This window comes from Ostrinia furnacalis, unplaced genomic scaffold (genome assembly GCF_004193835.3).
Source record: "Ostrinia furnacalis isolate ACB-3 unplaced genomic scaffold, ASM419383v2 OfSCF0620, whole genome shotgun sequence".
NCBI lineage: Eukaryota > Metazoa > Arthropoda > Insecta > Lepidoptera > Crambidae > Ostrinia > Ostrinia furnacalis.
Genome location: NW_021130859.1, coordinates 56,878 through 345,235, shown reverse-complemented (window position 1 = coordinate 345,235; position 288,358 = coordinate 56,878). Strand labels below are relative to the sequence as shown.

General features: G+C 38.1%; 8 protein-coding genes and 1 long non-coding RNA gene across 25 annotated transcripts in view; 2 read left to right on the top strand and 7 right to left on the bottom strand.

The window, feature by feature from the left end:
* The window catches only part of LOC114366310 (aminopeptidase N), a 42,479-nt gene extending 10,586 nt beyond the window's left edge, over positions 1-31,893 (bottom strand). The window contains exons 1-16 of the mRNA XM_028323143.1: positions 31,836-31,893; positions 31,176-31,287; positions 21,330-21,503; positions 13,312-13,583; positions 12,457-12,615; positions 12,273-12,320; positions 11,698-11,860; positions 10,649-10,861; positions 9,665-9,874; positions 8,948-9,081; positions 8,055-8,253; positions 7,053-7,254; positions 5,796-5,958; positions 4,412-4,628; positions 3,819-3,928; positions 1,671-1,838 (exon numbers count right to left, since the gene is read on the bottom strand). Of these exons, the coding sequence (XP_028178944.1) occupies positions 1,671-1,838; positions 3,819-3,928; positions 4,412-4,628; positions 5,796-5,958; positions 7,053-7,254; positions 8,055-8,253; positions 8,948-9,081; positions 9,665-9,874; positions 10,649-10,861; positions 11,698-11,860; positions 12,273-12,320; positions 12,457-12,615; positions 13,312-13,583; positions 21,330-21,491 (2,420 nt within the window). The 5' untranslated portion in view covers positions 21,492-21,503; positions 31,176-31,287; positions 31,836-31,893. The remainder of the gene's footprint in view (positions 1-1,670; positions 1,839-3,818; positions 3,929-4,411; positions 4,629-5,795; positions 5,959-7,052; positions 7,255-8,054; positions 8,254-8,947; positions 9,082-9,664; positions 9,875-10,648; positions 10,862-11,697; positions 11,861-12,272; positions 12,321-12,456; positions 12,616-13,311; positions 13,584-21,329; positions 21,504-31,175; positions 31,288-31,835) is intronic.
* Positions 31,894-51,541: 19,648 nt separating this feature from the next.
* On the bottom strand, positions 51,542-68,694 carry LOC114366320 (translation initiation factor IF-2). Of its 13 annotated transcripts, none has more exons than XM_028323162.1 (10): positions 68,676-68,694; positions 68,424-68,483; positions 67,806-68,138; positions 66,863-67,084; positions 63,441-63,509; positions 60,718-60,994; positions 59,798-59,911; positions 58,530-58,727; positions 53,201-53,403; positions 51,542-51,903 (listed from the first exon to the last, which is right to left on the bottom strand). In XM_028323162.1, exons 2-10 carry the CDS (start codon positions 68,472-68,474, stop codon positions 51,727-51,729), a joined length of 1,644 nt encoding a protein of 547 aa, XP_028178963.1. In that variant the 5' UTR covers positions 68,475-68,483; positions 68,676-68,694; the 3' UTR covers positions 51,542-51,726. The 13 variants fall into 13 exon arrangements, with proteins under 13 accessions (XP_028178963.1, XP_028178962.1, XP_028178973.1 ...); XM_028323161.1 differs by lacking the exon at positions 68,676-68,694 and adding an exon at positions 68,560-68,589; XM_028323172.1 differs by lacking the exon at positions 68,676-68,694 and adding an exon at positions 68,560-68,587 and having other exon boundaries at positions 60,718-60,991; positions 66,992-67,084.
* A 13,206-nt stretch (positions 68,695-81,900) lies between these two features.
* Positions 81,901-94,788, bottom strand: LOC114366332 (uncharacterized). Its single transcript, XR_003657018.1, has 2 exons — positions 94,634-94,788; positions 81,901-81,960 (listed from the first exon to the last, which is right to left on the bottom strand). It is a non-coding gene; the product is annotated as an uncharacterized LOC114366332 (long non-coding RNA).
* Positions 94,789-95,787: 999 nt separating this feature from the next.
* On the top strand, positions 95,788-98,957 carry LOC114366329 (nucleolar protein 12). The gene is made up of 6 exons (XM_028323184.1): positions 95,788-97,038; positions 97,161-97,290; positions 97,542-97,755; positions 97,935-98,299; positions 98,400-98,507; positions 98,736-98,957. Exons 1-6 carry the CDS (start codon positions 95,909-95,911, stop codon positions 98,796-98,798), a joined length of 2,010 nt encoding a protein of 669 aa, XP_028178985.1. The 5' UTR covers positions 95,788-95,908; the 3' UTR covers positions 98,799-98,957.
* Positions 98,958-100,358: 1,401 nt separating this feature from the next.
* LOC114366309 (ABC transporter G family member 20-like) lies at positions 100,359-107,309 on the bottom strand. Its single transcript, XM_028323142.1, has 8 exons — positions 107,303-107,309; positions 106,228-106,317; positions 105,827-105,916; positions 104,752-104,889; positions 104,016-104,140; positions 103,341-103,465; positions 102,189-102,433; positions 100,359-101,748 (listed from the first exon to the last, which is right to left on the bottom strand). The coding sequence occupies exons 1-8, from the start codon at positions 107,307-107,309 to the stop codon at positions 101,426-101,428; spliced, it is 1,143 nt and encodes a 380-aa protein (XP_028178943.1). The 3' UTR covers positions 100,359-101,425.
* Positions 106,915-259,176, bottom strand: snu (ABC-type transporter snustorr). 5 transcript variants are annotated; one of them, XM_028323186.1, is made up of 16 exons: positions 258,955-259,176; positions 228,868-228,934; positions 164,365-164,458; positions 152,220-152,338; positions 147,409-147,527; positions 146,474-146,669; positions 125,904-126,105; positions 123,396-123,510; positions 118,823-119,007; positions 118,178-118,240; positions 117,137-117,292; positions 115,631-115,862; positions 114,194-114,318; positions 111,994-112,118; positions 109,835-110,079; positions 106,915-108,942 (listed from the first exon to the last, which is right to left on the bottom strand). In XM_028323186.1, exons 2-16 carry the CDS (start codon positions 228,930-228,932, stop codon positions 108,620-108,622), a joined length of 2,364 nt encoding a protein of 787 aa, XP_028178987.1. In that variant the 5' UTR covers positions 228,933-228,934; positions 258,955-259,176; the 3' UTR covers positions 106,915-108,619. The 5 variants fall into 5 exon arrangements, with proteins under 5 accessions (XP_028178987.1, XP_028178986.1, XP_028178988.1 ...); XM_028323185.1 differs by lacking the exon at positions 258,955-259,176 and adding an exon at positions 251,865-252,093; XM_028323187.1 differs by lacking the exons at positions 228,868-228,934; positions 258,955-259,176 and adding an exon at positions 220,931-220,993.
* A 4,195-nt stretch (positions 259,177-263,371) lies between these two features.
* Positions 263,372-273,375, bottom strand: l(3)07882 (Nucleolar protein 14 homolog l(3)07882). Its single transcript, XM_028323183.1, is given in 11 exon segments — positions 263,372-263,499; positions 264,488-264,643; positions 266,145-267,139; positions 267,268-267,728; positions 267,731-267,853; positions 268,411-268,526; positions 270,239-270,384; positions 271,196-271,524; positions 271,869-271,957; positions 272,758-272,951; positions 273,082-273,375. Coding segments are annotated over 11 exon segments (2,895 nt in total). The 5' UTR covers positions 273,277-273,375; the 3' UTR covers positions 263,372-263,408.
* Positions 273,376-274,220: 845 nt separating this feature from the next.
* Positions 274,221-281,054, bottom strand: LOC114366325 (nucleolar protein 14-like). Its single transcript, XM_028323179.1, has 5 exons — positions 280,860-281,054; positions 280,550-280,743; positions 279,923-280,011; positions 279,215-279,543; positions 274,221-274,415 (listed from the first exon to the last, which is right to left on the bottom strand). The coding sequence occupies exons 1-5, from the start codon at positions 281,052-281,054 to the stop codon at positions 274,221-274,223; spliced, it is 1,002 nt and encodes a 333-aa protein (XP_028178980.1).
* A 913-nt stretch (positions 281,055-281,967) lies between these two features.
* Non2 (upstream activation factor subunit spp27 homolog Non2) lies at positions 281,968-286,301 on the top strand. The gene is made up of 5 exons (XM_028323182.1): positions 281,968-282,133; positions 283,162-283,343; positions 283,809-283,949; positions 284,229-284,279; positions 285,092-286,301. The coding sequence occupies exons 1-5, from the start codon at positions 282,091-282,093 to the stop codon at positions 285,353-285,355; spliced, it is 681 nt and encodes a 226-aa protein (XP_028178983.1). The 5' UTR covers positions 281,968-282,090; the 3' UTR covers positions 285,356-286,301.
* Positions 286,302-288,358: the final 2,057 nt, after the last annotated feature.

The window sequence follows — 288,358 nt, the reverse complement described above, 5'->3', positions numbered from 1 at the left end:
ATAGACCGTCAGCAGGGATCAAACGAGCTTTCCTCGGATTTCGTATTGGCAGTTCGACGTCGTCACCGTTGGGCTTTAATGGTAACCACCAGTTGGCGCTACTGTCTTAGCCACAAGCAAGTGACAGGAGTACTTTTCAGAGGCGCCAACTCGTGAGTAACTCAGGAAATCGTTGAATTTATGTTTGATATTTGGAAAGCCATTTAGCTTTTTGGTGAGGTAACTATTAGAAACTTAGTTTCGACCCCTTGTTTCCACCACTGCCACCGCTTAACGTCAGAATCTAGAGACTTCTTAGTAAGAATAACAAAATAAGACATAAGGGTAGGTATCACAGATCACAGAAACTAAAGGGAGATGTGACAAGGGGACGGGGCCGGTGACGCAGCAATACGTCCAAAAACAGAACACGCTTTTACATTCACGCTACATTTACGCTTTTTCAACTTGTTGAGGAGGGCCATATCAGTCTAGTGGTGCCAACTGTTAAGCCATGTATTCATTAGGCAACAATTGTTGATAAACACTGTTTATAAATTGTTCATAAACAATTTTTCATAATGTTTCATCATCTGAATGTTAGACTGTTTATAAACTGTTTACAGAAACAGTTTTTATAAACTGTTTATACAGTCCATAAACGTAGGTGATGAAACATTGTTTATGATACATGTTGCCGTGCTCCCCGCTATGAGTGGAGAGCAAGTGTGGACGGCCAAATTTCAGAAACCTGTGTTTATGGTAAACTTGTTTCACACTAGTCATAAACTGTTTATAAACAAATGTTGCCTAATAAATACATGGCTTTAGTATAAGAATGGCAGCCCTCATTCGACCTTAGGTCGCGCAACGAAAGTTATAAGACAGTTGGACAACACTGAAGTGTCCTCTATGACATTTACAGGAGGGTGTTACCAATACTGGGTTATTAGTTCCAATTTTTGTCACTTGATGTTTCAAAATTTTTACACTATACATATTATTATGTGCATGTTGATTATACACATTTGGGATATTTTTGACCAGAGATTTTGTTTTTACAATGCAAATGGGTGAAGAATACACGTGCGTGCGTCAATACTTGCTTATGATTGTCCTGTCAATTAGGTATCTCAGGAAGTGAAGTCTCGCGTGTTTTGTTTTCGTTGTAAACTCGCATGAATAGGCCTGGTTATACTTGATGTAATTAATTTCATTTCATATTTTTTATTTAACATTCAAAGCAAAAAAGGTTTATTACATCTGAATGAGGGTTTTCGCGAACGAAAGATCCGCTAGATGGCGGGACGTGGATGTGGGGCCTGACTGCTGCGTGATTGGTAGATATTGACATATCTGTCAATGTCATGTCAAAAATAACCAATCATGCAGCATTTGGACCTCGCGTTTACGTATAGTTCCAAAATACTGAACTGTCCTGTGCATGACATTGAGAGTGTGGCGCCACCGTCAATACCGGATCGCTGGTTCCGATTTTTGCCATGTTGGAAACCACATAGTTGAACGATGGTAGCGCCCCCCTGTCATTGAGTTTGGTGGGACAGTTCAGCGTGGGTCATCTATATTGCCATCTGGCGGATTTTTCATTCGCGAAAACCTTCATTGTCCAAAAATGACAGCTGTCAGAATTCTGTCGAATTAAAAATTGGACTTTAAAAGTGTCCACTCACTGCGCCAGTATCCATATCTCCCTGGTGCAGGCCAGGCCTCGCAGCAGTACGTCTCTGGCAGCGGCCACGTTGGAGCGCTGCACCCGCGCGAGGGCGAAGCGCCACTCGCGCACGCCGCCGCGAGCCATCGCCTCGCAGTACACTGTGCGTCGGAGGTCCAGTGGGATACTGTCAATCAAATGAAATTTAATACGTATTTTATTGGCTCAAAAGATAGTGATTTTACAATAAAATATACGAGTGTTACACCTTGCCACGCTATAGTTTAATAATTGCAATATTTATTGAGGATTGAATAAATAAATAATAAATAAATATCTTTGGACAATCTCACACAGCGCCATCTAGCCCCAAAGTAAGCAATTAATATGCTTGTGTTATGGGTGCTAGCTTAACGGATATACTACTTATATACTTTTTTTTAATACATACATATTATACACTAGCTTTCCGCCCGCGGCTTCGCCCGCGTGGAATTTTGTCTGTCACAGAAAAACTTTATCGCGCGCGTCCCTGTTTCAAAAACCGGGATAAAAACTATCCTATGTTCTTTCCCGGGACTCAAACTATCTCTATGCCAAATTTCATCAAAATCGGTTGCGAGGTTTAAGCGGGAAAGCGTAACAGACAGACAGACAGAGTTACTTTCGCATTTATAATATTAGTTGGGATAGTCACACCCAGACCCGTCACAGAAATTAAAATTCATCATTTCAATTTCTGCCCGGCCGGGATTCGAACCCGGGACCTCTCGGCATAGTAGTCCGTTCTGAACCACTACACCAAACGGCCGACTAGTATAGTATTTACAAAAAAAGCGAGAGTGGGAAAAAAGGGGAGAGGGATTTATTAATTGAATTATAAGGAGCTCGGCCGGACACTATTCACAAAAAAGATCTTGCTAGAAAGAGGGGTTACTATGGAAAGAAAGAAGGGTATATTACGACTAAAGCCCGGTCGCCGAACACGTAGAATTTTGTCCAATGACCTCAAGCTACCCATCCTTATCACTCGCGCGTAATTATGTTGCTGTCGCGCTCGCACACTCACTGCGGGCGCGCGTCGCACAGTAGCTTGGGGTCATTGGACAAAATTCTACGTGCTCACAGACCGGGCTTTACTATAAATCTAGCGCTGAATTGAGAGTGCCTGAGATACGGGAACAGCGTAGGAGGGTGTTTTTGAGACGTCAAACGTCAGATATGCTTTAGATTTGTATGCTCTTGTCACGTGTCACGACATAAAATATGCCAATGTAGCCATATACATCGATTCATCCACGAAGACGCGCCCCACCAATTTTTAGTCGAGGAAAGCGCGGGGTGCGGGGATTTCGATCCGAGCAATCCGAGCGGCATTATTTATTTATTTATTTAAACTTTTATGCCAAAATAAATTTGTAAATAAGGCGAACTTAATGCACTAAAGCATTCTCGACCAGTTTACCTTTGGGTTGAGCAGAAAACAAATTTGTTTGGCGGTACTTCTAGTGCAGGAAAGAAAAACAAAAACAAATAATAATATGCTACATCCCAACTAATATTATAAATGCGAAAGTAACTCTGTCTGTCTGTCTGTTACGCTTTCCCGCTTAAACCTCGCAACCGATTTTGATGAAATTTGGCATAGAGATAGTTTCGAGTCCCGGGAAAGAACATAGGATAGTTTTTATCCCGGTTTTTGAAACAGGGACGCGCGCGATAAAGTTTTTCTGTGACAGACAAAATTCCACGCGGGCGAAGCCGCGGGCGGAAAGCTAGTAATAAATAAATACTATTATTGTAGTGTGCGTGTGCACTCATGGATAATTAGACAAAAAATAACGAAAATATTAGCGGAAGAATGGAGGGGCGCGTCTACATGGATGACACGATCTATACCTACTTTGATTTATGTTTTGAAAGGATCAAAATAATGAGGGCTATCGTTTTTATACTTAACAGTTGGCACCCCTGGCGATTGACAGGACCTTACTCTACAGAGGCGCCATCTTGATGAGTGCAAATGCGATAGTCCTCCTACCACTTTAGCGCTCACCAGTTGGTGCCACTGTCTTCGCTACTAGCAAGTGACAGGACCTTACTCTACAGTGTGCAGTGGCGCTAACTGATGAGCGCTAAAACGATAGCCCTCATTGCGTGCACTCACGGGTTGTCCTCATCGGGTCGCGGCGAGTTCATCCAGTCCTGGAATAATTCCAGCGCGTTCTCCTGGCAGCCCGGCACGTTCATGCGGCACGCCCACGAGCTCAGCGTCGTCTGGACACCAATACAAGCGTTTTAAACCTCTATCACAACAAAAACCAGCCATGGTCTATACAGGGTGTTGATTTCAATCCTAGCCATGTTATTTAGGTCATCTATTATGACTTGTATAAACGCATTATCCACCAAAAAAAAAATACAAATGAAAGTGGAATTTTTAGCGAATATTTTCCGTGCGACATCAATTGTACTGTGGCTCGCAATACTGCAATACACTACGGCACCCATCGAGCTACGCGGATCGCCCGCTTATCATGTCGGATAGCCTACTGAAGAAAGCCACGTAAAGTAGGTAGGTAGTGTAAATTAGGCATTTTTCTTTGACTAACTAAAGTTCGTTTTAAATTTTTTTCGAAGTCAATTTTTTTACTGATTCGTGATCAGAATAAGCAGTAGCTTCTCGCCATATAGGGAGTTGAATAAGTACATTCAACTCAACCCTTAACTTTAATTGTAATATCAACCCGGGACACTTACCTGCATCTTCACACTGTTAAGGTCGTCCCCATTAATGATCTGCTTGGCGGCCAGCCCGCCGGACTGGCGGTAGGTGTCGGTGATGAGCCGCCGGACGAACTTCTGGAAGGCGCCGTAGTCCGGCGACCGGCGGAGCACCGACTCGAGCTTGGCTAACACGTTTAGACCGTTGGACAGAGGCAAGTACTCGGTCTCGTGCTTGAGGTAGCTCGCTAGTCTGGGGCAGAAGATATTTTCAATTACACAACGAAAACTTAAATTAAGCCTAGGCGCAGACCACAGACTTTCAGTTGGCCGATAGTGTGGTCCCGGAAGGGTAGATAGAACCTACGAGAACTGGCCATAAAAAAAACCGGCCAAGTGCGAGTCGGACTCGCGCACCGAGGGTTCCGTACAAACCTGCAAGGTTTACAAAGTTCGTTCATTACGACAATCGAGTCATAACTATGGTATTTTTATTGCAAAATGAAATTCTTAAGTTTATATTTATTAAAAAATATGTATTTTGTAATGTAACTAAAAATGTATGGTTTTCGTAATTTTTCCTTTATCTATGCTATAGGACGTTGCTTCGTACCAAATTTCAAGATTCTGAGTTCACGGGAAGCACCCTGTGGTTTTGATTCCCTTGCAAGTGTCGAAAATTTGCGGCATAAACGGCTGTATCTTTTGATTGCGTTGGCTTAGAAGTTTGATTTTTTCACAGCTTCAAGGGACAGTAGACCTGAGTAATTGATATAAATTTCAGCTTCATACCTCCACGCGTTCCTGAGAAAAATGGTTTTGACAGACGGACGGACGGACGGACAGACGGACAACAAAGTGATCCTATAAGGGTTCCGTTTTTTCCTTTTGAGGTATGGAACCCTAAAAATTATGCAGACATCAGGTCTGCAACCCGTTTAGCAAGTGTAGTGAGCGCAAGTCAAGATCCTCTCTAATTACTTAACCAGAGGAAAATGCAAGATTTAACCTACGCTCCCCACACTGGCCAGTCGAGTTGGGAAAGCTTGATACTAGCATAATATTTGTTCTTATGTCACCTCTTTCGAAATTACAAGTATTATGTAAAAGATTCAAATTATGATGGTGCATAGAGTTCACGGCTCCTGGGAGCTGCTAGATGCCAGGCAGTTTCTAGGGCAGTCGTGTGGTAGCCGGTGACAGTTTATCTTCCTCCAATAGGCCTAGGATGTGCGCCGCGATAAGCGGTTATCGCACCATTTTATCGATTTTGACGTCGATAAGTGTATGTCACAGCGCGCATCCTATTCCAACTGGACAGTGATTTTATTGGCGATCAGTTGCAGATCCTGGCTACACTGAAGTTCGAGCAGTAGGAACGAGAGGTGAGAATAGTTTTGAAGTTCTGTGTGGTACTCACTGTAAAGCAGTGTTGTAGTCGAGCTGGTTATTCCAGGCTAACGCAAAGGCATCCGACAGCAGTTGCACGCGGCCCAGGACTGGTAGCTTGTGGTGATCTCCACCAGTCAACGCGCCGACTAGGAGTTGCCAGTTGCGCTTGTCGTAGTTCACGCGGTACGGCGCTGTGGGACAAAGTTTTGTAAAATAATAAGTGTAGGATTATTATTTATGATGCTTGGACACAGGAATCATTCGTTTGTTTCGGTCAAAGGGCATCCACTGTTGAACAAACGACGGTCACGCGCCAAACAGGTCGCAGAACATGAGGTCAGGACTAGCTCCATAGCAAGAGGAGATCCACCCACAAGGTGAACAGATGACCTTATTCAAAGTAGCAGAAAGGCGCTAGATGATTTCCAGATTGGCCTAATGATATAGGGGAAGCCTGTTTTTAGCAGTGGACGTTCTGTGACTGAAATGATGATGATGGATGTTGTAGAGGCAACACTAAGATCCAGCAGCCTTTGGGGCCGTCCATAAATTACGTCATCGATTTTTTCAGATTTTAGACCCCCCCCCCCTACAATCATCCTATCGTCATTTCTTAATGCCCCCCCCCCCTAATTTAGAATGACGTAATATATGGACGGCCCCTTTTCCCTCTTTTCATTTTCTTGTAGTTAAATGCAGATTGTTGACCGAAAATTGACAGTTTTGGAGAAACGACAATAATAAATGTAAAGGTGAGTATAGACTAAAGTAGTTACTTGTAACAGAACAACGAGTCGCTCTATGAAATGTCTAGGGCGATATGTCTCGAAACAAACGTCATACTTTTACCTGTATTATACCATTCTCAAGAACGTTACATTAAAAAGAAATGTCTAATATTCACCTTAAAATCATCATAAATAAAAAACATCTAAAGGTAATCATTTTTAAACAGCTTAATGTATCGACAATGAAATGAGGAGATCCGTAAACGATATAGCCCGACGGATTAGCAAGCTGAAGTGGCAATGGGCAGGGCACATAGTACGCAGAACTGACGGCCGATGGGGCAGCAAGGTTCTGGAGTGGAGGCCGCGTACCGGAAAACGCAGCGTGGGACGTCCACCTACAAGGTGGACCGACGACATCGTAAAGGTAGCAGGGAAGCGCTGGACGCAGGCCGCTACCAATCGATCAACATGGAAAGCATTGGGGGAGGCCTATGTTCAGCAGTGGACGTCCTATGGCTGAAATGATGATGATGATGATGAATGTATCGACTCACCAATCATATCATAGTTGAACAGCACCCATTCGTCCGCCCCGGCGCCGTGTTCGAACCGATGCTGCGTGCTCACGCCCTCATCATCGGCCAGCCATTGAAGGTCGCCAGTAGGAGAGGATGCTTCCGACTGGCAGAGCACCTTTAGAGGCACCCACCAGGAGGAGTCGGTGCTGCCGCGAGAACCCATGTTGAGGTAGCGTTTCTGGGGAGGTTGGTGTTGGTTTTTTTGAAGCTAGATGACCCGGTGAACTTCTTGTCACCTACATGGCTACTTATTTATTTCTTCTTTTCTCATCTCTCATCTGTCACACTGGATGCTTTCTGCAGGCAACATTTGAGAGTGCTTTCTGCAGTTTACGATTAGGTCAAAGTAAACGCAGCCACATAATTTTGTTTTTGGGGAACATACAATTACAATATAATTTAACTTAGGTGCAGGAAGAAAACATTTAAACCAATTAAGTTTCCACAGTTAAATATACACATAAAGTTGGGCAAACCATCATCATGTATGAACAACTTTGTCGGTCTCTATGCATTCGTATTGATGCGATCTGACAGGTATTGTCGCCCTGACCGACAATGTAGTTCATACATGATGCGGACTACGTTCACTTTAACTTGACCGCAGACTGTAGAATGCAAATTAACGCGATACAAAGCTAAGCAGTCGTCAGTCAGGAAAGGTCGCATTCCAAGTCTTTGTTAAAATTCGAAATGAGGAAACCTGTATGACAACTAATCAACCGACTGAATTGTCAAAATTAAGTGGTAGTATAGGCACATAACTCGTAGCACTGATGAAGTAGGTATTGGAGTGACGTCTACAAACTGGAAGATGTGATCTAGACAGGCCTCTCACTCGATGGACTGACGATCTAGCCAGTGCCTAGATGAGAGCAGCACAGGGCCGTTCGTTGTGGATATCCTTGAGGGAGACCTTTGTCCAGGCAGACATCCATTGGTTAAAATGAGAGGTTAAGGTATTAAGCTGAAACTAACCTGTGTAACAGCCAACGTGTTATCACTGTAATCCCTGGTTACCGTCAGCACAGGATACCCAGTCTGCTTGGTCCACGTGTCCATAACTTCTTTAACGGTGACGTCACGGGCCAGGGTTCCGTACTGGCGGCTCGCGGCCGTTAGTTCTTCCCAGAGCGCGTCTTGGGCCGCGTTCTGGTAGGAGTACTTTACGAGGTAGCTGGGGAAAAATATGACATGTTTATTACTGAATTTTTTCACATACTCATAAAACTCATTTTTTTATGCAAGTAAGCTTTTAAAAAGCACTTTTACACGTCCCAGTATTAACCCTACCACACTGCTTCGGGACAATAAATGGGGCAGTGTTGAGAAGAAGCAAGAAACTCAGAAACTATTGAATAAGTAAAGTAAAGTAATAAAGTCTTTACTGTCAGTTAAACTTATACAATTCGTGGTTAAATCTAATCAAAAATATCTTTATTGATTTAGACTAATTAAATTACTTCTTACAAATAGTCAAAATGCTTTTTTTTTACCTTACCAGCTCTTCGAGACAAACATTTGCCAAGTGTTGAGAAGAAGCACCGCAACAAACTAACGCCCGTATTCACAAACGATGCTTGCTTAAGTGAAGTAGCAATTCGAACGCACAGCGTTGAATAGAGCTCTGTGATTGGTTCATGAGTCACCTTGTGCGTCCTCGCGCACTGTGAGACCTCATAGTAATGTTTGTGAATACCGGCGTCATGTCAGTCACAACTATCTACTCCTGTGTAGCCAGGATCTACAGCTTGACCGCCATAAAAACCCAACCAGTGAAAGTCAAGTTTGTCCCGGGGGAAAGTTAAACTGTCATTGGACCCGCAACGACATTAATCAGAACACAGGAGTTCGAAGCTAAGGGAACTTACTTGTGCAGCGCCTTCCTGAAGACCTCCTCTCCCAGGAACATGGTCATCATCCGGATGAGGGTGGATCCCTTGCGGTACGAGATCTCATCAAAGATCTCATTGATACGCTTCGGGTCGTCGATCGGGACTGACACCTGCACCACAGATTATGTCAGATATTGTACAGTCAGCGTCAAATAGGGAATATTTGACGCTGACGTAGCCAAAAAGCTCGCAACACGTCTTAGTTAAAAATTTGAATATGGTTGTGTAGTCAACTTTTTGGCTTCTTTGGGTTTCTCGAACTATTGGACGCTGACTGTACTAAAACACACAACAGTCAAAACACGTCAGACCCTCACATGCATGGTCTTTGCAAAATAGCTCTACAAATACAGAAGTTACTACAGTCGTAAAAGCTTGATTTATCGTGGAAATGTACGACATCCTTTTCTGTGGTAATTAACGCAACACGTTATCTAGATGTCATTGTCGTACCGTCGTATAGTACTTTGTGTTGTCGTGTCGTAGATTTCCACATGATGTCGACGTCGTATCGAGTATAAGCACGATACGACGACTTGGGGCTTTTACATATAATATTAAGTGTAAAAGCCCAATCACTTATTTAACCGCGTTTCTACTTCCCTTTATTTGGCACAAACTATTACCAACTTTGAAATTCAATAACAAGAGTTGCTACGTTGGAAACAATGATCCAATAATCCCACAACTCACAGGGTGCGAAGACTCCAAAGCGTCCAGTCCCAGCACGGAAATGAGATTCTCCACAGCATATCCCTGGTCGGCGCGCCATGTTGGTTCTACCGCTGCCACGCCGACCGACGCCATGAAGGTGGCGAAGCCTTCGTTGAGCCACAGGTCGGACCACCACTTCATGGTCACCAGGTTGCCGAACCACTGGTGGGCTAGTTCGTGGGCGATCACCTGGGGAACAATGATATGTTATGCTAAAAAAAGTCATTGGTTCAACCGTATCCTCACAGCATAAACTTCAAATTGATGTGGGCTCTATGGATACCAGCCTGGTTAAAGGATATTCACCCGTATTCACAAACGATACCTGCTTAAGTGAAGCAGAAAATTGAATGCACAGCGTCGAATAGAGCTCTGTGATTGGTTCGTGTGTCACCCTGTGCGTCCACGCGCACTGTGAGACCTCATAGTAATGTTTGTGAATACGGGCGTTAGTCCATTATGATGTCATTCACTGGTCATGACAAAACAAAGGATTTACTGAAGTAGATGTTTTTACGCAAATAAAATTCTGATTCTGATTCTGTAATATTTTAAGGCCCTATTCGACCAAACTTTTATTCAAAAATAACTCTTGGTATAACGCAAAATAAATAAGTACTCTTAGAGTAAAACAGAAACCCGTTTTACCAACTACTAATTTGAGTAACCTTTTAAATAATATGTAAGTATATATGTATCTATTCCTATATGTTATTTATGTAATCTTATTTCATCTAAGTTAATATCAATTTTATACCGCCTACTTTATTTTCAGTTTGGCTCTAAGGTTGACTGGAGGAAAATGCCGAAAGGCATTAAGTCCGCCTTATGTACAATGTTTTATGTGCATTTAAGTTCAAAATAAATAAATAAATTAAAATATGAGTTTGGGCCAATAATCAATTACGTTTTTTTAAACATCCTCACATTCTTCTTTTAAGGTAAGGTATAGGTTTTGCTTACCTCAGCCACCCTCTCCTTGCTCACAAACGACGACTGTTTCTTATCAAACAGCAGCGTGGTCTCCCTGTATGTGATGAGGCCCCAGTTCTCCATGGCTCCGGCGGCGAAGTCCGGGATCGCAAACATGTCTTGCTTGGGCAGCGGGAAGGACACGTTGAAGAACTTCTCGAAGTGGTCCAGGACACGGGGACCGATATTCGCTGCGTACGCCGTCTGGGAGAGAAGATAATTTATTTTATTTGATCACCCACAAGGTTACATTGTCGCATTCACAAGAAAAACTTACAAAAATGGCACATGTTAGATGCAAACTTAATTAAAGCTGAAAACAACATGCATTAGAGACTAAAGCCCGTTTTCACCATCAATCCCTAATTTTTAAGTAACCCCTATGAAAACAAAAAGTCTGTTATGTGTTACCATAGGGGTCACTTAAAGCAACCAAAAATTGGGGGTTAAAGAACTGAGAAAAATCAATATGGTGTAAAGAAGTCTCTATGCTTGTTCAAATCGGTGAGATTTGTCCAAGCATGTGGGCTTGTATTTACGTAAAGTAAGGAAAAATCAACATTAACATTATTGGACTTAGACAGGGTGTTGTATTGATTTGACATTGATAGATTTTTTACAAATAATGAGTACCTGACTATAGTCTGGTCTACGAGCACGTAGAATTTTGTCCAATGACCCCAAGCTACCCATCCTTATCGCTCGCGCGTAATTATATTGTTGTCGCGACTGTGCGACGGGCGCCCGCAGTGAGTGTGCGAGTGCGACAGCAACATAATTACGTGCGAGCGATAAGGATGGGTAGCTTGGGGTCATTGGACAAAATTCTACGTGTTCGCAGACCAGACTATAGTATAAGTAGAAAACAGAGATGATGACAAATAATCGGACCTTGGTCACCCGCTCAGAAGGAAGCATAACACCTTAGATTTATTATTGTGGTTGACCATCAATATGCAAATCATTGGGGGAGGCCTATGTTTAACGTTGGACGTCCTGTGGTTGAAATGATGAATGATGATGATGGGATAAGAACGTACCTGGTCGATGGCATCGCTCCGCGCCCAGATCCGGAACTTGGTGGTGGAAAGATTGGGTGGGCTTTCCACGTGAGCGAACTTAGACACAACGAAGGCGACCAGGTAGGTTGACATCGGTACTGACGTGTCGAACTCGTCCCATACGAAGTCGGACTTGCTCTTCCTGCAAGAATATGGTTGAAAAACTCAGAAAAATGACAGCTTGATTTTCCTGCAATAACGAGGGTGGTTGGATAAATCAGAACAGTGATATTTAGCGCAAAGTCAAAGGTCAGTTGGTTGACCATTGAGGATTTAGATTGCGAGGAGATTCGCCTCTTACGACATCCACGAGAGGATATGAGTGGAGCATAAAAACAGTGATAGATAGGTAACGCAAAGACAAAGGTCATTTGGCTTATACAGGAGAGATTATTATTATTGTTATTTATTACTGTTATTCGGTAGTAACCACATGGCTAAGTCAAAGACAGGTAATGTTTAAAGTAATGTAACACAGAGACAAGGTTATTTCAAGGTACTTATTGATAGTAATTAATAGGGATAGTGTCTCGGTAAAACTTGTATACACTTACCTGAACTTTTGTCCAACCATGTGCCAAGGCCAGTATGATTCGATGATGCTGAAAGATAAAAAAGGTGTTTAAATACAACACAACCTTATTGCCTTCTCTGCCAGTTAACCTTTGAGCTAAACAGGAAAAAATCGTTTGGCAGTAGCGGCGGCAGAACGGCGGTAGCTACCTATGTTCAACTTACTTCTGGTCGTAGCTGGTCTTCACAGGCATGTTGGAGACGGCAGTGAAGAGCTGGTGGTGGCCCAACGTGATCTTGAAGGTGGCTTTGTACATCGGCTCGTCGAAACACGGGAAGCCCTTGCGAGCGGAGATCGCTTCGAACTGGGTCGTGATGAGGTACCTGGACAAACAAACAAGTTTAGAAAGTTTTAGTATTAACCTCCTCTNCCTCCTTTGTGGTCTAGTGGTAAGACCACCTGCTTCAGACGCAGAGGTCCCGGGTTCGATTCGCAGTGGGGGCAGATTTTTCTGTTCGGTTTAGTTGGTGGTAGGGCTTGTTCTAAGTCCGCCTGGCTAGCTACCACCATCTTACCTAAGTCTGTCGCCATAACAACAATGTTAACAGTATTATTGTGTTCCGGCAGTTAGAGGTAAGATAGTCAGTTCCTCCGTCCGGACCGGTCGTTGTGGAAATTTTTGGGGGAAGCCTTTGTCTAGCAGTAGACATCATTTGACTCAAACGAATGAACGAACAAAACATGGTCTCTATTCAAGAATACGTTTAGGTACTCCACCTTACGGCGTTATTCACAAATAGCTTTCCGCCCGCGGCTTCGCTCGCGTGGAATTTTGTCTGTCACAGAAAAACTTTATCGCGCGCGTCCCTGTTTCAAAAACCGGGATAAAAACTATCCTATGTCCTTTCCCGGGACTCAAAATATCTCTATGCCAAATTTCATTAAAATCGGTACAGTGGTTTAGGCGTGAAAGCGAGACAGACAGACAAACAGACAGAGTTACTTTCGCATTTATAATATCAGTATAGATTCATTGCTTAAGTACCTACAGAACCACAGAAAAAATACTTAAAACTTACTCTTTCGATTTGGTGTTCTTATTGACGTATTGGCTAATGTACACTCCATCCAGGCCAGTCTTCAGGTTGCCATAGAACGGTATCGTCAGGGTGTAATTGTGGCCCACTTCCAGGTTCTTATCCAGGGAGACAGTTAAGAAGTTGTAGGTGTCGTTGATAGCTGCCCCCATGACCCCCGGGGCGTCCTGGCCCGTGAGGGTCACAGCCTGGGAGGCGATGGAGAAGTCTTGCGCATGGAGAATGATCTTGGACGTTGGTTTGACGGTTGACAGCTGTAAAGAATAATTTCCTATAATAACGTGACTGACGCCCGTTTTCACCATCAATCCCTAATTTTTAAGTGATTCCTATGGTATAACACATAACAGGAATTTTGTTTTCATAGGGGTCACTTAAAAATTTGCGATTGATGGTGAAAACAGTCATGAGTTGAGACTTAATATAGTGACTTTTCATAGGGGTCACTTAAAAATTAGCGATTGATGGTGAAAACAGTCATGAGTTGAGACTTAATATAGTGACTGAGTTTCTTGCGCTTTTCTTCTCACTGGCCCATTTGTTGTCCTGAAGCAGTTTTAGGGTTAATACTGGGACGTGTAAAAGTGCTTTTTGAAAGCCTGCTTGCATGAATAAATGAGTTTTATCTTTTCACCGAAAAGCACAGCGAGGGACGTCCACAAAGTGACCCTCACCGATGACCTCATTAAGGAAGGCGCTGGATGCAGGCCGCTACCAACCGGGCAATATGTTATGCATAAAAAAAAATATGGAAAGCATTGGGGGGGAGGCCTATGTTTAGCAGTGCACGTCCTGTGACTGTGATGATGATGGTCAAACTTCCGTCGTGACCAGCATCATTTTAACATGTCCTCTGCTGGAAATGTGGCTTTCCCAATGATTTCTAGATTGACCAGTTCGATGCGGTTCCTTATCCTTACAATATTTATCAACTTTTCAGGAGGTAAGTTGTGGAGTAGGTATGTGGAGTATTTTTAGATAATATTGAGAACCATTTTAACAGATTGTATTGATGACGAGTCACGAGTGTTCAGAAAAATTATGTCGAGACAATTCCCTCAAAAATAATCCTGTATGTACTTTTAGCTCTTTCGTAGTTTTCGTTTTAAAGTTACATGTGTATTTATTTAGAAAAATCTGTGTTTTAGTACGTTTTAGCACAGAATACATAATAGTAGCAACAGAAATTGCACTCCTTTGTGTAGGATCAGATGCCGACATTTTAACGGTAATAATAATAATGCAAAATATCCAACGCACCTGGTGCATTCGAAATCGCACCTTACTACTACGCTCACAAGAGCGCAATTTTTTTGTGTTCAGAGTTGATCTACCTCACAGCTCAAGCGTCAGGGTTGTATAAGCAAAGTAAAATAAATAAAAACTTAATTTTAAGAAGCATTTATTGTATTTACGATAGGTAAACTTTAATCTAGTGGTGTTTGTATAATCGTACTCTCTAAAGTACCTATTAATAAACTTCTAGTCCAGTCAATAAAGCATTATAGATGGAAATCCGTGGAACACAATTTTTGACTTCGGGACTTTATTTAGACTAGTTAGGAGGTGAACATAGCAAAAGTCCCCGCCCTTAGCCCTTGAGCCGGCGGGGAGAGGGGGGTTTAAAGGTACCACTTTTCGGTTTTTCGCTTAATCCTCGGAAACTATGCGTCCTAGTGACATGGCTACTATGAACCAAATAAAGCTTATTAAATTTGCTACAGGTGAGATAGTCAAGTTTTTCTATATCTTGTATAGTTTTCGCGGCAAATGCTCTAGAAGGTCTGTAATATTGGAAATTTTATTTTTGTCTTACATGTTTCCGTCTGGAGAAAATCGACTAAATCAATATTGAGCTAATATTCTAGACATGCGGGAGCATGTTAAGCCTAGTTCCAGTGAGGGGACTGCACCGTGCGTATATTTAGACGAACCAATTGGAGCCTTTTTTGACTCCTCATCACTCAAAAAGTACTGTGCATTAACACTTCAAATTTGGCTCATGTGTTGAGACTTGCAAGATAAACATCAGCTTCAAATTTCATAAATATACCTCAAACGGTTCTTTAGGTATTGACGTCTAAAAATCTACATGGCTGACCTATAAGACCAAATTCTAACCACTTCCAGATGACCTTGAAGGTTCAAATTTAGCATCCAGATAGGTAGTTGTGTAAATACAAAGGAACAAATAAAAAACCAGTAAATTTTTACATTTCACAGGTGATAGATAGATTTTAGTGTCCTAAATGTCGATTTTTGAACGTCAATACCTAAATAACCGTTTGAGGTATATTTATGAAATTTGAAGCTGATGTTTATCTTGCAAGTCTCAACACATGAGCCTAATTTGAAGTGTTAATGCACAGTGCTTTTTAAGTGATGAGGAGTCAAAAGGGGCTCCAATTAGTTCGTCTTAATATACGCACGATGCAGTTCCCTCCCTGGAACTAGGCTTAACATGCTCCCGCATGTCTATAATGTTTGCCTAATGTTGATTTAGTCGATTTTCTCTTGATAGGAACATGTAAGACAAAATTAAAATTTCCAATATTACAGACCTTCTAGAGCAGATGCCGCGAAAACTATACAAGATAAAGAAAAACTTGAATGTCTCACCGGTAGCAAATTGAATAAGCTTTTTTTGGTTCATAGTAGCCATGTCACTAGGACGCATAGTTTCCGAGGATTAAGCGAAAAACCGAAAAGTGCTACCTTTAAACCCCCCTCTCCCCGCCGGCTCAAGGGCTAAGGGCGGGGACTTTTACTATGTTCACCTCCTGACTAGTCTTAATAAAGTCCCGAGGTCAGAAATTGTGTTCCAGGGATTTCTCTCTACACCGTCGTTAAAGCATTCATTGACTGGACTATTCAGTGTTGCGATATTTCGAAATTGGACAAACAGTTTTAAAAGGTGTAGTGTCGGAAAATAGACACGGTGAAGTAAAGTTCATGTTTTTATTAGCTAAAATAATTTTTTTGCTACAGTTTTTTGTCATAAGTATTTCAAAATTATTTAAAAAGTGTAGTTTTTTTAAATTATTTAAATCACTACAGTTAATTATTCCTAAATATTACGATTTTCCATTAAATAAGAATAACAGTGCTGTTGGAACAATAAACCTTGATTGCGACGATGATCGACCGAGCGTGTATAGGTACGCGTGTGTACACAGGCGCGTGGCGGCCCTGACTGATCTGCAACTTCAAGTTGTCGCGCGCTGTAGGTAATTATCTCGGCCGGCATAGGCGAGTGACGGAGGCCTGGTTTTAGTCACTATGACTCACATACTTTTGTTATAAAATAACCTGAACACTGGGCCTTATGATTCATAACATTCAAAAGTCTAGAAGTCAAAAAAATGTTAGACCTTCTAACATTGTAAGACTGACTTAAGCAACGCGTTGACCTCGATCCTGAACAGATTTCACTATCGACCGGTGGCAAGAAACCTACAAAATACAAACACAATATGCCTGATAATAGAGGCTTTTTATGACATGTCATAGAAAGCAGGTCAGCTGCAAACAATGACCGTGTTGTTAAATACGCTTCATTTAAATGGTTTCTAAATAAATAATATCCTTGGACATTTTACACTGCGCCTCTAGTCCCAAACTAAGCAAAGCTTGTACTATGGGCACTAGACAACGGATATAAACATACTTAAATACTTTTTTTTAAATACATACATACATGTTATACATAGAAAACACCCAGTCCAATACAAACAAATATGTTCATGCACAAAAATGTTTGTACTGAGCGTGAATCGAACCCACGACCTCTAGGAATAGGAGTCCGTTTCGAGCCACTACGCCAAACGGCCCAAAAATGAAATTCATTTAAAACTTAGGTACCTACAGGCTAAAATAATACTGACATCTCAAAAACCATCACAAACCTACCAAAATTCGGTAGTGCTGTTGAATTTACTCAAGTGCCTATTAAAATAACTAAATAATTAACAAAAGAACTACTGAGAAAAGACATCGCATAAATCAGAGGTAGGTTCTAAACATTTTTCCCAGAATCGGTCACTGGCAATTGTTAAAATACATAAACCAAGCTTTTCAATAAATAACGTCAAATACTTACCTGAAGTCGGCTTTAAATCATTTGTTACAACCATGGTGACAACTATTTGATTTAATGTAATGCATCGAGCAAGCATCAATCATAATAACATTACTCATGATTCAAAATATTTGCCTACAATTTAAACTTGTTTGTTACTTGGCGTAAGTTACTGGAAATCGAAAATAAAAACATGTAGGTACGAGTATAATAGCTTTACGTTAGGATAACGTTTAGATATTAGGATTTATCTAAGACATAATAAGATAACGGTAGTAATTCCATTTAAAAGTTATTTAAATGAAGTATTTAGCAAAGATAATCTGTAAGTTACACACATTTTCCGTAAAACCAAACTCACTTCCTTAAGAAAATAATCGCCCTCTAGCAAGGTAGTTTGTTAAACACAAGGTTTGTTTATTATTACGAGCTTTTAGTTTCCTTCTACGTGATATAAAAGCCTTCTTATCTCTTTTGCACTCTCTCCGATTTTCAGCTATGCTATGCCACTTTTCCCCTCTAGTAGAGTATAGAATATTTTGCCAAACCATACTGGGCCTAAGTCATTAACGATTTTTAATCGTGGACCCACTCTATAGAAATAGTGGCTCAAAGACTGTTAGCTCAGAAGCTTTTATAGATAGGCCTTTCAATTTTTAGTGTGGATCAAATTCTCTATTTGCTTTTAATGAATTAACGGGACTATTCCTCCTCTCGTTTCCACTCCTGTGTAGCTCAATAAAAACCCAACCAGTGAAGGTCAAGTTTGTCCCGGGGGAAAGTTAAACTGTCATTGGACCCGCAACGAAATTAATCAGAAGAACATAGGAGGAGTTCGAAGTTAAGGTTCGACTTCCCTCCATTGCAAAGCAGATGACAGTGACAAACAAAGGTTTTTTTAGTGAATTAGAGAAGGTCATGTTCCTGCAGTGGAGAATGATAATGACGATGATACTCATTCCACAGTTTTCTGGCCTCTGACGACCTGTCCAAGGTCAAAACTAATTTTGGGTGCTACAATGAGGATTCGCGCAATTGCCTCTAGAATATTAAGTACCTAAGTAGGTATTATAATCGATTCAGTAGGTACTGAGCCAATTTTTTCCTTGTTTCAAGTTTATGAGAAGTCTAAAACCCATATTCACAAACGATACCCACTTGCTTAAGTGAAGCAGAAAATCGAACGCACAATAATATAGCTATGTGATTGGTTCGTGTGTCACCCTGTGCGTCCACGTGCACTGTGAGACCTCATAGTAATGTTTGTGAATACGGGCGTATGTCCAACTGTAGGCAGTCGATCTTCTGCTGTTATTATCTCTAATATAGTGTTAGTCGCCATTTTGGTCAATGTGAATTAATATACTATTTGTATTATCAAACCACGTACTGTCAAAGGAAAACCTTGCGGTAGGCATTCACCTCGGCGGGACGGGGACGGAATAGCAATGCAATTATAAGCTGAGCCATTCTGCAACGTGATATTTGTTGGGAAATTTTACTGCTGAATCTTAACTGTTTTAATGTCTTAGATTAAGCATTAAACCTTTATGACTTGTGGTAAATATTCTTAGAGCCGTATTATAAATGACAGTCAAGTAAGAATTGGTTCAAGATTGATCCTAATATTGAAATTTTACCAACCCTTGAATTGATGCGCAATATACTTTATAGCGAGTTTTGAGTAAGTTTTTATTGCTCATCATTGCTGCATCGTTCAGTTTCAAGTTCTAAATTTTCCCTTTAGCTTTCTGTGTTTGTGTGTTGTGATTACAAAAACTGCCTGTCCACTAGACATGTCATATCCATTCTTGTTTTCAATCCAAAGTTGATCAAAGTTTTATAGGGAGCTTCGTCCATTGGCTACTAAGTAGCCCGATGAGTTTACAGATAAGTGATCTCACTCGATTATTTCTAAACTATACAAGATATCCAAAAACTGGTTACTGATCCTGAAAGTGCTTCACGAGCTCTATACAACGGTACCAATAACAGTTTACAAAATAAACTGGATCTATCCTAAAATTCAATGTTTCCATCTTGTATAGTTTAGACTTAATCGAGTGAGATCACTTATCGTTTCCACCCTGTAGTGTATACCTACTATTATAAGTATACAAATGTTAAGCCAAAGCACATTTACCTCCGCGTGGGTCGCTGGGGTATCCAAATAAGTATTATTGTGTCTGCTTAGCATAGCTGCTTACATTCGTATTGTTACGAGTTTTTTGTTTGCATAACTGCACTTCCCACTCGGTTGCTTGTGTACGATCATCGTGATATTTTTAAACATCTTTCATTGTAAAATAATGCAATATTGTAAACAATTAAGAATGCCCCTCAAGGTTTATGTGTCACTGGATTTCCCACTGTCGCCTGCCTCTTCGATTTGTTGCCAATGTTACTTGTCGATTTATTATTATTTTTCTTCTTGTTTTTAATAATATTATAGTTCATAATATTATATTTATGTATCTTTACAATGAAGGTATCAATACAAAAAACTCATAGCATTATCTTTTAAGGTTAATACTGGTAATACCAACAATACCTACGACTTACTTTTAGGAAAACATCATCAAACAGAGATTTAAGTATCTTTTATTATAGAAAAAGATGTTGAAAATAGTGAAAATGCTTTCTAGCGCTGCTTCTTCTCGGCACTAGCCATATTATGATCAACGATGTTAAGACGTATTTAAAGATATTTTTAAAAGCTGGCAACTGGAAATAATGATTCACAAGTTGATGAACAGTTTCTTTGTCAAATTCTTTCTCAATTCGGAACAAACAATGAATGTCACATGTAATGTATGCAAATGTGCATTGTTGACGAACATTTCTGTAGTCTCGGTCCATTAGGATAGTTCTTGATGTACCGTTACACTTTAGTCTTGCATTTTAAGTTTTGAAAAAGTCTTATCAATGCAAAATTCCAACTTTCAAAAATACAGTTATATTGAAATTTATAACTATACAAACAACATTTTGAGACCGTTAGGTAATTAAGATGGCTGATTTGGTTTTATTACAAATAAGATAGACAAGGTTAAATGCTATAAAGTAGACGAATAATTTGACTATTAAGAATAATAAAAGTCATCTTGATGATGACACATTTCTAAATTGACTGTTATTTACAATGGGCTAACAGCAACCGGAATAGAGCGGTCAATATTTACAGTGAATTGGATGTTTTAGCCTTGTTTGATGTTGAGATCAATGCCTGTAAAAGTNGTAAAAGCGCTTTGAGTCATCATGGTATTACAATTTTAGCCCAACTACTGTTTCAGTTAATTGCTGAGAAAAAGCATCGCAAGAAACTCAAGTCCCTTTTCTCGGTCGTTAGCCTGTTTTTCAAGGATTTACAATAGTAGTATTTTTATCGATGCGAGCTAGGCAGTTATAACATGCTAAACATTTTGGTCTTCTAAAATGTTAATATCATCTTTTAATAACTACGAGTATTAGGTAGGTCCTTTTTCATGAAAGTATTTTCAATGTTTTTTGAACCACGAATAAGCTGGTGTACAATCTACATAGTTTCTGGAGTGTAGGGGAGACCGAGGTGAGAATAGAGGTGACTTGTAATAGAGGTGAGTTGTGACAATACCGATTTCTCTACACCTATAAGTTCTGAAAGACCATGCCGAATTCGCGAAGTTTATTTACTTATTTATTAAGGAAATAAACAGCAACATTCATAAAACACATTTAAACCAAAACAAAATAATTAACATATTTGCCTTAATTTAATTCCACTGCTAGTTAGCGCAGGTTATGTTAATTTAGACAAATAATACAGACGATAGCACATCAAGGTAATCACTAAGGTACAGAGAAATTGAATTTGGTTCAACTCACCCCTGGTTCAAAACACCTCGATCTCCCTTACTATCTGGTATGTATTTCTAGTACTCACCAGAATATCGACGACTCCAAAGAAGCTGAAGTTGGTGGTCGGGTCGATGTCGTAGGTGACCCTTAAATCGTAGTGGGAGGGGTGGACATCCCCCGGGAGGAGGTACTCGTGGGCTGCTGCCCACTGCAGGGCCAGGAGCACTGTGACGCAACTCCGCCACATTTTGGGAGGTTACTGGAAATAAAGGGTCACGGTATAGAAAGACAGAAGAAACAAGACATCCCAACTAATATTATAAATGCGAAAGTAACTCTGTCTGTCTGTCTGTCTGTCTGTCTGTTACGCTTTCCCGCTTAAACCTCGCAACCGATTTTGATGAAATTTGGCATAGAGATAGTTTGAGTCCCGGGAAAGAACATAGGATAGTTTTTATCCCGGTTTTTGAAACAGGGACGCGCGCGATAAAGTTTTTCTGTGACAGACAAAATTCCACGCGGGCGAAGCCGCGGGCGGAAAGCTAGTAGCTCATAAAAATTAAAAACTCATAAAACTATTTTAATATTTGCAAGTAGGCTTTTAAAAACACTTTTACACGTCCCAGTATTAACCCTACCTCTGCTTCGGGACAATAAATGGGCCAGTGCTGAGAAGAAGCAGCGCAAGAAACTCAGTGACTATTGTCAGCCTCTTTTTCAAGAGTTTGCAGCTCGTAGAGCTGATGTCCACTGGGGCAGAAAGTGCCAGAAGACGTAGTGTGTACAGGCCCCCTAATAGGTGGACTGACGATTTGGTGAAGGTCGCGGGAATGACGTCCGTTGTTGGACAAAGGCCTCCCCCAAGGATTTCTAGAACGACCGGTCTAGCGCTGCCCGTATAGGTAGTGCCCTACTTTCCGCGTCCTTCACTAGATCGCCGGTCCAACGAGTGGGAGCCCTGCCCACACCGTATATGCAGGTCCGAGATCTTTTCTGTTCCAAAGGTCATCACTACTAGAGGTTACGTTCTTACAAATTCACCTACGTCCGTCTCTCTTGGTCTAAAGCTTATTCACAGAAACTAATGTTTATTATTGTTTTCATTGAAATCGTGTTTGAAACATAATTAATATTTTAAATGCACTCCAATTTTAATTCCAAAGAAGTAGATATCGCGCACGTTCGCGTATCAAATGCATTATAATTCTGTTTTTTGTTATACAGTGCCTTGCTACTTGCTGCGCATTATTAAAATACTTATCATAACGTGTTATGGGTGATAATGATAATCATCGCATTTACATGCCAAAATCATGTGAAATGACAAACTCATTTACAATGCGGGTATCAATTAGGTACGAAGTCGTTAAATCTAGGCATGAATCTCAGGTATTTTTTATCTCGGTTCTGATACGGGTCATTCGAAAATAAAGATAATATCTTTAGCCTAGCCACAGACAAACTCTTAGTCGGCCGATAGTTTAGGCGACTCCAATTTTTTTTAAAGTCGGCTATACTGATTTAAACAACGCGACCCAACTATCGGCCGACTAAGCCCTAGGCGGAGACCACCGATTTTTAGTTGGCCGATAGTTGGATCGGGCTGTTAATCATTATGGAGATGTATAAAAGTCCACACATTACACCGATTTGGTATCGGGCTCGGCTGATTCTTCATACAAATTAGAATCGGGCCCAACTCTCGGCCGACTAAAACAGCTGAGGGATGTCCTAAAATATGGGTAAGGTAGGTATGAATTAGGAATACTTTGTTGCAAATTAGAGTAGCACAACAACAAACGGTATGACTGTGAATGTAGCTGGCAACAGCTGAGGATAAGTACATCGCTCGCAATACATATAAATATGTATCTAAGGAAAATAAATTGACTATTAAATAGTACTCAACTTAAGTAGTTTATGGAGACCACGTGTCAATTAAATAACTCTGTATTGCACCTATTTATAAGACGAGTTCCATACATCATACTACAACATGTTATGTACATGTTAACGTACCTTGTAATTAACATGTAATTTACAAGTATTATACATTATAGCTTATTATCTTCATAAGTTCATAGGTAACTGGGTATGTATCTTTTAATTTCATAACCTAAAGAAAACTTTACTTATTTACAGCTGTTTAGCGAATTTTATTCTACACTAGCGGCCACCCGCGACTTCGTACGCGTGGATCCCGTTTTACCCTCTTAGGGGTTGAATTTTGCAAAATCCAATCTCAGTGAGCACCTACGTTAAAAGGAACCCCCATGCAAAATTTGAGACTCCTAGCACTTGTAGTTTCTGAGATTTCGTTATTTTCTTTCGCTTTTATAAATATGAGATTTGAGATGAGGATACACCAGGGATGTATGCTAATAATACACTCATTAATCATAAAATCTGACCTATTGCTATAGAAAAGAATAATTGTTTTCATCTTCCGATCGACTCTACTTTTTTCAGTGTTGCTACATTTATACCATATATTCGTTAGCTCTGAGGTAATCATGATTATGTTACTTGAGTGAGTCATAAAGAGTAACTCCGGGCCACACATGCGACTAATAACTTATTTATAGAAGCAAAGGTTGCGTGACATGCACGGCTCCCGTAATACCCATATCGATTGGGCTGGCCTAGGCTGACACGATTACCTATAATTAGAATATTAAATTAGGTTATAGGGAATTTATCAATTTTTAGGTAGAAAATGATGTGACGTAGGTATGTGTAGGTATAACGCTTCCGTGGTTATTACGAAGATAGTGAGTAGATGGATGCCCTTAATTTTGTCTTTTCTATACATAATCTGTGAAATACACATTTTTATAACTGTGAGTCAGTAACATAAACTTTTTTTCGCTTTTGTGTCTTATTTATTTATTTATTGAAAAAGATACACCAACGACATATAACTTTACATATAACAATAATACAGTGTTGAGTAGGTACAATATTAAAATATATGCCTTTACAGGTGGATACATCATTTCCTATTATCGAACGTTGACTCGAGTTTAAAGTAGGACATTAGTTAAAGACAAAATTAAGAAAAGAAACAATAAATATTAGGTACATAACATTAATTCCACACACTTCCTCTTGAAGCGGCGCTCCGATTTATCAAAGATATCGATGTCAGCAGTATTAATATTATTGTAAGTGCGTATTCTTATTCGGGAAATGCACATAATAATATGACCTTTAACTAGCTAGGGAATAATCCAGTTGCGGTTTTGGGTTCGAATCCAGATGATAGCAAATGTTATGGTGGTGAGCACGAGCATTTATACTTTAAAGATATGGATATATGTAGGTACACAGGTACTTACATTTGGTTTAATAAAATTGTTACATTGAGTCACTTTAATTTAAATTGAGCTTAGTAGGATAGGACTGACTATTTTTTGGTCTGAGAGATGGGCTCAATGGCTCAATTAAGGTAATTGTTTAATTATTTATAATAAACAAAATAAATACCTTTGCTCTGATGACATTTAGTAAAGTTTTGATATAAATCTTCATCTTTACACAAACGTAAATAAATAAACTCATGCAGCTTTAAAATCTCGTAGGCTCAAGCCGCAATGTTTGTTTACTAATGAAATGTCACAAATAAAAGACTTCATTGTCAAAATCAAATCACCAAAAATAAATTGAAGAGGAAAGTTGCAATAAAAGATTTTGTATTTGAAAATAATGCAAAAAATAACGAACAAGAACATGATTGACACTTGTGACATTTGAAAGGAGCAAAAAAAGTTGGCAAAAACTTTTTGGTTTGTTTTCCATAAAACCCGGAGAAAAACCCCAAAATTAAATTTTTTTTTTCAGTAAAAATACCACTACCGATATGAATGTGAGACTTTATGAATTTCAATTAAGAGAATAAATAAAAGCTTACACTAAGAAAACCATTAATACAAAATGAGTATCTATAATGACTTCCTCCTTACTTGACTTTCGAATATAAATCTAGACTAGCTTTCCGCCCGCGGCTTCGCCCGCGTGGAATTTTGTCTGTCACAGAAAAACTTTATCGCGCGCGTCCCTGTTTCAAAAACCGGGATAAAAACTATCCTATGTTCTTTCCCGGGACTCAAACTATCTCTATGCCAAATTTCATCAAAATCGGTTGCGAGGTTTAAGCGGGAAAGCGTAACAGACAGACAGACAGACAGACAGACAGAGTTACTTTCGCATTTATAATATTAGTTGGGATATTTTATCGAATGCCTTGGTCTAGCCTGCCCCCTTTCACAAAGTATATATTTTTACCTAACAACAATAACCAATTTTGTTATTCATACAAAAAACTTAGCGCAATGATTATGTTCTTGAGATTGCCTCAAATGTTATTTTTAAATATTATTATTCCTTTCCACTTTCTTCTTTCCTACAGGAAATAATTGGTAAATAAAAACCACTAACTTTATCTTTCAAAAATACCACATGCAATAAAGCTTAAAAGCTCCCAGCGGGAAGCTTATGGAGACAAGATATACGACTTACTTCGCGCTAAGCTTTCGGAATACTTAATTGTTACTTTGAATCGATTTGATTTATATTTAAGGAAAAATGTTTTGGAAGATATCTTCAAATTAACCGTTATCTTTATTATGGTGCTGTATCAGAACAGAATATTATCTATACTAATATTATAAATGCAAAAGTAACGCTGTCTGTCTTGATTTTACGCCTAAACCACTGAACCGATTTTGATGAAATTTGGAAAGGACATAGGTAGGAGTTTTTATCCCGGTTTTTGAAACAGGGACGCGCGCGCGTTTTTCTGTGACAGACAAAATTCCACGCGGGCAAAGCCGCGGGCGGAAAGCTAGTTTACAATATAAAAATATAAAACATTTACAAATATAAGGATGCTAGTATCAAAATATAATTTAAAACTTTTTTTTTTAATTAATCAATATTCAACGTTTACGCAGAACGCGTTGATGTCTTTTTACCCGACTGCTGAAAAAGGGTTATGTGTTTACAATAATAACAATTAAAACTTATTAAATTATTTAATAAAATAACTAAATAATGTTAACAACTATAGTTCTAAACTACCTTTCAGTTATGGACCTGAAAATTTAACAATACTAGGTACTTTACAAACTATTTTTTACCCGACTCCGCCAGAAGGAAGGTTATGTTTTACTGTAGAATTTAATTTTTAATCACGAGCTGTCAATTAAATTAAAATTACAAATCAACTGTTTTTATTACAGGTAACAGTTTACCCTTGTAAAGGTCCTCAGTAAATAACAACAGCCTTTCAAAAGTCGCCGGCGCATACGGCCTCAAACGCGCGATATACCGCCATATTGGAGCACCAGGAAAAAGGACGGGTCTCCCTTGACCGAGGATAAGCATAAAAATAAATAAGTTAGTCAGTTAAATAATATTATGATAATGGATAAATCCTTGCATTAAGATGGTTAAGTAACTGATATTATGGATAATCCTTGGAAATCGATTGAAAAACTGATGTAATTTAATTTTCATTAGCAAAAGGATGTCCCGATTTTCAGCGAGTTTTCAGAAATAATTACTTTTGCATTGAAATTTCCCAAGCATTTCAGTATTTATTTTTATTTAATTAGCAAGCTGATGTGGCAATGGGCAGGGCACATACCTAGTATGCAGAACTGACGGCCGATGGGGCAGCAAGGTAATGGAGTGGAGGCCACGTACCGAAAAACGCAGCGTGCGACGTCCACTTACAAGGTGAACCGACGACCTGATAAAGGTAGCAGGAAGGCGCTGGATGCAGGCCGCTACAAACCGTGCGATGTGGAAGTCATTGGGGAGGCCTATGTTAAGTAGTGGACGTCCTGTGGCTGAAATGATGATGATGATGAATAAATGATTATATTTTATTTTAAGTATTTACTCGTATTAGAACACCAAGAAGACAAACATGCATACATGGAAATTAATTACTATAACTAAATGTATCATATATTCTGCATACATGAGCACCGAACCGTATATTTTATAGCCTGCTCGACGCAACATGTTCCGTCTTATTCGTTCAAGTCCGCATTACTTAAAGAATTTTGAATTTATTCAAGCCTGCAACATCCCAACTGAGACCTTATCACAACGATTTATTTCTTCGCAACATTGTAATTCTCCGTCTGAAAATCGAACAGAATCAAAACAACTTAAGGTTCAGAGTCCTTTATTCTTTTTACTTCACCGCGAATTTGAAACGTAATATTATTACCTAATATTGTATGCGATTCCGTTATTAACGTATTCGGAGTTCGTTGAACTCGAGTCGGGATTTCGTTTCGATTATCATATCTCATGCGCGAGCGCCGGTGATGTCACGATATGAACGAGCTGGTGCAGCTGATTTTGGACTTTACTCCGACGGTTTAAGAGCTAGGACATAGGTGTGTTACACGCGATCTATGGTATTGACACGATAGCCGTTACGTCTCAATGAATGCTAAAGCCGTTACGCGTGTCAAAGAATGCTGTGGATACACTCTTTCTATGATCTGAGGGATACACAATGATAGTGATTCCCGTGGGCTAACTCGTCTGGAAACATTTATCAAAATCGTCAAATCGTTACACATTAACTCAATACACGCAACTAAACTCGATTCTGCATTTTTCGTTTGGAATAGTACCTACTACCAACTACCTTACCTAAGCAAACACTCACTAACTATGAAGTTAGCCAGGGCACAAAATATAACAGAAGGTAAACTCATGTATGTACTTCGCTTCGCATACCTGGCCAGGGGTTGTGTGTTGAGAGAAAATGTCATTTTCTGCTATTTTCCTTACCACTAACAGTGAAAGTTAATTTTGCGAGGGTTGCCAAAAATATTTTGTTAGTTATTTCAATAAGGACTTCGCAGAAAATGGGACACAAAATTCTAAGTGAAAATCAAGTGCGCAGTAAAAGCAGCGGTCTCAGCAAAGTCAGTATAAAAACGAGGAGTACAGTCAGCGTCAAATAGTTCGTGACACCGAAAGTGGGCAAAAAATTTACAAAACAATCTTTTAGAATTGTAACAAAGACGTGTTTCGAACTTTTGGGCTACTTTGGGTGTCATGAGCTATTTGGCGCTGACTGTACCAGCTTGTTCTTCACAAGGATGTGAGACAATCTTAGTTGAAGGCCGATTACGTCAGAGGCTACCTAAACCGCTCCTAAACTTTCGTCATCGATTGCAAACGAGTTAATAAATAATAAGTTAATTTCATTGCAAAGGACTACAGCACAGAATAAATAACAGAATTAAAAGTTTAAACATTATTTTCTTCCGCCGTTGCGATAAACTCAAAACTACTGAACAGATTGTCATGCCGTTTTCACCAATAGATTATTTCATGAGGACGATTTAGGTATACAATTTTTATGAGTTTGTTGCGGCGCTTCTTCTCAGCACTTGCCAAATGTTGGTCTCGAAGCGCTGGTAGGGTAAAAAGATTATGAGACATGTAGAGGCTCCTTAGGCCTCAGCCTCGAACTTAGCGGGCAGCGGGGCGGCGGCGGCGGCGGCGCGGGAGCGGCAGGATCTTATGCGTAAAATCAAATAGACCGGTTCTCGAAAACAGCGGCGCGGGAGCGGGCAACGAGCGGGCAGCGGCGAGGGAGCGGGCAACGAGCTCCTTCTTTTGCCCACAATAAATCGAGCGTTAGGAATAAATTTGAATCGAAATAAAATTGTCGCTGTTGTTCAGACATTTCGTTCGCGAATAAAAACAAATATCTCGACAACACAACCCCGAACACAACACTTCGCCGCTAAAGCGCCGCGCGAGCTGCCCGCTGGTTTCGAGCAGTGTTGCCAGTCGGGTCTAGTCAGAAATATAAAAAAAAAGTAACCTTTTTGAATAAAAAGTAACCTTCATACGGGGGGGGGGGGGTGCGGAGCGATGATTGTGTAAGGTTGTTCATGGATGGAAAATGAATACAATTGATCATCTAAATACGAAAAGTGACCAGTCGTATAAAAACGTTTCATGGATTTGCGTTTTATTATCGAAAAACATTCGCTAAAACTCATTTTTCTTAACAAATAATAAATCAAATTCAAGTTTAAATGCACTTTATGACATAATTTTTAAATTGTCACTATTAATATTTTTTACTGAATAACCTGTAAAGTTAATTCTACACTTTCTGAAAAATCACCTAAAAGTAACCTTTTCATTAGTGTACCTAACCTAAAAGTAACCACAGCAGTTCAAAAGTAACCAAAAAGGTTACAAAAGTAACCTTCTGGCAACACTGGTTTCGAGAACGGGTCTGCGTTGCCCGCCCCGCTCCCGCGCCGCCGCCGCCGCCGCCCCGCTGCCCGCTAAGTTCGAGGCTGAGGCCTTAAACGATTTAATATGAAGTATTACAAGATGTGCGATCTATTGCATCAATATTATTGCGGGATCCACGAAAATAATAAAAAGAATCCTACATTAGTTAAAAAATAATCATTTTCATAGAAACTCCAAGAACAAAAAGCTTTTGAGACAAAAAAATCATTAAAAAAATTACCAAGTAAGCAATTGTTCGACAAACTGAAAACTTTGTATAATAAAAAAAAATAAATTCAAAAGTTGCATTCGTTTCCTTTCAAACTGTCAAAAACAAAGCTTTCACAATACTTAAAATGCTTTAATTTTAACGATCTACCTAATACCTACCTATTAAGTTATGCAAGAAAAACTGTTTTAGATTTTTAATTCAATTACTTACGTAGTGTACTTAATTAAAACTAAAAGACGTAACCAAGTANAAGTTTGGCTGCGGTCTCAAATTTAGGCTTAATTGATGTATTTTTTGGGTGAGAGGCATAAGAACTAATGCCGTTTTATATCAAAAAATCATACTTAGAGGTAATTTACCAGGTACAAAGTATTTCCTTGTATGTTAGTCTGCCACTCTTTAGTAAGTCCCGAAATCCCCGCTTCGGCTCCCCTACTAACCATTCTAACCATTGTACACAGATAATATCTTACATGCAGCTTTTCATGTTACTACGTCACATTTTCTAAATCCGCGCGGAAAATCGCTCCTAGCGGAAGAGCGCACTTTGAGCTTGAATATTTCAGTCATTTTTAAAGATATCAAAAAAGTAAAAATACAGTATTCATTCTAATTTTTTGGAGTTTTTTTTTGCATCATTAACAAAAATTGTGCGCCATGTCCATTGTTCGACAAACTGAAAACTTTGTATAATAAAAAAAAACAAATTCAAAAGTTGCATTCGTTTCCTTTCAAACTGTCAAAAACAAAGCTTTCACAATACTTAAAATGCTTTAATTTTAACGATCTACCTAATACCTACCTATTAAGTTATGCAAGAAAAACTGTTTTAGATTTTTAATTCAATTACTTACGTAGTGTACTTAATTAAAACTAAAAGACGTAACCAAGTAGGTANACCAAGTATTTTAATCAAAGATTGTCACGATTATTAAATATATCAATGTAGGTATAATAAACTCAAATAACCAGAAGTTGAATAACATTGCGACTTCCAGTAAAATTATTTCGAATCTACCCACTTTCAGAAAGAACAAATTCCCGTTGTTGTCAAACTAACAAGTTAAGCGGAGAAAAATAATGAGGAAAAGAACAGCCAGAAAACAAGTTTTAAATGTGTTTTTTTTTCTATGTGGTACGAAAATTATAATATTATAAACGTAGGTATTTCATATTTTTTTCTTCGAGCTACCAATTTCCTTTATACTTTTCATACAGTTTTATAATTATAATAAAACATGTACACCTTAACTGAACATGCCTATTGCAATGTTTAATAAAACTAACAACTGAACATGCAATGTTTAAAACTAACAAAAATACATTAAACACTTACCTGAATTTTTTCGTTGCAATCAAATAACCACTTAACACAAAAAACAATAAAGTTGCGATTAAAAACAAACTTACGTAAAGACGACACTGTCCGGTCGGCGCCCGGCGTCGACTGGCGGGCACTTTATGTAACTCGGACACCCGCTCACGCGGCGACCGCGACACGACGCGACGATCGGGTCGCAAGCTGATGCTGTTAGACAACTGACGGTCGCTGGTTAAGGATGAGTTGCACCATCTTACTTTAAGTTTAAAAGTCAAAAATCTGTCAAACTCCATACAAAAACACCGGTTATCGTTATAGTTACAGTTAAAGAAAGTTGGTGCAACTCAGCCTAAGAGTAAGCGCACACCGTTGATTTTTAGTTGGCCGATAGTTGTGCCCGATTTTAATTTGTATGAAGAATCAGGCCGATACCAAATCGGTGTAATGTGCGCACTTTCATACATGCCCGAACTGATTAACAGCCCGACCCAACTCTGTCAGACAACTAAATGTTGGTGTCTGCGCCTAGTCTTAGTCGGCTGATAGTTTGGTTGGGCTTTTGATCAGTATGAACATGCATGGAAGTGCGCACATTACATCGATTTGGTATCGGCCTATTCCTCATACAAATTCGAAACCGACTCAACTATCGGCCAACAAAAAGTCTTTAGTCTAAGATGCAATTAAATGTAGTTTAATTTTAAACAGGTTTTAACGCGATACACGGATAGGTAATACTGAAATATTACCTGTATTTGCCTGACGTCTCGGCCGGGTTGCACCGGCCGTGGTCACAGGCTGACTGGAGCGTCGAGTGCGCGATAGAATAGATAGAATCATCTAATTCTACCCCCTTCTCTTTCCCCTTTTCTTCTTCAAGTACCGTCACACACTACATTATTCAAATTAAATGTAGAATGAATATGTTGTTATTTCAACCAAATGACGTCAACTGCTGGACAAAGGCCTCCTCCAAGGATTTTCACAAAGACCGGTCCAGCGCTGCCCGCATTCAGGCATCGCCCTGCATACATAGTACGGACGACGGCACGTCAACGTAACCACTGTGGGTTCTTGTGCAGTTGTAATAGGGGCGAGTTTGCAACAAAAATGGGTAACTTGATGTGCTGTCGTGTGTACCATAATCCGTATCCGTTCCGTACCTACCGTTTGCATTTGAATAATCCAAGTTCAAATAAGATTATTAAGCTAAATCTAAATCCAATCGTTACGCACGTTTTCAAGGGTAAAATTGTTTAGATTCAGTTAAAATGTCAGCCGTTTAATGCTATTAAAATAATTTAATTTATCGTGAAATATGACCGTTACGAACTAAAATTTTTACTGTTGATCAAAATAGCCGAATAGTGTAATAACAAACTCTGATAGAAAAACTTTTTCATGAACATTGATACCAAACTTAATTAGGTAAGTGAGTGCAAACTTACGAGTATAACTTCTTAAATCAGTTCAGTCTGGTTCAGAACGGACTACTATGCCGAGAGGTCCCGGGTTCGATTCCCGGCCGGGCAGAAATTGAAATGATGAATTTTAATTTCTGTGACGGGTCTGGGTGTGACTATGTATAATTTTTATGTATTTAAAAAAAAGTAAATAAGTATATCCGTTAAGCTAGCACCCATAACACAAGCATTAAGTTGCTTACTTTGGGGCTAGCTGGCGCTGTGTGAAATTGTCCAAAGATTTATTTATTTATTATTTATTTAAATAAGTTTATTCGTTTCAAGTTTCAACGTAATGCCGTCCACTGCTGGACAAAGGCCTCCCCCAAGGATTTCCACAACTACCGGTCCTGCGCTGCCCGCATCCAGGTGCTTCCCGCGAACTTCACAAGGTCGTCGGTCCACCGAGTGGACAATTTGGAAAAACATCGAGTACCACTCGAGATCCGAATACAAAATAAAGAGTTTAAAATAGGTCTAGCTAAAGTACTGAATCGGTCGTGCTAAGTCAGTGGTTCTTAACCTTTAAGTCACGAGGGACCATTTTACCAAATTTCTATCTTGTCAGGGACCACTTTTTTTTTCAAAATCCTATGAAAGGGGTTCAAAATCCTATGAAAGGGGAGGTCGATTTCTCGCCCACTGTACGCCATTTGCGTTGTGTTTGCTCGACTCATCACGTCACGTCACTTGTTTATTAAGACGTCTTCGTGGACCACTTGGAATGCCTCCAGGGACCAGTGGTCCGCGCACCACCGGTTAAGAACCACTGTGCTAAGTGGACCGACGATTTGGTAAAGGTCGCGGGAAGAACCTGGATGCGGGCAGCGCGCCTTTGTTCAGCAGTGGACGTCATTTGAACGAAAGTACTGAATTAGCATGTATATCACTTTAAAATCTAGGTAACTTATGAACAAGTCGTCGCCTGTAAACGCTCCTCAATAAGTTAGTTAATAGTTTTGTAACATTCGCTCTTGCTTGTCTAACCGTTTCGTGTCCAGCCTCACACGTCATTGGAAAGTCACACAAAAACTCAGTCTAGCTCTAGTGAAGCATAGTTCGGTCACCGCGCAATATAGGTACGAGTATAACAATGACAGATCAGTCCTTCCATCCTTCCATCATCGGGGAACCAGACGCAGGTTAGCGTACCATCCCTATATTGTTGACATTCCACCAGCTCGCACTAAGCGTTTCGATGACTCTTTTATAATGCGAACAGCTAGGGACTGGAATTCGTTGCCTGCTGCTGTCTTTCCCGAAAACTATAATCCGGGCCTCTTCAAGGCGAGAGTGAATAGGCACTTACAGGGCAGATATGTACCATCCTAGACTGCATCCCACTTAACATCAGGTGCGATTGTGGTCAAATACCTGCCTTGTTATGCATAAAAAAAGTCAGCCAAATGGTCAAATGAAACAATATTTGTGCACACAAAATTATGTTCAACAAGGTGTAACTAAAATAAAGTATGAGTTAGATCACATAAGTATTGATGAACAGTGGAACATAATGTATTATTGTGTGTTAATAATTATTTTAAGACTCCTTTTATTTTTACAGAATAGCACATTTTTAAATGAATTGTTGGTATCGTTTTTAGTTTAGATAATATGTAGTTATATTGTTTTGTCAATAATAATTAAAAATCACGCTCACACTAAATAAAAACACATAATAATTATTATGAAGGTAAAGTTTTAGATTAACAGAACAAAACTCAAGTGAGCGAAGCTGCGGGCAAAGGCTACCTATACAACTTATTCAATTTGAATTTATTTTTCTTGTACTTACTAAGTACAGTCAGTGTCAAATAATTCGTGACACCCAAAGTGGCCAAAATTTTGACAACATAACTTATTTCAAGTAACAATGACATGTTATTAACTTATTCACTACTTTGGGTGTCACGAATTATTTGAGCTAACTATACAGGTGGAATGTGTGAGTATTATAGGGGAAAATAATTAGGAATAAACAAATTGATTTCAATGATTTATTAACAAAACCATCATTTCAATGTAATCATTATATCCCAAACTAATTATTCTACAATAAACTTATCGCAAATCATTACACTAAATAAAACATTTACGTAATATCGAAATTCACGCGAAAAAAAGGACGTCTCATCTAATACCTACTAAAAAAATCTTCATTTCCCTTTTATTTATAAAAAATAGCGTTTATTAAAATATACAATTGTTTTTAACAATTCGGTATTAAAATTTGTTTAAAATTACATTCGAATTTAGTTACATATTATATTTTTGTATAGTAAACATCAATTACTATTTAATATAGGCTGAAGGAAATTAATTTTATAAACTCATTTTATTTGAGTCAAATTATCATTAAAATGAAATAATGCAAATTAAGGTTTCTTAGATATGTTATTTATTAAAAAATATTCACATTACTAATTTAAATTACCAACTTTTACATATCTATTGCACATTTTATTTTGGTTTTAAGATCTAAACAATACTAAATTAAAATAGAACTATATTTTAACTGCTACTCTACGGGTCCATTGAAAAAATTGTCATAACACATAGACTACACAAGTATTGATCATGAACAATCAGCTTCAAATAGTTCGTGACACCCAAAATGTCCAAGAAGTTGACAACACAACCATTATTCCAATTGTAACAAAGACGGGGAGACCTATGTTCAGCAGTGGACGTCCTATGGCTGAGATAATGATGATGATGAACAAAGACGTGTTGCGATCTTTTTGGCTAGTTTGGGTGTCACGAACTTTTTGACGCTGACTGTACCTATTTGTCCTACTACATACGTGCAACATTTTGCATGCAACATGTAGATTAATTCAATATACAGTTGATGAATGAATGTAAGTACAGTTCGACAATTTTTTTCGACACTAAATTGTCGCTGGAAGTCCACTTTGATCACCTGGGTGATCAAGGCCAGGTGATCAATGTGGAATAGACTAATTATTTTAGCAATACCTATTTCAATAATTATACAGAATAATCGTATGGCAGTCTTTCGGTGGTTATGGGGTATAACATTGCATAATTTATTATTTTCTCTTCTCTTCGTAAAATATTGGTGTTGTTGTCAACCAGTTATTATGTAAAAACTCATTCTCGTCTTCTATTCATAGTACAACAATGGATACTTAGTTTTAAACCAATTAAGGATGTTATGGATATGTAGTTTCGGTTACGGATACGGTTATGGATAAAGGAATAATATTATACCGGTTTCGGTTAGGGATATTTTTTTATTTCGGATATCCGAAAGTTTCGGTTACGGTTACGGATATCAGTGCTTTAGAATGCAATTTGCAATAGTTGTCCAACACGGTTCATTCATGGCCGCACACTTTACAACGAATAAAAAGTAATAAAAACATCTAAATTGGTACTAGATGGCATTATAAAGGTAAATCAGGCTGTTATGCCTTTACAAAAAACAATTTAAACTGCCTACATCCGAAAGTTTTGAGTTTCGGATATTTTTTTATTTCGGATATCCAAAAGTTTCGGTTACGGTTACGGATATCCATAACATCCCTGAATTTAATCCTGAAAAGAAAAAAAATCTTGTGCATTACTTACATGATTCCTCAACATACATATTTCTATGTAAAGTTTGTACATGACGCTCATGTAACAATAGTAAACACAATTTGTTATTGTAACGATTTATTAAGGCTTCATTAACAAGGTTTATGTGCTATGCCGAATCGATTACTCCTGATTGAAAGCCCGAAATAAATTGTTTACATTTGATTTATTTTTATCCGACGAACCGCAACTATTTTTGCTTTCAACGAGATCTTAGATAATGTCTTATAATACAACTAGCAGCCGCCCGCGACTTCGTATGCCTGGATCCCGTTTTACCCCCTTAGGGGTAGAGTTTCGTATAATCCTTTCTTAGCGGATGCCTACGTCATAACATCTACCTGCATGCCAAATTTCAGCCCGATCCGTCCAGTGGTTTGGGTTGTGCGTTGATAGATCACTAGTCAGTCAGTCAGTCAGTCACCTTTGAGTTATATATATTTACATGCATGTAATCTATTTAAGACTTGTTTGATTTGATTTGAATGTAGCTGTCTCCTTAGTAATTCTTGCCACTAGGTCGGCGCTACTATCACGACTTTTTAAATGATGTAGACAGAACATGACATTGACTTTTTTAATTCCTTTGTGGGGAATAGGAACTACAACTCGTTCCGAGTTAACTGCGTACCTGGCAGTCGTGACGTCACATCGCCGCTCTGGTACGGACGGGGTGAATGCGGGGAGGTGTGGGAGGGAGAGTCGTATTCCAGCTTAGTGCGCAGTTAGCTCGATTGGGTTGTAGGCTGCAGGATTCACGATCTTAGATTGGCTTGTCTCCTTGTAGAAAAAAATGCTAACCATAAAGTGACACCCAAGTTGAATTTATTTGGCGCTACTCGAAAACCATAGATACCATAATAAAATTTAGCTTTATACCAAGTAGGATCTGTAGATATCCTATCCTACTAATATTATAAATGGGAAAGTTTGTGTGGATGTCTGGATGTTTGTTACTTACTTACTTCACGCAAAAACTACTGAACGGATTTGATGAAACTTTACATATAGGCTATAATTTTGACGATCTGTGACAATCTAAATTTCACGCGGGTGAAGCCGCGGGCAAAAGCTAGTCATATTATATATGTACCTTGAGCACAAGAACCCTTACGCCTAGAAAATAGGTCATTTCGAGAAAATTTCTTATGGCGCAGTTACACTATGCGCGAACTTGAACAAACACAAGCGCAAACATCATCATCATCATCATTTCAGCCACAGGACGTCCACTGCTGAACATGGCCTCCCCCAATGACTTCCACATCGCTTGGTAGCGGCCAGCATCCAGTGCCTTCCTGCTACCTTTAATCAGGTCGCCGGTCCACCTTGTGGGTGGACGTCCCACGCTGCGTTTTCTGGTACGCGGCCTCCACTACAGAACCTTGCTGCCCCATCGGCCGTCAGTTCTGCGTACTATGTGCCCTGCCCATTGCCACTTCAGCTTGCTAATCCGTCGGGCTATGTCAGTAACTTGAGTTCGTGTACGGATCTCCTCATTTCTGATTTGATCTCGTAAAGAAACACCGAGCATAGTGCGAACACTCGCACAGAAGTATGAACGACGCACGGCGAAACGAACTGAACGCGTGTTAACACTATCTGATTGATCAAGTTCGCGCATAGTGTAAACTGCGTCATTATGCCAGGAATCTTTCGTCAATATTTCCACTTAATATGAACATTACGGGAATAGCACGTCTTTTACGCCAAATTATCACGTGCGTAGTGTGGCATATACGATTTGACGTGCTAGCCACGGTACGTTATGGTCGTGAACATAGCGTAGCATATCTATCATCATGACGTAAGGAGTACCAACAAATCGTCACGCGTTAATCACGGTAGAAAAAGAAATTGTTTAGATAATTTCACTGATAAACGAGTTTCCATAAAGATGATAGTATAGACAATAATGTAAATATTCCTTCGGAATAGAGCAACAACCACGAGCTGTCAAACGGAAACCAATTTTGGACCAATCAATCACTCAGCGTGACACTGCGTGCCTCTGAACTGTCAAATAGTTGCAATCTCACACACATCTCTTTTTATCACACAGTGTTGCTGCTAGTGACATCTCGCTCGCTCAGTTCTTTTTTGATTACACAGGTTATACAGTAGAATCTCGATTATCCGGACTTCGATTATCCGGATATCCGATTATCCGGACTGATTCTTCACAGTTTCTAATTACCGATTTAGGGTCTGTCTGGACCCATAAAAATGGAAGGCGCCACCACCGTAACACGTTAAGGACTTCGTCTTAGTTCATTGTTAAGAGAATACATTTCTCATCCAATGGTCTAAAATTTAGATTTTTATACTATAAATGATGTATTGAAAAGCCTTTCTATTGTAAAATGTTAATTATTGTACGATTTTACTTTGAAATCGATTATCCGGATTTTCGATTATCCGGATCACCCCTGGTTTTAATTGATCCGGTTAATCGGGATTCTACTGTAGTTAGTATTACGTAAGTTTTTAAAATGAAAACTCAATGTAAATCTTTGATTTGGTTTATTCTACAAAATATATTTCTTACACGATCCAGTGCGATTCGCACAACATAATATCTCTGTATATCTTTAATTAGTTATAGTGATAAAACAAATACCGCTTTGGCGCGATAATTCTTACAGCTAAATGTTTAAACTTGTTTTGTATTTGTTTCTCGAGAAAAAATATACGAAAGCCTGGTCCGTGAGCACGTAGAATTTTGTCCGATGACCCCAAGCTACCCATCCTTATCGCTCGCGCGTAATTATGTTGCTGTCGCGCTCGCACACTCACTGCGGGCGCGCGTCGCACAGTCGCGACATCAATATTATAATTAAGCGCGAGCGATAAGGATGGGTAGCTTGGGGTCATTGGACAAAATTATACATGCTCATGGACCAGGCTTTAAATATTCTGATGATCAACATTATTATTGTTATACTCAGCTCTATCTCGCTCACTCTCGGGCCAATTTTCCATGAGGAAACAAGACATACAACCCGGTCGAGTTAAGTACGCACCAGGCAGTCGTGACGTCACATGGACACTGGTACAGACAGGGCGAACGCAGGGAGGTGTGTAGGTGAGATTCGCATTCAAACGAGGTGCGCAGTTACCTTGATGGGGTTATACAGAACAATATTGTTGCAATCGTACCTTTTAAAACCTCACAGGAAATAACAATGCTTGATATACCGCTGTCTGTGCATCCAAATTGGATGGAGTAAGCCTTCAGAATATAAGTATATTTTCATACACAAATACAAAACATGTTTAGTAAGTCATCTGATAAAATAAAAACGGTCGTGGGTTAAAACAGCGCTGTACAGCGTACAGGCCGACTGAGAAACAATAATTTGAACATTGCAACAGTTTCACAATAACCTGTCAGAGTAACAAAGTCTTCATAGAACAACTGGGTCTTTTTAGCCGACTGCACCAGAAGGAAGGGGGCCATTCAAGTATTACGTAAGCAGATTTCTTACCATTTTANGACTCCTTTTATTTTTACAGAATAGCGCATTTTTATTAATGTATCGTTGGTATCGTTTATAGTTTAAATAATAGTTATATTTTTTTGTCAATAATAATTAAAACCTAAAGTTTTTGATTAACAGAACAAAACTCAAGTGAGCGAAGCAACGGGCAAAAGCTACCAGTTATACAACTTATTGAATTTGAATTTAGTTTTCTTGTACTTACTAAGTACAGTCAGCGTCAAATAGACCGTGACACCCAACTAGTGATGTACAAGGCTCGAGGCTTCCGAGTCCTTTAGCCGAGAGCTCAGAATCGTTTGGGGCTCGCCTCGTTTGTATGAAGCTTGGAGTCTTTCGCTGAGCTCGAGCCTTTTTGAGAACTCGAGCCTTTTTGAAAGCCCAGTTAACTTTTGTGTTAAGATCGCTCTATTAAATAAAACTGCAGAATTCTGATAAAATACATATTTGAAAAACGTTTTTACAAAAGGATACAAATCAAACAATGACTATTAAAAATCTTATAATAAAAATCAATGTAGGTGATATTTTTTTTATTTAATTTGGAGCTCTTTCTAAAGGTTTGAGCTCTTTCGAAGGTTCGAGCTCTTTCGAAGGTTCGAGCTCTTTTAAAGCTTCGAGGCATGGCTCAGAGCTCGCAGTTCGGCTAAGCTCGGGGCACCGAGCCTACCGAGCTCACTGAGTCTTGCCATTCTGCCTCGAGGCTTCGAAAATAGGACTCGACGCCTCGAGTCTTGTACATCACTACACCCAACTTGGCCAAAATTTTGACAATATAACTTATTCCAAGTAACAAAGATGTGTTACTAACTTATTAACTACTTTGGGTGTCACGAACTTTGACGTTGACAATACACGTGGAATGTGTGAGTATTATAGGGGAAAATAATTACAATAAACAAATTGATTTCAATGATTTATTAACAAAACCATCATTTCAATGTAATCATTATATCCCAATCTAATTATTCTACAATAAACTTATCGTAAATCATTACACTAAATAAAACATTCACGTAACATCGAAATTCTAGCGAAAACAATTGGACGTTTCTACTAATACTAAAAAAATCTTCATTTCCCTTTTATTTATAAAAAATTGCGTTTATTAAAATATACAATTGTTTTTAACAATTCGTTATCATAATTTGTTTAAAATTACATTCGAATTTAGTTACATATTTTTATTGTAGTGTAGAAAACATTAATTAATCGCTATTTAAGGAGGCTGAAGGAAATTAATTTTATAAACTAATTTTATTTGAGTAAGATTATAATTAAAAAGAAATAATGCAAATTAATGTTTCTTGGATATGTTATTTATTAAAAAATAACTTTTAAATATTCACATTACTACTTTTAACCAACTTTTACCAACTCTTAACATATGTCCATTGCACATTTTATTAATTTGGTTTTAAGATCTAAACAATACTAAATTAAAATAGAACTATATTTAAACTGCTACTCTATGGGTCCATTAAAAAATTTTCATAACACATAGGCTGGGTTGCACCATCTTACTTTGACTTTGACAAACGTGAAAAATCTGTCAAACTCCATACAAAAAACACCGGTTATCGTTATAGTTACGGTCAAAGTTAGGTGGTGTAACTGAGCCTTAGACTATACATGTACAGTCGGCGTCAAATAGTTCGTGACACCCAAAGTGGGCAAGAAGTTGACAACAACCATTATTCCAATGAGGGCTATCGTTTTAATACTTAACAGTTGGCACCCCTGGCGATTGACAGAACCTTACTCTACAGTGGCGCCATCTTGACGAGTGCAAATGCGATAGTCCTCCTACCACTTTAGCGCTCACCAGTTGGTGCCACTGTCTTTGCTACTAGCAAGTGACAGGACCTTACTCTACAGTGGCGCTAACTGGTGAGCGCTAAAACGATAGCCCTCATTGTAACAAAGACGTATTGTGAACTTTTTGGCTACTTTGGGTGTCAAGAACTTTTTGACGCTGACTGTACGTATTTGTCGTACTACACACGTGCAACATGTAGATTAATTAATTCAATATACAGTTGATGAATGAATGTAAGTACAGTTCGACAATTTTTTTGTAGTTTAGTGATGGTGTGATGTATGAACAAATAACATAGTAATACGACTAACAAGCAATCTCTATTTATCGTCAAAAGAAAATCAGTTAGTAGCTTANGTAATACGACTAACAAGCAATCTCTATTTATCGTCAAAAGAAAATCAGTTCGTAGCTTATGGAATTACTAGCTTTCCGCCCGCGGCTTAGCCCGCGTGGAGTTTTGTCTGTCACAGAAAAGCTTTATCGCGCGCGTCCCTGTTTCAAAAACCGGGATAAAAACTATCCTATGTTCTTTCCCGGGACTCAAACTATCTCTATGCCAAATTTCATCAAAATCGGTTGCGAGGTTTAAGCGGGAAAGCGTAACAGACAGACAGACAGACAGACAGACAGACAGACAGACAGACAGAGTTACTTTCGCATTTATAATATTAGTTGGGATTTTAGCAGTACCTATTTCAATAATTATAAATCGTATGGCAGTGTTTCGGTGGTTCTGTGGTACAACATTGCATAATTTATTATTTTCTGTTCTCTTTGTAAAATATTGGTGTTGTTGTCAACTAGTTACCTATCATGTAAAATCTCATTCTCGTCTTCTATTCATAGTACAACAATGGCTACTTAATTTTAAACTATAGGGATGTTATGGATATGTAGTTTCGGTTATGGATACGGTTACGGATATAGGAATAATATTATACCGGTTTCGGTTACGGACATTATTTTATTACGGATATCCGAAAGTTTCGGTTACGGATATCTGTGCTTTAGAATGCAATTTGCAATAGTTGTCCAACACGGTTCATTCATAGCCGCACACTTTACAACGAATAAAAAGTAATAAAAACATCTAAATTGGTACTAGATGGCATTATAAAGGTAAATCAGGCTGTTATGCCTTCACAAAAAACAATTTAAACTGCCTACATCCGAAAGTTTTGAGTTTCGGATATTTTTTTATTTCGGATATCCAAAAGTTTCGGTTACGGTTACGGATATCCATAACATCCCTGAATCTAATCCTGAAAAGAAAATAAATCTTGTGCATTACTTACATGATTCCTCAACCTACATATTTCTATGTAAAGTTTGTACATGACGCTCATGTAACAATAGTAAACACAATTTGTTATTGTTACTATTTATTAAGGTTTCATTAACAAGATTTATGTGCTATACCGAATCGATTACTCCTGATTGAAAGCCCGAAATAAATTGTTTACATTTGATTTATTTTTATCCGACGAACCGCAACTATTTTTGCTTTCAACGAGATCTTAGATAATGTCTTATAATACAACTAGCAGCCGCCGGCGACTTTGTACGCCTGGATCCCGTTTTACCCCCTTTGGGGTGGATTTCGTGAAATCCTTTCTTAGCGGATGCCTACGTCATAACACCTACCTGCATGCCAAATTTCAGCCCGATCCGTCCAGTGGTTTGGGCTGTGCGTTGATAGATCACTATGTCAGTCAGTCAGTCAGTCACCTTTGAGTTATACAGGGTGTTAGGTAAATGGGTATATGAGCCGACACTAGCCCATGTTAACATGGTCATATAAATGGTATGGTGAAGTCAGAAATTGATATCTTCATTTTATTTTTTTAAATTATCATACAAAATAAATTTTATGAAATCCGATTTGTATGAAAATTTAAATAATTAAAATGAAGATAATATCAATTTTCTTGCTTCACCATACCATTTATATGACCATGTTAACATGGGCTAGTGTCGGCTCATATACCCATTTACCTAACACCCTGTATATATTTAGATGCATGTGTAATCTATTTAAGACTTGTTTGATTTGATTTGAATGTAGCTGTCTCCTTAGTAATTCTTGCCACTGGGTCGGCGCTACTATCACGACTTTTTAAATGATGTAGACAGAACATGACACTGACTTATTTCATTCCTTTGTGGGGAATAGGAACTACAACTCGTTCCGAGTTAACTGCGTACCTGGCAGTCGTGACGTCACATCGCCGCTCTGGTACGGACGGGGTGAATGCGGGGAGGTGTGCGGATGAATGCGAGGGAGATCGGGTTGTAGGCTGCAGGATTAACGATCTTAGACCGTGGGTTTTCTCCCTGTAGAAAAAAATGCTAACCATAAAGTGACACCAGAGTTGAACGTTTTTGCCGGTACTAGAAAACCATAGATACCATAATAAAATTTAGCTTTATACCAAGTAGGATCTGTAGATATCCTATCCTACTAATATTATAAATGGGAAAGTTTGTGTGGATGTCTGGATGTTTGTTACTTACTTACTTCACGCAAAAACTACTGAACGGATTTGATGAAACTTGACATATAGGCTATAATTTATGACGATCTGTGACAATCTAAATTTCACGCGGGTGAAGCCGCGGGCAAAAGCTAGTCATATCATATATGTACCTTGAGCACAAGAACCCCTACGCCTAGAAAATAGATCATTTCGAGAAATTTTCTTATGGCGCAGTTACACTATGCGCGAACTTGAACAAACACAAGCGCAAACATCATCATCATCATCATTTTAGCCACAGGACGTCCACTGCTGAACATGGCCTCCCCCAATGACTTCCACATCGCTTGGTAGCGGCCAGCATCCAGTGCCTTCCTGCTACCTTTATCAGGTCGTCGGTCCACCTTATGGGTGGACGTCCTACACTGCGTTTTCCGGTACGTGACCTCCACTCCAGAACCTTGCTGCCCCATCGGCCGTCAGTTCTGCGTACTATATGCCCTGCCCATTGCCAGTTCAGCTTGCTAATCCGTCGGGCTGTCAGTGACTTTAGTTCGTTTACGGATCTCCTCATTTCTGATTTGATCTCGTAAAGAAACACCGAGCATAGCGCGAACACGCGCACAGAAGTATGAACGACGCACGGCGAAACGAACTGAACGCGTGTTAACACTATCTGATTGATCAAGTTCGCACATAGTGTAAACTGCGTCATTAGGCCAGGAATCTTTCGTCAATATTTCCACTTAATGTGAACATTACGGGAATAGCACGTCTTTTACGCCAAATTATCACGTGCGTAGTGTGGCATATACGATTTGACGTGCTAGCCACGGTACGTTATGGTCGTGAACATAGCGTAGCATATCTATGATCATGACGTAAGGATTACCAATAAATCGTCACGATATATTTATTAATCACGGTAGAAAAAGAAATTGTTTAGATAATTTCACTGATCAATGAACCCTCATTGAAACCCTTCCATAAGATGAAAGTATAGACCATAAATTTATTTTTTCTTCAGAATAGAGCAACAATCACGTGCTGTCAAACGAAACCAATTTTGGAGCAATCAATCACTGAACCAATCACCACGTTTCTGAAGCACTATTTCTCATAAACATCCACGATTTCACTCACGTAAAATCTGAAAATATATCAGAGTTCAAATTTTCAGCTTGCCACTGCGTGCCTCTGAACTGTCAAATAGTTGCAATCTCACACGCATCTCTTTTTATCACACAGTGTTGCTGCTAGTGACATCTCACTCGCTCAGTTCTTTGTTGCTCTATTCCGCTAGGTATATTAACTATATGGTAAAGGTAAAATACAGATAAAATGGACGACGTTTGGTTTTTGAAAGGGTGATACACTAGACATTTCAAAGAGCGGCTCGTTGTTCTGTTACAAATAAATGCTCTCGTCTATACTAACTTAATGCGTTCAGCAGGTGGCGCCACTGGCGAGTGATAGGACCTTGCTCGATTTTCCCACCTCTCGTTCCCACCACTGCAACTCCTGTGTAGCCAGGATCTACAGCTTGACCGCCATAAAAAACCCAACCAGTAAAGGTCAAGTTTGTCCCGGGGGAAAGTTAAACTGTCATTGGACCCGCAACGAAACTAATCAGAAGAACATAGGAGGAGTTCGAAATTACCTTACTCACCAGTGGCGCCAACTGGTGGACGAATTGGAAACACTCATTGTATTTTTAGTAGTCTCTTTGCTACATCGTATAATATAATTTTGCATTTTAATTACATAGGTTAATGTTAGTATTACGCAAGTTTTTAAAATGAAAACTCAATGTAAATCTTTGATTTGGTTTATTCTACAAAATATATTTCTTACACGATCCAGTGCGATTCGCACAACATAATATCTCTGTATATCTTTAATTAGTTATAGTGATAAAACAAATACCGCTTTGGCGCGATAATTCTTACAGCTAAATGTTTAAACTTGTTTTGTATTTGTTTCTCTAGAAAAAATATACTAAAGTCTGGTCCGTGAGCACGTAGAATTTTGTCCAATGACCCCAAGCTACCCATCCTTAACGCTCGCGCGCAATTATGTTGCTGTCGCGCTCGCACACTCACTGCGGGCGCCCGTCGCACAGTCGCAACAGCAACATAATTACGCGCGAGCGATAAGGATGGGTAGCTTGGGGTCATTGGACAAAATTCTACGTGCTCACGGACCAGGCTTTAAATATTCTGATGATCAACATTATTATTATTATACTAAGCTCCATCTCGCTCACTCTCGGGCCAATTTTCCATAAGGAAACAAGACATACAGCCCGGTCGAGTTAAGTACGCACCTATCAGCCGTGACGTCACATGGACACTGGCANCCCGAAACCAAAAACCAGTCACGAGTTTGGGTGTTTGAAAATGAGTTAAAGCCAACAAAAATTGTTAACAAAAAAAATGGTGGCCACGTTTGTCTCCAAAACCGGCCATGTTGCGACTATTCCTCTTTGGGGACAAAGAACGGTTAATGCAAAATGGTATGCTAGCATTTGTTTGCCACAGGTTGTTTCTGAACTCCGTAAAGAGAACTGCAACCGCGGCATCATCCTCCATCACGACAATGCGAGTTCTCACACCGCGCACAGAACAAAAGAGTTTTTAGAGCAAGAAAACATAGAATTATAAGACCATCCGCCGTTCAGCCCCGACCTAAGCCCTAATGATTTCTATACTTTNGTTATTAACAGTCAAAAATGGTCATTTTCAGTCAGTTTGATTTGAAATAAAAATTATATTGTATTAAACCAGCTTTTGCCCACGACTTCATCCGCCTGAAATTAAAGTAACAGGTCATTAAGTACTCATTATGATTACTAGATTCAAAATTTTTTTAGTATATTTTTTTAAATTAAATCTACTAACACAAAACAACACGCATTTTTATCCTATTCCATTCACAAAGTATTTTGTTTGTCTAAATAAAAAAAAAATTACTATCACAAAAGTAGATAGAAATTCTAAGTAGACAGCAGATGTAATTAGAATGGGTACTGTAGGTGGGCAGCCCTATCGCATGTTGTCATACCGTGACGTACCGCGCGGCTGTTGACATTTATTTCAAAAATATGGCCGAGTTGGAATACTGTATAGATAGTATTACCGTGACACTGGTACAGACAGGGCGAACGCAGGGAGGTGTGTAGATGAGATTCGCATTCAAGCGAGGTGCGCAGTTTGCTTGATGGGGTTATACAGAACAATATTGTTGCAATCGTACCTTTTAAAACCTCACTGGAAATAAAAATGCTTGATATACCGCTGTCTGTGCATCCAAATTGGATGGAGTAAGCCTTCAGAATATAAATATTTTTTCATACACAAATACAAAACATGTTTATTAAGTCATCTGATAAAATAAAAAACGGTCGTGGGTTAAAACAGCGCTGTACAGCGTACAGGCCGATTGAGAAACAATAATTTGAACATTGCAACAGTTTCACAATACCTGTCAGTGATTAAAATTCCACAAGACCTTTCTTTGTCCAACAGTTTACGTAATTTGGCTGAAATGAATAAACGAACGATACAAATACATAGACAATAGTTTACTAGGATCAATGAAGTCAGTTTAATTTTATTTGTTGAGTACACTAAAAATAAGAACCATCAATACTTTATGAAGTTTCTAAACAGTTGAAGTAACAAGTTTACGAAACTTGGTCAAAAATAAATTCCACTTTTGTAAGAATTATGTTTAAGAATCGTAAGTGAATATTTATTTATCTATTGTATTTTCTTATATGGCTTTGTGATAGCCGCTGTTTAATTCGGATTGCAGACTGCAAGGTTATTGGGAACCGCAAATAATGTTTAAACTATTGTTTAACCGAAACTAACACTAACTTAAACTCATAAAGTAAAATCTATCGAATAACCAAATAATACTTTTAACACGTGATTTCAAACGAAGACAATATTCGATATGATTCGATGAAAAATAAAAACAAAACTTTGGGAGAATGATTGAAAAAATGTAGATTTTACTCAATGTGTTTAACAACTATGTCTACGTATGTACAAAATGCACAGTAAAAGACGATGCAAATGCATTACACTGTTATCAGGACGAGCGAATTAAACTAACATATAAATCATATTTTTTTCTTAGATCACAACCTCCCAAATTAAACGAATAATAATTTTGATACATAAAGTTAATTTTAAAGGTGAGAAATCAAAAGTTATAGGGTCGAATTATTTATAAGTAGAAAAATTAAGCGACTTAGGTTCATATTGCAAACTTGATAGGCTCCGTAGTATTTTTAAAGATTCTAAAGGCCTATTCAAAATAACATCTACTAACTAATAGAAAAATAATTCGCCCGTCGAGTTAACCACCCTTATAACCTGTATTTAACTTCTATGTATAGCCTATTTGAACTATATTACATCCATTTGCATTTTTCAATTCTATAAATCCAAATTCATACCTATTTCTTCAAATTAAACATTTCACACTAAGTTTCTTATAATAACGAGTAACGTTTTTGTACCGATTACTGTTATACCGATATTGGTTTTAACCATTAAACAATCCAATAGTCTTTGGACAAAAATGCCTAAGACAGAAACATTGAAAAAGCCGTGGTATTTAAAAAAAACTCAATTAAATTAATTGTCATTTAAAATGACGCAGTTCATTTCCAGTAAAGTTTCAAAACCATTTGGTTCAAATATTACACTCGTGACAAGGTCACGCACGTATACGTCACACAAATCTACTGACATCAATGACACAATCGTGACATAATAATTTGTTACAATAAACGTTACTTCATTTTAATTCTTGAGCCTCACCTTACATGACGACGCACCTCTTGTTGTCTCGCTCGGGCTCGGCGTGTGGGAGTGGGACGGCAATAGGGGCGGGGCCGGGGGCGTGGTCTTCGGGCGCCGGTTTAAGGGCTTCGGGGTCGAAGGTAGCGGGAGACGCTACGGGCGCCGTTAGCGGTAAGTCTGTGTTGATGCCTACGATCTGGAAAGAATGGAGGTGGTGAGATTGGTGGATACGTTAAATGGATAGACTTAAAGTAAGAGTAAAGATACAATGCTTAGGTGATGGTCTTTAGAGAGGGACCTACTTGATAAATTATAATTTATTCGATTATACAGGGTGTTAGGTAAATGGGTATATGAGCCGACACTAGCCCATGTTAACATGATCATATAAATGGTATGGTGAAGTCTAGTGCTAGTGTCGGCTCATATACCCATTTACCTAACACCCTGTATAGTGTTCACCAGTTCATTATGATACTTCAAATGCAGTCCCAAAAAAGAGTCGAGTTTTTCTCAAGTGTGGGGCGGAGCGAAAAAGTATGCAGAGGGGAGCGAGAAAGTATGCGGAGCGGAGAGTACCGCTTAATTAGACGGGCAGCCTTACTCTTTTATTTATTTATTTATTTATTACTAGCTGACCCGGCGAACTTCGTACCGCCTTAGCGTAGAGATTTTCTTAATATTTTTTTCCGTAAGAACCATCCTTGGACTTCCACAAACATTTAAAAAAAAGAATTATCGAAATCGGTTCAGCCGTTCACACGTGATGCCGTAACAACGCGAAACGGGTTTCATTTTTATATATATAGATTATTCAATCATCTTACAAGCTAACAGAATATATTCCAAAGCGCTTATAAGACTAATTGTACATAGGTTATCATCATGCATGTCAATATAATAATAGTTAATTCAATGTCAATATAAATATAATTAAGTCAATTAAATAAAACAATAGATTTAAATCAAATTACCGAATGTCAACAGAACAATTACATTTCAAATTACAAGTAAATTATGAAAATAATGTCATAATAAAGTAGTAAGTTAATAATCAGTTCAATAAAGTCAAAATAGAAACAATAAAATAATGTCAAATTGTCAATACGTATAAAAGTCATTTAATTTAATCCAAAATTGATTTAAGAGATGTCCTAAACTATTTGCAAATACTCTTATCCGTTCCCTGAGACAACTATAACGGAAAGTACTAAGTACTTCGCATCGCTCCATTGCTTTGCGGCATTTGACCTTATCTAATTTCAAGCTTCAAATGCTAGTTAGAACTGCTTTATTGTTCCAATATTGGACTAGCTCGCACTTATTAGATATCTTGTTTAATGTAAGTATTTGCTGAATCTAATTGGAATAACTTAAAAAAAACCGACTTCAAATGCGTGAGCACAAATAATACCTATTCAACAAAAAAATAATCTTTCAAATTGGTTCATAATCGGCGGAGATATTGCGTATAAAAAAGTTCATCCCCAATTTTCCACCCTTGAGGGTGAAATATTTTCTTCAAATTCGCATGAAACCACCCTTTTGATAATACCTATTCAACAAAAAAATAATCGTTCAAATTGGTTTATAATCGGCGGAGATATTGCGTATAAAAAAGTTCATCCCCAATTTTCCACCNCCTCAGATCATAGAAAGAGAATAGATATGAAGTCGCGCGTAACTACAACGAGAACCAGTGTCCCCACATTTCCCCCACCACAGCTCCCACACACACATTCAACTGTGTAAAAACAAAGCGACTGAGAGTCTACGACAACATGTGCAACCGGCTTAAAAGTGCTGTGATTGGCCAGAAGGCGTGCCTTATGGCCAATCAATGGCCAATCAATGGCCGCGTGACGTGACGCACACTTTGANAAATACAACTAATGTTATTCGTCCGATAAACAGTCAGATATTTTTATTCGCTAGTTAGTTATTTGTCAAGTTATTCAATGATTGAAAAATCGGCCCTTAAACTCATAAAGTAAAATCTATCGAATAACCAAATAATACTTTTAACACGTGATTTCAAATGAAGACAATATTCGATATGATTCGATGAAAAATAAAAACAAAACTTTGGGAGAATGATTGAAAAAATGTAGATTTTACTCAATGTGTTTAACAACTATGTCTACGTATGTACAAAATGCACAGTAAAAGACGATGCAAATGCATTACACTGTTATCAGGACGAGCGAATTAAACTAAAATATAAATCAAACCTTTTTCTTAGATCACAACCTCCCAAATTAAACGAATAATAATTTTGATACATAAAGTTCATTTTAAAGGTGAGAAATCAAAAGTTATAGGGTCGAATTATTTATAAGTAGAAAAATTAAGCGACTTCGGTCCATATTTCAAACTTGATAGGATCCGACGTAGTTTTCAAAGTAGTATTATTTAAAGATTCTAAAGACCTATTCGAAATAACCTAATAGAAAATATTACATTCGCTCGTCGAGTTAACCACCCTTATAACCTGTATTTATCATCTATGTATGTATAGCCTATTTGAACTATATTACATCCATTTGCATTTTTCAATTCTATAAATCCAAATTCATACCTATTTCTTCAAATTAAACATTTCACACTAAGTTTCTTATAATAACGAGTAACGTTTTTATACCGATTACTGTTATACCGATATTGGTTTAACCATTAAACAATCCAATAGTCTTTGGACAAAAATGCCTTGGACAGAAACATTGAAAAAGCCGTGGTATTTAAAAAAACTCAAATATCTTTAAATTTTAAGTTGCCTGTCATTTAAAATGACGCAGTTCATTTCCAGTAAAGTTTCAAAACCATTGGGTTCAAATATTACACTCGTGACAAGGTCACGTGTCTGGCCCGCACGTCACACAAATCTACTGACATCAATGACATAATCAAAATTTGTTATTACACGTTACTTCATTTCCATATTGATTATTGAGCCTCACCTTACATGACGACGCACCTCTTGTTGTCTCGCTCGGGCTCGGCGTGTGGGAGCGGGACGGCAATAGGGGCGGGGCCGGGGGCGTGGTCTTCGGGCGCCGGTTTAAGGGCTTCGGGGTCGAAGGTAGCGGGAGACGCTACGGGCGCCGTTAGGGGTAAGTCTGTGTTGATGCCTACGATCTGGAAAGAGGTCAGGTGGTCAGATTGGTGGTAATGTAATTAAAATATCAGTCAAGAAAAATAAATATTTTGAGATAGGGTTAGTTAATGCATGGTAAATTCAGAGAACTTCTGAATCAATAATGTACCTACTATAGTCTGGTCTGTGAGCACGTAGAATTCGCACACTCACTGCGGGCGCGCGTCGCACAGTCGCGACAGCAATATAATTACGCGCGAGCGATAAGGATGGGTAGCTTGGAGTCATTGGACAAAATTCTACGTGCTCACAGAACGGGCTTTACATCTATTTCTATTTATTTATATTAACCGACAGACTGAGTTTGTTGCAACGCTTCTTCTCAGCACTTGCCAAATTAATGTTAGTCTCGAAGCGCTGATAGGGTAAAAAGATTATGAAACATAAAGAGGCTTTTAAGAGCAAAATATTTGACGATTTGTAAGTACTATTTAAATAGTCCATGCAAGTGACATTTGACTTTGACTTTGATTATAGTGTTCACTGGCTTCACAGATGCTCATTCTACAAGTCTCGTCAAATTTTCTCATGTGTAGCGAAAGAAAGTATGTGGGGCGTAGAGATCCGCTCCGAATGACAGGGTGCCTCTCTATTTTTTTTTTTCGCTTCGCTACCTCATTTCGCTCCGTACTCCGTATCACATTGTTGGACAAGTAGCTCCCCAGCATTTTAATCTATTGACCTATCAGTGGCATCAACCTCAGCAGCCCGTCTTGCTGGTAACGGCGTGCTCCAGCAGTCTCATCCGTTTGCTATGCGCAGAACCAAGCAGTTCTCCAGCCTCGGAGGCGAGCTCGATGCTGTCTAACCATAGCTGCAGAGCTAGATAGCGGAGCGTACCAAGGAAATACGTGGAATGGAGAAAGACAGTTGTGGAGCCAAGAGAGACAATAGGAGGAGCGGAAAAAAAATAGTATGTGGAGAAGAAAGAGACAGTATAAAAAGCTGCACTACGCTGTCTCGCTCTACTTTGGGGACGAGGTAGCCTTACCCCTTTCTCCGCTGTGCTGTCTCACTTCGTATCTATTATAAACAGTTCGCAACTCTGTTGTCTTGCTACGCTGTCGTCTATTTAGTAAAGTCCGGTTGCCGAACAGATAGAATTCGTCCAATGACCTCAAACTACCCATCCTTATCGCTCACGAGTAATTATGTTGCTGTCGCGCTCACACACTCACAGTGGCCGTCCGTTGCACAGTTGCGATAAGGATGGATAAATTGGGGTCATTGGACGAAATCCTATGTACTCGGCGACCGGACTTTAGTAGTAGTTCTCACCTCTGCAGCTCGCCTCGCCGGTAGCGGCGTGCTAGTAGTCCTACGGAAGGAGTGCGTAAGTCTCTCCAGCAGTCGCATACGTTTGCTGTGCGCAGAACCAAGCAGTTCTCCAGCCTCGGAGGCGATTTCAATGCTGTCTTCGGCCTCTGGCTTGCGCTTGCGGCCCACGACTGTGCCGGTAGGGCGCGCTGGTTGCTCGTTTACTGTGAAAATAGGAAAAATATATTCATCATCATCATCCTGGTGATTTAGACGGCCAATTTGGAAGTCAAGAGACCTATGTTGTATGTAGAAAAACGAGGTAACATTAATCATATATTAAGACGTTCTATTCCCATTGTTACCCACTGGTGGATATCGGAAAAAAGTAGCGATATTCACCACTAAGCAACCCGTTTCTTCCTAATGTCTTCCAGAAGGAACTAGAGGGCAGTATCCGCTTGTGGAAGATATATGCTAGGTAACTAAGGGAATACTGCTTAATAGCCGGTTGAATAATATTTATAACAACTGTCTACAGTATTTTTGCGCACGGGTTATGCATAGCTTATTTTTATTGCTTTATAACCTAGAAACAAGAATAACAACAAAAAATTGTTCTGAATTTGCTTTTATGTGTAAAAAATAGAAAAATTCATATCAATGAATGTATGAAACATGAACATAGAGATGATTTTAATTTATTGCCAAATATTTTTTTTTCTTTCTTTCTTTCATTCTTTCTAATTATTAAAACATAACAAACATCCATTTAAGATTCATTGTCACAAGAGAAAAATTAAAATAGAGTCCAAATATTTATCTATATATATAAAAGAAAGTTGTGTTAGTTACATCGCTTATAACTCAAGAACGGCTGAACCGATTTAGCTGAAAATTGTCAGGGAGGTAGTTTAGAGCCAGGAGAAGGACATAGGATACTTTTTATCCCGTTCGACAGCATTCCCGTGTGATTTGACATGAAACGTCAGTCACTATAAAACGTGGTATAACAAAAAAGAATCAGACTTGGAATAACAAACCACGCGGGCGAAGCCGCGGGCGGAAAGCTAGTTAAAAATAAAAAGTTCTAATTTCCTGTCATGTTCCATAGAAGATTTTTTTCATAAAAATCTAACCCTATCATGCTTTCAGTATACTGGCCTTAATAACGTCGTTTCTCAAATCCCACTATATTTTGATGAAAGCGTGCCTCTTGTTCTTGCGAATAAGCACCCATAATTATTCGCCCGCGTGGAATTTTGTCTGTCACAGAAAAACTTTATCGCGCGCGTCCCTGTTTCAAAAACCGGGATAAAAACTATCCTATGTTCTTTCCCGGGACTCAAACTATCTCTATGCCAAATTTCATCAAAATCGGTTGCGAGGTTTAAGCGGGAAAGCGTAACAGACAGACAGACAGACAGACAGACAGAGTTACTTTCGCATTTATAATATTAGTTGGGATGAGAATGTGACGTGCATCTTTAGAGACATTCTACTATGAAGATGGAAAATTCAAATCGCTATAACTTTTTAAAAAGCAAATATTTTCGATTTGTAATCGCACTTTTTTATATACATTTGCTTATATAATCAGAATATAATAAGTAAAATCCATGCGCAAAAAAAAAATTTTTTTTTGTTGACCGGTGTAATCAAACCGACATTCTACTGAAGATTGCGGAGTGCACCTCGTTACGAGCTACGCAGAACCAGTCGTTGATAGCCTTTTGTCCAGCAGTGAACGATGCTGGGTGGAAACCTCAGATCATAAAGTCAAAGTCAAAGTCAAAATTTCTTTATNATAATCGGCGGAGATATTGCGTATAAAAAAGTTCATCCCCAATTTTCCACCCTTGGGGGTTGTTTTTTTTTTATTATTAAATTTAAATGGGACCACCCTTGAGGTATTACCTATACGCCGAAAAAAGATTTGTTCAAATCGGTTCATAATTGGCGGAGTTATCGCGTAACAAACATAGAAAAAAAAAACAACATACGGGTCGAATTGAGAACCTCCTCCTTTTTTTGAAGTCGGATGAAAAGAAGCTGACAAAGGTGACTGAGTTTCTTCCGCCACTTCTCAGCACCAGCCCATAATGTTGTCCCGAAGTAGTGGTGGGACAAGCTGTATTGGGATGTGTATAAGCGCCCTGGAAAGGACCTAGGTACTGAATAAAATATTTGATTTTTTCTATGCATAACAAGGCAGTTATTTGACCACAATCGCACCTGATGTTAAGTGGGATGCAGTCTAGGATGGTACATATCTGCCCTGTAAGTGCCTATTCACTCTCGCCTTGAAAATGCCCGGATTATAGTCTTCGGGAAAGACAGAAGCAGGCAGCGAATTTCAGTCCCTAGCTGTTCGCATTATAAAAGAGTCATCGAAACGCTTAGTGCGAGCTGGATGTAAAAAATGGTTCCCCGATGATGGAAGGGGGCTGCTGGAATTAGTTTGTGTAATTCTTTCGCACATTCTCCGAAGTGTAGCCTGTAGAAAACCGATAGGGATGCTACCTTACGGCGATGGTCAATGATTTAATTGGTTACCTCTGCAGCCCGTCTGGCGGGTAGCGGCGTGCTAGTAGTCCTACGGAAGGAGTGTGTAAGTCTCTCCAGCAGTCGCATCCGCTTGCTGTGCGCAGAACCAAGCAGTACGCCAGCCTCGGAGGCGAGCTCGATGCTGACTGTCTATCCATAGGTAGATGCTAAATAGGAGTTACGTAGCGGAGCGGACCGAGAAAGTATGCGGAGAAGAGAGAGACAGTACGATGAGCTGCACTACGCTGTCTCGCTCTACTTTGGAGACGAGGCAGCCTTACCCCTTTCTCCGCTGGGCTGTCTCACTTCGTATCTATTATAAACAGTTCGCAACTCTGTTGTCTTGCTACGCTGTCGTCTATTTGGTAAAGTCCGGTTGCCGAACAGATAGAATTCGTCCAATGACCCCAAGCTACCCATCCTTATCGCTCACGAGTAATTATGTTGCTGTTGCGCTCACACACTCACAGTGGCCGTCCGTTGCACAGTTGCGATAAGGATGGATAAATTGGGGTCATTGGACGAAATCCTATGTACTCGGCGACCGGACTTTAGTAGTAGTTCTCACCTCAGCCGCCCGTCTGGCGGGTAGCGGCGTGCTAGTAGTCCTACGGAAGGAGTGCGTGAGTCTCTCCAGTAGTCTCATACGCTTGCTGTGCGCAGAACCAAGCAGTTCCCCAGCCTCGGATGCGATTTCAATGCTGTCTTCGGCCTCTGGTTTGCGCTTGCGGCCCACGACTGTGCCAGTAGGACGCGCTGGTTGCTCATTTACTGTGAAAATAGGAAATATAGCAAATTAATTAATTTATCACTACCTAGAAAGAATGGGAGAGGATCTTGCAGTGAAGCAAGATTACTTGGGACAACCATGCGACCGTCGACCCGTCGCGTCAGTGGTCCCAGGTACTTGTTTTAGCCAAATGACGTCCACTGCTGGACAAAGGTCCCCTACAAAGGATTTCCATAGCGACTGGTCGTGCGCCGCCCGCATCTAGGTACTTCCCGTGACCTTCACCAAATCGTTGGTCCACCTTAGTGGAGGCTGTCCACACTACGGCTTCTGCTGGCTCGTGGTCGCCCACTCGGGAACTTTTTGCCCTAGGGGTCATGAGCTCTACGAGCTATGTGCCCCTCCCACTGCCACCAACCACCATATAAGGAGCTTCCGGAGGTGGAATTGCTTCCTTTCCGAGCGGGTGTTATATTCGACGACTAAGGTCCGATTATTTTATAGNGACCAGTCCCCGAAAGCAGCGCCTGTTCACAGACATGACGAGTGAACCAGCCATCGCTTCACTCGACCATATTAGAGGGAATGTAACGAATAGATATGAAACGGGGGCGTGGCGCGTGTCTCCGCGATATGCCCAGAAACGAACATCACTCGGGAAGCCAGGTTAGTCGCTTTGTTTTTACACATTAGCAGCTGACTTGTGTGCTTGTAAGAGTGGCGGCCATAATTTGTCGCCCTGATAGATACTAAAGCCCGGTATGTGAGCACGTAGAATGTTATCCAATGACCCCAAGCTACCCATCCTTATTGCTCGCGCGTAATTATGTTGCTATCGCGCTCGCACACTCACTGCGGGTGCCAGTCGCACAGTCGCGACAGCAATATAATTACGCGCGAGCGATAAAGATGGGTAGCTAAGGGTCATTAGACAAAATTCTACGTGCTCACGGACCGGGCTTTAGCTGTCGTCTAGGAGGCTCTCCTCGTAGAATAACACGAAGGATGCTTCAGTAAGGGACTCACCAGACACATTAGCTGCTGACTTGTTAGCGCTGCGGTTGGCTGTGACGTGGCGGAGCGTCATCTCTTTAAGCGGCTTGTAGGAGCGGCGGCCGCGGATGCTTCGTAACCCTGACAGATACGAGCTGTCGTCTAAGGAACCTTCCTCGTGAGAGACGAAGGACGATGACTCGGTAATGGACTCACCAGAGAAATTAGTAGCAGCAGACTCGTTGGCACCGCGTATGCGTAATACGAAGCTTGGCCACCAGTTGCTAGTTGTACAACCAATGACAGCGCCGCGTTCAACTATAGATGGCGCTAGTTTCCATACATTTTTGGCAGTCACGTTGCTATTGTACAATAGCAACCCATTAGACAGGTACGACGAGTTGTCAGAAAGACTCGGTAATGGACTTGTGTGATTTGATGATCAACCACATAAGGCAGCTAAAGTGTTGCTTCCTTTTTAAGCTGATGTGCTCGGGGACCATGGTCCAATTATTTACTTACTCGGTTTTCTATTTATACTAGTCAGGGCAAAAAACTTTGATACCGCGATGCAGGTTTCGTAGGCGCACACCACCGCGCCATAGTAATGCAGGTGCCAGCGCCATCTGTTGAATGACGACTATCACTAGTCTGTAGTGGCGCGTCACACAAACTCACCAGACTTGTGGGAACCCTCATCATATACGACGAAGGAAGACTCAGTAATTGTCTCATCAGACACATTAGCAGCTGACTTGTGTGCTTGTAAGAGTGGCGGCCATAATTTGTCGCCCTGATAGATACTAAAGCCCGGTATGTGAGCACGTAGAATTTTGTCCAATGACCCCAAGCTACCCATCCTTATCGCTCGCGCGTAATTATGTTGCTGTCGCGCTCGCACACTCACTGCGGGTGCCAGTCGCACAGTCACGACAGCAATATAATTACGCGCGAGCGATAAAGATGGGTAGCTAAGGGTCATTAGACAAAATTCTACGTGCTCACAGACCGGGCTTTAGCTGTGGTCTAGGAGGCCCTCCTCGTGGTATTGCCCGAAGGATGCTTCAGTAATGGACTCACCAGACACATTGGCCGCGGACTTGTTAGCGCTGCGGTTGGCTGTGACGTGCCGGAGCGTCATCTCTTTAAGCGGCTTGTAGGAGCGGCGGCCGCGGATGCTTCGTAACCCTGACAGATACGAGCTGTCGTCTAAGGAACCTTCCTCGTGGGACACGAAGGAAGATTCCGTGATGTCCATCTCCATTGTTGTGTTGTTTCCTGGAGAGAGAAAACAGACGTTAGATGAATTAAACACACTTTACAGTACATCAGAAAAGATAAGAATTGTAATGAAATAAATGTACAATACAGTGAGGGCTGCCCTGTTTAGTGAGCGCTGCCCTGTGTAGAGTGCACTGTCCAGTTGAGTTGAGCACTGCCCTGTTTAGAGTGCACTGCCCTGTTTAGAGTGCACTGCCCTGTTTAGAGTGCACTGCCCTGTTTAGTGAGCGTTGCCCTGTGTAGAGTACACTGTCCAGTTGAGTGAGCACTGCCCTGTTTAGAATGCACTGCCCTATTTAGCGAGCGCTGCTCTGTGTAGTTGGCTAGCATGAAAGGACGGTCGTATGTGTGTGGCGACACCTTGACCCGGCTCTTGGAGTAGTTGGTGTCCTTGAGCTCTGACCTGTGTAGTTGGCACTGACCTGTCTTTGGCCGCTGCCCTGTATAGTGTGCACTGCCCTGTGTAGAGCACTGACCTGTGTAGTTGGCCAGCATGGAGGTCGCCGTGTGGTCTGCCCTCAAGCTGCGGCGGTAGGGCGACACCTTGGCGCGACTCTTGGAGTAGTTGGGTGTCTGTGAGCGCGCTGCCCTGTGTAGTGAGCGTTTCTCTATGTAGTTTGTACTGCCCTGTGTAGTGAGCGCTGCCCTGTGCAGTGAAAACTGCCTTGTATAGTGAGCGCTGCCGTGTGTAGTAAAAATTGCTTTGTGTAGAGAGCGCTGCCCTATGCAGTGAGCGCTGCCCTATGTTGCGAGCACTGACCTGTGTAATTGACCGCTGCTCTGTAGTGCGCACTGATCTGTGTAGTTGGCCGCTGCCCTGTAGTCTGTATAGTGTGCACTTCCCTGTATAGTGACCACTGACCTGTATAGTTGGAGGGAAGTCGAACCTTAATTTCGAACTCCTCCTATGTTCTTCTGATTAATTTCGTTGCGGGTCCAATGACAGTTTAACTTTCCCCCGGGACAAACTTGACCTTCATTGGTTGGGTTTTTGTGGCGGTCAAGCTGTAGATCCTGGCTACACAGGAGTTGCAGCGGTGGGAACGAGAGGTGGGAATAGTCCTGACCTGTGTAGTTGGCCAGCATAGAAGTCGCCGTGTGGTCTGCCCTCAAACTGCGGCGGTAGGGCGACACCTTGACGCGACTCTTGGAATAGTTGGTGTCGGTCTTGCGCGGCTCATCTGCGGACATGGCGGGTCACACTACAACATATCGTTGGCGTATCCGTAGCCTAATTTTACGTATCGTGATTTAAACAAGAATCATGTGCATCATCATCATCATCATTTCAGCCACAGGACGTCCACTGCTGAACATAGCCCTCCCCAAATGATTTCCAAATTGACCAGTTGGTGGCGGCCTGCATACAGCGCCTTTCTGCTACTTTGCGTGGTCGTAATGGGCGTAACTTTTTTTAAGAGTAATCTGTGCATTACAAATTCATCATCATCATCATGATCTGGTCATTTAGTCTCTTTTGCTGCATGACTCTGAGTTCCAGAGGCAAATGGAGGACTTAGCGTACTTCTAAATGCTTGTGTTAAGAGTGAGATCACCACAATAGACCATTAGAGGACGGACGGTGATCGAACGGTTGCGCTCGAGTGAGTGAGAGTTGAAGCGATCAACACAAGCAAATATTTGTATCTGTATACGCTCGCCGCGTAATTTGACTGACAAATGCTTACTGTCTCGCTTACACACATTTAGCAAGAGTGAGGTAGCTAGTGTATTCTACATTTAAACTTGAATTTGTAATGTGTTGTGTGTGTTCTGTATTCAAATGTTACATCAGTGTGAGGATTAAACTGCGTAAGAACCTACGTCCTATCATTCATCATCATCATTTCAGTCACAGAATGTCCACTGCTGAACCATGCTGACCTGTTGGTAGCGGCCTGCGTCCAGCGCCATCCATCTTTATGATGTCGTCGGTCCACTTTGTGGGGGTCCTATCTTAATAAATCCAAAACAGAATCATACTCACCATCTCCTTCAATCTCGATAACAACATCGACTTCGATCTTCTCTGTCTTATCCCCATTTTCTTTTTCTTCTTGGTTTTTGACGCTCTCTTGCTTGCCGTCTTTTGTTTCTTGCACCTTCTGCGTTTCTAGTGCGTTTTTTGCTTGTTCTTTTTCCTTTTCTTGTGGTTTTTCCTTGTCCTGTGACTTTTTGTCTTGCGGTTTTGGAGAATCAGACGATCGTAACTTGCGGTCTGAGGCGGTGGGCGCATCCTCTTTCAGTTTTAGCACCTTCGACTGCTGGAATTGTATGGCGGAGATTAATATTTGGGGTACGTGGTCAAAGGTTTGTAAGCGAACAGACAAACATATAGTTAGTGTGCATGCAGATGATATGATGTAGGAAAATGAACAGGACATGTAGTATTAGATCAGAAAGTTAAAGTCAATATTAAGCTTGTAAAATTAGTCAAAAAAGTAGTCTAAAATAGAATATCAGAGTTTCGGTGACGCTAGCAAACATTGAATTTGTTTTATTACCAATCTATGCATGAGAGAATGTGTTTCTTTGAAATAAAGAAACAAACATTCTCTCATGCATACCGACAAATGTAATAACTTTTCTCTTGAATCACTCTATCTGTTGATGAAAACCGCATTAAAATCCGTTGCGTAGTTTAAAAGATCTAAGCGGCTTTTGTTTTATTTGTTTTATATTTACTAGAGATGTAAATACTAGAAAAGTCTTATTCATTTTTATTTTTTAGACATATTACTTAACATGCTTATGTCTTGGCGAAAATAAGTGCCTTAGAAAATGGGTCAATGCCGTTAGTAGAATAGTATTTAAATTGCATACTGTGTGAGTAACGCGTGTAACTATGATCAGGTGTTTTGTTAAATGTTAATGTTTGCACAACATGCACATGACAAAACGTGGGTGAATGTGGAAATCTAGAGAAATTATCTTATTCAAAACGGTAGAAGACTGACCGAGATTTTAAAGAAAGCTGTTTTTTGGGAATCTATACGATCTATACTAATATCATAAAAGCGATAGTAACTCTGTCTGTCTTGCTTTCACGCCTAAACCACTGAACCGATTTTGATGAATTTTGGCATAGAGATAGTTTGAGTCCCGGGAAAGGACATAGGATAGTTTTTATCCCAGTTTTTGAAACAGGGACACGCGCGATAAAGTTTTTCTGTGACAGACAAAATTCCACGCGGGCGAAGACGCGGGCGGAAAGCTAGTTAACTATAAAACCGTTAACCGAACCGAGGAAAAAGTAGCTCAAATCAAATCAAATAATTTATTCAGAATTAGGTCTTTCAAAGGCGCTTATACACGTTACAAGTAGATTGCCCTACCACCACTTCGGGACAACATATGGGCTGGTGCTGAGAAGAAGTGGCGGAAGAAACTCAGTCACCATTTTCAGCCTCTTTGGAGCTCATTGGTTCCCAAACTTTTTTGAGACGCACCCCCTTTCGACCATACAAAAAATTCCGCGCCCCCCCTCCTCCAGTCAATCTTATTTATTGGCCGTGTCGAGCAGTCTGAAACGCATTCTCTCAGCGGTCGCAGGTTTTTTATACTTAAGTACACAGATGGCCCGCGCCCCCACTTTGGGAACCAATGTTTTAGCTGCTAGAAGAGACTAGCTGATCCAATGATATAGAATCAAAAACAAATACATAATATTACACATATGATTATGTTCAAGTACTCTTATTTTTGCAATTATAATGCTAGCAAAAATATTAAAATAGACATACAAAAACTATGTCACAAGTCGAAGGTCTAAAATGTATGTCAACACCAAGCTAGTCTCTGATCGTAGACACACGAGAGAGCAATCATTCAATAAATGTGAAATTGTCTACAATTGTATCCAACCACCTACCTAGTTATGTAATATGATTACTACAGTTCTTATTTGTATGAAAGTTTTGTAATTTATGTCTCATACAGACAATAACAATAAGAATTTAATATTACCTTAGATTTCCACATTCTCAGTCTATAGAAAAAAAAATCGCGCGGTTTCGTACAACATTTAGCAATGAGGTTTTTTGTATATTTTTGGGGAACAAAGACGCCGCTATACCTAGTCAATTATAGCTTTATTCCTAGGACAAAGTCGTTTACATCTAATTTTACACAGCATATGACATTCAGGCTTAAACCTTACTTGAGTGTCATTGTCATTTCAAAACATTGGTCAAACTTCAGTGTAAAGACGACACAGTATGGGAGTATTTTTGCTGCAATAGATGCTATAGATTCAGCGTTAAAATCAATCACGCCCGTATTAACAAACGTCACTATGAGGTCTCACAGTGCGCGTGGCCGCACAGGGTGACACACGAGCCAACCACAGCTCTATTCAACGCTGTGCGTTCGACTTGCTGCTTCACTTAAGCAAGCATCGTTTGTGAATACGGGCGTCAGTAACTGAGGTATGGAAGCGGCACGGGAGGGATGATATGGCACATTATGACGTGACAGCTTAGAGCATATACATGTGAAGGAAGTCAAGGAAGTTTCGCTGACATTTGGCGTTACAAAAACACACACATAACTCAGGCACTAACTTGAGTTAGTAAGTGCGATAGCACTTAATACCTACCTATAGCATCTATTGCAGCATAAATACCCCCATATAATGTCGACTTTAAACTAAAGTTTGCCAAAGGAATAAAGCCACAATAGTGAGGGTATAGAGCTCAAAATCCGACTTACATCGTCCGCGGCATCGGTCGTCTTGTCGGAGGCTGGCCGCGGCGTCTCAGGCGTTCGCGCGGACTTCGCCTTACCCAAGAAACCGAGTTAATTGTTAGTAGTAATTATAATGGATCATTCATATGGTCTTTACATGGATCTTTACATACGTATATTTAAATAATTGATAGACTTTTGCACATAGCTGTCAATAATAGCACAGAATAATAATAAGTACTACGTACAGAAGTTTTACTTCGCGAAGGTATTTAAAAAAATGTATGCTCAATGTCATTAACAATATGGTGTAATTTAGCCTGTCTCAAGAGTCAAGCACCATTTTGTTGACAAACGTCAGTGATCGGCACTGCGCCGAAGCTATAGGGCTGACTTCGGTAAAATGATGTGTCGTGAGGTGCCAAACTGCGGAAAATGGCGGAGGAAATACATGATTTCAAAGGAATAAAGCCACAATAGTGAGGGTATAGAGCTCAAAATCCGACTTACATCGTCCGCGGCATCGGTCGTCTTGTCGGAGGCTGGCCGCGGCGTCTCGGGCGTTCGCGCGGACTTCGCCTTACCCAAGAAACCGAGTTAATTGTTAGTAGTAATTATAATGGATCATTCATATGGTGTTTACATGGATCTTTACATACGTATATTTAAATAATCGATAGACTTTTGTACATAGCTGTCAATAATAGCAACGGGCTTAATAGGGATGTTTCCTGGGTCAAAAAGCAAGAGTTTTAATTAGTCCGTCAGTTAACTTATCAAAAAATACTCTACACGTATTTTTCACTTTTTCAAACTAATGAAAATTTAAAGAGATAAAGCGCGCCAAAGTTCATAAGAATAGGCCCGTGACGTCAATGCGTGCATAAAAGTGCCGCACGTTGTGACGTCGTGCGGAACTTCAACGCACCATAACTATGTAATTATTTGTTAGATTGACAAATAAAAATATATGTGTCCAATATTTTTTGATATTAATAATGACGGACTAAAAAAATTTTTTTAGGAAACTAGCCTAGGTCGCGCAACGAGAGTTGAGGCCATCAACACAAGCAAAGATTTATAGTCAGTCAGCATTAAATAGTTTGTGACACCTAAAAGTAGCCAAAAAGTTCGCAACACGTCTTTGTTTCAATCGGAATCAGGTTGTGTTATCAACATATTGGCCACTTTGTGTGTCAGGAACTATTTGACGCTGACTATATCTGTATTATGTTATCTGCTTCGACGTTTTGCGTATTCTGACTGATTTGTGTATTCTGTATTCAGATATCACATCAGTGTTAGTATGTGTTCGCCTCAACTTTCGTTGAACGATCTATACGTGCGCGGAAAATTGTAGAATCTAGGGTATGACAAACTGCACCAAACATTTTCATATTGAGAATACGAGAGTCTACCTTTTTGAGCAGTTTCTGTTTCAAACTTTAAATTATAGTTTAGAGACCACAAACCCCAGTTTGCCATAAAAAATAAGATCGAAAAAATATGTAAAGATCCATGAATACTTGTTGAAATGATGAATTGTAAATATCAAATTGACTTCGGGAACTTCTGTTTCTGTCGTTTCTTTATTGTTGTAAGTTGAAAATTAAATAAGTAATTTAATTGAAACAGAAATTCCCATACAACAGATTAGTTTTGATGTCAATGTAAAATGTCAAAAGAATCTACCAAACCAATTCACATTCCAATCATGCATATCCAACACCAATATGAAATCAAAAACAACATTTTTGCACATAAATAACCACAAATTGTGGCATTAAAGAGAAAAGTATTTAAAAATTCCCTCAATCCTTCATCACCTGAAATATTATCTTTGTTACTAACAAATCGATTCACGCCAACACACACTGGGTTTTAGTATGTATCAGAATTTCATCCATATCCTTATTTCATCCTTTGTTATAGAATGGTAATGAGAAAATCATCTAATAGTGCTTTGAATAGGCTAGTTTCCTAAAAAAAATTTTTTTGTCCGTCTATTTTAATATAAAAAAATATTGGACACGTATTTTTTTATTGTCAATCAAACAAATAATTACAAAGTTATTGGACATTGAAGTTACGCGTGACGTCACAAAGTGCTGCACTCTTAAGCACTCATTGACGTCACGAGCCTTTTCTTTTGAACTTTGGTGCGCTTTATCTCTTTAAATTTTCATTAGTTTGAAAAAGTGAAAAGTGTCGAGTATTTTTTGATAAGTTAACTGACGGACTAATTAATTTTTTTGCTTTTTTACTCAGGAAACATCCCTATTGATTTATTGATAAAGATTTAAATTCTAATTTAGACGAAGTTCTGATACATAAGACGTATTATGACGATGACCTGAACCTTATGCCGCCCCACACAACATAACCGGGAGTAACTCGGGCTTCGGTGGACATTGCGATATTAATTTGATGGTTTTAAATTATTTTTGGGGTTATCTCAGGGTCAACTCATAATAATTATCTATCATTCAAATATGGAGCAAAATCCATAAATACAAGATGATGAATTGAATTATTTAGATGGAACAAAGAGTTTGAAGTACTCATAGTAACCATAAAAATGATTTGGTAAAAGTGGAACAATCATTGTTTATATGAAATGCCATAAAAACTTTTCCAGTTTTGAGCTTTCCACTTTAGTCCCATACAACAAAAAGATGTAGAGTCACCATTTTCAAACAGGGTTTTTAAACGACCCCAAAAAAGGAGGAGTTTCTCAATTCAAGTGTAAAATTTTTGTTGCATATTGTTGTATGGTTTATATTTCAGCAAAATGCTTTGTTTGTATTTAATAATGGGCAAGACTGAGAACAGTAATGAACGAGATGTCGTGCAAACGAGTTTTTATAAAGTGATCATGTGTCGATTTTGATGGTACAGTCGCGGAATGAAAAGGTTCGTCACCTTAGTGTCGGTTTTCGCTTGCACTAGGTACTGTAAGAGTCAAACCTGCCAACATAGCAGTGCAAGAAACAGTGCTGCTAACATTTAAATAAATATGACGTTTGCAAACGAATAAGGTTTTGCTTGTTTATTTTTCTATCTCATCAGTGCAATGCAATGATGACATTGACCAATTGACAATAGATTTTTTTTTATTTAATAGAAATAATAATGGCAGGTTGAATCAATAAGAAGGTTTTAGTTTATCACTCATAATAATCTTCTTGACAAGATAAATCGTCAAACAACTTTGATCTGAATAATTTTGAACTTTACTGACGAACAGTTAAAGATTATTTTCTCTAACTCGAGATTATTCTGTAACATAGTTTCAATAATATATTATGTGCTCGCGATTCGTTGAAGGAATCAATTTGAAAACTGACGAACCTTTTCATTCCGTGACTGTACATGAAACATTTTACTAGTATTTTTTTACTAGAGTAAAAAACCGCAATGTCCACGCACCCAGCTACGCTCGGTACCTGCGATCTCCTGGTGTAGCTGCGTCCGGTCGCGTCCGGCGGCTCAAACTCCGGGTCGGACGCGTCGTCGTAGGCCAGTTCCGGGAACATCTCGTCCGCCAGCTCGTCCGAGTCGTCGTCCGGACTCACCGTTCCATTCTCGTCCGGGTGTGTGGAGCCGTTCAAGCTGGAACCGTTCTGTTTCGGCTTCGCGTCGGACTTTTTCGGCTCGGGTTTCTCTGGCTGGAAATAAAGGTAGTTTTGAGGCGAAAATCTAATGTCCCACCATATTAGTGGGAATATTGTTCTCGCCATATTAGCGGGAATATTGTTATTACCATATTAGCGGGAATATCCCACCATATTTTTTAAACTTATTCGCTTGGGTTAAGGTCGAAAACAAGGACAAATCTTGTTATGTCCGTTTGTGTTATGCTAATTTTTGGCTCGCTCGGGCTTCTAGAAATACGGATAGAGTATTTGAAATCACTATGACATACTTTTTGCGAGATGTAAAACGCGACTCTATCATAGATTTTGTACGGAAAAGGAGACCTATATCATCAAAAGTCAATTATTTATTTCTTGAGTTTCATAGCAAAGACAGTTTAACAGTCTAACAAGGAACCTCGATCTTGATCTAGATGTCTTTCGGGACAAGCTACCTTCATTTAAGCGCAAAATCCTAAACAGCTTCGCATCGAGTCGCTGGCGAAATGTTATTCCAGCTAAATAGTACTCGCTGAAGAAACTCTTTTCTTTAAGTGTAGACACAGTTTATGTATAAGTCCACTATTTCATGCCGTGGCAACCTATAATTAAGGCAGCACTTAGATTAAGTTAAATACGTTGTAAATATTGATTGTCTTCCAGTGTATGTCTTGTTATAAATAGCAATAACTACTTAAAGCCTTATTTTAACTAACGACTAGACATTGTTTATTGAATCTAATCAAATTCTTACCTTGCCCTTATCATCTTTAGGTTCCTTCTCTTCCTTCTTCTCCGCTGGAGGGTCAGCCTTCTTCTCCGGTTGTTTCTCCTTCTTATCTGATTTCTCCGCTTTTTTATCCACTTTATCGTTCTTCTCAGCACTCTTCTCTACTTTTTCCGTGGACTTCTCCGGTTTTTCGGCAGGTTTGTCGGATTTATCCGATTTATCAGGTTTTTCAGCAGCCTTCTCTTTCTTATCGTGTTTCTCTGATGGTTTCTCGGCCAGTTTCTCCGCTGCTTGCTTCTCCTTTTCGGCGTTGGCCGCCATTTTCTTTTTCATTTCTTTCACCGGTGTGTCTGTATTCTGCGACAAAAAATAAAGAGGTCGGTTTACTTTGAGAATTGTTATGTAATGCAATAGACCACAACTGCAAATCTTTCTGTGAGTGAATCTTAGGGTGATGATGAGAATACTTGAAGATATGGACTTTTTAATATATTTGGGTACTTGTAAGTTGTAACATAGGTAGGTCGCCTATGTTTATCTGTGATCTAGCTATAGTTAAGCTGTTTACTTTGGGGCTACTGATGTACTTTTTGATTACAATTACTGGAGGCTATCAAAAGAACTATTTAATTCAGTACCAACCTTTTCTTTTTCTTCATTGACCGCACTCTTCCGACTCGCCTTTTGACTCATCTTTCACACCTGGAAAGAAAAATATTTAAATGATAACTTCAAGAACTCCATCCTAAGGTCGAAACAGAATTAACTTTAAAATCGCCGTATAATGTTTCAATATTGCAACACAAACTATTGGAGACGTCCTTCACTCATATGAATTCACTACAGAAAAAAATTGCTAGAAAATATCTTTGACTAGAATAACGTCCGTGCTACCTTTGCAACAACGCACAGAATACTGTATTACAGTACTTTCATTTATTTCAAGTAAAGTTTACTAAACAATAACTAAAAATCACAATCATAAGGAAATACAAAAACTGATACTCAAAAGATAACATAGACCAGTTCCAAAGCGATTAGTGCATACCAGGACCGGTTTGGGTCTTTGGATATCGACATAATATGAATTCTACATCGATGACTCGTTGCGTTCGTGAATCAGTTTGATAATGACACTGTCTGGCGCTAACGGTGGTCGGAGTAAAAAAATGTTGACAGTCGACTATTGAGCAAGAAGTGATTACATTAGCCACCGTCAATTGGGATTCTCACGGTGGTCGTGAGTTCGATTCCTAAGGGGGATTTGTTCCGAGTTGGGGACTTAGGCCCACACAGAACAGACGGTGAAACGCAACTGCAACGAAACTGCAACTTTCTGATGATTCTTATGATTGAAACTGAAACTGAAAGTTTCAAATTGGTCGCGTCATGTGTGGTCTCTCAACGGACGCTATGGCAGAAACTTAGATGCAACTCAAAAGTAACTAGCAGTTGCAGTTTCGTTGCAGTTACGTTTTAACATCTGTTCTGGGCCTAATTTTGCAGGAAAATATTTATGCTTAGAAGGGTGCGACGTCTTCGTTCATCAATGATAGAATCCTATACTGCATCTCACTTAACACTAGGTGCGATTGCAATCCTGCCTTGTTATTCATAAAAAAATAGACGCCTATCGGCCTATGACGGCTTGTGAAGACTGACGCATTTTTTGTACCACGGTTGTAGTGACTTCAGTAGTTCAGTCATTATAACCGAAATGATAGAAAATTGGCTACCCAATAGCTTACAGATCTCATGAAGTCTCCATAATACGTAGTTTGTTACTATCTTAAATCAGTTGGGAATATTTGAGGTCAAAGCAGAAAAGATGGTGACTCTTCTGTGGAAAGATGAAAGTAAATAAAAATAAACTTGTAAGTAAAATACTAACGTTCTACGGCTAGACTGTCAGACAATACTTTTACAAAAAGCGATGTCAATCAGCTCGTCTAGGTTTTGCAACTTTCTAATTCTAAATAACTATCTAGAATCTAGGGCATAGACAATTTTCAATTTAAATTTCTCATTGATATGTAAAAAATATAATAAAAACTTAATTTATTAGCTCAAAGTCCGTGCCATTGCCTGTGTTGGTCTTTATTTTAGCAAGCTACNTGGAAATTACAGTGGTTGTAAGGCTAAAATCAAAGGCAGTGGGGATATTATTCCCACTGTATTTTTAAAGATAGTACTTTAGGTAAAGGTCCAAAAACAATGACAAATCTGGACTTGCTTCCCCTCATTACGAAAATACTCTGGTTTAAATTGATATTTAGTATGAAATATCATTTTAAGCAGTGGTCGTTCCCGGTTTAACTTTTTTGTAATAGTTTTTTTTTGTAATGGCCGTTTATGTTATGCTGTGCTACTTTTCGCCTCGGACTTCTAGAAATGAATGAGGGTACTTGACATGACTAGTCTAATAATATAACTTTTTATAGGCTTTTTACTACTCTCACATAGATTTTGAATTCACCAGTCAATTTTCAACATAATAAACAAATATGCAGTAAGCAAACAAGTAATTTCAGCTACTAGGTATTGGATTTTAATCATAATGCACAGAATGCACCGCTCATAGCCTTATTTAAACTGACTAGCTTTGGTCGCCCGCTACGCGGGCTACAAAAGCTAGATCTGCGATGCTGGCCGCTCCGGGCTTCGCCCTACGCGGCGCTCGGCCTGCGGCCTCGCATTCGGAGCTCGGCCTTCGGCCTCGCAAAAATTACACGGGGCGTATATCGTTTGTCGCAAGGCTCTTTTTCTTTTTTAACGCAACACAAGTAAATCTATGGCGACTGTCGGGATTTGAACCATCGCTCGGCCTTCGGCCTCGCCTTTCTGTCTGTCACTGGGCTCTAGTCCTTTTTTGACGCATTAAAAATAAATCTATGGCGACTCTTGGGCTTTAAACTATCGCTCGGCCTTCGGCCTCGCCTTTTTCTACGTTAGCTGAGCCCCCCTGCATACAATTTGTATGGAGAATTTAGTCCCTTTAGGAAAACGGGTGAACGCTTGGCGGCCATCTTGGATTTCCAAAATTTTGCATTTTTTCCTTAATCTGGACCATTTTCCGCGCCGAACCCCATTTTTACTTTTTTTCTAACTTAACCCAATACCGTAAAACAATTCCTTAAAACCACCCATGTCCCAAAATTTTGAGTTTCCGTAACTCCCAGTGTTGCCAGGTCATCGAGCTAAAAATGGTCAAATATCATTAGTTTGACCTATTTGCAGGAGGCGTCATCCAAATTTCTGACTGGAAGTCGTTATTTCCATTTTTTACATTTTTTGACCAAATCTTCCAAAGTATGGCAACACTGGAAATTTTTGTTTTCCCAAACGATACTCCTTGACAAACTACGTAATCGGCCCATACTACTCGACTTTCCCAAATGTTGCCAACTACCCGAGAAACGCATTTGAAAAATCAGAAAACTGAAAATTTTTACAAAATGGCCGCCCGCTCAGCCGCCATCTTGAATTTCTGACATTTCGGATTTTTCCCATAGTCTGGGTCGTATAACCGACCAAACCCCATTTTTAGACTTTTCCTCCCATATCTCCTTCTGTCCCTCCTTAACTTTAAAGACACCCATGTCGAAAAAAATACTTTTCCGCGTAGCTCCCAGTGTTGCCAGGTGATCGAGATGAAAATGGTCAAATGTCATTTGCACGACCCCTTTGCAGAAGGCGTTATCCAAATTTTTGACCGGAAGTCGTTATTTCTACTTTCAACATTTTTGGACCAAATCTCCTAAAGTATGGCAACACTGGAGAAATTTATTCACCCAAGCGAAACCTCTCGACAAGACACACAATCGCCTCATACAACTCGACTTTCCAAAGTGTTGCCAACTACTCGAAAAATGAATTCCAAATTTTCGAAATTTTCAACTTTTTACAAAATGGCCGCCCACGCCGCCGCCATCTTGATTTTTTGACATTTCGGATTTTTCCCATAATCTGGGTCGTATATGCGACCAAAAGTCATTTTTATTTTTTTTCTGCCATAATTCTTTCTGTCTGTCACTAACTTTAAAGACACCCATGTCGCAAAAAANGCTACCTATCTTGAACTCAAGTAGATATCTCCAGAAAGAAATCAGTGGCTATCTAAGCCGGTGTATAATTTGACCTGCTATAAAAACTACCTACCAGATAAGAGGAAGTGGCCATCAAAACAAAAAAATTAAGTGGATATCTTGAGAGAAAAGTGGCTATGTAATTTGGTGTATAACTATAAGGTACTCGCAGAACGTTAATAGACGCGGGGTGAACGAACTTCGCGCTTGTGTGATACTTGTAGTATCTGGGGTGTGGTCCAAACTCAACTATTAATGAATGTGTTGATAATAATGAACGTTAGGTGACTAGCTAAATTCAATTATCTTCGTGATCGAATCAGAAATGAGGAGATCCGCAGGAGAACCAACCAAAGTGGCCGACATAGCTCGCAGAATTGCTAAAGTGGCAGTGGGCGGGGCACATAGCTCGTAGAGACGATGGCCGTTGGGGCGGAAAAGTTCTCGAGTGGCGACCACGGGCTGGAAGACGTAGCGTGGGCAGGCTTCCCACTAGGTGGACCGACGTTCTGGTAAAGGTCACGAGAGGAGCCTGGACCGTTCATTGTGGATAGGGTTTCTGCTCGAGTTTTCTCGAACTTGAGAAAACTCGAGAAATTTTGCTTCATTCGGGACGAGATAAAAATTACCGGAGCTCGAGAATTCTCGAGTTTCCAATTTGAAGCTTTAATATTCTTGAAAGCCTATTTTCTAAGACAAAAGTAAGGTTTTAATTATTTTATAGGTTAACGTTGCTTTTAGACTGGCCTAATTTCTCTTTTTTTAACTGATTTGATTTGCAATGCAAGTAATGATCTCAATTTATCAACATTACCTACTCTATTTAGTTTTACTTTTGTTTCATATTTTTGAAGCTGTTTTGTGTCGCTGAATAAAATATTTCATTTTCAATCGAAACTAAGTAATAACGTGGTAATAATGTTCACCAACGAGTTGCTATACCTATTTATTAAGTATGTTTAATTCTGACTGATTTAAAGACTGAAAAATTTGTTAACTGTGTTAGGTTAGGTACTCGTGCCTCCTCGTAAAGTTTATTCAAGTCGTTATCTTTTCCACTTAACATCAGGTGCGATTGTGGTCAAATAACTGCCTAGTTATGCATAAAAAAAAAGAAATTTATTAAAAATATTTTTTTGTTTACAAAAAAAAAACTATTTATCGTAATTTTGGGTTTGCTATTTGGACTTGTGTTTTTAGAAAACAAGTGAAACAAGTGTAGCTCCAGATTTTTATTGTTATTATTGTTATTTATCCTTAAAGTACACGCGACTTCATGACTTTTGTTGTGATTATTAGTTAATATTAATTATGAATGAAGATTTTATGTTTTGTTTCTTTCCTTACCAAAATAAGTGGTACTAAACTCTAATATTGATTTTTGTGCAATAAAAGTAGGTATATTAGATTAAAAAACCTGTGTTTTTATTAAATTCCAACCGATTTCAACAGTTTTAATTAAAAGACTCGAGACCCGAGAAAACTCGAGACTTTGGCCTCGAGAATTCCCGAAACTCGAGAAAAAAAATAGGTCGAGAAATCAGAAACCCTAATTGTGGAAAACCTTGAGGGAGGCCTTTATCCAGCAGTGGACGTCATTTGGCTGAAACGAATACTTCTTCAAACTTCTGCTTCGAAAACATTGGGATTCGCATGCAGTGCATTAGAACGGTTTCACACTATGTCTGATTCGATACGATCAATCGCTCTAAGCTTGCAAATTGCACCACACGTTAACAGACAAGCGCGGGCGCATGAAAGGTCGCGTTAGCGCCAAGGGCTCTCCACCTCTCCAGCTAATAGCTAATAGTTTTATGGAGCCGGCTTCCACAAATATCTCGTACAAACAACTCTCCAAAGACTCCAAGTCGCCACTTCCGACATATTGAAATGAGGATGTTTTGTTTGTTAATGTAGTTTAAAAACAATGGCGTAGAAAGATTTCACTGCCAGACGAGTCAAAACTAAAAATACTATTTATTTTACGATTTTTTTCTATTGAAAACGTACTCATCAATCTTAGAAATCTTATCCCTTCAATCTTAGAATCTAAAGCAGTTAATGAATCTCGGTTCATCACCAAAATAACTGACAACTCTCTCAGTGGCAAGATAATACATGCCAACCTGGCTAATGCATATTACGGAAAAATGAATCATGAATTCATGATATTCTTGTCGACTTAAGACATTCCAAAGATTGCAATATCAATTTCCTTCGAATTGACACTCTCTCACTGCCAAGTAGAGATCCGCCCTTAATCTACAAAAACTCTAAAACCCGCTTAATGACCACGGTCTGGTTGCTTCACGCATACCACACGTTCAATTTATCACAGGTTCATGGAAGGGCCATAAAAACTATTCCCCCTCATGCATAACTATAAGACAGGGAGCACGTGACTGCTCAAAACAATAGGGCAATGGAACAATAAGTATGCGGTGCATCGGCGTTGATTGAAATGCAGGCATAGATAGAGGAGCTCAAAGTTCATGTTTTTGACTGATTATATTCAATAACATTTGGTTCTTCTTCATTTAATACCAGTGGTATTGATGATGATAGGTTTGTCGAGAGTCTGGGGTACAAAAATGGGAATTTTAAATATGATCCTAGTAAGGTAGATTAATATTCAGCTAATAGAGTAATTTTAAGCTTGTCTTCGAAAAATGTATTACAATCACGTTTTTTTGCGGGGAAATGAGCTGTTGCTGCTACCTACTATACTACTACTACAGTAAGGAGCAAAAACATAACCCTCTTTCTGGCGCAGTCGGGTAAAAAGATAAGAGGCGATCTTGAGCTTTTATGCTCTTGTTATAATGCAAGCTTTTTGATCAATTAGGTATTTTTTAATTTAAATTAAAATGTTTCTATGCTAATTACCTATTTCTCGTTTGTGTCTGATGAAAGCTAGAAATTTCGAAAAACTGGGATCAAAAATTAACTCTAATGAGTGGGAATGCGCGGTAATAACTCAAATTATATCCCTGTTTGATCTACCAACCGCTACCATAAACATCGGATACCATAGTTAAATAATTACCAAAGAGCCATTGTATTTTGGGCAGGGCCCAAATGTTGCGGGTCGATGCCCCCGATCGCGTAGCACTGTCATGTCATTGTTGATGACGCTGATGCGGAATTAAGTCGTCAAGATAAAGAAATAGGGACGACATATTGTCTGTGTCTTTAAGGCGGTGACGGATTGGTTTAATTGAATTAATTAATGATAATTATTACAAAGCTAAAGTGGTTTTTCTTAAAAAAGACCACATGGAATGACATAATTCAGTGCTTTGGTAAGGGTCTCTTATGTAGTTTTGAATACCGCTGTTGCTCCACTACTTTTTTCCACTGCCTCATAGGTTCGAAAGTTTATGGAATCTAAATTACGTTTCGAGAACGACGCTGTTTCGAAAACATTTTCACTACCTCATACACTCGAAGGAGGAGTACGTACGAAGGTGACTATGGTAACACAAACTAGGTCATAATACCGACTCTATAAACGATGCAATTTAATCGACTATTACACCGAATGAAAGCTTCTAGGACACGCATGTCCAATTATTCATAAACAGACCAGCGAATCCCAAAAGAGGTACAAACACGGCATCAACAAAACTAAAACACAGGATATGTGCTCATTGAAAGCATTCTCAACTTATTAAGCTCCTTAGCAATTCGCTTCAAGGACCCTGCGATAGAGTTCAAAATGCAACCAAATGTAGTAATGGGCTAAGGGACGAGCCTTGCATAACAATTCTGAAGTTCATTGTGTGGTTGTATGATGCAGACGCGTGTTCCACGCTTGGCTTGCAAGACTGATGAATACCCATACTCTAGGGGCGGCAAAGACCTTTCAAAACACGAGTTATCTTTTGAAAACAGTCAGTTGTCACAATATTTACAGACTTGATGAATAAAATGACTAAAAAGCCTTGATTTTTTGTATTCCCAAATCTTTCCTACTAACTTAAATATTTTCTGTTAGTGTTCTGTATCCATTCTACCTAAACACTACAAAGCAAAGATACCAAGCCACAACAAGAAGGGATTTTAGTTTCTGAAGTATTCTGTAAACTTATCCTACTCCTACCACATGAAAACCACTTGAGAATCTTGCAAAACCAGCATCTTACGCTAGTATTAATTCCAAGAATGTATGCTATAGCTTTTACCTAAAACAAATAGTCGTATCCAAGAGGCGAATGGATTAGATAGTAATCCCATGGATTAGACGGATCAAAGACTCGTTTATTATCTATAGAAAAAGTTAGCTGATTGTGATGGAAGATTGCCAAACCATAGTCAAGGGCAAGTGGGCAAGGGATCAGCAAAAAACATTGGTTCTGTTTGTCAATGTCAATATGTTACCATCTGGGCACTGTCAAAAGGTTTTGACATGGTTCAGGCAGAGGTCTAAAATAATAAATGCTTGACTGATTTACGAACTTTAAATGCGAGACAAAACAGTTCATATTCTAGTCAAGGTAGATGTGCTCTTGAAAATAATAAATACTTTCGATAAAAACTTGACCTGGATGCACAGACATTGAAAATTCTTGTCTAAGATAAGCATCGATACATTGACATTGTTAAAACCGAGTTTTGTTCATAAAGATAATGTTATCTACTGAGGAGTGGGCAATGTATTCAACGATTTCAAAAGTATCGTCGAAAAACGACTTTTCATCCTTCTGGATACATTTGGGGAAGGTACTTAATCATGGTAATAATTTACCTTATAATCCTTTTATGTAAAGTTTAAGAACAGTGCTGGAGCTCTTCATATAAATACAACGTACGATATTTACTGCAGAAACATTCGTACACATTAATGCGTACTTTTTACTTGCCCATTGCCATTTTACCTAACTGATTTGCAAAATGTTTAATACATCTTGTCTTTGTTTGACCTAAATCTCACTTTATGGTAATTACAATACTACGTAAATTCACACGTACTATCGGCCACACTTCCAGCTAGCATTTCAGCGTTGTTTCTCTCCCTCTCATCAAATGGTGATTCTTTACGACAGAACGAGATGACATGACCGGAAACGGATAGCTAGAACTGTCATGAAATATCGAAAACCCAGAAGTGCCGGAAGATTGACGTTAGAGAAGAGTTCTAGTCCGTCTTCTTCTTCTTGTCGTGTCTACAACAAACCTATACAGTGTTAGCCCAAAACTCCGCTACAAGAGTGGCGTTGTCAGTAGCATTCATTAAATCTTCCTGCGTCCTCCTATTCTGTTCCTCTGATTTCCACGTATAAAATAGTTTCGTTCGTATTTTAGAATAATATTCCTTGCACTATCGTCAGCCCTAAAGATCCCTATTAGGGCACAATGCTAGATGTTTCACTGCACAAAGCAAATAATAGCAAGTGCTATTCAGTCCAGACGTTCAACTTAAGTATCCATTGGGACATGTAAAATGTAAATCTTTCCTGACCTTTGAAACGCACGTAAATCTTTGCAAATGTATTTGAATATGTTAATTTTGAGCCTCCGTGTTTCTGCAATACTCATGATTTGGAATGGCAGATGAAGGTAGGATTTTCTCTTGCTCTGAATCTGAAAATAACTTTTTCGTTTTCGGTTACCTATATACAACGTGTCCCAAAATTCAAGGATAAGCCGGCGCCGCAGGGTGGACCTAGTCATGACTGCTTTAGGAAAAATAAGAAAAAAAATCTATCTCAATTATTTTTTAAGTTACACAATAAATTATGAAATTCGTCGAAAATTGACACCCCTTATGATATTTTACATTACCACGACTACAATTTTTCAAATAATTCAGTTTTTTTGTTTGTATCTGCAACTTAAGTAGTGCTGCTGTCCACCCCAATTCTTAAAACCCTCAGAATCTTTGCAGTTTTTACACAAAAGTTGATCAAAATATGATATTTCCTTAAAATTTTGAACGATTTTTACTTACACTCCACTTTGACTCGTCGTTTTGTAAAAAAACAGTATGAACACTACTGCGGCAAGTTTTTTATAAAGTTGACGCAACTATCCAAGATTCCGAAATGGTATAATACACTAAGAAAACTAGTCGCAAAAAAGATATGCGTACCATTTTTACAAGCACTTAGCTTGTTAGTTAGTATGGGATAAATCTTGCAACTGAATTTAAAACCAGTTCTCCTTAACCAATTGAGCTGAAATTTGGTATACTTGTGTAAGTACGATGACAATGCAATATTATGGTACCATTGAGCTGGATGGAGTATGGAGGTGGCCATAATTTCAGCTCAATTGGTTAAGGAGAACTGGTTTTAAATTCAGTTGCAAGATTTATCTCATACTAACTTACAAGCGAAATGCTTGTAAAAATGGTACGCATATCTTTTTTGCGACTAGTTTTCTTAGAGTATTATACCATTTCGGAATCTTGGATAGTTGCGTCAACTTTATAAAAAACTTGCCGCAGTAGTGTTCATACTGTTTTTTTACAAAACGACGAGTCAAAGTGGAGTGTAAGTAAAAATCGTTCAAAATTTTAAGGAAATATCATATTTTGATCAACTTTTGTGTAAAAACTGCAAGGATTCTGAGAGTTTTAAGAATTGAGGTGGACAGCAGCACTACTTAAGTTGCCGATACAAACAAAAAAACTGAAGTATTTGAAAAATTGTAGTCGTGGTAATGTAAAATATCATAAGGGGTGTCAATTTTCGACGAATTTCATAATTTATTGTGTAACTTAAAAAATAATTGAGATAGATTTTTTTTCTTATTTTTCCTAAAGCAGTCATGACTATGTCCACCCTGCGGCGCCGGCTTATCCTTGAATTTTGGGACACGTTGTATAGACACAGAACAATAATTATAGGATTTTTCTATGTACTTTCCTTCTATCGAGTCCTATGTTAAAATCTGCTTACAAATGTACTAAACTAAACACAGTTGAAGCACGTTGAAGTTTGTTTTCTCTCCCTAATTTCGGAATAACTGAACGATATCACATAAGCAAGCAAGGTCGTACTTCTATTGTCCGTATATTGAAAACATACTCAAAGACGGAGCTTGGTGATGTTGATATACCCACCTAATTCGGGCACATAAAATGCGATATTTATAATAATACCGGCGACACCCAGACGCGTCGCCTCGGCATGTGTCGGCAGCTTTGTGTAGAGCAGGGGTGGCCAACTTAATTAGACATAAGATCTACTGTTTACTAACGAAACCCTGGGAGATCTATCACAAACTTCTTGAAATGTTAAATGAAACAGCATAGGTTAGTACACAATCGATTAGACTTGACTAATATTCGCGATCGACCGGTTGGCCACCCCTGGTGTAGAGCGTCTAACGTGTATTTGCGTAATGTGAGAGTCAAGTTGCTATCCACAGTTCACATAATTTCCTTAATATCACGAATACCTACGACATAGTACATTAGGCGGAGGCTACACAAGGAAGCTATTTGCAATGCGAGTGGGAGAGTGAAGCTTCATTATGACCATCATAATAAGATTAAGCAAAAATCGTGAATAACATTGCTATTGAATGAATTAATATTGCAAAAGAAATAATACTGAATATTAAGTATATTTTTAGTCCCTTTCGTATCATAGCGACGCGGACCAGCACATAGCGTTAGCTTCTCATCTTTTAATATCATTTGGTGTAATTTCAATACGACTTTATATGGCAAGCAGCGATATTTATAATTCGATTACAATACTGGATCGATACAGACGGGTTAAATAAAATTATGTTATTAATGGACCCATCAACCTTCCTCCTGCTATAAATAACACCATAACTGAGTCACATACCGTATAGGACAGCCAGGCCAGTTTATTTTCAGAGTCGTGACCAAGACCTTTTTACAAGCATTTATTAAAATTAAAACTGAGATAAGGCATGCAAGCAGAAGACACCTGATTTATTTAAGTGGTTCTTAGGTATATCGGCACGTATGTGCTTTGTAAATACATAGCTTAATATTCGTAATTTTACGACTTGACAGTACTCTTTTACACAAAGAAGTGACAGATAAGGGATTAGACGACCTACCTGCCACGCTAGCAAGGCGGAATGGTGAGGAGGCCTGCCGGAATAATAATAAATAAATAAATAATAATAAATCTTTGGACAATTTCACACAGCGCCAGCTAGCCCCAAAGTAAGCAACTTAATGCTTGTGTTATGGGTGCTAGCTTAACGGATATACTACTTATATACTTTTTTTTTTTTAAATACATAAATATTATACATAGTCACACCCAGACCCGTCACAGAAATTAAAATTCATCATTTCAATTTCTGCCCGGCCGGGAATCGAACCCGGGACCTCTCGGCATAGTAGTCCGTTCTGAACCACTACACCAAACGGCCGAATAGTAGCGCGACATGATAAAATCTCATCGACGATTTTAGACGACAAATGTATGGGCTTATCGCGCAAAACCGATAAATTGCCTCTATGTTTATCGTGGCACGGATCTTAGTCCTACTGATGTTCGCATTATTGTCTCTTCGTTGCTTTTTATGACATCCACGGGAAGAGTGGAGTTGTTCCTCCTTCAGTCTGCTGGAAGTGCTGTAACCACAGCTGAGCAATCATTATACGACGACGATAAGTACTATGAGGAGTTGGTCCTATTCCAGTCTGCTGGAACCACAACTAATCAAAGTTGTAAGACGACGATACGATGAATGATTAACGGTAAAACTGTAAAACAAGCTAGCTGTTCTATACGGGTTTGTGTCCTTGGTGTCGCATGAGTGATTCGCACGCATCACCGGTTTGATACGAAGGGACACACGTTACGCTCCCGAGCCCAACCTACCTATAAGTTCATAAAGGATACAGGGATTTTATTAAAAAATCGTAGTATTACATGAATTGTGGTCTGCTAACGAAAGTACTCACATGTAACACGACGCGGCTAACAAGACGATCATAAAATGAGGACTATTCTTAAGTTTACATATTAAGGTACTATCTTAGTACCTTGAATTGAATACCTATGTATTTTCATATTGTTAGTTGCGTAATGATGGCTTTAATATCTTAATTCACCTTTCAAATTTTTCTTAATGAAAAAAATGTAGCAATCCTTTCCAATGCTAAAATATGCATTTAATAAAACATAGCTATAATGGTATGTGAGTGCAAACATAACAAACATAAAGGCCAAGTTATTAGCAATTTTTAGCCACAGCTTGCTTGGTTTCGAGTTCTTTAGTTGCACAAGGACACAAAAACATACAGTAGTCTTTCACAAAAAAAAAGCAATTTTCACAAAATTTATTTAAGAAATGACTTACAAATGCAATTTTAATCTCAACAATGTATGCTACGTCCACACGGAGACAAAATGCTATCAAACGTAAACAAACATGACTGATAACACATTTGGCCTGACCCGCGATAGCAGGTGCCGTAAACTGGGTTAATTAAACTTTACTAGCAGGTTAGTGCGCTTTAACTTTCTAATATTTGTCATTTCATTATTTAAAATTTTTGTGTCTGCGTCATTAATAGAATAAAATTCAAAGTAGGTATACCTAGTACCTACTAACTAGATACGTACGAATCACCCCTAGTCCAGAGCTGTTGACAGACCAATTTTTTAAATCTAGTAAGTTTTTAATTTTTTAGCCAGGGTCACTCAAGATACTTTCTTAGTAAAATTTTGACGTATTAATTAACCTACCTATGTTTTTCAAAGGAAATGTCCAGATATTTTTTCTTTGTGTATATGTAGGTAAATATACGACTAGAACCAACAATCAATTGAACTAGGACACAAGATAGAACATTTATTTATATTGTGTAAACAAGGAAATATGTGGTGAAAACCTTTTCATAATGTAAACAAGGAAAGTGGTTAAACTTAAGAAGTGATATTATTGTTCAATCGGTAAACATTAACAATGGTCACTATAACATTATGTAANGACGGACGGACGGACAGACGGACAACAAAGTGATCCTATAAGGGTTCCGTTTTTTCCTTTTGAGGTACGGAACCCTAAAAACGATTTAATTCAGTACCAACCTTTTCTTTTTCTTCATTGACCGCACTCTTCCGACTCGCCTTTTGACTCATCTTTCACACCTGGAAAGAAAAATATTTAAATGATAACTACAAGAACTCTATCCTAAGGTCGAAACAGAATTAACTTTAAAATCACCGTTTAATAATGTTTCAATATTGCAACACAAACTATTGGAGACGTCCTTCACTCATATGAATTCAATACAGAAAAAAATTGCTAGAAAAAATCTTTTGGCTATATCTTTGACTAGAATAACGTCCGTGCTACCTTTGCAACAACACACAGAATACTGCATTACAGTACTTGCATTTATTTCAAGTAAGGTTTACTAAACAATAACTAAAAATCACAATCATAAAGAAATACAAAAACTGATACTCAAAAGATAACATAGACCAGTTCCAAAGCGATTAGTGCATACAGGATAGGTTTGGGTCTTTGGATATCGACATAATATGAATTCTATATCGATGACTCGTTGCGTTCGTGAATCAGTTTGATAATGACACTGTCTGGCGCTAACGGTGGTCGGAGTAAAAAAATGTTGACAGTCGACTATTGAGCAAGAAGTGATTACATTAGCCAACGTCAATTGGGATTCTCACGGTTGTCGTGAGTTCGATTCCTAAGGGGTATTTGTTCCGAGTTGGGAACTTAGGTGCTTAGGCCCAGACCAGACGGTGAAACGCAACTGCAACGAAACTGCAACTTTCTGATGATTCTTATGAATGAAACTGAAACTGAAAGTTTCAAACTGGTCTCGTCATGTGTGGTCTCTCAACGAACGCTATGGCAGAAACTTAGATGCAACTCAAAAGTAACTAGCAGTTGCAGTTTCGTTGCAGTTGCGTTTCACCGTCTGTTCTGGGCCTTAATTAGGCAGGAAAATATGTATGCTTAGAAGGGTGCGATTGCAATCCCGCCTTGTTATGCATAAAAAAAATAGACGCCTATGACGGCTTGTGAAGACTGACGCATTTTTTTGTACCACGGTTGTAGTGACTTCAGTATTTCAGTCATTATAACCGAAATGACAGAAAATTGACTACCTAATAGGTTACAGACCTCATTGAAGTCTCCATTATACGTAGTTTGTTCTCTATCTTAAATCAGTTGGGAATATTAATTTGAGCTCAAAGCAGAAAAGATGGTGACTCTTCTGTGGAAAGATGAAAGTAAATAAAAATAAACTTGCAAGTAAAATACTAACGTTCTACCCGTGGTTCTACGGTTAGACTGTCAGACAATACTTTTACAAAAAGCGATGTCAATCAGCTCGTCTAGGTTTTGCAACTTTCTAATCTAAATAACTATCTAGAATCTAGGGCATAGACATTTTCAATTTAAATTTCTCATTCATATGTAAAAAAAATATTATAAAAACTAAATTTATCAAGCTCAAAGTCCGTGCCATTGCCTGTGTTGATTCCGGTTTGTTACAGGTCTATATAGCAAGCTACTACACATACTTTCATTTCCAGACTTTGCTATAAAAGGTAAAACCTTTGTCCTTTTCCTAGGTAATTAATTCATCTCATCTCATAGTTTAAGCGTCCAAATAATGACAACAAACAAATTAACAGAGTAACTTTCTTTGAAGCTGTAGGATTATTTCCTGTAGAAACTTCTGTATTTCTTTCTCACGTTTAGAGAAAGGTACCCAGTTCCAGCGGTCTAACTTGTTAGCCTACATCGCATTGCCTACGTCTAGGCGATTACTACAAATAGGAACTATGTAGATATCTACCTATTCATTAATTTATTTTATAGAAATATTTCAGTTGCCTGATCCCTCCTAGATCTATACTAATATTATAAATGCGAAAGAAACTCTGTCTGTCTGTCTTGCTTTCACGCCTAAACCACTGAACCGATTTTGATGAAATTTGGCATAGAGATAATTTGAGTCCCGGGAAAGGACTTAAGATAGTTTTTATCCCGGTTTTTGAAACAGGGATAAAGATTTTCTGTGACAGAAAAAAATCCACACAGGCGAAGCCGCGGACGGAAAGCTAGTATAGCATAAAATGATATGATGACATATCAGTTTAATAAGTAATTTTTAACTGGGTAGTAGTACTGGGTACTAGTAAGTACTATTTCATTTCTACCAAAGGTAAAGAATCCCTAAAAGAATTTGACCCAAACAAAACTGGGATCAACCAAACTGCGCGAGGCGGAATTCCGGTCGGGGTAACAATAGAAAGAGATATGACCGCTATCCACTGGCCACCTGTTAGACCGGTTCCCAAGGACCTTGCCGAGGTAGGATGATGTAAGGCTGTCGAGGACCGCGTTTCATTATGTCATTCGCAGCGACATTTGACAAGGTTAATGGGACTATTCCCACCTCTCGTTACCACCACTGCAACTCCTGTGTAGCCAGGAGCTACAGCTTGAAAGCCGTAAAAACACAACCAATGAAGGTCAAGTTTGTCCCGGGGGAAATTTAAACTGTCATTGGACCAGCAACGAAATTAATCAGAAGAACATAGGAGGAGTTCGAAGTTAAGGTTCGATTTGACAAGGTTATGGAACTCACTCTGGCTGGAGGGAAGTCAAACTTTAACTTCGAACCTACGTTCTGCTAATAAATTTCGTTGCGGTGGACTCGCAATCCTCCGGGACAAACTTGAACTTCACTGGTTGGGTTTTTATTGGCGGTCAAGCTGTAGATCCTGGCTACACAGGGGTTGCAGCGATAGGGAGGTGGGAATAGTCACGTAAGCTTTTATTTCATCGGCTTTTACATTTTTTTGGCGTAACAAAACAAATACGATCACTGACCACCTGTTTTGTTAGAACCAGTTTCGAAGGACCTTACTGAGGTGGGAGGTTGTAAGTGGGCTGCTGTGTTTAATCTTATTTCAATTGCAACGATTGGAGTGACTCGAAAATTGAGTGAGGTCACGTATCTCTAGGGGAGGGATAATTTGATAGATTTTAAGAATTTGTCATAGTTATAGTGTCTAAATTATACCATTAACATTCCTCTATAGGCCACCCTAGAGGCATGTTAATGGTATAATTATACAGGGTGTTAGGTAAATGGGTATATGAGCCGACACTAGCCCATGTTAACATGGTCATATAAATGGTATGGTGAAGTCAGAAAATTGATATCTTCATTTTAACTATTTTAATTTTCATACAAATCGGATTTTGTAAAATTTATTTTGTATGAAAATTTAAAAAATTAAAATCATGATATCAAATTTCTGACTTCACCATACCATTTATATGCCTATGTTAACATGGGCTAGTGTCGGCTCATATACCCATTTACCTAACACCCTGTATAAGACCCGCGTCTTCATTTATATATTTATATTTAGCTCAGCTAAGATTGATTTGACCCAAATCATTCAGGTTCACGGCCCATTCTCTAGCTAGCGCAGTCACTGAGTTGCTATTTAGCGCCAAACGCCAATATAATTTGGCGGGCTTTTTCGTTAAGACAACATAAATCAAACAGAGATTCAACTGTCTCACTTCTCAGTGATATCAATATCTCTAGAGAAATAAAAGATGGAGTCAGTCAATGTTCATCTGCCTAATTTGTCTACATTTTTCATTTGGTGTTTAACCTAACTAAATGTAAATGACCTATATTGTAACCCTGTTTTATGCAAATAATTATATTTGATTTGATTGAATAGCAATTTCTCACATTGCTACTTCCTAACTATGTACCTCAATTAAAGTATCACAAATGTGATCACTTTGCTTTTGTTGACACAAACATTCAGTTCACACAACAACAACCATACGAGATCAACGTCAACACATAGAATGCATGCACCTGCATGTCTTCTCAACCCAAGTGGGTCATCAAACAGGTTTAGAAATGAACGGATATCTTCGGGGAAGTGGCTCTCTAACTAATGTATAATCAAACCATTTTACAAGTCGACTGGATATCTTACTAATATTATAAATCTGAAGAGATTGTTTGTACTTGATCGCGGTTATCTCAAGAACTACTGGTCCGATTTGAAATAATATTTTTGTGTTGGATAGCCCATTTATCGAGGAAGGTTTTACAGCCAATAGCCATGTGGTGACGGCAGAGTAGAATACATTTGTCACCAACCCCTACTCTTCCCGCGGGTGTCGTAAGAGGCGACTTAGGGACTACACATCAAACAGAGAACGGGCAGCAGCGCTCTCTGAAAAACATCAATCTTTTAAACTACGATCTCCAACCCGCCTGCAAAGCGTGGGGATTATGGCAAAACCCTCCGCTATAGTGGAGGAGGCTCATAGTCCAGCAGTGGACTGTAAAGGGCTGTTGATGATGATGATGACAGCCAATAGGGGCGGAGCAGTAAAGAAAAATGTTGCAATCAAACTATTTTCATGTGCACGATGCCGCGGGCACAGCCAGTCTCATGATAAATAAGTAGCTGTGGCTGTCAAATCCGTGTACAATTTAACCAACTAAAAACTGAGTAGAATCTTGAGTTAAGATGCAGGTGGCTACCTATCTTGAAATCACGTAGATATCTATAGAAAGAAATCGGTGGCTATCTAAGCCGGTGTATAATTTGACCTGCTATAAAAACTACATACCAGATAAAAGGAAGTGGCCATCAAAACAAAAAAATAAGTGGATATCTTGAGAGAAAAGTGGCTATGTAATTTGGTGTATAACTATAAGGTACTCGCAGAACGTTAATAGACGCGGGGTGAACGAACTTCGCGCTTGTGTGATACTTGTAGTATCTGGGGTGTGGTCCAAACTCAACTATTAATGAATGTGTTGATAATACAGGGTGTGTCGTAACTCGTGAGACCACTGCTGATGATAGAGCTAAAATTATATTTTTGACTTATTTGAATGTGAAAAATATTAGAGAACTCCGTAGAGAGTTACTGAGTTAGATTACCAGACGATTAGTATAATAAAATTGAAGAAAAAATAATTTCTTTGTGCTGGGTAATTGATAGTAAGAACAATATGGTTTGAACTAACGACCAGCGAGGCTAATAACCATTTTGCCAGCATCTCTCTTTGAACGGAATATCTGCCGGGATCTTTGAGCGAGATGGATGAATTGATCCCAATACACGGATCACCCCCCTACAGGGAAGCATCAATGAACGTTAGGTGACTAGCTAAATTCAATGATGATAAGAGTGGCGTTATTACAACACATACTTTTCAAACTGCTTCTTCGAAATGGGATTCGGATGCAGTGCAGAAGAGACTGTATGTCTGTTTGTCTGTCTGTCACGCTTTGACGCCTAAACCACTGAAGCGATTTTGATGAAATTTGGCATAGAGATAGTTTGAGTCCCGGGAAAGGACATAGGATAGTTTTTATCCCGGTTGTTGAAACAGGGACGCGCGCGATAAGGTTTTTCTGTGACAGACAAAATTCTACGCGGGCGAAGCCGCGGGTGGAAAGCTAGTAGTCTAAACTGTAAAGTTTTTAATGTGCCAGATAAATGTATTCTTTCTTTCGCTAATCGCTCTGAGGTTGGAAATTGCACCACATGTTAGCAGACAAGCGCGGGCGCATGAAAGGTCGCGTTAACGCCAAGGGCTCTCCACCTCTCCAGCTAATAGCTAATAGTTTTATGGAGCCGGGTTCCACAAATATCTCGTACAAACAACTCTCCAAAGACTCCAAGTCGCCACTTCCGACATATTGAAATGAGGATGTTTTGTTTGTTAATGTACTGAAAACAATGGCGTAGAAAGATTTCACTGCCAGACGAGACAAAAATAAAAATACTGTTTATTTTACGATTCCATTTCTATTGAAAACGTACTCATCAATCTTAGAAATATTATCGCTTCAATCTTAGAATCTAAAGCAGTTAATGAATCTTGGTTCATCACCAAAATAACTGACAACTCTCTGAGTGGCAAGATAATACATGCCAACCTGGCTAATGCGTATTACGGAAAGATGTATCATGAATTCATAATATTCTTATCGACTTAAGTTAAGACATTCCAACGATTGCAATATCAATTTCCTTCGAATTGCTCCTCTCTCACTGCCAAGTAAAACTCCGCCCTTAAATCTACAAAAACTCTAAAACCCGCTTAATGACCACGGTCTGGTTGCTTCACGCATACCACACGTTCAATTTATCACGGGTTCATGGAAGGGCCATAAAAACTATTGCCCCTCATGCATAACTATAAACTAAGACAAGGAGCACGCGACTGCTCGAAACAATAGGGCGATAAGTATGCGGCGCATTGGTGTTGATTAAAATGCAGGCATAGATAGAGGAACTCAAAGTTCATCTTTTGGACTGATTATTTCAGTCGGGTCATGATTTGTGATGTCATTCAATATGCGGCTTTAAATTGCTAATACAAAAAGATTATGATGAAGGAAAAATACTTTTTTTTGATTTTCGACTGAGTAAACTTTGGTCCTGGAATAAGCCTGAAGTCTTTAACTTTAACCTATATTCTTTGCTACGATTTCTCGTGAGTCGGATGAAAACTAGGTAGGCAGATAATTATCATCAGGTGAGATACACAGGCCAAGAGCTTCCTCGTTGTCGTTAAAAAAATATTTCAAAAGATGTTACTTGGATAAATAATTGCCTCAAAAAACTTTAATGAACGGGAATGCGTGGTAATAACTCAAGTTATCTATTCCTGTTTGATCTACCAACCGCTACCATAAACATCGGATACCATAGTTAAATAATTACCAAAGAGCCATTGTATTTTGGGCAGGGCCCAAATGTTGCGGGTCGATGCCCCCGATCGCGTAGCACTGTCATTGTTGATGACGCTGATTCGGAATTAAGTCGTCAAGATAAATAAATAGAGACGCCATATTGTCTGTGTCATTAAGGCGGTGACGGATTGGTTTAATTTAATTAATTAATTTAAAATTAATCTAAAAAGGATTTAGGACGCTATTTGGATCAAATATGTAATTGCTCAATAATGAATAATAAATAAATAAATAAATAAATAAATAAATAAATAAATAATTATAATTATTACAAAGCTAAGCGTTGTATTGACATAATTCAGTGCTTTGATAAGTCTCTTACGTACCTAGTTTCGAATAGCGCTATTGCGAATTTTTGTTCCACTGCCTCATAGATTTGAAAGTTTATGGACTCGAATGATGTAGTCGCAAACGACGCTGTTTCGAAAAACATTTTCACTGCCTCATTCATACGAAGGTGACTATGGTAACACAAACTAGGTCATAATACTGACTCTATAAACAATGCAATTTAATCGATTATTACATCGAATACATCAAATAGCTTCAGGACACGCATCATATTATTCATAAACAGTCCAGCGAATCCCAAAAGAGGTACAAACACGGCATCAACAAAACTAAAACACAGGATATGTGCTCATTGAAAGCATTCTCAACTTATTAAGCTCCTTAGCAATTCGCTTCAAGGACCCTGCGATTGAGTTCAAAATGCAACCAAATGTAGTAATGGGCTAAGGGACGAGCCTTGCATAACAATTCTGAAGTTCATTGTGTGGTTGTATGATGCAGACGCGTGTTCCACGCTTGGCTTGCAAGACTGATGAATACTTTAGGGACGGCAAAGACCTTTGTAAATATTGTGACTTAAGTTGTCAAAATATTTACAGACATGTTGAATAACTAACTTTGAATAAATAAGATTCCAATGATAACAAGATGAAGACAGAACAGACGGCCGATGGGGCAGCAGGGTCTGAGGTGTAATTGTGTAAAGTAATAATTATTTGACAGTTCATAACGTACGATAAAGTCAGTTAAACAAAGCGTTTGACAGAATAATCGTACGTTATGAACCGTCAAATGAAATCGATTGCTTTACACAATTCTACCTCAGGAGTGGTGGACGTCCAGTGGCTGAAATGATGATGATGATGATGAAACAAGGTTCCATGATTTTTGTAGTATTTCTTCATCTTTCCTAATTATAACTGTACATGGATGTTCACTGTAAAAAGTAGAGATGCAACCTAAAAAGAAGAGTTATAGTTTCTGAAGTATTCTGTAAAACTTTCGTACTCCTACCACATGAAAACCACTTAAGAATCTTGCAAAACCAGCCTCTTACGCTAGCATTAATTCCAAGAATTTATGCTATAGCTTTTACCTAAAACAAACAGTCGTATCCAAGAGGCGAATGGATTAGTTAGTAATTCCATGGATTAAAACGAAATTCAAGAATGAAGACGGATCGTTCAAAGACTCGTTTATTATAGTAGAAAAAGTTAGCTGATGGTGATGGAATATTGCCAAACCATAGTCAAGGGCAAGTGGGCAAGGGATCAGCAAAAACATTGGTTCTCTTTGTCAATGTTAACATCTGGGCACTGTCAAAAGATTTTGACATGTTTATGCAGAGGTCTAAAATAATAATAAATGCTTGACTGATTTACGAACTTTAAATGCGAGTCAAAACGCACGTTATATTCTAGTCAAGGTAGATGTGCTCTTGAAAATAATAAATACTTTCGATAAAAACTTGACCTGGATGCTGTCCGTGCATGAAAAGTCTTGTCTAAGATAAGCATCGATACATTGACAATGTTAAAACCGAGTTTTGTTCATAAAGATAAAGATAATGTTATCTACTGAGGAGTGGGGTATTCAATGATTTCAAGAATATCGTCGAAAAAAGATTTTTCATCCTTCTGAATACATTTGTGGAAGGTAATCATGGTAATAATTTACATTATCATCCTTTTATGTAAAGTTTAAGTAAGGACAGAGCAACAGGTCATCATAAAATCAAAGGTACGATATTTACTGGAGAACCGTACACATAAATAGGTAATTACTTACCCAGCCCATGGCTATTTTACCTGATTTGCAAAATGTTTAATACATCTTGTCATTGTTTGGCTTAAATCCCACTTTATGGTAATTACAATACTACGTAAATTCACACGTACTATCGGCCTCACTTCCAGCTAGCGTTTCAACGTGTTTTCTCTCCCTCCCATTAAATGGTGATTCTTTACGATAGAACGAGACGACATGACCGGAAATGGGTAGCTGGAACCACGTTAATACTATGATAGTATTAACGTGCTGGAGGAACTGTAGCCGATAGTAGACATAAAATATCGAAAACCTAGAAATACCGGAAGAAATACGTTGGAGAAGTGTTCTCGTCATTTGATCTTCACCTTGAGAACCTCCCCTTTTTGTCGAACTAAGTCGGTTAAAAATATTATAGTTTCGTATAATTTAGTATGTTCCTTGTACACATAAATAAATCATTGTCAGCCCTACAGCTCCCTATTAGGGCACAATGCTAGATGTATCACTGCACCAAGCAAATAATGGCAAGTGCTATTCAGTCCAGACGTTCAACTCAAGTATCCATTGGGACATGTAAAATGGAAATCTTTCCTGACCTTTGAAACGCACGTAAATCTTTGCAAATGTATTTGAATATGTTAATTCTGAGCCTCCGTGTTTCTGCAATACTCATGATTTGGAATGGCAGATGAAGGTAGGATTTTCTCTTGGTCTGAATCTGAAAATAGCTTTTTCGTTTTCGGTTACCCATAAATAGAAAGACACAGAATAATAGGATTTTTCTATGTACTTTCTTTCTATGGCCTCATAAATACCTTATAAATGTTAAAATCTGCTTACAATTGAACTAAACACAGTTAAAGTGTGTTTTCTCTCCCTAATTTCGGAATAACTGAACGATATCACATCACATAATAGCAAGCAAGGTCGTACCTACTTCTATTGTCCGTATATTGAAAACATACTCAAAGACGGAGATTGATGATGTTGATTGATATTCCCACCTAATTCGGGCAGATAATGTGCGACATTTATAATATTACCGGCGACACCTAGACGCCTCGCCATGTGTCGGTGGCTTTGTGTAGAGTCTAATACGTATTTGCGTAATGTGAGAGTCAAGTCTCTATCCACATAATTTTCTTAATATCACGAATATCTACGACATTAGGCTGCTGAGGCTATACAAGCAAACCATTCGCAATGCGAGTGGGAGAGGAAAGCTTTATTATGACCATAATAAGATTAAACAAAAATAGTGAATAAAATTACAACTAAGTATTGAATGAACTAATCTTGCAAGAGAAATATTACACTGAATAGTTAAGTCATTTTCGTATCAAAGCGACGCGGACCAGCACTTAACCTCATCTTTTAAAATCATTTGGTATAATTTCAATACTTTATATGGCAAGCAGCGATATTTATAATTCGATAAAATACAGGGTGGATATAAACGGGTTAAATAAAATTATGTTATTATTGGACCCATCAACCTTCCTCCTGCTATAAATTACACCATAACTGAGTCACATGCCGTATATGACAGCCAGGTCAGATTTATCTTCGAGTCGTGACCAAAACCTTTTTACAAGCATTTATTAAAATTAAAACTGAGATAAGGCATGCAAGCAGAAGACACCTGATTTATTTAGTGGTTCTTAGTATATCGGCGCGTATGGGATATTCGTAATTTGACGACTTGACAATAGACTTTTTTACACAAAGAAGGAACACGAATGACACATGAGGGTTTAGACGAACTACCTGCCACGCTAACCAGGCGGATTGGTGAGGAGGCCTGCCGGAATAGTAGCGCGCCATGATAAAATCTCATCGACGATTTTAGACGACAAATGTATGGGCTTATCGCGCTAAACCGATAAATTGTCTCGAATTGTACTGATCTTCGCATTATTGTCTCTTTGTCGCTTTTTATGACATCCACGGGAAGAGTGGAGTTGTTCCTCCTTCAGTCTGCTGGAAGTGCTGTAACCACAGCTGAGCAATCATTATACGACGACCTTTTAATCTAAGACGACGACGATAAGTACTATGAGGAGTTGGTCCTATTCCAGTCTGCTGGAACCACAACTAATCAAAGTTGTAAAACGACGATACGATGAATGATTGTAAGACAAGCTAGCTGTTCTATACCGGTTGTGTCCTTGGTGTCGGATGAGTGATTCGCACGCATCAGCGGTTTGATACGAAGGGACACACGTTACGCTCCCGAGAATAACCTACCTATAAGTTCATAAAGGATACAGGGATTTTATTAAAAAATCGTAGTAAACGTGAATTTTGGTCTGCTAACGAAAGTACTCACGTGTAACACGACGCGGCTAAAAAGACGATCATAAAATGAGGACTATTCTTAAGTTTACATATTAAGGTACATCTTAGTACCTTGAATTGAATACCTATGTATTTTCATATTGTTAGTTGCGTAATGATGGCTTTAATTATCTTACTTCACCTTTCAAGTTTTTCTTAATGAAAAAAATGTAGCGATCCTTTCCAATGCTAAAATATGCATTTCATAAAACATAGCTATAATGGTTTGTGAGTGCAAACATAACAAACATAAAGGCCAAGTTATTAGCAATTTTTAGCCATAACTTGCTTGGTTTCGAGTTCTTTAGTTGCACAAGGACACAAAAACATACAGTTGTGTCTTTCACAAAAAAAAGCAATTTTAACAAAATTTATTTAAGAAATGACTTACAAATGCAATTTTAATCTCAACAATGTATGCTACGTCCACAGAGACAAATCACTATCAAACGTAAACAAACATGACTGATAACACATTTGGCCTGACCCGCGATAGCAGGTGCCGTAAACTGGGTTAATTAAACTTTACTAGCAGGTTAGTGCGCTTTAACTTTCTAATATTTGTCATTTCATTATTTAAAATTTTTGTGTCTACGTCATTAATAGAATAAAATTCAAAGTAGGTATACCTAGTACCTACTAACTAGATACGTACGAATCACCCCTAGTCCAGTGCTGTTGACCAGTACTAATTAACCTACCTATGTTTTTCAAAGGAAATGTCCAGATATTTTTTCTTTGTGTATATGTAGGTAATTCAATTCTCATTTCTACTTAGATTTCAAAATAAATATACGACTAGAACCAACAATCAATTGAACTAGTACACAAGATAGAACATTTATTTATATTGTGTAAACAAGGAAATATGTGGTGAAAACCTTTTCATTGTGTAAACAAGGAAAGTGGTTAAACTTAAGAAGTGATATTATTGTTTAATCAGTAAACAATGGTCACTATAACATTATGTAATNTACACGGAGGGTTAAATTAATTAATTTAGCTTACAAGTTCAGTAAATCCAGTTTTAGGACTTGTGACATAATGGTTAAGTAAGATACAAGAAGTTACATTATTAAAATTATGTGGGATACTTATTGGCATCATTTAATGGGCAAATTGTCGCCCAAGGTTATGGGGCCTTCAGAACAAAAATGCTAATAGAAAAAATAAGGCGAACGAGTTAAGAACGTTAACCTAACTTTGAGAAGACGCAAAAAATCGGCATAATGAGGCCACTTCCTGGTAGAGACTGAACCATGGACATAAAATCCTGTACTTTTGAGCGTCCTGGGAGGAAACCATGAAGAAAAATAGCGTACCACGCGATCTACGGAGCAAAACGTCGAAGCAAATGGGTATTGAATTACAAATTCTAAAGTACATTACATTACAATCAATTAAGCGTGCTTTGTTTATAACCTACGAACTTAAACTCGTAATTCATGTAACAGGAGATTAAATAGCATACCCACTAAAAACAGTACTAAATAACGTGCAGAATGACCAAAACATACAAATAAAAAGATAATACGAAAAAATAAACCGATAGAATGGCGGGCGGCGTTATGGCGCGACAAACTACGCTACATTTCAAAGTAATAACAATATTATTACTCACCGTTACACTGAACAATCAATCCGTAACACGATTTATTAACACAGACTTCAATTTACACTAAAACACACGAGTAATTAATTTAAATAAATTAATAATTCGCGAAAGCGTCGTTACCGGACCAAACCACCATAATCTTTCATTAATTTTTTTAAAGGTGTTGATTAAGCATTGAGAGAATTGACACTATGAAATTTAAGCCAAACACTTTTATTAAATTATTATCAAATAGCTCTAAGAAAAATTAAATTATTTTTTTCTTTCATTCATTACATTTATTGGATTAAATCGTTACAACGAACAATTAATATCTTTTTAACCGAAATAATAAAATAATGTTTTTTTTTTGTTGACTGACTAAAAATACTGATCTCAGGGCTATAACATAAAATTAAGAAAAAAATTAGCTGTCAACATTAGTGATGTACTATGTATTTTTATCGAGCCTTGGACCAATGCGTCGCGACGGGCCGCTAAATCTAAGGATTCAAATAAATCAACCTTATAATACTCAGTCAAATAACTAACCCCGAGACAGCTAAACGAAAACAACAACTGCATCTTGGTGTCAAAGCTGAAAGAAAGCTACTTTTTCTCAAACTCAAGTCAAACGCCTTCACGAACATTTAATTTTGTTGTTTTTTAGTGAAATAATAATAAGGTGTTTGGACTTTTATTGGAAAGTGATTAAATCCGTTGTTTCGTCTTTGTTTGCGCGTGAACTTTACTGTGATACCGAATTTGCACCTCAACTGAAATGAAAACGGAGCCCAACTGATGAAGAGCGCCAATGTATTGGAGACGTTAAAAATTAGCGCAATCGAGGCACTGGCTGATTTGTTCATGACGACGCGGTGGCGTTCTCTATGGACGTGACCGCAGACCAGAGACTGCATGCAGCCTGAGCCCCGATTACGGTAACTTTTATAACGTCTACAATCCAGACGCGTTTCTCGATTCTGCGATACGATTGGTCAAAACAGCTGACGTACGCTGTTGAACGACCAATCGTATCGCAGAATCGAGAAGCGTGTCTGGATTGTTGACGTTAAAAGTTACCGTAATCGGGGCTCTGCTAAATGTAAAAAAATCCTTCAACCCATTATCGATATTGCCAAGTTTTCTTTTGTTCGTTCACATCACTAATTCAAATTTGTCAATTTTTGACAGATGTCAATAACCGTGCCACCATGTGCTATTTTTCGTCTTCGTGATTTTTGTTTACGTGATTTTGTATGATTATAGCGCTATTTCTGGCTGATTAACCTTTAATTGATCATGGATTACGTGATCGGCAGCGTGGCAGCTTTGATATCTGGTAACGTCACTCCAAACCGCCCTAAACTTATCCGCAGAGCCCTGACACCTACAAAACATCAGCCATCCCCCAATGTGACTCCTAAAAGCGAATTTGTGGATGACCGATCCATTTTCCTGTCTCCAACCCTGCAGAAGAAGAAGGCTATAGTCAAAAAATCGCCTAAAAGAATCTTTCAGAACCCAGATCTGGATGTAACCTCAGATAACGATAACTCCAGTGACACCAGCCCTAAAGCGGAGAAGGTAAAAAAACACCTTGTAGATGAGTTGGATGGGGATGATGGCGCTAACAAAAGTTCAAAAACCAATAAATCTCCGAAAAAGTCAGATGGTTCTCCAAAAAAATCTAAAAATAAAGAATTTGGTAGCCCGCAAAGCGCCAATGAAACTACACCGAAAAAACAAAAGAAGAATAAGAAAAGCGTTGCAGAAACTAGTCAAGTTAGCGAGGAAACTGTAGAAATGGAAGAAGTAAGTAAATCTCCAAAGAAAAACAGAAAGCGATTGTCAGAAGACAGTGAGGTAGTTGATCAAAATGAAGAAAATGTGAATGAGAAAAAAACTCCTTCTAAAAAGAAGAAAAAATTGAGCATTGCCCAAGAAGAGTCTGTAAATCAATCAAATGTTGATGAATCTGATAAAAAAGTTAATCTAAGTAAGAGTCAGAAAAAGAAAAATAAGAAAAAAAAATCAAAAGCACAAAAAAATACAGTTGAAAATCCATCACAGGCTGAAGACACCTCAGTTAGTACAGAAACAAAGCAGAAAAACAAAAACAAAAGTTTTGTCAACCCAAATGCAATAACCGATAAAGATTCAGACTCAGAACATGAATCAGACGATGAAATAGTGTCTGAAAACGAAGAAGCAAATAAGGAGATGCTAGACACCGGCCCGGTTGAAGAGAGCTCTGACGAGGAGGAAACTCTGGAAACCAAGAAAGCGGAAAATAAAGACAAATCAGGCGAACCAAGGACGGAAGATGAGATCAAAAGGACTCTTTTTGTAGGAAATGTTTTATTCACTAAGAAATGTAAGAAAGAAGTTAAGAAAATCTTTAGCAAATACGGAGACATCGAGACAGTTAGGTGAGGTCTTACTTAAACTGTTTTTAAAGTATTACATCTGTATAAATTCCTAAGTGGATAATTCTAATATGTTTAATATAGAAATGCCCACACTAACTTTTATTTTCTATAAATTATTCTAGAATAAGAACAGTACCAGTGAAGGATGCTCGTGTCACTCCCAAGTTGGCCGTGATCAAGAACGAACTGCACCCGGAAAGAACAACCGTCAATGTGTACATTAAATACAAAAACCCATCATCTGTGGAACAGGTAAGCGTACTTACCAATTAAATGATATTTAATTAATTTAGTCATAATACATTCTCTTCTACCAAGACTGAAATACTCCTTAATATTTGACTCCCACTTTTTGGACAAAAATCCAAAAATATTATGATTTTCTGTAAATAGGTTTTGAAAGAGCACTTTTACATGACCCAACATACATATTTTCGCATAAACCCTACCCCTGCTATGGCCTACCATTGCTTGCTGTACTAATTTAACCCCCTATCTTACAGGCCTTAGTAGAAAACAACACAGTTCTCAACGACTGCCACCTCAGAGTGTCTCGCAGCGACTCCACGGGCGCACAACACGACCCAAGATGCTCCATATTCGTTGGCAACGTCCCATTTGCTTTGGAGGACGAAGCGTTGAGAGCTAAGTTCGAACAGTGCGGGGAAATTGAGTCCGTCAGGATTGTTAGGGATAAGAAAACGAACGCTGGCAAAGGTTAGCTGTTAATTGTTTATTACAAAATCTAATTTTATTTATTTACTTTTATAAACTTCTGCATTTACAGTCTATAGAACATAATTATTATACTGTATTTTTGCAAAATATCACAATGAGAATATAAAGACGCTGCTTTTTATGTTATAATCATGTAATTCTAATGTTAACTTTTTCAGGTTTTGCATACGTAAATTTCGCATCGAAAGACGGCGTCGAATTAGCGTTAGCGCTAACTGAAGAAGACCTCACGATAAAGAACAGAATCCTCCGCGTGAAGCGATGCACACAACTCACGCAGAACCAAAAAAATCAAACAGGAAATGGAAGGAACTTGCAAGGCAGGAATCAGAACTTTCAAGGGAGGAATCAAGGTTTCCAAGGGAACAATCAAGGGTTCAAGGGGAAGAATCAGAATTTCCCGCCCAAAAATCAGGGGGGAAGGTTTGGGGGAAAAGGGGGATTCAAATCAGGACAAGGACAGAGCAATGACGCAGTCGGTGAGGGCGCGCACAGAAGGATAATGAACAAGAGAAAGTTCCAGGTATGGTTGTTCTGTATTTACTTGTTTATTGTTAAACATGAGGACAAAACATTCACACCATGTTTGAAAGCAAATAAATAATTAACTAAACATTTTACAGGAGAGTGGCGATGGACCCCCCAGCAAGAGGCCAAATCAGTTGAATCAACCACAAAAAGAAAAGAAAACCAGGAAGGAATTCGTTGGAATGACAGCAGAGAAGAAAAAGGTATAATAACATTTATGTTTTGCTGGATTGTCATGAAAACATTACAGACAGCAATATGATAGGAATAAAGTTCAAAGTATGGTGGGAACTATTTTCCCACTGCCGTATAAAGGGTTAACATTAGTCAATTTGACGTCGAAGTTTTAACTTTCCCACGCAATCTTTTAATAATAATAATCGTTTTTTCAGATGTTACCTACTAATTTAAATATTTATTAATCTTTCCAGAAACACACATTCAACAAAGGCCAGAAGAAGCGAAAGGCCCTCAGCGAAATCTTAACTAAGTAGACGTCCTTGTTCCGTGTTGTTCTTATTTTTATGTAAGTTATTGTTTTAATTATTCGCTATTCTTATTGAAATTCGTTAAATTAAGATTTTAAGATAGTACATTTTCTTTGGAATTTACTCACAACTGTGATTTTTAAAATAAAATGTTTTACAACATAACTTGTTTCGATATTTTTTCTCTAAATTAAAACTTCGAAATTTTATTGCAATAAAGGGTTGTGGGTGGGTGTGGGTTCAATACCCACTTGAGACAGTTTTTTTAAGTTTTATATTGATTCAGAATTATTTTATTCATACATTTGACATAGAGTTTTAAAACATTGGGTACACATACAAAAGTATGATGAACAGGGTCAAGGTTTAACAATATTTTATAAACAGCAAAAAAGGCCCTATTCCCAGTAGTCTCACCAGTTGAACTACTGAGAATTTCCTTTACAGTAGACTTACCAGTAAAACATAATTCCCGTTATTCCTACTGGTAACACTACTCTGTAATACTACTGGGAATAAGGACAGAAAAGGTATAAAGAAACACAAGTTTGGTACAAGTTATTGTATAATTGTCATTTTATTACAAAAAATGTCAATGTTAGCAAAAATAATCACAGTCGACACTTTATTGCTACATACAACTACGCAGGTCATTCGAAATATTGCGGTACCGAAAACTGTAGACCAACATTTACTGACCCCCAATTGGCCTGACATGCTATGGGTTAATAGCCCCGTCCCCATTGGTTAGATTTGACAGAACGAGTTTGACATTGACAGTTCATAGATCAAAGAGTTTTGACGTAACCCTCTTTTTGTAATAACAAGAATATAAATAGCAATTGCAATAAATATGTTTAATAATTTGTGGATTATATCGTAGAAAATATAAACACAGATTTTATGTCAAAAATGTCTAGCCTTTTAGTTTTATAAATACGTTCAAAAAGTATCTTATACAAAGCTAGAGACAACACAGTGTTAAACATAGAAAACATTTTACAAAGACAGAAAAAACACAAAAAATTGCAAAACTGCGAATGTACAAAAATCTAAAATGTAATAAAAAAGATTTAACCTCCGTCAAAAATACTAACCTACCATTAAATGTGAGATTCTAAAGTATTTTCATGTGTAGTCTTATAAAACATAAACATTCATTGCATGCAAAAAGATAATAAATACATAATAGTGTCGCGATTCCCAATTTATTTTAATTCTAATCAAATTTACATAGACATGACATGTTCTAACTTACTGTACATAATTAACACTAATTATTTAATCAGGAATGTATGAAATTTATGAAATACTACTAAAAAAGATAATTTAAAACATTTAATAAGAAAAACTTGTGAAAGTACATACATATTACATTTCATACAAACCCGAATAAATTCATTACATAAAACAAGTGACAGACGATTATTTATATTGTCATTATAAATAAAAAATACTATTGTTAAGTCAATTCAAAGATGGCGCTAACGCTTGTATAGTTTTAGCTGTTTCAATCAAATGTTTTAAAGGCTGGCAACACCAAAAACTAGTAGATTTCTTCACCTATTATTTTTAGCGTTGCTTGGAATTCGAACACGTATTGTAGGCAATGGTTTTAGTGTCAAAAGTTATGACGTAGATTGCATTGAGCGTATTCTTTTATAATTACCTCACATTTCCATTCTCTGCAAGAAAGGTTTAATCACCATTATTTATGGCACCATCTTATTCTATGGTAACTCAGTTAACAGGTATCTGTTGTATCTTAAATTCTTAATGCCTTTACCAGAAGACTAAGGATGTAAATACCCAGAAGCGTTGGACCAATCATTATTTGCTAACATTCCCGAATATCCACCTTAATAAGTACGCATGTACTCCTAATTACTTATCATAAATACAAAAACTACTATTTACACTCGACTAACAGTCATTTAGCTATAAGTAATATTTAATCTATTTGTTCATAGCGGTTTGAGCAAAGGCTGATATGCTTAGACAGACTTAGATCAGTGTTGCCAGGTGTATTTATGAAATTACCAAAAAATATTAAAAGAAGGGTATTTTAGATATTGCATTGCTGGCAACACAGCACAATAGGTGGTGGGCGCTTAATTTCCTCTTACACAGATGGGCAAGTGTCTTATATCATATCAAATCTAGAATATCATTTCGAATTTGCATATTATGAAGCGTATAAATCAATTTGGTATTGATCTTTCACTTACACTTATACAAACTTGGCATTAACAATCTGATTTATTAAAGCATAGACAAGGAAATATGCGCTCTATAATATACAAGTCAATATTTTTACTTATGGAAACATTGCAAGACATTGGACATAAGTCATTTGGCCAGCATAAAACACCCGACCTTAGTTCTTTTTACAAATATAATTTTCACATATGGAAACACTAAGACATTGGACTTATGTAATTTGGCCACCTTAATTCTTACAAAATGATGTGCAATTTTCACGTAAAACATGGATGAAAGTCATTTGGCCATTTTTAAACGGTGTGTAATTTTCACATAAAACATGGACGAAAGTCATTTGGCCATTTTTAAAACGGTAATTTTTCATATGGAAACACTGAGACATAGACCTAAGTCGTTTGGCCACCTAACACCTAATTCTTCTTAACCTTCAAAATGGTGAGCGTTATCGTCAAGAATAGAGCTATCCAGACGAGGGTTGCGACGAATCCCATGTAGACATCGGGGTCTGAGAGAGGCCAGCCACGCGTTAGTATGGAACGAAGAGACGTGGTTGCTAGCGTTAGAGGTAGGCACAGAGACACGTAGCGGAGGACGAAAGGCATGCCTTCTATGGGCCAGATGACCCCGCTGAGGAGAAGTGTAGGGTAGAACGACCCCAGGGCCAGTTGGATCGCGTTCCGTTCCAATTCGCAGGCGGCGGAGATTACGAAGCCGAAGCACATTCCGCAGAGACCTATAACAGGGTACATCATTAATTTCAACCGTCCTAATAGAATTCAAATAACAGCGACAGGATCTAAGATATCAGTGCAGTAGTATGGAACCCTTCTTAATCGAGTTTAATTTGCAATAGGATTTTTTTATTTTACTTTTTACAAACAGAATAATATAAAATTACAATCAAGAAATGCATTATGTTTCTAATTCAATTCTTTGGTAAGTCAATTATACAGAGCACGACCCTATTATTTACTAAGACAAATGTAGGATTATGCCCGTTTAATCCACGTTCGTAACTGAAATTTGATAACCAGCTACGAACATGGATTTTTTTTTCTTGCTTGATAACCAGTTATGAAAATAGAATTTACATGTCGTTTTTGTAACCATGTACTTATAATCTTGCACTAGTCTTCGCGTGTAGCTGGCCTTATAATAAACCAAACAACATACCTTGCAAAATAGTCAACATGATAACATAGAAGATATTCCCGTTATTCTCCACTTCGAACACCAGGATCATGAAGATGAGCACGAGGGCCGTCTGTCCGCACATCACCACGAATTGCGTCACCACGTGCGAGAACAATATCTCGCCGGGAGACACGCCCGCTACCCACGAGCGGTCGAGTAAACCTTCCATACGTTCCACGATGAGCGCTGATGAGGTGAGAGCCACGGCTAAGAAGAACACGATTCTGGAAGGAGAAATTTAAAGTTTATTTATTATTTGCAGATAGGCTTTAAAAAGGACAGTTCTTGAGTGGCGACCGCGAGCCGGAAGACGTAGCGTGGGCAGGCCTCGCACTAGGTGGACCGACGATCTGGTGAAGGTCGCGGGAGGCGCCTGGATGCGAGCGGCGCAGGATCGCTCTTTGTGGAAATCCTTGGGGGAGGCCTTTGTCCAGCAGTGGACGTCTTTCGGCTGAAACGAAGGCTTTAAAAGCGCTTTTAAAAAGTGGGCTTTTGGGCCATTTAGACCCCGGTGCAAATTGCCAAAGTTTTCGTATGACCATACAATAAAAACTGTTTTGTTGTCTATCACGGCCCGCATCAATCAAATACTTATAAAAATCCTCGGACGATTTACATTAGTGACCTTTAAAGAGACCACTTGAGAAATTCCACCGCGGTCCAAATCACTCATGGTGCGAAACACCTTCAAACTCAGTGGTGAAAAGATAAGCTCATCACCATTAACAAAATAAAAAGACATTGGATTTAACTGTCTAGGCTCGACGAGACAAGACTCAAAGACAGGCGACGATCATGTGAGTTAGGAATTTCTATACCTATATTCCTTATCATCATAATAATTTAAGCCGCAGAATGTCCACAGCTGAACATAGGCATCCCCCAATGATTCCCAGATTGATCGGTTGGTAGCGACTTGCATCCAGTGCCCTCCTGCTACATTTATGAGGTTTTATGAACTGTAAATGAAGACGTAGTGTCAGGCAGGCCTCCCACTTGGTGGACCAACGATTTGGTGAAGGTCACGGGAAATACCTGGATTCGGGCAGCGCAGGACCCTTATGGAAATCCTTAGGCCTTTGTAGTAGTGGACGTCATTTAGCTTAAATCAACAAACTGAACTATACTCACGTCAGAATAACACCAGGGGCGACGAAGTCAGTGAATGAGGGGTCCTTATTCCCGTAGATGGGGTCCATGAAGTCGATGGGAATGTCTCCCAGCTTGGGGTTGTAGTTGCACGTCTCGAGCAAGCCCTGGAAACACAATATGTGATTGATTTATTACGTAACCCTTCAAGCCCCGGAAATCGAGACACAATAAAAATTTACGCGCTTAGTTTTTACAGGACCGCTTGGGGTTTGGTGGGTTGGTTTTTCGCACGTCCACATGTGATGCAGTATCCTGGAGGACTATATGTATGGAAAGATGATAGAAAGGGACGTATTATATTTTTTATGAAAATAAAAGCCTCGTTACTACCTGAAACTTATTTGCCATCTTCAAAAAAAGTAGCTTGACCTAAAGTAGATACATACATTTATGGCAAATGGGGTAAAACAGACATTTAGCAGTATTGTTGTGTTTTGGCAACTGGAGATATGATAGCCAGTTCTTTTGTTGTTAGAATTCCGGAATCGTCCCCGTTGTGGTTAAAAAAAGAAACTAATAGGAGTAACATAGTCCATAATTTTTTTCTGGGTCCATACCACAGTCCATTTTTGAAGATCTTTTATAACGTGTGGAATAGCAATAAAACATTCATCATGAACATTTAAATTAATTGAAAGTTGATTTGGTAGTTACCTTAGCAAAGTCCCGGTAGGAGAACTGTATGTCCCGGTTGAGCATGAGCCCGATCTGCTGGTTGGACATGTCGAGCCACACCTGGATCTCCGACGACGATATCGTCTCGTTGTCGGCGGTGTCGGCTGTCGGCAAATTAAGATTTGTTAAAAAAAATCAACTATAAGTCCTAGGTAGGACGCTGGGGCAGAAAAGTTCTCGAGTGGCGACCACGAGCCTGAAGACGTAGTGTGGGCAGGCCTCCCACTAGGTGGACCGACGATCTGGTAAAGGTCGCGGGCGGCGCACGATTTGCGGAAATCCTTGGGGAAGGCCTTTGTCCAGCAATGGACGTCATTCGGCTGAAACGAACGAAGGAAGAACCTGGATTTGACATACGAGAAAACTTAAATGTGGGCTCAAAAGGTCTCCCTTCAAGTACCCGCGAATCAAGGATAATAGAAATCAATTTAATTGTTACTGCAGTCTGATGCGACCGCTTAGAGTTTGATTGGTTAAGAAATCGTATGTCTGAATTTTGAATAGTGTTAGCTTCAGTTAATTTCAAATATCCGGATCCGTCAAATGTCTTATCTTCATAGACTTTGTATGCTGTCACAAGATTATTTTGTCACTAAACACTTTTTTAACTAGAGCAAGTCTGGCCACTAAGGAGACCCTCTTGAGAAGGGTAAACTTTACCTACAAAGGGTACTACCCCTTATACTACAAGATTATAGGTTCCTTCATCACTTACCTAGAGCAAGTCTGGCCACGAGCGAGTCCGTATAGTTCTCATTGAAGTACAGCACTCCCCACGCGTCCCCTTCCTTCACGGCGTCCAAGGCTGCGTCTTTGGTAGGGTAGTAGATCCGCCTACTAAGGAGTAGTAGATCTGCCTACTAAGGGGTAGTAGCACGGTAATACTATCTATACAGTATTCCAACTCGACCATATTTTTGAAATAAATGTCAACAGCCGCGCGGAACGTCACGGTATGACAACATGCGGTAGGGCTGCCCACCTGTAGACCCTATTTTCATTACAACTACCTACTAAGAATTTCTATCAAGTTTTGTGAATGTATTTTGTGATTGTAATTTTTATTTTATTTTGACAAATAAAATACTTTATGAATGAAATAGGATAAAAATGCATGATGTCTTGTCATTAGTAGATTTAATTTAAAAAATATATTTGTGTTAAGATTTAGTAACAAATCTTATAAATTTGCGACCGTAAAATGTATGCGCCTCGACTGAGGCGTACAAAATGCTTGATTTATACAGGGTGTTAGGTATATGGGTTTATAAGCGGACACTAGCCCATGTTAACATGTGCATATTAATGGTATGGTGTAGTCGGAAAATTGGTATCATCATTTTATTCATTTTAATAATTTTAATTTTCATAAAAATCTGATTTTATAAATTATTTTGTATGAAAATAAAAAAAATTAAAACTGGCATCACTGACTTCACCATACCATTTACATGCATAAATGTTAACATATTTATTTATTTATTTAATAATAATAATAATATGGGCTAGTGTCGGCTTATAAACACATTTACCTAACACCCTGTATAAATAGCTACTTGTAATTATTTTTATAAAAAAGCACTGTCTAAAAAACAACACATCGTCCGTTTATTACTATGACCCATTCGCGACACCCCCGACTTTTGCATGTCGAGCGCATACCGAGATTTGAATTTCGAAGGAAAGCTCGAGTTTCGTCGGTTTATATGAAGTTACAATACTGTATGATATTATTACCGTGGTAGTAGACCAAGTTTGAAGTCACAAAACTGTAGGTTTTCAACACTTACCTAGAGCAAGTCTGGCCACAAGCGAGTCCGTATAGTTCTCATTGAAGTACAGCACTCCCCACGCGTCCCCTTCCTTCACGGCGTCCAGGGCTGCGTCTTTGGTAGGGTAGTAGATCCGCCTACTAAGGGGTAGTAGATCTGCCTACTAAGGGGTAGTAGACCAAGTTTGACGTCACAAAACTGTGGGTTTTCAACACTTACCTAGAGCAAGTCTGGCCACCAGCGAGTCCGTATAGTTCTCATTGAAGTACAGCACTCCCCACGCGTCCCCTTCCTTCACGGCGTCCAAGGCCGGTCTTTGGTAGGGTAGTAGATCCGCCTACTAAGGAGTAGTAGATCTGCCTACTAAGGGGTAGTAGACCAAGTTTGACGTCACAAAACTGTAGGTTTTCAACACTTACCTAGAGCAAGTCTGGCCACCAGCGAGTCCGTATAGTTCTCATTGAAGTACAGCACTCCCCACGCGTTCCCTTCCTTCACGGTGTCCAAGGCTGGAAGGTCAGGACCAGTTTCAACCACTCATTTGGCTCACTTTTAGCTAGGTCCACGGACCAAGTCGCCGGATTGAGTTTTTAAATATTTTCTTCTTTTTTAAACTGGTTGCCGCAGTTTCCAGAGCTAAAAAGGTGAACCTTCAATATTTTTGTTAATAAATTAAACACCAAATCAACACAAATCTACTCTAGAATCTTAGAGTGAGTCCATTTGCCGGAGGAATAAATAATTGAAAATTCAGTCTGGCGACTTGATCCGTGGACCAATCTAATAGGGGGCCAAGTCACTGGAAGACTCAAAATTAGTCTTCAGTCATTTTTTACATTAATAAGTTTTTAAAAACTGCATACTAGTCGAATTTAAATGCACTTTTGTTACTGTGTGCAACAAGGGCGTAGCGCCACTTGTGACATAAATTATTCTCATGCCATCAGGGAGCGTCTGATCGAAACCAGTTTTTGGGATGTTAAACTAGATGGTACAGTGCATGTTTTGATATAATAACATCAAAACGGACTTTCGGTACCGAACGCCCTTGTTGCTCCCAATGCTTCAATTGCAATAAATATGTTTCATAATTTGTGGATTATATCGTAGAAAATATAAACACAGATTTTATGTCAAAAATGTCTAGCCTTTTAGTTTTATAAATACGTTCAAAAAGTATCTTATACAAAGCTAGAGACAATACAGTGTTAAACATAGAAAACATTTTACATGTATTTAAAAAGACAGAAAAAACACAAAACAATGCAAAACTGCGAATGTACAAAAATTTAAAAGTAATAAAAAAAAATTTAACCTCCGTCAAAAATACTAACCTACCATTAAATGTGAGATTCTAAAGTATTTTCATGTGTAGTCTTATAAAACATAAACATTCATTGCATGCAAAAAGATAATAAATACATAATAGTGTCGCGATTCCCAATTTATTTTAATTCTAATCAAATTTACATAGACATGACATTTCTAACTTACTGTACATATTTAACACTAATTATTTAATCAGGAATGTATGAAATTTATAAAATACTACTAAAAAAGATAATTTAAAACATTTCATAAGAAAAACTTGTGAAAGCACATACATATTACATTTCATACAAACCCGAATAAATTCATTACATAAAACAAGTGACAGACGATTATTTATATTGTCATTATAAATAAAAAATACTATTGTTAAGTCAATTCAAAGATGGCGCTAACGCTTGAATAGTTTTAGCTGTTTCAATCAAATGTTTTAAAGGCTGGCAACACCAAAAACTAGTAGATTTGTTCACCTATTATTTTTAGCGTTGCTTGGAATTCGAACACGTATTGTAGGCAATGGTTTTAGTGTCAAAAGTTATGACGTAGATTGCATTGAGCGTATTCTTTTATAATTACCTTACATTTCCATTCTCTGCAAGAAAGGTTTAATCACCATTATTTATGGCACCATCTTATTCTATGGTAACTCAGTTAACAGGTATCTGTTGTATCTTAATGCCTTTACCAGAAGACTAAGAATGTAAATACCCAGAAGCGTTGGACCAATCATTATTTGCTAACATTCCCGAATATCCACCTTAATAAGTACGCATGTACTGTAAATTACTTATCATAAATACAAAAACTACTATTTACACTCGACTAACAGTCATTTAGCTATAAGTAATATTTAATCTATTTGTTCATAGCGGTTTGAGCAAAGGCTGATATGCTTAGACAGACTTAGACCAGTGTTGCCAGGTGTATTTATGAAATTACCAAAAAATATTAAAAGAAGGGTATTTTAGATATTGCATTGCTGGCAACACAGCACAATAGGTGGTGGGCGCTTAATTTCCTCTTACACAGATGGGCAAGTGTCTTAGATATCATTTTAACTAAAAAAATCCAGGATGAAATTTCGAAACTGCATATTACGAAGCGTATAAATCAATTTGGTATTGATCTTTCACTTACACTTACACACACTTGATATTCACAATCTGATTTATTAAAGCATAGACATAGAAATATGCGCTCTATAATATACAAGTCAATATTTTTTACAAAAGGAAACACTGCAAGACATTGGACATAAGTCATTTGGCCAGCATAAAACACCCGACCTTAGTTCTTTTTACAAATATAATTTTCACATATGGAAACACTAAGACATTGGACTTAAGTAATTTGGCCACCTTAATTCTTACAAAATGATGTGTAATTTGCACATAAAACATGGACGGAAGTCATTTGGCCATTTTTAAAATGGTATTTTTTCATATGGAAACACTGAGACATAGACCTAAGTCATTTGGCCACCTAATTCTTCTTAACCTTCAAAATGGTGAGCGTTATCGTCAAGAATAGAGCTATCCAGACGAGGGTTGCGACGAATCCCATGTAGACATCGGGGTCTGAGAGAGGCCAGCCACGCGTTAGTATGGAACGAAGTGACGTGGTTGCCAGCGTTAGAGGTAGGCATAGAGACACGTAGCGGAGGACGAAAGGCATGCCTTCTATGGGCCAGATGACCCCGCTGAGTAGAAGTGTAGGGTAGAACGACCCCAGGGCCAGTTGGATCGCGTTTCGTTCCAGTTCGCAGGCGGCGGAGATTACGAAACCGAAGCACATTCCACAAAGACCTGGAATGAGAAATGTGTTTATTTTTCACCAGAATCTTTTTTTTTTTTTTTTTTTTAAAGATTATTAGTAATAGCTGACCCGGCGAACTTCGTACCGCCTTAGCGTAGAGATTTTCTTAATATTTTTTTCCGTAAGAACCATCCTTGGACTTCCACAAACATTTAAAAAAAAGAATTATCGAAATCGATTCAGCCGTTCACACGTGATGCCGTGACAACGCGAAACGGGTTTCATTTTTATATATATAGATTTGTTATTACACAAATTACTAATACTCCCGTTAGCCCCTCGTACTAAGCTAAATATGCTTGTGTCACGAGTGAGCTCACCACAATAGTCGAGCGGCGGCGGGGACCGAACCCGCGTTCCCCGGATCACGAGTCGGCCAGTCCGACCCCTTCACCGTTCGGCTATCGTGGCTTAAATTTGCATATGACACCAGATGAGGCTTGGAGAATGCAACATTTATGAAGGTTTTTATTTCGAAATCACTTCACGGAGCGAAGTAAAAAAAAAAAGAAATTCCGGGACTAAGGCTCGGTTTCCACCAAGGCAAAGCGGAGCAATGTTTTGAATAACCAATCAGATTCCATTCAATCTGAATGACATAGTATTGGTTATTCAAAACATTTCCCGGCTCCGCTCCGGGCCTAAGTGATTTCGAAATTGTCACTTATGTAACATAGTTACCCTACACAAGTACTTATTGACATCCTAAAAATTAAAAATATATTTTTAATCAACTGCAAAAAATGCTTTTTCAAACACCAAAAATTGTAAAACAAGATAACAAATTATAATGCTTTTTCAAAAGTTGCAGCAAAACCAAAAATTTTGAGACAAGTGTTCTTAAAATTGTAATATAGCTATAGATTATCTAAATAAACATACCTTGCAAAATAGTCAACATGATAACATAGAAGATATTCCCGTTATTCTCCACTTCGAACACCAGGATCATGAAGATGAGCACGAGGGCCGTCTGTCCGCACATCACCACGAATTGCGTCACCACGTGCGAGAATAATATCTCGCCGGGAGACACGCCCGCTACCCACGACCGGTCGAGCAGACCTTCCATTCGTTCCACGATGAGCGCTGATGAAGTGAGCGCTACGGCTAAGAAGAACACGATTCTGGAAGGAGAATTACAAAGTTTGTAAAAGCTGCGTACATGTATGATAACACTGGCCTACAGCCATTTTGGTGCCGGGGATTTAAGACCTGATTTTAAGTATGTCTTGCATGGCGATATCAAAAATGTAATCAGTTTTTCTCTATCAGCTCTAGTTCCCGAGATAACTAAAAAACAATTTTCACAATGAATATATATTTTTTTTAGCATTAAACATCAAGAAATTGTCTTTTGAGTGATTTTTTCGAATGAAACTTACTTGGGCAATCTCGCATGATTCTCCAACTGTAGTCGGTCATCATATGAGCGTCCCATCTTCCTTGGTAACTATTCTCCATTGTTTTTATGTCTTGGTGAAAACGTTTTCCTTGTTCTTCGCTTAGTTCTCCTAAATTTTGTTGGAATTGATCTAGTTTACTGTTAAAATAGTGTAATTTTATACCTATATAACAGCTCAAATCTGTGAATTGAACCAGCACATCCTAAACTAATTCTATATAGTTGTCAGCCTTATGCTTTCCCAGGAAATTTTGTACAACTGATACAAAAGATTTCCACGCAAACCATTCCACATCGTTCATAGAAATCTTAAATTTAGTGAAGTCTTTTATTAATACAGTTATTTGAAGTCCATCAAATATACCTGCTTTTAGTTTTTCAGTACTTAAACTTGGAAATTTCTGTTAAATTAACTGGAAATATTGGCTATTTTCGCCATATCATAGGCACTCCAAGCTTCAAAAACTTACGTGTGCCTTTCTAGTATCTTCGCAGATGTTCAACGCACATTATACATACCATTTGAGGCACCTACACCTTACCTTTGTATTGAATTTCAATATCGAAGTAAGCAAAATACAAAAAATTCGCCGTGTTTTTAATGGTTTCACGCTGATATTTCAGTAGTATTCACAACAAACTTATCAAAATGAATTAGGATCGTTAACACAACATCTGGACGTACTAGCCATAGCTAAATAGTAACATAAAGTTTATCGATGTTATTGTAATAATGACTATTTGCGAACAAGACGGGGAAAAAACTAAAATGAGGGTAGTCGACAAACTAGAGCTGATGAGTTGAAATGAAGTATGTCAATATATTGTAGATTACCCATATTATCGATCGTTTATACAAAAAGAGCTGCACCAAAAAAAATATTTTGTTTTGCAGGCCTGTGTAATGATAAACTGTGTGCAAAAGGCCACTTCGTATCAACAAATAAAAATACTGTTTTGTTGTTGCATATCACGGTCCAAACGTATAGGACGTTAAGTTCTTGGACGATTCACAGTTCACGGTTGGTTCTACACGGTTCAAATCACTCGTGGTGCGAATCGTCTTTAGAACGTCTTCACAGTGGTGAAAAGTCACATGCTTAGTAACAAGAGTAACCCTTTAACTGATAAAGCAAAAGAATTTTCATTGGTTTTGAACCTTATGTTAACTCAATAAAATTCCAAATATGGTGGCAACAATTCAACTAGGTAAACCTGGTAAAAAAATTAACATTTAAGTTTGAGACATTAGATAAACGAGACGCATTAAATAAACAGTTGGTGATCACTGATCATGTGAATTGGTAAAACATGTACTTATAATATATGTCATCATCATCATAAATAATTTCAGCCGCAGGACGTCCACAGCTGAAAATAGGCATACCCCAATGATTCCAGATTGATCAGTTGATAGCGAATTGCATCCTGCTACATTTATGAGGTTTTATAAACTGTAAATGAAGACGTACCTAGTGTAGGCAGACCTGCCACTTGGTGGACCAACGTTTTGGCAAAGGTCACGGGAAATATCTGAATTCGGGCAGCGCAGGACCCTTATGGAAACCCTTAGGGAAGGCGTTTTTCCAGCAGTAGACGTCATTTGGCTGAAACGAACGAACTGAACTATACTCACGTCAGAATAACACCAGGGGCGACGAAGTCAGTGAAAGAGGGGTCCTTATTTCCGTAGATGGGGTCCATGAAGTCGATTGGGATGTCTCCCAGCTTCGGGTTGTAATTGCACGTCTCAAGCAAGCCCTGGAAACACAATATGTGATTTTTTTTATCCACAACGAGGAAGCTTTTGGCCTGTATCTCACCTGATGGTAAGTGACGATCAGGCCGAAGGTGGTAGCGAGCTTCACCCGGAATCCTCAACCACGGAGGAACTGGCTATCTTACGTCTAACTGCCGGAACACAACAATGCTGTTAACATTGTTGTTATGGCGACAGACTTAGGTAAGATGGTAGTAGCTAGCCAGGCCGACTTAGAACAAGCCCTACCACCAACCAAACCGAACAGAAAAATCTGCCCCCACTGGGAATCGAACCCGGGACCTCTGCGTCTGAAGCAGGTGGTTTTACCACTAGACCACAGAGGCGGTTAAAAGAGATTATTTGATTATACCAATTTGTTTCTTTCTTCCTTCATCGGCCCGTACTCTAGGATTGATAGAATAAATCATTGGAAACAATATTCGGGCCGACGCAGAATGTGCTTTTCGCAAAATGCGCACTGTTACATACTAACATACAAACTATTCAGCTTTTACATTTGCATAGAAGTGTGCATTTTGCGAGATGCACATTTTGCGTCAGACTCCTATATTTTCTGTCGCTGAGGATTCCGAGTGAAGCTCGCTTCCATCTGATCATCAATTTCCATCAGGTTACCATAAAATCTGATTTTTACGCATAGTATTTGGGCAATGATTAGAAGTTGTTTCCTCATCAACCAGTTTATTTGACAGTTCCAACTCCTTGCCAGGCAATCTTTTAAGGGTAGCTGCCAAAGCCACGACGACACTTCATGATGCACCAACATTCTAACCAATATTGGGAACATATGCTGACAAACATCAGCTTTTATAAAATGACGTAGGTCTAGCGTTCATCAGCTCTTAGTCTATTACTGCTCCATTGTCTCTGTAGTTCTGCATGCTATATGCCTTGCATATAGGGTTTCTGCTCGAGCTTTCTCGAACTCGAGAAAACTCGAGAAATTTGGCTTCATTCGAGACGAGAAAAAAATTACCGGAGCTCGAGAATTCTCGAGTTTCGATTTTGAAGCTTTAATATTCTTGAAAGCCTATTTTCTTAGACAAAAGTAAGTTTTTAATTATTTAATATGTAGGTTAACGTTGCTTTTAGACTGGCCTAGTCCTTCCTTTTTTAACTGAATTGATTTGCAAGTAATGATCTCAATCAAAACTAAGTAATAATGTTCACCTACTAGTATGCTATATTTATTATGTATTACTCTGACTAATTTAAATAAAATTAAAAAAAAACTGAACAATTTGTAAACTGTCTGTTAGGTTAGGTACTCGTGCCTACTCGTAAATACGTTTATTCAAGTCGTTATCTTTAAGAAATTTAAAAATATATTAAAAAAGTTTTTTGTTTATAAAACTATTTATCGTAATTTTTCTATTTGAACTTGTGTTCTTTGGAAAACAAGTGATTCAATTGTAGCTCCAAATTTTTATTGTTATTTATCCTTAAAGCACACTCGACTTTATGACTTTTATTCCTTTAGTTAATACTAAGTTATGATTTTTAGTTAATATTAAAATTATGAGAAAGAAGATTTTATTTTTTGTTTCTTTTCTTACCAAAATAAGTGGTACTAAATTCTAATATTAATTGTTGTGCAATAAAAGTAGGTATATTAGATTTTAAAAAAACCTGTTTTTATTAAATTTCAACCGATTTCAACAGTTTTAATTAAAAGACTCGAGACCCGAGAAAACTCGAGACTTTGGCTTCGAGAATTCCCGAAACTCGAGAAAAAAAATTGGTCGAGAAATCAGAAACCCTACTTGCATATTGTCAATTCCTCAAGCTGTGTCAAGGACAAAAGTAAAAACATCTATAGTCTGGTCTGCGAGCACGTAGAATTTTGTCCAATGACCCCGAGCTACCCATCCTTATCGCTCGCGCGTAATTATGTTGCTGTCGCGCTCGCACACTCACTGCGGGCGCCCGTCGCACAGTCGCGACAGCAATATAATTTTGCGCGAGCGATAAGGATGGGTAGCTTGGGGTCATTGGACAAAATTCTACGTGCTCACAGACCGGGCTTTAATAGGAGTAAAGAGGTTGATGTTACCTTAGCAAAGTCCCGGTAGGAGAACTGTATGTCCCGGTTGAGCATGAGCCCGATCTGCTGGTTGGACATGTCGAGCCACACCTGGATCTCCGACGACGATATCGTCTCGTTGTCGGCGGTGTCGGCTGTCGGCAAATTAAGATTTGTTAAAAAAATCAACTATAAGTCCTAGGTAGGACGCTGGGGCAGAAAAGTTCTCGAGTGGCGACCACGAGCCTGAAGACGTAGTGTGGGCAGGCCTCCCACTAGGTGGACCGACGATCTGGTAAAGGTCGCGGGCGGCGCACGATTTGCGGAAATCCTTGGGGAAGGCCTTTGTCCAGCAATGGACGTCATTCGGCTGAAACGAACGAAGGAAGAACCTGGATTTGACATACGAGAAAACTTAAATGTGGGCTCAAAAGGTCTCCCTTCAAGTACCCGCGAATCAAGGATAATAGAAATCAATTTAATTGTTACTGCAGTCTCATGCGACCGCTTAGGGTTTGATGGGTTAAGAAATCGTATGTCTGAATTTTGAATAGTGTTAGCTTCAGTTAATTTCAAACATCTTATCTCCATAGACCTGCCTTGTATGCCGTCACAAGATTACAAATAGGTTCTTTTGTCACTTAACTAGAGAAAGTCTATCCACTAAGGAGACCGTGGCCAAGGCTGCCTCTTTAAGAAGGGTAAAAGATCTACATACAAAGGGGTAGTATAAGGGGTACTACCTAGTATAAGGGCCTCCTTCATCACTTACCTAGAGCAAGTCTGGCCACGAGCGAGTCCGTATAGTTCTCATTGAAGTACAGCACTCCCCACGCGTCCCCTTCCTTCACGGCGTCCAAGGCTGCGTCTTTGGTAGGGTAGTAGATCTGCCTACTAAGGAGTAGTAGATCTGCCTACTAAGGGGTAGTAGACCAAGTATGACGTCACAGAACTGTAGGTTTTCAACACTTACCTAGAGCAAGTCTGGCCACCAGCGAGTCCGTATAGTTCTCATTGAAGTACAGCACTCCCCACGCGTCCCCTTCCTTCACGGCGTCCAGGGCTGCGTCTTTGGTAGGGTAGTAGATCCGCCTACTAAGGAGTAGTAGATTTGCCTACTAAGGGGTAGTAGATCTGCCTACTAAGGGGTAGTAGCTTTGCCTACTATGTGGTAGTAGATCTGCCTTTTAAGGGGTAGTTGATCTGTCTACTAAGGGGTAGTAGACCAAGTATGACGTCACAGAACTGTAGGTTTTCAACACTTACCTAGAGCAAGTCTGGCCACAAGCGAGTCCGTATAGTTCTCGTTGAAGTACAATACTCCCCACGCGTCCCCTTCCTTCACGGCGTCCAAGGCTGCGTCTTTGGTAGGGTAGTAGATCTGCCTACTAAGGAGTAGTAGATGTGCATACTAAGGGATAGTAGACCAAGTTTGACGTCACAAAACTGTAGGTTTTCAATACTTACCTAGAGCAAGTCTCGCCACCAGCGAGTCCGTATAGTTCTCATTGAAGTACAGCACTCCCCACGCGTCCCCTTCCTTCACGGCGTCCAAGGCTGCGTCTTTGGTAGGGTAGTAGATCTGCCGCGTATGTTCCGTGAGTTGTGCTAAATAGCGGCACGAGAGGTTCTTCATAGAGCACGTGGAATTGAAGGGGCAGTCGCCGTCGATTACTCGCACGTCGTCGTTCACGATAGCCTGGAAGGATGGCGTAAAAAAAATAATACTATAAAAGCGCTTTGCAAAAACCTTTTTGACTTTTTTCAATGGCAAGATGGAAAAAAGTCATTCATCATCATCTGGCTTGGACGAATTAACCACGTCCAAGTCATCTGGTCATTTTAAAAGTTTCCACTGCATGGGCACGATTCTAATTTACCAGATGCAATCGATCTGGTGAAGATTTCGGGAAGCACCTGGATGCGGGCAGTGCAGGACCGATCGTTATGGAAATCCTTGAAGGAAGCATTTGTCCAGCAGTCGACGTCATTTGGCCAGTGCCGGATTATGACTACTTGATACCCTAACTAAGCAATCCACGACGACATCATAAAGGTAGCAGGAAGGCGCTGGACGCAGGCCGCTACCAACCGGGCAACATGGAAAGCATTGGGGGAGGCCTATGTTCAGCAGTGGACGTCCTATGGCTAAAATGATGATGATGATACCACTGCAAAGAGTGCAGCAACGAAGAAGTCAATGCTATAAGAACAGAAGAAGATGTGTTTGCTGGTAGGGCAAAAAAAGAATGAGACATGTATAGGCTCCTTAAGAGCATTTGACGATTTTTAAGTACTAACAGGCCTGTTCATCTCCGTGAGTTTACATCGAAAACAAAACACGCACGATTGCCCCCTACAAGAGTACTATTCGACAAGGCCTCACATACGAGCGAACATTGACTCACGCACGCGTATTCTTGTGTATGATGGAAGAAAATAAAGAAAATGGTGTACTAAATACTGTGTGGTATTTAACTGCCTAAATAATAATAAAAACACAGAATGTACTTTTTAAGTTGCCTCAAGACACTGAGAGGTAAATAAGTAGTTAATATTATTCATGATAATTCATGATAAATCATTTTCCGCAGTTTGGCACCTCACGTCACATCATTTTACCGAAGTCAGCCCTATAGCTTCGGCGCAGTGCCGATCACTGACGTTTGTCAACAAAATGGTGCTTGACTCTTGAGACAGGCTAAATTACACCATATTGTTAATGACATTGAGCATACATTTTTTAAATACCTTCGCGAAGTAAAACTTCTGTACGTAGTACTTATTATTATTCTGTGGTACTAATTTAAATAGTCTACACAAATAAAGCGCGGGAGGTGCCTGGATGCGAGCGGCGCAGGACCGTTCATTGTGGAAATCCTTAGGGGAGGCCTTTGTCCAGCAGTGGACGTCTTTTGGCTGAAACGAACGAACGAAAATAAAGGTAATTTTGATTTTGATTTTGTAACTTACCAGCTTGAGGTCGGTGGGGTCGCGGCCGATGGCCAGGCAGAACAGGATGACCTGCATGACGGGTAGCACGAAGATGAACAACATGACGCCGATGTTGCGCCACATTCGCAGGAAATTCTTCTGGATGAGCGCCTTGATCTTGCCGCGGGACGTCAGCTGCGAGGGAAAATAACTCTTATTGTTACCGACAAAAAGTAGCTTAGACATTGAAGAAAGAAAACTGTAACAAAATTATACGATACTAGCTTTCCGCCCGCGGCTTCGCCCGTGTGGATTTTTGTCTGTCACAGAAAAACTTTATCGCGCGCGTCCCTGTTTCAAAAACCGGGATAAAAACTATCCTATGTTCTTTCCCAAGACTCAAACTATCTCTATGCCAAATTTCATCAAAATCGGTTGCGGGGTTTAAGCGGGAAAGCGTAACAGACAGACAGGCAGACAGACAGACAGACAGAGTTACTTTCGCATTTATAATATTAGTTGGGATGGATTTAAAACTGAGATCAAAGGACTTTAACGTTTAACTGCTAAGTTTCACCAAGTCTGTCGCCATAACAACAATGTTAACAGCATTGTTGTGTTCCGGCAGTTAGAGGTAAGATAGCCAGTTCCTCCGTGGTTGAGGATTCCGGGTGAAGCTCACTTCCACCTTCGGCCTGATCGTCACTTACCATCAGGTAAGATACAGGCCAAGAGCTTCCTCGTTGTGGATAAAAAAAACTGCTTCTGTTGCCAAGTAAACTTGGTTAGCTTCATCTAGGGTTAATTTCATTTAAGTCTGTCGCTATTACCACAATGTCAAGAGCATAGTTTTGTTTCGGCAATTTGAGTTAGATCCTTTCTGTGGTTGACAATTCGTGAGTAAAAACGGTAGTATAGTCATCCTACTAGTACTTCACTGATGACATTTCGGGCTCGGCTGTTACTACAGTCGTGGTAAGAAGCTTACTTGTTAATAAATAACCCTTTTTTCGTCTCTCTCAGTTTTAAAAGTAATCTAATCTAATATCAATTTGGTGAAAATCATGCTAAAAAACTTACGTTGAAGCAGTCGGTACAGTCCTTGCATTCGTTGGTAACAGCTTCCGTAACTTTCCCAGGGAGCTGGAATAAAACAATTAAAGGCAAATGAGAATGATGAAATGACAATTTCCATTATAGATTAAGTCGATGTTTGTTTGTAAGGCTAGATTTTTCTTAGTTCGTTGAAAACTACAATTTAAATATTGAGGCTGAATATTCACAAAACTTAAAGGTACATTTTTTAACTGTGGTATGATGGGGTCCTACAAGGGTCTACTATGAGACTACAATTATACCTATCTATATCTGTTTATTTATTCTGTCAGGATCTTAGAGAGCGGTAATATTTCTAATACCCTAGGACAGCGGTTCCCGAAAGGTGGTCCGCGGAACCCTGGGGTTCCGTGGAAAGGCCGCAAGGGTTCCGTAAAAAATATTATCTCACGTTTCGTGACCGACGTTGTTCGCACGCACCGACTTGTTTACGCACAAGGGAGGGGCAGGGCGTGCGGGCGGAGTAGTACGGGGGTTCCGCTAGGAAGAGAATAATCAACTAAGGTTCCTTGACAAAAAAAAATGGGAAACCCTGCCCTAGGATACCTATCAAATTGTAGATCACAGGGGATAATTAAATAGTAGAGGATTTTAAAGCCGTCAACTTACGTCGCCATTAGAACCGACGCCATTCTCCACGATCAGCACCTCTTTGCTCTGGTTGATGGCTTGGAAGTTCAACCCGACCACTTGCGCATCCTCGGCCGCGTAAGGCGCCTCTTCCCGCTTGGACAGCTTGTTCAGCCCTAGGGCTCCGCCCGACACGTTCAGTTCCACTACTGGGTTGGTTTGACCTGGGAACAACGAGATAATAGTTATAGTTAAACAGATGACCAGGTGAACGTCGTATCATCTTAATTTATCTATTTCGTCCATATTATTATTTTCACACCGTATAGTAAAGCTTCTAAAACCAAAATCATTTAAATTGGCCCAGTTGTTCCTGCTCACTTTATGAAGTCGACTGTCTTGGTCCATCCAGGTGTTAACAAGGAATGCACTTATATTTTTGCCATAGTTGAATTATTATAATAAAAACTAAATTACTCGTAGGTATATTTAGGTTTGATCTCTGTCTAATTGCCGAATGAACATGCAAAAATTATGTTATCATTAAGTTTAAATACGTTGTTTGCGCACCAAAACATCAAACTTGTTTCATCGTCCAATCGGCAAGAAGTATAATCATTTGGCCCTAAAACACCTGTCTCACTGCAAATTATGAGGCTGAAAGTACGAGTACTGGAAATACGATATGCATCACGGACACGACACGCTCCGTGCTCACCAAGTATTTACTCTGGATTCTAGTTTCATTATACTCGTATGGAAAGGAAAAGTAAACAATCTAACGACATAGTTAATTACTAAACTTGAGCATCATTAAAAAGAGAAAAGCTTGTACGATAAAGGTTTCATTTTTAACCTTATCAGCCACCAAGAACTTTGCTTTGAAAACTAAGTTATTTTCAGCAATTTCAGCTTCGGAAATCTTATTTTATTGGCTTATTAACACGCTACAGAAACGGAACTATTCCCACCTCTCATTCCCACCGCTGCAACTCCTGTGTAGTCAATAAAAATCCAACCATTGAAGGTCAATTTTGTCTCGGGGGAAAGTTAATGCTATAGAAAGTAGAGATTTTAAAATAATATAGGTACAATGTAAAAAAGTAAGTACAGTTAAAATCTGGATAATAAAGTCAGTGGGTAGACAACACTTGTTGAAAAAAATATGCGTGTCAAGTATCGCTTGTTCAATCATTTTTCTTAGTTAAAATCGATTTTCTTTGTATATTTATAGCAGATGCTGATTGCTTTAAATCAGCGCTAATTGCGTACTACAATAAAACTGAACAATAAAAATGCAATCTGTCTCATTATGAAGATTCTAATTGTTTATTAAAGGTCATTTAGAGCTCACTTTGTAATTTCCAAATGATTATTCTTCTTACTGCTAAGATCAGTCATATTTTCCACTGAAATTATTGTGGCTTTGATGATTTTGGAATCTTAGAATACTTGATATTTTCGTCAAAACTGGAATTAAAATGTCTGCACTGCAACTCCTGTGTACGGGACTATTCCTATCTCTCATTCATACAACTCCTGTGCAGCCAGGATCTACAGCTTGAAACCCAATCGGTAAAGGTCAAGTTTGTCCCGCGAGCAACTCCTATCTCTACAGTTACAGTTTGACTGCCATAAAAATACAACCCAATGGCTAAGTTGGCCTCACAGGAAAGTTAAGCTGTCATTGAACCAAAAACGAACTCAATCAGAAAGAAATAGGAGGAGTTTAAAGGCTAATGATCGTCATTCCTGAGGTGCAAAACGGGTGACAGCTAAATAAAGATAACAGATAGAAAAACCATTATGGTAGAGATATGCCTTTTCGGGTAGGTTGTCTCAAGGACAAGCCAGCTATTAGGCTATTTCGGATGATGCCAAATAAGATCTATTCAGATGAAATGAAAATATTGGCAAGGCTGGAACCAACCATGTAAGAATTTTGAGCTGTTTTTAATACGGTTCTACTAAACAAAGGTTTCAAATTGTTTAGCTAAGTATTCTTAGATTTTCCTATTTTGGTTTTAGCAACAATCTAGTTGTTTGCACACGTCGGCACCACTGTCCACCGACTCAGATGATGATCTTAAACAAACAAAGCAAGGTCAACAGAATGTTACAGTATTAGCAACATAGTCTCCTTTATTCTGATGCAATAAGGTCGCAAATAATACTGTTTAGACTAAGAGCTAGTGAACGCCAGATTTACGTTATTGTATAAAAGCTGAACGAACGAGTAAACGAACTAAAGACTAAAGTCGCTGACATAGCCCGACGGATTAGCAAGCTGAAGTGGCAATGGGCAGGGCACATAGTAAGCAGAACTGACGGCCGATGGGGCAGCAAGGTTCTGGAGTGGAGGCCGCGTACCGGAAAACGCAGCGTGAGACGTGGGTAAAAGGTGGACCGACGACATCATAAAGGTAGCAGGAAGGCGCTGGACGCAGGCCGCTACCAACCGGGCAACATGGAAAGCATTGGGGGAGGCCTATGTTCAGCAGTGGACGTCCTATGGCTGAGATGATGATGATGATGATGATGATGATAAAAGCTGAAAGTTTTTCAGCGTATGCTCCTAAGATAGGTAAGAACGTTGGTGCATTATGAAGTTTGGGTCATCGTGGCTTTGGCAGCTACCCTAAATGATTTTCTGGCAAGGGTTTGGGACGGTCAAAACTATATCTGGCTGGTGAAGAAATAACTTCTATTTATTTCCAAAATTAATACAAAAATCAGCTTTAATGATATAACGCGCCTTTATGCGGTATTCCTTAGACTGTAATTCTACTTCTGGCGTTTACTAGCTCTTAGTCTATTGTTTGTAAACAGAGTTAAAGAAAATTGAATTAACTCGTCGTGACGATCGAAATGCATCGAAGAACATAGTAAACATAGGATGTTGTGGCCAAGGATGACGGATGGGGTTCCTTGCGAAAGACTGGTTTCATTGTTGCCCGCTTATTAAAACAGTCTAGCATCTAAGGGAAATCAGTTTCCGTCGGCAAACAAATGATACTATGTTTATAACTTTGGAATAACTCCGCGATAATTTTTCGTGACACCTTTGTGGTTATGTAAGTTAGGAGTGATCTTCTGCGCATGATCAAAGTATTCTGTTCTGTAATAATTCGTTCGTTTTAACATAAGACCGTTTATTTTACATGAAAATTATCTATAGGTACAATAAGAACCACAATTGATGTTTAACAAGAACATTTGAACTCTGGCCATGCTAAGTTGAAAAAATTCTAATAAGTAGTAGGTAGGTAGGTATAGATGACAATACTCGTAGTTCTATTGTTATTCACGTCAATATTAGGTACTTTAGATCTCTGTATCTAACTTCGTTGTGATTGAAATTCAAAATTTGGTGTTGATTTTCAGCGATAAAAAATCTTTTTTGTAACTAAAACCAAGTAAGTATAGGTAGTTCAGTTAGGTACTAGTAAATATATTCTGTGCTAAAACTAACAATAGCTAGGCACTGTCTAATGGGACTGCACGCCTTAGAATACGTAAAATATAAAATAGGCTAAGATATAAAATGGAAAAAACTTTAAACGTCCGTGTCAACTCGGCAGCTATCTTAACCTCTTACGTGATACGCGTTTTAATATCTTGCGAAACGTCGACCGGTCTGCCTGCGTCGGGTTTACGACTGAATTTTGCAAGCGTTGTTTATTATTATCCGTTTATACGAGTACGAGGCCAATTTACGGTGATCTAGTGGTTAAACTACTTTACTTACTGACCTGTCTCTGTGCTTGATTTCTAGGCGTACAAAGAAAGAGAGCCACTTATTTTGTATGTGACAGAAAAACTTTATCGCGCGCGTCCCTGTTTCAAAAACCGGGATAAAAACTATTCTATGTCCTTTCCCGGGACTCAAACTATCTCTATGCCAAATTTCATCAAAATCGGTTCAGTGGTTTAGGCGTGAAAGTAAAACAGAAAGACAGACAGACAGATTTACTTTCGCATTTATAATCTATATATATAAAAATGAAACCCGTTTCGCGTTGTCACGGCATCACGTGTGAACGGCTGAACCGATTTCGATAATTCTTTTTTTTAAATGTTTGTGGAAGTCCAAGGATGGTTCTTACGGAAAAAAATATTAAGAAAATCTCTACGCTAAGGCGGTACGAAGTTCGCCGGGTCAGCTAGTATTAGTATAGATAGAGAGTTGCAGAAGTTATAAGCACTCATGGCAGAGCAGGATTACCTGGACTACCTAATTGTATTACCAAAGCTGAATTCAAGCGTTTATGGCACATTTTTCGCGCTTTTAAAGGTAAAATAGAAATCTAATAAAGGTGTTAGACAATAAAAAACAGATCTTTCTAAATCTAGAAATTAGTTAATCTGAATCTGAATCATCAATAAAGCTTTTCAATTAAAAACCTAACAGGCAGGCGATTTACTCGATACTGAAAAAACTAAATTATAAATAAACAACTTGAAAAAATCGAACTGCCTAAGGCGGAAATTAGAATTAGGAATTAGAAGCGACTTTTATCGCTAAAAACTTTTAATAACTTACTGATAAAACTAAATTTTCAGCTTTGTCTGACTTTAGATCTAGACCTATCTTTAACTATAGGTACCTTACCTTGTTTTCTAGACAGCTTTAGGAAGACGTCTTCTAGCGATATGCAGCTGTACTTGGTGAGGAGAGCCTGCGGCGACTCCTCGGCCAGAAGGCGACCGCTTCTCATCAGGCCGATCTGAAAGGTACAGAAAATCTTACAAATATGCGAACAGTACGGAATCATTCATTTGATACGGGACTATTCCGACCTCTCGTTCCCACGGCTGCAACTCCTGTGCAGCCAGGATCTACAGCTTGACCGCCAATAAACAACTACCTAGTTCGCTACCCATTGCGTTGTTATGTCTGTGGTCACAGCTCAAGAACTTTTGCTTCTAGCACCATCAGTTCTACGATCTCTTATCGATAGAAACACTTAAGTGTGTCGGTTACTTTTACTCTCATTTCAGATGCAATCAATTTACTCAGATTAAAACTGCGAATATCTACTAAACTTAGGATAAGTTCTCTCGCTCTCACCGCTGTAGCTCCTGTAGGTATGTATTTGTAATGTAATTTTAGTCAAATCCAAGGTTATTCAATGTAGTTCACAATGCTTTGTGGTTTTTCAGAAACTTAATGCGAAATTCGTGAATCAGTACTTAGAGGACAACTAGATGTTTTAAAGCATTTTAATCATTTAGCTATTGCGATCTATATTTTTGAGTGAATCACAAACTTGAACAAAGGAATTCCATTTTCACATTTCTAGCAAAAGCAAAACTTTTCTAGAAAAGTATAGACTTACTTTATAGTGTTAAAACCTAAACTATGTCTTGCTAAACCATAGACATAATAACTTGCTTCCTTACGGCAGGTCCATTTTATTAGTGTCACATTATGGTTTTAACGAGCTACACCGCCATAGAGGTGGAATGCGGTTAGTCTCATGCCACCTCGTGGTTCAAATCACGTTTGTAGACTAGAGGACAGGGTCCCTTGAAGTTTTGTGACTGTATACGTAGTAGTAATGGACAAGATGGGCAGACAGTTTATGTCGTTGGCTTTGATAAATTAGAAACAGCATTTGCTAAAAGATTATTGAAACTACGCCATGGTTTTGTATGGTAACAAAGAAAACTACTTTTCAAAGATTTTTTAAAAATAAAAAAACAGTGGATATAAGAATTAAAGATATTTTCAAATTCAAACTACAAAAGTTTCTTAGCAACAATAGTTTAACCTAAATACATAACTACTTTAACCGTCACCGATGAAAAATTGACTCGTAAATTTTTTAAACAACTTGTAATTGGCCTACTTTACTGATTTAACTATATTTAAACACTTTCCCAAGTCATTCTAGATGCTGTTAGAGACGCGACCGCTGGCCCTTGGACCATAATTGCGATATTCGTCACGTGTACCTAATAATTTGATAGCGAATGCTATAAAGGTAGGCCGGTTCTGAGAAGATGTCTCGCAAGATTGATTAACACTAGCTTTGTATTTAAATACGACCTCTCAAAGTTTGTCGAACTCACACAAATATTACAGCTGCTTTGTAATTTACTTCATTGGTTCGAAATCCTGATTGGCTTTAGGTAGGTAAACATTTTTTTTTTCTGTTTTACTAGTCCCACCTGTGTAATAAATATGTCTAAGTTTTGTAATACGTTTTCCTAAACAGCTTTTGTTTTGGATTACACGATTTTGGATGTGTCTTTCCAGTTCTGGCGGGATCTTGCAAATTGTCCAAACTTAGCTTTCCGCGTACGTCTTTGCTCGCATACCTAGATCACAAAATCTGCAGAATATCATGTGGATTTGCTATTAGCCGCCTAGGCGCACTGCCCACTGACTTTTAGTTGGCCGATAGTTGGGCCCTATTCTAATTTGTATGAAGAATCGGCCGATACATGTTCGTACTGATCAACAGCCCGATTCAACTATTGGACAACTAAAAGTACTGGTCTGCGCACAGGCTTAGAGTAAGTTGAAACTTCGTTATCTGTACTAGATGCCAGGACTACTTACGCTGTGCGCTTGCCGCGCCTCCTCAATATAATGCGTGGTGATGATGACAGTTTTGTCTCAGGAGCTGGTGATACAGACCAGGTGCATCCAGTTGGTCTGCCTCAGCAGTGGATCCACACCAACAGTAGGCTCATCCAGGATTAGTAGCCCAGGGTCTTGCAACTATTGGACTATCATCTGAACTAAAATCTAGAACTTACGCTATGCGCTTGCCGCGCCTCTTCAATATAATCCGTCTTGGAGCTGGTGATGAGGACCAAGTGCATCCAGATGGACTGCCTCAGCAGTGGATCCACACCAACAGTGGGCTCATCCAGGATTAGTTGTCCAGGGTCATGCAGCTGTTGAGCTATAGCCATCTAAACTAAAATCTAGAACTTACGCTGTGCGCTTGCCACACCTCTTCAATATAATGGGTCTTGTCTCAGGAGCTGGTGATGCGGACCAAGAGCATCCAGATGAACTGCCTCAGCAGTGGATCCACAGTGGGCTCATCCAAAATTAGTAGCCCAGGGTCTTGCAACTGTTGAACTATAGTTATCTAGGACTTACGCTATGCGCTTGCCGCGCCTCTTCGATATAATGCGTGGTGATGATGACAGTCTTGTCTCCGGAGCTGGTTATGCGGACCAGGTGCATCCAGATGGACTGTCTCAGCAGTGGATCCACACCAACAGTGGGCTCATCCAAGATCAGGAGCTCCGGGTCGTGCATGAGAGCCACTGCGAAGGATACGCGCCGTTGTTGTCCGCCACTGTGGAAGAAAACGTGGATTAAATACAAGGATTAATATTTTGGATGTATTATTATTTATTGTATCTCTCAGTGTAAGACCACCCACTCCCACTCTTCTTTTGGATGTCGTAAGAGGCTACTAAAGGAAAAACGCGTGGACATCAGGTCTACCTAACGCGTCTGACCAGCGCGGCAGCGTTAAAAGTTTAGGTCAACTTCTACAAGCAGGCTTAAATCAAATATATTTGTAAGCCATTGATAGTAAATACGTTTGTGCTTTTATCCATCTATTTACCCACAACAATATTAGTAATATTAATTTATTACCATGATACAAGGATATAAGGATACAAATAGCAGGTAGATCCCACTTAACACCAGGTGCAATTGTTGTCAAATACCTACCTTGTTATGCATAATAAAAAGGATGTCCCTAATACCTTATACCAAAAATATTGTTGAGAAAGATTTACATTTAGATACTAGACTACTAGGTACTTTAAAGTAATCTTTAGTTAAAACTATTTATTTTCCTTCCACGCCTTTGTGATGTCTCATGCAAACTTAAACTAGTGTCATTGACCTGATATTCTCAGGAAAACCGCAATGACTCCATTTATTTTCAAAGTAGAGCCGACAAGTGGGACACACGTTGACAGACCGTCATTTGTTATGAACAATGAATGGGATGACAAATGAACGATTCTACGATATTAAAGGATTTGCCACACTGGATCTGTTCTACGGTCAGGTCGAAGTGAATCATATATGAACAAGTTTGTGGGTCTTACATTTTGTATCGATGCGATCTAATCGTGAAAACGTAAACAGCACCGCTGACAGAATGCCTTGTCACGCTCGCTGTCAGATTGTTTTCGTAGACTGCTGACCGATTACCCTGATCGACAATGTTGTTGACAGCAGATCGCGGATCATCCAGTGTGCCAAATACTTAAAACTTCATCGATTGTCAACTGTCAAACCACTTGTTTAGACCTCTGCTTTGGACCTGATGGTGTCTAGAAAAACCTGCTTCAGCAGTAAGAAAACTCAAGTTACAGCCAGTTTCACCGGTTTGTGATAAAGATACCCACAGATATTTATCTGACGTATAACGCTATACAATTTAGTTAATCTGATAGATAAACTAATGATATGCTGCCCGTAGTTTATCACGAATAAAGGACGTAGCACACTAATCAACCCGGAAAGGGATGGTCACCGTATCAACTCGAGGCGGTTACTATTCTTTGTATGAAACTCCATGCTACAACGCACACTTATCCGCACCGTAATGTAAACGCGTCACCTCGCGGATGACAGCGCTCTAAAGGCGATGACAGCTCACGAAAGGCGATACGGTGTTGATCCCTTTCCGAGTTGATAAGTCTGCTATGACCTTAAGCCCTTAACGTATTTACATATTATGAAATCTAACGCCCGTATTTACAAACATTACTACAAGGTCTCACAGTGCGCGTGGACAAACAGGGTGACATACAAACCAATCGCAGAGCTCTATTCAACGCTATGCGTTGGATTTTCTGCTTCACTTAAGCAAGCATAGTTAGTTTCTTAACTCTATAATGGTGTCAATTCAAATGACTATGGATAAAATTCATCATTGAAGAGAGAGCTGATCAAAATCATCATCTCAAGCTCATCACAGTGACTCGCATTCATCTGTATGATGTAAATGTTGTAACGCACCCAGCTCGGATGTATTGTTACGTGTCCACTTTCACTGGCTTCATTACTATAGCTATATTATAACAGTTGCTATGCGGATAAAATCTGCTGGCAGATTTTATTTGGCAAAATAACAGAACTAGGTAATTATTAGATATTTATCGATGACATAGTGTTTAAACACGACGAGCTTGTTTGCTTCGCCTTCCAATGAGGGCTATCGCTTTTATACTTAACAGTTGGCATCCCTGGCGATTGACAGGACCTTACTCTACAGTGGCGCCATCTTGATGAGTGCAAATGCGATAGTCCTCCTACCACTTTAGCGCTCACCAGTTGGTGCCACTGTCTTCGCTACTAGCAAGTGACAGGACCTTATTCTACAGTGGCGCTAACTGGTGAGCGCTAAAACGATAGCCCTCATTCCACTACGTTTTAACTAAGTATAATGTACATATACTCAGATTGAAACTTCCTAACTAATAAAACACAATTAGGTATTATACCTCAATACCTAATCTACTGACAAAGAAGTGACTGCGTTTTTTCGCTGATTCTTCTCAGCACTCCCACGTCAATTATGTCAGACACCTATGACGGTACATAATGTCTGATGTAGAGGGCTGACCTCACTTCCACAGTACGAGAAGAAAAGGATCAAATTAGTACAGTGTGCTTACTATTGCTTACCATGTGTGCTCCAGTGTGCTCGCTAGCAACTGCGTAAAATGACATAAAATGTATGACAGACTGTACAGCGCCCCTAGCGGTTAATTTCAAGAACTAATTTAGCAATAATGTTTAATGTAGACTCATGGTAAAGCTACTCAAATAGGAGTCTGAATTCTAAGAAATAAAAAAATCATAAGAGAATGAAAGAACACCTACCATGGTAGAGTCAAAAATAAATTTAACCGTACACAAGGTAATTATCTGGTAGCTTAGGCCAAAAACCGGCTTCAATGTTGAAATAATGGCCCAAGGATTTCAATGAACATTCGTACCAAGTATGGTTACACGCAACGCCTCGATGGGCAATTTAAAGAACAATTTAAAAGTGAAATTGGTAAGAACTGGAGAAGCAACTACTGACCTACGCCACAGCCCGGGGACCAAACACTGTCATTAGATTGGATTTTTTTAATTCAGATGTTGTATGGTTTGGAATTGGTATTTGGTTCTAGAATATAATAATTTTAAGGTGGGTTTATAAACCAATGATTGTAGGTAGATCGTATTTAAAGTAAAGTATGTATTATGTTATGTCTGAGTAGTTAGATAAAAGCCCACTAAACTATAGTTTTGATTTGAGTTTCAGACACCTAACTGTACCTATGAGATGTAAAAAAGACTCAAAATTACATTAATAACTAAATCGAAATTACACAAAAATATTAGGCAGTCCATTGCTTCAATAAATGGGTCCGTGAAGTGTCACGGAAAGTATGGCAGTGGTGAGTGGTCATACTTTTGATTACCTACGTTACATAAATTCAAAATGGGGCTGGCTCATCTCTTTGGATTACACAAATACACACACATATATAAACTTGTAATTAACAGTTCTCGAAAGTGAAACCTGAGTGCGGCAAGTAAACAGAGAGATTTGAATTTTAAAACAATAACTGTTTGTATCGTAACGTTTTTTATCTAAATTCTTATTTTTGTTTCGGCTCGCTCACTGAGACGCGCTCCACGTTTTTCCGTGAGTCATGTATGTAATAATCCATAGCAGATGATCTTTATTATCTAAAAGAGACCGAAACTGTTAGGGCTTATATAGACAACAGTAATTATTTCTTGCAATTAGCTTTTATAAAGCTCTTACGTATTGCAATGATTTCATTCGCACGAAGCTTTATTTCAACCAAAAGACGTCAACTGCTGCACAAAGGCCTATCCCAAAGATTTCCTGCAGTTCCACCACGACTGGTTCTGCACTACCAGCATCCAGATACTACCGGCGAGCTTCACCAGATCATCGGCCCACCAAGTGGTCCGTCGTTGTCACTTGAGAACTCTTTACGCAAATACGCACGCACTTTCAATGCAAGAAGCATTTCGCGAAAATATTTTCCATGCAAATCTAGGAAATATTAAAACATCACTCCGAAGTGAATCATGGTGACTCAGACCCTATAACCATGGGACCGGATGGTCTTGTTTTTCTATTGTTACTTCCGTAAAATTATTGCAGTCTTTATAAAACAAAGAGTTTTCCTCTTCCTCAGAATATACAGTTAGGTACCTATATTAGGCGTTCTCAAGTACGTCCTTATTTATCATCATTTCAGCCACAGGACGAACAATGATTTCCAAATTGACCACTTGGCAGCGACCTGCATCTAACTTGGTTACGGGACTATTCCCACCTCTTCTTCTCACTGCAACTCCTGTGATGTAGACAGGATTTACAGCTTAACCGCCAATAAAACCCAACCAGTGAAGGTCACGTTTGTCCCGGGGGAAAGTTAAACCGTCATTTGACTCGCAACGAAATTAATCAGAAGAACATGGTAGGAATTCGAAGTTAAGGATCGACTTCGCTCCAGTGCAAAGCGGATGACACGTGACAAAAGTAAGTTTATTATGTACTTAGCCTTTAAGAAAATCCAGTTAGGTCAGCTAGTGCTTGAGGAATGGGAGCGGCACGCACGGGTTTTGTAGCGTCAAACGTCAGCGAGACTTCAGATCTCCTTCAGACTTATATGTTTTGTCGCATCACAATATGTCAATGTGAGCTAGACCTATGATATAAACGCCAAAAAGCCCAGATGGTTCTAATTACCGTCACCGTCAATACACAGCTTGAAAGAGCAATCAAAGTCACGTGCCAATTATTAGCTAAATCCATTCCTCGCACCAATTATGAGCCAGTTCGAATGAAATGCGGCTTGGATGTGCGCGCGCGCGTGTCGTCGACCTACACAGTAAGTAGCGAGCGGAACGTGATCTACCCAGTTGTGTTTGAACATTGATGTATGATTAGATTGCTATAATGTTTAGTTCTTACAGTACGATAGAAACAAACCCCACTCTTCCTGTGGATATCGTAATCATTTCAGAAAAATGACCTTCTTTTTGTCATAACGACAACAAACCTATACAGCGTCAGCCCAAAACTCCGCTACAAAAGTGGCGTTGTCAGTAGCATTCATTAAATCTTCCTGCGCGCAATTGTTTGGGCAAGCAGGGCACGACATCATGTGCTTCATCGACTGGGGNCGACTAGGAACACAACCACACTTGCACAAAAATTGTCCAACTACTAAAGGCTTTCCACAACGACCAGGACAATTCTGCGTGCTATGTGGCTTTCTAGAAAACTCCGAATATAGCACGCTCTATCACCCTTCGATGTCATAATAGGGCGAACATAAGGCTCCTCGACTCATCTATTTTTTTATTTTTTTTATTTGTGTTGAGCGGCTATTCTAGTTCAATAAAGTCCTAGTATCACTGCGACCGTTATCGATCTATTGTGATCGCCGCTGTTTTCCTTACAGTTCGCCTCCGAGTCCTGCATCCATTAGGAAGTGCAGTATCTTTTGGGGGGCGATATGTTTTACATCTTGTGGGCTTAGGATGTGTTTGCCCAGGTGTAAGCTCCGCTTGCGCATCAGAGGTCCGCAGTCCGTGAGCATGTGTAGTGGCGTTTCATCTGCCTCTTGGCACATCCTGCACGTTCTTGTTTCGGACAGTCCCATAGTGGACAAGTGCTTGTTTCATCGACTCATCTAACCAGAGAGAGGAGTGTAGACCAAATCCTGCTTGCCTCTGGTAAATTAGAGAGGGTCATGTTCCTGTAGCGAAGACCAAATAAATGTGATGATTATGATATAATTAGTTGCTTAGCCAGAACAAGCCTGAGAAAACGAGAGGCGAGTACAGCTAAAAATAAGTAGGTACCGCTAGCGATTTTGCAACTGCGACGGGCGATCAGTGTGCTTAGAGCGAGTTTACACCAAACGTCATCGCTACTTAGCGACTGTGTAAAAAACTTACATGAAATGTAGACAGATTTTTTTGACGCGCTCGCAAGCGACGACGTACAATGCAAACTCGCATTAATCACACTGCACTCTAAACATGTCATTGAAAAAACATTGATGAACATTTTACATGGCATTGCATTGTCTCCATCGATATCCTTTGTAAATATTTAGGATCAAATATCAAATGTCCGGCACAAATATTAGCAGAGACCTCATCGAGTTCGCATCTCTGTTAGTAAATACGCCGTTTTAAAAGAAAAGTGCATTTTCATGTACCTGTTTGAAACCACTAAGTGTATTATTAAATTGTTGTGACGAGACACGAGATGATTGCCGGTTGCCTACTGTGATACACAACATCTTTTGAGGTTCTGAGAGGATATTACAGTATTGTAGTAATGAAATATTCTTCAATCTGAGTGTGAGAATTGGATCAAAAATGTAAAGCTCTCAAAAAGCCTTTAAAATTCATAAAATTTTGGAGGGAATGTAAATAATACTCGTATGTACGACAACATATCAATCTCTACACTGTGGCATCTTATTCACTTTTAATACGTGCTATTTTACTACATAAATGAGTAGCATGATGTGCTGTTGACTGTACTAACACAATAATCGAAGATAATTCTCTGCAATTGACCTGTATTTGTCTAGCAATTTGAAAACAGCTATGATAACTGGACCAGATTTCCTGTCCGGAAAATATTTCCTATCATAATCAAATGCTAGAGATACTCGTACATTGAGTGTTCATGCGCATACAATTTTTATATTAACTGAAGTTGCTGATATAACTAGGTATTTCTTAAAGCTATTTATTACAATAAACAAACTGACACTCATATAATTTGTGCGGATATAACTAATATGGTTAAGTTGGGAAAGAAATGAATGTAAGTATCTTGTTTCTCTAAGATCACCTGTATTTTGTGAATCAGTTCCTTCCTCGATGCGACTCTATAACCCCCTAATTCATGGTAAAAATAGGTAACTTTACTAGGATAAATGGTTTATTATAAATCTAGCGTGTGTATATGTATATGATAGAGACGTTTTCCTACTACACATTCCGCCCTTTGAAACTAGTGCTAGGCTAGTAGAAGTTGCAACATGACTTATATAACACGGTATACTTTACTCGCCCGATGATCGGTACTTATACTAAACGGCCAATCATGTCTAAACGTTTTCATTGCAATAATATGTATGTAACGCAATGCTCTCGTGGTTGCGGACGACATATTTATCTTCAATTATTTTTATAACTAGTTATTAATCGAAAACTAGTTACTGGTACAGGTTCAATTAAAACATTATAGTGGTTAGTGGTAGGGCTTGCGCTAAGTCTTGATCCATGTATCCATCTTTAATACCACATTTAAAGCAAATAAATGATGATTCTGATTCCCTAAGTCTGTCGCCATAACCACAATGTTAAAAGCATTGCTGTGTTTCGGCAGTTAGAGGTAAGATAGCCATCTTATTTCTAACTTCCTCTGTGGTTGAAGATTCCGGGTGAAGCTTCCACGTTTGGCCTTATCATCATTTTCCATTTGGTCAAATGCAGGCCAGGAGCTTCCATATTGAGGTTAAAGAAAAATCTACCAGTATCCACATAGGTAGCAGTTTGGTTATAGCTCATAGTACCAATTTTTAGTTTTTGTAAGGAACCGCACTCTCTAGCGAATCTGTAACGTAAACTCACGGTAGAGCTACAGTGGATCCAAGAAAACAAAGATATCTATTGGTATCCTACAATAATTGTAAAGATTACAAAACCTCATAGTAATGGTAGTATATTAAGTGTAGAAAGACTTATGTAACCAAAATAAATACGGCCTCAAGGCTTTCATAACAAAACTATTAATAGAACGCGGACGTTTAATAATATCCTCTGGAAAGTTATTACTATATCCTATTAACATTTAATTTCAAAGAGCAACAATTCCTTTTTGAGTCTTACCTACTTATGTTATTATTAAATTATCGATTCAAACGAACATTCATTTCGCGAGACACTGTCAATTGATTTCCTATGACTCTGTTTACAGAGACACTGCGCAGTTTATCTAATAGATAAAGTAAACAGTCGGTTCTAGGAGTCTATAAGAGTATTTATATGCTGGTTAAACTATGTAAATTGTCACCACGTTTCCTCTTTAAGTTAACTTGTATCTAGCAAAGTAAGTGCAAAATATAATGCAGATCTTTACACTTAAAAGATACAATTTGTACGTGAGTTTAAATGGAAACTACAAGTACTTCGCTTCTGCTACGAAATTCGAAGCTTAACTTCGAACTCTTCCTATGTTCTCCTGTTTAATTTCGTTGCGGGTCCAATGACAGTTTAACTGTTCCACGTTACAAACTTGACCCTCACTGGTCGGGTTTTTATTGGAGGTCAAGCTGTAGATCCTGGCTACACAGGAGTTGCAACGAGAGGTGGGAATAGTCCCGTTCTGCCATGAAAGTTACATAGGCTTAGCTCCTAAGTACAACATTGCCTTACAAAATAACACTCAAAATAAAGTGCTTGTAACGACACATACACTTTTTGTCATTGCCTCAACTCCGTGCTTAGGTTAATCATTTGTACGCCACTGATGTTAAATGACGTAGGAGGATTAAAGTGGGTTGTTAGTGCCGATTTGATTATTGCATTTGCTACAAAAACATGTACATCTTTTTTGTAAGTACAGCTAAGTAACGATTTTTACATCCATTAACTACTATACATATGTTATCCGTTGTCTAGTACCCATAGTACAAGCTTTGCTTAGTTTGGGACTAGAGGCGCGGTGTAAACTACATATAAAATGCTTTGTCCTGAACGACTGACTGACTGACGGATCAACGCACCTGAAACTTGGAAGGTAGTTATCTTGTATAACGTAGGCATTCATAAGAAAGGACTAAGCAGAGCATGCATTATGGTTTGTTAGATGCCATATATATTTATATTCATACCCGTATAGTATTAAGTTATAGTTTATTACATACGAGTATAATATAAAATATTATACTCGTATGTAATAAACTATAACTTTATATGGTAAAGCTTTTTATTGCAATTTACTCATTGATTTTGCTTTATGTTTGTTTTTATGAGTACTTAGATCTTTATTATTAGTTATCAACATCTTTAACAACTCGTGCATTCTGGAGCCACGACACGTGGACGATTTTTAGTTGGCCGATAGTTGGGCCCGATTTTAATTTGTATGAAGAATCGGCCAAATCAAATCGGTGTAATGTGCGCACTTCCATACATGCCCATACTGATCAACTGCCCGACTAAACTATCGGCCGACGAAAAATCGATGGTCTGCGCGTAGGCTTACTCAACTTATACTGCAGTAGGTTTGTTGTTTGTTTGTTGAAAATACAATAGAAAATAGATTCACCATTACATAGGTACTTAGCAGCGAACTGGCAATTAATCTTGTTAGTTAAATTAATTATAATCCGCTGAGGTAAAAGAAATCGCAATAAACTAAGATAATAATATAAATAAGCCAGGGGAAAGTTAGTTACTTAACCAATTATATACAGTTTTTTTAGTTACGGAAGAGTGACTTCATCTTTTGAGATGTGTGNGGGGGTTGTTTTTTCTATTATTAAATTTAAATGGGACCACCCTTGAAATATTACCTATACGCCAAAAAAAATTTGTTCGAATTGAGAACCTCCTCCTTTTTTGAACTCGGTTGAAAAATAGCATGAAATGTAGACAGATTTTGTTGACGCGCTCGCAAGCGACGACGTACAATGCAAACTCGCACTAAGAACACTGCACTCTAAACATGTCATTGAAAAAACATTGATGAACATTTTCCATGGCATTGCAGTCTCCATCGATATCCTTTTTAAATATTTAGCATCAAATATCAAATGTCCGCCACAAATATTAGCCGAGACGTCATCGAGTTCGCATCTCTGTTAGTAAATACGCCGTTTTAAAAGAAAAGTGCATTTTCATGTACCTGTTTGAAACCACTAAGTGTATTATTAAATTGTTGTGACGAGACGCGAGATGATTGCCGGTTGCCTACTGTGATACACAACATCTTTTGAGGTTCTAAGAGGGTATTATAGTTTTGTAGTAATGAAATATTCTTCAATCTGAGTGTGAGAATTGGATCAAAAATGAAACTCTCAAAGAGCCTTTAAAATTCATAAAATTTTGGAGATAAGTAAATAAAACTCGTATGTACAGACGAAAGCATATCTATCTCTACACTGAGGCATCTTATTTACTTCCAATAGGTGCTATTTTACAACGTAAATAAGTAGTATCAAGTGCTGTTGACTGTACTAAACTACTAACACAATAATCGAAGATAATTCTCTGCAATTAACCTGTATTTGTCTAGCAATTTGAAAACAGCTATGATAACTGGACCAGATTTCCTGTCCTGAAAATCTTTCCTATCATAATCAAATACTAGAGATACTCGTACATTGCGTGTTCATGCGCACGCAATTTTTATATTAACTGAAGTTGCTGGTAACTATTTCTTAAACCTATTACAATAAAGAGACTGACACTCATTTAATTTGTGCGGAAATAACTAATATGGTTAAGTTGGGAAAGAAATGAATGTAAGTATATTGTTTCTCTAAGATCACCTGTATTTTGTGAATCAGTTCCTCCTCGATGCGACTCTATAACCCCCTAATTCATGGTAAAAATAGGTAACTTTACTAGGATAAATGGTTTGTTATAAATCTAGCGTGTGTATATATATATGATAGAGACGTTTTCCTACTACACATTCCGCCCTTCGAAACCAGTGCTAGGCTAGTTGAAGTTGCAACATGACTTATATAACACGGTATACTTTACTCGCCCGATGATCGGTACTTATACTAAACGGCCAATCATGTCTGAACGTTTTCATTGCAATAATATGTATGTAACGCAATGCTCTCGTGGTTGCGGACGACATATTTATCTTCAATTATTTTTATAACTAGCTATTAATCGAAAACTAGTTACTGGTACAGGTTCAATTAAAACATTATAAGTGGTTAGTACAGCTTGCTCTATGTCTTGACGTGCCAGATTTAAAGAAAATAAATGATGATTCTAATTCCCTAAGTCTGTCGCCATAACCACAATATTAAATTAAAAGCATTGTTGTGGAGGTAAGATTATTTTAACTTATTTCTAACTTCCTCTGTGGTTGAAGATTCCGGGTGAAGCTCGCTTCCACCTTTGGCCTTATCAGTCTGATTTATTTATTAGTGGATCCAAGAAAAAACCTTGCATGATATCTATTGGATATCTTACAGTGATTGTAAATATTACAAAACCACATGGTAATGTAGAAAGACTTATGTAACCAAAATACGGCCTCAAGGCTTTCATAACAAAACTATTAATAGAACGCGGACGTTTAATAATATCCTCTGGAAAATTATGACTTTTTCTATTAACATTTAATTTCAAAGAGCAACAATTCCTTTTCGAGTCTTACCTACTTATGTTATTATTAAATTATCGATTCAAACGAACATTCGTTTCGCGAGAAACTGTCAATTGATTTCCTATGACTCTGTTTACAGAGACACTGCGCAGTTTATCTAATAGATAAAGTAAACAGTCCGTTCTAGGAGTCTATAAGAGTATTTATATGCTGGTTAAACTATGTAAATTGTCACCACGTTTCCTCTTTAGTTTAACTTGTATCGCAAAGTAAGTGCAAATATGATGCAGATCTTTACACTTAAAAGATACAATTTATACGCGAATTTAAGTGTAAACTACAAGTACTTCGCTTCTGCTACGAAATTCGAAGCTTAACTTCGAACTCTTCCTATGTTCTCCTGTTTAATTTCGTTACGGGTCCAATGACAGTTTAACTTTTCCCCGCTACAAACTTGACCTTGACTGGTTGGGTTTTTATGGCGGTCAAGCTGTAAATCCGGGCTACACAGAAGTTGCAGCGGTGGGAACGAGAGGTGGGAATAATCCCGTTCTGCTACGAAAGTTATTTATAGACTTAGCTCCTAAGTAGAATATTGTCTTACAAAATAACATTCAAAATAAAGTGCTTATAACGACACAAACACTTTTTGTCGTTGCTTCAACTTCGTGCTTAGGTTAATCATTTGTACGCCACTAATGTCAAATGACGTAGGAGGATTAAAGTGGGTTGTTAGTGCCGATTTGATTATTGCATTTGCTACAAAAACATGTACATCTTTTTTGTAATACAGCTAAGTAACGATTTTTACATCCATTAACTACTATACATATGTTATCCGTTGTCTAGTACCCATAGTACAAGCTTTGCTTAGTTTGGGACTAGAGGCGCGGTGTAAAATGTCCAAAGATATTTTTTTACTTAATATTTTTTATTTTTTTTTATTTTATTGTCTCATAAAAGTTACATCGATTTTACTTAATACTAATCTGCCAAACTGCATAACAGTTTGTCGGCAGTCGTTCTCGTGCTAACTGTTATAAGTGTAACTTATTGTACATATTAACTAAGTAATAATACACACATGCAAATTGGTTCCTACAGTCGCCGGCACATCAGACAAGACACTTCCAGTGTCTAGCCTGGTGCGCCGGTCGCCTGCACATATAAAATGCTTTGTCTAATCCGCTGATCGTAGAGACCTGAAACTTGGAAGGTGTGTTATCTTGTATAACGTAGGCATCCATAAGAAAGGACTAAGCAGAGCTTGCATTATGGTTTGTTGGATGCAATACGGGTATGTAATAAACTGTAACTTTATATGGTAAAGTTTTTATTGCAATTTACTTATTGATTTTGCATTATGTTTGTTTTTATGAGTACTTAGATCTTTATTATTAGTTATCAACATCCTTCACAACTCGTGCATTCTGGAGCCACGACACGTGGGCGAAAATGTTCAATAGTTTTAGACTAGGCGCAGACCACCGATTTTTAGTTGGACGATAGTTGGGCCCGATTTTAATTTGTATGAAGAATCGGCCAAATCAAATCGGTGTAATGTGCGCACTTCCATACATGCCCATACTGATCAACTGCCCGACTAAACTATGGGCCGACGAAAAATCGATGGTCTGCGCGTAGGCTTTACTCAACTTATACTGCAGTAGGTTTGTTGTTTGTTTGTTGAAAATACAATAGATAATTAACTTTTAAAAAAAATAAAACCGACTTCAAATGCGTGAACACAAAAAAAAAACTAAAAATTAAAAATATTGCGTATAAAAAAGTTCATCCCCAATTTTCCACCCTTGGGGGTGAAATATTTTCTTCAAATTCGCATGAAACCACCCTTTTGATAATACCTATTCAACAAAAAAATAATCGTTCAANGGGGGGGGGGTATAATAAAATTAACTTATCATCATCAGGTCAATTAGGGCTTAGATTAGATTGTCATCATTGTTTGGTCTCTACTACAGGAACAAGACACAATCTTCTCCAATTTAACGGCGGCAAATGGAGGATTTGACCCTTAGTCGCCTTTACGACGGGGAGAATGTGGTTGGGTCTATTCTACTCTGTTGGAATCACGTGGCAAGATTATTTGGTTTGATTTTTTCCTTCGTGTGCTCTTTACTTTTTATATGTCTGCTGAAAAAGACGCTAATAAATTTTGGTTTAAAAGTCCCTTAATAAGGTTTTTATTTACAGAGAATTTTGTCAACAACCATGTACTCTTGATTTTAGCAATTTTGCGGTCTAAACATAGCCCGACATATATGATAGTGATCGACAGGTCACTGGTTCTCCTGCAGATCTCATTTCGATCACGCAGGAAAACTCTGAGCATAGTACGCTCCACGCACCTGAATGCGGGCGGCGCAGGACCGATTGTGGAAATCCTTGGGGGAGGCCTTTGTCCAGCAGTGGACGTTATTTGTCTCAAACGATGAACTCACCTTTTGTCCCCGGCTTCCCTCCTAGCACCCATATCTCCCCGCTGTTGAGGGAGCGCCGGCCGACTATACAGGAGAGGAGGGTCGTCTTGCCGCACCCTGATGCGCCTAGCAGGCCATATCTGCGGACAAAAGGTCAATCAGATATACAGATTGGAAGGTCAAAGGACAAACCTAAACTGAAAAGATAAACAAGTAAGTTTTGCAGGGCAATCGAATACCGCACTTACGCCCGTATTCACAAACGAAGCAGCAAATCGAATGCACAGCGTTGAATAGAGCTCTGTGGTTGGCTCGTGTGTCACCCTGTGCGTCCACGAGCACTGTAAAACCTCATAGAGGTTGTGAATACGGGCGTTAGCGTCTCGATTTGGCCATTGTACGCGCTTTGTGGATTATCTTCCTACTCCAACCAGTCCAGATCCCCCAGAAAGCAAACAGCCTGTCTAGGCCGCTACAGGCCTCCTGCAGCGACGCTGGTGATTGGAGAATTTGAGCCAAAAAGATGAACAAATGTCCAACCATTTTTTTAAACTATCCCACACATTATTTTTTTATTATTAACTGCAGCACTGTCAAAACTTAACCAGATCAAAATTAATCTAAAGGTAATGAATACAACAACTAATCCACTAAAATTAAAAATAATTTGAGTTGTAAAATTATTAATCGACTATCAAATTGTTATTACATCCTGCTAGTTCTTATTACAAACGATTACAAAAGTTGTTCCTTAATATTAAATCAATTTTCCTCAAAAATTAAACTACTTTATGTCACCTAAACTAATACACTACCTTAGAAGTGAGGCAATAAGAATAACAAGGTATTTTCCTCATTCGTCATTTATTTAAGGTTTTAAGTAAATTGTTTTAGACTACCATCAATTTGTGGGACATAATACTAACATTTCCGTTAACCCCGTCAGCTAAACTATACTCAAAACTAGCGGCCGCCCGCGAATTCGTACGCGTGGATCCCGTTTTACCCCCTTAGGGGTGGAGTTTCGTAAAATCCTTTCTTAGCGGATGCCTCGTCATAATATCTACCTGCATGCCAAATTTCAGCCCGATCCGTCCAGTGGTTTGGGCTGTGCGTTGATAGATAACTATGTCAGTATGTCAGTCACCTTTCAGTTATATACAATTTAGATTATTAACCAATCGACAAAGCTCTCAGAATTGCCAAAATTAAGTGGCAGTGGACGGGGCACAATGCACATAGCTCGTAGAGCTGTAATGGCCGCTGGGGCGGAAAAGTTCTCGAGTGGCGACCATGGACCGGAAGACGTAGTGTGAGGAAGCCTCCCACTAGTTGGACCGACGATTTGGTTGTTTATTAAATCAGAAATAATGTTGGATTGTAATGGTGAAAGAATTTTTCAAATCAGTTCAGTAGTTACGGAGCCTATTCAATACAAATAATAAAATCTTTTCTCTTTATAAGATTACTTAGTTACAATATAACCACATAGTAGCAGAGGACTACTTTGTGTATCTTTCTTGGAAAATTCTCGTCGAGATTTCAATGGAAATTATAACTAGTAATTGTCATTCTAAGAATTTATTCCGGACTGAGGTTAGTTACTGTATTTCTAACAAACTTGGGTTTTATAAACCTTGGTATTGAGTCATACCTACTATTTGCCACTCGTCAACAAGGATCAAACGCAAAATATGGAAAAATTTTCGATAAATTAATTTTAATTTATAGGTTTTCGAGTTCAAAAGAGATAGATACACCAAGTCTAACTAGAAACTAGACACAATATTAAATCTCATGTATTCCTGTTGTCCCCACGATTCTTGGTGATTGGTTTTGTGACTCTGGTACTTTTAATTCCCTTTATCATCTGCAACACTTGTCCAAAATATTCTTCTCTACGAATAATTTAACGCAATGGGGACAACAGTTAATACTGTGTCAATAAAGTTTTTCCTATTTTATTCTAAAGTATCTATAATAGAAAGGGTTCTAAACTCTAGCACCTGAAGTGTTGTGACCTGCTGGTCTATTCGTAAACACGATAGACGAAGGTACACACTGACTGCTACAAAGTACCACCACTACTTAGACTGGCCAATCTGGCCATGATACAATCGTTACAATTAATTAGAACTGATTACGCCTGTAATATCCTACAAATAATGCGAAAGGCATTCAGTTTGTCACCATAATAGATGAATTATCGGATGTTGTAACATTTCTTACATGTTTATAGCTTCATCAATCCAAATGTGATGTTTAAAGTATACGTTTACGCAGTGCAAATTGCGCTTGTTCCAACGAGTCGCACCCAAACTAGTAAAACTGTTAAAAATCTTTGAAAAATATTTAAAACTAGTTGCGCCCGCGACTTCGTACGCGTACAAAACAAACTCTTCAGCTTTATAATATTAGTGTAGATTTAAAGGCAACAAAGAAAAAAACAATTTATAGCAAGTTTAGCCAAACAAACGCCAATTTTATTCATCATTTATTATATTATGTAATCCAAAACTAAATAATTATTAATCACATACAGCCCAATGCCAGGAAATCCAAAGACGGATGTCCTTGATTTGATCCCTTCTTGTATGGCACTCATACAAGACAACAATACTACGAATACCGGGTGTCGAATGATTAACGTTAAGCTCTCGGCTAGCTAGAATTCTAGTAAATAGGAATCGGCTATTAATCTTCTAGCAATGTAGTAGTTTCTTGAAATAAGTAAATAAATATTCTTGGACATGAATGGCGCCATCCAGTTTTGAACTGAGCAAAGCTATGGGTACTAGAAAACGGATATAATAGACATCAGAATTAGTAATTACATTTTTTAAAATCCCTCGTGTTACAATAGTTCGTTCCATAATAGTCCAGGGGCGATGGGGGTTCGAACCAACGTTCCTCGAATATCGATTCGGCCAGTCCGACACCGATACTATTGGACTATTGTCGCGATTTATGGATACTGTATCATATCACATTCACCCTGTATAAACCGATTTATTCAACCCACTAGATTATTGTTTGCGTATCGGAGCGTGGTATGTGGGGTAACTAGTTCGCTTCCCAGCGGTAATTTATGTTAGTTGGCCAAGTGATAATTAGGTTCGGGGTTCGTAGATACATAATTCCTCAAGCGATAACAAATAACAATTCTTCAGCAATGAGGGTTAACGTTTTTATACTCAACAATTCAGAAAATATCTGCTTATAGTCTTCGAACTGATCGCATGATAGAGAAAAGAAAAAAAAAACAGTTGTCAACACTGGATGGAGATTGAAATGACCCTACTCTACAGTGGCGCCATCCTAGAGAGTCCAAATTCGGTAATCTTTCTACCGCTTTACCGCTGACCAGTTTGCGCCACTGTCTTCGCCACTTGACCACCACCCTTCGTGACTTATGACAGTGACCTTACTCTACAGTAGCGCCAGCTGGTGAGCGGTAAAACTCTTTCATTGTAGTTGTGAGTTTCAATCCCGGCAAATGTTACAGCATTGGTTGGATGGAGGTTTAATATTACAGCATGAACTTTTACTTGTTTCAAATCTAATCAAATGTTTTGTTTATGTCATAACTAGCTGACGCGGCGAACTTTGTTCCGCCTTAATGGCAATAAATAACGGGATAAAAAGTATCCTATGTCCTTCTCCTGGCTCTAAACTACCTCCCTGACAATTTTCAGCTAAATCGGTTCAGCCGTTCTTGAGTTATAAGCGAAGTAACTAACACGACTTTCTTTTATATATATAGAAGATTAGCCATAACTATATCATCCAATCAAAGTTTTTCAAATCGTCACAAATTGCATAATAGCCGATGGTGAGTTTCATTGTTTACGTAGAAGTTGCTTCTACTTCATTGAATGCCACTAGAAATTCTTATTAGAGGTCGGAACAAACCTACAATTATCTCGCGGAAGCGTGGAAAATTTTATAATTTTCTTGACGTCACAGCATTCTTAAGGAAAACTATCTATTCGCTCCTTATTCAGGTGTCTGTAAGGTCTAAGTACACAATGGACACTTTAATATGGCAGAGGTTAATAATCTTTTCTTATGGTGTCCTTGCGAGCGGAGCCAGGTGCTTCCTTATAGCAAGGGTTAGATGAGACAAAAGAGCGGGAGGTTGACCTTTGTTGGTGTCAAATGATTTTAGCCTCTTTGGAACTTTTTCAATATGTCTTCCAGAAGTTTGTAATTTGTTTACCTACACAGTTACAAAATAAAAGCCAAAACAATAATAATTTAAAGAACGTGTATGTAAATAAGATTATCTTTTATAAACATATTTTTAGTAAGTAAGGGTAAGACTAAAAAAGGTTAATTACCTACTTAAAAAATGATTTTTTATGTGTGGTGTACCTCCAAAAATTTTGGATTTCCCTTCGTTTACCTTGAACACAAAAATTTTGCGGAACACTGGATAGAGTATGTCCAGTGTAGAGACGATATGAAATGAACGATAATGTTCTGTATTAGTACCAACGACGGGAAGATTAAATTCTGCAACTTTTTCGTGAAAAATACTATATTTCAGGAGTAGTGGAATCGTATTCATTTACAGAATATTTGTAAATCAACGCTCCATGTATAAATGAATGCAACACCAAACTTGTTTTGCAAGTCTTGGCAAATTGAAAACAAAAATTACTGGTTTGAAATAACTAAGTATTTATTTGTTATTTCAACATTCAACGTTAAGGATATTTATTATATTGCAACTGTTGAATACTTGGTGGATTTCCACAATGACCGGTCCTGCGCTGTCCACATCCAGGTACTTCCCGCGACGTTCATCAGATCGTCGGTCCACCTACTGGAAAGCCTGCCTAGTGCCCGCACAACGTCTTTTTAGCCCGTGGTTGCCACTCGAGAACTTTTCTGCCCCAGCGGCCATCAGCTCTATGAGCTCGAAGGACCATGTCGGAGACAGTGTGAGGTGTGTGATGTATGATGGACTGATGTCTGGCAGGTCTTGGTACAGGAAAACACCGTAATTTGCAGTTATCACAATAATTATATTCAAGACACCATTTTAACACCGACTCCACGTAAGATTGCGTACAAGAGTGTTGCCATTGGCAAAAAATATAAAAAAAAAAACATTTAATGTTGCTTGCAACAATGCCCCAACCACTGCCGCTTAAGATTGGCAATTGTACGGGCTATGTCGGTTACTTTACTTCTTACTACTCCTCAATTCTGATTCCATCACACAGGAAAACTCCGTGAAAAGCACGCTCCATCGCCCTTTGGGTGACCTTAAGCCTTCATTAAAACAGTGACTGTAATAAAATAGGGCACATAGTACGCAGAACTGATGGTCGATGGGGCAGCAAGGATCTGGAGTTCCACCCACAAGGTGGACTGAGGTGAGGACCTCGTAAACGTAGCAGGAAGGCGCTGGATGCATGCCGCTACTAACCGGCCATTGTAGAAATCATTGGGGGAGGACTATGTTCAGCAGTGGACGTCCTATGGCTGAAATGATCATGATGATGTAATACAATTAGTACTCACATTGTGCCCTTAGCGACTGTCATGTTGAGGTTACTTAGCACGTGGTTGGGCCGCTTGTTGGACCCGTAGTGCTTGAAGGCGTGTCGCACGCACACGGCCTGCTGACGCTTCTGCCATATCTGTCAACAATAACGAACCTGTCAAAATATACTCTCGTGTAATGGCTATGCTCACGTGACATTGGCAAACGTGCAAACACAATAGCCATAGAGGAGAAGAAGAAAAAGAAAACATGAGCACTTTTTGGCGCAGTCTGAATAGAAAATCGTTCGAATCGGATGAGAAATGCACTCAAATGCCTGATACGATAGTGTCGATAGAACTTGACAATCTTTGAAACAAATAATAAATACGATTGAAACAGATAAGGGTAATACTTTTTTGGAAACTTCTTTAGTTCATACTCGTAGCTCTGTCAATATTTCNGTTGAAAATAGGTTCACCATTACATAGGTACTTAGCAGCGAACTGGCAATTAATCTTGTTAATTAAATGAATTATAATTCGCTGAGGTAAAAGAAATCGCAATAAACTAAGATAATAATATAAATAAGCCAGGGGAAAGTTAGTTACTTAACCAATTATATACAGTTTTTTAGTTACGGAAGAGTGAGTTCATCTTTTGAGATGTGTGATGATGAGTCAGTGCTTTTTTTTAATATTTTTTATCAAAACTGAATACAATATTAATTTCATAATTTAGGATCTTACAAAAGATATTGATATAAGCCATTAAAGTATGTCAGCTAATGCCACATCTGTGTAAAAGTACATATGAATAGGAAATAAGTAAGTTTCTTGTACGAAATGTCTTCTTCTAATATTTATTATAGTTTAAGTATGGTTCAATCAATCGCTTTCGCATCTCGCTGGTATCTTATTTTGAATTTTTGTTTTGATAATTACTTACTATATACTATATAATACTTAACTTTATGTTTCTGCCATGAGGTATTCTTCGAAGCACACCCTTGTTCGCTCTTTCACTATTCCTGGAAGGGCACTTTTTAGGTTGTTCCAACCTGCTTTAGCTAGGGCTCTTCAAAATGGGTGCGCTACAAGGAATATCTCATTAGTAAAACAAAAAGAGAGCCGAGCCGGAAGACTTACTGTGGGCAGGCCTCCCTAGGTGGACCGACGATCTGGGGAAGGTCGCGGGAGGTACCTGGATGCGGGCGGCGCAGGACGGGTCTTTGTGGAGATCCTTGGGGGAGGCCTTTGTCCAGCAGTGGACGTCTTTCGGCTGAAACGACGACGAAAATAAAAAAAGTCGAAATCATCTGTAACTAATAACTCACCTAAGATTCTTCACCATCCTATTCTCGCTGGGCAGGTCCAAGAAGTCCAGTAAGAAGCGGAGTCTCTCCACGATCTCCCTGGTCTCCATGCCGAAGATCCAGCCGAAGTACATCATGGTCTCCTTGATGGTGAACTCGCCGTATAACGCGATCTCTTGGGGCATGTAGCCCACTCGTTTGCCGGGGACGCCTGAGCCTGGGGGTTTAGAAAAGCTTGTCATCATCAGCTCATTTATTCCATTATTACAAAAAGTTAAACGCGCGACGAACGCTGGTTGTCAAATGTCAGTTTAAACGATCAACGCCAGTTTAGCTTTTTGTAATAAGGGGGCTAGGGTTGAAATTAGCGTATCGACATCAGGTCAATTAGGGCTTAGATTAGATTGTCATCATCGTTTAGTCTCTACTACAGGAACAAGACACAACCCTATCCAATTTATCAGCGGCAAATGGAGGAATTGAGTTCATTTCCCATGGTGGGGTGACCTGAAGCTCGCATATTTGTCCCTTAGTCGCCTATCCGACAACGACAATGTAGGTGAGCCTATTCTACTCTGCACATGCCTAAGATTTATTTGAGATTATTTGGTTTGATTTTTTCCTCCGTGGGCACTTTACTTTTTATGAGTATAGTTCTGCTGAAAAAGACGCTAATATAATTTGGTTTAAAAGTCCCAATAAGGTTTTCATTTACTGGGAATTTTGTCAACAACCATGTTTTCTTGATTTTAGCAATTTTGCGGTCTAGACATAGCCCGACATATATGATAGTGATCGACAGGTCACTGGTTCTCCTGCAGATCTCCTCATTTCGATCACGCAAGAAAACTCCGAGCATAGTACGCTCCACGCGTCTGGATGCGGGCGGCGCAGGACCGGTTGTGGAAATCCTTTGTCCAGCTGTGGACGTCATTTGGCTGAAACGATGAACTCACCTTTTGTCCCCGGCTTCCCTCCTAGCACCCATATCTCCCCGCTGTTGAGGGAGCGCCGACCGACTATGCAGGAGAGGAGGGTCGTCTTGCCGCACCCTGAAGCGCCTAGCAGGCCATATCTGCGGACAAAAGGTCAATTAGATATTTAGATATAACTAATATGGGTGGAAAGTTAGAAGGCAAACCTAATCCATAATGAGTAGGTAGTAATCACCTATTATTTACTTAAACACCTAAACTGCATAGATAAACAAATGACTAACAAGTTTTTTTTAGGATCGACCACACTCTCTGAAGAGACCCCGATCACATCCCCAAGCAGGCTCTGGATTGGAACCCCCAAGGAAAACGCAAACGTGGTCGCCCCAAACAAACTTGGCGTCGCACTGTAGCAGACGAGGCGAAGAAGATCGGCAATACTTGGAGCGAGATCAAACGTGAAGCTCAAGACCGAACGCGACGGACGACTGTTGGGGACGCTCTCTGACCCATCTAGGGAACGTAGGACCTTAAGTAAGTCAACAAATTTTCAACTATCCCACACATTACATTTTTTATTATTATTAACTGCAGCACTGTCAAAGCTTAACCAGATCAAAATTAATCTAAAGGTAATTAATACAACAATATTATCTAATCCACTAAAATTAACTTGAGTTGTAAAATTATTAATGGACTATCAAATTGTTATTACATCCTGCTAGTTCTTATTCTCATTACAAACGATTACAAAAGTTGTTCATTAATATTAAATCAATTTTCCTCAAAAATTAAACTACTTTATGACATCTAACTAATACACTAGGTGGTACCTTAGAAGTGAGGCAATAAGAATAACAAGGTATTTTCCTCATTCGTCGATTTATTTAAGGTTTTAAGTAAATTGTTTTAGACTACCATCAATTTGTGGGATACAATACTAACATTTCCGTCAACCCCTGCAGTTAAACTATATTAGAAACTAGCTTTCCGCCCACGGCTTCGCGCGCGTGGACTACATTATCTACATATTTTACGGAACCCTATTTTTTTCCAAAATAAAATGTAGACTATGTTACTTGTGGATAATGTAGCTTTCGAATGGTGAAATAATTCTTAAAAACAGTCCAGTAGTTTTTGAGCCTATTCTTTACAACCAAACAAACAAACAAAGTTTTCCTCTTTATAATATTAGTGCACAGTTTTAAATAATCGATATATCCCACAAAGCTCTCAGAATTGTCAAACTAAAGTAGGCGGGACACAATGCACATAGCTCGTAGAGCTGATGGCCGCTGGGGCGGAAAAGTTCTCGAGTGGCGACCATGGTCCGGAAGACGTAGTGTGAGCAAGCTTTGGTTGTTTATTTAATCTGACACCAAGTTTATTGCAATATATTAGCTGACCCGGCGAACTAGGCCGCCTAATATGCCTATGTTCATGAGAAATAATGTAGGATTCTAATAGTGAAACAATTTTTCAAATCAGTTCAGTAGTTACGGAGCCTATTCAATACAAATAATAAAATCTTTTCTCTTTATAAGATTACTTAGTTACAATAAAACCACATAGTAGCAGAGGACTACTTTGTGTATCTTTCTTGGGAAATTCACGTCGAGATTTCAATGAAAATTATAACTAGTAATTGTCATTCTAAGAATTTATTCCGGACTGAGGTTAGTTACTGTATTTCTAACAAACTTGGGTTTTATAAACCTTGGTATTGAGTCATACCTACTATTTGCCACTCGTCAACAAGGATCAAACGCAAAATATGGAAAATTTTGTCGATGAATGATTTTGATTTAGATTTTATTGTAATCATTGAACGGGTCGGGTAAGTCGGGTTCAAAGTGAAATTAAGTCTTTAACTAGAAACTAGACACAATAGAAAATCTCATGTTGTCCCCACGATTCTTGGTGATTGGTTTTGTGACTCTGGTACTTTTAATTCCCATTATCATCTGCAACACTTGTCTAAAATATTCTTCTCTACGAATAAATTAACGCAATGGGGACAACAGTTAATACTGTGTCAATAAAGTTTTTCCTATTTTATTCTAAAGTACCTATAATAGAAAGGGTTCTAAACTCTAGCACCTGAATGTGACCTGTTGGTCTATTCGTGAACACGATAGAAGAAGGTACACACTGCTACAAAGTACCACCACTACTTAGACTGGCCATGATACATGATACAACTAATTAACACTGATTACGCCTGTAATATCTTACAAGTAATGCGAAAGGCATTCAGTTTGTCACCATAATTGATGAATTATCGGATGTTGTAACATTTCTTACATGTTTATAGCTTCATCAATCCAAATGTGATGTTTAAAGTACACGTTTACGCAGTGCAAATAGCACTTGTTCCCAACACACCCAAAATGGTAAAGAAAAAAACCAATTTATAGCAAGTTTAGCCAATCAAACGCTAATTTTATCCATCATTTAATTATTGTATGTAATCCTAAACCAAATAAATATTAATCACATACAGCCCAATGCCAGGAAATCCAAAGACGGATGTCCTTGATTTGATCCCTTCTTGTATGGCACTCATACAAAACAACAATACTACGAATACCGGGTGTCGAATGATTAACGTTAAGCTCTCGGCTAGCTAGAATTCTAGTAAATAGGAATCGGCTATTAATCTTCTAGCAATGTAGTAGTTTCTTGAAATAAGTAAATAAATATTCTTGGACATGAATGGCGCCATCCAGTTTTGAACTGAGCAAAGCTATGGGTACTAGAAAACGGATATAATAGACATCAGAATTAGTAATTAAATTTTTTAAAATCCCTCGTGTTACAATAGTTCGTTCCATAATAGTCCAGGGGCGATGGGGGTTCGAACCAACGTTCCTCGAATATCGATTCGGCCAGTCCGACACCGATACTATTGGACTATTGTCGCGATTTATGGATACTGTATCATATCACATTCACCCTGTATAAACCGATTTATTCGACCCACTAGATTATTGTTTGCGTATCGGAGCGTGGTATGTGGGGTAACTAGTTCGCTTCCCAGCGGTAATTTATGTTTGCCGGCCAAGTAAGTAAGCAAGCTCGAGGTTTGAGGTTCTTAAATACATAATTCCTCAAATCGTTACAAATTGCATAATAGATGATGGTGAGGTTCATTGTTTACGTAGAAGTTGCTTCTACTTCATTGGATGCCACTAGAAATTCTTATTAGAGGTCGGAACAAACCTACAATTATCTCGCGGAAGCGTGGAAAATTCTATAATTTCCTTGACGTCACAGCCTTCTTAAGGAAAACTATCTATTCGCTCCTTGTTCAGGTGTCTGTAAGGTCTAAGTACACAATGGGCACTTAAATATGGCAGAGGTTAATAATCTTTTGTTATTGTGCGAGCGGAGCCAGGTGCTTCCTTATAGCAAGGGTTAGATGAGACAAAAGAGCGGGAGGTTGACCTTTGTCCGTGTCAAATGATTTTAGCCTCTTTGGAAGCACTTTTTCTGTATGGGTTCATGCGGTTTGTACACAAAGCCTAGGCGCAGACCACCGACTTTTAGTTGGCCGATATTTGGGACTGATTCTAATTTGTAAGCAGAATCGGCCGATACTCGTACCAAATCGATGCACTTTCATACATCTCCTTACTGATTAACAGCCCGACCCAACTATCGGCCAACTAAAAGTCGGTGGTCTGCGCAGGCTTAAAATAAAAGAGCCAAAACAATAACAATTTAAAGAACGTGTATGTAGGGAGGACAGCACATTCTCGTTGTAATACAGGATGTACCTGTATCGATTTAACGAATTGTAGTATAGAATTATGTCCAGTGTAGAGACAATATGAAATGAAGGATAAATTTGCTTATTTTTGTAACAAATTCATTTTTAGTACCAACGACGCGAAGATTATATTTCAGGAGTAGTGGGATCGTAATGAATTATTGAATGTTTGTAAGTGAATGCTCCATGTATAAATGAATGCAACACCAAACTTGTTTTGCAAGTCTTGGCAAATTGAAAACAAAAATTACTGGTTTGAAATAACTAAGTAAGTATTTGTTATTTCAACATTCAACGTTAAGGATATTTATTATATTACTACTGTTGAATACTTGGTGGATTTCCACAATGATCGGTCCTGCGCTGCCCGCATCCAGGAACTTCCCGCGACCTTCACCAGATCGTCGGTCCACCTACTGGAAAGCATGCCTAGTGCCCGCACAACGTCTTTTTAGCCCGTGGTTGCCACTCGAGAACTTTTCTGCCCCAGCGGCCATCAGCTCTATGAGCTCGAAGGACCATGTCGGAGGCAGTGTGAGGTGTGTGATGTATGATGGACTGATGTCTGGCAGGTCTTGGTACAGGAAAACATTGTAATTTGCAGTTATCACAATAATTAGGTATATTCAAGACACCATTTTAACACCGACTCCACGTAAGATGAGTGTTGCCATTGGCAAAAAATATAAAAAAGGAAAAACATTTAATGTTGCTTGCAACAGTGCCCCACCCACTGCCGCTTAAGATTGGCAATTGTACGGGCTATATCGGTTACTTTAGACTTCCTGCGGATCTCCTCATTTCTGATTCGGTCATGCACGGAAACTCCGTGAAAAGCACGCTTCATCGCCCTTTGGGTGACCTTGAGCCTTCATTAAAATACTGACTGTGATAAAATGGGCACATAGTACGCAGAACTGATGGCCGATGGGGCAGCAAGGATCTGGATGCAGGCCGCTACCAACCGGCCATTGTGGAAATCATTGCGGGAGGCCTATGTTCAGCAGTGGACGTCCTATGGCTGAAATGATCATGATGATGTAATAAAATTAGTACTCACATTGTGCCCTTAGCGACTGTCATGTTGAGGTTACTTAGCACGTGGTTGGGCCGCTTGTTGGACCCGTAGTGCTTGAAGGCGTGTCGCACGCACACGGCCTGCTGACGCTTCTGCCATATCTGTCAACAATAATGAACCTGTCAAAACATACTCACAAAAACATGTGCACTTTCTGGCGCAGTCGGGTAAAAATTAATCTTTTTTAAAGATTCCGATTCCAAAGATTATTTTTAAATTTAAAGATTGCCAAGTTCGACATTCGACGTTTGAGTATCTCGATACAATTACAATTTGTTTTAATTGATAACTTGACAATTTTTGAAACAAATAATAAATGCGATTGAAACAGATAAGGGTAATTTTTTTTTGGAAACTTCTTTAGTTCATACTCGTAGCTCTGTCAATATTTTAGTGTTATTTTTCGTCGTGAAAATACTGATTGAAAGTGCATGAAATGTGGGAAATTCGAAGCAGTTGAACACAACTTTATTGGGCCGATGATTTGACCAATATATTCGAGTGTGACGTCAAAACTCAAAAAGATTTCAACCTTAATATTTTGTAACCTACTTATTTACTGACTTCAAACATATGGACATTGAAACAAAGACATTCAGTATGTCCAGAATTTAAGTTATCATAAATAATAATCATCATTTTTCCAGCCCTTGAAAATAAAAGATCCGGCCGCAGCCATCTTAGTAATTAAGTTATGATCATGACAAGACCTCTCGTGCCGGAATCTCATTGAATTAATTACGGAGCGATTTCTGTGACTAATCTGTGCCCTAGATTTATAAACATAGATTAGACCTGACTAGACGTAATATGATCTGAATAGCTAGTTCGGCGAATTTCGTATCTTAGTCAATTAATATGTAACATAAGGCATAAAACGGCGGAATAAATACCTAATTTATAGTTATCGAAGTTTTCATACGTAAGGCGCTGGACGCAGGTCGCTACCAACCGGGCAACATGGAAAGCATTGGGGGAGGCCTATGTTCAGCAATGGACGTCCTATGGCTGAGATGATGATGATGATGATGATGTTCATCAGGGTTCATATATTTTTATAATGGAGAGTATGTTTTAAATTACTCCAGTAGTTTCGGAGCCTATTCAATACAAACAATCTAGGTATTACCTGAAATATCTGAAAATGTGTGGAAAAAATAGCGGAAGATGTGAATACAACAACGCGCGTAAACATGGCGTAAGTAGGTACACTATGTTGTGTCTTTGTTGTACAGTTGACTAAAGCAATATTTACATCTAGGTGCAATACCCAGCCGCGGTGGTCCGAAAGCATCGACCATCAGTCCATCACGTTAGGAAATTAAAATTAGCATACAATGTCCGCTGCATGGGACTTATCGACGAAATGCAAGACGTGCGAGCATGCATTGTTTACTTCATTAGCTGCCAATTTGCAATTAACTGCAATGTTTCTATTAAATGTTCGTTCGTTTCAGTCAAATGACGTCCACTGCTGGACAAAGGCCTCCCCCAAGAACTTCCACAACGACCAGTCTTACGCCGCCCGTATCCAGGCACCTCCTGCGACCTTCACCAGATCGTCGGTTAACCTAGTGGGGGCCTGTTCACACTACGTCTTCCGGTCCGTAGTCGCACATGTTTTGATGTTTTCCAAAAGTTGCTGTACCGTGACTGGGTCCACATTATACTGCTTAAATTGTAAGGCCTAATGCGAATGTGCTAATGTGGTTAAGCAATAAACGATTAGATATTGAGTTCAAACCTCCTTAGTAATCCAATAGCTATTCCACTATTTGTTTTTATATTCAAAGTTGATCTGAAGGTTATGTTTACCTATCTACCAAACTTAAATTACATAATCGTATTACAATACGAGTATGAGGCGTTCATTTTCAAACTCGTACATTTTGGTAAGAGGTAATAATGCCTATAAGTACTTAATTTTAGATTTCTAAACGCATATAAAATTACTAGATATAAGCATAGGTATGCCATGTCCTTTCTTACGCCTTAACGTTGATTTAACACTCTCCTTTAAAGGAATAAGTGCCTATTGTACTTGTTATTTATATACAATTGTCTCTACCAACTGGGAATTTATGTCTTTTGCATTAATAGATTCCTAGTAAAGATTTATATGTAAAGCGTGGTCTTTATTATGTAATTTGTTCGTTGGAACTGGTATATTTATGACTTGAAGTCATTAAAAATTGGTGTGGTGGCCCGGAGATTTGAATAATTCAATCTTTTGCTTTACAAGTTATTTTTGCTTAGTACATCCTTACTTACATACTTATAACAGAATTATCTTTTTACCTAAAAGTAGCCTCGAATAAGAAATAATTGAAAACAATAAATAATTATTTCTTAGGTATGTGAAATTTTAAGTAACTTGAAAGAATCGAGTTGCCTAAGGTGGGACTCGACCACGATTTTTTGCTTTTTCTGAGATGCGACTCTTAACGCTAGAAAATTTTAACCATTAGGTATGTTATTCTTATTGATTATATTTCAAAATCGCATTTATCACAACTTACATAAGAGGCCATGTATCATTTGATGTACCGTCATTTGTAGGGCCATTGTAAAACAACATTTTTCGATAAAACAATCTCTACACAGACATAATAGCGGTCTATCAGTTATAAATGATATCAAATTGGATCTTTCTAGAAAATGCACATTAATTAATGTTTAATAGTTTTACGATACGAGTGTTGCGTAACTAGCACGATTCAATTAATCATACTCGCAGGCATTCCTCGTACACATTGCGCCTAATTTGAAATTTCATATATTTTAACGATGTAGTAATAAGTAGCAATGCCGATAGTCGATAAAACCATGCAGAAGAGACTCGCCTTTATTACAGAGGTAATATTTGACGCAAGAAAATATTCAGGTAAAAGAAAATCATTGAAAAAAATATATTAAAAAGTTATAGCTCAAAATAGAAGTTATAGCTTTATTACTACCAACCAATCAACATTGAAATCATTGGGGGAGGCCTATGTTCAGCAGTGGACGTCCTGTGGCTGATATGATGATGATGATGAAATGCTGTTAACAGAGGTTTTCATTGCAGTAAATTATGTATTAATTTACATATTTATTTAATTTTTCCACAGTTACATTGTCCGTGGTGCATATCTTTTCATAAAGCTTACTAAACCTTTGTTTGTCATTTGTCATTCGCTTTGCAATGGAGGGAAGTCGAACCTTAACTTCTAACTCCTCCTATGTTCTTCTGATTAATTTCGTTGCGGATCCAACGACAGTTTAACTTTCCCCCGGGACAAACTTGACCTTCATTGGTTGGGTTTTTATTGGCGGTCAAGCTGTAGATCCTGGCTACACAGGAGTTGCAGTGGTGGGAACGAGAGGTGGGAATAGTCCCGTTTTTCCACAATTACATACAACTATATATTTTCATAAGTTAATCATAGACGTAGACCTATCTAACATTTTTTGCTGCAGTACGGTTCGAGGGAAGCCAACCTTATGTATTTCAACAATGCAAGTGCTCGGCAGTTACAAGTGCTATTGAACCTTAACTAATGTTCTACAATCAACTGGTTTGCAGGCCCAGTATGGAAATGTAAGAGGTACTAACTGATACTTAACGTTTAGCTTGCAGTGAAGTATTTGCATTGGTTATTTTTTATTGTTTAGAATAGATTTCAAACTTATTATATTGAGTATCTGAATTGAGAATTACATATTGAGCTTTCTCATCTTCTACTAAACTAAAGGATGAATTATTTAATATTATAAGTTAAATATAGAAGAACGCTCAAGTTAAAAAAAGTTTTAACTATTTAATTTCCATCTTTCTTCTTCTTATAGATATTAAAATGATTCTAAAGAAAAATGTTAACTGTAAGTAAACTGCAAGTGATATATTTTACTCTTTTCAAGAAAATTACAAAATGAAAAATATTTCCATAGATAATCTTAATTCTTACTTAATATTACAAATGCGAAAGTTTGTATGGATGTCCGGATGTCTGGATGTCAACATGTTTGTTACTCTTTCACGCAAAAACTACTGAACGGATTTTGATGAAACTTTATAGTATTATTGTTTATAACCTAGAATAACATAATATACGTATAGGCTATAATTTATGACGATCTGTGACAAACTAAATTTCACGCGGGTGAAGCCGTGGGCAAAAGCTAGTATGTAATATAGGTATCTTTATCTTTAACTAGCTGACCCGGCGAACTTTGTTCCGCCTTAATGGCAATAAATAAGCAGACTTTTTTTTAATTTCGAACGGGATAAAAAGTATCCTATGTCCTTCTCCTGGCTCTAAACTACCTCCCTGACAATTTTCAGCTAAATCGGTTCAGCCGTTCTTGAGTTATAAGCGAAGTAACTAACACGACTTTCTTTTATATATATAGATTGCTAACTTAGAATTAACTTAATAATAACGTTAAAAATCAAAACATACTCGCCACTTTTTGTACCGTCTGTCATATGTAAAATGACGTCACATTAGAAAAAAATATATTTACGAGGTCGTTGCTTAACTATTCTGACGTATACAGTACAAAAACGTTTATTAATTCTACTGGCTGTTTTAATTGAGCTGTCGTCAACGGTCAAAGTCCGGAATGGGCAGGTTCTGATGTCTATTAGATACTTTATGGTATACAAGTCTATGCTATCTATGCTTTGCCTTTACGTTACAGTGAGCGTCAAATAAATCGCACCTCCCGCGACAGTTACTTTAAAGATTTTCTTCTGACACAATCACCCCACTAATAAAAGTGATTGTCACGGGACCGGGAGGTGCGATTTATTTGACGCCGAGTGTAGTTCCTAAAACCAAAAGTAGTCAATATTTCGGAACACGTCTTTGTTACAATAGGGATGTTTCCTGGGTAAAAAAGCAAATTTGAATTAGTCCATCAGTTAACTTAGGTATTAAAACATACTCGACACGTATTTTTCACATTTTCAAACTAATTAAAATTTTAAGACAAAGCGCGCCAAAGTTTTAAAGAAGAGGCCCGTGACGTCAAGGCGTGCTTAGAAGTGTAGCACTTTGTGACGTCGCGGAACTTCAACGCACCATAACTTCGTAATTGCTTGATTGATTGACAAATAAAAATATACGTGTCGAATATTTTTTGATAATATTGACGGACAAAAATTTTTTTTTAGGAAACTAGCCTATTCGAAAAAGGTCGTGTTGCCAACTTTTTGGTCACTTTGGGTGTCACGAACTTTTGACGCTGACTGTATACTCGTACTAGTTACATTTCCTTCATAATACAGGTTCGGGCTATTCGTACTCGACCTATTCGTTTTATTACTGTTATTACTGGATGTAGAGCCAATAAATATGATGACGTTTATTCACAAACGGCAGCAAATGAACGTAAACACTGAGGCATCTTATACAGTCGTAGTAAGCGTGATATTGCAACTATAACGTAGTTTAATGTGGTACATAATAGGAGTATGATGACGTATATGGTCATCGTCTATGGACACGTTTATTGTGGTTTTGCTAGTGTTAATTAAAACTACGTTTTTTATTGCCAGCATGGTTGTAAATTATACTTACAAACCTTCCATATAAACAAGTGAGTTGCCAGTGAAATAAATGTCTGAAAATATTCTGCAAATGCAATCACTTCAATAACTAGCTTAATTATATTTTTTTTCTAGGAGCTCAAACCAAAAGGGTTGGTTCTACTTCTAAAATACAATGATTTTCCTACAGGACCAATATGTCAATTGTCAAAAGTAAGCTGAGGTAAGAAAAGTAAAGATGAACTACACTGAAATGTCCCACCAACGACATTGGCAGAAGGGCGCCACCGTCTTCGTTCAACTACATGGTTTCCACCGTGGCAAAAGTCTTCGTTCTTCTATAGTTGCATTTGAACAGTAGTATCAATGCTTTTGTTTGGTCACCCAGCAGCCCAGCAATAGGCTAGTTTCCTAAAAAATTTTTTTTAGTCCGTCATGTTTAATATCATAAAATATTGGGCACATATATTTTTATTTGTCAATCTAACAAATAATTACATAGTTATGGTGCGTTGAAGTTCCGCACGACGTCACAAGTTCACAACGTGCGGCACTTTTATGCACGCATTGACGTCACGGGCCTCTTCTTATGAACTTTGGCGCGCTTTATCTCTTTAAATTTTCATTAGTTTGAAAAAGTGAAAAATACGTGTTGAGTATTTTTTGATAAGTTAACTGACGGACTAATTAAAACTCTTGCTTTTTGACCCAGGAAACATCCCTAAGGTCATACCAGACTTATCAAGTCGAAAAGGGATCAACATCGTATCGCTTTTCGCGAGCTGTCATCATTGCTGTCATCGCCTTTCGCTCGCTGTCAACCGCGAGGCAAGGCGTTTACGTTACCACAACGTTACGGTGCGGATAAGTGTGTGTTGCAGAATGGAGTTTCATACAAAGAATACCTATTGACTGCCTCGAGTCGATTGATACCTTTACGCTCGTGTAAAGCAGTGACGCTGCTTGTGCCCATTGATAATTTTCTTCATTAACAAGATAAAAAATAGAATCTTCCACTTCCGTATGAATTTCCCAACTGTTTTAGTAATCTACTGACCTCCCTTAATGGGACTTGTAATTAAATACTAATCAAACGGATACGTGGGTTTCGCCACGTACGAGTATAATGGACTTATCGTTACTTACATAATAGAATATTGATAACATTTTATAACACGAAATACCTCATACTTATATGAAAACTAACAAACTTTTCAGGATATACAAAAAAAATCTGAAACTTATGTAAGTGACTAGTTTTCAACCGACTTCAAAAAAGGAGGAGGTTCTCAATTCGACCCGTATGTTTTTTTTTTCTATGTTTGTTACGCGATAACTCCGCCAATTATGAACCGATTTGAACAAATCTTTTTTCGGCGTATAGTTAATACCTCAAGGGTGGNTTTAGTGTCATAATTTTGTAGCGGTTCATACAACACATATTCCCATCAAATTTCATCACTGTAGTACTTATAGTTTCCGAGTAAATCGGCTGTGACAGACGGACAGACGGACAGACGGACAGACGGACAGACGGACAGACGGACAGACGGACAGACGGACAGACGGACATGACGAAACTATAAGGGTTCCGTTTTTGGCATTTTGGCTACGGAACCCTAAAAAGTAGTTGCATTTGAGCAGTAGTATCAATGCTTTGTTTGGTCACCCAGCAATTAATCAACCTGTATAATATTATTTTCAGAACGTAGATTTAATGTCATAGCAGACTTATCAACTCGGAAAGGGATCAACACCGTATCGCCTTTCGCGAGCTGTCATCGTCTTTCGCGCGCTGTCAACCGCTAGTTGAGGCGTTTACGTTACGGTGCGGAAAAGTGTGCATTGCAGTATGGAGTTTCATACAAAGAATACTGACCGCCTTGAGTACCGTCACTGCTTTACACGGGCGTAACGTGTAAAGCAGTGACGCTGCTTGTGTCCATTGATAATTTTCTTCATTAACAAGATAAAAAATAGATTCTTCCACTTCCGTATGAATTTCCCAACTGTTTTAGTAATCTACTGACCTCCCTTAATGGGACTTGTAATTAAATACTAATCAAACGGATACGTGGGTTTCGCCACGTACGAGTATAATGGACTTATCGTTACTTACATAATAGAATATTGATAACATTTTAGAGGAGTCTGATTCACAGCACGAAATACCTCCTAACTACTACTCCTGAAAAGTTTGTTAGTTTTCAGGAGTAGTAGTTAGGATATAAAAAAACTTTTCTGAAACTTGTGTAAGTGCCTAGTTTTTCCATTACCTTTTTCAGTCAAAATATGCTTTCTGTTAAGCTCAGAACAGACGGTGAAACGCAACTGCAACGAAACTGCAACTTTCTGATGATTCTGATGAATGAAACTGAAAGTTTCAAACTGGTCGCGTCATGTGTGGTCTCTCAACAGACGCTATGGCAGAAACTTAGATGAAACTCAAAAGTAACTAGCAGTTGCAGTTTCGTTGCAGTTGCGTTTCACTGTCTGTTCTGGGCCATAGAGATAATCAATCATCTACGTATATCATCATCATTATCATTTCAGCCACAGGATGATCATAGCCCTCCCCCGATGATTTCCCGATTAACCGGTTGGTAGCGGCCTGCATCCAGCGCCTTCCTGCTACCATTATGAGGTCGTGTGTCCACCTACCCATAAGGTAGGCCTACGCTGCGTCTTAATCATTTCTTCATACTATAGTAATTGAAAACTTCTTTCACTCAAACTTATTATTGCATTCAATTTTTAAACAGCTAAAATAAAAAAAATAGGCATCAGTTACTGCTGTTAAACTCGAGACTTATTCCTACGACCTATACCCACTATCATGTTTATTCATATATTCAGTTCCTCATAAGTACGCTAAGTATTGTGACGTCAGAGGCGCCAAGAACAATCGCACATTAGCGCTGCGCATGCGTCAGTGGATGTAAGGTGTCACCTTACGTACAGACCTGAGTTGGTGATAGCCATAGGTGAGACTACGTCATCACAAGCAAGATGGAGATAATTAACCATTTTCAACCGACTTCAAAAAAAGGAGGAGGTTCTCAATTCGACCCGTATGTGTTTTTTTTCTAAGTTTGTTACGCGATAACTCCGCCAATTATGAACCGATTTGAACAAATCTTTTTTCGGCGTATAGGTAATACCTCAAGGGTGGTCCCATTTAAATATAATAAAAAAAAACTACCCCCAAGGGTGGAAAATTGGGGATGAACTTTTTTATACGCAATATCTCCGCCGATTATGAACCAATTTGAACGATTATTTTTTTGTTGAATAGGTATTATTTGTGTTCACGCATTTGAAGTTGGTTTTTTTTAAAGTTATTCGAGCCACAATCAAAGAGCACATAAGAGACATATCATCTTATCAAATTAAGATGGCTAGCGTAGAGAAGAATTAGTGGTAGGTGACACTACGTCATCACCATTCTTAAGCCACCTTTAGACAGCACAATTGATAGAGTCACAGATATAATACTAGGATAAAGTTGTAAGTCGTGGCACAATTTAATGATTATATTTCAATAATTAATCTTAGTTGAGGTAGAGATGGTTTTAATGGAGAAACTGGAAAGTTACTCCCATTGTTCGTCGTGGCGTGATGTTAGCTTATAGCTTATAGCCACGAAGACCGTTCAGTTTACCCATGTCTATCAATCTAATAAATTAGCAAGCCGGTCTAACATCAACCTACTAAAAATATCTCGTGTACAGTAAACTTTTTTTAATGCACAACGAGGAATACCTTGGCCAGAATCTCAACTGATGGAATACGATGATCAGACCGAGGGTGGAAGCGAGCTTCACCCGGAATCCTAACAACAGAGGAACTGGCTATCATACCTCCAGCTCCAGAATACAACAATATTGCGATTAGGTAAGATGGTGGTAGCTAGCCAGGCGGACTTACCACCAAACAAATGAAACAAACTTTTGGCCCCACTGGCAATCGAACTAGGGTCTGAAGTCTGAAGTAGGTGGTCTTACCACTAAATCATAGATACGATTATCTTAAGCTAAAAACAAAGAGTGTCCTTACCGTACTGTCTTGTTTTTCGAAGGGTGTCGAGAACTGGATCTGGCTCATTTTGGACTCCTTCTCGTCGCCCATCGGCGACGGAGGCGAGGTCTCTCTGTAACAAAAAAGAAAATACATTAAAAATAATCTAACCAGTCAACACATACACATCCAGCGAACAGTACACAGTACTAGCTGTGCCCGTGACCCAAAATTTCACGCGAAAATGTTCCGAATCCGAATTTTTTTCCCGTTTTCCCAACATTTTTCATTGATACTCAGCTCCTATTGGTCGTGGCGTGATGTTATACACATAGCCTATTATAACCAAGAAGACCGTTCATATTACCCATGTGTCCTAGACGACCCNAAAGGGTGGTTTCATGCGAATTTGAAGAAAATATTTCTACCCCTAAGGGTGGAAAATTGGGGATGAACTTTTTTATACGCAATATTTTTAATTTTTAGTTTTTTTGTGTTCACGCATTTGAAGTCGGTTTTATTTTTTTAAAAAAGGTAATTATATTGTTATTCCGTAGTATTTTTCAGTCAAAATATGCTTTCTGATAGAGGTAATCAATCATCTACGTATCGTTCGTTTCAGCCACTGTCGTCAATGACGTCCACTGCTGGACAAAGGCCTCCCCCAAGGTTTTCCATAATGACGGTCCTGCGCTGCCCGCATCCAGGCTCTTCCCGCGACCTTTTTTACCAGATCGTCGGTCCACCTAGTAGGAGGCCTGCCCACGCTACGTCCTCCAGCCCTTGGTCGCCATCTACGTATATCATCATCATTATCATTTCAGCCACAGGATGTCTACTGCTGATCTTAGGCATTTCCCAATGATTTCCAGATGGGCCGGTTGGCAGCGGCCTGCATCCAGCGCCTTCCTACTACATTTGTGAGGTCGGTCCATCATGTGGATGAACGTCCTATTCTGCGTTCTGATAACTTTATAGTCATTTAAAACATCACAACCATCTTATTATTGCATTCAATTTTGAAGCAGCTACCTACCATTAATAAATAATTACCTTTTTAAAAAAATAAAACCGACTTCAAATGCGTGAACACAAAAAAAAATTAAAAATTAAAAATATTGCGTATAAAAAAGTTCATCCCCAATTTTCCACCTTTAGGGGTGAAATATTTTCTTCAAATTCGCATGAAACCACCCTTTTGATAATACCTATTCAACAAAAAAATAATCGTTCAAATTGATTTATAATCGGCGGATGGGACCACCCTTGAGGTATTACCTATACGCCGAAAAAAGATTTGTTCAAATCAGTTCATAATTGGCGGAGTTATCGCGTAACAAACATAGAAAAAAAAACATACGAGTCGAATTGAGAACCTCCTCCTTTTTTGAAGTCGGTTGAAAATAGGCATCAGTTACTGTTAAAATCGAGACTTATTCCTACGACCTATACCCACTATCATGTTTATTCATATATTCAGTTCCTCATAAGTACGCTAACTATTGTGACGTCAGAGGCGCCAAGAACAATCGCACATTAGCGCTGCGCATGCGTCAGTGGATGTAAGGTGTCGCCTTACGTAGAGACCTGAGTTGGTGATAGCCATGGGTGACTCTACGTCATCACGAGCAAGATGGAGATAATTAACCATTTTTTTTAGTGTCTCGGGTGTGGCATTTCTTAATACATTAGTTTTTAGTTAATTTAGTTTTTGATTCTGTTTAGTTTTGTGTTAATATTGTTTTCTTTTTTTTTTCTCTCTCTCTTTTTTGTGATCACCGTCCATAACGCCCCCTGTTGCGCGCCTTCTTGACTGGTAGCCTCAATATGGTCCCGGTCAAGAGGGTGCGCAATCCGCAATCTTCATCGTGTCGGTTCCCGCTGAAAACCAGCTTCTCGACATGGCGCTTGTTATGTCGCGAATATAGCTGAGCGGACGCCTCTTCAGCATAGCTTGTAGTTTAATGTTATATGTACTGTATTTTTATTTTATTTTTCTATGCTGAATAAAGTATTCTTATTCTTATTCTTATTCTTATTCTTATTTTTCGAGCCACAATCAAAGAGCACAGACATATCAGCTTATCAAATGAAGGTGGCTAGCGTAGATAAGAGTTAGTGGTAGGTGACACTACGTCATCACCATTCCTAAGCCACCTTAAGACAGCACAATTCATTGAGTCACAGATATAATACTAGGGTAAAGTTGTAAGTCGTGGCACAATTTAATGATAATATTTCAATAATAATAATCTTAGTTGATTTAGAGACGGTTTTAATCGAGAAACTCAAAAGTTACTCCCATTGTACTGTAAACTTTTTTTTTAATGCACAACGAGGAATATCTTGGCCAGAATCTCAACTGATGGAATGCGAGCTTCACCCGGAATCCTATCCTATCCTTGCGATTAGGTAAGATGGTGGTAGCTAGCCAGGCGGACTTACCACCAAACAAATGAAACATAAACTTTTGGCCCCACTGGGAGTCGATCCGGGACCTCTGGTTCTGAAATAGGTGGTCTTACCACTAAATCATAGAGGCGTTTATCTTAAACCAAACACAAAGGACGTCCTTACCGTACTGTCTTGTTTTTCGAAGGGTGTCGAGAACTGGATCTGGCTCATTTTGGACTCCTTCTCGTCGCCCATCGGCGACGGAGGCGAGGTCTCTCTGTAACAAAAAAGAAAATACATTAAAAATAATGTTATCAGTCAACACATACACATCCAGCGAACAGTACACAGTACTAGCTGTGCCCGCGACCCAAAATCTCGCGCGAAAATGTACCGAATCCGAATTTTTTTCCCGTTTTTCCAACATTTTTCATTGATACTCAGCTCCTATTGGTCGTGGCGTGATGTTATACACATAGCCTATTACGAGTATAACCAAAAAGACCGTTCATATTACCCATGTGTATCAATCTAATAAATTAGCAAGCCGGTCTAACATCTACCTGCTAAAAATATCTCGTGTCACGTGTTTGTTACTGAACTCTTCCGAAACATCTTGACTGATTTTTTTAAGTTTTATGTGTTTGGTAGGTCGTAGGCAATGTTACACCCTAGGTGATAAGGGTGTCCCTCTAGATTAATTAGCTCAGACAGGATCAGCTACCTAGTAATATCTATACTAATATTATAAATGCGAAAGTAACTCTGTCTGTCTGTCTCGCTTTCACGCTTAAACCACTGAACCGATTTTGGTGAAATTTGGTATAGAGATAGTTTGAGTTTCGGGAAATGACATAGGATAGTTTTTATCCCGGTTATTGAAAGAGGGACGCGCGCGATAATGTTTTTCTGTGACAGACAAAACGATTTCAAGCGGGCGAAGCCGCGGGCGGAAAGCTAGTTACCTATAACTATTTTATAAAGCGTCTGAAGAGAGAAGCATAGCCTCAGTATAGTGTTTCATCATATAGCCGACATATATTTAGTCATATTTTGAACCTAACTGCTTCGACTCAAGATCCATCACTGTTCAATAACCAGTGTCACCCGGATGACCATAATGTAACACATTCTTCCGCGTAGCGCTTCCTCTAGTTACCATACGGCCATACGGCATGTCAGACTATTGATTTTTGTTGGAAAACCAACCTTATTGGCACTACATACGGCATCAGTGTTAAGCTAGATATGCCTCTGTACTTGTCATTAGTGGTTACATACGAATGGGTCTCTGATCGATAGGATGTAAACGTAACAGTTTATCTAATAATTGATTCTCTTCGCAGGTTGCCTGGAGAAGATCGCTAACAGCACTAAGGCCGGCTATAGTTCCAAAATACTGAACTGTCCTATCCATGACAGTGACAGTGGGGCGCCACCGTCAATACCGGATCACTGGTTCCGATTTTTGCCATGTTGGAAACCATATAGTTGAACGATGGTAGCGCCCCTCTGTCATTGAGTTTGGTGGGACAGTTCAGCGTGGGTCATCTATACACGCATTTTGAAATATGAGTAGGTACAGTCAGAGCCAAATTGTTCGTGACACCCAAATTAGCCAAAAAGTTCGCAATAAATCTTTGTTCCAATTCATTTGAATAAGATTGTGTAGTTAACTTTTTGGCTATTAGTTATTCGGTACAGATTATTAAGAAAAAAATACGAGTTTTCTTAATAATCTGTACCGAATAACTTAATATTCTTTTTATTTTCACCCTAATTTTGCTTTGACTTGAAGATTTTAAATTACTTACTGTATTGTCTATTTAATGTAAAAAATAAATCACAAGCATTTTAAATTGGCGCCTATCAAAACAAGTTAGTTAGATATATACCTAGTTCAAAAAATATTTACTACTTACTAGTCTGCTGATGGCACATCAAGCTTTAGCACTGTGCATCTTAAGTAGCTCGAATAAGTGCGACTTTGCAACAAAAAAATATAATCTGAAGTGCTTTAGTTTGTAATGTTTGTGTAACATAGTACATAACTTTTGTGTACATAATCCTATCCTACTTTATTAATACCTATTATAAATGCGAAAGTTTGGATGTCTGGATGTTTGTTACTCTTTCACGTAAAAACTACTGAACGGATTTTGTTGAAACCTTACAGTATTATTGTTTGTAACCTAGATTAACATATAGGCTATAATTTATGCTGATCTGTGACACTAAATTTCACGAGGGTGATATTATACACCTGTTTCAAATATTCAATTTTTATTATTTACAACTCAATCGCAACCAACCTACTTAACCGGTATTCATAGAACAATTTATAATCGGTCCGAATCGAATCGTCGAATCGATTGCTAATTAATGATGAAATATCAGACGTAATGAGTCTAGTCGTGCTGTCTCGCCGCACTGGCCAAGGTCAGAAAGAGACGGCTGTATTCAGTCGGTTCCTCCACTCGAGTGGTTTCGTCACGCGACCATGGGCGATATGTCAAAACGATGCGCCAGCGGAATTATGCATGCCTATGCTTTTGCTTTTGCTGAATTAAAAATAAGACGATAGGCTAAGGAATTCGCAACGTACAGATTTCTGCGATCAGCTGTGCATTGTTTATTGATGGTTTTCCTGCTTCTGTTAATTTTAATATGAGTGTGAATTGATTGGTATGCGTCATAAGTATAATTTAACCCACAAGTAGATGAATCACTTTCTAAGAAATTATAACCAAGTATCACACCGTTTACTTAACCCCTGAATAAGTAGAGCTTGTGCTGTTGCGACTAAATATAAACTATACTAAAATAGCGAAAAATATATTTGCTCCAAGCGAGATTGAATGTGCAAGTTTGCCGTTGTAGTCCATGAAGTCAGGTGGCCGTTAAGTAGACCTGCTATGAGAACTTAAACGAAACTGTGACGAAAAATACATAATTTTCATCTTTTATTTGATGGAATGGATACCCTTTATCATTTACATAATACGAGAATAGTCGAAGGCACATCAGACGTCCGATTTATGTCGCAAAATAGCACCTAACAAAATCACATACGGCCTTATTAATAAAAGTTACACCCTAGTTGAACCCTGGCTTAAATTGTCATTTAGTATGGAAATGTCATTTTAATCCAAGGTTCATTCTAGGTGTAACTTTTTATTAATAGGGGGGTTAAACCAAACTATTATTGTCTTAAACCAGGCTATAACAGGACTTTCGTGACGGAACATTGCTCCCATCTGTTTACGTTAAAACTTGGGGTTTTCCCCAGCAAGCGATACTGGTTTACTTTAGCGTCATCAAACTCGTTTAAAGGGTCGGATCCGTCCACAGTAGGGACTTTCCCAGATGTCAGCAAGATTATGCACAACCTATATCAAAGATATGTCTTTAATTTTAATTATGTTGTTTTTACGGTTTTATGACGTCAAATTTAGAAAGGATAAATCTATTTTATGACGGAAGCGGAAGTAAAAAAAATGTAATAGATATTACAAATTAGGACAGTACCATCATCGTCATTATAAGGTAATTTAGTCTCTACCTATTGCAAGAGAACGAGCCGTTCTAATTTTCTAGAGGCAAATAGAGAATATGGCACACACTCCCCATGCTGGCCAGATGGGCTGAAGAGGCCTGATTTTAGCATATATCTCCCTAAGTCGCTCCTAACGACATCCACAGGAAGAGTGATGGTGCTTCTATTCTACTCTTAGTTAAGACAGTAACAGTTAAAAATCACTAATAGGTATTCGTAATAATATACAGTTTTATGTGACTCGGTGACTTCACACATTCGCAGTTTAGACTCTAATTACTGCAGCCGGAAACCACATTTAAAGATCATCTGTGTTTCTGACTGTGTATTACATGACATATCACTTACGATGGGATTTTCCGTTTTAATGCAGTTTTCAGATCATGTTATTGTCATTTAATTGTATTATTCAAAATCTTAGCTAAGTCATCGCTACACTTCTTCTACTTGTCGTGTCGACAACAAACCTACACAGCGTCAGCCCAAAACTTCGCCACTAGAGTGGCGTTGTCAGTAGCCTTCATTAAATCTTCCAACGTGCAGTTATTTAATTTTGGGCACGCATGGAACGACATCATGTGTTTCGTCAACTGGGGAACAAAACCACACTTGCACTCGAAGTCGTTACGGTTATCGCTGTACTAATATTGTAGAGGTGAAAATATTGATTTTACGAAGTGATTCCTATTCGACAACATTTCTTTATAAGTCACACGATAAATTCTCTAGGAGATGGCGGAAAAGTAGTAAGTTGAGAATTCTCAAGACGTTAGAATTTTTTACAAAAAATACAGAATCGTGATTTTATTTCACAATCCCTTTAAAACTTAACAAGGGTAATCCCTTTGTCATATGTACCATCTACCATATTCTTATGTGAGGCCTTGAGCTTACCTGTGCGATGTGCCCTTAGTGCGATGTGCCCTCTACCTTGGCGTCAAAAACAGTGGAGTTTAGCAGTCGTTTGAATATGTAATCTTGTGGTAAGGTCATGGCCGAGCCAAGTAAGCATACACCAAGTACTTGCTTGGCACTTCTGTTGAGCTGGTTTGTCATAAAATTAAAGGTTCTGTCACTTAATCACATTGTTACGAAACGTGCGTGGAACGTGTATACAGCAGGTACTTGTTTGGTACTTCTGTTGCGCTGGCTTGTCACAAAACTAAAGGTTCTTTCACATTTCTATGAAACATGGAACGTCGCGAAAATTGTTTTGTACGTTGTTTTTCTTTCTCATAAAAGTGTAAATTTTGGGTACCTACGTATCACATGCCCCTCGTACATAGCATAATGTAAAGTGAGGTGAAATGAAAGTGAAATTGACCAAAAGTAGAAATAAAGAACATACATTACTTATAGTGTTGTTCGGTTGGGCTTAGACACCCCGCAAACCACCGACTTTTAGTCGGCTGATAGTTCGGTCGAGCAAAATAATCAGTATGAACATGTATGGAAGTGCGCACATTACACCGATTTGGTATCGGCCGATTCCTTATACAAACAAATTGGAAGTCCACCAAACTATTTTATTTTATTTTATCTATCGGCCAACTAAAACCAAACGCTTGTCTACGTGTGAGGAATTTTACTTATTTTATTTCATTCTCAGTGAAGCAAATAGGTTTAGTAAAATAGATAGCAATAAGCAATGTTTATCACAAAAATGTTGCATCTAGTTTATTGATTAATTTAGCATTTACAATACGTTTTATCAGTATGAACATTGGTGTGTAAAATCTTTGGAGGCGCTTGTAGCCTGGTAAGATTAACTTTTAGCGAATATTAAAGTTGTAGCAATGTAGATACATTATCTTTGTTATTCACTTGTTATGTATTTATGTCAATAAAGAAATTTTAAAACTAAAAAATTTAGCAAGGTAGTAAATTTTTCTTTCATATTTGATTTCCGACTGCCTATTCTTCACTCTGAGACTACGGTGGCGTTGTTTATCGTCAATATTATACAACCCAGCGTACATGACGTACATTACAGCAACCTTAGCAGCGTTACCAAGGCTCAGGTGACAAGTTCAAAGTCGACATCGTCATCGTTATTCATTATGAAAATCAAGTGAATATTTTTAGAAAAGTATATTTTTTAAACATATGAGCAGGATAAAATTCGTCATCGTATAACAAAGATTGAACCCTCATGAAGGCAAAATTGAATAATACTATGAACCATAAGTACAAGTTAGGTTTTACTAAACTATGACGCCTGATTTTCGAAAAAAATATTTGAATTTTAATTATTATGGAGTTGCAAAATTGAACTAGCTGAAACTAAAACGAAGTAACGTTTTTCAAAACCGAATTTAACCTAGAAATAACTTCTTTCAAATACTTCCGAATAAGTTTCCCAATTTCACAAAATATTCGTATTCATAGTCATTCTCTGACAACCGCAAAATGTTTTCACAAACTATACTCATAATAACTTTGACAAACGTCAAAAATCTGTCAAATTACATACAAAAAACAAAAGTTGTGGTTATAGTTGATGTTAAAGTAAGATGGTGCAACTCGACCTAAGTATTTAATTGCAGAGTACTCAAACCGTAGTGTGAGAATACTACACTAAAACAAACAACAATCGAACCTACAATCAAAACAATGCAACAATGCGAGTGCTGACTGGGCAGACGTGCTGCGCATGAGTCAGTAACTGGCTGTTCGCCAGCTGACGGCACGTCGGGGTATGTGCTGAATGCTGACCGAGCATGTGTGACCTTGGGGTAAAAGTGTTTGGTTGAAGATTCCCGCGATGGTTTTTTTTTTTAATTTTGCAAAGGATGTGGTTACCACCACCATGATCTAAGGCCTGGTTTCCACCAAGGTAAAGCAGATAAATGTTTTGAACAACCTANACAACCAATCAGATGTCATTCAGATTTAAGGACATTGACAGAATGAGATCTGATTCGTTATTCAAAACATTTCTCCAGTTAAACCGGGCGGTGGAAAACGGGCTTAACAGGTAAGATGGTCGAATACTGTGTGCTTACCATGAGTTTACATTAGGTGTGCTCGCTAGCGACTGTATAAAAAAGATAGGAAATGTATGACAGATTGTAGAGCGCCCTATAGGTTACTTTCAAGAACTGAAATCTTCACAGATTTTTTGACACACTTGCTAGCAATAACGTTTAATAAAAACTCGTGGTAAGTAAGGGCCTTGTTATATTCCAGAAGCCCAGTGGTAAAGTGGAGTCGCGTCGTCAGCTTATAAATACGGTTCGATTCCTAGTCTAAATTGGTCTGTGTCTGGATGTAGTCACTGAGTCAAGGATATAGACTCTTGTAGTACTTCTCAGTACATCCTTCTCCATTTCCCACTTCATTAGAAAAGATAAAGATATTTTCTTAGACTGAGATTATACATTTGGTTGCTTAGAGGAGTTCCAACTATAACTTAAGTTGTTTTCCTAATTATCTAACGTTAATTAACTAACGCACTAAAGTTAATATTTCAATAGCTGTTAACCTGTTAATAACCTGTTAAATGACGGACCTTTGCGCAGTCATAAGTTGCAATGACGTCAAATGTACGCCAAACAACAAATCGTGGCGAGACAAGCCACTTACAATCATCAGCACATCATACTAAACATTTTTATTGAAAAGTAGTACTTAATACCACTATGTAAGATGCTATCGTCTGTACATTTATATTTGAGTACCTAAGACAAATAATACAGCGAGGAAAACAAACCCGAGGTTAATGCGTTAGTTCATAAGAAAAACAAAGAAGGAAGACAAGTTATAACGCCAGTTCACAAACGATGCTTGCTTAAGTGAAGCAGCAAATCGAACGCACTGCGTTGAATACAGTTCTGTGATTGGTTCGTATGTCACCCTGTGCGATGAGAAAAATTTCAAAAGTTTCCCGGAAAATCTGAACGCACGTCATCCCATTTCTGTGGGGTGTCAAGATTTATATGAGGAAAGTAAATAAACCTATAATTTTTGTTCAATACTCTAGACTTTATAGAACTTCCATAGGATTATGGGATAGAACTCTATAACTCTTATTATTTACTTGGAAATAGATACAAAGCAAATACATTCACTTACGTTTTTAATCCCGAACGGGCCAAACAATCCAGCCAGATTAATAAAAAATCCGTGTACTTTTCAACTTTAAATTACTCCAAACACTACACTACTCCCTCAGATTTCCACGGAGGAGCACTTTTCACTGACATCTACACTTGGTGGGTGTAACTGACATAATGGATCCATAATTCATACGAAACGCCAGAGAAGTTGCGAGTGTTTCAATAGTTTTTGCTCAAAGCAAGTGTCCTTGCCACTTGTTGTTTAAGACCTATCTGACCCTACACGTGGGTGGTGTAAAAAGCATTTCAACAATTATGCCGGGGCACTTATACCTTTAGTTACTATTACTGTAAATACTGCTTAGACTAATGTCTGCTTAGAGAAGCATTTAACAATAATGACTATTGATTAAAGTTGAACAATAGAGGCGTAGTGTGAGAAGGATCGAGGATGCATGAGAATATTTATTGATTGTACGTCTCTATGCTGGTTGTTAGCTGGACTATTATCACAGAGGCTGAGTTCGAATCTCAGATGGGACTCACTATTGGAAAATTAATGCGCGTTAACGTGATGCGATAAGAACTTTACTTAGGGTGGCAAACTCTTTGGAAATGTGTTGGACATTAGAGTCAAGGGTTAGTAGTAGTTTCGTACGATTTTCCTTCGCACGAATGTGCAAAACGTCCCCTTTCAATAATATTGTTTTTAGTAGGCGTTTCGCCCGGATGTATCAAAAGTATTAAAATTGCGTGCGAATCGACCCCTTTGAGAACTAGTAATCGCATACTACTAGTTCAAAAAAGAGGTTCAATAAACTACTACTAACCCGAGTCAAAGGCTGTATGCCAGAGCTTTTAGTTAGTGAATATAAAGGGATCATCATCAAGATCGTAAAGGAACAGCACTTATCTGTCAAACAAGAAGTTTATAAGGGTTCTTTTCAGCTATCGCCATATATTTATCTCAAAACACTGTTAGCTGGTAGGCCAAAAAAATTATGAGATATGTAAAAGCTCCTTAAGAGCATAGGCATAGACGATTTGTAATAACTAATTAAATTAGTGTAAACAAATAAAGATATTAAAATTTCTTAGCGAATACAATCGCTTCTCAAACAACTTATTTAAAATTTATTTAAAAAAATAAAGATAAGTATGTTTCATTTTGATTTTCTTTTTAATTTTGGCATGTGGCACTTTCAGACTACCTGCCTTACTTAAATTGGAAAGTCTGAAAAAAGTATATAAAGACTAACTTTAATCAAAATTTTTTACCCATCGTCAATTCTTCACATAATACCTACCAAGTACATTTCCATTGTATTTTAATGGCATAAACCCTACCTCTCGGGTCAGTTGCCACGTGAATCATACAACGTGACGTTTGCCTACACTTCTTGCGCGAAAAGTTAATAATAGATTGTATAATTATATCGTAGAGTTCAAAGGAAAGATTTCTAATAACCATAAATACATATTTATAGTAGTAGTAGTGACTGAGTTTCTTGCGCTGCTTCTTCTCAGCACTGGCCCATTTATTGTCCCGAAGCAGTGGTAGGGTTAATACTGGGACGTGTAAAAGTGCTTTTTAAAAGCCTATTTGTAAAAATAAATGAGTTTGAGAGTTTTGTGAGTTTTTTTTTATTGGCTTTCTGCTCAGCGAGAGAAGTATAGGCCAATTCTCCATATGCTGAATAAATTAGAGAATCGTGTTCCTGCAGTGGAAACTTAATTGACCTAATGATAACATATCATACTAATTTATTTATTAATCTTCTAGCTTTCCGCCCGCGACTTCGCCCGCGTGGAATTTTGTCTGTCACAGAAAAACTTTATCGCGCGCATCCCTGTTTCAAAAACCGGGTTAAAAACTATCCTATGTCCTTTCCCGGGACTCAAACTATTACTATGCAAATTTCATCAAAATCGGTTTAGTGGTTTAGGCGTGAAAGCAAGACAGACAGACAGAGTTACTTTCGCATTTATAATATTAGTATAGATGAAGTACTCCCTAACAGCAACACATTTATTTTTTGACAATTAGGTCTTGAAAATCTCTTAATCTGAGAACGGCTGCCTCAGGTGGAAAAATCACCCATGACCTTTCGCCGTCGAGCGACTTCTCTGCCGTTTAAGGGCAATACTACTGTGCGATGTTGATCACCCGGCAAGCTAAAGGTCTTGGGTGCAATTCCCACCTGGAGCAGTCGATTTAATCAAGCTTAAAAAACTAGTTTGTGAAAAGTAAAATTACCAATTTTTATTTGTGAGACGTATATTTCCTTAATACTAATTATTAACTTGAACGAGTGCTATCACAAAAACCTCAGTAACGTATTGCTTGTGGTTGTGGTAATCACCAGCCTTACTTTGTATATCTTAATGTTTAGTTGGCACCTAATTGAACAGTGACTAGCTCTAATACTAGCATTAGGTATGTTGTTAGGTAGTTTGAATACAAAGTCACAATCAATTATTTATAGGGCAAATGCCACATTCTCAAACATAGTTGACTTCAATAGAAGTCCAATAAACATGAACTTGAAAGTGGCTCACATTTTAACTACAGGCCAATTATTTGATTAGAAACTAATAGTCAAAAACTGCCATTGTAATGGTGCTTTTAGCTGTAAAGTACGCTTTAAAAAACGCTGAAATTTGGTACAGAAATTCGTCCATTGGTGTCAATGTATGATTAGTGTCATTGATCGTGATAACTACGGATCAAATGGCCTCAAGTACAATATTTTAGGCATAAGTGGTAGTTCATAATCCTAATAGAACAATCCAACAATAACTACATCGTTCACATTACAGCACTGACATTTAAGCGCCCCTTTCACTGCTTGCGCAAACACAACTGTGCCGCGAGACAGGGAACCGATCGTCGAGGCGCTGTGGGAAATAGCGAAAAACTGTGGATTCTGCTGCACCACAGTATAGGGGTATACAGAAGATACGCTACATCAAGCAGCAGAAGCAGAATGTTTTTTTTTGTGTTTAAAGGATTCGCTACACTGGAATTCTCTGGATGCGGTCTGCGGGCCAAAGTAATCATACATGATGAAGTCTGAATTCACTTTGACCTGACTGCAGACCGAATTCATTAGGTATGACAAATCTTTTACAGTCACTAGTTAGATTTTTCATTATCATTATCATTATTATTAGCATCAGGTCATGGTCATGGTTATGGTCATGTAGGAGCACGATCTTCTCTAATTTACCAGAGGCATTTGGATTTCAATCCAGTTATTCCCTATCCTAAAATGATTCCCTCCCCCGCATCAGATCGGGAGGCAATCTTCTACATGCCACCATATCCCAATGGTTTCTCTACTTCTCAACACCAGCCAATATTTTGTCCCGAAGTGGTGGTAGGGCAAGCTATATTTGGGAAGTAAATAAGTTCCCTGAAAAGGGCCTAAGATTTTGATTTTGAAACCTACTGACTTCTTGATCTATTATGGTAGTATTGTAGAGAATAGCTGCTTATTAGTATCGAACAAGTAATGAAGAGGCGCAAGAAAAAAGTAAGCTCTTCGAACACAGTGCCTATGTTAGTGTTAGATACGTAATGCATTTACTTGGAAAAACGAGAGCGTCACGGCATGGGAGCATGGATTATTTTTATTTAAATAACAGCCTATTGATTTGATTTTTTAATGGAAATCTCTACCTTTTTGATTTGACAGTATTGCAAAAAAATTGGTATTATTTGGTAATTTTAACACTTTTAAATTACTGTGAAGAGGAACTTAACGGAACAAGGAAACTAACTAAATAACATAGTAGCTAAGTAAAAAAAAACTTACATAGTTATTACGTACGTTTTAAGCACATCTTAATTGCATGAAGTTCAATTAAAAACCAGCTCTATCCATAGTTAATACAGGTCAATATAAAATAACCGCCTTCATTCAGCTTGTACATGCATTGTAATGGTGTTATGAGAGATACGCTATTGACATAGTTTGTATAAAGAATAGACGTGTGTAATAAGGAAGAGTATTATGCAAAGGAGATAAAATTTAAGAGCTACTAGCAATTAATGTCTATTCTTAGTAAAGACACACGATGCGGTGGGAAGTGGACTTTCATTCATAATACTTTCTGTAATAGTTGAGATACTCGTATAGTCTTCAGTGTATCACTGGCCATAAAAAGTACACAAAATAGTCTCAAAACATTTTACAGGACCCAATAAAATTATCAAATAACTGGAAAAAATGGGTTGTTAGTTTATTTGAAATCAATAAATAGTCCATTAAGTTGGCAAACAAGCGCACTGCTGCATGCTGTACGAGACTATGGGGAAGTCGCGTAGAAAAGTGGATGAATCGTAGATGACACCAGAATAGGTTAGTAGACTGTTTACGGTCCCTATTTTTGACTACTTGACTAACTAGACAAGAATACGGGCTAAGTATCTAAACTAACCGACATATTTACAATAAATTATGTGGGTAAAATATTCAAAATCGCACTCTTTTTGACAGCATAGTCAGTTACAGTCGAAATTTTTGTTGCAAAATCGTTCTTTTTGCAACTACATAAGAACTGACTATGTATCCCTTTACACACGAGAATAAAAAAGTGTCAATATTTTAATAAAACTTTACTTAGGGGTTATTTTAGAGTTTAAATAAGATTAGAAAAATACTTTAAAAAATTTTGAATTTTCAGTTTTCCTGAAAGTATGCCCTCACGATTAGAGGTGGGCGCCACGCCGGCGCGCCGCCGCCGCCGCGAATTTTTTCACGCCGCCGCCGCCGACGACCAGCTGTCGGCGCGCCGATACTGATATTGTACCAACTAGGTATTTGCAATTTATTTCACTCCTACAGTTACTGTCATTCTAGATTCGTGTTTCCAACGCAGAAGAACTAACTATAATATTTATTCTTTAATGCCATATAAATTGGTACACATGGCGAACTTAGTGCCGTTGATATACTAATAAATTGATTGAATAACTTCATACTAACTATATTAACAGTTAATTCAGTACATTATTCAAGTTGCTGCTGGGTCTAGTAAATCCGCTGCCTCTTGCTGTCAAGAAAAAAATCGCCGCCTTCGTCTGGCAGACAACCTACATTATTGGACTATACTTTAAGAGAATCACTCATACAGAGATTGGCAAATATGTCTCAGAATGCAAATGGGAACCACAAACACAAACTCTGGAAGGCAACAAAGTACACAAAATCACTCAAAGTGTTCTCCGCCTATTAGGTTCGGTAATACATGAGTGCGAACTGACAAGAAAAATCTCAGACCTTTGCTACATTACAAGCCGGTTTATTTAAACCTAACGACACAGATAAACCAAAAAATCCACAATTCAATTAAAAAAAATAAGATCAAGTATTGAACTTGATCCGAGACTTGCAGCTATGCCTGCCTTTGATTCCTACTGATAATGATGATTCTTTCGACCAATTTCGGTCATGGTGACCACTTCGACTTAGCTGTCTTGGCGGCGCTGGTGCGCCTGAAGATAGCTTACATAGCCGATCTTCGCGGCAAACTTCTCGCACATTGAGAGTATCTGAACACGCCGCAGATGGACGAGATTTGCATCATCGCGTTTCGCGTCGAGTTCAGGTGTGCGCTGCACTTTGAACTCGCGGACTCGCCTCTTCACAATCTCCCGCCATTCTAGGCGCTATGCTCCCAAACCTTCCCATTGTGATTTGAGAAGGCCCATTTTGCATCTTTTCATATGCTGCTTCTGGACATCTTTGTACCTATCTGAGGAGTTGACCGCCATGTTTCCGCTTACCCTCCTCAAGTTAAAAGTAGAAGATTGATTCCTACTACGCTAAGAGAGGCTAATGGCGACTGGGGCAGGAAAGTTCTTGAGTGGCAACCACGAGCCGGAAGACGTAGCGTAGGCAGGCCTCCCACTAGGTGGACCGACGATTTGGTGAAGGTCGCGGAAGGTACCTGGATGTGAGCGGCGCAGGACCAGTCTTTGGGGGAGGCCTTTGTCCACTTTGTCCAGCAGTGGACGTCTTTCGGCTGAAACGAATGAACGAACGCTAAGAGAGTTGGCTAAGCTAAAGAAATAGCCAAAATGGACCCTCGTAAAGCACCTTCATTTGATCTGATCACCACNGATTTATTATAAGTATAGATGAAGTACTCCATAACATCAACACATTTATTTTTTGACAATTAGGTCTTGAAAATCTTTTAATCTGAGAACGGCTGCTTCAGGTGGAAAAATCACCCATGACCTTTCGCCGTCGGGCGACTTCTCTGCCGTTTAAGGGCAATACCACTGTGCGATGTTGATCACCCGGCAAGCTAAAGGTCCTGGGTTCAATTCCCACCTGTAGCAGTTGATTTTTTCAAGCTTAAAAAACTAGTTTGTGAAAAGTAAAATTAGCAATTTTTATTTGTGAGACGTATATTTCCTTAATACTTATTATTAACTTGAACGAGTGCTATCACAAAAACCTCAGTAACGTATTGCTTGTGGTTGTGGTAATCACCAGCCTTACTTTGTATATCTTAATGTTTAGTTGGCACCTAATTGAATGCCCAGCATGGTTATTTATGACTCTATCAGTGACTAGCTTTAATAATAACATTATGTTGTTACCTAGTTTGAATATACAAAGTTACATTACAATCAATTATTGCCAGGGTAAGTGTCTCAATCTAAAAAAATTGAAATCAACATTTTAGTCAAACAAACATGAATTTTAAAGTGGCTGATATTTTAACTACAGGCCAGTTATTTGATTAGAAACGAATAGTGAATTTGTGTTACGGTTAAACTACAAGAAAATAACACTATCATTGTATTTTTTCCGGTTTTCCGGAAAACGTAGCTTGCGACGTCCACCCATTATGTGAACTGACGACCTCATAAAGGTAGGCGCTGAATGCAGGCCGTTACCAACCGGGCTAAGTGAAAATCATTGGGGGAGGCCTATGTTCAGCAGTGGACGCCCTGTGGCTATAGCAAGTATTATATTTTAGGCATAAGTGGTAGTTCATAATCCTAGTAGAACAATCCAACAATAACTACATCGTTCACATTACAGCACTGACATTTAAGCGCCCCTTTCACTGCTTGCGCAAACACAACTGTGCCGCGAGACAGGGAACCGATCGTCGAGGCGCTGTGGGAAATAGCGAAAAACTATGGATTCTGCTGCACCACGGTACAGGGTTATACAGAAGACACGCTACATCAAGCAGCAGAAGCAGAAATTTTTTTTTTTCGTGTTTAGAGGATTCGCTACATTGGAATTCACTGGATGCGGTCTGCGGGCCAAAGTAATCATACATTATGCGGTCTGAATTCACTTTGACCTGATCGCAGATCGTATCCAGTGACAAATCTTTTACAGTCATTAGTTAGACACAAGATAAATGCTAGAAGATTTTTCATCATCATTATGATTAGCATCAGGTCATGGTCATGGTCATGTAGGAGTACGATCTCCTCTAATTTACCAGAGGTATTTGGATTTCAATCCAGTTATTCCCTATCCTAAAATGATTCCCTCCCCCGCATCAGATCGAGAGGAAATCTGCTAGAGCTAGGCGACAATATCCCAACGGTTTTTCTGCTTCTCAACACCAGCCAATATTTTGTCCCGAAGTGGTGATAGGGCAAGCTATATTTGGGAAGTATGTAAGTTCCCTTAAAACGGCCTAAGATTTTGATTTTGAAACCTACTGACTTCTTGATCTATTATGGTAGTATTGTAGAGAATAGCTGCTTATTAGTATTGAACAGGTAATGAAGAGGTGCAAGAAAAAAGTAAGCTCTTCGAACACAGTGCCTATGTTGGTGTTAGATACGTAATGCATTTACTTGAAAAAACGAGAGCGTCACGGCATGGGAGCATGGATTCGTTCGTTTGTTCGTTCGTTTCAGCCAAATGACGTCCACTGCTGGACAAAGGCCTCCTCCAAGGTTTTCCACAATGCACGGTCCTGCGCTGCCCGCATCCAGGCTCTTCCCGCGAACTTTACCAGATCGTCGGTCCACCTAGTAGGAGGCCTGCCCACGCTACGTCTTCCAGCCCGTGGTCGCCACTCGAGAACTTTTCTGCCCCAACGGCCATCGTCTCTACGAGCTATGGTGCCCCGCCCACTGCCACTTGAGCATGGATTATTTTTATTGAAATAACTAACAGCCTATTGATTTGATTTTTTATGGAAATCTCTTTCTGTAGATATTGCCAAAAACTTGGTTTAATTTGGTAATTTCAATACTTTTAAAATACTGTGAAGAGGAACTTAACGGAACAAGGAAACTAACTAAATAACATAGTAGATACTAGATAAGTAAAAAAAACTTACATAGTTATTACGTACGTTTTAAGCACATCTTAATTGCATGAAGTTCAATTAAAAACCAACTCTATCCATCGATTATAAAGTTTAATATAAAATCACCGCGTTCATTCAGCTTGTACATGCATTGTAATGGTGTTATGAGAGATACGCTATTGACATAGTTTGTATAAAGAATAGACGCGTGTAATAAGGAAGAGTGTTATGCAAAGGAGATAAAATTTAAGAGCTACTAGCAATTAATGTCTATTCTTAGTAAAGACACACGACGCGGTGGGAAGTGGACTTTCATTCATAATATTAAATGCTTTCTGTAGTTGAAATACAAAGTCTTCAAAATCTGAAGTTCTTAAACACGCTGATAAAAGCAACTACACACACTGACTGAGATAACAACAATTTAATCATACCCAATCAAGGTTCAAATACGTAACTAAAAATTATATTTTTATATATTAATATTAAGATTTTTCAAGTAGGTAATGCATAGCCAACGGAAGACTCGGCCAATAAGCTCGCTTCTAACTCTCATATACTATTTTAGTTGAACAAGCAGTGTAAAAGCACGTTTTAAAAGCCTTCCATAGTCAAAAGACCCACTCTCTTTCACGTGGCTATAGGACAACGGCATCAACCTAACTAAACATTAAGTTATCTTATGTAGTAGTACTTTGCAATAAAATGGTATAGCCTGAAGTGCTGTTAACTTCGCCAGATCACGTGACCAAGACACGTGGTCCACTAGCCGCCCCTACGTGTCGCAAGCGCAGCACCAGCGGGTTTACTCCGAAAAACGTGATGCAGTTCCAAATATTGCTGTCCCTCTCACGCAAAGCGAGATGCCCGCATGAGCGACGGAGACAGATAGACCTAAACCTACGCAAATAGCGTAGTAGGTAACTGTTATATCACTGTGATAACTCTTATGCAACTCAGTGGGTCATGATCGACCCAGCTTCCGCCAGTCGGCGGCCATTGTTGGACAGAAATCGATCGTAATGATTCGATGACAGATCGATTTGAGAGTGGCCCAGTTCTCATTTGTTTTGGCGTGAGAAAAGTGATGAATAGCATACGTGTTCTAATTAATCGAAGAAGTACCTATGCCCGTATTCACAAACAATGCTTGCTTAAGTGAAGCAGCAAATCGGACGCACAGCGTTGAATAGACATCTATGATTGGTTCTAAGTGACACCTTGTGACTCCACGCAGACTGTGAGACCACATAGATGTTTGTGAATACGGGCATTAGTCTTCTAAGGACAACAGTACAGCAGACATTATTTTTTGTTGGAAAATGGATCCAATTACAACTGTATAAGATGCCGTGCTTTCATCTTCTGCAACTGAAGCTAGCCAATTATAATAGTGGAACGAACTTATTTAACAATTTATGTTATCTTCGATTTTAATATGTGATATTTTCAGATTGTGTGCTATTTACACTTAATACAAATTGATCAACATGACGTGTTCGATATAAATCCAATAATTACGAACTCCAATATTCTAAACTTTCCTTTCATTTGATATGAAATTATTTCGAGTAAAAGTAAATGAACAGAGCAACTTGTAAGAGTGGTTTAACAAGATATTAATAAGCGTGTAACTTATTCAATCTTGGAATGGACGTATTCCACTCTGAGCACCAGTTCAAATAGCACCTGCATGAATAGCACCTGCATGAATAGCACCTGGCCTATTTCACTTAGAGCACCTATCGGTATTTTGGGCAGGTGCTCTAAGTGAAAAATATTTTTACGAAGTACCTATTCCACTTAGAGCACCTACAACACAGCAGCCTAGTGTTGGCTGCTAATTTAGTTAGAAAGGACGTTATTGATCTCACCCCAAAAGTACTAGGGCAACATAACCTTACAGAAGCTATTTCGATGTCTTTTTGGGATTACTGAGAAAACTTTAAAAAATAGCTCCTGTATAAACCTTATCAAGAGTACCACGGCAACATAGCCATATTGAAGAATTTAATAACATCCTGTTTATCAAATACATTAGCAGCCAACACTCTCTCTCCACTTTGAGCACCTGCTCAAATAGCACCTGCACAAATAGCACCTATCGATATTTTGGGCAGGTGTTCAAGTGGAATTAAATTTATTTTTACGACATATTCGATCTATATTCCACTCAGAGCACCTAAAACACAGCAGCCTAGTATTGGCTGCTAATGTATTTGATAAACAGGATGTTATTAAATTCTTCATACGTCGATGCAACCTAAATCGATTCTAAATATAGCCTCGGTTAAATTAAACTCGAGTGGAACTTTCCGTGGCACAAAAAGTGCGAACGTTGTGCGTATACTTTGGTTATAATACTTGTGTTAGGTTCCTCGACCTTAGCTGAAGTTCAATAATCTTAGAACTGGGTCATTTTTTAGCCTTTGTTATTGTTAAGGAGTTATAGAATTTGTAGCGCGCTGTAGGCAAGTAAATTGACTTATGAATAGAATACTACATCTATGACTACGAAATCTACTACATCTATGTCTGACTCTTTGACGCACGTATTGGGGCCTAAAGTATACAACCGTTTGCCTAAAATAGTGATAGAAGCGGTATCACTCCATTTTTTCAAATTTCAATTACAAAATAAGTGGTTGATCGAGCAGGCGTTCTATAAAATTGACGAACTGTTTGGAATTTAATTATTATTGACACTGTTACCCATTATTTATGTTGACATTTAATTGACATTAATTCTATTTGTATTATTAATTTATTTGGACATGATGAGTATTTCTTTCTTATTAATACTGCAATTGTTTATTATTAATAAGAAAATATATTGAAAATTTGCCATGTAACGAACATTATGAATAAATTTCTTATTCTTATGATTTTGACTAGCTTTCCGCCCGCGGCTTCGCCCGCGTGGAATTTTGTCTGTCACAGAAAAACTTTATCGCGCGCGTCCCTGTTTCAAAAACCGGGATAAAAACTATCCTATGTTCTNTTCGCATTTATAATAGTAGTTAGGATTATAGATACTGCTGCTTTGTGTATACTCGTAATCTGATACTTACAGAATCTATCATCTATATCAGCCTTTAGAAGTTTAGAGGGTTCGTCTTTGAACATAGGCCTCCTCTTCAACCCTCCACCGACCTCCACCCGCGGCAGGGGAAAACCGCCTAAACGGTAGACAGACGACATCCGGCAGCAGGCTGGCCTAAACTTGATGCAAGTGGCCAGGGACTTACAGAATATCAAACTTCAATTTAGTAATGATGATATGTCAAGTTCAAATTGATAAAAAATATACAGAAAAATCATATATTTTTCAGTATTGTTGATGTTTTTGCAACAAATATCTTTGTAATCTTGAACTTTAACTCGATGAGTTAAGGACGCAACATCTTGTAAGGTTAACCGTACCCCGGGGCCTACAATAATTTATTTATTTGCAAACTACCTTCAGCCTGCAATATCACTCATCCTATCATTTCATAAAAAATCTCATCGTTAGTAAATTAAAAAAAAAATAGTGCCGAAGTAGATATCGTCTCTTGTTAATATCAGAGAACTAGAGAGACATGGTAGAGAAGTTAAATCTTGAATAAAAAATCGTTAAGTCAATAAAAATAAACAAATGTGATTTGGAAGCCTATGGCGGGTAATGAAATTGATTAAAACCCACCTATTCACCGCTCGATAGATGAACAAGCAAAATCGGATCTCCGATATTAAAAATAGTTTAATTATAGTAGTCTAGTGAAAGAGAGAGCGCATTACATCATGCCCGCACTTGACCGAAATATTTTCGACGACGAAAAGTCGCCTTGCCATTCTCGGTAAGCGGGTAAGTGTGTCATCAACCACATCCGAACCTTATGTAACCAATATCGTGAACGTTTGTCGAACGTTCGGCTAAGAAATCAAGACAAGTGTATCGCGTATTCTTTAGTTCAACCAAAAATTTGGTTTGACTTGCAAATATAATTTGAGTGTGTAAGTTATTTAACTTAAAATGTGTTCTACAAAAGATCTTACGACCAATAACGTTGGCCAAAAATGCCAACATTGGCTCTATTAGACCAACGTTAACCAAACGTGTGGCCAACGCATCCGCAGATGTAAGGTCGAACCGCCCTTGGTGAAGCATGTTAATGGCAGTTATCCTGTCCTATCATACAAGGAATATAGCTGCTGAGTTCTTAACTATAGCAACGACGAATAGTTGTATAACGTTAATTGAGTTAAGAACATCAAAAACCTAGTAATGTTTCACTGATGATTATTTTAACAAAAATCTATTGACAGCACGTGGGACTATCAAATAGCTGTTGCAAATTCGGACTTTTGATAAAACTTAATGAAAATATCATAATTATTTACTTTTATTTGTTGGTGTCTGTCTGTCTGTAGTACCTATTTTTCAGAGAATTTTTTGATGCAGTTTGGGAATCAAAGATTATAATTATTACGCAAATATAATGAAATTCTAATAGTCAAAAATTATACTCACTTATTACATCATGTAAATGTAGTGGAATTGTAATAAGTCAATTGCAGGATGTTCAAAATATAATTTGAATGGATCCTTGAATATAACAGAAATCTGAAAAACTTCTCAATAACACGAGGCATAAAATATGAGAAAACATGTAACATTTTGTACTTTTTTGTTGCAATTTACTGCACCTAATGTTATTTGATGCAATAGTGCATTGAAAATGAAAATAATTATTTATTCGTCATTATTTCATTATATTCAAGCTTTCGTGTCTTGTATGTATTATAAACTACTTACAATTAGCTATAAACTTTGTATTTAAATTTACCTCGGTCAATAAATGAAAATACGAGAATAACTCTTTAACTTTTTATTATAAATCAATCATTATTGTAATTATACCTATTTTAATAAATACACCTTATTTCTATATTTTATGAAGTTTACACAAAATAACTTAAAAAAAAAATAAAACCGACTTCAAATGCGTGAACACAAAAAAAAACTAAAAATTGCGTATAAAAAAGTTCATCCCCAATTTTCCACCCTTGGGGCTGAAATATTTTCTTCAAATTCGCATGAAACCACCCTTTTGATAATACCTATTCAACAAAAAAATAATCGTTTAAATTGATTTATAATCGGCGGNTGGATAGTGATAAGCTACCCTAATTTTTAATCTGGCCACAATTTATAATTTTTGTTCAAAACTGAAAAATTGAAATTTCGTTTCGATGATTTTTTATTAAATAAAAACGACTAAATATTTAAAAAATATATGTTATTTTATTTTATTTTAATTATCTCTTTATTTTGTATAATAAATATTTCATAGATCAGTAGTAATTTTCCTTATTTTCATACTTTTTTTTGCGTTCCGCTAAATCTGCCGGTGTGTGTATATTGAGACGTGTCTAAGTCCCTGAAAAAGGCATTACATACTATTAAAGAATTTGAATTAGCTTTCTTACAGAATGATAGAGATATTATTATGTAGAGAGGTCCAATATACAAAAAAAACATTTAGCAAAGTAAATAAATAAGATTCCCCACTTCTTAAGGTGACAAGACTCGATATGACGCCTATGGCGACTCATAAAATTGATTATAAACCCACCTATTCACCGCTCGATAGATGAACAAGCAAAATCGGAGCTCTGATATTAAAAATAGTTTAATTATACTAGTCTAGTGAAAGAGAGAGCGCATTACATCATGCTCGCACTTGACCGAAATATTTTCGACGACGAAAAGTCGCCTTGCCATTCTCGGTAAGCGGGTAAGTGTGTCATCAACCACATCCGAACCTTATGTAACCAATATCGTGAACGTTTGTCGAACGTTCGGCTAAGGAATCAAGACAAGTGTATCGCGTATTATTTAGTTCAATGGGACCAAAAATTTGGTTTGACTTGCAAATATAATTTGAGTGTGTAAGTTATTTAACTTAAAATGTGTTCTACAAAAGATCTTATGACCAATAACGTTGGCCAAATATGCCAACATTGGCTTTATTAGACCAACGTTAACCAAACGTGTGGCCAACGCATCCGCAGATGTAAGGTCGAAGCGCCCTTGGTGAAGCATGTTAATGGCAGTTATCCTGTCCTATCATACAAGGAATATAGCTGCTGAGTTCTTAACTATAGCAACGACGAATAGTTGTATAACGTTACTTGAGTTAAGAACATCAAAAACCTAGTAATGTTTCACTGATGATTATTTTAACAAAAATCTATTGACAGCACGTGGGACTATCAAATAGCTGTTGCAAATTCGGACTTTTGATAAAACTTAATGAAAATATCATAATTATTTACTTTTATTTGTTGGTGTCTGTAGTACCTATTTTTCAGAGAATTTTTTGATGCAGTTTGGGAATCAAAGATTATAATTATTACGCAAATATAATGAAATTCTAATAGTCAAAAATTATACTCACTTATTACATCATGTAAATGTAGTGGAATTGTAATAAGTCAATTGCAGGATGTTCAAAATATAATTTGAAATAGGAAGTTATACGTTTGCATGGATCCTTGAATATAACAGAAATCTGAAAAACTTCTCAATAACACGAGGCATAAAATATGAGAAAACATGTAACATTTTGTACTTTTTTTTTTGCAATTTACTGCATCTAATGTTATTTGATGCAATAGTGCATTGAAAATGAAAATAATTATTTATTCGTCATTATTTCATTATATTCAAGCTTTCGTGTCTTGTATGTATTAAGACAGTAAACTACTTACAATTAGCTATAAACTTTGTATTTAAGTTTACCTCGGTCAAAAAATGAAAATACGAGAATAACTCTTACACAATTTAGTAAAGACCTCCTTGAGTTCAGTCAATCTTGAATTTTTTTGCGTCGTAAATACTATGTCTTATCTAGTCTAGTATATAAGGAAGCTCTGATAAAAACCCACCCTAATTAAGTAAGCAATAAAGGTCACTCGCGTTTCTCCGGCCCTGAACATTGCGATACACAGTTTGTATGCGCGCGCGCACGCCCCGAAGGCTCTCTTGCGACAGTGGACTGGCTCGATCGACGGACTTTATACTGTGTTCAATAATTGACAAGGCAAATCTATACTAATATTATAAAACTGAAGAGTTTGTTTGATTCCTTGAACGCGCAAATCTCAGGAACTACTGGCAATGGGCAGGGCACATAGTACGCAGAACTGACGGCCGATGGGGCAGCAAGGTTCTGGAGTAGAGGCTGCGTACCGGAAAACGCAGAATGAGACGTCTACCCACAANCTTCGTAAGTGGACCGATGACATCATAAAGGTAACAGGGAAGCGCTGGACGCAGGCCGCTAACAATAGATCAACATGGAAATCATTGGGGGAGGCCTATGTTCAGCAGTGGACGTCCTATGGCTGAAATGAATGATGATGATGACTGGCCCAATTTGAAAAAATATGTTGGATAGCCCATTTATCGAGGTAGATTTTAGGCTATAACATCACCCTACAGCGGGGCGGAAAAATGTTGCAAAAAACGGAAAATATTATTGAAACTATTTTCACAAGGACGAAGTCGCGGGCATAGCAAAGCTATTCATTCAATATTTTTATTTATTGAACACTTTATTGTACAGACACCGGACATGGATTGCGTACGGATACTACAGTCAGTACCGTCTGTAATTCTTCATCGAATTATCAAAAACAGAATCCGGAAACCTATAATTGAAGAAGCACTAAGGTTATAGAAAAGTATCAGTCAATAAAAAAGTTAGATTTCTAAAAACTTAGTTAACCGTGTGCGCTACTTGTTCTAATTCAAATAGTTTAGACTGCGTGCGGACAATTGAACAAAAACACATTTACAGTAAACCGTACCCCAAATAGAACTAACCACTGACTCATAGCTTTTCTGTTCTGTTAGCACATACGAGTAACTCAGTCTGTGCCTGAGGTAGGAGAGAGCGGCACGGAAGGGGTGATATTGACATATGACGTGACAGCATACAAATCTGAAGCATGTCAGGGCGTAGATAACTTTGAAGCTATCATGCGCAAAAAGTGCGCATCATTACTGCACAGAGTGCGCGGCAGCTGCCACAGCGTACTGAAGGAGATAGCCGATAGTGGGGATTGTCCACTCATCGGCCACATGCTCAGCAGGACGAGGTCTGTTTTAGAAATAAGATACTAACATTAGCCTAAGTTTTACTAACATTTATGGATCTCTGTTATCTGAATTAAATACTTTTTATTTTATTTTATTTATTACTCGCCCGTGTGGAATTTTGTCTGTCACAGAAAAACAATATCGCGCGCGTATTTGCTCACCGTTTAGACCTACCCTGGACTACTACAAACATTTTAAAACCAAAATCAGCTCAATCGGCCCAGCCGTTCTCGAGTTTTAATCAGACTAACGAACAACAATTCATTTTTATTTATATAGAAGATAGATTATATCTGAAGTCCCGGTGACTCTCGGGCCCTGACTGAATATAGCGCTAGGCCTAGTCTACTATTTCATGACCAAAATTAAATAGTTTCGTGCTACAAACCTATCAGATCGGATACAAACTCAAACAGCGTAATTTTTAAAAGTGCGTGTAGTAGAGGCATTAAACCGTTCGGCGGTTAGGTAACAGTTTTTTGTTTACAAAATTGTAACCGTAACAGTAATCTTTTCCTTATTTGTACACAAATATTTTTTGTGCGTTTTCGAAAGATGTAGGTTAATTTTTCTGGTTTTTTTTTTCGCTATAATCATGGACATAACATGTAAGTTGGTGGTACAGTAATTTACCTGTATTTTCCTCATCGTCCTCGTGTGTTACAAGAACAACAAAATAATTAAGATACTCCTAGTTCTCAAAAAACAACTAGGTATGTAGTCTGAATGAATTATCAATTTATTTCTTAACTGCTTCCAAAGTAATACTACTAAAGTCCCAAACTTTATATGCACTTGCTATATTTTTACCATTTTTGTGAGTCCCTCTGAGAGTCACATAGAAATCTCAAGCTGTCGAACATAACATAATTTATTTTATTGATATAACTATACTACTTTCTGGACTCTACAGCTTTTTAACCATTAATTCAATGACTCTACTAGTAAATTCTCCAAGCGTCTATTTTAAGATGCTCATATTGCTCATTTATAGCAAATATAACCTTAACTAAGTCTTCAGACCCCATAAACCTTAATAGCCCTATTTAACATCGCAAACAGAATTATTCGAGGCATGTGTGCCCAACTAATGTGAGTCTACGTCGTAAACGATTTGAGTCTACTTCGTAAACAATTTGAGGCTACGTTGTAAACGATTTGCCTGCAAATACTGCGAACCTTTTAGCCCTGAGGTAAGGCCAGGTCGTTTATGAGCCATTGTTTTATTTAGTTAACTAGCTGTGCCCGCGAATTAAACTTTATTTCATGAGCCAATTCTCGGAGTTTAATTAAATCTGTTAAAATGATAATTTAATAATACTAAAAATGGTTGAAGCAAATAAAATCAAAATAACTTTAAAAAAAAAAGTGACTTAAGTACAACATTCTCATAGAAACTAGAATACGATACGTAATTGGACCTGTCGTTACGAATTATAACTACTGTTTTCTTAGTGTACCCACGAATGGCCATTATATTAATACTCGAGTGACTGCTATTGTACGCGTCTGCTTCGTGCAAAAAATATTAAAATGTAAACAATTAAAATTGTATAAACTTTAAATAATCTATAGTTTTAAGGTTAATTTTGTATTTCTCTTGTAAGTGAATGTAATTCTTTTAGAGAAATAAATGTCTCAAACCATAATTCGCACGCCTGAAAATAGTTTTAATAATATTTCCCGTTTTTGCAACATTTTTCTTTACTGCTCACTATTGGCTGTAGGGTATTTTTATATAGCCTAAAGCCTTCCTTGATAAATAGGATATACAAAACAAAAATAACTTTTAAAATCGAACCAGTAGTTTGAGATTTAACAGTTGAAATGGCCATAAATAATTAAAATCTTGCTTAATTGCGTTAACACTTGATAAGAGCAAAAAATAACGTAATTTTAGGTGATGTGAAATCGAATTTGATAATACATACTGTTGTTTATTAAGAAAGAAAGAAAGAAAAAATATTTATTTGGTACTAAATGATAGAACAGGAATGGGCAGGAATTACTATACTTTAAATTAATAATTTTAACTTTGATGATTACGAGCATTTATTTATCCTTAAGCGAGTATTTTTCCGCTGTGTAATTGCCATAATACAAGTCTACTAAGATAATTTAATTAATATTTTTATTGTATACAAGTTTTATGATAATTGATACAAGATAGTGATTATTAAACTGAAATATTTTTTTAAATAAAATCAATATAGGTAATAATTATGATATTTTATATTAATATGACATAAAAAATATCAATTATAAAAGGAATTAGGTATACTTTACATAGAACTAAGATTACACATTGTAATCGTGTAAATTACGTACTTAAGATCTTTAATTACCCAAGAAGTGTAGAAAGAGAAGGTTGACTGGCGGAGAATGCTTTTAGCTTATTCTATTTAATTTCAACCAGTTCCTTTGCTTGAACTTGGCTTAACACGCTGCCGCGTGTCTAGATGTAATTTTAAACAAGTACGAGTATTTTGTCAAGCCATTAACTATTTTGCTCTTTAAGCTTACATAAATCACCAGCACCTGTATAAAATTCTAATTAACCCCACTCATCTATTCTTTGTTTAAAATACTGCCTCAATTTGAGTCATGAGCCTCGTCAGGCTCAAGATCGAACGCACAGTAACATCAATAAAGTAATGTAATTTGCTAGCACGCCGGAATATTAACAGCTTGATTAGATGAGGTTGTAAATAAGCTGTTATTTACGAAGCTCTAAGTTGACAACAGGTTTGGGAGTCGCTACTTCAACATATTATCATATTATGATTCTACGACCAGAAGAATCAACGCAGAAAAGTAGTTTTTTGAATTATGTATATCATACGGATGCAATGACCTCGAAAAGAAATTAATATTAATAAACAACAGGAATTAATATATTTGAATTTCATGTATCAGTAATGTTTAGTATCTCAAATTAGATTTTAATAAATGACGGATTTTTACGACTTGTTTTGAGGAAGCAAAAAAGTTAGAGAAAAGTTAATTAATTTCAACAAATATGCAAAGCGAAAGACTATTGTCAGGTAACGTCGAATATTTTAGTATTCATCACTTACTTTTAAACCACTTTTTGAAATTATTACTTGTATATTTGAAAACAAATTGCCTTGGAAATATAAACTGATTAACTTACTTAATAACTAGGAGATTTCCCGAAATAAGTAACTTGAAACAAGTCTGACTCTTGACTGAGAAATAAAAAAAAACATTCTTCCCAAAATATTAAAACGTTATAACTACCTTCAAAAAACGTTAATTAAATTAAAGGTTTTAGAAATTTTATATTCATTTCTAATCTTCAGTGGCGTTTTTTTTGCATTAATTTAATTTATTCAAAAATAAAATGAAGCAATGGACTCAAGAACTGATGTTTTAGCAGCAGAAAATAGTCAACTCTCAAAAAGGACAAGTGAGCGGCTAAATATCAGCAAAATGTGTTTTTCAAACGATGGTTAGTTTGAATTTTTAACTATAAGTTTACATTTTGTTAATGTTTAACCATTGGTAACAACAATCACCGGTTATTTTTAACTACTAAACTGGGCCTTAATGAAGTGAACACTACCGTGCCCTAATTTGGTTGGAACTAGAGCGCGTGGCGCGTTGATGTCTTTTGTATTGGAGTCGAAAATTCGACTAAACGAAAGTTTGTCAAATCGAATTAATATTAATTTGGAGAGCTATTTACAATTAAATAGGACTAAATTAAACGTTAACTAACTTGGTTTCGATCACTAGTGGACATGTATAATAATAATAATACTTTGTCGATTATTTTGCGCTTAAAACGGCCTCTACGTGTTGGATCTGTATCCCCACGCAAGCCTTATAAAGGACCGGGCCACTTTTGTCCCGTGAGCTCCAAAGCATACAAACATAATAATAATAATAAATACTCTTTATTGCACACCACATAAAAAGAAACAGAAAGAAAAGGAACACATAAGGTACAATTAGGCGGTCTTATCGCTACGAAGCGATCTCTTCCAGACAACCTATAACTTTTAATTTAATTGTTTTATTATGTAAGTAATAACATCAAATTCTTACTCAATAAAACTACTTTTCTTTCACTTTACTTTTAATCAATGTGTGAAAGAAAAGTATACATTGGACTCATTCAAAGACAATATTATCTTTGATTTTGTGTTGTTTGTTACGTTTTACAAAAAAGATCTTAGATCCTATCAAATAATCAAGGAACATTATTGAAGGTCCACGTTTTGACAATTATTTGTGAAAAAGTCCATCTTTAAATAGCTAAGTATCATCAATTTCATTCACCGATTCAACGCTCAGACGCATCATAGCTGCATCTCGCTCACTCTTACGTAACAAGAGCGAGAGGTTGCGCAACTCCGCGCTCTGATTGGACGGACGGAGATAACGTCTAAACGCGGCACAAATTTAGAAAATGTTGGGAAATTTTAATGATATGTGTTTAAAATACATAATACTATGTAGTACTCGTATTAATTACTAGCTTCTGCCCGCGGCTTCACCCGCGTGAAATTTAGTTTGTCACAGATCGTCATAAATTATAGCCTTTATGTTATTCTGGCTTATAAACAATATTACTGTAAAGTTTCATCAAAATCCGTTCAGTAGTTTTTGCGTGAAAGAGTAACAAACATCCAGACATCCACACAAACTTTCGCGTTTCTTTGTCAGTTTTTCAGTCACAAGTCAAAAACAAAGAATTCTAAAAAGTGTATTTTTAGATTTTGCTCGTCTTAAACTAAGCCTTGACACTATTTTTATTTATTTGTACAAAATATAATTGCGTTTTATTACAATACTAGCGGCCGCCCGCGACTTCGAACGCGAGGATCCCATTTTACCCCTTTAGGGGTGGAGTTTCGAAAAATCCTTTCTTAGCGGATGCCTACGTCATAACATCTACTTGCATGCCAGATTTTAGCCCGATCCGTCCAGTGATTTGGGCTGTGCGTTGATAGATCACTATGTCAGTCAGTCAGTCAGTCACCTTTGAGTTATTTAGGTTAGATTTTACAAATCATTTGTTTTTGTGTTTTATTATGTATCGGCTCCTCCATAGTAACACCTCTTGTAGGTACTTTGCTCGCGCCTCTGACGCGTTTGACATCTTTGACACTTGTTTTTAGCACGTTGTTTTCGACTGGTTTTGCTCAAATACTGGTTTGTGTCTTAGCAAATTATCAAACAGATTCTTATCAACTTTGGATCGTCAAGGGTGAAATATTTATAACTATTTTCATTGATTAGTAGATTCATTTTACAGACAACACATCAATTTAAATACTGACGTCATAATACAGTCGTAATAGGTGGTATTTTGCTATGAATATATTATGTGCTGTTAACTGCACACATTCATCTGCCACGCCCATTTTTTGGTACGATACTGCCAAACTTGCATGTATTATTAATTATCAAAAAAATTATGGCTTCTCATATTACGTCAATTCATTGAAGTTTCTTATTATTATGTATAATAAACTAGCCCGCCCTATGCGAACAAAAAATATGCCTATGATGAACAGAAAAATAATAGGATTCTATGGTGAAAGAATTTATCAAATCGTGGAACGAGTAGTTTTGGAGCCTATTCAATACAAATATACAAAAATATAAAATAAAAATCTTTCCTCTTTTTAATATTAAAAAGAAATAGATTTGAATCTTAAATCATAAATATTTCAAGCTGCTCCATTCTAAGATTGAAAATCACGTTGTTATTGTTACAAATAAGATAAAGAAGTACATCGTGTGCAAATTTCGTAGTACTGAAGGTTTAAGGTTACTGGTTGTATGCTAATGCAGATACAATGGAAGTATGAACAGAATACTGACTCACCATCAATGTATTTATTATCAGATCAGTTAACATTCTACGAGTATAGTTGTGTTTGACTTCATAGCTTACGCCCGTATTCACAAACATTTCTATGAGGTCTCACAGTGCGCGTGGACGCACAGGGTGACACACGAACCAATCACAGAGCTCTATTCAACACTGTGCGTTCGATTTACTGCTTCACTTAAGCAAACATCGTTTGTGAATACAGGTGTTAGATTATGTTGGGGCACAGAACATAACAGTACTACAGTTATGGAGTCCCAGAAGTTGCATCAGTAAGAACGATACTCGTCAGTAGGAATAGCCATTCCACGTGGTCGCTTCCTATAGGCCTCATAAGAAGGCTCAAGGTCACCAAAACGGTGCGTGCTGTGCTCGGAGTATCCCTGCGTGATCAAATAAGAAATGAGAGGATCTGCAGGAAAGCCAAAGTGACCGACATATCCCGCAAAATTTCCAGGATAACCCATAACTGACTAGAAATATTACACAGTATGATAAGTGGTTGACAAGTATGAGTAAAGGTCGTAGCACACTTATCAACTCGGAAAGGGATCAACACCGTATCGCCTTTCGCGAGCTGTCATCGCTTTTCTCACACTGTTAACCGCGAGGCGAGGCGCTTACGTTACGGTGCGGATAAGTGTGCGTTGCAGTATATGGAGTTTCATACAAAGAATACTGACCGCCTCGAGTTGATACGGCTACGATCCCTTTCAGAGTTGATAAATGTCAACGACCTTTATGGTGAAATATGCCCCTTTGTCCCTGTGTCTGGGAGTCCTCCACCTGGACATGAGTTCCCCTGGCCTACTTGGAAGTTTTTAAATAGACATCGGACGGCGGTCGGCCGATTCTTGGATGGCTCAAACTTGGAGTGCAGGTGTGGTTTTGTTCCCCAGTCGACGGAATCACATGATGTCGTGCCCTGCGTGCCCAAACAACTGCACACAAGAAGATTTAATGACGGCTACTGACAACGCCATTCTTGTGGCGGAGTTTTAGGCCGACGCTGTGTAGGTTTGTTGTCAACACGACAAGAAGAAGAAGATGGTGAAATATGACACAACATGGGCCTGCTACGTGCACATTACATTACGTGCTAAGTACGATCGTCACCGCGGCCTTGCGCGCGCGATCGCGTGTCAGCCAACATTGTTCCGATCCTCTGGGAGGGATTATGAACCTTCTGAGGTTTGCTTGAGATTGTCTAGATACTAGCTGAATACCCTCGCTTTTTAGTTTATACTGGTATATCACAATCGACACTGAATTGCATCACCATAACTTTAACCGTAGTTATAACTTTCAACTGGTTTCTTTATAAAGAATTTGACAGACTTTTGACGTTTGTTAGCCTGGGCGCAAAACACCGACTTTTAGTTAGCCGATAGTTGGGCCCGATTCTCATTTGTATAAAGAATCGGCCGATACCAAATCAGTGTCATCAGCACTTTCATACATCTCCATACTGATTAACAGCCCGACCCAACTATCGGCAAACTAAAAATCGGTGGTCTGCGCCTAGGCAAGTCTAAGTAGCATGGTGCATCCCAGCCTTAGTGAATTATTATTTGACTTTGACTTTAGTTTCTCAAAACTAAGGTCTCGATCATCATCAAGTTAATTTAGTCTTTCTGCTACCCATATGATGTCGTCGCTCCACCTTGTCGGACATTGTCAGGCTATGCATTTTTCTTTATTTATTTAACTAGATGTGTTGTACTGTACCTTCGTATGAGGCGTATAAAAGTTATAACCCAATATTTCAGTGATTCAGCACATTTCTTTCCGAACCGGACTACGCGATTACATTTCGTTTCAGGCAATAGAGATTATTATTCATTTTAGCGTTTGCGCAACTGACAAACGCGCGGACTTTCTCTCAAAATATGTAAGGCTAAGGATATACTGACCAGCTGATGGATAAGAAACAAGTTAAAATTAAAAATATGTACCTACTTTTTGATTTGTCACGGTTATTATTTAACTATATTTTAACTTCAAAAACTTGATTTTATAATTACATATCAAAAGCATCATAATATTTTTTATCTTTAACGTTATTTATTTTATTTATTTATTTATTTTAGGAATTACAAACAAAGTTATGGCTCATGTATATTTCATTTTCATTTACTTTTATGTTATTTTTCGCCACTACTACTACTCTCAGATCTGACTGAGGTAACTGACGATTTAAAATAAGGCGATTTAATATTATTTCAATTGTTCATGAAATAATATTTAACCAAAAATTCGCAAAGCTTTTTCCACCAGTGTATATTCAGCCTTAGGTTTACTCTTACGCTAATCGTTATTATAAATCGTAATTTAACTTGAGGAGGAGGAGAACAAAGACTGCCTTGATCGTGCTTTAAAATGGACGACATCTTTGTGTTCACTTAATTCTTTCATAGAACGATCACGCTCCAATGTTTAGTAAGTATCACTTGTGAATACTGTCATATTCTAAAATGTAGCTTACTAATGCCCGTTTTCACCATGAATACCTAACTTTTAAGTGACCCCTGTGGTAACATTTAACAGGAATTTAAATTTAATTTAAAAATTAGGGATAGATGGTGAAAGCGGACATTAAGCTATTGATTTATTTTGTCCAAATTTTATGACAAGAAGTTAGAATATATCAGCGTATTTTCTGGCCCTAAGCAAATATCGCCTACAGGTACAATAAAGGAACGTATAAGTCTAAAATCAATTATTACGGATTAGGAATTAGGTATCTATAAAAGGAATAAATCAGATATTAAATTATTCCAACAAGCACCTGATTTGCACATAATTTAATTAAAGTTTAAATTGAACTATACTCGTACCAAGTCAAGTCGGTACCTAATACTGTTCTCCTTCATAAAAAATATTGTTCACTGTAAGATCTAGTTAGTATTTAGTATAATTTGTGCTTAGTTAATAATCGACTAAAGAAAGGAACTCCGACCGTCTTATTACAAAAACGTAGACTAAAAATACTTGGTTTAAACTTGGACTAAACCATAGGTTTATTTTAGTGATGGTTGAGTTAGACCAAATATTTTTATTGATTTTTTGGACCAACTAATAGTGTTAGCTGGGGTATTGCGTGACTGCTGGGAATAATATTTTATTACATTCAGACACTTGATATTATTTCGACTAAATACAAAATAATGGATTATTTTTATTATACACTAAACTTTATCTTTAACAGAGTTTCAAAAGATCCTAATTCAGGCCACCAGATCTTGACCGTTTGAAGGTTAAAGTTTATGTATATAGGTTAGTAATAAAATTAAGGTCCTTGCAGGCCGCTTGCAACCGGCCATTTTGGAAGCCTATGTTTAGCAATCAAATCTAACCAAGGAGTTCTAATTCGTGTCATGTACAAATGCCTATAAAAATGTTCATTTACTAGAGATAATGGTATGAAGTTTTGCAAAAGACTTCTAAGAGTAAGGCACAGAACACACGGTGTTTGAAACCGGTTTGAAATGGTCTCGTCATGTGTGGTCTCTCAACGGAATCTATGGCAGAAACTTAGATGCAACTCAAAAGTAACTAGAAGTTGCAGTTGCGNTGAATAGGTATTATCAAAAGGGTGGTTTCATGCGAATTTGAAGAAATTGTTTCACCCCCAAGGGTGGAAAATTGGGGATGAACTTTTTTACACGCAATATTTTTAATTTTTAGTTTTTTTTGTGTTCACGCATTTGAAGTCGGTTTTATTTTTTTTAAAAGTTAATTTAATGTTTAATACATTTTTTACTTCCATGACCACTAGCAATTGACAGCAAGTTTACTTAACGCTTAGTTTTAGTCTTATTCAATCGTAATAGAAGATTAAATTAATATTAATTCGATTTGACAAACTTTCGTTTAGGCGAATTTTTGACTCCAGTACAAAAGACATCAACGCGCCACGCGCTCTAGTTCCAACAAAATTAGGGCACTGTAGTGTTCACTTCATTGAGGCGCAGTTTTTTGATCCGTAATTAAAATAACCGGTAAACAAAATGCAAAAGTGATAGTTAAAATTAATATACATAATTTGCAAAACCTTGAATTTAAAATTAACGTTTTTTGGTAGTTAAAACATTTTAATATTTTGGGAAGAATTATTTTTTGTTTCTCAGTCAAAGAGTCAGACTTGTTTCAAGTTACTTATTTTGGGAAATCTCCTAACATAAGTTAATGAGTTTATATTTCCAAGGCAATTTGTTTTTATTATTGGTTTTCAAATATTATTACACAATTTTATACACAATATATAATTATTGTCCGTAAAAGTGGTTTAAAAGTAAGTGATGAATGCTAAAATATTCGTCGTTACCACCTGGCAGTAGTCTTTCGCTTTGCATATTTGTTCAACTATTAATCAACTCTTCTCTAACTTTTTTGCTTCCTCAAAACAAGTTTTCGTAAAAATCTGTGATTTATTAAAATCTTATTTGAGATACTAAACATTACTGATACAGATATTCTAATACATATTGTTTATTAATATTAATTTCTTTTTGAGGTCATTGCATCCGTATGATATACATAATTCAAAAAACTACTTTTCTGAGTTGATTCTTCTGGTCGTAGAATCATAATATTATGATAATATGTTGAAGTAGCAACTTCCAAACCGTTGACAACTTGAGAGCTTCGTAAATAACAGCTTATTTACAACCTCATCTAATCAAGCTGTTAATATTCCGGCGTGCTGGCAAATTACCTTACTTTATTGATGTTACTGTGCGTTCGATCTTGAGCATGACGAGCCTCATGACTCAAATTAAGGCAGTATTTTAAACAAAAGGATAAATGAGTTAAATCAATTAGAATTTTATACAGGTGCTGGTGATTTATGGAATAGTTAATGGCTCGACAAAATACTCGTACTTATTTCATGTTACACTATTTTCTGCCCGCGGCTTCACCCGCGTGAAATTTAGTTTGTCACAGATCGTCATAAATTATAGCCTTTATGTTATTCTGGGTTATAAACAATATTACTGTAAAGTTTCATTAAAATCCGTTCCGTAGTTATTGCGTGAAAGAGTAACAAACATCAAGAAACCCACACAAACTTTCGCGTTTCTTTGTCAGTTTTTCAGTCGCAATTCAAAAACAAAGAATTCTAAAATGTGTATTTTTAGATTTTGCTCGTCTTAAACTAAGCGTTGACACTATTTTTATTTATTTGTACAAAATATAATTAATATTTTACAAATCATATTTTTGTGTTTTATTATGTACTAGCTTTCCGCCCGCGGCTTCGCCCGCGTGGAATTTTGTCTGTCACAGAAAAACTTTATCACGCGCGTCCCTGTTTCAAAAACCGGGATAAAAACTATCCTATGTCCTTTCCCCGGACTCAAACTATCTCTATGCCAAATTTCATCAAAATCGGTTCAGTGGTTTAGGCGTGAAAGAGAGACAGACAGACAGACAGACAGAGTTACTTTCGCATTTATAATATTAGTATAGATCGACTCCTCCATAGTAACACCTCTAGTAGGTACTTTGCTCGCGCCTCTGACGCGTTTGACATCTTTGACACTTGTTTTTAGCACGTTGCTTTCGACTGGTTTTGCTCAAATACTGGTTTGTGTCTTAGCAAATTATCAAACAAATTCTAATCAACTTTGGATTGTCAAGGGTGAAATATTTATAACTATTTTGATTGATTAGTATATTCATTTTACAAACATCACATAAATTTAAATACTGACGTCATAATACAGTCGTAATAGGTGGTATTTTGCTATGAATATTTCATGTGTTGTTAACTGCACACATTCATCTACCACGCCCATTTTTTGGTCCGATACTGCCAAACTTGTATGTATTATTAATAATCAAAAAAAAATAATGGCTTCTCATATTACGTCCATTCATTGAAGTTTCTAATTATAATGTATAACTAGCTTTTGCCCGCGGCTTTACCTGCGTGAAATTTAGTGCCACAGATTCGCATAAATTATAGCCTATATGTTAATCTTGGTTACAAATAATAATACTGTAAAGTTTGAACTAAATCCGTTCAGTAGTTTTTACGTGAAAGATTAACAAAAATCCACACAAACTATCACCTTTATAATATAAGTAGGATAAACTAGCGGCCCGTCTTTTATGAACGAAAAATATTTATTGAAAAAAAAAATACGATTCTATGGTAAAATAACTTTTCAAATCGTTCCAGTGATTTCGGAGCCTATTCAATACAAACATACAAAAATATAAAATAACAATCTTTCCTCTTTTTAATAGATTTGAATCTTAAATCATAAATATTTCAAGCTGCTCCATTCTAAGATTGAAAATCACGTTGTTATTGTTACCAATAAGATAAAGAAGTACACCGTGTGCAAATTTCGTAGTACTGAAGGTTTAAGGTTACTGGTTGTATGCTAATGCAGATACAATGGAAGATTAAACAGAATACTCACTCATCTTCAATTCATTTATCAGATCATTTAACATTCTACGAGTATAGTTGTGTAGCTTAGGTATTCACAAACATTTCTATGAGGTCACGCAGTGCGCGTGGACGCACAGGGTGACACACGAACCAATCACAGAGCTCTATTCAACGCTGTGCGTGCATTTGCTGCTTCACATAAGCAAGCATCGTTTGTGAATCCGGCTGCTAGATTATGTTGGGGCACAGAATATAACAGTACTACGGTTATGGAGTCCCAGAAGTTGCATCAGTGAGAACGATACTCGCAAGTGGGAATAGTCCCAAGTGGTCGCTTCCTATAGGCCTCATAAGAAGGCTCAAGGTCACCCAAAGGGCGCGTGCTATGCTCGGAGTATCCCTGCGTGATCAAATAAGAAATGAGGGATGTGCTGGAAAGCCAAAGTAACCGACATATACCGCAAAATTGCCAGGATAACCCATAACTGACTAGAAATATCCCAACTGTCCCACAGTATAATAAAACGGCTCTCTTTCCCACCGCTGCAACTACTGTGTAGCCAGGATCTACAGCTTGACGGCCAGTAAAAACCAAACTAGTGAATGTCAAGTTTATCCCCGGGGAAAGTTAAACTGTCATTGGACCCGCAACGAAATTAATCAGAAGAACATAGAAGGAGTTCGAAGTTAAGATTGATACCACAGATCACAGAAACTAAAGGGAGATGTGATAATGGGGCGTGGCCGGGGTCGCAGCAATGTGCCCAAAAACAAAACACATTGCTTGTGTAAGCGATGATAACAGCAGCGACGTCATAATGTAAACAGTTTACATTGCTTACGTAGTACTAAAGATTATTCGAACGTTGAGTACTGATACCGCAGTGAATAATGAGCACTTATTTTGATTACTTTGTGTGTGTGAATTTCTTATGCGACACTGTTTCGAACTCAGCGCATTAGTTGGCATCTCTCTATATCTCTATGGTTGACACAGTCATAAGTGGTTGACGATAATAATTTATGGTGAAATATGACACAACATGGGCCTGCTACGTGCACATTACATTACGTGCTAAGTACGCTCGTCACCGCGGCCTTGCGCGCGCGATCGCGTGTCAGCAAACATTGTTCCGATCCTTTGGGAGGGATTATGAACCTTCTGAGGTTTGCTTGAGATTGTCAAGATACTAGCTGAATACCCTCGCTTTTTAGTTTATACTGGTATAACAAAATCAATACTGAGTGCGTCACCTTAACTTTAACCATAGTTATAACTTTACGTAATTTGACAGACTTGACGTTTGTTATAGTTTAAGTAACAAGGGCAACCCTTAGGCTGAGTTGCACCTAACTTTGACCCTAACTTTAACGATAACCGGTAATTTTGTATGGAATTTGACAGATTTTTGACATTTGTCAAAGTTAAAGTAAAGTGGTGCAACCCACCCTTAGTGAATTATTGTTTGACTTTGACTTTAGTTTCTCAAAACTAATCTTGCTTTGACTTTAACAAATGTCAAAAATCTGTCAAACTCCATACAAAATACACCGGTTATCGTTACATTCACGGTTAAAGTTAGTTAGCCTAAGATTTCGATCATCATCAAGTCACAAAATTTAGTCTCCTGTGCTCTCCAGGAGCACAACCCTCCTCAATTTATCAGATGTAGAGGCAATAAAAGATTTGCGAATGTGTTATTAAAAGGTTACCTAATACAAAATCCGTTCAAGAAGTTATTGCAAAATCTTACACTTGTTTTGTGAATACAGTACATGACCACATTATACATATCAGACTATGCATCATCATCATCATCATCTCAGCCATAGGACGTCCACTGCTGAACATAGGCCTCCCCCAATGCTTTCCATGTTGCCCGGTTAGTAGCGGCTTGCGTCCAGCGCCTTCCTGCTACCTTTATGATGTCGTCGCTCCACCTTGTCGGACATTGTCAGGCTATGCATTTTTCTTTATTTATTTAACTAGATGTGCTGTACTGTACCTTCTTATGAGGCGTATAAAAGTTATAACCCAATATTTCAGTGATTCAGCACATTTCATTCCGAACCGGACTACGCGATTACATTTCGTTTCAGGCAATAGAGATTATTATTCATTTTAGCGTTTGCGCAACTGACTTTCTCTCAAAATATGTAAGGCTGAGGATATACTGACCAGCTGATGTATAAGAAACAAGTAAAAATTAAAAATATGTACCTACTACAGGCGACAACGCCTCGCGTGAAATGTGGTTTGTCACGGTTATTATTTACTATATTTTAACATGTACATAATGTTTAATGAATATCCATATAATTAAACTTGAAAAACTTAATTTTATAATTACGTATCAAAAGCATCAAAAGATTTTTTATCTTTAACGTTATGGCTCATGTATATTTCATTTTCATTTACTTTTAAGTTATTTTTCGCCACACTACTATCTGAATTAGGTAACTGACGATCTAAAATAAGGCGATTTAATGTTATTTCAATTGTTCATGACATAATATTTAACAAAAAATTCGCAAAGCTTTTTCCACCAGTGTATATTCAACCTTAGGTTTACTCTCACGTTAATCGTTATTATAAATCGTAATTTAACTTGAGGAGGAGGAGAACAAAGACTGCCTTGATCGTGCTTTAAAATGGACGACATCTTTGTGTTCACTTAATTCTTTCATAGAACGATCACGCTCCAATGTTTAGTATCACTTGTAAATACTGTTATACAAAAAGTTAGCATACATAAGCTATGAATTAATTTAGTCCTATGACCAGAAGTTACAATATATCAGCGTTTTTTCTGGCCCTAAGCATATCGCCTACAGGCACAATAAAGGAACGTAGCTATAAATAAGTCTAAAATCAATTATTACGGATTAGGAATTAGGTATCTTTAAAAGGAATAAATCAGATATTAAATTATTCCAACTAGCACCTGATTTGCGCATAATTTAATTAAAGTTTAAATTAAACTACATATACCAAGTCAGTAATTCTGTTCTCCTTCATAAAAATATTGTACGTCCGAAATAGACAATTCTGTTGATACCTTGACATGCATGTATTATTTTCAACAACCAATGTACTTACACAGAAAAGACAATAAATGATTATTTTATCTTATCTTATCTTAAAAATTATGGTTCACCGTAAGGTCTAGTTTGTTGGTATAATTTGTGCATAGTTAATAATTGACTAAGGAAGGAAACACTGACCGTCTTATTTCAAAAACGTAGACTTAAAATACTTGGTTTAGACTTGGACTAAACCATACGTTTATTTTAGTGATGGTTGAGTTATGTCTCAATTATTTTTGGACCAAATATATTTTATTGATTTTTGGAGCAATTATTGCCGATATTGGGTGACTGCGTGGAATGCAGTATAAGATGTATGATATTCAGGAAAATATTTTACAACATTCAGACACTTGATATTATCTCGAATAAATACAAAATAATGGATTATATTTATTATACACTAAACTTTATCTTTAACAGAGTTTCAAAAGATCCTAATTCAGGCCACCAGATCAAAACGTTTGAAGGTTAAAGTTTATGTAGGTTAGTAATATAATAACTTTTTTAAAAAATAAAACCGACTTCAAATGTCTGTGAAATATTTTCTTCAAATTCGCATGAAACCACCCTTTTGATAATACCTATTCAACAAAAAAATAATCGTTCAAATTGATTTATAATCGGCGGAGATATTGCGTATAAAAAAGTTCATCCCCAATTTTCCACCCTTGGGGGTTGTTTTTTCTATTATTAAATTTAAATGAGACCACCCTTGAGGTATTACCTATACGCCGAAAAAAGAATTGTTCAAATCGGTTCATAATTGGCGGAGTTATCGCGTAACAAACATAGAAAAAAAAACATACGGGTCGAATTGAGAACCTCCTCCTTTTTTGAAGTCGGTTGAAAATTGAGGTCCTTGCAGGCCGCTTGCAACCGGCCATTTTGGAAGCCTATGTTCAGCAATCAAATCTCACTAAGGAGTTCTAATTCGTGTCATGTACAAATGCCTATAAAAATGTTCATTTACTGGAGATAATGGTATGAAGTTTTGCAAAAGACTTCTAAGAGTAAGGCCCAAAACACACGGTGTTTGAAACCGGTTTGAAATGGTCTCGTCATGTGTGGTCTCTCAACGGAATCTATGGCAGAAACTTAGATGCAACTCAAAAGTAACTAGAAGTTGCAGTTGCGTGCGNCAGTTGCGTTTCACCGTGTGTTCTGGGCTTAAGTGACAAATTAGGAATAATAATTCAGGGAATCATAGGTTTTGGAAATTTTTTAATTTCTTCTTATTTTACTTGTATTATGACAAAGGTAGGTAGATATACGAAATTAATGTGCAATATTTTTTTACTTATTTGCGAACAAGTATCACGATCGATTACATACATTAAAGAAAACTAGAGATAAGCGTTAATTTCCTGAATGTTGTAATAAAATCTTTTATGGCAAAAGGAGCTAGGACATATTCATAAACCGGTTATGATAATAAACTATGTTTGAATGTTAATTTCTATTTGTTAAATAATAAACAACATTTCTCTACAATAGGTGTTCACCTTTAAAAGTTCTGAGGAGCTTTTGTGTTGTAATACATTGGAAATATCTATAATGCATATCAAATGGGAAATACCTGTAAATAATGCAAGTCATTTATATTCTAGTTTTTGAACTTGAATAACATCATTATTAATTGAGCAATAGCGCTTGGACTTCTTATACATACATCCTATAACTTATCAGTACTGCCAATTCATCTAAAGAGGTATTCCTCGAAGCGCTCCTATGTTATGTTGCCCTGATATTTTTCATTCACCTTAGTAGACACAACGTTCAATTAGGTGCGCATTGAGGAATAGTTTAGGTGCGCTTCAGTAGGTGCGCCTCAAAATAGGTGCGCTTCGAGGAATACCTCTTATTTACAGTAATCTTATAATAGAGGAAATATAATATGACTGTTTGTTTGAATTGAACAGGCTCCGAAAAATTCTTTCACCATTAGAATCCCATATCATTTCTGATGAACATAGGCATATTTTCAAGAAAGTTCGGCAGGTCAGCTAGTAATTTTCTCAAAATTCCTATAAATTTTTCGCTGCAAACACAAGAAACTAAATCATACTCAAACTAGATAAGGTACTACTAGCTAATGGTTCAACTAGTCTAGCAGATTATAGCGTTTTAGATCCATCTGGATTCTAGACGCAGAATCCAACTTAAAACGAGTTGCAGATGTTTTATGCCCCAATTTAAATTCACGAGTTCTAAAAATTCTTACATTTATGTATGTTTTGAGGTCATGTTGGATTAGAAATATTCGCAATCCGATTACGCGTCACGATTATGAAATCAGACGGCGAGTGGCCGCTAACTTACGTTCAAATAATAAACATCCACTGGTCTATCGAAAACATTCCACTATTTTTACAATACAAAACCACTTCAATAACAAATCCTTTCAAAAGCACTTTCAATTATACTTAATAAAGATTATGCGACATAAATTGTTATTTAGATAAGAACTCACGTAATAAGCATGTCGGGGGCTGTCAGCTTCCTTGTATCATGTACTCACACACAAAACACAGAAACAAACACAAAATTTTCGTTTTGAAACACACGCGTCCGCGGTTTGAACTTTCTAAAGTGCGCAGTAGTTTGGCGCGGTACGTGGCGACTGGCGCGCGGGCGGCAAGCGACTGGCGCGCTCGTTATTCGCTCGCGTGAGCGTTTTTCTTTTTCATCAGAACCGGGCGTCTGTCTATCTGGCCAGTCCGGTGTGTTAAGAGTGACGCAAGGTATTTCGGCAACTGCCGCGGGTTTTTTTCATTGCTACAATCCACCACACGCTCTTATTAATTGCTTTCGAGCGGTGGCTATGGAGCTGGAGGCGACATGACCATTGACCACCCACAGAACAGAAAATTTCCTTTATTACCACTCTTCCTCCAAGTTATGGGTGGCCATGACCATATGCAAATTTTATTAATTTACTGCTAATGGACTCTAAAATTCAAATTCTTTATTAGTATGTAGATTATAGGCCCTTTTCAGGGCACTTGTACGTACACGTCCCAAACATAGCTTTCCCTACCATCATTTCGGGACCAATCGACAAATGACACTATTTCCCATCGGTAATCATCATCATCATTTCTCAAAGGTAAAGAAAACTGATACAGCACATGAAAATATTGTGAAATATCCATGGTTTATGGTACCCATAATATGGTGTCTTACTTCCGAATAACTCCGACTACGCTTAAGCAAAGTGGTTGTATTTTGACCCGTAACATCCAGTAATAGTCTACTCGCTTTAATTGCAGGACTTGCGTGGAACGATTAGTTCAGCGTTCAATGTCAAAGGCTAGCTGGAATTGCTGTTTATGAGCAGTATGGCGGATCATAGATCTTGATAATCGCGGTCTTAATAGCCCCACCATTACGCGAACGCGCGCCGAGAATGATGCTTATCGTCATTTCAGCGAAAAGACGACATCCTGCCAGATGGTCGAAATCTGCATTTCGCCCTTATCATCATTTCAACGTTCAAACCAGCAGCCAACTGCCAGTTATAGCTGGTCAAAATCTGCTTTACGCCAAAAATCAAGTGTCTGTTCCCTCACTTCATATTTCCACTATTGTAACTCCTGTTACCAAAAATCACGTATCTATTCCTTTCTGTAAATCCTAGGATTTGCAGCCAGGATCAATAGCTTGACTACCAATAAAAACCCAAAGGAAGCTAAGTCTCATTCATTCATCAAGGAAATTCAAACTGTCATTGAACCCGTAACTTGTGTTTAAACATATTCGAAGAGGTCTAGAACGATGCTTCCATAACTCTCCGAAAGACGAGGCCAACCCGCCAAGTGCTTGCCCTGCTGACTTAGCGTTACCCAATTCCAAGCCTTAGAGGATATGCTTCAAGTGAATTGGCATCTTTTGGGCAAGCTCGCTTCATCATAGATAGCATTCATTGCAATCAATGTCAATAAATGCGCTAGCCCAATCAGTACTGAAAGAAAAGCAAAGACCAAATCTATAATAGACTAAAGGAAATAGAAATTCGTTCTCCATTCATCCATTGAAGGCGGATTGTTGTGATAACATAGTTAACGCGACACGTGACCTAAAATAAAACAATCGAGTTATTATACACAATGTCAGCAGTTCTATGAAAGAAAGGCTACTTTTCTATTCAGTTTCAGGCGAGACGCAGCCGTCGCGTCGCGGTTTCTATACAGTCTGAATTTAACAATTTCACAGTCATTAAAGTCACCATTTCAGTCTATGGTAGTCTGCAGGACAAAAGCCTTCCCCTAAACCTCAAAAGAACCTTAACATCGAACTCCTCCTATCTTCTTCTGATTAATTTCGTTGCGGACCCAATGACAGTTTAACTTTCCCCCGGGAAAAACTTGACCTTCACTGGTTGGGTTTTTATTGGCGGTCAAGCTGTAGATCTATATAGGAGTTGCAGCGGTGAGAACGCGAGGTGGGTATAGTCCTGTTCCCCTAAAAAGTACTCCACAAAGCACGATCTTGCCCTTTTTCATCCCGCTACTACTGACTATCAGATTATTTATCCCTTGAGTCATTTACTAAGACGAGATCCCTATAAAAGAACCCACCTATTTTCACTACCTTTCATCATTTCTACAACAGACCAAAGTCACTTTAACTTGCAACATTGAAATGGGGCAATGTTGCAAACAAATAACGCTGACTCACGATGACATTAAACTATTCATGTATCCCTAATGAGAATTAAATTGCAAGTGCAATACCCAATTAAAGATAACTGAGACAGTTCAAAGTCCGATTTAGTAAATTATAATCAAAGTTCAAGATTTCCAAATAATTTTGCAACTAAAGTGGTTCATCTAAAGTTTCTAGAGAGACATAGTTCTGCAGCATTCTAACTATAAGGATATTTTGTTTCCCTATTAAATAAGACGATTCAATTACCTAAACAAATGGGAAATGGTGTGTTTTTCCTTTTCAGTTAAAGTTAATTTCTACGTAGTTGGGATTTTGAGGCATTTCGAGTGTATACCACTTTACACGGTATTATAATTGCATTCAAAACTGTTTGAAACTAAACTAGACAATAAGAAAAACTAATTAAAGGTTCAGTCAAACCAACGCGAGCATATGCGATGAGCTGGCGTGCAGCGATGGCGATCAGACTTAAGGTTCGGCCAAACCAACGCGATCACATGCGATCAGCCGGCCGGCGTGCAGCGATGGCGACCAGACTTAAAATGCATTGATCGCCATCGCTGCACGCCGGCTGATCGCGTGTGATCGCGTTGGTTTGGCCGAAACTTTAAATGCATTGATCGCCATCGCTGCACGCCGGCTGATCGCGTGTGATCACGTTGGTTTGGCCGAACCTTTTTAAAATGCATTCATCGCTATCGCTGCACGCCGGCTGATCGCGTGTGATCGCGTTGGTTTGGCTGAACCTTAATCCTTCAAGGCCCGCGAATCTAGACACAATAGATAATAATCAATTGTTATGACATTAATGAATGCCTTCTGGGACTCAAGCGGTTAAAGGAACACGTGAAAAAATATTGCAGTAATGTAAATAAAAGATGTATAACTTTGCCGAATAAAGTTGTTCGTAGCATCCTGTTTCGTTTGCAAGATTTCCTCCTTTCGCATTTCAACAAATGACTCATCGTATGTTTCGCATACAACCTAGCTGCAATATTCGTAGTCATTATGTGATAATTACAAAACAAATGTAATTAATTACTGTTAGATGTAATTTTACTAATTACCTACTGTAATCATACTGAAAATACAAGAAATATGTTTATCATAATTGGTCTAATACACCAAATATACAAATGTTGTTATTCAGTATGTTTATAAATCGCGCTTCCACCTTCTGATCATTTTCCTTAAGGTGAAATGGAGGCTAAGAATTTCCCCGTTGTGGTTAAAAAATGTTTTCATGGTAAGTGCTTTTCGTTATTCTTATCCTTTATCCATAAGGACAGTTTATAATCATACTTAGAACCATATATCCTTGAGAGGTGACTTCAAAATAATATAAAAAAAATAAGTAAAAAAGCCGATGGGGCAGAAAAGTTCTGGAATGGAGGCCGCGTACCGGAAAACGCAGCGTGAGACGTCCACCTACAAGGTGGACCGACGACATCGTAAAGGTAGCAGGAAGGCGCTGGACGCAGACCGTTACCAATAGATCAACATGGAAAGCATTGGGGGAGGCCTATGTTCAGCAGTGGACGTCCTATGGCTGAAATGATGAAGTAAAAAAGCCACAACCCTGAAATTTTTGTCACTTTGACCACTTGTGGTCGCATTGCACGATTCACACACGAAACATACGTACGATTGTGTTGATTCGGTCGTGATCATAAACAATCGCTTATTTATTTAGACCAATCAAAAATATAACCTCTGTCCCTAAAACAATAAGACGTATTTTAATATCGCGCGCAAACAATCTATTGTCATATTTACAATGCGTGGGTATGTATCAACACTAATTCGTTTGTAAATCATACTGACCTATTCCACANGACGTCGTGCGCAACTTCAACGCACCATAACTATGTAATTATTTGTAAGATTGACAAATAAAAATATATGTGTCCAATATTTTTTGATATTAAACATTACGGACTAAAAAAAATTTTTTAGGCAACTAGCCTATTATAATTGCATTCAAAACTGTTTGAAACTAAACTAAACAATAAGAAAAAACCAACGCGATCACACGCAATCAGCTGGTATGCAGCGATGGCGATCAGACTTAAGGTTCGGCCAAACCAACGCGATCACATGCGATCAGCCGGCGTGCAGCGATGGCGACCAGTGTGCCTACCATGAGTTTACGTTAGGTGTGCTCGCTAGCGACTGCGTAAAAAAATGACATTAATTGTATGACATATTGTGCGCCGCCCCTAGCGGCTACTTTCAAGAAACAAAATCTTCATAGATATTTTTGACGTACTCGCTAGCGAGCACACCTAACGTAAACTCATGGTAGGTACACAGACGCCGGCTGATCGCGTATGATCGCGTTGGTTTGGCTGAATCTTAAAGGAACACGTGAAAAAATATTGCAGTAATGCAGTATAATGTAAATAAACGGTGTATAACATCGGCGAATAAAGTTGTTCGTAGCATCCTGTTTCGTTTGCAAGATTTCCTCCTTTCTTATTTCAACGGAACAAATCCCTTCTGACCCACCGCACTACCAAACCACACTACCAGTAGTGTCGTGGGGAATATTTTTCCCTTCTACACTACCAAGACCAAGCCAGTAGTGTCGTGGGTAATTTTTAAGGGCCATACATCTTCATTCCCATCGACACTACTAGCATAACTAAATGGAAAAATTTGTAAAATTTTGGATTGTTTTGTAATAAATTATGTTTATATGCAACACTATCCTCTGTGCAATTTTGCAGTTTGACGGAATTTACTGAAAATAAAATATATCCTAAAAGGGCTTATGTACATGTTACGGTAAATGTACAAGTAAAGCGCTTTCAAATGATACCAAACACGGCACATTTATCTTAACTTTATTTTTTTACTCTGTATGTTTTGTCCGCTAGAGGGCGCCACATTAGATTTTGTGAAACCCCATATAGCTTATAACCAGCGGACAATTAAGACGCTTTTAATGATATGTCATTTGTCGAATTCTGATAAGTAGTTTAGAAGTTACGAGGGAATAGATGAACATACATACATATAGCCTGTCAAAATCATAAAATTTGTACCGAGGTTAGGGTTGCATATAAACATAATTTGTTGCAAAACAATCCAAAATTTTACAAATTTTACATTTAGTTATGGTAGTAGTGTCGATGGGAATGAAGATGTATGTTACCCACGACACTACTGGCTTGGTAGTGCAGAAGGGAAAAAATATTCCCCACGACACTACTGGTAGTGTGGTTTGGTAGTGCGGTGGGTCAGAAGGGCAACAAATGACTCATCGCATGTTTCGCATACAACCTAGCTGCAATATTCGTAGTCATTATGTGATAGTTACAAAACAAATGTAATTAATTACTGTTAGATGTAATTTTACTAATTACCTACTGTAATCATACTGAAAATACAAGAAATATGTTTATCATAATTGGTCTAATACATCAAATATACAAATATTGTTATTCAGTATGTTTATAAATCGCGCTTCCACCTTCTGATCATTTTCCTTAAGGTGAAATGGAGGCTAATATTTTGCCCGTTGTGGTTAAAAAATGTTTTCATGGTAAGTGCTTTTCGTTATTATTATCCTTTATCCATAAGGACAGTTTATAATCATACTTATTTTGTTTGTCCCTATGTCTGAGAGTCCTCCACCTGGACGTGAGATCCCCTGGCCTACATTGAAATCTTTAAATAGACTTCGGATGCAGGTCCGCCGTAGTAAGGACAATCAGTTAAGGTGGGGATTCTTGGATGGCTCAAACTTGGAGTTCAAGTGTGGTTGTGTTCCCCAGTCGACGAAGCATATGATGTGCCCTGCGTGCCCAAACAACTGCACGCAGGAAGATTTAGTAAAGGCTACTGACAACTGACAACGCCACTCTTGTGGCGGAGTTTTGGGCTGACACTGTGTAGGTTTGTTGTCGACAGGATAAGAAGAAGAATCATACACTTAGAATAACCATTTATATCCTTGAGATAAGACTAAGATAATGAAAAAAATGTCTGTAAAGAAGCCTCAATGGTTGGTGGTAGGGCTTGTTCTAAGTCCGCCTGGCTAGCTACCACCATCTTACCTAAGTCTGTCGCCATAACAACAATGTTAACAGAATTGCTGTGTTCCGGCAGTTAGAGGTAAGATAGCCAGTTCCTCCGTGGTTGAGGATTCCGGGTGAAGCTCGCTTCCACCTTCGGCCTGATCATCACTTACCATCAGGTGAGATACAGGCCAAGAGCTTCCTCGTTGTGGATAAAAACAAAACAAAACCTTATCTCTCTCACTTTGACCACTTGTGGTCGCATTTCACAGTCACACACGAAACATACGTACGACTACGTACGATTGTGTTGATTCGGTCGTGATCACAAACACAATCGCTTATTTATTTAGACCAATCAAAAATATAACCTCTGTCCCTAAAACAATAAGACGTATTTTAATATCGCGCGCAAACAATCTATTGTCATATTTACAATGCGTGGGTAGGTATGTATCAACATTAATTCGTTTGTAAATCATACTGACCTATTCTTAGAACGTGTGCCGACTGGCTTTGTGGAAGAACCAATAACTGCAGAGGATAGAGCTCTTAGCCTAGGCACAGACCACCGATTTTTAGCTGGCCGATAGTTGAGTCAGGCTGTTAATCAGTATGGACGGACATGTATGAAAGTGTGCACACTACACCGATTTGGTATCGGCAGATTCTTCATACAAATTAGAATCGGGCCCAACTATCGGCCAACTAAAAGTGGGTGGTCTGCGCCTAGGCTAAAACTAAAACCCATTTTGGACCACGATTCGGCTAACGGTACTATTCCCACCTCTCGTTCCCACCGCTGCAACTCCTGTGTAGCCAGGATCTACAACTTGACCGCCAATAAAAACCCAACCAGTGAAGTCGAGTTTGTCCCGGAGGAGAGACAAACTGTCATTGAACACGACTCGGCTAGCGTTTTGTAGGACGTCTTCCACATGTAGTGATGATTTGTCAGATCCTGGATGCGACAAGCCAAAGACAGGGTAAAATGGCACCTATTTCCAGTAATGCACTGCTATAGACTGGACGATGATGATGCTGATTTTTAGCTGCTAGAGCACAATTCTTAAGTAAGTCAACACACGCCCTAAAATGTTTAACAAGGAAGAGAACCGAACAGAAACCCATTAGTTAATAAAGTTATTATAACAATGTAACAGAAAAACAATTATGCTCAAGTCCTTATTACTGCCATAAAGATCCTAGCACATATTTAATAATAAATTATGTAAAAACTAGCGGCCACCCGCGACTTCGTACGCGTGGATCCCGTTTTTCATACAAATGTTTTTTCCTGGTAACTCCCGTTCCCGTGGGAATTTTGCAATATCCTGTTGTAACTAAGTTTTAAGTTTACTAAGGTACCTGCATGCTAAATTTCAAGCGTCTAACTTAAGCGGTTTAGATTTTTCATACAAAAGGATTTTCCCGCTAATTCCTGTTCCCGTGGGAATTTCGGGAATTCCTTTCTTAGTGCACCTCTGCGGTACCTAAGCTACGTCCCTTCCATATTTCAAGTGCCTACGTTAAGCCGTTTAGGCTGTGCGTTGATATGTCTGTCAGTCAGTCAGTTTCTCCTTTTATATATTTAAAATATAGTAAGTGGATGCTTATTGCCATCGCAGAACAACCCTCAGCCTTCGGCATCATTCGCGAACCTTCGCCAGCGGTCGGGTCGACGACCTGCGCGTACGCACAGTGATCGCTTTGATCCGTCTGTAATCTCGTAAGTCTGTAATATGATGTAATCCAATCATGTTGAGATCTTAACTAGCTTTCGATTAGGGTTGCCAAGTTCAAAAACAGAAAAGCCGAACTCGGTGCCGAATTTGACCTGACATTCTACTCTAAAAGCCGGTTATGCTTTTTTAATATCTAGTAANGCTAATTATTCTTTTTATGCAGAAAAAAGCAGGTATTTGAATGCAATCGCAATTAACGTTAAGTGAAATGCAGTTCAAAATATTGTATACCAAATGTCTAAAAGTTACATATGTTCTAAGAGCCGGGAGCTTTACTTGTGTACTCGACTTTCACATAAACAGTCACGAGTCAGTCACACGAGTCCGTCACATAAAAAGCTAACAAAAGAGACCGGACAGCAAAATATTTGGCCGGACACTTGTAGGCCTAGATTTGCTTGATAGCTTTTATCGCGCCATTTTATCGATATTAAGTACGCGATAAGCCTACACATTTGTCGTCTAAAATCATCGATAAGATTTTATCACGGCACACAACATAACCCGGATGGCAACCCTACTTTCGATGTCTTTCTGCTCACGAAACTGCACGTCATTTTACTGTAGCGGACTGATTGAGATGACTTTGCCGAAATTAAAATGCTTCATCGTAATGCTTTCTTCGAATGAATCAGACTGTGTCTGACGAAGATAATTATAATATTATTTAATGTCTAATTGTTGGTATTCTTTATTAGGCTTGGATTGATATGATTTAACGAACCCTGCAAAGTACTACACTTAAGTTCATATCACTGCTGGCCTGATTTAGCATCAGGGTATGAATGCAGTCTAGGGTAATACATCGTTCGTTTCAGCCGAAAAACGTCCACTGCTGGACAAAGGCCTCCCCCAAGGATTTCCACGTAGACCGATCCTGCACCGCTCGCATCTAGGTACCTCCCGCGACCTTCACCAGATCGTCGGTCCACCTAGTGGGAGGCCTGCCCACGCTACGTCTTCCGGCTAAGGTAGGGTAATTCATACCAGCCCAGTAAATAATAAATCAGTCATTTAGGGATTCAATTTATTTCTTGAGAATTTGGTTACTGATCCTGTAGAAAAATAGCTGTATTTGAGTAGTAGAACCAAACCTTTTGAGCACCTTCCAAATAATCTTTATAGTGGTCTACCTTGAGCGTCGTTTAACCCCAACGCACCGTACGCATACACCTCGGTTAATAACTACGAAGGTCCTTTAAAGAGCCGTCTAGAAGCCAATTATTTACATCCAAAAATAAAACTCGCGTCTGCATTCTTTAAACAATTGAACAGCCGAAGGTTATTTTAAATTCATGACCAAATTGATATAAACTCACTTTAAGATATACTGATTGGGAGAAGCGGAAGATAACGTTATAAATCAATTTTAAGATCAATTCACAGTCCTGATTCCTGGACTGAAGGACTCCTGAGATTCTCTCCTACTAATAATCAAGTTTACTGTGATTCAAACTTCAAAGCCTTTTAGACAGATTTCCATGAATATTACATGGCTCAATCAAGCTTTCTGTAGCACTTTTTAGGGTTTCGTACCCAAACAAAGGGTAAAAACGAGAACGAGCTTCCACGTAATCCTCAACACATAGGAACTGGCTATCTTAGAGAAATAAAAAGTTTTTCTCTGACCCGAATAAGAGAAAACTGCCATAAAATCAATAGTTTGTAAAAGTAAAAATAAAATAAGGAAGTTTACAAAGAAAGTGAGTTTCTTTAAGATTAATGGCGCGTATAAGTGCCTGGGCAGGCACCACCATCGTTAGTTGCGCCATGACAAAGGCTGGGGATTAACACCATTGGTTGCTGCTGTATCTCTATCAAAACTGTGGAATGTCAATATAAATGCCACAAAATGAAAATGGAAACTCATGGTAATGCTTACTATGAGACAATTTGAAGCTGGTATCTACTGTCTTTTCGGGCTTGATAATCATATTGGCGATTTAGTTTTTCATAACAATAAGCCTCCAGATGTTAAATAATAACGTTATTTATAAAACTTCAATAACAGTTAAAAAAAAGTTAAGCCACTAAAACTAACCATACTCGTATCTTTATTTTCTCCCAACCAACAACGATGCAAGATAAAATAGTTTTATAACACTTTATGCAATACCATATCAGTTTATTTTAATCTTTAATTAAAATATACTCGTATTCTCGAGTTTTTGACAATTATTTTAAACATTCCTAAGTTAGTGTAGATTTCACTATATTTTCAAATGTTTGAATTTTCCGCTTTCTGCCCCTTGGCTTGGTGGTTACTCTCACCTGCCTAATGAGTGTGAGGTAACGGATTGGAGACGAACCACTTTTTAGTTACTCATTAAACGTGTTTTATATAATTGTTGAAGAAACTATGGAGAGCAATTAATTGATAAACGTAGAGTTGAAATGAGAGAGGTTGGAATGAATCTACTTTTTTATGGCAGACTTCACTGGTACGGTAAAAAATTGCAAGGATACGTTGTCGTACGAAGCATTTGCATTTCTAATTAATATTTACCATTTATTATAAGGCATTTAACTAATATTGAATATGTAAATTAGAGTAAACCACTGGTATCTTGAGCCGCAGAGACAAATGTCTAATTTTACGACAGTAACTCGCGGCTCTGTCCGTTTCAATGGTCCCAGAGGATACCATCAGGTTTTAGTGGGAAGGCTCTACTCTACTGGCGGGGAGAATCCCACACAACCCACTTCTTCTTCTTCTTCATAAGGCTATATTTCACCGGGACACCATGGCGGCGTAACCAGTCGCCGGCTACCAACAAAATGTATACAGCTCTATAGAGAGTTACTCACCTGGTGTCCGTTTGGTTGCGCAAAGCTGCATACATTTTGTTGGTATCGGCGACTGGTTGCGCCACCATGGTGTCCCGGACAAATATAGCCCTTATTCGTTACGCTCTTGGCAGAGCGGTCGTGGTCACGTTGAGGCGTTGTTCACATCGGTTGTAGAGGTGGATAACTCTCCGCACGATCTCCCGCCATTTCTCTCTATTGGCAGACTGTCTGGTGCAGTCACATACACAACCCACTAACCATCCTCATCCCCAGTGAATAAGCGTAGGTAAAACACTTCTTGAGCCAAATAAGAATTTTTACAACAAAAAATTATAACCTGTTGTGCCGTTGATAGTTTACAATTTTGGTTCAAACACAGATCAAGATCCTGTTCGATATTATTCATTGCGCAAGAGCAGCAGCCGCGAATAAATATGTAACGAACAATTGCATTTACACATTATGCAAATGGCCGCCTGCTTCGGTGGGCTCGTGAAAATGTAGGTACGATTTTGAAAGAGGATTCTTTTATCAATAAGAAAATTACATGGAACACCTTCATCAACATCGTCAGTCATCAGGTCATGTGGGAGCACGACTCTCTAATTTACCACAGGCAAATGGAGGACATGGCCTGATGGCGATTGTCTTTCCAGTTGTCACCGGAGGGGGTGACTATTGCTATAATTACTTTTCCATTTGTCCACTATTATAATAATAATAATAAATGATTCTTTATTCAAGTAACCAGGACTCCGACTAATCAGAACACAGGATTATGGGGGACAACGGCAGTACGGCTAACACGAAAAACTTTCGAGTTCAAATCGTTTGCGTACTCGAATCGCCATCAAAAGATTTTGTAAGAAAACTACAACAGCGCCCTTGTGAACGTGTCGTAAAGTGAACTTAGTATGAGATGTGGTTGCACGAAACTTATTTTGAGAATCAAAATTGTCACGTTATCGTTTAATTTGAAGATTGAATATCGAATTTTATCGAATACGCAAACGATTCGAAGACGAAAGTTGTTCATGCTAGAAGTACAGATGGGACTACTGGGAATAATCGCCGGTGATCCGGTTAAAACAAGGTTTAAGATAACAGTTATTTCGGTGTTCAAAACAAACAAAATCAAGCAAAAGTAATTAGATTGTGGTTGGCCTTCCGTGGCGGTCGCTGTCTGTCCTTTTTCTGCAATTAGCATATTAATAATAAAATCGATCACGTGTTTTATGTTAAACCTAATTATATTGATTAAACTAATAACGAAGAAAACGTTTTAACAATAAAACTATAAATAAACGATGTCAACAAAGCAAAATACTTAGAAGTCTCGTATTTCAGCCATAGAGAAACATACATGTAGCTTTTTAAGTCAATTCAGATTAATGAAAAGCACATTAGTTACTAAGTATGTTGCTAAGTAATGGTACCTTCTACCTATAAATAAACTTCTTTAATAAACTGCTCTTCATCATAACCGAAGTTCAGATTCAAATTATGATAGAGCGAGCCTTTTTATACTAAGCTAAAAGCTTTCCACTAACCCACAGAGGTGACTTTTCCAGAAGATGCCTACTAATTCACGTGCATGAAGGGATTTTCCTTCCGTGGTTAACCATTGATTTACAAATTATGGTTTTTCCTACGATAATATTAAACCCAAGGTTAAAAGTTAAGAAAACATATACTTAGTTAAAGTGCAATTAAAATTTAATTATAGTTAACAAAAGCATTGTTCATCCAACTTGGAAACTACTAACGCCACCTATTGGAGTTATACCACAACGCGTGCTAATTGATAGCATTGTAACACTGGTTCCGACAGATGGATCATTCGATGTAACATTAACATCGTAAAACAATAGATGGCAGTGTTTTAATTCATATCAACAGCCCTTTACAGTCCACTGCTGGACTATCATGAGCCTCCTCCACTTAATGAGGGCTATCGTTTTAGTGCTCACCAGTTAGCGCCACTGTAGAGTAAGGTCCTGTCACTTGCTAGTAGCGAAGACAGTGGCACCAACTGGTGAGCGCGAAAGTGGTAGGAGGACTATCGCATTTGCGCTCATCAAGATGGCGCCACTGTAGAGTAAGGTCCTGTCAAACGCCAGGGGTGCCAACTGTTAAGTATAAAAACGATAGCCCTCATTGGAAGGTTTTGCCATAAGCCACGCTTGGCAGGCGGGTTGGAGACCGCAGTTTAAAAGATTAATGTTCATCAGAGACCACTGCTGCTCGTTCTCTGTTGAACGTGTAGTCCCTAAGCCTAGCCTAGGCGCAGACCATCGATTTTTCGTCGGCCGATAGTTTAGTCGGGCAGTTGATCAGTATGGGCATGTATGGAAGTGCACACATTACACCGATTTGATTTGGCCGATTCTTCATACAATTTAAAATCCGTTTATTCCCGATGTCCCCCACTATTTGTCCACCACTGGTGGACATCGAGAAAAAAAGTTGCAATGTCCACCAGTGGGGGACAGCGCTACTGAAATCTTCCCGTTGGGCCCTACTGGTGGACACTGAGAAGAAATGAGTTGCTCTGTCCCTCAGTGGTGGACATCGAAACCAAAAAAGTTCCATTGTCCCCCACTATTATATGTGTTCATGAATACAAACATTTTAAGTAAATCTTATACTAATAATTATAATACATACATACATTTTTATTGCATTTTTATTATAGTTTAAAAAATCCTTAATTTATATTGACGCCCCTAGGAAGTGTGCGTTAATCGGAACGGTTTTGTCATTTTTAATTTTCCAAGTTCCCACACCCACAATGTTCATGTTATCAGAAATTATTGTGTCGGTAATGTTACTATTTTGCACTTATTATCTGTAATAATGTCGGAAATTGCAGGATCTAGTTCACGACAAATTGAAAAAGTTTACATAAATAGGAAGAGGTGGGATGTTAAAAAACTTATATTTTTATATTTGATACGAATTAAAAAAAAATGTTTTAATAATCACGAAAACAAAACAAATAGTGGGGGACAACGGAACTTTTTTGGTTTTGATGTCCACCACTGAGGGACAGAGCAACTCATTTCTTCTCAGTGTCCACCAGTAGGGCCCAACGGGAAGATTTCGGTAGCGCTGTCCCCCACTGGTGGACATTGCAACTTTTTTTCTCGATGTCCACCAGTGGTGGACAAATAGTGGGGGACATCGGGAATAAACGAAGAGTCGTTACGTTAAGAGTAGGGGTTGCGTTGGTGACAAATGTATTCTACTCTACCGTCACCACGCGGCCATGTTTGAATGGCGGACGTGGAGTGAATGAAGTGTTTTAATAGCGGACTAAATTAAAAATGTTTTAAATTAATAAGGGTGAATTTCGAGTTAACAATCAGTAGCATGTAGGTTATGAGGCTCGCCTCCCGACCTCCCCGCTGCACGCGAAAGTGAGTCTTACGTCACTGAACAGGTCAGTCGACATCTCATAACAGTTGCATCATTGGAAGGAAGTTATGTGAGGCTTGATTTGTCTCCGCTAGTGTCTGTTTATGTGTAATAGCTTATTTTACTTAAACATTTTCTAGAATATTCCACTGGAAATATCATGAAGTATTAGGGAATCGTTTCAGCCAAATGACGTCCATTCCTGGACGAAGGCCTCCCTGAAGGATCTTCTTAATGACATAAGACAATATTAAATTAAAAATATATTTCAACGTATCAGATTTATAATTCTTATCCTACACACTTTACTATTTATTTAACATCAAAATAATTAAAACCATAGGTTGCGTTAAATTAAGTACAAAACAATTACGGATTACGGTATGTACTTTCCATCGTAGAGCTTTGTACTTTTAGCCAAAGTGTAAGGTTAATACTTAAATTGTTAATTACTACCTACTTTGTGTCGAAAATATACGTAGACTGTATGACCATAATGGTCATAGAGCATTAATTTTTCAAAACAATTGGTATTACAAATTTACTTGAATAAAGGTGCATGAGTGTGGACGAATCGGGCAAGGTTATTTGACAGATAAATTCCTAATAAGTTATCAGGGACTTTATCAATAAGTGGTACTGTTTACCGCATTTAATTAAAATAGTATATTAACTTACCCCGTTGTCCAGCTGAACATTTGCCTCACACGCTCCGGTCGCAAGTCTGTCGGCGCTGCCATCATTTCTGTAAGAAAAATACACGTTAAAGAGACTATTTAAAAAAAACATTTGCATACGTCACATAAATATCCTTTAGACGTTTCACACTGCTCCATCTAGTCCCAAACTAGTACTTATGTATTCTGTGCCAGTACTATGGGTACCAGACAACGGATAAAAACATACTTGAATAGTTTTTAAATACAGCTATATTTTTTAATCGAAACTACTAAGCCTTTGGCTACACAACCCAACACATTAGGTACAACATAAAAATTGGTAATGAGAAAATTAGATGTCTCCCAGCTTATGCAAGAAAGATGAAATTATATTTCGCCTCCAATTCAAATTCTTTACTGTCCACACGCTAAGTATATTATCTTCAAAATAATATTGGATAATATGGTCAGACCACGGTGAGAGGCACAGCAAATATTAAAGGTGAGGAGAAGTCAAAAGTCAAAATTTATTTATTTGTATAGATAGACTAATAAATAGTACTTACAAATCGTCAAATATTTTGCTCTTAAGGAGCCTTTACATGTCTCATAATCTTTTTGCCCTAGGTACCAGCGCTTCGAGACCAACATTTGGCAAGTGCTGAGAAGAAGCGCCGCAACAAATTCAGTCACCACCATCGGTTAATTTAAATATAAATAAGATTTAACTTTTTAGATTTTCTGATTAATTTCGTTATGAGTTCCAAATTCCAAGACAGTTCAGACGCCTCATTGGTAGCTTCGAGACCATAAATAATACGGTCACAGTGAGGACTTTGATTTGAGCACTTTAAGACCTTGTCGTAATATCGTCAGCTAACTGCAAACATTTGGCAAAAGAGTGTTTGAGTGTTAAAGTCCAATCCGTACTAAAATGCAAAAGTAGCTCTGTTTTTCTGTCTGCTACCTTTTCACGTATAAACCACCGAAACCATTTAGATGAAATATGGTAAAATAGTTATTTAACGCACATAAAAATTGAGGTACTAAAAGCAAAGTTAATGCCGTGCGTGGCGTTTTCTACAAGTTAACCTTTAAGCCAAACAGAAAATTTGAAAAGTTAATGACCCAGGAAAAAACTAAAACCGACTTCAAATGCGTGAACACAAATAATACCTATTCAACAAAAAATAATCGTTCAAATTGGTTCATAATCGGCGGAGATATTGCGTATAAAAAAGTTCATCCCCAATTTTCCACCCTTGGGGGTGAAATATTTTCTTCAAATTCGCATGAAACCACCCTTTTGATAATACCTATTCAACAAAAAAATAATCGTTCAAATTGGTTTATAATCGGCGGAGATATTGCGTATAAAAAAGTTCATCCCCAATTTTCCACCCTTGGGGGTGAAATATTTTCTTCAAATTCGCATGAAACCACCCTTTTGATAATACCTATTCAACAAAAAAATAATCGTTCAAATTGGTTTATAATCGGCGGAGATATTGCGTAAAAAGGGNTCTAATTGTTGGTATTGTTTATTAGGCTTGGATTGACATGTTTTAACGTACCCTCCAAAGTACTACACTTAAGTTCAAATCACTGCTGTCCTGATGCTAAACGGATGCAGTCTAGGGTAATACATCGTTCGTTTCAGCCGAAAGACGTCCACTGCTGGACAAAGGCCTCCCCCGAGGATTTACACGTAGACCGATCCTGCGCCGCTCGCATCCAGGCACCTCCCGCGACCTTCACCAGATCGTCGGTCCACCTAGTGGGATGCTTGCCCACGCTACGTCTTCCGGCTAGGGTAGGGTAATACATACCAGACCAGTAAATAATACATCAGTCATTGAGGGCTTCAATGTATTGTTGAGAACGTGGTTACTGCATGATGCTGTAGGAAAATACTTGTATTTGGGTAGTAGAACCAAACCTTTTGAGCACCTTCCAAATAATCTTTATAGTGGACATAGTGGTCTACCTTGAGCGTCGTTTAACCCCAACGCACCGTACGCATACACCTCAGTTATTACTACGAAGGTCCTTTAAAGAGCCGTCTAGAAGCCAATTATTTACATCCAAAAATAAAACTCGCGTCTGCATTCTTTAAACAATTGAACAGCCGAAGGTTATTTTAAATTCATGACCAAATTGATATAAACGCACTTTAAGATAAAGTGATTGGGAGAAGCGGAAGACAACGTTGAAAATCAATTTTAACATCAATTTACAGTCCCCAAGAAGGGCTCCTAAGATTCTCTTCTACTGATAATATAATCAAGTTACCGAGTTTCAAAGTTCAAAGCCTTTTAGTCAGATTTCTATGAACATTACATGCTGAAGCATTTTTTAGGGTTTCGTACCCAAACAAAGGGAATAAAACGAGAACGAGCTTCCACGGAATCCTCAACACTAAATGCTACAATAGAAACAATAGGAACTGGCTATCTTAGAGAAATAAAACGTTTTTCTCAGATCCGAATAAGAGAAAACTGCCATAAATTCAATAATTTGTAAAAGTAAAAAGAAAATAAGGAAGTTTGCAAAGAAAGTGAGTTTCTTTAAGATTAATGGCGCGTATAACTGCCTGGGCAGGCACCACCATCGTTAGTTGCGCCATGACAAAGGCTGGGGATTAACACCATGGGTCGCTGCTGTATCTCTATCAAAACTGTGGAATGTCAATATAAATGCCACAAAATGAAAATGGAAACTCATGGTAATGCTTACTATGAGACAATTTGAATCTGGTACCTACTATATCTGTTCGGGCATGATAATCAAATTGGCGATTTAGGTTTTCATAACAATAAGCCTCCAGATGTTAAATAATAAAGTTATTTATAAAACTTCAATGACAGTTAAAAAAGTTAAGCCACTAAAACTAACCAAATCTTTCTTTTCTCCCAACCAACAACGATGCAAGATAAAATAGTTTATAACACTTTATGTAATACCATATCAGTTTATTTTAATCTTTAATTAAAATATACTCGTATTCTCGAGTTTTTGTCAATTATTTTAAACATTCCTAAGTTAGTGTAGATTTCACTATATTTTCAAATGTTTGAATTTTCCGCTTTCTGCCCCTTGGCTTGGTGGTTACTCTCACCTGCCTAATGAGTGTGAGGTAACGGATTGGAGACGAGCCACTTTTTAGTTACTCATTAAACGTGTTTTATATAATTGTTGAAGATACCATGGAAAGCAAATAATTGATTAATGTAGAGTTCAAGAGAGGTGAAATGAATCTACTTTTTCCTGGCAAACTTTACTGGTACGGTAAAAAAATACAAGGAATGTTGTCATACGAAGCATTTGCATTTTTGATTAATATTTACAAGTTATCACAAGGCAAGTTAACTACTACGGGACTATTCCCACCTCTCGTTCCCACCGCTGCAATTACTGTGTAGCCAGGATCTACAGCTTGACCGCCAATAAAAACCCAACCAGTGAAGGTCAAGTTTGTCCAGGGGGAAAGTTACACGGAATTAATCAGAAGAACGTAGATGGAGTTCAAAGTTAAGGTTCGACTTCCGTCCATTGCAAAGCAGACAGGTGACAAACAAAGGTTTAGTAACCTTTAAGATATTTCATATTTGAATTAGAGTAGACAACTGGTATCTTGAGCCGCAGACGATTGTCTAATTTTACGACAATAACTCGCGGTTCTGTCCGTTTCAATGATCCCAGAGGATACCATCACATTTTAGTGGGAAGACACAACCCACTAACCATCCCCATCGGCCAGTGAATAAGCGTAAAGCAATTCTGCCGTGCCAGCGATATCAGCAGTAACTCTAATATTTTACTGTTAAAAAAACTCCTGTCAGCTCATCTGAAATAGAGCACATTATAGTTTTGCTAAAAAATGGAGTTACTGCTTATATCGCTAGCACGGCAGAAATCTTGAGCCAAATAAGAGTTTTTACAACAAAAAATTATAACCTGTTGTGCTGTTGATAGTTTACAATTTTGGTTCAAATGTAGAGCAAGATTCTGTTCGATATTATTCATTGCGCAAGAGCAGCAGCCGCGAATTAATATGTAACGAACAATTGCATTTACACATTATGCAAATGCTTGCTTCGATGGGCTCGTGGAAATGAAGGTTCGATTTTGAAAGAGGAATCCTTTTATCGATAAGAAAGTTACATGGAACACCTTCATCAACATCGTCAGTCATCAGGTCATGTGGGAGCACGACTCTCTAATTTACCACAGGCAAATGGAGGACATGGCCTGATGACAACTGGCGATTGTCTTTCCAGTTGTAACCGGAGGGGGTGACTATTGCTATAATTACTTTTCCATTTGTCCACTATTATAATAATAATAATAAATGATTCTTTATTCAAGTAACCAGGACTCCGACTAATCAGAACACAGGATTATGGGGGACAACGGCAGTACGGCTAACACGATAAACTTTCGAGTTAAAATCGTTCGCGTACTCGTATCGCCATAAAAAGATTTTGTAACAAAACTACAACAGCGCCCTTGTGAACGTGTCGTAAAGTGAACTTAGTATGAGATGTGGTTGCATGAAACTTATTTTGAGAATCAAAATTGTCACGTTATCGTTTAATTCGAAGATTGAATATCGAATTTTATCGAATACGCAAACGATTCGAAGACGAAAGTTGTTCATGCTAGAAGTACAGATGGGACTACTAGGAATAATCGCCGGTGATCCGGTTAAAATAATGTTTAAGATAACAGTTATTTCGGTGTTCAAAACAAACAAAATCAAGCAAAAGTAATTAGATTGTGGTTGGCCTTCCGTGGCGGTCGCTGTCTGTCCTTTTTCTGCAATTAGCATATTAATAATAAAATCGATCACGTGTTTTATGTGAAATCTAATTATATTGATTAAACTAATAACGAAGAAAACGTTTTAATAATAAATCTATACTTAATATTATATATGCGAAAGTAACTCTGTCTGTGTCGCTTTCACGCCTTAATCACTGAACCGATTTTAATGAAATTTGGCATAGAGATAGTTTGAGTCCCGGGAAATAGACATAGGATAGATTTTAATCCCAGTTCTTGAAATAGGGACGCGTGCGATAAAGTTTTTCTGTGACAGACAAAATTTCACGTGGGCGAAGCCGCGGGCGGAAAACTAGTTTACTATAAATAAACGAAGTCTACAAAGATAAATACTTTGTATTTCGAGGTATTTTAGCCATGGAGTGACATAACTCTAGCTTTTTAAGTCTATTCAGATTAATGAAAAGCACATAGAGCTTGCCACATCAAAGTGTATAATTTTATTGCAAAATACGACACTTGCGACAACTGTATAAGATACCATAGTCTTTAGCTTGATGTGCCGGACTCTGTAGAGCCATTATCAAGTAAGTAGCCATGAAGAAAACTGAAGTTTATCTCGTAATTTAATTGAAAACCTTTGTATATTTACATTATAAACTGCCAAAGAATGTAATTTATTTCCCGTATGTACTAAAATATACTAACATACAATACTATTGAGTTAGAGTTTCAATAGTATTGACATGGGTACCTATATTTATTGTGTATGTAAAACTTTACCAAAACACACCGTGTTGTTTATACAGTCAGCGTCAGCGTAGTTCGTGACACCTAAAGTGGCCAAAATGCTGACAACACACCCTTATTTCAATGAGGGTTTTCGCGAATGAAAGATCCGCTAGATGGCGGGACGTGGATGTGGGGTCTGACTGCTGCGTGATTGGTGGATTTTGACATATCTGTCAATGTCATGTCAAAAATAACCAATCATGCAGCATTTGGACTTCGCATCTACGTATTGCCATCTGGCGGATTTTTCATTCGCGAAAACCCTCATTGTAAAGACGTTTTGCGAACTTATTGGCTACTTTCGGTGTCACGAAGAAATATTTCTTCGCGTCATATATATGACGCTGAATGTACATAACGGAAAAGTTTTCTTTTTATTTTGAATATTTTACTAAAGGAATATTGTATTAAAAGTAGGTAAAATATACTTTGTCGTGGGTCATGTCGTGTTATTTTGTAAGGCTTTAGTTACTATGTTGCCAAGCAAATGTACCTACCTATAAATAAACTTCTTTAATAAACTGCTCTTCATCATAACCGAAGTCAGATGCAAATTAAGATAGAGCGAGCTTTTTTATACTAAGCTAAAAGCTTTCTACTAACCCACAGAGGTGACTTCTCCAGAAGATGCCTAATTCACGTGCATGAATGGATTTTCCTTCCGTGGTTAACCATTGATTTACAAATTATGGTTTTTCCTACGATAATATTAAACCCAAGGTTAAAAGTTAAGAAAACATATACTTAGTTAAAGTGCAATTAAAATTTAATTATAGTTAACAAAAGCATTGTTCATCCAACTTGGAAACTACTAACGCCACCTATTGGAGTTATACCACAACACGTGCTAATTGAAAGCATTGTAACACTGGTTCCGACAGATGGTTCATTCAATGTAACATTAACATCGTAAAACAATAGATGGCAGTGTTTTAATTCGTATCAACAGACCTTTACAGTCCACTGCTGGACTATGAGCCTCCTCCACTTAATGAGGGCTATCGTTTTAGTGCTCACCAGTTAGCGCCACTGTAGAGTAAGGTCCTGTCACTTGCTAGTAGCGAAGACAGTGGCACCAACTGGTGAGCGCGAAAGTGGTAGGAGGACTATCGCATTTGCACTCATCAAGATGGCGCCACTGTAGAGTAAGGTCCTGCTGTCAATCGCCAGGGGTGCCAACTGTTAAGTATAAAACCGATAGCCCTCATTGGAGGGTTTTGCCACGCTTGGCAGGCGGGTTGGAGATCGCAGTTTAAAAGATTAATGTTTATTAGAGACCGTTACTGCTCGTTCTCTGTTGAATGTGTAGTAGTCCCTAAGCTTAGGCGCAGACCATCGATTTTTAGTCGGGCAGTTGATCAGTATGGGCATGTATGGAAGTGCACACACTACGCCGATTTGATTTGGCCGATTCTTCATACAATTTAAAATCGGGCACAACTATCGGCCAACTAAAAATCGGTGGTCTAAGTCGCGTCTTACGACACCCGCGGGAAGAGTAGGGGTTGCGTTGGTGACAAATGTATTCTACTCTACCGTCACCACACGGCCATGTTTGAATGGCGGACGTGGAGTGAATGAAGTGTTTTAATAGCGGACTAAATATTTTTTTTTAAATTAATAAGGGTGATTTTCGAGTAAACAATCAGTAGCATGTAGGTTATTAGGCTCGCCTCCCGACCTCCCCGCTGCACGCGAAAGTGAGTCTTACGTCACTGAACAGGTCAGTCGACATCTCATAACAGTTGCATCATTGGAAGGAAGTTATGTGAGGCTTGATTTGTCTCCGCTAGTGTCTGTTTATGTGTAAAGCTTATTTTACTTAAACATTTTCTAGAATATTCCATTGGAAATGTCATGAAGTATTAGGGAATCGGTTCAGCCAAATGACGTCTATTCCTGGACTAAGGCCTCCGTGAAGGATCTTCTTAACGACATAAGACAATATTAAATTAAAAATATATTTCAACGTATCAGATTTATAATTCTTATCCTACACACTTTACTATTTATTTAACATCAAAATAATTAAAACCATAGGTTGCGTTAAATTAAGTACAAAACAATTACGGATTACGGTATGTACTTTCCATCGTAGAGCTTTGTACTTTTAGCCAAAGTGTAAGGTTAATACATACTTAAATTGTTAATTACTACCTACTTTGTGTCGAAAATATACGTAGACTGTATGACCATAATGGTCATAGAGCATTAATTTTTCAAAACAATTGGTATTACAAATTTACTTGAATAAAGGTGCATGAGTGTGGACGAATCGGGCAAGGTTATTTGACAGATAAATTCCTAATAAGTTATCAGGGACTTCTTCAGTAAGTGGTACTGTTTACCGCATTTAATTAAAATAATATATTAACTTACCCCGTTGTCCAGCTGAACATTTGCCTCACACGCTCCGGTCGCAAGTCTGTCGGCGCTGCCATCATTTCTGTAAGAAAAATACACGTTAAAGAGACTATTTAAAAAAAACATTTGCATACGTCACATAAATATCCTTTAGACGTTTCACACTGCTCCATCTAGTCCCAAACTAGTACTTATGTATTCTGTGCTAGTACTATGGGTACCAGACAACGGATAAAAACATACTTGAATAGTTTTTAAATACAGCTATATTTTTTAATCGAAACTACTAAGCCTTTGGCTACACAACTTAACTGATTACCACATAAAAATTGGAAATGAGAACATCAGATGTCTCCCAGCTATGGAAGAAAGCCGAAATTATATTTCGCCTCCAATTCAGTCTTTAGTGGTATTCCACACGGTATATCAGGATCTTCAAAATAATCTATACTAGTCTATACTAATATTATAAATGCGAAAGTAACACTGGCTGTCTGTCTGTCTCTCTTTCACGCCTAAACCATTGAACCGATTTTGATGAAATTTGGCATAGAGATAGTTTGAGTCCCGGGAAAGGACATACATTTTTGAAAGAGGGACGCGCGCGATAAAGTTTTTCTGCGACAGACAAAATTCCACGCGGGCGAAGCCGCGGGCGGAAAGCTAGTCTATATAAAGTATTGGATGATATGGTCAGGCCACGGTGTCAGTAAAAAATACAGATGAAGAGGACGCAGATTTAACTGTTTAGATTCTTCTGAAAATTTCTGATTAAAAAGTTATGAGTTCCAAATTCCAAGACAGTTCAGACGCCTCATTAGTACCATAATATTAGTAGCTTCGAGACCATAGTAAGGTCACAGTGCGGACTTTGAATTGAGTACTTTAAGACCTTGTCGTAATATCGTCAGCTAACTGCAAACATTTGGCAAAAGAGTGTTTGAGTGTTAAAGTCCAACCCGTATTAATATGCAAGAGTAACTCTGTCTGTCTGTCTGCTACCTTTTCACGTATAAACCACCGAAACAATTTATAGTTATTTAACGCACATAAAAATGGAGGTACTAAAAGCAAAGTTAATGCCGTATGTGGCGTTTTCTACAAGTTAAACAGAAAATTTGAAATAATTTGGGATTTAATTTTTTTTCAAAAGGGAACATTCGCGTGATAAAGTTAAGTTTAAGTACCTGTCAAGGCTGTGACAAATCGAAATTCACTTGGGCGAAGCCGGGGGCAAAAGCTAGTACTCATTCTGTGGTATTACTATGATTTATTATTAACTACTTACATTTATCTACCATTTAGCGTTGTATATGTACATTGTACAGTCGACAGCGCCTCAGAATATACATATTTAGTAGTGTCCGACCGAATGTTCGGTTTCGGTTTCGTTTTCGGTTGAGTTTCGGTAAAAACACGAGTTTCGGTTTAGTTTCGTTTTCGGCGTCAAACTTGCCGAAACTACGACCGAAACCGAATGTGCATTCGGGAGTTTCCGCGCTGTTATCGGTCATGTTCGGCGCGTTGAATGAGTGGATGAATCCGATCAGAGCCAATGTCGTGATTCGCTCGCTTGTTTGTTTTGTTTTGTTGTGGTGACGAGTTTTAGTGATTTATTTTGAATTTGGTAAGTTTTATCTCGTTTTATGTCGTTATAACATAAGAGCAGGTGTAAACATAAAAAAAAAATATTCAATATGACTGATAAAAGTATAATCAAGTTTAATCTAACCTATAAATATTTTTTTTGGTTCGCAAATGCTATACGTAAACAAATATTAGTTAAGTAGTTAGTATTGACTATAGTGCATTTCATGGTGATAATATTATATGGATTCAGAGTTTCAAAGTTCATTTTAGAATTTATCACCAAGGTATCAAAGTGGCAAGTACATTAGATACCTACTAACTTACATACTACCAATTTTGTTTTGAGAAATTATTAAGGTAAAAGACCCGACCATGGGCCGGGTTATGTAGATGTCCTGAATATTGCGAGTAATTAAAAAAAATCTAGACTATATAAATCCTTCTTTCACTTTTTTAATACATAATTTGATACCTTTTAGAGTCAAAGGCACTTTATAAGTTCAATTTTAATGCAATTTAAAGAGAAAACAATAAAGACTGACTGATTATAATAACGTTTTCTTTATTTTTCCCTCAAAATATGAGCCTTATAAGGAAGTTTCGGTTTCGGTTTCGGTTTCGGCCGAAATAGACACCGTTGCCGAAATTCGTTTTCGGTTTCGGTTTCGGTCGTAAAACTAGTTTCGGTCGGACACTAATATTTAGGGTTCCGTAGTCCTGACAAGAAACGTCCCCCCCCCCCCTCTAAAAACTAAACTGTTGGCTTGAAAAATCTGGAAAAATTCGTAATAATACTGCTTTTCATGAACTTTAAAGGAAAATTATAGCGGTTAAGATAGATCACTTAGTTCAAGAGTAATAGTCATTTGACTAATGTATTATTAAATTTCTTAACCAGTAAAAATCCTTAGAAGAAAATATGAAAAGTGACTTTAGATGAAGTAATTGCTTGCTTCTGAAATATATTGTGGTAACGACGGACAACTACGGAACCCTACACTACACGTGGCACAACACGCACTTGGCCAATTTTTTGTTATTGCAAAATAGTGTCTAATACAACTACACAAGATGACACAGTGTTTAACTTGCTGTGCTGCCATTTGTACATCATTAGAGGTATTACGCCCGTATTCACAAATATTATATAAGGTCTCACAGTGCGCGTGGACGCACAGGGTGATTACACTAACCAATCACAGAGCTCTATTTAATGCTGTGCGTCCGATTTGCTGCTTTACTTAAGCAAGCATCGTTTGTAAATACATGCGTTAGTATATGCATAAATGAAGCCTATTTGACCGGATAATCTGTCATAATACTCATAATAGCCATCCAAGATGGCCGCCGCCTCGCTCCGTCCTGACACCGGCTAATTGACGTGATTGCTGCAATAATTACTATTGTTAACCTATTTATCGTCAGGAAAACTGTTTCAATACCTCTTCCACCTTACGTAAGGTATAGACGATCATTTGTTCAATACTCAATACTATATTTACAACAGTAGCGTATTAGGTAGTACTTATTATTATTCTGTGGTTTTAGGTAGGTCTTATAATTTAAACCAGTGGTTCTTAACCGGTGGTCCGCGGACCACTGGTGGTCCCTGGAGGCATTCCAAGTGGTCCGCGAAGACATCGTAAGAAACAAGTGATGTGACGTGATGAGTCAACACAACGCAAACGGCGCACAGTGGACGAGAAATCGACCTCCGCTTTCATAGGATTTGAAAAAAAACATTTCAAATCAATCATTCTCAAAATGACCTTACCTATACACCCACGAAGTTTGTCTAACCTTCCGTGGTCCCTGACAAGACAGAAATTTGGTAAAATGGTCCCTCATGACTTGAAGGTTAAGAACCACTGATTTAAACAGATATACAATGTGGACCCAGTTAGGTCACAGCAACTTTTGGAGGGAGGCAGAACGATTTTAAGAGTTTAAACAGTGGAGTTTTGTGGAAATGTCGATTAATAGTTCGTAATCTCGGTTTTTAAAGGAGAACAATAAACTACTAAACTCTGACAAACTGAAATTCGTGTGGGCGAAGTCACGAGCAAAACTGATGCTGATAAAAGTGTGAGAAGGAACTAAATAGAGTCAATGGCAGCAAGTTATAAAAGATTTCATGCCCACTTGACTCCTATACTTGACCTATCCTCAACTTTCGCATTGTTTCTAAAACAATACAGTGGTTTATTATCGTTGAAACTAGTTCATCTGTATTTCCCTTGGGTTTATACTTAATTGACTGTTTTAATTCTACAACTTTCCCACTATAACGTTCAAAGTAATATAATTATAGTAATGTTAACAATAACAAGGCATACAATCGTGGAAACAGGCTGCGATGTTTGCTATTGTTAGTGTCATAGTGAAAGAAATAAGGGTGATTTTGCTGACAATCTAAACTTACTAATTGTATTATAAATGCGAAAGTAACTCTGTCTGTCCGTCTGTCTTGCTTTCAAGCCTAAACCACTGAACCGATTTGATGAAAGGCATAGAGATAGTTTGAGTCCCGGGAAAGGATAGTTTTTATTCCGGTTTTTGAAACAGGGACGCGCGCAATAAAGTTTTCCTGTGACAGACAAAATTACACGCGGGCGAAGCTGCGGGCGGAAAGCTAGTTTACAGTAAAAATAATACCTTAATAATGTAAATAATAAGTAGATATCCTTGCGTATTTTGACGCAGTCTAATGGTGTTGGCCGTTGGGGCAGAAAAGTTCTCGAGTGGCGACCACGGCGTAGGCACTAGGCAGGCCTCCTACTAAGTGGACCGACGATCTGGTAAAGGTCACGGGAAGAACCTGGATGCGAGCAGCGCAGGACCATTCATTATGGAAAGCCTTGGGGGAGGCCTTTGTCCAGCAGTGGACGACATTTGGCTGAAACTAACGAACGAACGAATGGTGTACTCATATGATTGTTTCAGTAGCTTATTAGAGAAAGGTTATGGGTTCAAATCTCATCTCAGTTATTTGGCTTTTTTCAAGTTTAATAACTGTACATTTTTGTATAGAAAACAGTAGAAATCTATTCATCAGTTTAAACAATAAGTAATATATCGTCGGCCGTTTGGTGTAGTGGTTCGAAACGGACTACTATTCCGGAGGTTGCGGGTTCGATTCCCGCACAGTACAAACATTTGTGTGCATGAACATATTTGTTTGTATTGGACTGGGTGTTTTCTATGAATAATAAGTATGTATTTACAGAAAAAAAAAAAGTATTTAAGTATGTTTATATCCGTTCTCTAGTACCCATAGTACAAGCTTTGCTTAGTTTGGGACTAGAAGCGCAGTGTAAAATGTCCAAGGATATTTATTATTATTATTATTATATTGTTATTATTAAAACACATGCGTCTAACGAAATCAATTTCTTCTTGAGATGTTTATAACCGAATGAAAATACTGCTTAACATTTTGATTAGTTTTAAACAATCGTGATGAATCTTTTTTGTACGTGATATAATTTATATTAAATATGTTATAATATTTTTGTGAAAAAACCTTGTATCTTATCTTCTTCGCAGATTTATTAACAAACATACATATTTGCCTGAAGACTGTACGATTTACTAAGTTGTGTGAAAGTTTGAAGAGTTCAATAAATATTTCTAAATAATAACTTTAAAAAAAAATAAAACCGACTTCAAATGCGTGAACACAAAAAAAAACTGAAAATTAAAAATATTGCGTATAAAAAAGTTCATCCCCAATTTTCCACCCTTGGGGGTGAAATATTTTCTTCAAATTCGCATGAAACCACCCTTTTGATAATACCTATTCAACAAAAAAACAATCGTTCAAATTGATTTATAATCGGCGGAGATATTGCGTATAAAAAAGTTCATCCCCAATTTTCCACCCTTGGGGGTTGTTTTTTCTATTATTAAAGAAGAACGGTCATCTGTGACCCAGGCCCGACAGAAACGAGACATACCTCAGTTTTTTTGTCATGTCTTAATTAGTTAAATTATATATTTTTTTTATCACCAAAATTGGTAAATGTATGTACCTAAATGTCTATTACAGCTGCTATGGAATGTATCTACGTGACCTGGAGATACAGCCGGATTATACAGGGTGGAAACGAGAAGTTACAAAATCCAAAAATTCAATGTTACCAGCTTCCATAATCTGTAACCTATTATTGGTACCATTTGAAAGAGCTCGTGAAGCACTTTCAGAATCAGTAACTAGTTTTTCGATATCTTGTATAGTTTAGAAATAATCGAGTGAGATCATTTATCGTTTCCACCCTGTATAATCCGGCTATATCTCCAGGTCACCTAGATACATTCCATAGCAGCTGTAATAGACATTTAGGTACATACATTTACCAATTTTGGTGATAAATAGGCATTTTGTATTAGTTTTTGTATAACGCCAGAACAAAAACAAAGGGTAATATTTTGGTGTTATACATAGATTTCGAATATAAAAAATATATAATTTTACTAATTAAGACATGACAAAAAAACTGAGGTATGTCTCGTTTCTGTCGGGTCTGGGTTTTTTTTGTATGGGACGTGACCGTTCTTCTTTAAATGGGACCACCCTTGAGGTATTACCTATACGCCGAAAAAAGATTTGTTCAAATCGGTTCATAATTGGCGGAGTTATCGCGTAACAAACATAGAAAAAAAAAACATACGGGTCGAATTGAGAACCTCCTCCTTTTTTGAAGTCGGTTGAAAACCTTAGCTAATAATACTCGTATATCCAGTCGCAACGTTTGTAATACTGATTATGTTTATATTTCGAATAATAAATAATTATGTGTTTATTTTTAAATTTAAGCTAAAATAAATTTTAAAGGAACATTAATAAAGCACTTTTTTGATTGTATACCCAAATGTAACAAAAAGTGATCTAGTTTGGTAACGCGTTGATGTCTTTTGCACGGAATAATTTCGGACACCAAAATTCTGCTTTACAATAGCATTTTTAATAAAAATTGACAAAGTTGTTTATTTATTTTGAATAGTCTATTACTTTACATGATTTATTAGCTGTTATTCTATAAAAAAGGCTAATTTAGGAACTTTCTTTTCAGCATGAAACTTATGGTCTCATAGTAGGGGTTAAATCGTAACAGGTCGTATAAAAGACAATAAACGATGGCAATTAATAAACTAATTATCTTATTATAGTAATATTTAGTTAATTATTGTAATAATCTAAAAAAAATAAGTACCTACCTATTGCTCGTACACAAAAACATTTTGACTAAGTCTTTAGTCTGCGCCTAGGCTAATTTTGTGGTAAATAACTTAGCTTAAATTACCAGCAACTTAAGTAATTTTCCTACAATGATTAGCACATAGAGCCAGGCAGACTACTTAAATAAAGCGCATTCGTAGAAAGCATTAAAAACGTCAGCGAAATTTAGACTACCCAAGTTTTTTATATTTGTGGTAATTTAAACAACGTCGTTCTGCAGTGGACGTCATATGGCTGAAATGATGATGATGAAGCAATCCCAGCAACTACAGTTTACTTATATTTTATAGATAGACATTATGCCGATAGATAGAGCCAGGCTGACTGCTCCAAGTCACGGTAATCTATATCTTACTAATATTATAAATGCGAAAGTAACTCTGTCTGTCTGTATGTCTTGCTTTCACGCCTAAACCACAGAACCGATTTTGATAAAATTTGGCATAGAGATAGTTTGAGTCCCGGGAAAGGACGTAGGATAGTTTTTATCCCGGTTTTGGAGACAGGGACGCGCGCGATAAAGTTTTTCTGTGACAGACAAAATTCCACGCGGGCGAAGCCGCGGGCGGAAAGCTAGTACTATCATAGGTATTACCGTGTCCAAGTGCAATGCATTAAGACAAAAGGCACCTCTATTAGCCGCGATTTCGTCTGCACGCGTGTAAACACGACCGCTCGGACACAGCCTGCATACTGATCTCGAATCAAGGATACACGCTAGTGATGTGCAGTGGCATCGATTACGATGGCGACCCGATTCTTAATCGATTGGTGGTCGACATCGATTAACGTTTGGTGATAAATAAATAACCTTAAAGACTGAAAATTGAACTTAAGACTCAAATTCCTCAATGTAAGTAGTCTTTATAATAGATTGATGGTTGCGTATTAGCTTATCTCCAAATTAAGCAATGTTATCCATCTTATTTATTGACTTTTAATTGATTGTGGGCAATCATGTTGGTTGGTGTGATAGCAGAAAATATTTAAAAATATTGAATACGATTTCTATTTTGCCTAAAGAATCTTAGAATTACGTGGCCTATTTTAAGTCAGATCAGATTTACTATCAAAAAGTAAAAAATAATTGACAGATCATTATTTACTTGGTAGAAGTGGTGGTATTAGAACGTTTGAAAGTCAATTCAGAAAACTTTAAATTAAGATTTTCTTTTCATTATAATTTTAAGATGAGTGTTACCAATTATTATAAAACTAGTTAGATAAAAAGTCACAACCAATCGACCAAAACGAAAATGTAAGTGAATCATCAAATGAATCGATTAACCTCTCGATTCAGACCTCCGTGCCCCATCACTACAATCACTTGCCGCATCGTGAGCATAGTAAACGAATTTCCCAAGCGTCACGCGTCACCTTGACACTTTGTTGACGTTTCGTCAGACAAGCAGTGACAGCACTCGTGGGATGGTGGTCGGAAGGTGTTAATGGGTCCACAAACTTCACACGATTTCCACACTTAAAAATGTGGGTGAAAAGTCTAGTTTACTGTCAAAAGCATACAATTTACTGCGCCTCCCTTTTGTATCACCTTATTCAAATAAAGTTAATCACGATATCTTTACTTCAAAATCTTGACTGGCAGATAATCCTTATAACATTAAGGCTGAGTTGCACCACTTTATTTTAACCGTAACAATGACAATAACCGGTGCTTTTTGTATGGAGTTTGACAGATTTTTAACATTTGTCAAAGTTAAAGTTAGATGACGCAACCCAACCTAAGTTTGGCGTAATTATCAATTTATATGGCAAAAAAGAAATAAATAAATAAGTAAAATCTGTTTACACATTAGCTCTACATTTATCGTAACAAAATAAGGTGGAAATATGTACATATAAACATTGTGAAATACTTGACGATAAATTAACGGTTTAATCTTTCTGTATACATAAATCACCTCTACTTCGACCATTATACCATGGATCTTCTGAATGATTATTTCCATAAAATATAGATTTTTCCCAAGTGTAATTTTCCATTGCGTAAAACAACATATTATATTGATTTAGAATACATTTCTATTCACATCACACGGACATTGTTACCTAAGTAAACATACAGACAAAGAAAATACAGGGTTATTTGTTGAAAGATTAAAATAACAAAGTAATGTAAACACATTAGAATAATTCACACTGAAAGCGCGAGTAAGAACAATGGACAATATTGTACGGACAGCACGTCAAGTCGGACACTGCTGCATCTTATTCAGTCGTTATAAGAGTTGTTTTTGCAATAAAAATGTATAGTTTGAAGTCTGTTGGTGTGCGTCCCACGGAACTAACAACCATGGTGACACTGACCCAGTGGTCAAACGCAGGTAAATCAAAGCTTGGAGGTTCATACATAATCTATGTCATTATTTCAACATTACATACAGGGTGACCCAAAATTAGTACGGCACACTGACAACGGAGGTAGGCTTCGAATAAGTATAATAAGTAATGATTAATCTTTTTTTATCCACAACGAGGAAGCTCTTGTTGATTGACGTAGGCCGCTACCAATCGATCAACATGAAAAGCATTGGGGGAGGCCTATGTTCAGCACTGGACGTCCTATGGCTGAAATGATGATGATGAAAAGGACATTGTCAGAAACCGCCTAAAAAACCGCCCAAAAACATTAACCCATCATAATTATTTTCTATTTTTTTTAATACATTAAGCACCCTTTCATTCTAATGGACACTTAAGCATTGAAAAATTAAATAAATAAGTCTTTTAACGTTTATTCTACAGGGTGTTTCTTGTAAGGTGTCAAGCCGAAGGCAGGTGATAGGTGAGGACTAGACCTATCGATTTCACCCCCATGTATGTTTTACGATTTTTCATAGTTTAGAAGTTATCGTTAATTTTGTGATTTTTTCAAATTTTATGACCTAGTAGGCTTTAAATTTTTTTATCTTTTTTTTGGGTCGACTTTTCTCAGATTTCTTTTTTTTGACAGATTCCCTATTAATTGCAGATTTTTGAAAAAAATAATCAACTTCCTATCTTTGATGCAAGATACAAAATTTTTGCTAGAAACGTTATTTTATTGTCTCTATTGTTAACTATCTCAGTGGTTGAGTACACGTATAATAGCTGTGAGGTAGAAGTTACGGGACTATTCCCACCTCTCCTTTTCACCGCTGCATCTCCTGTGTAGCTAGCACCTAGACTAGTTGATTTAAAGCCAAGGTAGGTATATCAGTTTTTAGGTAATGAATTGAAACCGGCATCATTAAAAAATGAAATGAAACCGGCAGACAGTGGTGACTGAGTTTGTTGCGGCGCTTCTTCTCAGCACTTGCCAAATGTTTGTCTCGAAGCGCTGGTAGGGCAAAAAAAGAATGAGACATGTATAGGCTCCTTAAGAGCATTTGACGATTTGCAAGAACTAATTTAATTAGTCTAAACAAATAAAGATAATTTTGATTTGATTTGATTTGAATTAGTGCATCTAAAAATGTAAAACTTTCTAGTTTTTTGTAACATTGAAAAATCTAAAAAGAAGCATCATTTTTTTTACCAAGTGTTTCTAAGAAATTTAAATGGAAGCTTTTGATGACAACGTATTGCTTACTTTTTCAGCTGTCGAACGAATCACTTTTATACTCATAGGTCCTGTACATCGGTAGATTTGGTAAATAAATGAATCCATCCGCATTCAGAAACTAAAAAAAATAAAATAGCTGTAATTTTTTAATAGTGGNACATTAGACGCCATGTTGTCATAAACGACATATTATAAAATCGCTGTGATTTAATATTCTTAATCATTAATTTTATGGCAAGTGTCCATCAGGAATCATTGTTCTTACACACAGAATCGTATTATTTCGCTTTCGGGTAGTAATATGTCAAAATTGTTGGTTCTTTAGGCGAACAATGTATGGAGAACGAACATTGTCCTTTATCATACTTCGAAACTCATCAAACTTTTTCATGGACTTTATGTCCATGAAAAAGTTTGATGGTTGATATTGGTCATATCTCAAAATTCACAAAACTTTTCTAAATATTTATTATACTTTTTTGATACATCTTAAGCACGGCTACCTCCGGTGTCAGTGGCGTGTTAAGGATACACCTGTATTGAGAAGCAGTTTATGTGAAAAAAGTTCAAATAAAAATAACGAAGAAAAAAACAGAAACAAAATAAACGGAAAAGTTGGGAAAAAATAGTTTTTTAACGAACGTTTTACACCGAATCTGATATAAAAGAAGTTTCAAATTATGTCTGTATAATGCAATTAGACATTCATGAAGCTTTTTGACATTATCATATTATTATACCAAACTACTTACCAACAGAAAATTCAAGGCAAGTGGTTAGCACATCATGGTAAAGAACACTTTAATTGACCTGAAAGGTGCTACTTTGACACTTCAATCAAATCATTTCATTTAACGGGCTAAAAAACTCCATAATACTTATATTTAAGTTAAAGAAAAAGACTGTTTGTCCGTACGACTGATCAGTTTGCAATGAGCCAACTATGTAGGTAAAGTACAATGGGTTACAATAGTATTATGTTTTATAAATGATGCGTATTNTATATATATAGATATTTAAAATATTTTTTATTTATTAGTATTGATAAAAATTGTGTAGGTATTTGCGTAAAATAAGACACATTGCATTAATTGCGTTTAATCACTAACTAATTGCGTTTAATCGCGGTTGGGGGAGAGGACACGCATTCCACGGACCGGCAAACTTAGCGCGAAACGGGTAGTATATTATTTCTACTAATGATTACACAGAGATAGACATTATGCCGATAGATAGAGCCAGGCTGACTGCTCCAAGTTACGGTAATCTATGTCTTACTAATATTATAAATGCGAAAGTAACTCTGTCTGTCTGTATGTCTTGCTTTCACGCCTAAACCACAGAACTGATTTTGATAAAATTTGGCACAGAGATAGTTTGAGCACGTTTGAGTCTCGGAAAAGGACATAGGATAGTTTTTATCCCGGTTTTGGAGACAGGGACGCGCGCGATAAAGTTTTTCTGTGACAGACAAAATTCCACGCGGGCGAAGCCGCGGGCGGAAAGCTAGTACTATCATAGGTATTACCGTGTCCAAGTGCAATGCATTAAGACAAAAGGCACCTCTATTAGCCGCGATTTCGTCTGCACGCGTGTAAACACGACCGCTCGGACACAGCCTGCATACTGATCTCGAATCAAGGATACACGCTAGTGATGTGCAGTGGCATCGATTACGATGGCGACCCGATTCTTATTCGATTGGTGATCGACATCGATTAATGTTTGGTGATAAATAAATAACCTAAGAAGATAAGACTGAAAATTGAACTTAAAAGACTCAAATTCCTCAATGTAAGTAGTCTTTATAATTGACTAGCTGACCCGGCGAACTTTGTTCCGCCTTAATGGCAATAAATAAGCAGACTTTTTTAATTTCGAACGGGATAAAAAGTATCCTATGTCCTTCTCCTGGCTCTAAACTACCTCCCGGACAATTTTCAGCTAAATCGGTTCAGCCGTTCTTGAGTTATAAGCGAAGTAACTAACACGACTTTCTTTTATATATATAAGATTGATGGTTGTGTACTAGCTTATCTCCAAATTAAGCACTGTTATCCATCTTATTTATTTACTTTAAATTGATTGTAGGCAATGAATTATCATGGTGGTGCGATAGCGGAAAGTACCTTAAATATGGGATGAAATTTCTATATTGCCTAAAGAATCTACGAATTAGGTGGCCTATTTTAAGTCAAATCAGATTTACTATCAAAAAGTAAAAAATAATTGACAGATCATTATTTACTTGGTAGAAGTGGTGGTATAAGAATGTTTGAAAGTCAATTCAGAAAACTTAAAATTAATATTTTCTTTTCATTATAACTTTAAGATGAGTGTTACCAATTATTATTAAAAAAGTAAGATAAAAAGTCACAACCAATCGACCAAAACAAAAATTTAAGTGAATCATCAAATGAATCGATTAACCTCTCGATTCAGACCTTCGTGCCCCATCACTACAATCACTTGCCGCATCGTGAGCATAGTAAACGAATTTCCCAAGCGTCACGCGTCACCTTGACACTTTGTTGACGTTTCGTCAGACAAGCAGTGACAGCACTCGTGGGATGGTGGTCGGAAGGTGCTAATGGGTCCACAAATTCACACGATTTCCACACTTAAAAATGTGGGTGAAAAGTCTAGTTTACTGTCAAAAGTATACAATTTACTGCGCCTCCTTTTTGTATCACCTTATTCAAGGTAAGGTGATGCAACTCAACCTAAGTTTGGCGTAATTATCAATTTATATGGCAAAAAAGAAAGAAATAAATAAGTAAAATCTGTTTACACTTATCTCTACATTTATCTTAACAAAATAAGGTGGAAATATAAACATTGTGAAATACTTGACGAGAAATTAACGATTTAATCTTTCTGTATACATAAATCACCTGTACATCAACGATTATACCATGGATCTTCTGAATGATTATTTCTATAAAATATAGATTTTTCCCAAGTGTAATTTTCCATTGCGTAAAACAACATATTATATTGATTTAGAATACATTTCTATTCACAGCACACGGACATTGTTACCTAAGTAAACACACAGACAAAGAAAATACAGGGTTATTTGTTGAAAGATTAAAATAACAAAGTAATGTAAACACATTAGAATAATTCACACTGAAAGCGCGAGCAAGAACAATGGACAATATTGTACGGACAGCACGTCAAGTTGGACACTGCTGCATCTTATTCAGTCGTTATAAGAGTTGTTTTTGCAATAAAAATTTATAGTTTGAAGTCTGTTGGTGTGCGTCCCACGGAACTAACAACCATGGTGACACTGACCCAGTGGTCAAATGCAGGTAAATCTAAGCTTGGAGGTTCATACGTAATCTATGTCATTATTTCAACATTACATACAGGGTGACCCAAAATTAGTACGTCACACTAACAACGGAGGTAAACTTAAGACGCATCGAATAAGTATATCAAGTAATAAATTATCAATATTAATAATTATTACTAACTATTGTAGAATATTTAGTAATGTACCTACTACGATACAAGATTTGCAACACCCTTACAGGGTCATAAGTTGAGACTAAGTTTAAGATCACCACCTATGTACACTTATGAAGCAATAAATAAATGATTATGATTATGATTATGATTAATAACTAAAATTGATCATATTTCGAAACTCATTAAACTTTTCTAGGGACAGCTACCTCCGGTGTCAGTGTGGCGTGCTAATTTTGGGATACCCTGTATGTGTCGAAAAGCAGTTTCAATTAAAAAAGTCCAAGTAAAGACAGCCTAAACAAACAGAACGGAAAAGTTGAGAAAAACGGTTTTTAACGAAAGTTTTACACCGGATCACATAATAAAATAAGTTTAAAATTATGTTTGTATAATGTTATAAGACATTCATAAAGCTTTTCGACATTATCATATTATTATACCAAACTACTTACCAACAGAAAATTCAAGGCAAGTGGTTAGCACATCATGGTAAAGAACACTTTAATTGACCTGAAAGGTGCTACTTTGACACTTCAATCAAATCATTTAATTTACTTATATTTAAGTAAAAGAAAGAGACTGTTTGTCTGTACGACTGATCAGTTTGCAATGAGCCAACTATGTAGGTAAAGTACAATGGGTTACAATAGTATTATGTTTTATAACTGCTGCCTTTGTTGCACCAACCTGCTTCTAGATCATCTAGGAAAGTTATGATTTATGTTTTCTTTAGTTTCAGTATATTAAGAAATACATACTTGTCGGCTCTACTTTGCTTTTTAATTTGTTTTTAAGACTCATTTTATTTTTGCAAGTCTGCTTTTAAAAAGCACTTTAACACGTCCCAGTATTAACCCTACCACTGCTTCGGGACAATCAATGGGCCAGTGCTGAGAAGAAGAAGCGCTAGAATCTCAGTGTGTCTCAGTCAATATAATATACGTCATTGAATAAACCCATCAAAATATAGGAAACAATCTTCCAATACCAGAAACTTAACCTTCTTATGTTTACTTCATTCATTACAGTATTTTGAGTTACCTCTTCGAAAACCTTGACCTGGCTTTTATAAAATCATTACGTAACACACATAGGTATCTAAAGCTTAAATTTGACCTTTAATCCTCATAATACTAGGTCTAATTTCGGGTGCATCTCAAGGTCGGTGTTGCAAGGTCAAAATTCGAAGTGACCACTAGGTCATCGACTCGAACTAAACCGGGTGGAACCGGTTAAGGAATGCATCTAAGATCGGACACGTGATCTCTTCTATTACAAAATAGTGAATAAAAAATACCGTTGCAAAGAAACCAAGGCAAGTAATTATAAAAATGTTGGACCATGTTATTTTTTTTTAGCTTTGTATTCTCCTCTATCAAGTATAGTTTTACATAATATTTCCTGATGTATTCAGTTAATGTTAATAAATGTATTAAGTTCATATTAAAAGATAATTTCTTTGTACATTTTTATCCATCAGTAAGTTTTTGACACATCCTTCTAATTAGAAGCCATTCATCAAAGTAAAATAAATATTTTTGTTTTGTTTTTGTTATTTTCTGATAAAACATTATTACGAAACACGGTACTTAGTCTTGATCAGGGAGGGGAGGAGAGTTCGCAAAAAAATGCAAATACCCAATAGCGTCACAATAAAAATAGTTTGGGAAGACCTGCCCTATAGGTTACCGACATTGATCGACCAGTTAACCCTCAGTTTTGATGGAGCGGAAGAAATTTATACCGAAAAGTCACCAGTTATCCTCCATCCTTCATACAAGACGGTACGGAATACGGAAGTTCTTTCCCAAGAACCATTTACGTCTCACTTGAACTTTGACATGGTTGCTTATCGGAGGCGGCTTCCTTTACGTACACCTTTTTCATGGTCACCGTTGTACAACGGGGTACATAATTATGGGGTATTCTATTGTAAATGCTGAAGTAATCTTCAATTGCTAGGTTTACTTATTCAAAATTTTAAAATCGTTGTATTTGTATAGCCCTAAGGCAGAGTATCTTTATTTAACATCTTAGCACATAACTACATAAGATACTCTTACCACAGTAAGACTGTCTATATTACGTCAACTAAAACTTGAAAAATCTAATGCCTCAAGTGAGAACTCACTACTTTTCGTTTACCGGGCTTTACCCAATTTGTCCGTAGCTCTTCAGTATTTTTTTTTCTATTACTAAAATAACCGATTACTGCACGTTGTATGTACCATTTCCAACTACTTATGTCCTTCCTCTTCCCCATTTAAAATTTGTAGCCGGAAACAGATGTACAGCCTATTAATGTTGCCAAACCCAAGATAATAGTTACAATCCGGTTTCCGGTTCGCAACACCGGACCCGGTAATCCGGCTACACACAAATTGTTAAACAATAAGTTTAATTTATATTTACGAGTTATCGGAAATAATAAATAAAAATTAAATGGACAGTCAAATGATAGCCTCACTTGTGTTGTCCACTAATTCACGATATGTTAGGTAGGTACAGTAGAAAAGGGGAGTTAATTAATAAAATAGAATTTAACTTCCAACGTCAATACTATCATGGCAAGATCAGGTCGTTGAAGAACTGTTATTGTCAATTTTGTCAGAGTCGACAGACGCGTCACAGGGAAAATCATAAAAAACTTTGACACGTAATTGCATTATGACGAATTTACTTTTCATGTATGAAACACACAAAAGTGTGATGATGACCTACTTTTTGACCAATAGACAATAAGCAGCATAAACGAGGATAGGACTCTGTTTACATTAGAGAAAGTCTTTTCAAATTCTTGCTGAAGACATTTGAAGGAGTTTTACACAAAGTTGCGTCAGAAAAAAGACGTGTAGACGTCAAAATCTATGAAAATGATTCATTTACCTGAAGATTAATAAAAAATAGCTTCAAAGTCCACAAGGTATGCTCATCGCTATGCAAAATCATCAAGATAACTCAACATTGCATGACTCATTTACAATTTGCAAGAATCAATACGCAAGCATGTAGACAAATGCTTGTCAACATGAACATTTCCTTCGTTTTAAAGTCAGTAACATGCCAAAAAAGGTCAGAAAAATTGTTATTTAATGTTAAACTTCCGTTCTATCAGTGACGATGATCTGTTCGTCGTATGTCTTCAAGACAAAGGACATTAACATTACTATGAGGTCTCACAGTGCGCATGGATGCACAGGGTCCCAAAAACCTACACATTGTAACATAGACAATACTTGAGTGGCGGAGTGACACACACGAACCAAACACATAGCTCTATTCAACGTGTTCGACTTCGCTTAGCGTTGCTGCTTCACTTAAGCAAGCATCGTTTGTGAATACGGGTGTTAGGATTAGGAATCCTCCGTATACTGAAAATGACGAAACCATTTGAAGCCGTGTCTTGCTTGCCGTCAGATATTCATAATCATTTCAGCCATAGGGGCGTCTATTGCTGGACAAAGACCCAAGGAATTTCACAACCATCAGTCTTGCGCTGCCCGCATCTAGGTGCTTCGCGCGACATCACATCGACGATCGAGTCAATGGGAGGGAGTCGCATTCCAGCGAGGTGCGGATTGGATTGTACGTCGTTCCACCGAGTGCGAGGACTGACCACATTGCAAAAATCCCAATCCGTGGCCGCCACTCGAGCACTATTCTGCCCCAACGGCTATGTATCCCGCCCACTAAAGTTTACTTGCTCCTTGTCCAGTTGCCATTAAGGCATTAGATAATCCTACTATCCTACTAATATTATAAATGCGAAAGTTTGTGTGGATGTTTGTTACTCTTTCACGCAAAAACTACTGAACGGATTTTGTTGAAACTTTACAGTATTATTGTTTATAACTCGGAATAACATATAGGCTATAATTTATGACGATCTGTGACTAACTTTTTACGCGGGTGAAGCCGCGGGCAAAAGCTAGTAATATTATGAACGCGAAAGTTTGTGTGTGGATGTCTGGATGTTTATTACTCTTTCACGCAAAAACTACGAAACGGATTTTGATGAATCTTTACAGCATTATTGTTTATAACCCGGAATAACATATAGGCTATAATTTATGACGATCTGTGACTAACTTTTCACGTGGGTGAAGCCGCAGGCAAAAGCTAGTTGGTTATTATAATTGCCATTAGCTCCTAACATACCGTTTTAGCATTCGCAGCAATACTGCAAAGAAATGTGGCAACGTCCGTCGATTAAAAGGACCAGGCAAGTGAAAGGTGTCGGCTGATAGTCATAACGTTACATAACAGACGGGTCTTATGTGGGACGCGGTGGAAAACGGCTGTGCCGAATGATTAGACATTTTCGACATTCCAGCCAGTTTTGAGGAACTTATTTTAGTCCTAATTACTACAGGAGCTTGGTGCAGTCTAAGTACGCTTTGGTCACTTGGTGAAACTTCTATGGTTGCTGTTACTTTAGACCCAGAACAGACGGTGAAACGCAACTGCAACGAAACTGCAACTTTCTGATGATTCTTATGAATGAAACTGAAACTGAAAGTTTCAAACTGGTCGCGTCATGTGTGGTCTCTCAACGGACGCTATGGCAGAAACTTAGATGCAACTCAAAAGTAACTAGCAGTTGCAGTTTCGTTGCAGTTGCGTTACACCGTCTGTTCTGGGCCTTAGTGGTTGGGATTAACAGATGGGTCTTATGAGGGACGCGATGGAAAATCTGCCGAATGATTAGACATCACTTAGTGAAACTTCTGTTCTGGTTTCTGTTACTTATACTGGTTGGGATTTTACTAGCGGTCAAGCAGTAGATCCTAGGTACACAGGAGTCGCAGTAGTAGGAATGAATTATACAGTCAGCGTCAAATAGTCCATGACACTCAAAGTGACCAAAAAATTGATAGCACAACCTTATCACACACATTATTGTCACAAAGACGCGTTGCAAACCTTTTGGCTACTTTGGGCGTACCTAGCTAAAGAAGGTTAATACAAAATTATTAAGTAAAAGCTACGACCAGCTTCGTCAACTCATATGCAAGGTTAAGTGTTGCTAACATGTCCTTACACTGTTTATTTCTGATGATAATAATCTTTAACACGTCACAAGCTAATGAATAAAGTCAATTAGCGACGACAACGGCGTCATTAATTTTAATGACATTGAACGCATAGCAAAAACTACTGAACTATCCCTAAAAACAGGTCGCAAGTGAAATTGGCAGCATTTCCTGCTACTAGAAATACATATGTATATGGCATTTATACTCGTTGAATCTACAGTGAATTCTGAATGCAGTGTACAAACAACGTCACATCAAGCTGTACAGTGTCATGTTATGTAGTTGTATTAGGATAATTCAATTCAAAAGAGAAAGAATGCATGGTCAATCAGACTGACAGTAACGTCATGTTCATGAACTGTAAACGCGTTAACATGCACAGATTTATATTTTCAGTCCATTCATTGAGAATGAATGAACTGATAAAAATTATACAAAGCAAACAGTAGATCCAGTGATCGCTCGCTGGTTTGATAAAACCACTAAAAGTCTTCAGACACTTGTGACACTCAAAGAAGAAGAAGAATACGGGTACCTAACGTAACATATGCTGAATGTAATGTTTTGCCAGAATGATATGAAATAAATAGACTCAAGTCAGCCTGCAAGTGCTGTTAACGGTCGTCTGCCAATCAGGCAGGCCGTCGACACGCTGCGCTTACGCACACAACAAACAACGAACGAAATGCAATTCTTTACTAGTCCACAGATCCGTTTCGTTCTGTATGTGGAGCGTATATGCCGTCCGCTCGTTCACGTGCAGTCGTTGATTAGTAAGAACTTGTAATAACGTGGTTAATCGAGGAAACTCGCCGTTTTCGTAATGTATGCTTTCGGCTGTGTTACTGAACCGAATCACTTCCATTTCAGCTGGATTGCAACAGGCCGGATTTTGCGCCCGTTTGGACTGAATAGCTGCGTTTTTACAGCTGAAACTGACAATACTGACATCTATGCGATCGTTTTCTTTTTCAGGGATATTTTTTGTTCAATTTATATTAAGATTTGGCACTTATGAACATTCTGCGTGACGTTGTCTGCCCATATTTCACACACGCATCACAAGATTCCTAGATCCTATCCAAAATCCAGCCATTATGAGCGTTTGACAGATAGAACCAAAACTTCAAAAGTATACCTAAGTAACTCATAGAGTTGGATAACTGATAATCATAGAATAGAATAGAATAGAATAGAATAATTGTTTATTTGCATAAAACATGGTATACAGTTGTTACAGCTATAAAATAAGTCCACATGTTTTGCTACATCAAGATTAAATAGGTTCATATGAATTGGTACTCTCAGACCTACGTCCAATACGAAAACACCTATTAACTCTGGCAATCAATTCTCGAGCTCAAACATTAACATTGTCGCCGGCAAGATTCAATCCAGCAACCTTATCTGCCATTGGGATTCTCCAGTGTCACAAATCTACCAACTACCGCCTACCATGTCAACCTAACGAGTGAAATGAAATAAGTAACTGACGCAAATAAAGGTAATACAATTAAGTAGACATTGAAAATGAAATAACGGAACATTACTTAAAAATAATATGTCACTAATTACTAATTTGTTTCTTGATTAATTAACGTAAATACTTGACTAGTTATTAGTGAGTTTATGAGCCCCAATATGAACATAACGGGAAAAAGTAACGCTTCTTTCTTGCGTGCTTCCAAATTTTCTTCATGCTTCAAAATTCTAGGGACATTCCCATCTTTTCTCGATCGGCTTCTCCTGAATGGGAGAAAATGAGAATTTTCGTTTTATCTTAAGACGAAAATAGCATTTTCTCCCCATTTTGGTAGAAGTTTGTCGAAGGAAGTTGTAATATTTATTAGAACTTATTGCCCCATCCGGCAATACTGTCTTCAAAGAACCAACTGAAGGTCTTGATTTCCGATCAACGATTATAAAACTGTCAGGTTTCGCTATAACATACTAGGATAATGAATAGCATGAATCATATTAGATAATGTCATTAAATTAATTTACCGATTTCATTATCGGATGGTCATTAAGCGTGGTGGTTATTATTGTTATTATCGAGCAACGCAGGGTCGTGTTCCGACGATGCAACACCTAACAATGGAATAGCTAATGAGGCAAATGAGATATGGGTAATAGCCAATTACTGGCCCAGTTGACAAGGTGACTTTATTGTCATAATCACGATGCTATGATGAGATGATTGTATGCGATGCGACAAGCGTTCGATTACGATTATTATTCGATTACATTGCCCACGACTTCGTTCGTTCATAATCAATTGAGCCACAGGACGTCCACTGCTGAACATAGGCCTACCCCATGAGTTCCACATTGCTGAGTTGGTAGCGGCCTTCATCCAGCGCCTATCTACTACCTCCATGAGGTTGTTGTGGGTGGACGTCCTACTCTGCGTTTTCCGGTACGTCATACGCCTCCACTCCAGAACCTTGCCCCATCTGCCGTCAGTTCTGCGTACTATGTGCCCTGCTCATTGCTACTTCAGCTTCGTTCGTTTCATTCAATGCTAGACAAAGGCCTCCTCTAAGGATTTCCAGGGCGGTTTTGCGCTGCCCATCCAGGAGCTACCTGTAATCTTTACTAGATCGTCCGTCCACCGAATGGCTTGCCCACACTACGTCATTGTATTCATGCTACTCATAGGAAGTACATAGATACTGGCCAATGTGGGGAGTGTAGGCCGTATGCTCCATTTGCCTCTGACAAATTAGAGGATCGTTTCTGTAGTTGAGCTTGAGACTAAAAGACCTGATGATAATTATGATGGTGCAGATAATGCAATGATATATAGTTTTGTTTGTCAACAACTTTAATTACCACCGCTCAGAGTGTAGGTACGTCAGGTATCCTCTCAAGGTCATATTTGATGGTTATGGTTATGACCCATAAACTGTTTTATAGAACTGGCATCAAGTACCTATCAAGACATATTTCCGAGTATTAAATTAATGACATGAATCACAGCCAATAATCTAGCAGAATAAGACTGGGTTGCACCATCTTATTTCAACTCAGCAAACGCCAAAAGTCTGTCAAACTCCAAACAAAAAGCATAACCTTCTTCTGGCGCAGTCGGGTAAAAACACCGATTATGCTTAGAGTTATGGTTAAAAGTAAGGTGGTGCATCTCGGCCTTAATTTGTTGTCTATATTGTGGCTTGCTTTTTGTGTAAAAAAACTTTTCTATTTCATTTTGTGATACGGGCTTGCCTAGTATGTGCTTCAACATTAAACTAATGCCTTTTTGGTGCCCTAAATTGTAAGTTTAGAATGCTTTTCTTTTTGTTTTATTACCAAAAAGTTTTTCTTTTAAAACCTTTATAACATGCCAGTGTTAGCGTGCGTCGTCGTTCTCAACTTCGTGACCTCTTATTTGTTTACATTTAGCTTCGAAGAGGCCCATTACGTCACTTCCAAAGTCGGTTGGTCAACGGTACTGTCGGATAAATGTAAATATACTGGTTTCTATTATAGGGTCATGTCCCTCGATTCTAAGTTTTCACCTGCTGCTCGTTTAAACTTAAATACCTTATTTATAGCCCGTAACGTAGTAATTGTAGCTTTGTGAGACTGTAGTTAATTTATTTACTTATGATGATCTTGACTAAGTAGGTACACCTTATGATTTATTCTTAATAACGCAGTTTTTTGCTGCCATTCTCTACAAAACTAAGTAATAAAACTGTAGTTTTTTGTTTAAAGACAAAAGTTAAAGTTTCCCGAAAGCAGAATCAGTAGTTGCCTTTGCGTGAGTTTTCTTTATTAGTGAAATATGTGGGTACTTTTAAATGTAAAACACCCACCCAAACCCGGAACTGAATGGGTAATGTGTACACTATAAAGTACCTATAGAAAAGCATCATCTTCGCACAGGTTGCGCCGGCACGACCGAGCCACTTTCTCCTCACCTTGATTTCTTACCGTACGCTAACTCGCCGACAATTTGACAATACGCCGTCAAACTTTTACTTTTTCATTTACGAACGAAACGCCCTACGTCATTACAATCGATACATTACATAAAAATTAGGAGAAAACACTTGCATAACTTAACAAACTTATTAATATTTTTAATCAAATAACTCACCAGCGATTTCAATAAATCCAATACGCAAATACCAAAAAGTTTTTAATGTCACTCAATTAACAACACACTGTTTATTATTTATAAAAAAAAGAATATGTCACTGTCACAACGGGTGTATTCGCGCCAAAACACTCAAATTCGAGTTTGGAATCCCGAATACGATGGAGTGCGTTTCGCCACGTTCGTCGCGGTTGGTGGCTACGCCGGCTGTGGCGATTCCTTGTTTACGAGAAGCCCGAGCCTCGAGTTGATCAACCGATCATTGAAAAATGCTGTGCACCGCTTGCATTTCCGCATGCACGCGCGGCCGTTTCAAAATGGCCGCGTTATAGCTAGTGTATTACTACATGCTGCAATATACTAATGGTTGTTTGTCCGTTTTCACAATAGGTAAATAAGTTGCGTCCAGTGAGGCTGTTAGGTTTAGTTAATGTCAACATAATTATTAGTTATTACTGCGCCATCGAGAGCGTCCTATAGTCTTCGCGATTTTGCATACAGGTTTACAGTGCAAATTAAAAACAAAATATTTATTTTCATGAAAAATAATAACAGGTTAATGTCGTTAACCCATTTTTTCAACTAATAAACTTTTAAGCCCGATATTTTCGGTTTTTTACAGATTTTGGTACACCGCATATTAAATCAATAGAAAAGATGATAAATTGTAAGTCAATTAAGGCTGACCACTCACTTATTCAATTTTTTCCGTTTGGAATTTTCCGTTCAAATTCCGAACGGTTTCTTCCGACGATTGGGCAAATAGAAGACGGACCATATAATAATAATCTTTACGCAACGAAATGTTGTTTTAATATACAGAACCCAAAGATGACTGTCGAGTTAAATGTTTACGCAACATCAAAATGATTTTTATACAGAACTAGGATGTTATAGATATCCGTAACCGAAACTTTCGGATATCTAAATATGAAATTAAAAAATATCCGTAACCGGAACTACATACACATATCCAAAACATCCCTAATACAGAACCCTATAGGTACATGCAAAGTAAACACGTGTTTAGCTTCGCAGGAGCATAATGTGTAATTAACACTGTATGACGTCTCTATACAAACCTCCAGTTCGTCATTGAGAATAAAAACATTATTAGTATGTATTTTAAACATTTTTTTTCCGCCTCCTTCGTCAGACCAGCTTTAGATTGCCAGTTTTTTGATCCGTGTTAAGCGACTAATGGTTGAATATCAGAAAAACGTTTATAAACAGTACTTTACATACAATTACTTTTAGTCAATTTCAACCATTAGTTTATAAGTATTTTGTTAATATTTAACCATTAATACAATTTGACTATTAGTTCTTCACGGATCAAAAAACTGGTCCCCAAGTAATACCATAAATAAACCTAAATACAGCGCAAAAAATTAATAGTGCACTAAAGGTAGACGCAAAAAAATCACAAGTGGACCAGACTTGTGACATTTGAGTACAGAGAACCACATGTGTCTTCAGCCGGTTAATATTCCATTAATTTGAAGGTTATTTCAAAATCATCATCATTTTAGGCAATAGCAGCCTAATTGACGTTAATATTCCCCAAGGCTGCTTTTTAGATAATAAAAACAAATTGCATAATTTTTTACCTACTATGGAAAAGTTCTTGGCTTGCATCTCACCAACTTGATGACCAAGCTGAAGGTGGAAGCGACTTCACGAATCCTCAACCACGGAACTGGCACTCTTGCCCTCCAACTGCCAAAACACAACGATCTTAACATTGTTGTTATGGCGACAGACTTACACCCGTATTCACAAACATTACTATGAGGTCTCACAGTGCGCGTGGACGCACAGGGTCCCAAAAAGCTATTCACAGACAAAACATGGCTGAGTAACACACAAATCAATCACAGAGCTCTATTCAACGCTGTGCGTTCGTCTTCGAATTCGTTCGAATCATTTATGAATACGGGTGGTACAATCCAAATCGAGTTAACTTGCTGGAATGCCAGTCTCTCTCCCACTTACCCGTACACCACCCCGCATTCGCCCCATGCATACGTACCAGTACCTCTATAGTCTGGTCTGCGAGCACGTAGAATATTGTCCAATGACCCCAAGCTACCCATCCTTATCGCTCGCGCGTAATTGTTGCTGTCGCGCTCGCACGCTCACTACGCGCGCCCGTAGCACAGTCGCGACAGCAATATAATTACGCGCGAGCGATAAGAATGGGTAGCTTGGGGTCATTGGACAAAATTCTACGTGCTCACAAGCCGGGCTTTAGCATGAACAACTTTCGTCTTCGAATCGTTTGTGTATTCGACAAAATTCGATACTCAAGCTTCGAATGAAACGATAACGTGACAATTTAGATTCTCCAAATAAGTTTCGTGCAACCATTTCTCATACTAAGTTCACTTTACGACACGTTCACAAGGGTGCTGTTGTAGTTTTCGTACTAAATCTTTTGATGGCGATTCGAATACGCAAACGATTCGAACTCGCAAGTTTTTCGTGTTAGCCGTACAGAGCGTCGATGTGATGTCACGGCCATCAGGTACGCCTCGACCGCGTTGTAGGTAAGATGGTTGCTAGCCAGACGAACTAAGAACAAACCAAGCAGTATCCCCGCTTGGAATCGAACCCGGGACTTCTGGGTTTGAGACAGCTTACCTTAAGATAGGCAAAGCGCCTTAAATCTGCTCAACGGCAATGTCTATCCAAAGTCTAAAACACGACGCGCCTGACTTTTAGGCTATAGCAATGTTTTACAGTTCATAGTTTGTGAACATTTCCGGACCAATATTGGACGGATTTTGATCTCATCAATTTTATAGCAATTACATTTAGTACATCTGAATTACATTTAGTACGCGAAAGAAGCATAATATAAGTTACTAGTGAGTTCAACATAATACAATCAGTAGGACTAAAATTATATTGAGAAGTGTAAAAACGTAATTACGAAAAAAACTTTTAGAACTTTTTACAGGCGTATCGCGTATTGATGGATACCAAAATATATTGTACAGAAATAAAACATAAAGATTTGGTCACACAACAAAAGTTGAGGCCGTAAGCAATGATTTGTATGTATACGCTGTCATACGTTTTACGTATCGGATCAAGTGCTTTCTGTCTCACTTGCAGACATTTAAGACGAGGGAGGTAGCTATAGTCTGGACTGCGAGCATGTAGAATTTTGTCCAATGAACCCAAGCTACCCATCCTTATCGCTTGCGCGTAATGTTGCTGTCGCGCTCGCACACTCACTGCAGGCGCCCGTCAGTAGCTTGGGGTCATTGGACAAAATTCTACGTGCTCACAGACTGGGCATTAGTGTATTTGATATTTGAACTTAAACGTGTAGTGTATTCTGTAAGTAAATATTCGCCTCAACTTTCGCTGATAAGGTAGTAAAAAAAGACTGGCTTACATAAAATTGTATATTTACAAGGTTGCACTATTTTCACTTCATTCGTTTTAGTTTGTTCAGCTCGCCCTGTTGTATCGAAGCTTCCTTGTAGATCTGTTTCACCTTGTCTCTCCTCACATTGTCGCTGTAAACAAAAATGTTAAATATTAAACAAGTTCATAATATATTTAACAAGAAACATTACAAAAAAGCAGCTAAGATAGCGCTACTAGTATAAAAAATACTAATGATGCAATGTCGTATTTATTCTGAGACAATGAATCAGTGAAAACATGTTTATTGTGTGAAAATACATCTATTTAAAATTACTAAATAAATAACATAAATAAATATGTTCTGGCAGAAAGTTTTTGTTAATGTATTTCGAAAAATAAACGAAGTATTATTAAATTTCTCACTATTTACAGACAGCTTAGCGACTATGGCCCGGTTTCTGAACTGAAATTTATAGCTTGAGCGTTCTGATTTGTTATTTAAATGTGAGCTATTCTTATCAAGTTCATGCTTGAGTGGAGGAGGATGAGCATTCCAATCTAAAAATCTGAATACGCGCGTTTGATGAATGTGAATTTAGCAAACATAAATAAGAAGACTTGAGAAGGATTTTGACAAACGACATTCCAGGTACAGATAGTTCTTGTAAAAATCTAAATGTATATCTCAAAGGGAACTGACTGACTGACATAGTGATCTATCAACGCACAGCCAAAACTACTGGACGGATCGGGCTGAAATTTGGCATGCAGATAGATGTTATGACGTAGACATCTGCTAAGAAAAGATTTTCCGAAACTCCACCCCCTTAGGGTAAAACGGGATCAACGCGTACAAAGTCGCGGGCGGCCGCTAGTTCAGAATACGCGCGTTTGATGAATGTGAATTTAGCAAAGGGGCCATCCATAAAGTACGTCACACGAATTTCATGATTTTTTGACCCCCCCCCCCTCCGTCCTTGTCACAGGTGGTCACATTTCTGAGACCCCCCCCTCCCTAGTGTGACGNGTGTTCCGACGATGCAACACCTAACAATGGAATAGCTAATGAGGCAAATGAGGTATGGGTAATAGCCAATTACTGGCCCAGTTGACAAGGTGACTTTATTGTCATAATCACGATGCTATGATGAGATGATTGTATGCGATGCGACAAGCGTTCGATTACGATTATTATTCGATTACATTGCCCACGACTTCGTTCGTTCATAATCAATTGAGCCACATGACGTCCACTGCTGAACATAGGCCTACCCCATGATTTCCACATTGCTGAGTTGGTAGCGGCCTTCATCCAGCGCCTATCTACTACCTCCATGAGGTTGTTGTGGGTGGACGTCCTACTCTGCGTTTTCCCGTACGTCATACGCCTCCACTCCAGAACCTTGCCCCATCTGCCGTCAGTTCTGCGTACTATGTGCCCTGCCCATTGCCTAATTTCAGCCAAATAACACTGCTGGACAAAATCCTCCCCTAAGGATTTCCAAGACGGTTTTGCGCTGCCCATCCAGGAGCTTTCTACAATCTTTACTAGATCGTCGGTCCACCGAATGGTTGGGCAACCATTCGGTGTGTGCACACTCATTCGGGCATGAGTGTGGGCACACTCATTGTGTTCATGCCCCTCATAGGAAGTCTCAAATACTGGACAGCGTGAGAAGTGTAGGCCGTATGCTCCATTTGCCTCTGACAAATTAAAGTATCGTGTTATGCAGTTGAGACTAAACGAGCTGATGATAATGATGATGGTGCAGATAATGATATATAGTTTTGTTAGTCAACTTTAATTACCACCGCTCAAAGTGTAGGTACGTCAGGTATCCTCCTCAAGGTCATATTTGATGGTTATGGTTATGACCCATAAACTGCTTTATAGGACTGGCATCAAGTACCTATCAAGACATATTTCCGCGTATTAATTTAATGACATGAATCGCAGCCAATAATCTAGCAGAATAAAACTGAGTTGCACCATCTTATTTTATTTTGTCAAACGTTAAAAGTCTGTCAAACAACTCCTAACAAAAAGCATAACCTTTCTCTGGCGCAGTCGGGTAAAAACACAATCATGGTTAGAGTTATGGTTAAAATTAAAGTGGTGCAACTCGACCTAAAGGACAATGACCAAAAATGTATGGAGTGTGGTCCAAATGTCCACCACTAACGAGACCTATGTAGTAAAATAGTGTACTAAATACTGACTGAACCAAACCGCAATCAAAAATATGCTGTCAGTAAAAAGTTATGACTGAATGAAAAGTCTGTTTTTTACCTTTTCATCCTAAAAATGTTCTTGATATCATTCTATCCATTGCACATTTTGGACTAATCTACGCATGTTATGTCATGTCGCATGTGGCGCGGGGTTATAGATGAACTTTATTAAATATTATACTAGCTGTGCCTTCGACTTTGTACGCGTGAGAATTGTTAGAATAATGTTTCCCATTTTTACGACATTTGTCTTTACTGCTCCGCTCCTATTGGTTGTTGGGTGATGTTATTTATCTTAAAACCATCCTTGATAAATGGGCTATCCATAACAAAAATATTTTTTCAAATCGGACCAGTAATTCCAGAGATTAGCACGTAAACTACTACATTTTTTCAAACAGTCATAACTTTTTACTGACAGCTTATTTTTTTTTTCGTCCCATACTGAAAGTTAATCTCTATTTAATGGACTATAAGCCAATATAGGTCTCATTGGTGGTGGACATTTGGACCACTTTTGGTCATTGTCCTTTTTTGTTGTCTGTGTCTGTATTGTGTCTTGTTTTTTCATTTCGTGATACGGGCTTGCACATACTAGTGCTTCAACAGTAAACTAATGCCTTTTTGGTGCCCTAAATTGTAAGTTTAGAATACCTTTCTTTTTTGTTTTATTACCAAAAAGTTTTTCTTTTAAAACCTTTATAAGATGCCAGTGTTAGCGTGCGTCGTAGTTCTCAACTTCGTGACCTCTTATTTGTTTACATTTAGCTTCGAAGAGGCCCATTACGTCACTTCCAAAGTCGGTTGGTCAACGGTACTGTCGGATAAATGTAAATATACTGGTTTCTATTATAGGGTCATCATGTCCCTCGATTCTAAGTTTTCACCTGCTGCTCGTTTAAACTTAAATAACTTATTTATAGCCCGTGCCGTAGTAATTGTAGCTTTGTGAGACTGTACTTAATTTATTTACTTATGATGATATTGACTAAGTAGGTACTCCTTATGATTTATTCTTAATAACGCAGTTTTTTGCTGCCATTCTCTACAAAACTAAGTATTAAAACTGAAGTTTTTTGTTTAAAGACAAAACTTAAAGTTTCCCGAAAGCAGAATCAGTTGTTGCCTTTGCGTGAGTTTTCTTTTTTAGTGAAATATGATATGTGGGTACTTTTAAATGTAAAACACCCACCCAAACCCGGAACTGAATGGGTAATGTGTACACTATAAAGTACCTATAGAGAAGCGTCATCTTCGCACAGGTTGCGGCGGCACGCCCGAGCCACTTTCTCCTCACCTTGATTTCTTACCGTACGTTAACTCGCCGACAATTTGACAATACACCGTCAAACTTTTACTTTTTCATTTACGAACGAAACGCCCTACGTCATTACAATCGATACATTACATAAAAATTAGGAGAAAACATTTGCATAACATACCAAACTTATTTATATTAAATCAAATAAAAACTCACCAGCGATTTCAATAAATCCAATACGCAAATACCAAAAAGTTTTTAATGTCACTCTATTAACAACACACTGTTTCAATAATTATAAAAAAAAGAATATGTCACTGTCACAACGGGTATATTCGCGCCAAAACACTCAAATTCGAGTTTGGAATCCCGAATACGACGGAGTGCGGTTCGCCACGTTCGTCGCGGTTGGTGGCTACGCCGGCTGTGGCGATTCCATGTTGTTTACCAGAAGCCTCGAGTTGATCAACCGATCATTGGAAAATGCTGTGCACCGCTTGCATTTCCGCATGCACGCGCGGCCGTTCCAAAATGGCCGCGTTATAGCTAGCGTATTACTACATGCTGCAATATACTAATGGTTGTTTGTCCGTTTTCGCAATAGGTAAATAAGTTGCGTCCAGTGAGGCTGTTAGGTTTAGTTAGTGTCAACATAATTATTAGTTATTACTGCGCCATTGAGAACGTCCTATAGTCTTCGCGATTTTGCATACAGGTTTACAGTGCAAATTAAAAACGAAATATTTATTTTCATGAAAAATAATAACAGGTTAATGTCGTTTTTTCAACTAATAAACTTTTTTTCAAGCCCGATACTGTCCGTTTTTAGCGATTTTGGTACAACGCATATTAAATCAATAGAAAAGATGATAATTGTAAGTCAATTAAGGCTGACCACTCACTTATAATTTTTTTCCGTTTGGAATTTTCCGTTCAAATTCCGAATGGTTTCTTCCGACGATTGGGCAAATAGAAGACGGACCATATAATAATAATCTTTACGCAACGAAATGTTGTTTTAATATACAGAACCCAAAGATGACTGTAGAGTCAAATGTTTACGCAACATCAAAATGAAATGATTTTTATACAGAACTAGGATGTTATGATGGATATCCGTAACCGTAAAATAAAAAAATATCCGTAACCGGAACTACATACATATCCATAACATCCCTAATACAGACAAAACCCTATACATGTAAAGTAAACACGTGTTTAGCTTCGCAGGAGCATAATGTGTAATTAACACTGTATGACGTCTCTATACAAACCTCCAGTTCGTCATTGAGAATAAAAACATTATTAGTATGTATTTTAAACAATTTTTTTCCGCCTCCTTCGTCAGACCAGCTTTAGATTGCCAGTTTTTTGATTCGTAGTTAAGCGACTAATGGTTGAATATCAGAAAAACTTTTAAACAGTACTATACAATTACTTTTAGTCAATTTCAACCATTAGTTTATAAGTATTTTGTTAATATTTAACCATTAATACAATTTGACTATTAGTTCTTTACGGATCAAAAAACTGGTCCCCAAGTAATACCATAAATAACGTAAATACAGCGCAAAAAGTTAATGATGCACTAAATGTAGACGCAAAAAAATCACAAGTGGACTAGACTTGTGACATTTGAGTACAGGCAACCACATATGTATGTGTCCTCCATTTATTTCAAAATCATCATCATTTTAGGCAATATCAGCCTAATTGACGTTAATATTCCCCAAGGCTGCTTTCTAGATAATAAAAACAAATTGCATAATTTTATACCTACTATGGAGAAGTTCTTGGCTTGCATCTCACCAACTTGATGACCAAGCTGAAGGTGGAAGCGACTTCACGAATCCTCAACCACGGAACTGGCACTCTTGCCCTCCAACTGCCAAAACACAACGATCTTAACATTGTTGTTATGGCGGCAGACTTATGCCTGTTTTCACCATCAATCACTATTTTTTAAGTGACCCCTATGGTAACACATAACAGGAATTTTGTTTTCATAGAATTATAAAATTAGGGATTGATGGTAAAAACGGGCATTACACCCGTATTTACAAACATTACTGTGCACGTGGACGCACAGGGTCCCAAAAACCTATTCACAGACGGAGTGACACACAAACCAATCACAGAATCTATTCAACGCTGTGCGTTCGACTTCGCACAGCGTTTCTGCTTCTCTTAAGCAAGCATCGTATGTGAATACGGGTGGTACAATTCCAATCGAGTTAACCGCACACCTGGTGGCCGTGACATCACATAGACGCTCTGTACGGCTAGCACGAAATAGCGTTATAGGTAAGATGGCTGCTAGCCAGACCAACTAAGTACAAACCAAGCAGTATCCCCGCTTGGAATCGAACCAGGGACTTTTGGAGTTGAGACAGCTTACCTTAAGATAGGCAAAGCGCCTTAAATCTGCTAAACGGCAATGTTTATCCAGTTTAAAAAAATACGCGCCTGATTTTTAGGCTATAGCAATGTTTTACAGTTCATAGTTTGTGAACATTTCCGGACCAATATTGGACGGATTTTGATCTCATCAATTTTATAGCAATGCCTACATCTGAATAACATTTAGTACGTAAAAGAAGCATAATTTAAGTTACTAGTGAGTTCAACATATGCAATACAATCAGTAGGACTAAAATTATATTGGGAAGTGTAAAACGTAATCCCATCAATAACAATACTTGTCAAAAAAACCAAGTCTCGCAACTCAGTTGTTCTACGGTAAAAAGTTGTGAGATCCATGTAATACCAAGTCCAGGCCAGGAAATCTTTAACGTTTTACATAAATTATTGACTTGGCCATCGCACTAAATAATTTAATTTACACGTGTTTTCATGCGATGGCCAAGTCAATATATTTATGTAAAACGTTAAAGATTTCCTGGCCTGGACTTGGTATTACATGGATCTCACAACTTTTTACCGTAGAACAACTGAGTTGCGAGACTTGGTTTTTTTGACAAGTATTGTTTTTGATGGGATATTCGTGATGACTCTCGAAAACAGCTTGTAAACATGGCTCAGAAGCGAGATGGGTCTGTAATTCTTCAGTAAGGTGTTATCTCCTTTCTTGAAGAAAAGCACCACCACGCTTCTGTTCCATGCCTCTGGCGTTATTCCCTCGAGTAAAACGGAGTTAAAGAGCCTCTGGAGGACCTTCAGTATAGGTGTACCACCCGCGTTCAGAAGCTCCGAGGTTATTCCGTCATCACCCGGTGCCTTGTTGTTCTTAAGTTGTTTGAGAGCCATCCTAATCTCGTATAGGCTGATATCCGGGATATCTTCGGTATAGTGTCGGGTTAGCTTAGCTCTTGGATCTGTGGCTGAGCTATCAACAGGTTTGGTGACCGAGGTATATAACTGTCCATAAAACCTTTCGATCTCACCCAGAACCTCGGCTTTTGTTGACGTTACACTACCGTCTGCCGTCTTCAGCTTCGTCAGCTGGCTTTGCCCAATAGAATTGTCTCTTGCAAACACTTTGGAGCCTTGGTTCCGCTCTATCGCCTCTTTAATACTATTAGTATTAAAGTTGCGAACATCATGTCGCAAGGACTTCCATATCTGTCTATTGAGCTGCCGATATGCCTTAGCGTCAACGGAGGTCTGCAGTGTCATTGAACGTCTTTCAGCCATGAGTTTGAGGGTACGGTCGGTTAGCTTTTGCGGTTTATTTTTACGTTGTGGTCTAAAAAATTTCGACCCGACCGCTTGGACAGTTTCTACGAACCTGTTATTTATCTCGTCCACTGACTCGCAATTTTTTCCAGGCATGCAAAGCGATTTGACAACTCGAGCTGAAAGCTCTCGGGGCAGTGAATATGAGCATTGAGTCAGTGAGTGACAAAATTAAGTAACTTTGACCCGTTATAATTCTTAAACTACTGGTTCAAATTGAATGAAATTTGAAATATACCGTGTCTTTACAATGCCTGCATAGCTAATGAAAATTCAGCCTTCTAGTTTTATCCAGAACGAAGTTACAGGCGGTCGAAAATGGCCTGAATTGCTTCGAGAAAAGGATGGTACGGCCGTGCTCGACTTGGTGGGGGCACTGCCGTGCCCCCAGATTACAAGAAAGAACTTTTAGAACTTTTTACAGGCGTATCGCGTATGGATGGATACCAAAATATTCATCATCATCATAATTTCACCTACCAAAATATTATTGTACAGTAACTTAATAACTTAATAATGAAATAAAACATAAGATTTGGTCGCACAACAAAAGTTGAGGCCGTCAATACAAGCAATGATTTGTATCTGTATGCGCTTTCATACGTTTTACGTATCGGATCAAGTGCTATCTGTCTCGCTTGCAGACATTTAAGACGAGGGAGGTAACTATAGTCTGGACTGCGAGCATGTAGAATTTTGTCCAATGACCCCAAGCTACCCATCCTTATCGCTTGCGCGTAATTATGTTGCTGTCGCGCTCGCACACTCACTGCAGGCGCCCGTCAGTAACTTGGGGTCATTGGACAAAATTCTACGTGCTCACAGACTGGGCATTAGTGTATTTGATATTTGAACTTAAACGTGTAGTGTATTCTGTAAGTAAATATTCGCCTCAACTTTCGTTGAGCGCCCTATAAGGTAGTAAAAAAAGACTGCCTTACATAAAATTGTATATTTACAAGGTTGCACTATTGTCACTTCATTCGTTTTAGTTTGTTCAGCTCGCCCTGTTGTATCGAAGCTTCCTTGTAGATCTGTTTCACCTTGTCTCTCCTCACATTGTCGCTGTAAACAATAAATGTTATATTATTAAACAAGTTCAAAAATTCAAAATTTATTTATTGGAAACAAGAAAATTTGTACATGAAAAAGCGTGTACGATAATAGCCGCAATAGTTTCAGACGCCCACTTCCGTAAAAATATTCCATAAAAATACTACTTTAGGCGTGCTGTATGTATGTGTGTGATGTGTGTATGTGTGTGGTGTGTGTATGTGTGTGGTGCGTGTATTTGTGTGTTGTAAGAGTGTGTTGGCTCATAACATATTTAACAAGAAACATTACAAAAACGCAGAGTAGGGGGCGCTACTAACAGTGAAAACTAGGTGCAGAAACAATAAACCAGTGAAAGTAGTTATTGTGTAAAAATAATAGGTAATATGTTTTTAATCTCTGGCTGAAAATTCTTAAAGATTGTATTATTTTATAAGTGCAATTAGTTTCTGCCAACTTATTTAATTTAATAAGAAAAGAAGAGTATTTAGACACATTACCACTTGGGAACCACTTTATTAAAACCGGGCCTATTTTGCGCGTTTGATTATTAATGTTCTAGCAATCATAAATAAGAGGACTTGAGAAGGATTTTGACAAACGACATTCCAGGTACAGCTAGTTCTTGTTAACAAAAATCTAAATGTATATAACTCAAAGGGAAATGACTGACTGACATAGTGATCTATCAACGCACAACCCAAACTACTGGACGGATCGGGCTGAAATTTGGCATGCAGGTAGATGTTATGACGTAGACATCTGCTAAGAAAAGATTTTCCGAAACTCCACCCCCTTAGGGTAAAACGGGATCCACGCGTACGAAGTCGCGGGCGGCCGCTAGTTCAGAATAGGCGCGTTTGATGAATGTGAATTTAGCAAACATAAATAAGAGGACTTGGGAAGGATTTTGCTTCCCAAGCCCCAACGACCCAAGTACAGCTAGTTCTTATTAAAAAAATATCCAATAATTTGAACTTCAAACAGTGTCCGTACTGACCTGTGAATCTTCTGGCGGATCTTGACGGAGGCGACGTATGCCTTGTCCCGTCGTATCTCGCGCAGCGCTCCCTTCATCTCTTTCTTGTATTTGGTCTGGAGCCGCGCCCGCTCTGCGGTCTCGCGGGACATCTTCGAACTCTTGCTGCCGGTGAACCTGGAACATCAATAATATTCTTAAAGCAAAAACATATTTAAGGCAACATCAAGTAATAGTCATTGCGGGGTCTCCACTACAAGGCCATGGTCATGTCCTGCCCATCTCTATTTAGAAAGAAACATTTAATGCTATGGACTATTTACGGCTCTAAATCTCTTTCACCATGTCGACGCGGCCGGAGGAAGACAGCCTAAGAGATTGACAGCTGACATCCGGCAATAAGCTGGAATAAACTGGATGCAAGTGGCAAGAACGTCGTTAAAACAGCCTACCTAGCCACTCGATGGACCGACGTTCTGATGAAGGTCGATGGAGGCAGCTGGTATTGCAGGTCCGGCCATCTATACTAATATTATAAATGCGACAGTAACTCTGTCTGTCTGTCTGTCTCGCTTTCACCACAGAATAATAATAAGTACTACGTACAGAAGTTTTACTTCGCGAAGGTATTTAAAAAAATGTATGCTCAATGTCGTTAAAGGTGTAATTTAGCTTGTCTCAAGAGTCAAGCACCATTTTGTTGACAAACGTCAGTGATCGGTACTGCGCCGAAGCTATAGGGCTGACTTCGGTAAAATGATGTGTGACGTGAGGTGCCAAACTGCAGAAAATGGCGGAGGAAATACATGATTAAGCATGAATTATCATGAATAATATTAACCACTTACCTATTTACCTCTCAGTGTCTTAAAAAAGTACATTATGTGTTTTTATTATTATTTAGGCAGTTAAATACTGCACAGTAGTAAGTACACCATTTTCTTTATTTTTTTCCATCATACACAAGAATACGCGTGCGTGAGTCAATGCTCGCTCGTACTATGGCCTTGTCGAATAGTAATCCTGTAGGGTGTCATCGTGCTTGTTTTGTTTTCGATGTAAACTCGCGGAGATGAACAGGCCTGATAGTAAACAGAACTTGCGGCCGATGGGACAGCAAGGTTCTGGAGGCCAAGTACCGGAAAACGCAGCGTGGGACGTCCACCCACAAGGTGGCCCGAAATCCTCATAAAGGCGTTGGATACAGGCCGCTACCAACCGGGCAATATGGGAGGCCTATGTTCAGCAGTGGACGTCATATTATGGCTCGTATGATGTACGGTAAGTACTTGATACCATAGTCAATCGACACATTTTAATGAGCTGTCATAACGCTGATGGTAGAAAGGTCCTCAAGTGGCGACCACGTAGTGAAAGCAGGCCACCCACTAGATATACCGACGATCTAGTGAAGGTCGCGGGAGAACCTGGATGTGGCTTGCGCAGGACCGGTCATTGTGGAAATTTCTACATGAGTGACATAATATGAGTCAACTAACACAATATCAGCCAGTCAAGTTAAATAACGGGACTGTTTCCACATCTCGTTCCCGCTGTTGCAATTCCTGTGTGTGTAGTCAAGATCTGCAGCTTGACCGCCAATAAAAACTCAACCAGTGAAAGTAAAGTTTGTTGGGAAAGTAAATAATAAAAATTAAGTGAATTAAATTCAACTTACACTTCTTGGACGTCCGGTTCATACAGCCGCAACATCTTTATTTTCTTCTGCTCCTTCGTAAGTGGTGTGTACGTTTTAACCTCCAACACGCCCTTCATATAGCTCATTATCTCAGAAACCCGCGTTCGCACTTTCTTCGGGTAAAAATCCAAGTCGATCCGGCCGACTAGCGCTATATGTGGGGCGAATAAACAAGCCTGCGCTTCGTACTCGCTGAAGTAATCGAAAAATTCCTTCAAAATACCCATGCTCGCATTCAAACAACGAATTTTAAAATCATCGTCTATGTCTTCCAACACGAAATCCTTCGCCGCCATTTTGTTATCGACCGCCATTTTGGAGCAATCGTCTTCCAAATTCAAAATCTTAACGTCTCTGTGCAGTTTGAAAGGTGGCACTACTTGTATAGGATTCAAAATACTGGTATTCGATGACAAATACAAAATGCCTCTTAGGAAATTTATAGCTGAAGGTACTAATCTTTTGGATAGAGTTGTGTATTCTAAAACTAGAGTGGTAACAAATAGACCCCGAGATATCGAGTATGCGTCGCTAAACTTCGATTTGGTCAGAATTTCGGACATGAATATTAAAGATGGCGTCGTAACGGAATGCCGGAAGTCCGACGTGGGATATATCAACGCGATTAATTTGAAAAATATCAGCGTATCTAGATCCGGTATCCTTTTCGGTTTCTTTTTAAATTGATCGTGTTTTTCTTTTAGTAATTCGACTACGAATTTTTTCGTTGACACTTTGTTCGTTTGGGCGAGATCGTAGAAGTGTGGTGCGAGTTTGTCGAATATCAGGAAGGCTTTGATGACTTCGCCTTCGTCGGTTAAGTTGGTGAATATATCGTTAATATACTGTAGCATGTGGGCAAAGAGTCTGCTTAATAAGTCTTTGTTGTTCTGAGCTAACCCAGGGTCGTAGCTTTTGATCAGTTTCTGAAGCGCTGCGGACTGCTGTGCTGGTGTTTTGCCCGTTAACAATTCCTAAAATATTAATTGAATTATTAAATAACGCTTTTAAATACAAGTTATTTCAGTTTGTTTATTATACTCTAAAAAAAATTCGGTTGTTTAATAAAGGGTTGGATATATTACATATGAGTTCTTCTTACCTTCAAATTATCTCCTTCAGCCAACTTCAAATCGAAGAACGAGCTAATTTTCTGTTTATCTTCTTCAACATCCATTTCATCCTCACTTTCCTCTTCAGACTCTCTTAAATCCTTTAAGTCATCAACATCTTTTGCAGATTCTTCTTCATCATCATCATCCTCTGAACCTTCATCACTTTCATCACCAGATTCATCTTCACTGTCATCCTTGTTATCACTTATTAAAATACTATTTGTGTCATTCTTTTTAGCGTTATTTAGTTTTTCTTTTAAGATGTTAGCTTCTTTTGTATCTGTTACATTGTCTTTTTCAATTTTGTTTTCTTTTTTTGATTGACCTTTCTGATTCTTTTTTGTTTCTACTTCTTTGTCATCATCAGAATCCTCGCTACTTTCTTCATTCTCAGATTCTACACTGTCTTCTTTGTCACTTTTTTCTGCAGTTTCATCATTTTTGTTGGTTTCATATTTTGTTCATCATTGGAGTCATCATCTTCATCTTCTCCGCTCTCATCATCATCATCATCGCCTTCTTCTGATGAGGTGTCCGATATTCCATCATTGAACTTGGGTTTGGCGTTTGGAACTGAAAGTTAATTGAAATAAGATTTAAAATAGTTTACAGAACGATTGCTCGAATAATCTCGAAAGAACTGACGTTATAATTAGCTAATCTGGAAATAACTAATATTCAGCAGTAGACGTGGAAATGTTGAAATTTTGAATCATAACTATAGCTTTTGCCCGCGGCTTCACCCGCGTGAAATTTAGTCTGTCACAGATTGTCATAAATTATAGCCTATATGTTATTCTGGGTTACACACGATAATACTGTAAAGTTTCATCAAAATCCGTTCATTAGTTTTTGCGTGAAAGAGTAACAAACATCCAGACATCCAAACTTTCGCATTTATAATATTAGTAAGATAGTAAGATTATTACTCTGGGTGTTTTACCAAAAGAGTAGACACCACTAGACTAGTGGCAGCTGGGATCGAACCAGCGTTCCTTTGATCTCGAGTCGGCCAGTCCGTCACCTTGGCTATTGGGCTATTGTCGCTTTAAAATGATTTTTAGGTAGTCAAAGTATAAAAATTCCTCAAGTTTTTAATATTATCAAACATTTAAATATTCTATCTCTACCTGAGTAGTCTTTGAGTACATTTTCTGGTACCAGCGGTTTTCCATCCTTGTCGTATGCTAACATGAACTGCTTCTCATCTTCCAAATCAAAATTGTCTTCTAAATCATCGGCAGATCTGTAAAAAAAAGATTTATACTGTACTAAATACATTTTTATACCACACCATAATAAACGTGTCATTTAGCCAGCGGCTTCGCTCGCTTGAGTATTGGTTTGTCATAGAACCGTTTGGAACGCTCGCTCGCGGCGACTTTTTGTAATAATGGGCGTTTCGTAAAGGAGTGACATTGCTACCAACGCGAGTTAATCGCATTTGCAACGCACTACAGAAGTAACTTATTTATTTATTTAATTAAAATGAAAGTTAGTTTACAGATAGATCCAAAGCGCTCAAATTGGCAACTCTACTATATAAAAATAAGTCGGGTTTTCCTCCCTGACGCTATAACTCCAGAACGCACGAACCGATTTCCACGGTTTTGCATTCGTTGGAAAGGTCTCGGGCTCCGTGAGGTTTATAGCAAAGAAAATTCGGGAAAAGGGGGTAAAACGGGATATACGCGTACGAAGTCGCGGGCGGCCGCTAGTTTGAATATAATAACATTTAATGTTAGTAAGTACTTATATCTATTTATGCCACTACTAACGTAGCATCGCGACTGTGTCGATGCAAACGCGCGACCGTGTCGGACGACATCGTAGAGAAAACGGAGGCAAGGTGGCGCGGCAACCGTAGCAATCGCAGGTGATTTTGTGCCGTTACTAGTGTTGCCGATCGATATCGATAGCCAAACTATCGCAAGACTATCGATTGGCCTATCGATAGTATCGACAGTATCGATACTATCGATAGCTCAAAACGAGGCAATACTATTGAATATGTGCAATACTATCGATAGTATTGTTGCTCGTGAAGAATAAACTATTGATAGTATCGATACCTACTATCGATAGTATTGTCGCTTTTGAATAAAAAGCTATCGATACTATCGATACTATCGAGTGTTCTAAACTATCGATAGTTTGGCAATTTACAATAGTATCGTTTACAATATTTGGGACTATCGATAGATATAGATACTATCGATAGGCCAATCGATAGATAATGCTTTTTCAGATGAAAACTATCGATAGTTTTACTATAGATAGTTCGGCAACACTAGCCGTTATTAAATCGCGTTTGCATTGCGACAGAAGCGCAACAGTATCACGTTTGCATCACGACTGAATCGTGTTTATGTGGGCGAGGGCTAACTAGCGACCGCATTGCGACTGTATCGATGCGAATACGCGACAGAATAGACGTGTTGACACCACCAATCAATGAGGGCTACCGTTTTAGCGCTCACCAGTTAGCGCCACTGTAGAGTAAGGTCCTGTCACTTGCTAGTAGCGAAGACAGTGGCACCAACTGGTGAGCGCTAAAGTGGTAGGAGGACTATCGCATTTGCACTCATCAAGATGGCGCCACTGTAGAGTAAGGTCCTGTCAATCGCCAGGGGTGCCAACTGTTAAGTATAAAAACGATAGCCCTCATTGGCGTACTTTTTAAAACTGTCAAAACGAAACTCTCCCATAGAATTTGTATGGCACTACAAGCAAGTGACGTCACTATTTTTTCAACTCAATTAAACTACTTTTTTCAATTACAATGCGAACAAAAATCGTAATTCACAGGTAATTTAAAATTAATTAAGTTTTTAAGACCAGAATGAAATCTTTTTTTTAGAAAAGTTGTGATTTCGAATTATTGGGGTATGGTGTCAAACTGTCTATTGCTATAAAAAGACGCCGTGGGGAGAGGCCTCAAATGAAATTTCGTTGTACCTATGCTTCGGCACAGTTTTCTGCACTCTTGGCGTGAACATATCTTCATCTTCCTCCATCCGCTGTAATCTCTCTCGCTCTAGCTTCTCCAGCCTCGCCTGTTCTTCCTTCGCTTGCTTCTCATCATTCTTCAGACCGTCTGAAGGCTGTGAAAAATGTGAGATAATAATAAAAGTAAACTTGAACCCGACGACATCATAAAGGTAGCAGAAAGGCGCTGGACGCAGGCCGATACCAACCGGGCAACATGGAATGCATTGGGGGAGGCCTATGTTCAGCAGTGGATGTCCTATGGCTGAGATGATGATGATGATGATGAAACTTGAGCCCACACTATTTACTTCGATTAACTTCGGCCATTAGTTGATACATTTTTAGCTGAATCATTTTGAAATAACACGTTTTTCCTAGTTAAAACTAGTTTTCACTGATTTAAACTGAGCAGCAGTTACTTCTAGTTATTTCAAAGGTATTTTGTGAAAACCAGTTTTAATTAGGAAAAACGCGTTTTAACTAAAACCGTGTTCTTTTTTTGTAACAGATAGAACACACTTTATTTTACACCACATAAGACAAAGCAAGAAAAAGAAAGAAATATGCAAAATATTTATGGCACAATTTAGGCGGTCTTATCACTATAAAGCGATCTCATCCAGACAACTCAAAAGACAGTTGTAACATGTCAAAAACATAATAATAATCTAATATGCCTTTATTACTGGATTACAAGGTATTTTTTTTTACAACATTAACATTTCATTTTACAATTTAGCCGCACTCATCTCCAGTTTGTCCTTGGACATAGGCCTCCTCCAATGATCTCCATGCTTCTCTGTTTCTAGCCATTTGTGGCCATAATGGCCCTGCTAATTCGCGGATATCGTCCTCCCATGTTTTTGCTTGCCTGATGATGAAAAAGATGGGAGGACGATATCCGCGAATTAGTCAAAAACATACCGTTCCTCTTTTCTCGAACCGCAACTCCCTCATCATCTTGTCGTAATCTTCGCTTTTCTTCTCCGCTTGACTGAGAAGTTTCTCAATAGCCGATTCCTTTTCTTCTACCCGTGGTCGTTTGAAAACAACAGGCTGTAAGTCCTTCCATTCGCTGTCCAACTTCTCAGTCAAGTCCAAAGTTTGTTCTTTCTCTTTCTGTTTTTCTGCTTTGCGCTTTTTCGATTCCGCTATGAGTTGCTCGATGAGGTCTTTGTGAGATTTAGCACCGTCCTTCGCTTCAGTCCTTGTTAGAATACCACCACCGAAGTGGCCCTCTGATACGAAGTCATCTGTGAAAATCGTTCAAATGTTAGCGAGACTATAGTCTGATCTGCGAGCACGTAAAATTTTGTCCAATGACCCCAAGCTACCCATCCTTGTCGCTCGCGGGTGATTATGTTGCTGTCGCGCTCACACACGCACTGCGGGCGCCCGTCGCACAGTCGCGATAGCAAAATAATTACGCGCGAGCGATAAGGATGGGTAGCTTGGGGTCATTGGACAAAATTCTATGTGCTCACAGACCGGGCTTTAGCTAATAACAACAGAGATTAATGGGTCTCACAGAGCTTACACAACACAAGATTAACTTAACTGCCTAGATGAAAGTAGTAAATTATTAATCCAAACTTACCATCTAATCCTCCAAACTTCTTTGCGTCATCATCCTCATCATCTGATCTTGGATCATCAAATTTTTCTATCTGCTCCAGAGTTTGACCTCTAAAACAAATATAATTTATATTTATTTATTTTGCCTTTCCATTTATAAATGTTAGAAAGCCAACCCAGTGTATTGATAAAAACAAGGCAGAAGATTTATACACAGGGTCACACACGAACCAATCACAGAGCTCTATTCATCGCTGTGCGTTCGATTTGCTGCTTCACTTAAGAAAGCATCGTTTGTGAATACGGTTGTTAATGTATCATTTAGGCTGAGTTGCACCACTTTATTTTAACCGTAACAATAACAATAACTGTGCTTTTTGTATGGTATTTGACAGATTTTTGACATTTGTCAAAATTAAAGTAAGATGGCAATAAACAAACTCACAATTTTATTGCCACTTTATCTACATCTAAACCTTTTTCTTGCACAACAGAAGAGAGTGACAGAACCTTGCTCAACAGTGCCAACTTGTTAGCGCGAATATGATAGTCCTCAATCGGAAGACCAGGGTTGTGGCATTCGTTTACCTATTGAGATGCTACAACACCATGTGAGTGGATACCTTTTTAGTATCATTGTGTACCAGTGGCGGATTTACAGTTTTGCCGCCCATAGGCTAGGGTGGGGTTGGATCTTTATTTAACTTTTATCTTTTGAAATCAAGTAAGCGTCATCTGTAATCTGCCACCCCTAGGCCGGGGCCTGTACGGCCTATTGACAGATCCAGGACTGTTGTGTACATTCATTTTTAAAGATCTGTCTATGTTATGTGTAATGAATGATATTGAACAAATACTTTTTCTTTCAATCAAATTACCTACTATTGGAACAGAAAACTGAATGAACTTACCTGTGAGTCAATATTTCATCATCTGCCAAATTGTAGATATCTTTTTTGCTATGCTGCCGAGCCCTTTCGGCGGCGAACCGCGCAATCATACGGTCTTCCGATGACAACTGATTGTTTTTCTCTCCGATACGCTTGTCAATGAATGTGTTCGTCTTATTCATAAGTTTCATTTCGGTTCCTAGAGTTTCTTTTCTCTGTAAAAAATTACATTATTTAAATACAAATTCATTTATGCCATGAAGATAGATAATTATTAAAAGTGAATGGTGTTATGAAATTTTAAATAACACGATACATAACAAGTGTTGAAACTTAGATTGTTACCTTCTGAATAGCTTTAGCTCTCGATACTCCAGGTAATCCTCGATCATGTTTAGATTTTTTACCTAAAACTTTAATTTTTTCTCTGTTGATGTGCACCTCGAACGGATTCAGCTTTTTCTTTATCCCATCTCCCTTTCTTTTGTTGTTAACTTTATCAGCTAGCCCAGAATTTCTTTTATTTTTCGCCTTCGCCATACTTTAATTATTGGACACTTTTATTTAGCTAAATTAAATAAAAATAACACGAATCGTCGCACTAGAGAGGTTATTTTTTTGACACTGACACGCGCCGCGCGTGGTTTTGACATTAGATGTACGTTTTAAAGTTTGTTCTAGATTTATGCTTAACATCACGAAACATAAATCAACCACGCCATAAAAATGAACATTTTTTATTCTCAAAAACAGAATTTATTTTTGAATAAATTGTTTAACGCTTTTATTGCAAAAGTAGTTAAATTGAAAATTAAATGAGCTATTATAAATAAATAACACAAATAAATAATATTTTTATCATAAAAACTGCTATGACCGGACCACCACAAGTCACATCATAATAACAAGTGTTGAAACTTAGATTGTTACCTTCTGAATAGCTTTAGCTCTCGATACTCCAGGTAATCCTCGATCATGTTTAGATTTTTTACAACAATTTTTTTATTTTTTAGTCACAACATTAATTCACTTCACACTTTAACCATGGACATACATTACAATGCTCTTTAAAATGCTCCGATAAAATCACAAAGAAAATTTAAATTTAACTAACTTTACAAATGCGTTGAACATGTATGGCGCGAAGTCAACATTCATTTACACTAATTCATAAACAAATAATACTCCTTATTCACTCGCAATAAGTACCATAATCGAACGAATACCTGAAGCTTACGATTGCAGTTGCGGTGCAATTTCTATGTTTTGTTGCGTATTCATTTGGAACCATAAAGTTAATATTCCTTCGGAATATTAACTTTATGCAACTCAATAAACTACTTTTTTCAATTACAATGCGAACAAAAATCGTAATTTACAGGTAATTTAAAATTAATTAAGTTTTTAAGACCAGAATGAAATGTCTTTTTTTTAGAAAAGTTGTTATTTCGAATTATTCGGGAATGGTGTCAAACTGTCTATTGCTATAAAAAGTCGCCGTGGGGAGAGACCTGAAACGAAATGTCGTCGTACCTATGTTTCGGCACAGTTTTCTGCACTCTTGGCCTGAACATATCGTCATCCTCCTCCATCCGCTGTAATCTCTCACGCTCTAGCTTCTCCAGCCTCGCCTGTTCTTCCTTCGCTTGCTTCTCATCATTCTTCAGACCGTCTGAGGGCTGTGAAAAAATTTAAGAGTATTAAAACTCGAGCCAATACTATACTTACGAGCAAAAGTATGGAATCACCCCTTTGTGTTCCGAGCGGTCTTAAGAACTGAATGACTATGTATTGTATGTATCTATGGTAGTAGGGAATTTAGTGCAATGATTTGTATGGAGACCCCTCCACTTTTGGATAGAAGGCTCATTTTTGCACCAGTTGTTCTTTGGGTGCTCCTGAGTAGATTTCCGTCGGTAGACATCGGGAGCCCCCCCTGTGGTAGCAGGGGGAGGGGGGGCAAGTTTTCTTCTGCCGCGCTTCACTTTAAGGCCCATATCTTCAAAACTATAGGTATTAGGGCAAGTGTGGTGTCATTTTCGGATAATTAAAGGATGGCGAATTCATTTCTAGAACAAACTTTTTGCCTTTTCATACAAAAAAATAGAAATATTGAGGAAAATTCACAAAAACCAAAAAGTATTTTTTTAAATAAACGTCGTTAACTTTTGAACCATTGGATTTAATCTAATAAAAAAAATATGTACTGAAAGCTACATTTACCAGAATTATAAATATATACCATTGTATGGTATTTTTTTCGAAAAAAGTAGGTGATAAAAAATTTTTCTTCAGAACACAGCGGGCGAATTTTACTGCGCGTCGGAAAAAAATATTTATTTTATCCATGAATTCATACTATTTGGTTCATAAGCAAGTAAGGATTATTATTTTAGAATTTATTTAAAGTTCCTGGCACATCAAGCTAACATGATTTGTAATTTTTCTTCAATTAATTTTGAACTCTATGTGTAAGACATAAGGCTGAAAATAGCTTAAATACATTTTAATATTGAAAATATCATAAGAAGAAAGCTCTAAATAAAGAACTTGAATGTGTCTAACTATATGTCCAAAGATTATTCTTTTAATTAACACTTATTTCTACATACTATTGTACCAGTGATTTAACGGAAAGGTAAGTGTGAGGAAAGTGAGGATTAATAATCATAGTACGGGAGATTATTTTTAGCACAAAGGCTACGGCTGTGACCATTATAGTTGTTTGTTCAGACAGCACCAGCTTCTGCACTTGCATCTCACCATTTCCAGGCAAGCTTCGGCAGCTACAGGCAAATCAGTCCATGTAAGCTCCATGTTGCTATCGACTCTGGTCCACCCCCAACCAGTCGGGTAAAGAGAAGACTGAGTCGGTTGCTTGCAACTGACCCTATACGCGAAACCCCTTGATATACTGCCAGTAGCCAATGCTGATACAAAGCTGTCTGGGTTAGGTATCTTATATAGGGCCACACCTAAGCGTAGTCCACAGCGACCCATTAGGATCTTTATTCTCCCTTTTTTATTCCCTATCATCCAAAAAATCCTATCCATTAGTTAGGTGAATTAAGCGTATGAGTGAAAGCCAGCTAAAGTCTTCTGATGCCGGATATGCTGACCCAAGCAGACCCATCCTTACAGTATAAGTGTTTCATGGACCCCACATTTATTCCAAATGCTCGAGAGCTTCTGTTGTTAGGCCCATTTTGTGGGACATGTGGTTCATTCCCCAGTTTGCGTACCTGTAATTGCTTGGGCTTACCTTTGATGAGTTTTCTCCATGACCCTGTATTTCCCTTCAGGAATGATTTGGAGAGGCTTATATCGTTGGAGCTTTCCCATTCAGCCATGTGCTTCTTGGATATGGCCATATTATGGCCATGAGGTATGCTTTTAGATAAAGATACTATCAGTTCTGACGCAATAGGTATCGTCTCTGACCCTTGTCTCGCTAGACTGTCGGCTCTCTCATTGCATTCGATCCTTGTATGTCCAGGTATCCCACATCAGGTACACTTTGTCATGCCTTCCGAGTTTGTTCATCTTTAAGATTGCATCTAGAATAATTCTAGACTCAACCTTCACTGAGGCGATGGCTTTGTTTGAGTGCTGCCTGGCTGTGGCTCAGGATGTAAATATTGCGTTTTTTACACCCCTGTTTAAAAAACAGGGTGCACACATAATTATAGAGTATAATTCAGCTTGAAATACTGTAGCAAACCTTCTTAAACGTTCACTGTGTTCGTGTTTACAGTAGACGCCCGCTCCCGTTCCCAAGGCCATCTTGGCTTAGAGCTGTCAGTAAACCAGATGAGGCTGTCCTGTTGGGATTTTGGTCCTCTTTTCTAGTCGTCCCTTGTTCAAGATCTATCCACTTATTAGCTCAATCCACTGTTTTTTTTCTCACTTATCATATTAATCCACTGGTATTGTTTTAGATCAAGTAGGTACCTCCTACTATTACTACATGCTTGACTATGAACGAGTGCTGTAAGTGCCCACCAACCTAGGCAGTCTTGTATCAGAATCGGCTACGGGCAGTATATCAAGGGCAGTAATCATGTCCTTATGATGAATCAAGTTATTTAAAATTTAGTAGGTATATCAAGGGGTTTCGCGTATAGGGTCAGTTGCAAGCAACCGACTCAGTCTTCCCTTTACCCGACTGGTTGGGGGTGGACCAGAGTCGATAGCAACATGGAGCGTACATGGACTGATTTGCCCGTAGCTGCCGAAGCTTGCCTGGAAATGGTGAGATATAAGTGCAGAAGCTGGTGCTGTCTGAACAAACAACTATAATGGTCACAGCCGTAGCCTTTGTGCTAAAAATAATCTCCCGTACTATGATTATTAATCCTCACTTTCCTCACACTTACCTTTCCGTTAAATCACTGGTACAATAGTATGTAGAAATAAGTGTTAATTAAAATAATAATCATTAGACATTTAGTTAGACACATTCAAGTTCTTTATTTAGTGCTTTCTTCTTATGATATTTTCAATATTAAAATGTATTTAAGCTATTTTCAACCTTATGTCTTACACATAGAGTTCAAAATTAATTGAAGAAAAATTACAAATCATGTTAGCTTGATGTGCCAGGAACTTTAAATAAATTCTAAAATAATAATCCTTACTTGCTTATGAACCAAATAGTATGAATTCATGGATAAAATAAATATTTTTTTCCGACGCGCAGTAAAATTCGCCCGCTGTGTTCTGAAGAAAAATTTTTTTTCACCTACTTTTTTCGAAAAAAGTACCATAAAATGGTATATATTTATAATCCTGGTAAATGTAGCTTTCAGTACATATTTTTTTTTATTAGATTAAATCCAATGGTTTAAAAGTTAACGACGTTTATTTAAAAAAATACTTTTTGGTTTTTGTGAATTTTCCTCAATATTTCTATTTTTTTGTATGAAAAGGCAAAAAGTTTGTTCTAGAAATGAATTCGCCATCCTTTAGTTATCCGAAAATGACACCACACTTGCCCTAATACCTATAGTTTTGAAGATATGGGCCTTAAAGTGAAGCGCGGCAGAAGAAAACTTGCCCCCCCTCCCCCTGCTACCACAGGGGGGGCTCCCGATGTCTACCGACGGAAATCTACTCAGAAGCACCCAAAGAACAACTGGTGCAAAAATGAGCCTTCTATACCAAAGTGGAGGGGTTCTTGCACTAAATTCCCTACTATGGTATCAATTTAAAGTTTATAATATCACCTTTAAAATGGTGCCATTTTTATTGATCTTCTATTAGTCATTAATTAGTTCTTATGATCGCTCGGAATAAATAGAGTGATTCCATATTTTTGCTCGCGAGTGTATTTACTTCGATAAACGTCGGCCAATTTAGCGAGTAGTGTAGCTGAAGTATAAGCCTAGGCGCAGACCACCGACTTTTAGTTGGCCGATAGTTTAGTTGGACAGTTAGGCTAATAACTCACGGCGCAATTTTCGCAATCGGTGAAAATCGCACCGCGCGCTAAGGCACTGGTACAAAATGGTCGCCCGCCGATCGGGCGGTTTTCGAGCGGACGAAAACCGCCGAGGCTGCGGTTACCGCGGCCGCTCGATTCTTCCGCGCCCGCTGCGTGCGAAAACCACGTCGTGAGTTGTGCATTAGTTATTACACAAGTACCTACATATCTGCATTTTACAGAAGCTGCGGGCCCGCAACCGCAGCGGACGCGGGTGAAAATCGCGCCATGAGTTCTTAAAAAATCAAAATCAAAATTATCTTTATTTGTTTAGACTAATTAAATTAGTTCTTGCAAATCGTCAAATGCTCTTAAGGAGCCTATACATGTCTCATTCTTTTTTTGCCCTACCAGCGCTTCGAGACAAACATTAATAAGTATAGACAGACATGTATGGAAGTGCGCAAATTACACCGGTTTAGATTTCATACAAATTAGAATCGGGCCCAACTATCGGCCGATAAAAAGTCGGTGGGCTGCGCCTAGGCTTAGTTGAAACGATTTTAGCTGAATAATTTTGAAACAACACGTTTCCCCTAGCGAAAACAAGTTTTCACTGATTTAAACTTTGAGCAGCAGTTACTTCTATAGTCTGGTCTGCGAGCACGTAGAATTTTGTCCAATGACCTCAAGCTACCCATCCTTATCGCTCGCGCGTAATTATGTTGCTATCGCGCTCGCACACTCACTGCGGGCGCCCGTCGCACAGTCGCGACAGCACGCGATAAGGATGGGTAACTTGGGGTCATTGGACAAAATTCTACGTGCTCACAGACCGGGTTTAGTTGTTCCAATTAAAGGTATTGTGACAAGTAATGAAACCAAAGGTAGTGAAAACTAGTTTTGACTAAAAATGGGTTTTAAGTTTTTAACTGTAACAAATAGAATAAATACACATCATTTTACACCACATAAAACAAGACAAGAAAGAGAAAGAAATACATGGCACACTTAAAGCAATCTCATCCAGACAACTTAAAGGACAGTTAAACATACCGTGCCTCTTTTCTCGAACCGCAACTCCCTCATCATCTTGTCGTAATCTTCGCTTTTCTTCTCTGCCTGACTGAGAAGCTTCTCAATAGCCGACTCCTTTTCTTCTACCCGCGGTCGTTTGAACACAACAGGCTGTAAGTCCTTCCATTCGCTGTCCAACTTCTCAGTCAAGTCCAAAGTTTGTTCTTTCTCTTTCTGTTTTTCTGCTTTGCGCTTTTTCGATTCCGCTATGAGTTGCTCGATGAGGTCTTTGTGAGATTTAGCACCGTCCTTCGCTTCAGTCCTTGTTAGAATACCACCACCGAAGTGGCCCTCTGATACAAAGTCATCTGTGAAAATCATTCAAATGTTAGCGAGACTAGCTAACAATAACAGCGATTGGTGAGTGAACATAAGATTTAAAAAAAAAAAAAGTTTATTGCCAGTAAAACCAAATACATAAAGTCCTTATGTCTAGCGGATACCGCACTAAGCAAAGCTTGTGTCGCAGTAACCTTTAATACTTGTTACACATAAAAGAATCTTTACTATGTGGTCTGGGAACTTTCAGATCAGACAATTACTAACAGTTTCAGAACGTTATTAACTAGGTAAATAAAATTACTTACAATATTTTTATGTTACAATGTCTCTATTAAAGTCTCTTACCCCCTTACTAATAAAACTTAATGCCTAGATAAAAGTAGTAAATTGTTAATCCAAACTTACCATCTAATCCTCCAAACTTCTTTGCGTCATCATCCTCATCATCTGATCTTGGATCATCAAATTTTTCTATCTGCTCCAGAGTTTGACCTCTAAAACAAACATAATTTATATTTATTTAATTTTATTTCTCCTTTCCATTTATAAGTGTTAGAAAGCCTACCCAGTGTATTAATAAAAACAAGGCAGAAGAAGAAGATTGTATAATTTAGGTTGAGTTGCACCACCTTATTTTAACCGTAACATTAACAACCGGTGCTTTTTGTATGGTATTCGACAGATTTTTGACATTTGTCAAAATTAAAGTAACATGGTGCAACTCAGCCTTAATGTTTAAGTTATAACTACACTAGCAATAAACAAACTCACAATTTTATTGCCATTTTATCTATATCTAAACCTTCTTCTTGCACAGCAAAAGCAAGTGATAGTCCTCAATTAGAAGACTAGGGTTGTGGCATTCATCTACCTATTGAGATGCTACGACACCATTCTGAGTGGATACCTTTTCAGTATCATTGTGTACATTCATTTTTAAAGATCTGTCTGTTATGTGTAATGCTATTTAATAAATATTTTTTCTTTCAATCAAATTACCTACTATTGGAACAGAAAACCGAATGAACTTACCTGTGAGTCAATATTTCATCATCTGCCAAATTGTAGATATCTTTTTTGCTATGCTGCCGAGCCCTTTCGGCGGCGAACCGCGCAATCATACGGTCTTCCGATGACAACTGATTGTTTTTCTCTCCGATACGCTTGTCAATGAATGTGTTCGTCTTATTCATGAGTTTCATTTCGGTTCCTAGAGTTTCTTTTCTCTGTAATTAAGTAAATGATTTATATACGATTTCGTTTATGCCATGAAAATAGATAATTATTAAAAGAGATTTTAAATAACACGATACATAACATGTGTTGAAACATAGATTATTACCTTCTGAATAGCTTTAGCTCTCGACACTCCAGGTAATCCTCGATCATGTTTAGATTTTTTACCTAAAACTTTAATTTTTTCTCTGTTGATGTGCACCTCGAAAGGATTCAGCTTTTTCTTTATCCCATCTCCCTTTCTTTTATTGTTAACTTTATCAGCTAGCCCAGAATTTCTTTTATTTTTTGCCTTCGCCATACTTTAATTATTGGACACTTTTATTTAGCTAAAATAAATAAAAATAACACGAATCGTCGCACTAGAGAGGTTATTTTTTTGACACTGACACGCGCCGCGCGTGTTTTTGACATTAGATGTACGTTTTAAAGTTTGTTCTAGATTTATGCTTAACATCACGAAACATAAATCAACCACGCCATAAAAATGAACATTTTTTATTCTCAAGAACAGAATTTATTTTTGAATAAATTGTTTAACGCTTTTATTGCAAAAGTAGTTAAATTGAAAATTAAATGAGCTATTATAAATAAATAACACAAATCCCAACTATAATATTATAAATGCGAAAGTAACTCTGTCTGTCTGTCTGTCTGTCTGTCTGTCTGTCTGTCTGTCTGTTACGCTTTCCCGCTTAAACCTCCCAACCGATTTTGATGAAATTTGGCATAGAGATAGTTTGAGTCCCGGGAAAGAACATAGGATAGTTTTTATCCCGGTTTTTGAAACAGGGACGCGCGCGATAAAGTTTTTCTGTGACAGACAAAATTCCACGCGGGCGAAGCCGCGGGCGGAAAGCTAGTAAATAATATTTTTAACATAAAAACTGCTATGACCGGACCACCACAAGTCACAACATTAATTCACTTCACACTTTAACCATGGACATACATTACAATGCTCTTTAAAATGCTCCGATAAAATCACAAAGAAAATTTAAATTTAACTAACTTTACAAATGCGTTGAACATGTATGGCGCGAAGTCAACATTCATTTACACTAATTCATAAACAAATAATACTCCTTATTCACTCGCAATAAGTACCATAATCGAACGAATACCTGAAGCTTACGATTGCAGTTGCGGTGCAATTTCTATGTTTTGTTGCCTATTCANACTTTATGTTTGGAACATGTTTTTACCGAGCGACCCCGAAGCGGCATTCGGCAAACTTCGTAGTGACGCCGTGTAGCACATAGCGCGTAGGTATATTATTGTGTGGCTGTTCCTCCTTGTGTTAGCAGACGTACGAAATCTACTTTGCTCCAAGAAAAATGCCAGACGTCACTGATGAAGAACTTCGCAAGGAGATCGAGAGTAAGAATAACATTTGTTTTATCAAATATACTTAAATTTCACGTTTGTAAATGTATAAATTTCTATGAAAGTACGTAGGCCGCGTAATGGCTTCCAATGCAAATGTCCAATACAACTTCGATTTTTCTTACCTTGAAATTGAAATATCTCTGATAGTATGATGTTATTACTGAAATGTTTCAAGTGAAAGTTGTTGGGTAAAATTATGCGGATCGTTCTGTATACAGGGCATGATTTGTAATAGCTCGGCTAAGCTTGCTCACTGATGGTTTATTTTTATGCAACGCTGGGGCCATCTCCACGTATGAACCAATGAAATGGCCGACTTTGGTAAAGATTTGGTAATGCAGATCAAAGCGCATCAGGTTAACGTGTCGGTTTCTCTGGAAAACATTTCCTTGAAACTCATTTAATTTAGTATTATCGTATTATTTTTCGATTTTATTCAATGTTTTGTCAATTTCTGTAGGCCGCCATTGTTGCGTTCCAATTTACGCATCCGTAGGCTTTCGAATACTTTCGATGTTATTTTTCTTCGTAAATAGTTAATTTTAATGTGTTTCAAACATTATTTTTGGACCTGTGTTTCAAAATAAAACTAAATGTATTAATTATTGTTTCACGCCAAGTTTGGTTGCATTTTTTGCAAATAGGTAGGTTCAATTTCAAATTCAAGGGAAAAAATGGGCCAAGCTCATAATTTGACATGTAATATTTTATAAATTAATAGATATTTTATTACTGAAATAATTATTTCATAACGACTATATTCCCAGTCCTGTTTTTTACCCAGATAAGTGCTGGGAAATATAATATTATTATTACATTGCCCTTTTTTCCCTTGTATCATCATGGATTAATGTATGTAATAAAAATTTACATAGTTCGTTACAAGTCGACCTAATAAAAGCGTGTTTAAAATAGGAATAGTTTTAAGAAATTACATATTAAAAGTAGGCTTGTGCCGCATTTTGCCTACAGTAATGCACCTCAATGTAGGCACTAAAATAAGTTTTTCTTGTTGACAGAGATCTTAAAAAATGCCGATTTGGGGAAAACGTCGACCAACAAGGTCATCCAGAAGCTCGAGAAAGTTTTCGACGTCAAGTTGGCTGACCGCAAAAAGACCATAGATCAGATGGTGCTGGACTACGTCAACAGCCAAGAGTCCGACGACGACGACAAGGATGATGACGATGACGACGATGAGGTATGATGATCAAATCATTTTTATTTACGAATAGGTTTACATACAATGTTGTTACAGGTCTTTAAGCATCTCCATCTTCCACCTTTCCGCATGCATATTTGTGAAGATTGCGCACTGCGAATAACGCATATTACGAGTTTGTATAGCGCGGCGTGGTATTTATGTATGTTGCCTTTGTCGAAAACAACGAATTGTACCGCGTGCGAGCATTATCGCAAAATCGCGAACAACGAGCTGTAGTATTCATGTCTATCGCCTGTGTAACAACTGGTTGGTAACAACTGAGTACTTTGCGACCGTTTGTTACCGTGGCATTAATTTCTGTGAAAAATATGATGTGATAAAGCCTGCCGAGCGATAAGGATGGGTAGCTTGGGGTCATTGGACAAAATTCTACGTGCTCACGGACCAGGCTTTAGTTGGATAATTTATATTTTAGTCTTAACTTGGCTTGTTTTTTTGCAGGAAGACGAAGAAGAAGTGAAGAAGCCTGCCAAGAGGGCTGCTTCGAACAACAAGAGTGCCAAAAAGCCGCGCAAGAAACGCGCTAAGAATTCTGATGACTCTGAGGACGAGGATTATGAAAGCAATGACAGCGAATATGAGGTTTGTTTATTTGTTATCTTACTTTTCTATTGATTTCCACAAATACACAAGGTACTCAACTGCTGGGAATATGACTCTTGTTTATAATGGGCAAATGTAAGACTTTGCCTATGTTCCCCATGCTTAGACAGATGGATTGGAAAGGCTTAAAAAATACTGTTAACGCCAATATGTAGTCAAAAAGCGCCTTACCGTACCGTAATGAGCGTACGTGCTGGTATTCAAGTGGTGTAAGTCCTTGAATACAATACCTAATTTTCAACGAAATGCTTGTTTCAGGAAAAGAAACCTAAGAGGCAAGCGGCTAAAGGGAAGAAAGCTGGCGCCAAAGTGAGTTGTACTTAATTATTTTTTACTTACAAATATTTACGCAGAACGTCAGAGAATTTGACTAAAATAGCTCAAAGATGCAACTTGCCTTTAGCACAAATTTAAACAGACGATCCATCCGTCCATCCCCATCAGACAAATTGTAAGTCTCATGCGTATTTCACCGAATTAATTCTGAAACTGGCGGTAACTCGATTTCTCGTGCAGATTAATTATTTATTTGAATCGCATACCAGTTTTATCGATTCTACGCGATAAGCCCATACATTTGTCTAAAATCCTCGATAAGATTTTATCATGGCGCGCATTATTTATTTATTTATTTATTCACAACAACAACACTTCACTGTCATTACAGGACATCCCACTGCGACAGCGAAGACAACACATCAACATACACAACGTCAAATACACAACTAGTAATCACCTACATACAAACCTACACATAACATATAACAAATAATGATGCCTTTGTAAATTCACTCAGAGTACAAGAAAAAATATCTATTTTATCCGAAATTAGATTGAGAGTGGAAATGGCGCGCGTCAACGGCGCTTGATTGAGCAGGCATTATAGCCTGGCAGATCATGCTAGGAGTAAAGATGACCCACGCTGAACTGTCCCACCAAACTCAATGACAGGGGGGCGCTACCATCGTTCAACTATATGGTCTCCAACATAGCAAAAATCGGAACCAGCGATCCGGTATTGACGGTGGCGCCCCGCTGTCAATGTCATGGACAGGACAGTTCAGTATTTTGGAACTATAGGAGTATCTCCATGCATTTACAGTTTATTTTTCTAAATCCAGGGCGGCGGTCGAGGCAAAGGCAGCGGCTACACTCGCGCCTACAAACTGTCGCCGGCTCTAGCAGAGCTCATGGGAGCCGATGAGATGCCTCGCCATGAAGTAGTCAAGCGTATGTGGGCCATAATCAAGGAGAAGGAACTCTATGACCCCAACAACAAGCAGTTCGCAATCTGCGACGACGCTCTATACAAAGTCATAGGAACCAAACGCTTCCGCACCTTCGGTATGATGAAGTATCTGAAAACTCATTTCCTTGACGAGTAAGTTTACGCTTTAGTCAGTTTGCGTGGACAAATTACGAAACTTGGCGTTGTGTTGTATGGATGACTGCAACGTCTAGCGTTTACAAAAATGCGACGATGCTTACGTACCATACGGTATTAAAACTATTTTAGTCATTAAATCACTTTTTTGTCAAACATACATAGGTACTTTTTGACGTGCACGGTAGTGCATGGGCCAAGTCGAATAGAAGCTACATTTATGGACAGTCCACGCAGACGTATTGATCTCGTGTTCATAGATTTTGTCCTATGTTATTTTTATGTCTAAACACGACTTAAAGTTTGTACAAGATCCATCAACACGAGATTTTAAGAAAAATTGCTGTGATATCTCATAGATAACCGGTATTGGCAGCAATTATTAAGTAAGGATTTCAAAGAAACTACATAACTACTTAGATTTCAACCGACAGGTCAACTTGCATTTACATTATGTACTTTCTTCTAGTAATATCGTCCATGTGTCGCTACAAGTTGGAAGAAAATAATTATTTAATAAGAATAAAATATTACTTGTAATGATAAGCATAGTACAGAAATGTTGTACAAACTTCGACATAAGTGAATCGTTTAATTCAAAAATTTAAATCTATTGCCAAATTATGTTTTCTAAAAACTAATCACTGTATCAAAAGTTCGACGACAATATTTTGTTTTTATACTTTTTCGTTTGAGGTTGTTAACACACAACTTGGCATATTTTGCTAATTAAAATTGAAATCAAGTGTCCATAAATATTTTTGTGCAATAAAATGAGGAGCTAATGTTGAGTTTTTGGTTTTTGCAAATGTTTAATCTCTTCTGTGAAAATATGCCAAGTTGTGTGTCTGGTCTGATCGAGACTTCGGAACTAGCTGTACCTAATTTCTAAGGTTGTATTATAATCTCCTAATGGAGACTGACGAAATAAATTTACCTTTAATCAATAACTACTTTTTATTGTTCATCCCTCAAAATAGCCAAGACTGGTTTACACCAAGACGGAGCGGAGCTGAGAAATGTTTTGAATAACCAAATGAAATTAATTGGTTATTCAAAACATTTCTCCTCTTCGGCTTGGTGGAAACCGTAAGCCAGTTACCTAACTCTATTTCTCTCCTCTTTGTTTTTGTAGGTACCTACTTAGATAATAAGAAAAGGATGTACCTTGACTTACTTGACTTATGGTCCTATGTCCCCTAGATGGGGCAGAGGGCGTCCACAACAGTCCTCCATCTCGTTCGGTCTTGAGTTTCTCGCTTGATCTCGCTCCAGGTCTTGCCGATCTTCTTCGCCTCGTCCGCTACAGTGCGCCGCCAAGTTTGCCTGGGTCGACCACGTTTGCGTTTTCCTTGGGGATTCCAATCCAGAGCCTGCTTAGGGATGTGATCGGGGTCCCTTCGGAGAGTGTGGCCAATCCAGTTCCACTTGCGGCGCTTGATCTGCTGGTCGATCGGAATTTCGTGGCAGCGTTCCAATAGCTCGACGTTGGAGATTTTCTCGGGCCAGTATATGCCGAGAATTCGGCGAAGGCAGCGGTTGATGAAGACCTGCAGCTGGTGCGAGATAACCTTTGTGACCTTCCACGTTTCACTCCGAAGGCCTACCTGTTGGGAAACTCGATTAAGGTCTTCGAGCATTGTGATAAGGTCTTCCAACGGTTCTGCCTTAGTACGCAAAACAGACGGACGATGAGGCAGCAAGGTTCTGAAGTGGAGGCCACGTACCGGAAAGCGCAGCGTAGGACTCATAACCACAAGGTGGACCGACGACCTCATAAAGGTAGCAGGAAGGCGCTGGATGCAGGCCGCCACCAACCGGCCATTGTGAAAATCATTATCGGAGCCTGTGTTCAGCAGTGGAAGTCCTATGGCTGACATGATGATGATGATGGCCCGTGGTTTTGTGAGTTGTACATCGATAATCAAAAAGGAACAAATTACAAGCATATTCAAGTTTTTTACCACTCTCTACAATTTTTGTAGCACGTGATTTGAATGACTCTAAAATTCGTTCCGCCCACATACAACAGGGTAATATAATGAAGGAGTAAAAGTTTGTTTGATACCTGTGATTTTACAAAAACACTTTAATTGTTTGCTAGTCCATATTATAAGCTCATTATCAGTAACCATTCATTATCAGGTGATCCGTTTGCTCGTTTGCCTCTTGTCACATAAAAAACCAAATGAAATGGATACCCATAACGTAAAAATGGTTCTAAAACTTCAATTTTATGAAGTGCTGTTTTGTACCAAATTAAAGATTTTGATTACAATCATTATTTTATTGTAAACAATCCAGAATTCTTACGAATATAACCAAATATTAATTTTATAGCACATGAACTCAATTCGGGTCATTCCACAAAAATATGTCAACTCTTAGTCCGCGCCACATTTCACATGGAACATTTGTTAATATTTTTTTCCAAAATTTTTAAATGACAGCTCGCAATGTGTTTTATTCATCACCCATTTCTATTTTTTAAAACTATTTTTCAAACATCTTAAATTCCTTTTAAATGACCCAAAACGTCATTCCCTAGGCAGGTCCGTACTCCAAAAGTTTGTGTTTTGGAACCCATATTTATAGAAACATCAACTTGATCCTTTGTTTTAATTAACGAATAATCTATTTAAACGTACATTACTCCAAATTCTATTAATATTTTGCGGTTTCATAAACAATCATTTGATTTTCTTAAGTTGAAAAAGTGTCCACAGCTTTTAGCGTCATTCCCTCGCCAAGCACTGATTTTATAATTTTGCGCTTTAATATGTATTTAGAGTGAATGACATTTAGTTGAGTTTAAAAGTACGATACGAAGTTATCCTCAGACCATACTGGTTTTGCGGCAGCCGTTTTTTGAATAAGTGCAAACGTGCCAGTTGTTGTGGAAACATGTGTTGTTCCAGTCACTTCGTCAGTCCCTAGTTGAGTAGCTTTATTGATTACAATAGGAAATTGTATATAATTTAATAGTATTTACGTGTGGATTTTG

Coding starts and splice junctions, on each gene's coding strand:
- LOC114366320 (XM_028323162.1), bottom strand. CDS start 68,474: ATGAGTCAAAAGGCGAGTCGGAAGAGTGCGGTCAATGAAGAAAAAGAA. Junction 60,995..63,440: donor CGACCGATGCCGCGGACGAT/GTAAGTCGGATT, acceptor ATACAATTCCAG/CAGTCGAAGGTGCTAAAACT. Junction 58,728..59,797: donor TATGCTGGCCAACTACACAG/GTCAGGACTATT, acceptor TTCTCTCTCCAG/GAAACAACACAACAATGGAG.
- LOC114366329 (XM_028323184.1), top strand. CDS start 95,909: ATGGATTACGTGATCGGCAGCGTGGCAGCTTTGATATCTGGTAACGTC. Junction 97,756..97,934: donor GAAAACGAACGCTGGCAAAG/GTTAGCTGTTAA, acceptor TAACTTTTTCAG/GTTTTGCATACGTAAATTTC. Junction 98,508..98,735: donor TGACAGCAGAGAAGAAAAAG/GTATAATAACAT, acceptor TAATCTTTCCAG/AAACACACATTCAACAAAGG.
- LOC114366309 (XM_028323142.1), bottom strand. Junction 102,434..103,340: donor GCCCCTGGTGTTATTCTGAC/GTGAGTATAGTT, acceptor TTCTCCTTCCAG/AATCGTGTTCTTCTTAGCCG. Junction 101,749..102,188: donor CATGTTGACTATTTTGCAAG/GTATGTTGTTTG, acceptor ACCCTGTTATAG/GTCTCTGCGGAATGTGCTTC.
- snu (XM_028323186.1), bottom strand. CDS start 228,932: ATGATGGCAGCGCCGACAGACTTGCGACCGGAGCGTGTGAGGCAAATG. Junction 126,106..146,473: donor AGGATGGTGAAGAATCTTAG/GTGAGTTATTAG, acceptor TTTCTTCCACAG/TGGCGGACAACAACGGCGCG. Junction 114,319..115,630: donor GGTGGCGAGACTTGCTCTAG/GTAAGTATTGAA, acceptor ATTTGCCGACAG/CCGACACCGCCGACAACGAG.
- LOC114366325 (XM_028323179.1), bottom strand. CDS start 281,054: ATGGCGAAGGCAAAAAATAAAAGAAATTCTGGGCTAGCTGATAAAGTT. Junction 280,744..280,859: donor GAGCTAAAGCTATTCAGAAG/GTAATAATCTAT, acceptor ACTTAATTACAG/AGAAAAGAAACTCTAGGAAC. Junction 280,012..280,549: donor GATGAAATATTGACTCACAG/GTAAGTTCATTC, acceptor TGTTTGTTTTAG/AGGTCAAACTCTGGAGCAGA.
- Non2 (XM_028323182.1), top strand. CDS start 282,091: ATGCCAGACGTCACTGATGAAGAACTTCGCAAGGAGATCGAGA. Junction 282,134..283,161: donor ACTTCGCAAGGAGATCGAGA/GTAAGAATAACA, acceptor TCTTGTTGACAG/AGATCTTAAAAAATGCCGAT. Junction 284,280..285,091: donor GGAAGAAAGCTGGCGCCAAA/GTGAGTTGTACT, acceptor TTCTAAATCCAG/GGCGGCGGTCGAGGCAAAGG.